This window comes from Anomaloglossus baeobatrachus, chromosome 9, assembly GCF_048569485.1.
Source record: "Anomaloglossus baeobatrachus isolate aAnoBae1 chromosome 9, aAnoBae1.hap1, whole genome shotgun sequence".
Lineage (NCBI taxonomy): Eukaryota > Metazoa > Chordata > Amphibia > Anura > Aromobatidae > Anomaloglossus > Anomaloglossus baeobatrachus.
Genome location: NC_134361.1, coordinates 68,613,121 through 68,901,478, shown reverse-complemented (window position 1 = coordinate 68,901,478; position 288,358 = coordinate 68,613,121). Strand labels below are relative to the sequence as shown.

The 288,358-nt window shown below is 43.7% G+C and overlaps 1 protein-coding gene and 1 long non-coding RNA gene across 4 annotated transcripts; one reads left to right on the top strand and one right to left on the bottom strand.

The window, feature by feature from the left end:
- Positions 1–60,630: 60,630 nt before the first annotated feature.
- LOC142250485 (uncharacterized) lies at positions 60,631–258,526 on the bottom strand. The gene is made up of 3 exons (XR_012725196.1): positions 258,293–258,526; positions 162,145–162,187; positions 60,631–60,701 (listed from the first exon to the last, which is right to left on the bottom strand). It is a non-coding gene; the product is annotated as an uncharacterized LOC142250485 (long non-coding RNA).
- Positions 258,527–259,312: 786 nt separating this feature from the next.
- On the top strand, positions 259,313–266,912 carry SLITRK4 (SLIT and NTRK like family member 4). Of its 3 annotated transcripts, XM_075323779.1 has the most exons (3): positions 259,347–259,429; positions 260,444–260,580; positions 263,371–266,912. In XM_075323779.1, the coding sequence occupies exon 3, from the start codon at positions 263,371–263,373 to the stop codon at positions 265,915–265,917; it is 2,547 nt and encodes an 848-aa protein (XP_075179894.1). In that variant the 5' UTR covers positions 259,347–259,429; positions 260,444–260,580; the 3' UTR covers positions 265,918–266,912. The 3 variants fall into 3 exon arrangements, with proteins under 3 accessions (XP_075179892.1, XP_075179894.1, XP_075179893.1); XM_075323777.1 differs by lacking the exon at positions 260,444–260,580 and having other exon boundaries at positions 259,313–259,429; XM_075323778.1 differs by lacking the exon at positions 259,347–259,429 and having other exon boundaries at positions 260,298–260,580.
- Positions 266,913–288,358: the final 21,446 nt, after the last annotated feature.

Here is a 288,358-nt window from a genome sequence, read left to right as displayed (position 1 = left end):
TTCGCCCGGGTTAATAACTGCTGTTAACAAAATAGAATGTACTAACAAAAATTTATTCTGCACACAAAAACCACAAAACATATGTTTCAACAATTTCAACACCACAGATATTCCACACAGATTTAACTAAATTGGCCAAGCAATGTGCCCCGTCTGTCTCTTTCCCCATCTGTCTCTTTCCCCGTCTGTCTCTTTCCCCGTCTGTCTCTTTCCAGGTTTGTCTCTTTCCAGGTCTGTCTGTCTCTTTCACCGTATGTCTCTGTCTGTCTCTCTCTCTGTCTCTCTCTATCAGTCTCCCCACCGACATCTTATTCCCTTACATATAAGTTTCTTATACTATGAATGTCTTTTGTTCTTATAGCAACCAATCACAGCTCCTACTAATAACCGTTAGTTCCAGGCTCCATTTACTTTAAAGGAGGCATGTTTTTTGGAGAGCAACTGTAAAACGTGGGGTTAAATTTTCCTGTCAAAACATAGTCTATGATGTTCCCTGGGTCATATGAGGTGTCGGTGCAAAATTTCGTGATTGTACATGCGACGGTGCGGATACACTTTTTGTTTCACTTTTTCCCCATTATGTAAATAGGGGCAAAATTGATTGGTAAATTGTAACGCGGTGGTGTCTGCTGCAGCTCCTGTCACCTTCATGCAGCAGCGCTGGAAGCAACGCTGGACCATACTGGATTACGCCGGACATGGAGGGCTTTTTGGAGCTTATTAAATTGGTAATGAGGGAATTTGTTAGTGTTTTTTATTTCTAATAAATGATTTTTTCAGGTGTGTGTGTGTTTATTTACTGTAACTTACAGATTAATCATGGAAGGTATCTCGTGGAGACGCCTGACATGATTAATCCAGGATTTAGTGGCAGCTATGGGCTGCCATTAACTCCTTATTACCCCGATTTGCCACCGCACCAGGGCAAATCGGGAAGAGCCGGGTACAGTCCCAGAACTGTCGCATCTAACGTATGCGGCAATTCTGGGTGGCTGCAGGCTGATATTGTTAGGCTGGGGGGCTCCCCATAATGTGGAGCTCCCCATCCTGAGAATACCAGCCTTCAGCCGTATGGCTTTATCTGGCTGGTTTTAAAATTGCAGGGACCGCATGCCGGTTTTTTTAATTATTTATTTCCCTGCACAGTATAGACCCGCCCACCGGCTGCTGTGATTGGGTGCAGTGAGACACCTGTCACTCAGCGTGGGGGCGTGTCTCACTGCAACCAATCATAGGCGCCTGTGGGCGGGGAAAGCAGGGAATACGAGATTGTTTAATGAGCGGCCGGCTTTTTCAAAATAGTAAAAGCCGCTGCAGCAGTGTGAACGCCGTGCCTCGCCACGCCGGGGATCGGGGAACAGTGAGTATGAGAGAGGAGGGGAAAATGACCAACAGACTGTGAGAGAGGGACAGAGATAGTGACGGACCGACAGAGAGAGAATAGAGACTGAGAGGGAGAGACCGACTGACAGAGAATAGTGATTGACAGACATTGGGAGACATCACTTGTTTCCAGTGTTTTAGGAAACATGCGAGAAATGTATTTAGAAAATTGGATGTCACTAGGATAGTGTGAGTGCCGTCCCGTGACATCCGATTATTTACACACTCCCATAGACTTGCATTGGAGAGACTCGCAGTAGAAACTCGCAAAAATGCAGCATGCTGCGATTTTTTTCTCAGTCCGATTTGGACTGAGAAAAAAAAAAAAATCGCAAATGCGAGCTGAATCATTCACTAACATATGTCCGATTCCAATGCGAGATTTTCTCGCATTGCTCTACTGTGAGAAACTCGCAAGTGAGAAGCAGCCCTAATAGTTGTTCTAGAGATGGGAAGGTGTGTCCAAACTTTTGGTCTGTACTGTGTATATATATATATATATATATATATATATATATATATATATATATATATATATATATATATATATACATACACACACACACACACACACACACACACACTTTTGCCATTTAGCTGGCAAATTGTTTTTGAAAAAACTGATTTTTGGGAAATCCCATTACAATGTATTTGCCAGTCTCTAATACAGAGTTTATTTTTCTTTTTACATCATATAAATATATTTGCAAGCATGTTTCTGGTGTAATAACTTGTGAAAATCCTGTTAATTTGTGAGTCCTTATATTACAGACAAAATACAATAAAATATTTTAATAGATAGTAAAAATCACTCAATGTAGTGGGATGAATTACAGACATAAAACGTTTAAAAGTGAGAATAGTTTTTCTATTTTCTATAACTATGTTTAGATGAAAAGTAGCAGAAATGTATCTTTTCTGCTCTTGGGAAAGACAACAACGTGGAAGCAAACCATGGAAAATGGTCCAATTGCTGAGCTAGATACAGTGTGGGCTTAATTAGGCAGAACAGGATTCTTTGGTGTTTTATATCAAATGGTTTGTGTCATCCAATTTCAAAAGAACTTTTATCTTGTTTTCTGAAAAAGAAACAACGACTATAAATATTTTAAACAGCTTATAATTAAAACTGCATGTGCTTGACATCAAAACAATCATGACAAAGAAAGCATTGTTCCCAGATTGGCTTTCCAGTTGACAGTCTTTCTAGTTAACATCTGGTCAATAAGCAATTGGTATGTAAAGTGTATTGTACCGTCAAAATATCCACAAGGTGTTAACATTTTATCATATTATCATAGCTATAGATATTAATATCAAAATTTATGAGCAATCTGTTATCATGATAATAAAATGAAATCAATAAAATAAAGATCCATATGGCTAACACCGCTGAATACATAATATACAAAATAACCACAAAGTGTGAAACTGTTTTTTATATTTTTCAACTTCCCTTCTTTTAAACCATGAGCTCTGTAGCAAATCTTAAAGAAGTCCTAGACTATGTGTGCACAGTGCGTTTTTCGCGTAATTTTTGAGCGCTTTTCGGGTGCATTTTTGTGCGTTTTTGGGCTCAAAACTGCATGACTTTGCTTCCCCAGTAAAGTCTATGAGTTTTCATTTTTGCTCTCCGCACACAACTTTTTTTTAAGTTGCGTTTTTTAGCTTAAAAAAAAAAAATGGACATGTCAATTCTTTCCTACGTTTTTCTGCGTTTTACCCCCATGCAATGCATTGGGAAAACGCAGAGATCAAAAATGCAGCAAAACGCAGCCAAAAATGCACCAAAACGCAGTAAAAATACATGTGTTTTTACGCGTTTTTGCCGCAGGTGCGTTTTTGTGCGTTTTTAGTGGCCAAAAACACACAAAAATGCAGCATCAAAAAAACACAGCATGCACACATAGCCCTAGAGGGAGGCAAGAGTGCACACAACAGGACAGTAACATTTAAAAAGAACACCACTTAGAGGGTGGTGGTGCTCACCTGCTTGTGTTTTGAGAAGGCAAAATTCTTGTTTCAAGGGAATCTGTCATCAGGTTTTTGCCACCTCTTCTTGGAGCAGCATAATGTAGGGGCAAAGATCCTGAATGCAGCGTTTTTTCACTTATTGGTCCACCTAGTTTAGTTTTGATCTACTGCTGATTAAACAGCAATTTTATCATTATAGGACTACTTGGCTTGCTGCCAGATAGTCCAGCATATTCATGATCTCTGTATAACTGCTAGATCTGCAGCAGAGAAAAGATCGATTTTATCAAAACAACAGCAAACAGCTCAGTGATGTCAAACTTCCACTAGGTGGTGCAGACACTCGGGAAGGAAAACCAACCTGAGTGTAATACTACAGTCGTCCACCAGAGGTTGCCATGGTCAGATACCAGGAAGCAAACTACACAGGAGGAACTCCGGGGACGACAGGAGACAGGGTAACTGAGGAAACACAGCGGTAAGACTGGGCAGTCTAATCTCACTGCAGAGTTATTGCAAGTTGCTCACACCAGACATAAGTGGGATTACTGACATTTTGAGCTCTTATTTCAAGACAAACAGTTTGGGGGAGGGGCAGTCCAGCAAAGCTGACAGAAGAGGAAGCGAGCTGATCAAAGGGTTTGTAATATGGCACAGCTTTCCTTAGCTGCAATTCCTCTTCTCCCACAGTGACTCATGCAGAATATTATACCAGAGATTACTCCTGTATATTTACAACTTATACACTGAAAAATGTGTGCGAAACGTTTGTAGCGTTTGTTTTACTTAATTTGAGTGTTACCATTTGATCATGATTTGTCAATGACAGACAGGGAGAAGTACCGTATTTTTCAGATTATAAGATACACTTTTTCTCCCAGAAATTTGGGAGGAAAAGGAGGGGTGCATCTTAAAATTTGAATGTAGCTTTCTGAGGGGCAGTGGATAGCGATCACAGGAGGCAGAGGCAATGCTGTGCGCTGTGCTGTAGGCACTGTTGTGGGCTTGGGCTGTGGGCACTGCTCTGTGCGGCTTTGTGCAGTGGTCAGTGAGGCTCTGTACGGCAGGCATTGAGGAGATGTGTGGCCGGCAGTGAGGCTCTGTGCAGCGGATAGTGAGGCTCTATGTGATTGGCGGGGATGCATGGGCCATTCTGATGATGACGGTGGTGAGGGCTTCAAATAATGGTGCCAGATGGCGCGTGCACAGATTGAGCTCTCAGCTCAAGCTCTCATCAGTGCATGCATGAACATTGGTCCATTGACATCCCAGCAGCGGACTTAAGAAAAACGGCACGCAGAGGTTGCGCGTGCGCAGATCAGATCTGGGCTTGTAACTGATAACTCAATCTGCACACGCGCCGAGTCCGGCCTCCATTTCTTTGAAGCCCACACCGTTAACATCTTCAGAATGGCCTGTGCCTCAGCATCCACAGCGAGCACCAGCACAAAGCAGCCCTCGCTGCCCCAGCACAGAGCAGCACCTGCTGCCTTAGCACAGAGCAGTCAAATAGGTACAAGGCACTCTCAAGGGTTAATTTTCATATAATTTATTCCAAAATAGTCTTAAACATGTGAAGTTTCAGCCACTAGGTGGCCTTCAACAGACAACTGGTATCATAAACTGGCCAAAATTGGAGTGTCAAGGCAACAGTGTCCACCGCTATGCTGCGTGCACTAAGTGTTACACTTAGTGAACGCAGCATAGCGGTGGACACCGTTGCCTTGACACTCCAATTTTGGCTAGTTTATGATACCAGTTGTCTGATGAAGGCCACCTAGTGGTTGAAACGTCAGATGTTTAAGACTATTTTGGAATAAATTATATGAAAATTAACCCTTGAGAGTGCCTTGTACCTATTTGATTGACTTACGGTTTGGAAACCAACAAGTGCACCTCGATATACCTCCACTATATTGGCTGTGCCTTATCCTTTTACAATTAGCACAGAGCAGGGGGCCCCCTGACCTAGCACAGAGCAGCATCTACTGTCCCAGCACAGAGCAGCGCCCGCTGTCCCAGCACAGAGCAGCGCCCGCTGTCCTAGCACAGAGCAGCGCCCGCTGTCCCAGCACAGAGCAGCGCCCGCTGTCCCAGCACAGAGCAGCGCCCGCTTCCCCAGCACAGAGCAGCGCCCGCTGTCCCAGCACAGAGCAGTGCCCGCTGTCCCAGCACAGAGCAGCGCCCCCTTCCCCAGCACAGAGCAGCGCCCGCTGTCCCAGCACAGAGCAGCGCCTGCTTCCCCAGCACAGAGCAGCGCCCGCTGTCCTAGCACAGAGCAGCGCCCGCTTCCCCAGCACAGAGCAGCGCCTGCTTTCCCAGCACATAGGAGCGCTCGCTGTCCCAGCACAGAGCAGCGCCCGCTTCCCCAGCACAGAGCAGCGCCCACTGTCTCAGCACAGAGCAGCGCCTGAAGCCCCAGCACAGTGCTGCAGCCCGCAGTGAGCATCTGGGCCCTATCTGCACTTCCCACAGCATCACCATTCTTCAGCAATGCCCCTGCCTCCTGTGTAAACCACTGCGCCCCCCCCCTTCCTCCGGTAAGACACCACCGGTTTATAAAACAGACCTCATATTTTTTTTTTTACCTTTTTTTCCTCAAATTTGGGGTGTGTCTTATAATCCGGTGCATATTATAAAACAAAAAATATGGTGTATGCCCCAAGGGAAAACTATGTAACACACACTTAGATTAAAAAAAAAGAACTCATTAGGTGTCATATACTTTGATTGCTAATATCTCTGCAATAGAGAGGCAAAATGAAAACAAAAAAAAAGTTTTATTCTGCTCTACAGTCACTATTACACACGTGTTCAGTGCAACATTAAAAAAAATGGTTGAAAGATCTTCTTTAACCTCTTTCTGACATTGGACGTATTGGTACATCCTATCTCTATCCCCAGAGATTCACAGCCAGAATCTGCCTCCAACAGCAGAGAATAAAAATGAGCTCCATCTGCTTCTATTAATGCATTAAATACTCCAGTGGATATCTGACAGTGGCATTTAAAGCATGTGATCTGACAATGCGATTACGGTGTGATAATATGCTGATATTGTAGCCGGGGGCTTGCTTAATTCTCTTGTTTTTGCCCTTATAGTGCTGCTATGAAAACTTGACTGTGACTGGGCTTTATGGAAGAATTTGAGTTTCACTATATATTACAGTAGAGATGTGCAAATCTTTTTAAATTAAAATTTGCCGACTTTGCCAAAAAAATTGAGTTGCAGTGAACAAATTCTTTCAAATGTCAATACAGTAAACTTGGTGTTTGCTCAGAAAATGAATATAGGGGAGAGGAGAGAGCCCAACTGACCATACTTTACAGAAGAGATTAAAAGAAAAGAACTTAGGCTATATGCGTACTAGAAAGTGCCTTTGTCTTAGGGCTCTGTCACACGCCCATGCCTCCGGTACATGTATGGGCAGTTTTTCACATACCGGAGACACGGGCACACGTTGACATATGTTTTCCTATAGTTTCGAACACACGTAAGTATTTTTGCACGGAACGTGTGTCCGTTCCGTACTTACGTGTGCCCGTGTGCTCCATACGCCGACATGTCCGTTTTTCTGCAGCATCATGGGTGTCACACGGAATGCAAACGTGTCATACGTAACACACACGGACCACACGGATGTGTTCCGTGTGACACGCAACGGAAAAAAGACATGTGTCTGTTAAAAAAAACCCAAAACCTTTACTCACCTTCTCCAGCCCTCCTGTCTCTGCCGCTGCTGTCACCTGCTGCCAACCGCCGCTCATTATGCTCATTTAATATTCACTTCACTGCGGCAGGAAGCAGTAGCAGTGGGGAGTCTGCAGGACCGGACACCGAAGTTCAGCACCACGGACAGCGACAGGTGAGTAGAAAGTTCCCGTTCTCCGTGTGTTATCACGTGTTTTCCTGTGGAAAAATCAGCAGCATGGGAATTATTCCTGCAGACTTCTCCGCAGGGTCCCATATACTTACCTGCCTTGATAGAAGTCAACGATGTCACTTTCTCCGTCTGATGCACAGGAGCGCGGTCAATCCAGGTACAGGAAGGAAGAGGTGGGCGGGGCCTGCACGAGCTCCGGTCATGTGACAGCCGGAGCTAGTGCAGGCCCGCCCACCTTCTCCAGCACAGTGCACTAGACATGACAGAGTGACCCGGCCGCTGGAAAGCGAAGTGCTGTGTGATGGAGGTAAGTAATATGAACGCCCCGATCACTGCAGCACTTGTTCTGCATTGAGGATGCAGTGCCAAAGCCATGGTATTGTATCCTAAATGCAGAATGCCCGCACCATATCCGCAGGACATTCTGCAATACATCCGCAGTATGGAAACAGACAGACGTTTTGCTGCAGTTTTCTGGGAGCACCTGCAGAATGTCCTGCGGATATAACCGCAGGACACTGTCCCCGTGGGCACATAGCCTTAGACACATTTTCTGCAGCAAATCCGCAGAAAAATCCGTGGAAAAGCCGCAGCATGCGCACAGGACCTACAATGAATATGAGAGCGAGAAAGAGGACCCCACTGATCACAACAGCTTACACTCTACCGGAAAGAGAGACATACCAAGTGTCTCTGGAGATAGATAATGACTCGATTTAACGAATTGTGATTCACTTGGACCCAGTTATATCAGTGCTAATCCACCTATACAAGGTATGATAATCCATAAAACATCATAGATGCAGAGCATCAACAAAACTTTTCCAAACCTTTAAATAAGAAGAAACTATTTTAATTTTGTAGCTAACACAAAATAATAACAATCATAAAATCAGTTTGTTGGAATACAAAATATAAGTCATCATGGGCTCCATTAACATAAAAGATAAAATTTTACGAGTTCCGATGAATGACCCCTGAACTATAAACTTTGGCATTCATACCAGACACATGGTGTCTAGGGCTTGAACTTGAACACAAACTGTCCATGAAAGTCTGTGTCCGAGATCAGAGTTTGGGTGATGTTCATATGTTAATAAAGTTTGTTGAAAGACTACAGTGCAGCCAATCAACAAGCTTTTCAGCATAGGGAAAATGTCTGTAAGCTGATGTGAACAATAAATAACAAAACAAAAAAATGTTGTGAAGTCTCCCTATTTTTGATAATCAGAGCAGGTAAAGCAAAAAGCTGGGGGCTGTTATTATTGGCCTGGAATGTCCCATGGTTTTCTGGCACTTCACAGCTGAAAAGTAGCAGCATGTACCTCCCTGAAGGGGCACATTCATTAGATGCACTTATTGTGGCTTTTTGCTTAGCTCATCCCGATTGCCCTGGTGCAGTAGAAATCAGGGTAATACTTTTGGGGTTGATTTCAGCTGTAAATTGGCAGCTGGCATCAAGTCCAGGGATTAGTAATGGGGAGGCATCTATTAGACACCCCCATTACTAGCTCAGTAAGTGTAGAGATAAAAAACACACAGGAAAAAAATAGTTTATTTAAGTAAATACTCTCCCACATACCCTTGTTCACCAATTTATTAATTTAAAAAAAAATCCTTGAAGGTCCTATATAATCCATTTGGGGAATAAAGACTCCCCCAATCCATCATTCCCAAATTTTAAAATTAAAAAATAATCCTCAAAATGCAAATGTAACCTAATGGTGTAATGTTGTACAACGCCCATCGAATACTATGGAGCTGTGTTCTGAGAACGAGGATCCATGGGTCACTCTTCTCGGTCAGTGGCAGACATGGAATTACTTACAAAAATTAGGTGCCTGCCACTGATCGGGAGTGACCTATGAAGCTTTGCTACAATAACGTTCTCAGGACAATGCTCCATAGGATTCTATGGGATTATGAGATATTACATTATTGGATTACATTGGAACTTTGAGGATTTATTTTTAATTAATAAACTGGTGAATGACGGAATCTGGGGGAGTCTTTTTTCCCCAAATGGATTACATGTAAACTTCAAGAATTATTTTTAAATTAATAATTTTGTGAACGATGAACTAAGTAGGAGTCTGTATTCAAACAAACTAGTTTTTGTCCCTGTGTGTATGTTTTTTTTTTACTGTATATTTACTGGGTTAGTAATTGGGTGTCTGAGAGAAACCTGTACATTACCAATCCCTGGGCTTGATGCCAAATGTTAATTCACAGCTTATATCAACCCCAAAAGTATTAGCCTGATCGCCATCACACCAGGGAAATCATAAAGATTCAGGCAAAGTGCTGACTGCTATTTTTATCCTGAGAAGGGTCAAATTACCATGGGTTGCCACAAACTGATAAAACAAGTCCCCACCTATCTGCTTTACATTTGTTGGCTATCAAAAATAGGGGGGACCTCACGCGGTTTTTAAATGATTTAAATAAATAATTTTCAAAAATGGCATGGGATCCGGTCTATTTTTGATAACCAGTCAAAATAAAGCAATTAGCTGAGTGCTGCAGCCTTCAGCTGTCTGCTTTAGCTGCGTTGGTTAACAAAAATAGGGGGGAAGGAATGAGATTTTTTTATTCCCTCTTTACATTTGTTGCAGGTCAATTGCCCCACTTTTACACCCATTTTGCCTCCTTTGCAGCCCCTTTACCCATACTAAGAAAATTTTACAGCATTTTACAACACCAAAGATCGGGTTTCCATCTACTTATATGGGGTTTGGAGTTGAGGGTCAGGTTCATGTAAAGTCCATTTCCCGAACCAAACTTTTAACTAATGTCCAGCTGATTCCGAACTTGCACGGGTCTGCTTATCTATAGTTATGAGCAGATTCGGACTGGCTACTGGAGAAACCGCCAGTAGTACCAGGCCTGGCTGCGGTTACCTGCATTGAACTCCGGAGCTTTCACCTGAGGTCCGGAGTGCAGCCTGGACTGAATTCAGGGTTTACAGAACTGAACCGCGAACACCGACTGATTCCCCGGTGATTACGGTTCAGTCCATTTCACAGCTGTGGACAGGCCGGGCTGACCTCTGGAGCTCAGGTGAGATCTCCGGAGTTCAATGCAGGTAACCGCAGTCAGGCCTGGTATTACTGGCGGTTTCTCCGGTAGCCAATCTGACATTGGTGTAGAGTCACGGAAAAGGCAGCAAATTTTATTTTAACAAATTTTTGAATTTCTTTTCACCGCTTAAATGGAAAAAACTATACTTTTTGAATTGACATACTTATACTGACATATAGAAACATATCGCTAGTTAATTTTTACTACACAATGAAATCCCAAAAACCAATTGAGGAATTTGATGTTTTTCTCATAGTCTCTTCACTTACAACTGTTTCACTATTTTCCAGTACATTGAATGGTAAAATGAACGGTCTCATTCACAACTACAGCTCATCCTCGAAAAAAAGAAACCCAAGCCACATACAACAATGCCAGCAGAAAAAATAAAAAAAAATTATGGTTCTCGAATAAATCATAAATTTGAAAATTGCTAGATTGGGAAGAGGTTAATTTATTTTGATTGGCTCATTTGGCCCCTTTCATTAAAAAAAAAAGAAAAGAAAAAAAAACCATAAAAATCATTGCGCGCACTCAAAAGTTCTGCAGAATTTTTTTTTATATGTGACACTTTTAACCAAATGGAGGAAAAACAAGACATGAGGCCAATTTACATGCTGCGACATCACCAGCGATGTCGCTAGCGATAGCACCTGCCCCCGTAGTTTGTGCATCACGGGCAAATCGCTGCCCGTGGCGAATGATATTGCCGGTTTGTGTTACACGCACTTACCTTCCTAACGATGTCGCTGTGGCCGGCGAACAACCTCTTTTTTTAAGGGGGGAGGTTCGTGCGGCGTCACAGCAACGTCACACAGTGTCCTACCAATAGAAGCGGAGGGGCAGAGAGCAGCCACATTAACGACACACCCACCTCATTGCCGGAGGACGCAGGAATGCTGTTGTTCGTCGTTCCCAGGGTGTCACACGTAGCGATGTGTGCTGCCTCAGGAACGATGAACAACCTGAGTCCTGCAACATCAATGATATTTGGAAAATGAACGACGTGTCAACAATCAACGATTTAGTGAGTATTTTTGATCGTTAGCGGACGCTCATAGGTGTCACACGCAACAAAGTCACTAACGAGGCCGGATGTACGTCATGAATTCCGTGACCCCAGTGATGTCTCATTAGCGATATCGTTGCATGTAAAGTGGCCTTAAAACACAGGAAGACTTTAATCTTTAAGTATAGAATGCTTTTTTTTTTGTCCAAGTTGGAGCCTAAAGGCTGCTTTACACCAGGCAATCTATCGTGCGATAGATCGTCGGGGTCACGGTTTTTGTGATGCACATCCGGCATCGCTGGCGATGCCGGCCTGTGTGACACCTCCTAGCGACGCAGTATCACTCACAAATCGTGAGTCGGGTACTGCTCATTAGGTTCCATAATATCGTTTACTTTAGTTGACCATCGTTTCCGTGGTAGCACACGTCGCTCCGTGTGACACCACGGGAACGATGAGCAGCTCACCTGCCTCCCGCGGCCGCCGCCGTCTCTATGTGGAAGGAAGGAGGTGGGCGGGATGTTTACGTCCCGCTCATCTCCGCCCCTCCGCTCTGATTGGCCGGCGGCCGTGTGACGTCGCTGTGACGCCGAACGTCCCTCCCACTCCAGGAAGTGGACGTTCGCCGCCCACAGCGAGGTCGCACGAGAGGTAAGTATGTGTGACAGGGGTTACTAACTTTGTGCGACACGGGCAGCGATTTGCCCGTGACGCAAAAAGGACGGGGGCGGGTACGATCGATTGTGAAATCGCACAATCGGTCGTACCGTGTAAAGCAGGCTTAAGACAGAGGTTTGCAGTCACATTAGCCTGCTAGCAATTTTATATCCTTGCATCAATAATCAACTATTATGTAACATAGGGAATCACGTAAAGGCAACAAATTACAATACATATATATTCAGAGCATATACAATGTATTCTCTATACTCTTTGCATCTCTTTATGTTATTAAGTACATTCCATTACTCTGACTTGCATATTCTTTTATGGTAGAAGGGCTCTAAATGTGTCCAAAATGAAGAATGTGTCTTTCGATATGGATTTTGTTTATTATTTTATTGTTCAGTGTTTTAGGAGGGTTTATAAAATATGTAGTACTCTATGAATATTTAACATTCTTACTAGTGTTGTATAAATAGTTTTGCAAATCCCTTTTACTATGGAGAAATCAATGTGAACTTCTTTACTGCTGTGAAAGATGGCTCTTCTTGCATTGCAAGTTCTTCTTCCGTTCCACTTCTACAAACAAATTGATTGTTTTTGTACAGGGAAACTTTTGATAAAAGGTTGTCTAACCCCTTGATGGTCAGCAATTATCTAAGGGCATCAAGCAGTGTATACAATCCTTGAATTATTTATTTATAATGATTATTGGTTATTATGATATAGCATGCTTTAATAAAAGTGCACATTGTTATTCTCAAAACAGTGCATTTCAATATGTATCTAAATATTTTAACCTAAGGGAAAAAACCTTTTTTGCTGCATGAGGCAAAATGTGAAGGGCATGAGCCCTATATAAACTAATTACATGGAAAGCATACAGATATACTTCATCAATAGGGCTGAGCGGATCCAAACTGTAAAGGTCCAGATCCACGCAGCTGCGGGCTGAGAATACTAGCCCCCAGCCGGATTTGTCTTGGCTGCGTACCAAAATTAGGGGGGAACGAACGTTGTTTTTTTTTAATTATTTTTTTAATAATAAAAAAAATGCCACATCACCAGCACAGCCACACACAGTTCTGATAGGAATGTGCATGTGTTTCTGAAACACATGCACGCTCACCATACTGACCCGCAGACACTTGCACTGCTTTTCCCGCCCATCGGCCGTCCTGCCACCTGTGATTGGTTGCAGTCAGCTGATACGCTGACACTCAGGGTGGGGGGCGCGTCTAACTGCATCCACTTAGACATGCCGGTGGGTGGGCAAAACAATCAATATTGAATTGTCAGCTCCGGAAGGGAAAAGCGTGACCTGGAAGGAGTTTGCTGCCATTACAGAGCCTCGGGTGAGTACACCGCACGCACTCCTACCGCCATATCCCCTCCACAAATGTTTTTAATCTCCGGATTCTGGTCCCCATAGACTTACATGGCTACCGGAATCTGGAGCGTATCCAGACTTTTTTTTCAATCCGGCAGTGATCCGCGGTCCGGATTTTGGCGAGTTTGATCAACTCTATTCATCTGTCAAAATTCTACCATCAATTGAAACAGAGGGATGCAACCAAGGGCAAAATGCTCCACTTAATCCATGGATGATACATGCTTATTACAACTAGCAGGTCAGCACAGATATCATACAGTATGAAGTATTATACAGTACACATCAGAATTAAGGTCAGTATAAAACTCTGCAAAACACTTCCCAATTTTGTATATTTACATGGTTTGACTGATAATGCCACATATCTGGAACTATCATACGGATGAGCGAACCCAAACTGTAAAAGTCAAGGTTCATACCAAACACAGGGTGTCTGGGTCTCCGACTTGAACACGGGCTTATAAAAAGTAGGTGTTCGAGTTAGGAGTTTTGCTAATGTGTGTATGTTGATATACTTATTTGAAAGGCTGCTGTGCAGCCAATCAACAATCAAAAAATTACTTGGGCTCCTTCCTATTTTTGATAACCAGTGAAGGTAAAGCAAACACCTGGGGGCTGCATCCCTTAGCTGTTAATTTTACCTTGACTATTTATCAAAAGTAGAAAGGATTTTAAGATTTTTTTTTTATTAATTAAATAACTAATGAAAAAAAAGTGTTGGGTCCCCGCTATTATTGATCAGCCAAGGTAAAGCAGAAATCTGGGGGCTGGTTTTATAAGAGTAGATAGGCCCATGGTTATTGGCACCTCCCAGCCTGAAAATAGCAGCCTGCAGCTGCCCCAGAAATGGCGCATCAATTAGTTGTGCCAATTCTGTCATTTTACCTGGCTCTTCTTGATTGCCTTGGTGCAGTGGCAATTGATGTAATACTCGAGTCGTGGGGTTGATAACAGCTGTGAATTGACAGCAAGTAAAGGAGAGGAGTAAATCACCTTGTCAAGATTGTAAGGTCCATGTTGGGGTCTTTGCCGCACAATGCCCAGCAAAAAATATGACAGTCCTTAAAACGCATAGCCGAATAAAGTTCCTTCATTGTACCACAGACTTATTTTCTCTTTTCTTTGAGACACCCAGACAAGATGGCATTTTTTCATAATTTCCTATACTCCAGCCCACAGCTTGCCTGCCACGGGTCTGCTGTAAGTGCAGCTATCAGAGACAGAGTTATCACAAGCTGACACCATTGTTGAGTCTGGTATGCAAAACCAAACAAGGTGAGGAACTCCACCTTGTATTTATTTTCTCCCTCTTGGCCTACTAATTCACACATGGAGTGCTTCTCTCATTTTATATTGGAAATTCAAGGATTACTTACCCTTCAGGTGCTTTCCATGAACTAAAGCAATGTGAAAGAAAAAAAATGAAAAAATTAACTTTTTCCCACAAAAATGATACTTTAGCCCCATATTTTTACATTTTCACAAGGGTAATAGAAGTTGCACCATAATACTTGTTGCGCGATACCTAACTTATGGTGGAAAAATACTGTTTGGGTGAACAGCAGGGCTCAGAAGGAAAGGAGCGCCATTTTATTTTTAGAACACAAATAGTCTGAAATTCATATTGGATGCCATGACGTGCAAAAAATATCTTGACAATGTGATTTTCTGGATTTGTTTTTTCATTTTAATTAAAAAACAAATACTACAGCGCTCCGCGGCACTTAGCAAGAGCACTTTTAAACACAGGTACAGCGAGCACAGGCACCTCTGGTGATGTTGAATTGAATAGCATGTTAGTACACCCCTGTGGGCGTACTAACATGCTAAGAGGGCAGCTAGTCAGGGGAAGTGACACCCTTGGGACTAGTCCCCACACTCATTAGCATAAGATAAAAGATTTTAGATATACTTTTTCTAAAGATCCCTTTCTCTATGCTAGTGTATACAAAAACGGTTAGACAGGGATTAGCAATATACACCAAGAACTGCTCGTGGTTCTGGGTGCATATTCTACATTACAAGTTCCCTTTAAGGACCCCTTCACACGTCCGTGAAAATACACGCACGTGTGTTACGGGTCGTTTTTCGGGTCCGTGTCCTGTTTTTGTTTCCGTTTTTAAGGTCCGTGTGGCATCTGTGTGAACTGCGTATGCTAGCCGTGTGTGCGTGTGTAATGTCCGTGTGTGCGTGTGAAACTTAACTGAAGTGTGTGTGTTGTCCGTGTGAAATGTCCATGTGTGATGTAACATGTCATTGATGCATACCCGCTGACAGCAGACAAAATCTCGCGCTGAGAATGAACTCGGGTGAACTTCACCCGACTTCATTGTCATCCTGCGGCTCTGTCTGTGTCATGTACTGATTAGCGGTCACCCGTGAAGCACTCACCGGGGACCGCTAATCCCCTCAGTGACTGTAGTGAGCAGCGCGATTAGCTCTGCCATCACTCAGGTTACCCGTGGCTAGCTGGATCCTCCACTCGTGACCGCAACTCACCTGTGACTTCATCGTTGTCACTCGGGCGACTTGCTGTCACAGTTGGAGGATCCAGCGGTGGCCGTGAATAACCTCAGTGACAGCTCAGCTGATCGTGATACTCACCTCAGTTGCTGCGTAGAGGTGACAGGAGCGGCGGTGTTCTTCTGCAGCTCCTGTCACCTTCATGTAGCAGAGCTGGAAGCGATGAGAGACCTCCATGGATTACGCCGGACCTGGAGGCGTTTTTGGGGCTTAATAAATTGGTGAACGTGGGTTTTTTGTAGTGTTTATTATTTCAAATAAAGGATTTTTTCACTGTGTGTGTTTATTTACTGTAACTTACAGATTTATCATTGGGGGTGTCTCATAGATGCCTGCAATGATTAATCTAGGACTTATTGGCAGCTATGGGCTGCCAATAACTCCTTATTACCCCGATTGCCAACACACCAGGGCAAATCGGGAAGAGCCGGGTAGAGTCCCAGAACTATCGCATCTAATGGATGCGGCAATTCTGGGTGGCTGCTGGCTGATATTGTTAGGCTGGGGGGCTCCCCATAATGTGGTGCTCCCCATCCTGAGAATACCAGCCTTCAGCCGTGTGGCTTTACCCTGGCTGTTATCAAAATGGGGGGGACTACACGTCGTTTTTTTTAATTATTTATTTATTTTTTTGTCTGCACAGTATATACCCGCCCACCAGCTGCTGTGATTGGCCGCATTGAGACAGCTGTCACTCAGTGTGGGGGCGTGTCTCACTGCAACCAATCATAGGCACCGGTGGGCAGGGAAACCAGAGAATACGTGATTGATTAATGAGCGTCCGGCTTTTTCAAAATAGTAAAAGATGCCGGAGTTTATTTTACAGCTGTGCAACGCCGCTCTGGTGATCGGGGATCGGTAAGTATGAGAGAGGGGGGATACTGACCGACAGACTATGAGAGATGGACAGACAAGACAGAGAGACAGACAGACAGACAGAGAGAGACCGACCGACATACACAGAAATAGAAAGAATGACCGACATCGTTAGAAAAAAACACCAAACGGACACGGACCATAGGGAGATGCATATGTGTTTACTAACGTGTGCGCACATACCCATAGACTTTCATTGGGTCCATGTGTGCGTGCTCCATGCAGAAAACGGACATACTTCCGTTCAACAAGGAAACACATACGGATCATGGACACGCACACACGGACATTATGAAATAACGCACGTGTGACCTCAAACATAGATTAACATTGGTGCATGTTTGTCCGTGTCTATACGGAAACGGAACAAACACGCATGTGTTTCACGGACGTGTGAAGGGGGCCTAAGAGAGTATAAGAAATGTAAAAACTTAACAAGGCAATTAGCATTTCTTTTGAACGTTACGGCATATTTGTACATTTCAATTTTCCTTGTAACAGTTAAGTCCACATCTCAACTTATGGTACAGTACGTTCAAAATTTGTATTGGAACCAAATATATATATAAAATACCTACATTTCAGTATGAACACAGTGTTTCCTTCTTTTTTATATTATTTTAGATTGTCACAAAGGTGCAGAGAAATACTTACATTTACTGTACTGTTCTTCAAGACCTCTTCTTGAGTACTTTTATTATATTCCACAGCAGAATGATTCGTTTGCAAGCTTTCTGCAAAGGTCAGAATTTTCTCATTTTCTTTATAAAACTGAATGATGTACATGTTCTAGTGTCTCTAGGGTTGTCTTAATGTTAAGACAAAAAAAATACACTGACTAACCTTAGTATGTCCTGTTTTCTATGTATCTATTGATATGCTTGGCATACCTTGAGACTCAAGGACACTTTTTTTCCCCAGCATGTGAATGCTTCACAATTGCTGATCACTTTGGCAGTTTTGTATTCCATTTTCTGACAGTGTCTCAATAATATTTTTATTCAAGGACATATTCCCTCATATAAAAGACTTTTAGGAAAGCTCAGTTTGCTTTGAAGTTGCAACTTGATAACTGTATTGGTAAATACAATCTATTCTGAACATTTCTTATCTCAATTATTTCAAGTCTAAATATTTGACTCGGGCGTAAACCACAAAACTCATACAATGTTATTTTTTAGATTTTTTTATTTTGTCGGTTACAATTGAAGTGTACCTAGGATAAAAATTACAGACCTCTCCATTCTTTCCACATGGAAAAATCTTCAAAATCGGCATGTACCAAATACTTATTTTCACCCCTGTATGCAGAGACACGCAATATAGAAGATGGAGAAATTAATCTCCTCCTCACCTGTGATCTGATTCTTGCATGAGAGAGAATTGTATCACAGGGAATGACACCCAACGAAAGCTTGGGGTAGAGTTTGAGCAGAGTGTCATTAGCATATTGTACCAAATTTTCTTGCATTGGATGTTATGTGCTGGTGTGACCCCATGTTACAGACATCATTTTATGAAGGTATTTAAAATTCAGGAGAAAATGGCGTTTGAACTGTGTACTGCACCCATATCTGCACTCAGACATTATAAGACTTATCTTAACACAATATGATACTTTCCTGTGTTTTAAAGATTATTCAGCTCATTAGAGAATGATGAAATATATACCGTATTTTTAAGCGTATTAGACGACTTTTTAACCTCTAGAAATCTCAAAAATTGGGGTTCATCTTTACAGCGGTGCACAGTGCCATCATGGCTTTACACACAATAAAAGATATTCTCACCTGTCCTACATTCCCGCTGTGTCTCCAGCTGTTTCTTGCAGTCTGCAGGCACAGACCCCTTCGTAATAGCGTCCAGTGTACGTAGCGGCCGCTGCAGGATGTCGTCATGGCTTTACTACACTTGAATGATTTTTGGCGCCACAAAGCATTCAACTGCAGTAAAGCGCTAACAGTAGCGGCAGCCTTGTGTATTGGATGCGCTTTACTGCAGTTGAATGCTTTGTGGCACCGTAAAGCATTCAACTGTAGTAAAGCCATGATGACATCCTGCAGCGGCTGCTCCATACACCGTATGCTATCACGGAGGGGTCTGTATGCCTGTGGACTGCAAGAAGCATCTGGAGGCATGGTGGGCAAGGAGGAGAGGTGAGAATATCTTTTATTGTGTGGAAACAACTGCATGATAGGGAACAGAAGGGAACAAGCAGAAGGACATTATTAAACAATGGGCTCATTACTGCATGGGACATTACAGCAGGGGACATTACTAAACAATGGAGCCATTACAGCAGGGGACATTATTAAACAATGGGCACATTACTGCAGGGGACAACACTAAAGAAAGGGGACATTACTTGGGTCAGCTTACACTTGAGTATATACGATATATCCCAAACTCTATATTTTAACTGGAAAGGTTGGAGGTCGTTTTATATGCCCAGTTGTCTTATATGCCAGAAAATATCATATATCAGTATTAGTTTCTTCACTGCAGTTTGACTAATAGTGAAAGAATAAGCAGCCTTGGATTTCATCCAAGAAACTCATTATAAGTATTTCAAGCTCCACAATAAACTCAGTCTATTTCCTTCTCTATGACAACTTGATCTGGCCTCTGCGGATATTGGTTGTATGTATACATATATCAGACTCATAATTTGAAATATGGCCAATTAGAATGGTGTGTGCAGGATTATTGTGGACGGCTAAATCATTTGGTGCCTTAACATGGGGCTAGGACAAGACGTCCAGATGACGGCAGCCATGAAATTGCCTCTGTTTCCCAAATTGACTACAGATGAGGGAGGAGATTGCCCAACTCAATCAAAAGAGGTAAGAAAATTATTTACAGTCATATGAAAACGTTTGGGCACCCTGATTAATGTTAACCTTTTTTCTTTATAACAAATTGGGTTTTTGCAACAGCTATTTCAGTTTAATATATCTAATAACTGATGGACTGAGTCATATTTCTGGATTGAAATGAGGTTTATTGTACTAACAGAAAATGTGCAATCCGCATTTACACAAAATTTGACCAGTGCAAAAGTATGGGCACCTCAACATAAAAGTGACATTAATATTTTGTAGATCCTCCTTTTGCAAAAATAACAGCCTCTAGTCGCTTCCTGTAGCTTTTAATGAGTTCCTGAATCCTGGATGAAGGTATATTTGACCATTCCTGTTTACAAAACAATTCAAGTTCAGTTAAGTTTGATGGTCGCCGAGCATGGACAGCATGCTTCAAATGATCGTACAGATTTTCAATGATATTCAGGTCTGGGGACTGGTATGGCCCATTCCAGAACATTGTAATTGTTCTTCTGCATGAATGCCTGAGTAGATTTGGAGCGGTGTTTTGGATCATTGTCTTGCTGAAATATCGATCCCCTGCGTAACTTCAACTTCGTTACTGATTCTTGCACATTATTGTCAAGAATCTGCTGATACTGAGTTCAATCCATGCGACCCTCAACTTTAACAACATTCCCAGTGTCGGCATTGGCCACACAGCCCCAAAGCATGATGGAACCTCCACCAAATTTTACTGTGGGTAGCAAATGCTTTTCTTGGAATGCTATGTTTTTTTGCCTCCATGCATAAAGCCTTTTTGTATGGCCAAACAACTCAATCTTTGTTTCATCAGTCCACAGGACCTTCTTCCAAAATGTAACTGGCGTGTCCAAATGAGTTTTTGCATACTTCAGGCGACTCTATTTGTGGCGTGCTTGCAGAAACAGCTTCTTTCGCATCACTCTCCCATACAGCTTCTCCTTGTGCAACGTGCGCTGTATTGTTGACCGAGGCACATTGACACCGTCTGCAGCAAGATGATGCTGCAAGTTTTTAGAGGTGGTCTGTGGATTGTCCTTGACTGTTCTCACCATTCTTCTCTGCCTTTCTGATATTTTTCTTGGTCTGCCACTTCTGGGCTTAACAAGAACTGTACCTGTGTTCTTCCATTTCCTTACTATGTTCCTCACAGTGGAAACTGACAGTTTAAATCTCTGAGACAATTTTTTGTATCCTTCCCCTGTATCTCACGTATCTCCACGCGTGCGCAACAGTGCCTAATGCATCTGTTGCTTTGATGTAATGGGACGCTTCTGTGAGGCCGGGGTTTCTATTGCGCATGCGCGATGAAATCCTCTCAAATGTTAGTGAATCCGGCGTTCTGGCGCGCGTGCGCGGTGACGTCAATCTGGATGGATATTCCGATTGGTTGGCGTCCTATTTGGTGACGTGTACGCGGCTGATTGGGCTAGATGTGGCGGCCTTTATGATTGGAGGCTTTCCTGAAATACAGCATCTGATTGGGTGATGCAAGTGGAGGCTTTTCACATGTGTTTTGCTGGAAGTTTAGTGTGCAGGCACGATTCTGTGTTTGCATCTAGGACTTAAGGTGTAATACAACATATCATAGTATACAGTATCTGGATTAAGCTGAGCATTTGTGATGAATAAATATCGCTCGATTTTTTTCACCTTTTTTATGGGAGAGCATGATTGTGATAATATGGGGGTGGATTACATCTGACGGCTTTAAGAAAATGGGCGGCATTTGTTTAGTTGCCGCACCTGTTTGAAATTGCATACAACTACACAGCGCCTGCGTGCATCAAGGTGGTATGTGAAGCAAAAATCAGCAGAAACAAATTAGCCAGTGATTTTGATTGGTCGGTCTTGTCCATGTGATCTTATGGCACCGGCTTTTAAACCCTGCATACTCTGTGATCAGGGCACACAGCCATGGATCACTACATCTGACAACTAGGATTTTTTGCCTCCTGATGATCCTTGAATTTAAAATGAAGGGGAAACGCGTCGAGGCGGTTTGAAAAGATTCATCTAAAAGGGAAGTAGTTGGAATTCAATAATTCCCCCTTGGAATTTCAGTTTTTTTGATTTGTTGTTGGCTTCATAATATGCAGGAACTTGCTTAAATATAAATGCACAATTGAGGAATCTGTTATCTAAGTGCTTTTTTGACATACCTGCATAGTTGGAAGTTTTGTGTGTTTCCATGTTTAATGGTTACAAGAACGTACGGATTTAAGTGATAGCAAATTGACTTTCAATTTTAAATTCTGGTGAGAAAGGATATTTATGCTATCAAAGCACAGGTTGTGGGTTCATTACTCTATCATCTTGAATCACGTACGAATGTTCTGCCATTTTTAGTATTATCCACTTGGAGTCAGGGCGCATTAAGGGTCAGCCGACGTGGAACGGGGGCGCCCAAAACAGTTACGGCAATCGCATTGATCAATGCGATTGCTAAATATCTCCTTTTTCCTAATATTCATAGCAGGTATGCAATTCATTATTCACATGTTCAAATTAGCAAGTAGCATTTTTCATTGTATATTCCAATATTTTTCCATATGCTTGAGGCATTATACCATTATCTAAGTTTGATGTGCAGCCTTATTCTTATATATAGTATGTATTTTTGGCTTGCACTCATATATATATATTAGTGCTCACTTCAGTTATCCTATTCAGTTATATGTAGTTTTTTTTCTGAATGTGAACACAGCTCCGCCCCTTTCGGCCATGTTTTTTCCATCTCCTATATAAGAAAGTCCTTAGTTACCCCTCTCCACCCATAGCAGTTTTTAATTGCAATGAGATGACACACAGTTAGGGTCACAGAGCTAGGGACCCCAATATAGAGATATACCTTGACGAGGTTTTGGGGCTCAGTTACATTGATCAATGCGATTGCTAAATATCTCCTTTTTCCTAATATTCATAGCAGGTATGCAATTCATTATTCACATGTTCAAATTAGCAAGTAGCATTTTTCATTGTATATTCCAATATTTTTCCATATGCTTGAGGCATTATACCATTATCTAAGTTTGATGTGCAGCCTTATTCTTATATACAAAACAGTTACGGCGTCACACCCTCCGTTGGTAGGTAGGAGTGAGGTTCATAGGGTGAGATAGGGACCCCATAGAGAATGTTTTCTCCCCCCTCCTCCATTTCACGGCCCTGCTAGTGGCAAATACTTTTTATTGAGGGTGCATTTAGGATTATTGAAACTGAACGGGGACGCCCAGAGAAAAGTGTGGCGCTTGTGTATACACCTTTGTGCATGTTACCCCGTAGGTTATATAGGAGCTGTACCTCTTAAAAGAGAATATAAGGATCAAATCCTAGGTTGCTCCCAAAATCCTCCTTTATGCCCCTGTGTGTGTCCACAATCACTGGGTGTGTTTTTCTAAATATTGATGAAATAATAAAGTTTAATAATTTTATTGATGAGTGAGGTCTTTCGGTTTTGGTTTCAAAACTCAACTCAAATTAATTGTTTTTGATAATATCCTTCCCCTGAACAACTATGTTGAATAATCTTTGTTTTCAGATCATTTGAGAGTTGTTTTGAGGAGCCCATGATGCCAGTCTTCATAGGAGATTCAAATAGGAGAACAACTTGCAAGTGGCCACCTTAAATACCTTTTCTCATGATTGGATACACCTGCCTATGAAGTTCAAAGCTCAATGAGGTTACAAAACCAATTTAGTGCTTTAGTAAGTCAGTAACAAGTAGTTAGGAGTAGAGATGAGCGGCTCGAGGTCGGTTCGCCGAACGGACGTCCCGTTCGAGTTCAGTTCATCGAACGTTCGACGAACCGAACTCGAACCAATAGGCTATAATGGGAGGCAATCACAAACACATAAAAATGCATGATAAATGTACACAAACAGTTAATAAACATTGCCATAACACTTACCGGTCCCCGCGATCCCTTCTGCACTCTGTCTCCTGCCGCTATTCCATCTGATGATCGCTGAATCCTCCCGGTGACCAGCACTGCAAGCAGTGATGCAGGACCTATCGTGACGTCAAAATAGCCATGTGACCAGTCACGTGGCTATTATCTCATTGGCTACAGACTGGTCACATGACTATGACGCGTCATGTAGGACCTGCGAGTGCATCTCTCCGGTACACGGTGCACATTTGTGTATCGCCATGTACCGGCGACATGCTCTAGCACACGGTCGACTCCCCGTTCCGTTAGGGACCGGCTGACACAGCCGGTCATTAACGGAGATCACCGTTGCCATAGCAACGCAGTTAGCAGTGACGTCACCGCTAACCGCGGCTCCGGGAGCACCGTTGCTATGGTAACGCGTCTGTCAGCGTGACCGCTGTTATCGCTAGCAGCACTGATGACTCACGGAGTGAAGGCTGCACGCTGCTTCTCGTGCAGCTTTCACGGAGTGAATGCTCCACGAGAAGCAGCGTCTTCCCCCATGCAGCAGTGATGTAGCAGAGCTGCATTTGTTGAACGAAAAAGACAGAAGAGCAGGATCGTGGAGGGCTGACAGGGGGTAATAAAGATGGAGTCTCTAATGTGTCTGTGTATTTATTTCTATTAAAGTATTTTTTCTCTGTGTGGTGTCTTTTTTTTAACCCTTTATTGGAGATTCTTAATGGCCGGGTCAAACGTGCCTGACATTAAGGATCTCTGGCTTAATACTGGCTAGTAAAACAAAGCCAGTATAACTCATGATTACCCAACAAGCCACCCGGCTCCAGGGCTGTTGGAAGAGTTGGATACAGCGCCAGATGATGGCGCTTCTATGAGAGCGCCATTTTCTGGCACGGCTGCGGACTGAAATTCGCAGCAGAGGCGCCCAGAAACCTCGGGCTAACCTGTGCTGCGGATTCCAATCCTAGTTGTACCTGGCTGGACACAAAAATGGGGCGAAGCCCACGTCATTTGTTTTTTAATTATTTCATGAAATAAGTGAAATAATTAAAAAAAACGGGCTTCCCTATATTTTTGGTTCCCAGCCGGGTACAAATAGGCAACTGGGGGTTGGAGGCAGCCCGTGGCTGCCTGCTGTACCTGGCTAGCATACAAAAATATGGCGAAGCCCACGTAATTTTTTTGGTGGGCAAAAAACTTCTGCATACAGTCCTGGATGGAGTATGCTGAGCCTTGTAGTTCTGCAGCTGCTGTCTGCTCTTCTCCATACAGACAGACATATTACAGACACAGTCCGTATTAAGAAAAAAAAAATTTTCATAAGCATATATGTTTTTGTCCAAAACAACTCGAACAATGTAGAGGTACAATTGGGATGCAGCAAAAAAATTGCAACACAGCAAGAAATGAAACACATGATACAAATGTCATAATACAGTACAAGGACAATATAGTAATGACAAATATGGGGTCAGAGTAGGCTTAGACAGCTCTGGTATGAAAGAGATGTCAATCATAAAGTAACATGTGCAGTAGGTGTAGAGCTACACTATGCATGGCAGAGCTAATGGGTAGACCGACCATAGAAAAAGAACGGAGAAAAAGTGGAGAAAAAGTGGAGAAAAAATGTAGAAAAAATGGAGAAAAAGTTGAGAAAAGGTGGAGAAAAAGTGGAGAAAAAGTGGAGAAAAAGTGGAGAAAAAATGTAGAAAAAGTGGAGAAAAAATGTAGAAAAAGTGGACAAAAAGTGGAGAAAAAGTGGAGAAAAAGTAGAGAAAAAGTGGAGAAAAAGTGGAGAAAAAGTGGAGAAAAAGTGGAGAAAAAATGGAGAAAAAGTGGAGAAAAAGTGGAGAAAAAGTGGAGAAAAAATGTAGAAAAAGTGGAGAAAAAGTGGAGAAAAAGTGGAGAAAAAATGGAGAAAAAGTTGAGAAAAGGTGGAGAAAAAGTGGAGAAAAAGTGGAGAAAAAATGTAGAAAAAGTGGAGAAAAAATGTAGAAAAAGTGGACAAAAAGTGGAGAAAAAGTGGAGAAAAAGTGGAGAAAAAGTAGAGAAAAAATGGAGAAAAAGTGGAGAAAAAGTGGAGAAAAAGTGGAGAAAAAATGGAGAAAAAGTGGAGAAAAAGTGGAGAAAAAGTGGAGAAAAAATGTAGAAAAAGTGGAGAAAAAGTGGAGAAAAAGTGGAGAAAAAATGTAGAAAAAGTAGAGAAAAAGTGGAGAAAAAATTTAGAAAAAGTGGAGAAAAAGTGGAGAAAAGGTGGAGAAGAAGTGGAGAAAAAGTGGAGAAAAGGTGGAGAAAAGGTGGAGAAAAAATGGAGAAAAAGTGGAGAAAAAATGGACTAAAAGTGGAGAAAAAGTGGAGAAAAAGTGGAGAAAAGGTGGAGAAAAAGTGGAGAAAAGGTGGAGAAAAAATGGAGAAAAAGTGGAGAAAAAATGGAGAAAAAGTGGAGAAAAAGTGGAGAAAATATGGAAAAGAAGTGCAGAAGTGGAGAAGAAGTGGAGAAGAAGTGTTTGTTCATGCCAGATGGGAGATAAATAATTTTTTACCGGCGCTGTCATTTACTGTAACGTGATCATCGGTGTACGGTGTATACCTGTGATTACGTGAGCGGGGACCGGAAATACCGTCCTGAATCATGATCTCCAGGGTCTCAGCTAGCCCTGAAACCCCGGAGATTTTCTGACGCCGGGGGGCATTATTCACTTATTTCTGCCTGCTGTTTATAAACGGCAGATCAGAATAAGGCTACATTAACACGACCAATCCATTTTTGCGGTCTGCAAAAAACAGTCCGTTTTTTTTCACGGGTGCATCCATGTGGCATCCGTTTCCGTTCCGTAGACGGTCCGTATGTCATCTGTTTGTCATCCGTGTGCCTTCTGTTTTTTTTGTGTACTGCAAAAAAACTGAAGGAGGGTAAATGCATAAATTTACCCAGGATCCATAGCTTCATCCTACATGAGGCGGTCACATGTTCACTCAAGTGCCATTTTCTACTGCTTTTCACAGCGTAGAGCGCTCTGGTGATTTTCCTGTGCTTGTGCACTTCATATCAGTCTTTTCTGTCATTATAATGGCAGAAAGACACATAATGTCCCACTCTCCTGCATTTTGTAATTTTGCACCCTTTGGTAGCTTTCATGTGGCACTAAGGGGTGCTTAGCTTTGTATTTAGCCAAAAAAATGAAAAAAAAAATGACGTAGGGTTTCCCCTAGTTTTGTAGCCAGCTAGGGTAAAGCAGACGGCTGCAGCCTGCAGACCACAGCTGGCAACCTCACCTTGGCTGGTAATCCAAAACTGAGAGCACCCCACGCTGTTATTTTAAATTAAAAAAAAAACACGTAGGGGTCCCCCCTAAAATTGAATCACCAGCCAAGGTAAAGCAGACAGCTGGGGTCTGATATTCTCAGACTAGGGAGGTCCATGGTTATTGGACTCTCCCCAGCCTAAAAATAGCAGGCCGCAGCCGCCCCAGAAGTGGCGCATCCATTAGATGCGCCAATCCTGGTGCTTTGCCCCAGCTCATCCCACGCCCTGGTGCGGTGGCAAACGGGGTAATATATGGGGTTAATACCAGATGTGTAATGTCACCTGGCATCAAGCCCTGGGGTTGGTGAGGTCAGGCATCTATCAGATACCCGACATCCCCAACCCAGTCAGTAATAAAAAAAAATAGACGACAAACACATTTTTATTTGAAAAAACACTCCCCAAAACATTCCCTCTTTAACCAATTTATTAGAAATAAAAACAAATCCAGGTCTGGTGTAATCCAAGGGGTTGCCAGGATGATCCACACTGTCCCAGTCAATGAAGAGCAGAATGTTCCCCATTGGCTGGGAGAACAATGCAGTGACCTGAGCTAACATCAATGGGTCAGCCCAAGTCACTGCAGGGGATGACAAGTGCTGCTGTCAGCGAGGTACATTACCTGCGCTGATCTCCTGCACACTGACAGCACCTGTCACTGAGTTCAATGACCGGCGCCTTCACAGCCAAGTATCGCGAGAGGCCCGTGACGTCACCGCTAGTCAGTCTCGGGTCAGAAGCGAGGAAAGGTGATGTGACAAGCGGCGGCCATGGAGGACAGTGACAGCGCTGAGGTCGGGATGGCGGGACTTCATCACCGCAGGTAAGCCGAGCGGGACCATGTGTGTGTGTGTACGTGTGTACATGCCGCGGGCAGGAGGTGGCAGAGCGAGCTGAGTGGGGAAGTGTCAGCTTCCTGCACGTAACTAGTATAAACATCGGGTTACTAACCAAAGCGCTTTGTTTGGATACCCGATGTTTATCTTGGTTACCAGCTTCTGGCAGGCTGCCAGCGATGGCTCCTGCACACTGTAGCTGTAAAAAGCCCTGCTTTTTGCTGCTAGAACCGTTCTCAAACGTATCTAGAGCTATCGAGCTTTAGCAAAAAGCTCGAGTTCTAGATCGATCTAGAACAGCCCCCAAAATTATTCGAGCCCCGAACTGGAGAACCTCGAACCGCGAACCGCGCTCAACTCTAGTTAGGAGTGTTCAAATCAAGAAATTGAAAAGGATGCCCAAACTTTTGCACCGGTCAAATTTTGTTTAAATGCGGATTGCACATTTTCTGTTAGTACAATAAACCTCATTTCAATCCAGAAATATTACTCAGTCCATCAGTGATTAGATATATGAAACTGAAATAGCTGTTGCAAAAACCCAAATTGTTATAAAGAAAAAAGGTTAACACTAATAGGGGTGCCCAAACTTTTTCATGTGACTGTATCTTGCCTTTTAAAACCCTCCTGCGTCTCCAAGTGGGGAAGGTCTTTCAATGAGCAAGCACAAAACTGTACCAAAATAACAGTAAAGGATTTCAACAACAATGACCCCATGAGGTTAGGTTCATATGGTTTGCAATATGATTGTTTAGCACATTAGTTTGTGAGACTACTGCACTAAAGTGACAAAAATGCAGCAAATACGTATTGTGTGCAGATATCCCAAGTGTTTGTAAGAGGCCATTATAGGACCAAAATGTCACATTTGTGTGGATTTCCAATATAAATGAAACCTTTATCATATGTGCACACATTTAGTTTTTCATTTATTTTTTTTTAACATGGTTTTGGTGAGGAATATACACAGTGTTTCATAGTACCCGCAAAGTGAATAAGATTTTTGGCGTCTCATGTACACATTGCTTTTTTTTTTCTTGAAGATTTGCAATAGATTTAATTCTGAACTATGTAAATTCTTGACACATTTTTGCAGCAGATTTCACATACACTAATAATTCAAGAAGATGCAAAAAATGCAACAGAAATACACAGATTTTACACAGCATTTCTCTTATCAACACATTAGGATTTATGGCAGAGATTTTTGCTGCAAAATCGTGAATATGTGCACATTGCCTTATACTTTAAAATATTTTTTTTCTGCTTGAAATTTTGTAGATGCTAATCTAAGAGACAATCAATGCATTTTTTAAGCTTCAGTTTACAAATACAGTCAGGGCCAGAAATATTTGGACAGTGACACAAGTTTTGTTATTTTAGCTGTTTACAAAAACATGTTCAGAAATACAATTATATATATAATATGGGCTGAAAGTGCACACTCCCAGCTGCAATATGAGAGTTTTCACATCCAAATCGGAGAAAGGGTTTAGGAATCATAGCTCTGTAATGCATAGCCTCCTCTTTTTCAAGGGACCAAAAGTAATTGGACAAGGGACTCTAAGGGGTGCAATTAACTCTGAAGGCGTCTCCCTCGTTAACCTGTAATCAATGAAGTAGTTAAAAGGTCTGGGGTTGATTACAGGTGTGTGGTTTTACATTTGGAAGCTGTTGCTGTGACCAGACAACATGCAGTCTAAGGAACTCTCAATTGAGGTGAAGCAGAACATCCTGAGGCTGAAAAAAAAGAAAAAATCCATCAGAGAGATAGCAGACATGCTTGGAGTAGCAAAATCAACAGTCGGGTACATTCTGAGATAAAAGGAATTGACTGGTGAGCTTGGGAACTCAAAAAGGCCTGGGCGTCCATGGATGACAACAGTGGTGGATGATCGCCGCATAGTTTTTTTGGTGAAGAAGAACCCGTTCAAAACATCAACTGAAGTCCAGAACACTCTCAGTGAAGTAGGTGTATCTGTCTGTAAGTCAACAGTAAAGAGAAGACTCCATGAAAGTAAATACAAAGGGTTCACATCTAGATGCAAACCATTCATGAATTCCAAAAATAGACAGGCCAGAGTTAAATTTGCTGAAAAACACCTCATGAAGCCAGCTCAGTTCTGGAAAAGTATTCTATGGACAGATGAGACAAAGATCAACCTGTACCAGAATGATGGGACGAAAAAAGTTTGGAGAAGAAAGGGAACGGCAGATGATCCAAGGCACACCACATCCTCTGTAAAACATGGTGGAGGCAACGTGATGGCATGGGCATGCATGGCTTTCAATGGCACTGGGTCACTTGTGTTTATTGATGACATAACAGCAGACAAGAGTAGCCAGATGGATTCTGAAGTGTACCGGGATATACTTTCAGCCCAGATTCAGCCAAATGCCACAAAGTTGATCAGACGGCGCTTCATAGTACAGATGGACAATAACCCCAAGCACACAGCCAAAGCTACCCAGGAGTTCATGAGTGCAAAAAAGTGGAACATTCTGCAATGGCCAAGTCAATCACCAGATCTTAACCCAATTGAGCATGCATTTCACTTGCTCAAATCCAGACTTAAGACGGAAAGACCCACAAACAAGCAAGACGTGAAGAGTGCAGCTGTAAAGGCCTGGCAAAGCATTAAGAAGGAGGAAACCCAGCGTTTGGTGATGTCCATGGGTTCCAGACTTAAGGCAGTGATTGCCTCCAAAGGATTCGCAACAAAATATTCAAAATAAAAATATTTTGTTTGGGTTTGGTTTATTTGTCCAATTACTTTTGACCTCCTAAAATGTGGAGTGTTTGTAAAGAAATGTGTACAATTCCTACAATTTCTATCAGATATTTTTGTTCAAACCTTCAAATTAAACGTTACAATCTGCACTTGAATTCTGTTGTAGAGGTTTCATTTCAAATCCAATGTGGTGGCATGCAGAGCCCAACTCGCGAAAATTGTGTCACTGTCCAAATATTTCTGGACCTAACTGTAAGTAACAGCTTTTTGTAAGACCTTTATTCACGTGTCCATGCAAACACTGACGTTTTTCTTGGCCGTGTTGAAGATGCATATGACCCATCCGTGTGCCATGATTTTGGCACACTAATGTTCACCATGTGCTATCCGTGATAGCACACGGAGAGCAGGAACTTTTTAGTCACCTGTCCCCGGCGCTGCTATCCACGGTGCTGATGTCTCTAGTGCTGCTGCTTCTGAATCCGCGGTGCAGTGAATATTCGTGAGCATTATGAGCGGGCCTGGAAGGAAGTGACAGCAGTGCTGAATACAACAGAGACAGGTGTGTATAGTTAATAATTTAACCCGTGTTTTCTCGGGTACGTGTGTAGCACCAGAGAGTCAGGGGGATGTCAGGCACGGAGGGTCTCATACCTGACTTACTCATCACCGGATTGGTGTGATCATCTGGGATGTCGCGGTGGCCTGCCCGGCTTTGTTCCCCGAGGTGTACACAATAAAGAGGGAAGACGATAGGGGTAGTAGGATAAATGTCGTGTCGCCACCTGTGGTATGCGACCAGGGATTATCTGCCGCTGCTGTCGCTGACCTTCGGGGCGGATGGTAGTAGCAGCCAGAGATTGTAGCACTCCCCACAGGTGGAGCGGGCCCCGGGGAGGATGATGAGGGGAGTAGTGATGGCGTTTGCCTTTGGCGCCGAGGTGCGGGGTGGTGGTGCCGGCAATAAGAGTCCGAGTCAGATGCTGCAGTTCCAGGTGTCTTTACTCACTCTTTGGGCTGCTTGCCCAGTTAGTACTGGTCACCCGCTGTGATGGGCCCTGTTGACCTTGGATAAGTTAGAAGCAGTCACCGGTGTATGAAACAAGAAAGTTTTTTTCAGAGTTGCCCTTCTAGCTATGAGGAACCTGGGCTTAGCGCTCCACTCCAAGCCCCAGTCCCCATGAAGAGAAGAGAGGTGATGGTGTTATGTCCCAGAACTGGTGTCCCAGGTAGATTGTCTAGTTATCGTGTGAGTTTGCTCCTATTTCTACCCCAAGTGGAACCCGCCCCCCAGGTGGTTGTCCTAGTTACCGGGACATTCATCCCGTGATGGCAAACCCCCTGCCTACCCTAGTCCAGCTCCCAAGTGAGAAGGCTCCTAAGCTTTATGTAAAGTGGGAATGTGGAACACCAGTGATTAACCCCCTCCTTACCCGAGGTGAATACCACACCTTAAATGAGGTACAGTACTCTGTGGCGACTGAAGCCTCAGGAGCGCCAAAGGTGTCACATGGATCACGTCAGTGTGTGGTCCGCGTGACATCAGTGCTGCCGGAGGAAAGCGGACTTGTCTCCGTGTGGAACACACGGACAAGCATGTGCACCTCCGGGACATGTGGTCCTTGTGAAAACGCTGATGGGTGCACAGACCCATTAATTTTAATGGGTCCGCGTATGTCCGTGTCTCTGGTACGTATGAAAATGGACGTTATACGTACCGGAATCATTGACGTGTCAAGGAAGACTAATACATATTTTTAATTCCAATATTAGAAAAACTATTTTGGTTTGTATATTTAACAAAGTGGATTGTTTATGAACACATCTAAGAGCTCTTGAATTAGTTTCCAACTTTTTTTATTTGAAACTGTTGATATATATTCTGGATTTTGGCAGATAATTATTTAATATTTTATTGCAGAACAAATTCTTCTGATCTTGAATTTTTGGCATAATAACAAGAATGTATTTGTCATTGATATAGCACATATTTTTGAAACATTATTTAGAAAAGTATCACATCCTGAGATTTGGCTGGGTAGCATAATTCAGTAAGATCCTCTTTGTTCTTTATCAATCTTATTTTTTTCTAGAAAATTTTATAAAAAAGGTTTTTATTTTGTGTAATGTGCAAGAAAGTCAGCTTAGCTTTAATAGCGTTGTCATTGCTGAAAGTGTCTATTTGCAAACCTGCATTTCATTTTTTTTCTTTGTATCTTTTTTTTTTTGCTTTTTCTACAAGGAATACACCAAAGGAACCAAATAGAAGATGCTCATTCAAGTATAAAGGTTGTTAGATATACTTCACTTGACTTTGCTTCATTTAGTTGCTATGTATTGAGGATACTGGGGATTAATGTATGTGTTTCAATGATATCTGTGCACTGTGCATGTGTAACTTCACCTTCAAACAGCAAATACACTGGTGTTATAATACCTTTGAGGCCATGGCTGGATTTTTGCTTTATGTTTGCTTTTTCATTCAAAATTTAGCTAAAAGAATAAATCAGGATATGGAAATAGTATCAAATAACAGAAAAACACACTGTATAGTTTGGAAAAAAACAAGTTTTGAGGATTAGACATTCAAACTTTAATATTAGCAATTAATCTTCTGATATTAGGGTCTACAATCCCAATGCTTAACAATACGCAAAGTTTTTTATTTATTTATTTAAAGGAATAAATCATGTATAACCCAATCATAATTTTTAATAGAAGGTAGTGACAATTTGTGACTAGTTAAATAAATAATTTAAAAAAATTATATAGTGCTCCGCAGTATTTTTGATTCTCAGAGCAGATAAAGCGGACAGCTACAGGCTGCCACCCCCATTTGCCTGGCATTCACACCAGACTGGTCACATGGCTATGACGTCATGCAAGGTCCTTTAGGCAGTGGTGCTAACCGAGCGGCACAGCAATGATCGGACGCGGAAGTAGTAGCGGCCGGGAGACAAAGTCTGCAGGACGCGAGGTGAGACCTGTATGTACTGTTATAGCCATAATGTTTTTTAATAATGTGCTTTCTTTTTACAGCCCCTAGACCCGAACTGGACCCGATCTGTAACACGAGCTACCCAGGAAAGCTTGTAATCAGGATCATGTACAAGATCACTATGTGATCGGTACGATCCCCGATCTTTAACGTTCGGGATCACCCATCACTATTTTTGACCTAATCTATCAAGTTATTTCCATAGCACGGATGATATGTAAAGTACTTCTTTGTATTAGTTGTGGCTTTGGTTTTCTTCATACCATGGATGAGACTTCCTCATATTTATTCATTCTCTGAATAAGTACATTGTCTAGGGCAAAAGTCCCCAATATGTCTGACCTTGAGAGCCTCAATCAGCTCAAAGAGAAGGTCACAAACTACATTCAGCTTTGAGAAAGGGTCGCTAGCCAAATCCAGCTCCTGCCCTCCTCACAGTAATGACACCTAAAGCCCCCATTATCGGTATTGCAGTGAAAGCTTTTCCACAGGAATCACACTGGGAAAGTATATTAAGATCCAGGGGTTCCTACCTTACACCCATTCACATCTGCTTTTCTGTATGGGCAATGTCACCATCTGGAGAAATGCTCTTCAGTGCTGTTTTCTAGACCTGGTACTAATGCACAAAGCTAAAAGACAGTCTTCAACCACACATCATGTGCCCACAAGACACATGTGGCCCCTAAACCACAGGATGGGGGACCTCTCATCTAGGGGTTTCCTTGTTGGTAAAATATGAGACAAGGAATCGCTGACTTACTCAATAAATTTGAATCACAAAGGTAGCGCTATCGGGCATTTTTAGTATATCCTTCAGAGCTGCCAAAACTGGTATGGCAAGAAAACACTTTTAAAGTTGTTGAATTAAGCAATTAATGACATATATTTGGAAAATAACTACAAAACATATACAGCTGCACACTAAAATGCTAACAATGAATAAGGGAACTCTGGTATTGCATTACTACTATAGGAATATTTGAAAAAAGAGATATTTAACTTATGTATTGGCCAATGCATGTAAGCTCACTAACCAATGGCAAGGTACATCTTTGTATACTGGGAACCTAACACAAATGCCTCTATCTGGGTTAAAACTTCCATGTCTGGGCGGCTAGGCTCAAGCTATAAAGGGGAATGTACACAGCCTGGTTACAGGGCAGAGTGTTCAATCAGAAGGAAATGCACTACAAATATAAAAGGCTGTGTTCATTCCCCTTTATAGCAAGAGACTTGCTGCCCAGACATGTAGGTTCTTCACTCAGATAGATGAATGTAAAGCCCGCTTTACACGCTTCAATATATCTCACAATCCGTCGTTGGGGTCAAGTTGTAAGTGACACACATCCGGCATTGTTCGTGACGTATTTGCGTGTGACACCTACGTGCGATCAAGATTGAACGCAAATACGGTGATCGCATACACGTCGTTTATTCCTCATACATTAGACGTTTTGTTGTATGAACCTAGTCAATTGAAACGTGTGACATCCCTCATACGATTTTGATGTCTGAGGCTATGTGCGCAGGTGTGCGCTCTGCACCGCAGCTTAAAAAAGGTCCGCTTCAGAGCACAGCTGAAAAGCTGCGTTCTGAAGCACCTCACAATGTCTGTCATTCACTAATCTCTGTCAGTCGGTCACTATCTCTGTCCCTCTCTCTCTGTCCATGTCAGTCTATCCCTCTTACCCCCTCTCTCATACTCACCGATCCCCGATCAACAGCGCAGCGCTGCACGGCATTCACACTGCTCCGGCGGCTTTTACTATTTTGAAAAAGCCGGCCGCTCATTAAACAATCTTGTATTCCCTGCTTTCCCCGCCCACCGGCGCCTATGATTGGTTGTAGTGAGACACGCCCCCGCGCTGAGTGACAGGTGTCTCACTGCAGCCAATCACAGCAGCTTTTGGGCGTGTCTATACTGTGCAGTAAAATAAATAATTAAATAATTAAAAAAATGGCGTGCGGTGCCCCCAATTTTAAAACCAGCCAGATAAAGCCATACGGCTGAAGGCTGGTATTCTCAGGATGGGGAGCTCCACGTTATGGGCAGTCCCCCAGCCTAACAATATCAGCTAGCACCCGCCCAAAATTGCCGCATACATTAGATGCGACAGTTCTGGGACTGTACCCGGCTCTTCCCGATTTGCCCTGGCGCATTGGCAATCGGGGTAATAAGGAGTTATTGGCAGCCCATATCTGCCAATAACTCCTAGATTAATCACGTCAGGCGTCTCCCCGAGATACCTTCCATAATTAATCTGTAAGTGACAGTAAATAAACACACACACCCGAAAAAATCCTTTATTAGAAATAAAAAACACAAACATATACCCTCATTCACCACTTTAATAAGCCCGAAAAAGCCCTCCATGTCCGTCGTAATCCAGGATGGTCCAGCGTCGCTTCCAGCTCTGCTGCATGAAGGTGATCGGAGCTGCAGAAAACACTGCCGCTCCTGTCAGCTCCATGCAGCTAATGAAGGGAATAGCGCGATCAGCTAAGCTTTCACTGAGGTAACCCGCTGTCACTGGATACAGCGGTGGCCGCGGGTAACCTCAGTGACAGCTCAGCTGATCGCGCGGCTGTCTTCAGTTGCTGCGTGGAGCTGACAGGAGCGGCGGTGTATTCTGCAGCTCCTGTCACCTTCATGCAGCAGAGCTGGAAGCGACGCTGGACCATCCTGGATTACGCCGGACATGGAGGGCTTTTTAGGGCTTATTAAAGTGGTGAACGAGGGTATATGTTTGTGTTTTTAATTTCTAATAAAGGATTTTTTCGTGTGTGTGTGTTTATTTACTGTCACTTACAGATTAATCATGGAAGGTATCTCGGGGAGATGCCTGACATGATTAATCTAGGAGTTATTGTCAGCTATGGGCTGCCAATAACTCCTTATTACCCCGATTGCCAAAACACCAGGGCAAATCGGGAAGAGCCGGGTACAGTCCCAGAACTGTCGCATCTAATGTATGCGGCAATTCTGGGCGGCTTCTGGCTGATATTGTTAGGCTGGGGGGCTCCCCATAACGTGGAGCTTCCCATCCTGAGAATACCAGCCTTCAGCCGTATGGCTTTATCTGGCTGGTTTTAAAATTGGGGGGACCGCACGCCGTTTTTTTAAATTATTTAATTATTTATTTCACTGCACAGTATAGACACGCCCACCGGCTGCTGTGATTGGGTGCAGTGAGACACCTGTCACTCAGCGTGGGGGCGTGTCTCACTGCAACCAATCATAGGCGCCGGTGGGCGGGGAAAGCAGGGAATACGTAATTGTTTAATGAGCGGCCGGCTTTTTCAAAATAATAAATGCCGCCGGAGCAGTGTGAATGCCGTGCAGCGCCGCGCCGGAGATCGGGATCGGTGAGTATATGAGAGAGGGCTGCTCAATTCAGTTACTCAGGAGTTTATCAGTCACCGGTGAGTCCTTCATGGGTGACCGCTAATCAGGACGCGACACAGACAGAGCCGCAGCATGACAATGAAGTCGGGTGAAGTTAACCCGAGTTCATTCTGACAGTGCGGCTCTGTCTGTGTCTGCTGTCATATGCCATTCAGCTCTGCTACATGGCTGTCTGTGTCTGCTGTTAGCGGCCATGTAGCAGAGCTGAATGGCAGATGACATAGTAAAAACGCATCCCCACACATTACACACGCTTGGCAAGTCAATAAATAAAAAAAAAAAGGGTGCCCAATGCATACGTCACAGAACACATGATCTAAAGGATCGCACACAAAATTGATCAATTTAACATAGACTACTAATGCTCGTGTGACAGCAAATGAAAGACCTACGTGCAATCTCATTAGATTACATATGCGATCTGGGCGTGTCACAACACAAACGTGATTGCACAACAAATTGCAATGTGTAAAGCAGGCTTAAGTCGGAAAAGAACAAACGGTCCGGTGGAGCGTTTGTTCTTTTTCGTTTTCCATTCATCTATTCCCCTTGGGGGATCAATGGCAGGGGCAGCCTGGGTTAAATCAACTACTTCACTGGCTGGTATTTGATACTATGTGAGCTGCTAGTGGTGGTGATGCGTTCCCGTGTGACCGGTCACATGACCTTCTGAAGGACACGCCCACAGAAACACAGAGGAATTGTCAGCGTCTAGCTGAATTATTATCCTACTTTTTTCACAATTCACCACTATTGTACAAGGGTGTGCAACCCCCCAGGTGAGCACCCTTGGCATTTTTGCTAGGGTCCAATTTACTAAGGTCTTTCACAGCGCTTCTTTTTTTCCTCTTTCTTAACCCAGTTAGAGGCATTTGAGTTAGGTTTCTGTTATAAAGAGATATACCTTGTTGCTGGTTACCAAGCTCACATGCATTGGCCAATACATAAACTATATACCCCTTTTTTCAAATATTCTTACAGCAGTAATAAAATACAAGAGTTCCCTTATTCATTTTTATGGAAGAGGAAAAAGAATAAGGGGAGCGCGATGAGAAGCACCCATGAAATGGTTAATGTAAAATGAAATAATACTTCTGCTCACCTAAAGGAGTTATGCGCCCCAGCACAACCCCAGTTAAAGCCAAACTTTTCAAGGGATATCACCTGAGGAAGACAACATACTGGTTGTCAAAATGCGTTGTGGCTATAAAGGAATCACTAATAAAAAGGTTTGAATTTTAGTTTGTTTGTTTTTGTTTTGTAGCTATAATGTATTTTTAGCTAGCACCTGTTTACACCTGTTGGATGTGTGGGTCAGTCGTTTTGATATATATTTAGAATATACTATCATTATGTGATTTGTGTAGCTCAGCTAGAATGCCTAAAAACAAATAACAGTTATCTGGTGTGTTGAACTTTTTGCAGCTCATTTGCAGCTCTGCCTATTTCTGGCTAAGTTGATGGGTTCCCTCTAATCACGCTTCATTACGCCTTCATTGTAACATTTTTTTGGGTTCCAGGTTATACTTTCCTAAAATTTATTAGTTTTGCTACATTATAAATGCACCTGATGTCTCTAATGGAACATGAAGTAATGGCATCTTATTTATTGAAAACCTGATTGATGGATCCAGTGATAGGCTGCAGTGGTCAGATGACTGGAATAGTACTTCATAAGGCTCCATAAGTACTCCATAAGTACCCTATAAGGCCCACTTCACACATCAGTGATTCTCTCACGTATGCTACTGTTTTTATACGTACTAGAATCACAGACATACACAGGCCCATTAAAATGATTGGGTCTTCTCACTCATCAGTGATTTCTCACTGACTGTGTTTTTGAACGGGGCACATGCATGTCTGTGTGTACCGCACGAAGACAAGTCTGTTTTTCTCTGTCATCACTGATGTCACACAGGCCACACAGTGGTGTGATCTGTGTGACACGTACCAGATAAAACACGTATCTTGGAAAAAATAATGATTTTTATACTCACCTGTCTCCAGAGATGCTGTCTCCGGCTGCTGCTTTCTCCTGCTAACAGGCTGGCTAATTATGCTCATGAATATTCACAGCAGAGGGGAGACAACAGCAGCCAGAAATAGCAGAGCTGGAGACATGAGCACCACGGAGACAGGTGAGTATAGGAGTGCCTGATCTCCGTGTGCTATCACAGATAACACACAGAGAACTTGTGTGCCAAAATCATGGCACACAGAGAGCCAAATGGATCTTTAACACGTCAGTGAAAAATATGTGTGTTTTTGACTGACCTGTGAAAGTGGCTTTAAAAGATATATCCAATGATACGCCCAACCCTGATAAAGGCCATCAGATTGACCTACACGGAAACTATAACTTTTGGGAGGTTGAGTACACATTATTTTACTATTTAAAACTATCCATTTCTTCTTTCTTTTTTTCTGAGCTATATAATCTCTTTATAATACAAATGTAATATTGCAAACATTGGATTTGAGTTAAAAAACAATTACTGTGTTAAACTTTAAAATTATTCTGCACCATTGCCTGTTTCCAAGGTCTCTGCTCTTCTTTTGCAGTGACATTACTTAGTTCCGCACATCTTTTCTATGGTTGGTGAATCTCATTGTCACTTGTTTACACAACAACCCATTCCTGAATCATTATAAACAACACTTAGGCCTGTGCCACACATCCGTGCTGCCGGCACGTGTTTGTCATTTTTTACACGTACCGGCGGCACGGAGACACTTTAACCAATGCTACCCTATGGTAGCAGGCACACACACGTAAAACCACACGGAACGTGTGTCCGTGTGCGTTTGTACGTGTGTGCGATTTTCAAAGCGCTGACATGTCAGTGTTTTCTCCGGCAGCACGGGTGTTACACGGCCCGCACCCGTACCACACGGGTGTAGTGTGGATGCGGTCCCGTGTGACACGCGCCGGAGAAAACACACATGTCAGTGAAAAAAAAAAAAAACATTAACTCACCTTCTCCAGCCCTCCTGTCTCTGCCGCTGCTGCCTCTTGCTGCCGACCGCCGCTCATTATTCTCATTGAATATTCACTTCACAGCCTGGCAGCAGCAGCAGCGGGGAGACGGGAGGGCTGGAGACCGAGGATCAGCACCACGGACAGCAGCGCGGACATCAGGAAGGACCAGGTGAGTATAATAATTACTGATTCTACGTGTGCTATCGCGGATAGCACACGTAGAACACACGTGTCACGCACGTACCAGAGACACGTACTTACCTGCACACAACACGCAGGGAAAATACGTGTCTCTCGGCACGTGCGTGAAATTCACGTGAGTGTGGCAGAGGCCTTAATAGGAGAAAGCACAAGCATTGGTAGGGAATAGCAAGGGAATTTAAAGATAAGTAAATCATACGATGTTTTATTAAATCACATATCTAGTTTATTTAATATAAGTTATGCAATTTTAATTTTTAACATGGTCCAAACTTGATTAACAATATATACATTTACTATATTCATATTATTTCATGATACAACTTTGTAAAGGTACAATATGTCATTAACAGTATATGTGGGTTGAACCTGTGGATCTTGCTACATAAATGGTATACATCAATCCCCAATCAGTCACTAACAAGCAAAATGAATAGGACTTATCTCTTTATCTCATTACAATTACAAGTGGTGCATTATTTTAGGCGCCATGTTACCAGTCATAGCTGACAGTAGGGGGAATTTATCAGATTTATCATATTAAGTGCACAAGAATTCTTGTAAAATTTGCAACAAAAATCTGTCTTTTAAGTCATTAGTATCTAGGTAATTCATCAATGCTTTTACACCATAATAATGACATAAAATATGTTAACAATATTGCGATTTTGGCTTCTGACCAGTGTGTTTGACTTCCCTGTCTGTAGTAGCTTCTAGGGAAACCTAGTGGCGTATCCTCACGTGCATCACTTAGTTTACTGGGTGCAGCGGTTCTGACACAATTTGATTTTAGAATTAGCATGTAGAATGCTCAGAAAGCTGTGCTTGCCCATGCAAGGCTCTCTGTGTACAATGTCTATAGACAGTGAGGTGCTAATCACACCAGGAGACTGACTCTAGCTGATCTAGCTTGACAATTATAATCTCCTGAAGCTAAAAAAAAAAATTGTAGGTAAAAAACTTTTCACAGTGTGAAAAGAGATTTGTGGCTGACATCTCTGTGTTAACTCCTGTCTTCAGATTACATAGAAAAACCTGCTGTCAGATACCCTTTAATCTTATATGGGCTTCATACTTCATCTAGCCCTTTATTATGCCTGGCAGGTGCACCACCAGTCTTTATGAATTAGCCTATGGGTATTTTTTTCATTTTCTATGCCTTGTCCTCTAAGAAGACATGCCTTTATTGAAAAGGGTATTATCTAGCAGAAAGCCTTGTGATTCAAACTCAACACCATACATCAAAAAATGTACCAAATTTCTGGCAAAAAATTCTAGAAATGTATGAAGCTAACTAAGAGTGTAATGGTAGGCAAGACAGTTTCGTCTAACTAGTGCCACACGTATAAAACGTCATGAACCACTTTGATAAATTTTGAGCATTTTGTGATTGTCTAGTCTAAAGGCCCCATCACACGCAACGACGTATCTAACGATATATCGCCTGGGTCACGGTTTCTATGTCGCACATCCGGCATCGTTAGTGACGTTGTTGCGTGTAACACCAACGAATGGCCGTTAACAATCAAAAATACTCAACTTATCGTTGATCGTTGACACGTCGTTCATTTTCAATAAATCGTTGATTGTTGCAGGATGGAGGTTGTTCATCGTTCCTGAGGCAGCACATATCGCTACGTGTGACACCTCGGCAACGATGAACTACAGCTTACCTGCGGCCGCCAGCAATGAGGAAGGAAGGAGGTGGGCGGGATGTTTCGGCTTAGTGATGCCGCATGAACCGCCTTCTTAGAAAGGAGGTGGTTCGCCAGCAACAGTGACGTTGCTAGGCAGGTAAGTCCGTGTGAAGGCTACTAACGATTTTGTGCGCCACAGGCAGCGATTTGCCCGTGATGCACAAACGCGATATCGCTAGCGATATCTCTGCGTGTAAAGCCCCCTTAAGTTTACAATGCCTAAAATATAGATTTCATTGATATTGTTGGAATAAAAAACATTGAAAGGCTTAAAGAGGATGTCCGCTACCCTTATTGGTTTTGCCATGAATACCTAAGAATATTGGCCCTAAAGAACCTTATTTTGATTCTGTCAATTTTCAAATTGTTTTATGTTTTTCTGCCTTACTTTCTGTCACTTGGCATCGGTTTTGCATTCATAGCTATCACTTCACTCTCAGGTCTGATTACATTTTCCACCATAACTTGTACTAGACTGTAAGCCAACTGTGAGCACAACTCCTGCAACAGGGCCCAAGCCCCTCCAGTCCATCACCAGCTTCACACACAACTGGAAGGGACCTTCCTGTCCAGGACACTGCAGAAGCCTTGTCACTGATACCGTGCATAAAAATAAACCAAACACCAGAACACTAGGCCGCGCAATAAAAATGATCTCTCACAGACCCTCATTAATTAATAATGTTGTAGTGAATAGTACCCAGGCTACCAACATAGCATAAAGGTCACATGACTGTGATGTCACATCGGATTTCAGAGCCAGTAAGTCAGGGACAGCAGGGAGATACTGATTGGATATCACAGGAAGTTATAGGATTCTTACCCAAAGATCATGTGACCAGGAGCACTGCGCAGATTACAAAATATTTTGAGAATGCAAGGTACTTCCAAAAGTGCTAGGAAAAAAGAAAAAACAGCTCACCTGAAAATATGCACATATCAAAACCCCACAAGATCCAAGAATAAGAGATGATCCAGCACTGAAGAAAACTCATTTAATTATACATTAAAGATAAAAGCTGCGTATATGGAAAAGACAAACATAAGCCAAATCTGTTTTTTTCTTTATCCTTACTTCCAAAAGAGCTTATGTATAACAGTTATTTCACATTAACAGAATTTATAAAGCTATATCCAATATTTTTTTCTTAACTCATGTTTTGTCTATCATCCTGACATTTCTGCTCTTGTTTCTTCCCTCCTGGTTCTAACCTCATGACCTGACCACCCCTGACAGCCCACTTCATGGCCAGCAGTTACTATGAGGGGGCCCCTGTGTAAGTCCACATTGCTGTGCAAAGGTTATTGGTGGAAGGTAGGGGGTCCACCGTAGAGGCAGAGCAATGACTGTCCATAGAAGCCCTATCTTCAGCTGCCCAAAAACCACAAAGGGAGCCTGTTAAATTGCATTTCTTGGTTACAAATGGGGCTGTGAATTCACAGAATGGCCATAAAGCATATGTTGAAACTACTCACCACAAAAGCAAATACAATGTATCAATGAGCATCTAGACCATTGAGCAATTCCACATATGGAGGATGGCCCTTGGGCTTATGAAAGAGATAGTAACAAGTAGTACTAAGGGAGAGATGCAAGATAGAAGAGGATTTGTGATGTTCTTGTTAATTTTCTGGTAGGACAACTTTTCTCCAGGCATTGATGTGGATGTTACTATGACTTGTTGACATGGCAGGGGCGAGAAGTTATACCGGCTGTATAGGAAAACACAAAAGGCAGAGGAAAGGAATGCCCTATTTCTAGGGAAATTGGTAAGTGGTGACTACAACCTGCAGTTCATCCTCCCTGCTCTTACAGACCCTATACAGGCTCCGCACCTGTTGTCGAGCTGGAGTACCTGGGGTCTTATTTTACCCTGGCAAATGGACCCTAATTAAGTTTGGAAGGTATGAGCTCTTTGTCAGCACTACTATACCTAATGGAAGGCATAAGGGAACAAAATAGGGGAAACACAACTGCAGTCACCTGAGCCCTAGTAGATAGCAAATACAATAATTATCTGAGCTGCAGCAACCACAGGAGTCTGGAGCAGGAGAAGATGACTTCTCCACAACTCAGTCAGGAAAAAACTATAAACCACACCCAAATACCCCCAGTGTGAGGTTTATAAAGGAAGTCAGAGGCTAGCAACTGAGAGACAAAAATGACAGTTTCCCAGGGTCCGCTGCTGCATAAATAAGGAACTGTCAGATAACAACACATGCTGCCAATCTTTGGGATCTTCTAAGACTCACTGCCACAGGATTGTCAGCTGGCTGTGATACATCCGTGACACTTGTACCCCCTACCTAAACGTTGAAGAAAAATTGTACTCCTCTATGGCTCTATGCCTCTATGGCTCTATGATTCTTAAAGCCGTAACTTTATTTATCAGGATAATATGACCTTCCATACTAAAATTTTCACGAATTGTTTGAGGAATATGAAAAACAATTCAAGTTATTAATTTGTCCTCCATATTTTCAACCTCTCAATCTGATTGAACATCTGTGGAATTTGCTTCAAAAACAAATCTGATTTATGCAGGTTCGATCTTGCAACTTACAAGACTCAAAGGACCTGTGTTTTATGCCTTGAAATATATATTACAAAACACTTTTTTATGCAGACCAGCACGCAACAAGTAATAATTCTCTTCTGCCAGAACAAGGTATCCCATACAACAATAGGCAGGTGATTTTATTGGTATGGTTAATTATTGTATATTTTTAATTTTTTACTGTTTTGTTTGTAAATATAAGACAATTTGCACAAAGTTTGCTTATTGTTTTAATTACATAAAAATTAAGTGATTGGAATTATTATGGGTCAAAATACATCAGGAAAAATAAAAATGTTGATGCAAACCTCAACTTGTATTTGTAGCATTTGTTCAGTGTAACGACTAATCTCCACATTTGGTTGCAAGACAAAGAAAAATAATTTAGATTTAGAAAATCTTTTATTATAGAGTTAGTTTCTGCCAGCATGAAACACTGAACTTTAATTACATTTTTGTGTTGTGATTTTGAAAACTGTTGAATTTTGACACTAGCGGCGTTTTACAGTTATTTAAATAATTTTCATCATGTGTTCAAGATACTTGTAACAATAGCACAGTATAAAAAAATCATTTAATCCTTGTGTTCTGACTTTTATAGAAGTTAAAAAAGGTACAGGACACATGATGGTAGTTCTTTGTTTCCATATAAGCCTGTTTATATAATGTTTTATAAAAGTAGCCCAAGAACAAGTATTTCCTAATTGTCTGATTATTTGAGTACTAATTATAAGTATTTTATAATGTATGAGCAATCAGTTTCCATCATTGGTCTTACCAGCACCCTTCAGTATCATTAGTCATCTTGCTTTTGAGGTTTTGGTGCTAAACCACTTAACCCCTAACATGGGTTTGGTGAAAAGTATAAAAAAAATAAGGAAACTTTTGGTACTCAACAAAAAATGCAATATCCTTCATCCCATAACACAACAGCTATACTATATAAAGCCTCTGTTACACGTCCGTGAGAATCACGCACGTGTTTCATGGACGTGTCAAAGGTGCTTATTGCCCTCAGTGGGCTGTGTGTATGGCCTACGTGTGTTCTCCGTGTGTTATCCATGATAACACACGGAGAACGGGAACTTTCTACTCACCTGTCCCTGGCGTCGCTGTCCGTGGTGCTAATCTTTGGTCTCCGGTCCTGCCGACTCCCCGCTGCTGCTGCTTTCAGCTGCAGTGAAGTGAATATTCAATTAGCATAATGAGCGGCGGTCGGCAGCAAGTGACAGCAACGGCAGAGACAGGAGGGCAGGAGAAGGTGAGTAATGTTTTTTTTTTTCTCGCAGGCACGTCTTTTCTCCGGTGCGTGTCACACGGAACACATCCGTGTGGTCCGTGTGTGTTACTTGTGACCCGATTGCATTCCATGTGACACCCGTGATGCCGGAGATAAAATGGACATGTCGGTGTGAGAAACACACGGACACAAGTACGGAACGGACACATGGTCCGTGCGAAAATACTTACGTGTGTCCAAAGCCAAAGTAATACATAGGTCTACGTGTATACGTGTCTCTGGTACGTGAGAAAACTGCCAAACACGTACCGAAGGCACGTACGTGTGAAAGAGGCCTAACTGGAATTTCCTCAACACTGTTTTGTATGACCAGAAAAGGCTATTGCAGTGTTATTGAAAAAATTACATTGAATTTATTGATGAGTTCCACAAGATTCCTTCTACTCCTTTAACAGTTGGTTTGCAATATTGTTGCTAATCTCTAGAGATGAACAGTTATAATAAAATTCTATTTTACCAAATCACACGGATTTTTACAGGAAATTTGATTTCGGCAAAGTTATTCTCCCCGAATTTGATGTTCCTTATTTTGCTTTCTCTGCACCGTAATGTTGCAACATTGGGACCTAACGTAAGTAACCTCAAAGACCCGGATATCCCCGGACGTCCCACTCTTGAGTTAAGACACCTGAGACGGGGTGTCTATGGTGGAAAGAGACCCTGAGGAGCAAACTGCAGATAGTGAGCAGCTGAACAGCCAGAGAGGTGAGCAATGAGGTGAGTTTTATTTTTGTACCTCTATTTGCTGGCTTTCTACAGTTCAGTATAATGGTTGAAACAACTTTATTTGGAATTTTTATGGAGCAAATCATAAAACATTTGTATTCTGTAGTATTTGTATTTGTTTAATAAAAAATACTTTAGGTTTTACATTGCAGGAGCAAGGACTGTGACTCTGTAATCCCTGCCTTAATCACTATAATACACTATCCCTACTACAGCAACTAGACCTACAATAAATTCAGCTAAGAGCAGTATTACTGGAGACTAGAATATTTTTTTTACATTGCAGCAGTAAGTACTGTAAGACAATAATCCTTACCTAGATGCCTCTATTACATTATCCCTTCTACAACAGCTCTCCCAGTCCCTATACTAAATGCAGTAAAGAGCAGTGTAAATAGATAATAGAATAGATTAGACTTAGCCCTGAAAAGGACTTTTGGATTTATGTTGCAGTAGCAAGAACTGTAAGGCTGTAATCCCTGCCTAAATACCTTTAATACAATATCCCTTCTCCAGCAGCTAGATCTTCACTACATGCAGCTAAAAGTGGTATTTTTAGAGAATAGAATAGATTATTTTTATGTTGTACCAGCAAGGACTGTAAGGCAATAATCCTTGCCTAGATGTCTCTAATACACCATCCCTTCTCCAGCAGCTTTACCTACACAAAATGCAACTAACAGTGTTATTATTAGAGAATATAATAGATGAGACTTAGCCCTCAAAGACTTTAATTATATTGCAGGAGCAAGGACTGTAAAGGCCCAGTCACACACAACGACTTACCAGCGATCCCGAAAACGATGCGACCAGATAGGGATCGCAGGTAAGTCGCTGGGAGGTCGCTGGTGAGATGTCACACAGTCAGATCTTACCAGCGATGCAAGAACAATACAGGTCGCAGTAGCGACCTGTATAACGATCTCTGACCCTGTCACACAGTGTCAAACACAGCGATGTGTCCTGGCCAGCAGGACATCGCCTTTGAAGAAAATGGCCTGGACCATTCTGCAACGACTAGAGATCTCACAGCAGGGGCCTGATCGCTGGTAGGTGTCACACATAACAAGATCGCTAACGGGATCGCTACTGCGATCTCGTTATGTGTGACGGTACCTTAACTCTGTTACTGTAATCCCTGCTTAAATCCCTATAATACATTATCTATATTACAACACCTAGACCTACAATAAATGCAGCTAAGAGCAATATTAGCAGCAGTAAGTACTGTAAGGCAATAATTCTTGCCTAGATGCCTCTATTACACTATCCCTTTTACAGCAGCTCTCCCTATACTAAATGCAACAAAGTGCAGTGTTAATACAGAATAGAATAGATTAAATTTAGCCCTGAAAAGGACTTTTGGTTTTATGTTACAGCAGCAAGGATTATAAGGTTTTAAACCCTGCCTAGATGCCTCTTACACATTATCCCTTCTCCAGCAACTAGCCCTACACTAATTGTAGCTAAGAGCGGTATTATTATTTAGATAACAGAATATATTTCTTACATTGCAGCAGCAAGGAATGTAAGGAAATAATCAAAATAATACACTATCCCTTCTCCAGCAGCCCTCCCTACACTGTTTCCGTGGTAGAGTGAGCAGAGTAGAGTATCACATGGTCTCATTTAGACCCGATGATGCAATGTGGCCAGTCAATTACAGTAATGTAAGTAGCCAACATGGCTACAGTATTACTGTGATTGGCAGGCAATCCCTTATGTTTAGTGGCTGAAAAACAGCTGCTAAATATGTAGGGTAGTGACTTCTTTATGGTGCTCAAGCAATCAAGTATTGATGGTGCCCAAGCACACCGATGCTCGATTGAGTATCAAGCAGTGGTGCCCATCAATATTAAAAATGCTTACAACAACTTTTAAATGAATTCCTCGGAGATTTATTTTTCCAAATGGGGTCACTTGTGGAGTTTTATAACTTTTTTGGATACCTTGGGGTATCTAAAAATGGTACTTGGCATCCAAACTTTTCAATCAAATACCTTATAGCACTCTTTACTTTCAGAGATTTGCAATTTTGCCAGAGCATACGTTTTTTGCAACGTATGGGGTATCACAACATTCAAAAGAAGTAGCATAACAGATTTTTTTGAACAATTTTTTTCTATTATGAAAATTAGAAATTTGGGGCTAAATCAACATTTTACTGGAAAAATACATGTTTTTTTTTCATATGGAAATGTTTTGTGTGGAGAACCTGTCAGATTAAATTGTTTAATACATAGTTAAATGTCTTAAATGGTATAGTTTCACAAACAAAATTATATGTTTCTTTTAGAACATCAAGAGCTTTGTAAATGTAACATAACATCAACAAACTAAACCAGAAAAATGTTCTCTCCAAAAACTAAATATCACTCTTTCCATTCCGAGTCCAGCCATGTGCCCAAACACTAATTTTTCATCATATTTTTGGTATAATCATGTTCAGGAAAAATTGCTTAATAAAGTATCCATTCCATTGTTTCTTGTAATAGTTCAAATTTTATGGATTAAAAATTTTACTGAAAGCAAACTTTATTTTTCATTTTCACATGCAAATTATGCAAAGTTCTCTAAAGCCACTGCGGATTCAAAATGCTCAATATACCACTAGGTGAAGTCTATGGAAGGTCTAGTTTTCAAATGGGTTCACGTGTTACGGGTTTCTGCTATTTGGCCTTTTATGATTTTTGCAAATGTGATATAGTATCAACAATCTCTCCCAGCCAAATTTGCACTGCAAAAGTGAAAATATGCTCTTTTCTTTCCAAGCCTTTCCATGTGTACAATCCTTAACTTTGACTTCACATGAGAAAACGCTACATTTGCGAGAAGTCACACAACAAATTATGAGGTCTATTTTTCCTTTTACCCCTTGTGAATGTTACAAATTTGGGGATAAAACAACATTTCATTGAAAAAATATAATTTTCGATTGTCAAGTCCAAATGTTGTAAAGGTCCATGAAGTATGAAGTTTGGGTACAAAATAATGAATACACACTCCCTTATATCTACTTTCCATAACTGTTCATCTGTGTTATTCTGATTTTTTGTTATTTCATGTTTCCTGCCAAATTTACTTCCAAAACTCAAATAATGTTTTTTTGCTTCCAAGCTCTGTTGAGTGCAGAAACAACATTTTTTTACCGCATTTGAGGTATTGCCAACTTTGGGAAAAATTACCCACTACATTTTGGAGTCCGTTTCTTTCCCATTACTCCTTGTAAAATGTACAATATGCAACTAAATCAATATGTTATTGGAAACATTTTTATTTTAATTTTTCCATTCCACTTTATTTTAATTCATGTCCAGTACCAGAAGATTTAACAAGCTGATATAATTTATGATGTACAATAAAAAATTATATTGTGGTACTGTGTTACCATGAGTACTGTTGCAAAGCTTACAAATATAATATTATTGGTTCGCCAATAAAGTTGTCACTCCTAGAATACTTTTGTCATTTTTGAGCATAAATACTTTTTTTATTATCTAGTAACTAAAAGTAAACTTTTCTCTTTCTGGACAAAAACAAATATGTTCTAAACAGAAAAATAGGGAAATATATACAGTACCATATTTTTAGTTTTATATGATGCACCAGATTATAAAACACACCCCAAATTTAAGGGAAAATAGGAAAAAAATATTTTTTGCTGTTAAAATGAGGTTCATCTTATAATCCTAGTGCCTCCTATATTAGCTCACCAGGGGGGAGCTGCAGTGGTGGAGGGGCTCAGAAAGGTCACAGGAGGCAGTGCAGGTGATGCTGCAGGCTCGGAAGATTGGCTGTTGTGGTTTAAGAGGGTCAGTGTGCAGAGAGTCAGTGATACTGCAGGCTCATGTTGTGTAGTGGTGGCGGGGGCCAATGATCTGCCAGCGAGCTTGAAGGTGGGGGTGTCATGGCTCAAGAGGGTCAGTGTGCTGCAGCCGAGAGTTGGTAATACTATGGGATTGTGAGGTGTTGCGGCAACGAGCACCATTGATCTGCCGGTGGATTGCAGGCTCCATTAAATTGCCAGCTGACTTCAGGAAAATGGCCACGGAGGCAACATGTGCGCAGATCGATGCTATGGACTTCAAGAAAATGGCCACGGAGTCCTATCTGCGCACACGCCAGCTCTGCAGCCATTTTCTTCAAGTCCATCTCATCAACTGTGGGCGATTTAAAGCAGCCTGCAGATCAATGGTGCCTGCCATCATGACACCCCACGAGCCTAAAGGATTGCCGACACTCCGCTGCTGCACACTGGCCCTCTTGACCCACGACACCCCCTCTTCCGAGCCTGCCAGCAGACAATGGCTCCTGCTGCTGTGACACCCCATGATCCCGCAGTATCGCCGACCCTTTACCACCATTGCCACCCCAGTAAGCCACATGTGGTTTGTAAGATGCACCGCCATTTTTCCCTCAGTTTTGGGGAAAAAAAAGTGCGTCTTACAAACCAGAAAATATGGTGGATTGAACAAGATGTTTAACAGACACATTATGCAAAATATTTTTTGCATGCATCCATATACTTTTTTAATTAAATATTAACCATATCTCAGTTTTTTACAATAGAAAGTTAAAACTGTATTTTGAAAAATGCTAACTTCTCCTTTTACATAAACATATTATACAAACCTTTTTGCACTGTGTATCAGTAGACAGGATACCATTTGTAAGTTGCCTTGCTAAATAAATTGCTATTATGCAGAAGATGTAGCTAGCCTTATCTCTTAATTTTACATTTCAATAAGAGATTTAGTAGAAAAATAATAGTGATTTCTTACATGTCTCCTGAATACCGTAACATATTTTTCTTAAGGAAAAAACAGCTTTTCTTTTGTATGATATCACATGTGAAACATCTGCTTGACAATTATCATATTCCACATTCATTATTATGAAAAAAATACTTTTTAGAAATCAATGTAATTCTTTCTTCGGTGGGTTTCTGCAGATTAGACATCTGCTAAGAAAATTCTATTATTCTTAACAATGTATTTAATGTCTTTTCTGCATTACATGTTATTGAAATAATATTAGTGCCTTTCTTGCAGTACAAGGTACGGTTAGTAATTTACATGAAATGCGTGAAGAACAAATAGTTACATTACGTTTTGCATTTATTTGTTCTATTTAACTGCATAATAAATTAAATAATCATAAAGGAAAGTTTCAGAGATAAAGTTATTCTCTGTATAAAAAAAATCATTTCACAAACTGAGCAATAATAATAAATTGCTTAAAGAGAACCTGTCAGCAGACTTTAATGTCATAAACTTTAGCCACCACCTTATTTGCAGATTAATCTACATTCCTACAACCCTTTTATATACCCAAAGTAAAATGGCAGACCTTTTGAAAAACGTTTTCTTAAGGGGCACGCATTGAGCTCACATTTATACCAACATACTTATTGGACTGCAGATATCAAATATTAGAAGTTATTTTTAAAGATGTCAAAAAGTTAAACTATTCTCCATTACTGTACCTGGTTGTAAAATTACTGATACTCCCTCATACCTATTAAAGTCCCCTCATAAACAAAAAATAAGGGGAAATCAATAACCATTTCAAAGAAAGTGAGGAAGAAAAGAAGACCAAAGGTGGTCTGTGGGCTACCGAGTGAGATACTATAGAGACACTATATATACAGCATGTATATATATATATATATATATATATATATATATACTAGCTGTAGTACCTGGGCGTTGTCCGGGATAATAACTGTCTCTCTGTCTCTCTCCCAGTCTATGTCTGTCTGTCTCTTTCCATGTCTGTCTGTTTGTCTCTTTCCCTGTCTATCTGTCTCTCTCTATGTCTGTCTGTTTCTCTCTATCTCTGTGTCTGTGTCTCTGTGTGTGTCTCTATGTCTGTGTATGTCTCTTTCCCCGTCTGTCTCTTTCCCCATCTGTCTCTTTCCCCATCTGTCTTTGTCTGTCTCTTTCCCCATCTGTTTTTTTTCAGGTCTGTTTCTTTCAGGCCTGTCTCTTTCCCCGTCTGTATCTTTCCCCGTATGTCTCTTTCCCTGTCTACTTGTCTCTGTCTATGTCTTTCTTTGTCTGTCTCCATATTTTTGTTTCTTTCCCCATCTGTCTTTTTCCAGGACTGTCTCTTTCCCCATCTCTTTTCCTGTCTCTTTCCTTGTCTGTCTTTGTCCATCTCTTTGTCTGTGTCTTTTTCTGTCTGTCTCTTTCCTTGTCTGTCTCTATTTCGCTGTCTCTTTCCCCATCTGTATCTATCAAGGTCTATCTCTTTCCCCATCTGTCTTTGTCTGTCTCCCCATCTGTCTCTTTGGGGTACTTTGCATGCTGCGACATCGCTACTGCGATATCGTCGTAGTCAAATCGAAAGTGATGCACATCCAGCACCGGTAACGACGTCACAGCGTGTAAAGCCTAGATGCGCCGATAAACGATCGCAAAAGCGTCAATAATCAGTGATCTGTGTAGCGTCAGTCATTTTCACAATGTCGCACCAAAAGGAGAGACAATGTTGTTCCTCGTTCCTGCGGCAGCATACATATATATATATATATATATATATATATATATATATATATACACACACACACACACATACACATTAAGAAGTTTTTATTAACAATGTTGTGAACGTTTGACTTTCAGGCTCCATATTTCGCCATCCACCACAGTTTTGAATGTGAAAATACCTTCACTTAATAGACAATCATCCTGACAATCTCGTATGTAAATTAGACTTGCAACTATTTAGCATATGATTCCTGGGGGTGGAAAAATCTTTTTCTTCCTGTATACCTCAAATCACAAGCTGTTCCCATATTCCTTAATAGATCAATGTTTATTAAGTTGATTCCCAAGTGAAAGTCAATGTAAGAGAAGGTAGAATCGTGGCACACTCTGTTATATAAAAGTCCTTGCTTTATTATAAATGCATAAAACGTGGATTCCCAGGACTCCTAGAGGCGCAGCAGCGCAAAATGGCCGTCGTCCTCCGGAGTGACAGTATCTATTGTTGGATCAACTCCCCTTTTATGCATTCATAATAAAGCAAGGACTTTTATATAACCGCGTGTGCCATGATTGTACCTTCTCTCACGTTGATTTTCACTTTGGAATCAACTTAATAGACACTGAGCTATTAAGAGATGTGGGAACAGGTTGTAATTTGAGGTATACAAGAAGAAAAAGATTTTTCCACCACCAGGAGTAAAACAGTAACAATGCAGTGACATGACAAAAACCTTCACTCATGCTGAGCTTTGCTGCCCTGGTTCCCTTCTGGTGTGCACCACTGCATAGCGACTTGGTGGATATTGTTGCTCCTGCTATCCCCCATAATATTTAATCAGGTGACCTGGTGGTGCGGTGTTACACCTTGTGGCTCCCCTGTTGCAAGGAATGATGTGGTCTCCCATTCCTTGCCTGCCACGAGCTCTCCTGCTCAACAGCGCCAAAGGTCTAGGAGACTACGTGGCTCCCCTGTTGCAAGGAATGATGTGGTCTCTCATTCCTTGCCTGCCACAAGCCCTCCTGCTCAGCAGCGCCGAAGGTCCAGGAGACTACACAGAGGATAGCTACTCAGGGAAGCAGCAAGAATCTCGTTATCCCTGCATCTTGTGAAGCCACATATACCGCCTCTATGTCTCAGAGGCAGGAGAATGAGCATCTGCACCACGTGGCAGGTTTTGATTCGCCCACTGACATCACACGGCTTGATGAGGAGGCTGGTGGTGTGGTGAATCCTGATTGGCCAGGCTGTGATGTCGTGGATCCCGATTGGGTCAAATCCGTCGTCTCCGCCTCGTGCCCGCCTTTGGGTGGAGCTGCGCCTCCTTAAAAGCCCCGCTTTCCAATATAGCGGCGCGCGACCGTCCTCTTTTGTTGGATGACTGGCAGCGTGCTGCTACGCCGCTGTACAGGCATTATTGTCTTCTTGTAGGCTTCCCCTTGCTGCTCTGGCAGCTCCTTGTTTTGCAGGTCGTGTCCCTGCCTTCGGTGAGCTCCTCAGGACCTCCTCGAACTCACCTTGTAATTGAAGCACACATGCGCGGGCACCGCTGTGCTACCCTCGTGCCACGTTTCCGTGACTTCCGTTTTGGCACACGTGCATGGTCGCCGCTTCTTTGTACAACAAGTGCACCGAGCTGTAAACCCCATCCCATACAACCCTCACGGGTTAGGGTGAGCCGGTGTACGCAGATCGTCTGTTACGTAACAGACGATCATCAGCAACAACCCGCTCACTCTCTTATGACCATAGCAGCGGTCCCATACACCACACAGTGGACCTTGACCAGCGGAAGCTGCCTCTTCACCATCTTGGCACGCTTCCCCGGGTCCCCCTCGTAACAGTGCGGTACCACATCTGTTTTTCTTGTTTCCCAAGTGAAAGGCCACTGGTTCTAATCATGGAGAAGCCATGAAGAAAAATTTCTAACAAAAGAAAAACCACATCATATGTTCATCATCATTGTTCATAATGGTATATCGGCCAAGAAAATTGCTAAACTGCATCATGTGTGTTCCATGACAGTTGGAAGAATACAAAATAAATTCAGTCAATCAGTTCTAAATCCAAAAGGTGGAAATCTAGGCAAAATATATTTGCTCTCCAGTGTATATATTTAGTAACCTATCCTGAGAAGTATCATAACTAAAATACAGCAGCTTTTCATCTACAATGAAAAGAGCTAAACTCTTCATCAAGATTAAACTAATGTAGTATAGGCTTTCTTAGATGAAAGAATGGCCATAACCAGCATGCTATTCTTGTTAGTAGAATTGAAAACAAGCACATAATAGACATTTATGCAGAAATGTGTGTCACTAGTGGCAAAATACATTGTTAGATATCATATATGTATTTATTTTACTTTTGTAAGACGCAAACCTCTGCGAATACTGTTCTATAGCTATGGAAAGAGAAAAATATGCTTACTAAATCATGCTTACACAGTACCAACCTAGCTGGGAAACACTTCAGAGACAGAGATAGATGTGATCTTTGTGCAGCCTGTGAAATATCGGAGATACAAGCTGTAGATGGACTCGTTTTTATATCTCAATGAATCTACCAATGGCTCTTGAATGATACTAAAATAAAAAATGGCTGAGACCTTTTAAAATGAGAGTAAAAAGTAAATTATTACAGAGGTATTAAAAAAAAGATCTACAGCTACAGATAATCGACCTCAGCCACTTCAACTACTGCTGAACTACATCTTCCAGTTAAAAAATGTTCACTGGCATCTTATTGAAAGGGCAACGCACACACCTGTTAATGTATTTTCAATCAATTTTCAATTTTTTATTTTTACATCTGAGATATTTCAAGAGCCTGAATGCATCCCTCCTAGAATGCAAAGTGAACATGTTAAAAAAAAAAATTGAAACTTATATATGCTATATATGCGGTTTTTGTGTTTTCGATGAACCACTATTAAAAAAGAATGTGATCATTTTAATGTTATCTATATTTTCATAAAGTAAAATTGAGTGTAATGTATGAAAAAATGTGTAAGTAATAAATCTTTTTATCTGCGTGTATTGTGTTTTTATGAAGCATCAATTACAGTGCATATCAGAAGTATAAACTTAAACAAATTGTAAAACCTACACTAACATCTATTGGGAATACTGTGGAGTAAAAAGCGCAATAGGGTCTTACCCGGTGGGGGGGTAGTGAGAATAATAGATCACTAGATTTGAGGTGATCTGACAAATATCAAATTTGCCGGTTCATACAGATTTTACCGAGAAATTTGAATGACAGAGAAGATATTCTCTGCAGATTTACTGTTTCTTTTGATGTTCTGATGTCTCTTCAGACCTGGAAGCATAAAAAATATAAGATGCTACATTATACTTATAGTCACCTCACTGCTCACCTCTCCATTTGCTACCTACCTGCTGTCTAGTAATCCATTGCATTGCATATCTAGCCCAGTGTCCACACTTATCCAGTGGCTTCCTAGTGCAATTAGTCCCCAGATTTAGCTACACCTGAGCAATGACCTCTGGGACTTGGGTGAAGAAATCACGGGCCAGTATTCATTCTAGGCCAAGATTTCTGGCCACAAATAGTCCCCAGAGCATGTGCAGTGAATTATGGGGCTTATTCATAACCAGAAACCCTGGCAGAAAGTTAACACTCGGCCAGAGATGCAATGCAATGTAGGTTCAGAGCACCATATGGCAGGCTGGGAGCAGCAGTGGTGGCCAGAAGGTTGGGCATTGAGGTTAGTATGTTTTTTTCCTTGTAATCTTTATTTCATTGCTGTCCTGTTCACAAAGACAGCAGTCACAGCTTGCCACCATTTTGTTAAGTTCTTGTGGAGCTGATTTAATAAAAAAATGTATTCTTCAGAATGTGGATTTTTTTTAAATTCAAGTAGAATTCAATTGCACTTGAATAAATTCTCCCATTTACACTCCACTGTACACATTTCCGATGCTGTTATTCAGAAGCAATGCTTTGAATCGATCCATCCAAAGCCTGACATTGTGCTTTGTGATGAAAGGTTTGCATTCAGCTGCTTAGTCATACTTAGTCATGCTTAGTAATACAAATCCACGTTATGAAAATACTGGCATACAGTTTTTGTGCTGATATTTATGCGAAATGAGGTTTGGAACTCTACAGTAGTTGAGTCAGGAGAACATTGGTGACTTTTATGGAGTATGAAACAGTAAACCTCAGCTGCCACCAGGTTAACTTAGGATTAATAACATTAAACACAACTTGTCAAAAAGCAACTAGAGGTACCTATGAGGACATCTTTCAGTCAAGAGATGGCAAAACTCCCAATCATGTGCATAGGAATTATACCACCTCCCCACAAAAAGTAGCAGTGTCTCATTCTCCAGACTGATGTAGGTCCCATCAGTGACATCCACATGTACTTTGCATTATGTAATATCCTGTGGATACGGCATACATGTACGAGAGCAGAATATCCCTTTAAGGGCAAATGCAGATGGCTGTACATTCTCTTATTCAAGAGAATTGGGCCGATTATGCATATCTCACTCTGATCAGATCAACCAATTTCCTGGTGACCGGCAGTAACCTATGGAGCCTCTTTCTGAGAATGTTCTCTGGCCAAGGCTGCATAGGGGTTACGGCCGGTCAATGGTAGGCACGGAATTTCTCACTGACCAACAGTGACCTATAGAGCTGTGTTCCGAGAAAGTTCTTAAAATGCAGCTCCACAGGAATCAATGGACATCATGGGACATTACTTTCGATCAAGGCAGAAATTCCAGGATTTATTTTTATTAATTAATTGATTAATGAGAGCATGTGTGGGTAGGATTATTCCCTAATTTGATTTTGTTGGAACTTCGAAGATTTTTTAACTAGTAAATTGGTGAACAAGTGCGTGTTAGGAGTGTTTATTCAAATAAACTTTTTTTCCTGTATGTGTTTATCTGGAAGAGCCAAGTAAAGCACCCGAATTGGCACATCTAATGGATGAGCCACTTCTAGGGTGGCTGCAGGCAAGTATTTTCAGGCTCAGTGGGGCCACATTACCATTGGCCTTCGCATGCTGATACCAGCTTTCAGCTGTTTGCTTAACCTTGGCGTGTTATCAAAAGTAGGGCAGAGCCCAGACTGTTATTTAATGTTTTGGAGTTTTTGTTTTTTTTTTAAATCATTGGAAAAAAAAAATATCCCCTCTATTTTTGATAACCAGCCAAGGTATTTTTATTATTATTATTTATTTATAGAGCACCATTAATTCCATGGTGCTGAACATGAAAAGGGGTTACATACAGAATACATATACAAGTTACAGTAGACAGATTAGTACAGAGGGAAGAGGGCCCAGCCCTTGCGGGCTTACATTTTATAGAATTTTGGGGAGGAGACAGTAGGTGGGGTGCAGCTCCGCACGGTGGTCAGGCGGCAGCTCCGCACGGTAAAGTTGACAAGTGAGTGTTGCAGGCCAGCAGCTGCTGCTGTACCAGCTTTGGTTATGAAAAATAGGTGGGACTGCATGTCTATTTTTTTATTATTTATTACCTATCTGCATTTGTTTGCAAGGCAATTGTCCCTATTTTGCTTCATTTTGCAAACCACTAGACCTTACTAGGACTATTTTGATGCCATTTTAAAGCACACAAGTTCAGGTGTAGATTGACTTATATTGGAGTTTGCTATCCTGAGTCAAGTTCAGGTCAAGGTCAGGTCCCCAACCAAACTTTAATTAAAGTCAAGCCTAACTCGAAGGATTGGAACTGCCACTGGTCTGCTCATCACAAGTCAATTTGCATAAAAAAGGCATATTTTAACATCGAGATAGATAGATAATTAATAAAATGTACTATTTCCTACAAAAGGACACTTTTTAGCAGTGTAAAAATATAATTATCTTAACTTAATAGCTGGAAACTACATGAGCAAAAACATTTGATATGTATATTTTTGGCTTTTGAGCTTTATTTCTTTTCTTATTGACAACTTGTTCTCTATTCTGTTTTCCTTCTTTGAACTGCCCACGAGGAAATCTAGATTGTCTATGATTCTATAATAGGGAACATCAGGACACATAATAAATCAAGTTGCATTTGAAAACATTCTACTTGAACCAGAGAGAAAGCTGTTTTCTTTCCACACAGTGAGCGCCAATTTGATAGACAATCCATTTGCTTCCTTACACATACAGCTAAGATAATAAAAATTAGAAAATAGAAAAGCAGCAGCTCAACTGCTGCCTCACAATCATTATTAGTGTTATTGTGTGTTTCTTTTTAAATCAAAATTGTGCACAATGTCTTTATATATATATATATATATATATATATATATATATCTATATATATATATATATATATATATATATATATAGATATATATATATATATATATATATATATATATATACAGTGGAGGAAATAATTAATTGATCCCTTGCTGATTTTCTAAGTTTGCCCACTGATAAAGACATGAGCAAACTATAATTTTCAAGGTAGGTTAATTTTAACAGTGAGAGACAGAATATCAAACATAAAATCCAGAAATATTTTATAACTTATATAAATGTATTTGCATTTTGCAGACGGAATTAAGTATTTGATCCCCTACCAACCATTAAGAGTTCAGGCTCCTACAGACACTTAGAAGCTTCTAATCAACTCCTTTCCTGCATTAATTACAGCTGTCTTAAAATTGTTACCTGTATAAAGCCTCCTGTCCACAGACTCAATCAGTCAGACTCTAACCTCTACAACATGGGCAAGACCCAAGAGCTTTGTAAGGATGTCAGGGACAAGATCATAGACATGCACAAGGCTGGAATGGGCTACAAAACCATAAGTAAGACGCTGGGTGAGAAGGAGACAATTGATGCAATAGTAAGAAAATGGAATAAATACAAAATGAGTGTCAATCCACATCACTCTGGGGGTCCATGCAAAATCTCACCTTGTGGGATATCCAGGATCATGAGGAAGGTGAGAAATCAGCCTAAAACTACACGGGGGAACTTGTTAATTATCTCAAGGCAGCTGGGACCACTGTCACCAAGAAAACCATTGGTGACACATTATGCCGTAATGGATTAAAATCCTGCAATGCCAGCAAAGTCCCACTGCACAAAAAGGCACATGTGCAGGCCCATCTGAAGTTTGCCAATGAACACCTGGATGAGTCTGAGAGTGATTGGGAGAAGGTGCTTGGAGATTAAGAGTGATTCCCTTAATCTCCAAGGTTTTTCAATATGAAAAGACAGTTCCCCAGAGTCACATTTAAAGCCTTCAATCATCCAACCTTTTATGCGTGTTTCAAATGTTTTTATTTTCACTTCTCTCACCTTTTCCGTTTGATAAAGCATCAATTGGAAATAATTGGAAATTATTTTTAATTTTTTCATTTTACATGATATGTATATACTGTTTATTTTATACATATCAATATATTTTTTAATTTCTGTGCAAAATATATCTCCTTTTTGAACACAACACATGGTTTCATGAAACTCCGGATACCTCACTTCACTGACAGTCCGTTCTTTTATAGAGCCGGGGTTTTAACCCGTAATTTCACATCCACTGTTTCACAGTGAAATTTAAGTTCGGGTCCTTTTTGTCTCAACAAAGTTCAAAATCTTTTTCTCTCTGTTTTTTTCTCTCGTTTTAATGTTTTTTTTTACACGCACCAATGATACACAAAATATCCATGTTTATTCTGGCAGTTTTTAATAACCCTTTATGTCAACTTCATTGTATTGTATTGTATGTAAAAACATATTTTTTCTTTATTACAACTAAAACACTTTTTTTGCGTTCTGACTGCTGAGTCATGGCTAGGAGTCACGGGTGCTCATACTTGGAAAATGCATACGTGGCAATGCGGACATTTATATATGACTTTTGTTTGGCAGCTACTGATGTATGATTCCTTTGGTCTCAATGAAGGAGATTGATATATCTCTGAAACGCGTTGACCTTTGAAAATAAAAAGGGATTTAATCAAATCTTCTGGATCTTGTGGTTATAGCGTGGCTTATATCCGTTTTCCTTTTCTCCATCTATTTCACAAATAGAAGATGGAGAAGTGCAAGGTCTTTAACATTCACCACCTTCGTGATGTCATGAAGGATGGAAGAGGATTTCAGTGGCTCCTGTGAAGCTCTAGTGAACTTCATGCCCGAGAGTTAAGGCAGTGCTTAAAAATAATGGTGGCCACACAAAATATTAATACTTTGGGCACAATTTGGCAATTTTTACTTAGAGTTGTACTCAGTTTTATTGCCAGTGATTTAGATATTAATGGCTGTGTGTTGAGTTATTTAGAGGGAACATCAAATTTACACTGTTATATAAACTGCACACTGACTATTCTACATTTTATCAAAGTGTCATATCTTTAGTGTTGTCTCATGATAACATATAATGAATAGTGATGAGCGAGTATGCTTGTTACTACTCGGTACTCGCACTGTACTCGGGCTACTCGGCGGGGACCGAGTAATCTCGTGATACTCGTGCTGTACTCGTGGTCTTCATCCCTGCATGTTGGTGCTCATTTGAGAGCCAGCCCTCATGCAGGGATTGGCTGGCAGACCACTGCAATGCCACAGCCCTGTTAGTTGTGGAATTGTAGTGATTGGCCGGCCCGCACAGCGTGACCGAGCCTTTATACCGGCGGGCGCGCTGTGCTCTGTACACAGCCATCTCATATTCCCTGCTTTCCACGCCCACAGGCGCCTATGATTGGTTGCAGTGAGACACGCCCCCACGCTGAGTGACAGGTGTCTCACTGCACCCAATCACAGCAGCTGGTGGGCGTGTCTATACTGTGCAATAAAATAAATAAATAAATAAAAAAAATGGCGTGCAGTCCCCCCAATTTTAATACCAGCCAGATAAAGCCATACGGCTGAAGGCTGGTATTCTCAGGATGGGGAGCTCCATGTTATGGGGAGCCCCCCAGCCTAACAATATCAGCCAACAGCCGCCCAGAATTGCCGCATACATTAGATGCGACAGTTCTGGGACTGTACCCGGCTCTTCCCGATTTACCCTAGTGCGTTGGCAAATCGGGGTAATAAGGAGTTATTGGCAGCCCATAGCTGCCACTAAATCCTAGATTAATCATGTCAGGCGTCTCCCCGAGATTCCTTCCATGATTAATCTGTAAATTAGAGTTAAAAAACACACACACCCGAAAAATCCTTTATTAGAAATAAAAAACACTAACAAAGTCCCTCATCACCAATTTATTAACCCCGACAAACCCTCCATGTCCGGCGTAATCCAGGATGGTCCAGCTCTGCTACATGCAGGTGATAGGAACTGCAGAATACACCGCCGCTCCGGTCAGCTTCACACAGCAACTGAGGTGAGTAGCGAGATCAGCTGCTGTCAGTCAGGTAACTCACGGCCACCGCTGGATCCAGCGGTGCCTCGATTAACCTCAGTGACAGCAGCTGATGATGGGTGCTGTAGTGTCGGGATGTGTGCAGGAATGATGAGGGCTGTAGTGTCAGGCTGTGTGCGGGGATGTGTGCGGGGGTGTCGGGCTGTGTGCGGGGATGTCGGGCTGTGTGCGATGTGTGCGGGGGTGTCAGGCTGTGTGCGGGGATGTCGGGCTGTGTGCGGGGATGTCGGGCTGTGTGCGGGGATGTCGGGCTGTGTGCGGGGATGTGTGCGGGGGTGTCGGGCTGTGTGTGGGGATGTCGGGCTGTGTGCGGGGATGTCGGGCTGTGTGCGGGGATGTGTGCGGGGGTGTCGGGCTGTGTGCGGGGATGTCGGGCTGTGTGCGGGGATGTCGGGCTGTGTGCGGGGATGTGTGCAGGGGTGTCGGGCTGTGTGCGGTGATGTCGGGCTGTGTGCGGGGATGTCGGGCTGTGTGCGGGGATGTGTGCGGGGATGTCGGCCTGTGTGCGGGGATGTCGGGCTGTGTGCGGGGATGTCGGGCTGTGTGCGGGGATGTCGGGCTGTGTGCGGGGATGTGTGCGGGGGTGTCGGGCTGTGTGCGGGGATGTGTGCGGGGGTGTCGGGCTGTGTGCGGGGATGTGTGCGGGGATGTGTGCGGGGATGTCGGGCTGTGTGCGGTGATGTCAGGCTGTGTGCGGGGATGTCGGGCTGTGTGCGGGGATGTGTGCGGGGATGTCGGGCTGTGTGCGGGGATGTGTGCGGGGATGTCGGGCTGTGTGCGGGGATGTGTGCGGGGGTGTCGGGCTGTGTGCGGGGATGTGTGCGGGGATGTCGGGCTGTGTGCGGTGATGTCGGGCTGTGTGCGGGGATGTCGGGCTGTGTGCGGGGATGTCGGGCTGTGTGCGGGGATGTCGGGCTGTGTGCGGGGATGTGTGCGGGGATGTGTGCGGGGATGTGTGCGGGGATGTCGGGCTGTGTGCGGGGATGTGTGTGGGGATGTGTGCGGTGATGTCGGGCTGTGTGCGGTGATGTCGGGCTGTGTGCGGGGATGTCGGGCTGTGTGCGGGGATGTGTGCGGGGGTGTCGGGCTGTGTGCGGGGATGTCGGGCTGTGTGCGGGGATGTCGGGCTGCGTGCGGGGATGTGTGCGGGGGTGTCGGGCTGTGTGCGGGGATGTCGGGCTGTGTGCGGGGATGTCGGGCTGTGTGCGGGGATGTGTGCGGGGGTGTCGGGCTGTGTGCGGGGATGTGTGCGGGGGTGTCGGGCTGTGTGCAGTGATGTCGGGCTGTGTGCGGGGATGTGTGCGGGGATGTCGGGCTGTGTGCAGGGGTGTCGGGCTGTGTGCGGGGATGTGTGCGGGGATGTGTGCGGGGGTGTCGGGCTGTGTGCGGGGATGTGTGCGGGGATGTGTGCGGGGGTGTTGGACTGTGTGCGGGGATGTCGGGCTGTGTGCGGGGATGTCGGGCTGTGTGCGGGGATGTCGGGCTGTGTGCGGGGATGTGTGCGGGGGTGTCGGGCTGTGTGCGGGGATGTGTGCGGGGGTGTCGGGCTGTGTGTGGGGATGTGTGCGGGGATGTGTGCGGGGATGTCGGGCTGTGTGCGGTCATGTCGGGCTGTGTGCGGGGATGTCGGGCTGTATGCGGGGATGTGTGCGGGGATGTCGGGCTGTGTGCGGGGATGTGTGCGGGGATGTGTGCAGGGGTGTCGGGCTGTGTGCGGGGGTGTCGGGCTGTGTGCGGGGATGTCGGGCTGTGTGCGGGCATGTCAGGCTGTGTGCGGTGATGTCGGGCTGTGTGCGGGGATGTGTGCGGGGATGTCGGGCTGTGTGCGGGGATGTGTGCGGGGGTGTCGGGCTGTGTGCGGGGATGTGTGCGGGGGTGTCGGGCTGTGTGCGGGGATGTGTGCGGGGATGTGTGCGGGGGTGTCGGGCTGTGTGCGGGGATGTCGGGCTGTGTGCGGGGATGTCGGGCTGTGTGCGGGGATGTCGGGCTGTGTGCGGGGATGTGTGCAGGGGTGTCGGGCTGTGTGCGGTGATGTCGGGCTGTGCGCGGGGATGATGGGTGCTCTCTCTCTCTCGGCCCAAAGAAAACTTAACACAATGCGTTATTTCACTGGAATCCGTGGCCTTTATTATCACACTTTTTGCAAGGCATCCGTCACATGCGTTACACAACGCAATGTGACGGATGCCGTTCAACACAAGTGTGAAACTAGCCTTACCCGTGGCCACCGCTGCATCCAGGTAACCTCAGTGACAGCTCAGCTGATCGCGATACTCACCTCAGTTGCTGTGTGGAGGTGACAGGAGCGGCGGTGTATTCTGCAGCTCCTGTCACCTGAATGTAGCAGAGCTGGACGCGACGCTGGAGGTCCGTGGATTACGCCGGACATGGAGGGTTTGTCGGGGTTAATAAATTGGTGATGAGGAACTTTGTTATTGTTTTTTATTTCTAATAAAGGATTTTTCAGTTGTGTGTTTTTTTACTGTCACTTACACATTAATCATGGAAGGAATCTCGGGGAGACGCCTGACATGATTAATCTAGGATTTAGTGGCAGCTATGGGCTGCCATTAACTCCTTATTATCCCGATTTGCCAACGCACCAGGGTAAATCGGGAAGAGCCGGGTACAGTCCCAGAACTGTCGCATCTAATGTATGCGGCAATTCTGGGCGGCTGCTGACTGATATTGTTAGGCTGGGGGGCTCCCCATAACGTGGAGCTCCCCATCCTGAGAATACCAGCCTTCAGCCGTATGGCTTTATCTGGCTGGTATTAAAATTGGGGGGGACCGCACGCCGTTTTTTTTAATTATTTATTTATTTCACTGCACAGTATACACACACCCAAGGGCTGCTGTGATTGGGTGCAGTGAGACACCTGTCACTCAGCGTGGGGGCGTATCTCACTGCAACCAATCATAGGCGCCGAAAAGCAGGAAAGCAGGGAATACGAGATTGTTTAATGAGCGGCCGGCTTTTTCAAAAGAGGAAAAGCCGCCGGAGTTTAGTGAACAGTCGTGCAGCGCCGCGGCAGTGATCGGGGAACGGTAAGTAAGAGAGAGGGGGGAGACTGACCGACAGACTGTGAGAGGGGGACAGACAAGACAGAGAGAGACAGACAGAGCGAGACCGACCGACGGGAGATAGAATGAAAAAAAAAATGACCGACATCGTTAGTAAAAAGCACAAAACGTGCGTTTTGGACATCGGAGTGCCACACAATGTTTTACGTAAAATCTGTCATGTATTAATCTCAAAAAGTAACATACACCAGCTCTATCTCACTATTGGGAATGTGCCGTTAACATTTCCGCCATGAAAATTCATTTTGGTGTCATTTTGGAAGGTTTTCTGGTGAGTCCGTAAAAATGGCGTAAAACGCGGACAAAATTGTTCACAGCTGTGACTTTTGAGTGATAAATGCTTCAAGGGGTCTTCCCGATGCTGTTGCCATGTTATTTGAGCACTCTTCTGAGACTTTTGTGACATTTTTAGGGTTTCTACATGCTGCCGGGGGTCATTTCATAAAAATACTCGGGTCTCCCATAGGTAACATTGGGCTCGGTGCTCGGGCCGAGTACGCGAGTATCTTGGGATGCTCGGCCCGAGCCTCGAGCACCCGAGCTTTTTAGTACTCGCTCATCACTAATAATGAAGGGTGTACTAATGTTTTGAAATACTGTATATACAGGGTTTTTTTAAAGTACTGTATATTGTAGTCAGAAACTAAATAAAACAAACACAATGCTAATTATAAATGCTGTGATGCAGTGAACTGAGCACAGAAATAAAGCAACAAATTAAGCTAATTCTATACTTTTGAAGTCCTATTAACCTAGTTTTCCAACAATAAAGCAGCAGTCATATTGAGAAATCATCTTTATACTATAAATCTTCAAAGGAAACAGTGAAAGCCAAATTAGCTCATTGAGACTTGCACAAAGTAAAGTAGTTTTGAGCTATATTTTGTTTACCTGAAGAATTTGAGTCTATCTGACATAATGTGCTGCATGATCTGAAGATTTATATTTTTCTTTTTTTTTTTGAGAAGTCAACATGGTAAATTTAAAATATGGAAATTAAAGTTTATTTGATTTATTTTTCCACAATTAATTTCCATTAAAATTTCAAAACAACATTTAATACTAATAATGTAAATGCAGTGGTTAGATACGTAGTCAATGCTCATTCTTAGTGACAAAAGGAAACATAAAATTATTTTACACATAAACATATTTGAAACATACAAAGAATGGGGAAGCATTCCACTTCCGCTTATGACTTCTATTTCTTGCATTAGAACCACAAAACATGGTAAATGGTAACTCTGCAGCCAATCACAATGGCGAAGAATTGCTATACCCAATTAATGGCTGCAGAGATCACGTGTCTCGGTGTCTGGGCATCATTGCTGTATCACGAAGTAGAGACCATTGGGAGACTGGGAAGTGTCATAAAAAGATTGGGGATGTGACTGCTTCTTTTACTTTTTTAACCTTTAATGATCATTTTGTAAAAAAAAATTACTTGTCAAACAACCGCTTGAAAATTAGGAAGACATTCAGGAAATTTTTTTGACTATGAAATATTATACTACAAAAACAATCCGGCACTCAAAATCGATGCAAAGGTAAATATTTTTAATAGTGGTCCAAGCAAATGGTGTACAATAAATGATGTTTCGGTTCAAAGACCATTTAAAACATACACTGTCAGGGTATATAAGCTCATTAGGACAGAAATAAGTGTGACCCCACCAAGGAAGCTCACACGAAACCCGTGCAGGGGTTACAGGAGTACCACTTACCAATAGTGTATAGCATGTGTGCCTTGATGCAATTGTGCACAATGGATGACCTATTTTAACTCTCTATTGCTGATTATATATGTGAAAGGCTAGCGCCACACATCCGTGCCTCCGGTACGTGTTTGTCATTTTTTACACGTACCGGCGGCACGGAGACACGTACAGCAATGCTACCCTATGGTAGCAGGCACACACACGTAAAACCACATGGAATGTGTGTCCGTGTGCGTTTGTACGTGTGTGCGTTTTTCAAAGCGCTGACATGTCCGTTTTTTCGCCGGCAGCACGGGTGTCACACGGCCCGCACCCGTACTACACGGGTGTAGTGTGGATGCGGTCCCGTGTGACACGCGCCGGAGAAAACACACGTGTCAGTGAAAAATAAAAAAAACATTAACTCACCTTCTCCTGCCCTCCTGTCTCCGCCGCTGCTGCCTCTTGCTGCCGACCGCCGCTCATTAATCTCATAGAATATTTACTTCACTGCCTGGCAGCAGCAGCAGCGGGGAGACGGGAGGGCTGGAGACCGAGGATCAGCACCACGGACAGCAGCGCGGACATCAGGAAGGACCAGGTGAGTATAATAATTACCGGTTCTACGTGTGCTATCGCGGATAGCAGACGTAGAACACACGTGTCCCGCACGTACCAGAGACACGTACTTACCTGCACGCAACACGCAGGGGAAATACGTGTCTCTCGGCACGTGCGTGATTTTCACGTGAGTGTGGCAGAAGCCTAATACTGGGTTCATGCACATCCCATTGGAGATATTTATTCTCCCCCTATGTATTTTTGACTGGTGGTATCTCTATTAGTTCGTGCTCCTGCACCATGCACTTTGATTTTTCATGTATTGTATATCCTTTCTGTATAAGTCTTCAATAAATTTTGATATTTTTTATCTTAGCTGGTGATTTCATGGCTCCATTTTTGTATAGGTTAAAAATCCGTAAGCTAGCCTTTCACAATTTACTTGATTTGAAATTATGCTCTAGTCCCTGGCCTACACTGGGAGGTGCTGGGGTAAACTGTGTGGGTTGTCAGATGTGTTTCCCATACACTGTCAGTAAACTGTGTGATACTTAACAGAATGTAAAACACAAACAATTTTGCTTAACAGAATGTAAGTATACTCAGAAATCCAGTTTACTGAAGGGTAAACAAAGCACAATGGTGAACCATGTCGGTGCATAAAGTGAAGGTAGACCGTATGTAATAGGCGATGAAAATCACTATGGGGAATTCTTTCTTGTCCTCCCCTTCTTTGCTTTTCCCATTCTTATGTCTTCTACCTCACTGTCCCTATATTTTCCTTCATTATATCAATTCTTGTTGTTATTTGCTTGCCAATGATCTCATCATATCTCTCTCTCCCCTTCTACCATGTATTTTTACATTGCATTCTTTCCAGGGTTGCACAGTCTCCCCACACACGCACCCCTTTCCCCTGCCAATCAACCACTTTTAACAGACAAGTGCCCAGAAAGGACCCTGTACTCCACATCTCTCTCTAATGTCTGTACGCTACGACCGTTCTCATGATGAAAGTGACTTATTGGGCTGTCTTTTTAAACCCCTCCATCGGCGGTGCACACCAGTGCCATTTTCCATAGTGATACTCAACGCCTACTACATGCGCTCTACCTCAACTCTATACACTGACGTGGCTCATCATTATGGTAAGTCCTGCACATTCCATTGTGCCCCTTCTTGTATTTATAATATACATGGTTACATTTTGCTTCCTTTTCTTTCAGCTTTGGGTAATCTCTAGTAATCTGTCTTTCTGGTGTATACTAACTTTCTGTTAAGTGTTACACAGTTTACCTGACAGGTACTTTACTCCTACTTCTTTATGTTATACAATGGACTTCTGTGTTTTCTCTGGGCTATATCGTGACTGCCTCCCCACATTTATTCTCTCTTCCTCACATAAATCATATCTACGTAATTATGAATCAACACATTCTTTCTGCCTTATGATCCCCTTATACCAGCCACTAGGGCTAATTTTGCTGCATGTAGGCCATATTGATTATTTATTTGACCCTATTTATGACACATGGTGTGTGTCAAGACTACATCTAATGCTATTCACACAGCAAAGTTAGACACTTTAAATGATGATGATTTGGACTTCCACAGACAGGCTATGGCATCGACCAGCTGGGATCATGTTAGTAATCAGACCTGCAGGAGTTAAGTTCTGCTAGCGTGTGGAATACTGCTTGAGTCACATGTTGCAGGAGATCTATTACAGTTGCCTCCTCCTGTTTTAAGATGGCGAAGTCTGGTCTACCATGCCAATGATAGATTTATGCGATCCCGGTCCTTGTGCTTTGATATTCTGTTGCTGGTAAACTTCTGTGTGCTGCTTGGTATGTGGTGGAAATACTCTTGTTGTCTGATTATTTCCTCCCTCCCTTTAGTTTTCTCTTGATTACATATTGTCTATACCTCTGTGAGTTCTGTAAGTTCGAGTTTTGGTTTTCCCCACATCTGTTTTTTTGTGTGATTAACCATTCTTATCTTGGCCCTATAGAGAGGCGAACCACTAGACCAGACTTGCTCAGGAGCTAGGGCAAGGAAGGCGGCACAAACATTGTCACCTTCAGATGTATCTTTGGGATCAGGGTAAGGTAAGGTTTTCCTAGCCTGATGAACAGTTTATACTCCCCTGTCCCTAGTGATCCCGTCACACCCTGTAACTTTTTGCTATGTTTTTTTATATGTTCAAACTAGCACCTATGACCATGGACATCATTATGTTGCGGACACTCTTTAGATGCCCTCCACTAGTCCTGTACCATAGTAATGCCACTATCTCTGCTTTTTGTATTTTATGTGTCATTCATTTTCACCTTTTTTTTATTGATAACCTTTATGTATATATTGTTCAATTATGATGTTCTCCCCTTCTTTTTTTACTATTACATTTTTTATATGTTTTAATTTCTGTTTATTTTTATTATCAGCACCATTGCCCATTGAGAGTCTCATTGGCTACTACATGTGCTCTGCTTCCACTCTATACACCGATGTGGTTCACCATCATGCTTTGCGTTACCTACAGTAATCTGCCTTTTTAAAATATGTGTAAATAATTATGCTTTACAGTATCTAACATTACTGTTAGCCGAGTGGAGGATTTAATTTATTAAATAGGAAGAGAACTTATAGGTTGTTTAGCAATATTATAATGCTTGACGTGCTGCCTCGTAGCAATTAAATAAGGTAGAAGACTAAATTTACTTACGTCTGATTACATGTGCATTTTTTGTTCTTTATCACATATAGTAGGTGAAATATATTCCTTGGTTTATTATTTATCTATATTTAAACACCAATCCTATGAGAAGTATCATTTGTCATTATCTACAGGTTAGCAATATATTACTATTATGTCATATTTCAGAAATGATATGTGATTTCTATTTTGATATACAAGGACCTTATTTCTTTTATCTCCCCGTTCATTACTGTCAGTAAGATCAAGCACTTTTGATCAAGCACTTTGACATCTTTGTTTCTATCTTGTTGTCCATTCTCTAAACCTCTCTTATAGTATGGATCAATATTATTCATTATGCATAATAGGTTACAGTCTTATTAGCATTTACTCCCTGTGGATTAACCCAACGATATCATCATTAGAATGTTTTCACTGCTTCAATACTTATGCCTTTGTGTCAGTTGCTATAAGTCCTGTGGAATTGCCACTAGAGTTGAGCGAGTACTAAACTATTCGTACTTGCTATACTCATAACGAGTACTGCCTAATACTTGCGTATTCATTCTGAATAGTATTTGCAATGCACGTCAATGGGGAATACTTACAATGTAACTAGCCTCCTGAATGCCGTACTTTTTTTGTGAGTAGCGAATAGTGCGGAATTCAGGTTACTCATTACTTTGCTAGCTTTTTCCCATTGACTTGAATTGCACATGCTATTAGACAGTACTCGTTATGAGTATAGCGACTACAAATAGTTTAGGTACTCACTCAACTCCAATTGCCAGTAATGAAGACCATTGACTAAAGCAATTGAGAACAGAACTATCCCCAATCTTGTAACATGGATTTCTCTTTGGATGGAAATTGGTCACTTAGATGATACTGGAAGAGAGGAGGAGGTATCCTCGTCTCTATATATAGAATTTTATTTGGCCCCTGCATGCGGTTATCAACCATGCCATTGCAATATTGCATCTAATAGTATATATTTGAATCAATAACTGCCAGTTCTGTATCACTCTAGGCAGTAATAATCTATAAGATGAAATGCATAGGGACGTTATTGACAAGGATCACTAAAGTTTACCTACACATTCTCATTAACCGATAAGAATGTTTCTGGTTCCATTTTAAAAAGCTTCAAAGTTCACAAAAAGACCATTAGGGATTAACCTAAACCATAATTCTCAGCATCATGGTGACTCAAGCAGTCTTCCGTAGATGTAGAAACTTGACACTCAAGATCAATGTGAATAGTGGTGTTTATTGTGAAGAAGCACAGACATTTTGGTCAAAATATCTTCATCAGTGTGCTTGCAGAGGGTCCTCAGAAAGTATAGTAGCGTAGCAAGTGGTGTAGCACTGCCACATAGACAGCGGTGGACACCACGTCATATCCAGCTACGCCGCTTGCCATGCTACTATACTTTCTGAGGACCATCTGCACTCAGACTGATGAAGGTCTTTTGACTGAAATATCTGTCCTTGTGCTGGTCCTACAAGTTTTTCACAATAAAAAACACTATTCACATTGATCTTGAGTGCCAAATTTCTACATCTACTTGAGACTTTTTTGGACCCTACTTGTGCACCACCCCAGAAGTGGCGTGTGTATTAACTCATTAAGCAGTCTTACATCAGCATCCCACTTCCCTCTAATTGTTGGGACACGCTCTTGCTTTTGTCCAATGGGCACTTTTTTAGGGATTAGATAGTTGGATTTCAAATTTAATATATACCACCATGAAAAAATATAATCTAAAAAGTATCACTGGATATGCTGTCAGACATGGAAGTTGTATTAGGTCCATTATAATGTGTCTCCTAAGTGTTTACTTGGGAGTTTTCTAAATAAAAGCAACAATTTTGAACCACAAAATGTCTGTCATTGGCAGTTGTCACCATTGCTTTTGAAGGTCAAGTAAGTCATTTATCACTTGACCTTGCCATCAATTTTTGAGATTATCCTCATTTTTAATGTATGTATTCTTGTCATCATTTCAGATTTTAGATTTTTTTTAAGCGCATTAAACTCACTCCAATTGGATTTTGTCAGTGAAATAACATATCTTAAATGTTCATTCCTTAATAAACACAGCATATTCTGCCCGTTAAAGGAGTTGAAAGAGGTTATCAGCTATTCACAGGTTAGGAGATAATTTATACATCAGTGGAGGTTAGAATGGTACACTTTTATCTCCATTAAAATGGAATAAACGTGCACACGCTTGACTGCAGCTCCATTCATTCTCTATGGGACTATTAAGCCTGCTTTACACGTTGCAATTTCGCATACGATTTCGTATGTGATTTGCAATGCCCCCATTGTATGTGCAGCACGTTCAATTTGTTGAATGTGCCGCACATACGAGTAACCCGCGTCACACGTACTTACCCGTCCATACGACCTCGATGTGGGCGGCGAACGTCCACTTCCTGGAGTGGGAGGGATGTTCGGCGTCACATCGACGTCACGCGGCAGCCGGCCAATAGAAGCGAAGGGGCGGAGCTGAGCAGGACGTAAACATCCCACCCACCTCCTTCCTTCCGCATTGTGGGCCGGGAGCCGCAGGACGCTGGTATGATCTGTTCATCATTCCCGGGGTTGCACACACTGCGATGTGTGCTACCCTGGGTACGATGAACAATCTGACGTGCAATTCTAGAGAAAGGTACGATGTGTATGCGATGAACGTTTTACCGTTCAATTGCAATCACACGTACCTGTTACACACTGCAATGTAACTTACAATGCCGGATGTGCGTCACTTACGACGTGACCCCGCCGACACATTGTAAGATACATTGCAATGTGTAAAGCGGGCTTTAGAGAAAGCTGAGTGCACTGCTGAATAGTCCATTCTATCGGGGGGTAATGTGACCTATTCTGGTGATCATTGTGGATTCTTTTAAGAGGAGATATATTTTAGTCTTGCCCTACAAATGTATGTGCATGTACAGTATTTTTGGATTATAAGACACACTTTTTCTCCAAAAATTTGGAAGGAAAATGAAGGGTGCATTTTATAATCCTAATGTAGCTTACTGGGAGGTGGTGAATGGGCGCTGGCTGTGAGGGCTGTGCTGCCTGTGGGGCTGTGCTGGCTGCAAGGGCTGTGCTGGCTTCAGGCACTGTGGTGGCTGCAGGGTCTGTGCTGGCTGCGGGCGCTGTGCGCGCTGTGCTAGCTGTAGGCACTGTAGGGGCTGTGCTGGATGCGAGGGTTGTGTTGGCTGTTGTCACGATCCCTGGGCCCCGACGCCGTTCCCCACTCACCGCTCCGGCCCCCGGGTCCCCTGCCTCCAGCCACAAGTCCTCCTCGGCACCCTCCAGGCTCCCGGGCTCCCGTTCCCGGCGCTCCTCTGCGACCCAGGACACCCTGTCTGTCTCCCCTGCATCCTCGGCACCGCTCCCTGCTCTGGCCTCCGGCACCCGGGCATCGCGCATGCGCATTAGGGTGCGCGCGCGGTCACTGACCTCCTCTTAAAGACCCAGCACTCCTAAACAGGATATTGCATCAGTCAGGGTCAGGTATTTTAGGAGCTTCCTGCCTCTAGGGCATCGCCTGTTCTACGAGTTCTGTAGCTAGGAGTTCAGGTCCCCTTTGCTGTGCCTCGTTCTCACTTTATGTCTTCCACAGAACCAGTTCTACCAAGCAAACCTGGTCCTGACCATAACCTGTCCGAGTGGTCCTACGGAGACTGTCAGCTGAGACGCCACCATCTTCTGCAGTCTGAATCTGCCTTCTACCCTCGGCTTCACCTGGTGACCTCAGCCTCCTCTACCGGTTGGACTCTGCTCACGACTGACGTCTCTACCTGCCACCGGTACCCGGGCACCGTCATCACACCTGGTACGAGGAACTCTTTGTCCCCAGGGACTTCCTCATTCCAGCTTCCGGAAAGGACTCTGACCTTTCCCGCTTAGTGCTCCGGCAACCGTGCACCTAGGCCCTCTGGTGGGGTGACCGGACAGTCCCTGTATAGGGGTTAGCTCTATGTTGCTTCACTGGGGGAGTCCGGTGCACGGCCCAGAGGATCCACCACCCGGGCGTAACAGCTGTGTGGAGTAGGGCAATGCTGCAGGTGGGGCAGCAGGTATCCCAGATGCTCTGTGGGTGGTGAAGGCTTCAAATAATGATGCCAGGTGTCAGCGTGTGTGCAAATAGGCTCAAGATCTCATCTGCGCATGCTCCACCTCTGGCCCATTGATCTCACTGCAGGGAACTTAGGGAAAATAGCGCCCAGAGGTGGTGCGTGCGCAGATGAGAACTCAGCTTGTCATTGAACCAATAGCTCAATCTGTGCACATGCCGACTCCGGGCACCATTTCTTTGAAGCCCACACTGCTGACAGAGCATCTTGGACACCCACTGCACCACCTGCAGCTTTGCCAAATTCCACCACTACCCCTGCCTCCTGTGACCCCGCTCCACCGCTGCTGTTGCCCCTTCCTCCCGTAAAACACCACCGGATTATAAGACAGACCCCATATTTTTCCTTTCACCTGTTTGTTCCCTAAATTTGGAGTGTGTCAAAAATACGGTAATTAAAAAAATAACAAAACAAAAACACAGCAGCCTTAGAACAATAGATGTGCAAAGCCTCCCTAGCAATGACCAAACCATCCAAATAAGAAAAACAACTGGCAACAGCACACAAAAAATTAGTTGAAAGATGTCTTTTTAATGGCACAATGTGCTACAATGGGCAACTAAAAAGCATTTTTTCCACTAATTTTTGGTGTACTGTCTGCAGTTTTTCTTATTATCTGTGCATAAAATTAGAAATGTGGGGCATTATAAGATTTTACACCTAAATATCACCCAATATGACTTAAAAAGTGTTCAAATAAGATAACTAAAAGTAACAATTTGCAGAATACAGAGAGGCAAAGACTAAGTAATTAATGCTGACTTTGACACCAAAAGTAGAGTTCTTAAAGGGTTAACTACATGGATTAAAGCAAGCAGCCATTTTTAGATGTCAAAACAATTTAAGCGTTTTCATGTAAAACATGACACTGTAATCAATGCATGTCTAAAGGTTATGTTTGAGACTGTCAACGCATTTGAGACGGTTTCCATTTGAGGATAAAATATTCCATTTAATCTTAAGAATGGAAGGAGTTCATTTTTCCCCTTCTATACTATATATGATCCATGTGAAACTTGATAGATTAGTTTTTAAAATATTTGTAAATAAATCATCTTTTGATTCCGACTTGTTACGAGTAAAATATATTTTTGCTATGGTAATTGTAGAAAAAGATATCTTAACGTATAAAAAATAAGTAAAGCTGTAGGAAAGTCAAAAAATGAAAAATCAACACATACGGTTTATTTTAATTTTAGCAACAGAGGAAAATTTCATTTGAAAGTTAATTTCTTGTCTTGATATATGTGCTTGTGTCAGTAAAGAGCTATGGGAAGGCTAAATAAACTGGATGGTTGGGTGGCTGATTTAGTGCTTTACCTCAACTCATTATTTTTCACTGAGAAAGAAACAAGTCGTATATGCATTAACAATTATCTGACAGAAGAATACATTTTTCATTTGATAAAAATGTTTCCGGAAAAAAGAGTGGTTATGTCATTCAACAAAGCAATGTTTCACGCTGGTCAATTTGGTTGGATGTATTGAAATGTAATTCATCAGCTTTTATATTTAGCAATTTAAAGTAAAATACAGAAGCTTGAGAAATAATACAAATTATTATTCAAATGCTGCCAATGAAATAAAACATAGTAAAGCAGATATCTGAAGGGCCACAGTCAAAGAGGAAACTTATGATCGATAAAGGTCTAGGTGCTGAAAATGCCGAAAAAGAACAGAAGACTAGGCATTAGTGAACTCAAACTGTAAAGTTTGAGGTCCGTACAGGCCACCTTGTGTCCGATGCTGATCCCCGAACACAGCCTTTTGTCACCCAAATAAAACTTGTTGAAAGGTTGCAGATCAGCCAATCAGAATGCTTTTAGGCTGTGGGCACTTCCGGAGCCATTGCAGTCATGTCAAGTATTGGCATGGCTTTGACTTGCCGCCACACCCTATGACTTTGCCTATATAAAGGCCAGATCACGGGCCGCACCCCCATTTTGCCTTGACTAGAATCGAAAGCGTACGCTGTTGGAGAGAGGGACAGTGATAGGTGCAGTTAGGAAAAAACAAATACATTGTATTGATAGTATGCTGTAGACGTGAAGGACAGTGATAGGTGCATGTATTTCTAAATGAAATACAGTGCTGCATCACACAGCTTTGCGTAGCCATCAAAAACAACAGTGTTTAGGCAAAGTAATCTATTAGCCCAATGTACCAAAAAACAGAGTGTTATCCAGCGTGCTTTGCTGTGTGAATATCTTGGGAACCTTATACTGCGTAGTGGTCAAAAACAGCAGCATACAGGCAGTGTAATCTATTAGCCCAATCTGCCAAAAAAATATTTTCCAGAATGCCTGGCTGTGTCAAAACCTTTGAAACCTTATACTATGTTGCATCATCAGCTTTGCCTAGTGGTTAAAAACAGCAGTGTACAGGTGGTGAAATATATTAGTCAAGTCTACAAAAAACAGTGTTTCCCAGTGTGTCTTGCTGTGTGATTATCTCTAAAACCTTCTACTGCGCTACACCACGCAGTTCTGCATAGCAGTCAAAAACATCAGCATACAGATGGTGTGAACTGTTAGCCCAGAGGTCCCCAACATTTCTTAGCATGAGAGACACATTCAGCTCTGAAAGAGGGTTGCGGGCAACATGCAGCTGCCTTAGAGTAGTGACAAGCAGAGACCCTATTACCAGTAGAATGACAGCCAAAGCTTTACCATAGAAATCACACAGAGGCAATATACCAAAATACAGGAGATATTTTAAGGCATTTTTATTACTTTCTTGCAAATCAAAAGTGCATACATTTCATTAGTATTTGGTTCCATTGTCCTTAAACTGTGTGACTTGGGTCAAATGTTTTTTCATATCCTTCCACAAGCTTCTCACAGTAATTGGTAGTAATTTGAGCCCATTCCTCTTGACAGAATTGGTGTAACTGAGCCATGTTTGTAAGTCGCAACCTGGCACCTACCTTCTCAGCTTTGCCCATAAACTTTGAGTAGGATTGAGGTCAGGGCTTTGTGATAGCCACTCCAAAACATTGACTTTGTAATCCTTAAGTAACTTTGTAAACACTTTGGCAGTAAGATTAGCCTCAGTGTAAATTTGGAAGACTCATTTCTGCCCAAGCTTGAAGTTACTGGTTGATGTCTTGAGATGTTGCCTCAGTATTACCACATAATCTCCTTTCCATATGATGTCATCTATTTTGTGAAGTGCATTAGTCCCTCCTGCAGCAAAGCAACCCCACAACCTGATGCTGCCACCCCCGTATTTTACAGTTGGGATGGTGTTTTTAGGCTTCAATGCTTCTCCCTTTTTCCTCCAAACAACGATGGTCATTATGGCCAAATAGTTCAATTTGAGCTTTGTCAGACCACAGGACAAGTCTCCAAAAAGTAAGGTCTTTGTTTCTGTGTGCATTTGCAATCATTGATCTGTCTTTTTTATGTTTCTTTTGGAAAAATAGCTTCTTCCTGGCAGAGTGGCATTTCAGCTCATGTTGATACAGCTTCACAAGGTCTTTTGCATCTGTTCTTGGGTTGATATGCACATATTTGACCAAAGCACATTGATCTTTAGTACACAGAACCTTTCTCCTTCATGAGTGGTATGATGCTTGGATATTCCCATCTTGTTTGTACTTTAATATAATTGTTTGTACAGATGAACAACTCACATTCAGGTATCTGGAAATTGCAGCCAAGATTGAACCAAACTTGTGCAAATCCACAATTCTCTTGCTGAGATCTTGGCGGATTTCTTTTGACTTTCCCATTATGCTACAAAAAGAATCAGTGTGTTTCAGAAGTGCAGTAAAAACATCCACAGGTGTGTCTCTAATTAACTCAGGTATTGCCAACAAACCTATCAGAATCTTCCAAAGGTATGACATCATTATATGGGCTGTCACATTATGTTTAAAGGCATAACACTCTTAAGGCTGCTTTACATGTGTCTATTTCTTGTGCAATTTTTGATTGCACCCGCCCCCATCGTTTGTGCGGCACGGGCATTTTCATGCCTGTGTCGCACAATGTTGTAACCCTCCGTCACACGTACTTACCTTCCAAACGACCTCGCTGTGGGTGGCGAACATCCACTTCCTGAAGGAGGAGGGACGTTCGGCGTCACAGCGACGTCACACAGCGGCCGGCCAATAGAAGCGGAGGGGTGGAGATGAGCGGGACGTAAACATCCCGCCCACCTCCTTCCTTCTGCATTGCCGGCGGCCGCAGGTAATCTGCAGTTCATCGTTCCCGGGGTGTCACATGGAGCGATGTGTGCTGCCTTGGGAACAATGAACAACAGGACGTTCGATTTTTAGAAAATGAGCGACGTGTCAACAATGAACGAGAAGGTGAGTATTTCTGTTCGTTCATAGCTGTCACACGCTACGATATCACTAACGATGCCGGATGTGAGTCACTTATGACGTGACCCCGCAGACATCTCGTTAGATATATCGTAGCGTGTAAAGCCCACTTTAGTCTATGTAAACTTTTGACTTGCAGAAAATAATAAAAATACCTTAAAAATTATCTCTCTCATTCTGGCATTTGGCTATAAAAAATAGTTTTGGTAATCCTAATTGATCCAAAATGGGAAATATGTATTCTGATTTCATGTGAAATAGTGAAAAAACATAGAGAAAACATGCATATGTGTCTTTTTAGATAGTGCCTGTAACGTCTGGTTTCAACTGTAGCTGCCTTCTTTGAGCAATACATTTTTAAAAATAAATGCTTTGAATTCCTGGGATAGGCACTGAGCAGCAATTGTGGGCTTCTTCAAGTCTAAATGGCTGTGACTGGCAATAGCAAGTCTAGCTGGCATGCCTCTGGCTTGATTCCAAATCCAACTATGAGCTTTTTTAAATGAAACAACTACACTGTCCACCAGTGGAGCAAAAAGTTGGTTCCTGTGTGGGAACTGTAAAAACAGGCAGACTAAGAATCTGTACTCTGCTGAAAGCACAGAGGTGGTACCAAAAGAGATTGGGTATCTTTTGTTAAAGTCACTCAATTGTAAATGAGCTAAGCCGTGGGAACCTCAACTAGTCAGGTACCTGACACTTATGGTTTTTGAGCACTTTGTTGGATGGTGTTCTGTGGCTCATCTTATTTAATTGGGTGCTGTGTGGTGTATCTTGGGCAAGGAGAGCTGTGAGGGTCAACAGGGTAAACAGGCTGTGATGGTGAAATGTGAAAACAGGGTTTGTAGGGTGTAATGTATTGTGGACTGCGCTTTAGAAGGAGACTGTTTAACACCGCCGAGGATTGGCGCACATTTCTCTGTCCGTGTTTCCTACTACTACTCCACTTTGTCCATCTCCTCCTCACCAGGTCAGCATAATACCTTCATAACCAACATCAGCTCAGCACAGCCAGGGTAAAACAAACAGCAGGCTGATCTGGGATTCATCTGTTTGGGGTGGAAATTCCCCATCGAGCTGAAGCTTCGAATGGATTCCACATGGGCCTTTTTAAAGTTGTTGCTCTGTGAGGTAATTTTGCCTATGTTGACTGTGTGGGTGAAACAGAATAAAGACTACATAGATGAAACTTGTTAAACTTGTTGCTCTATGGGGGAAGTCTGGCACTCTCGACTGTGCGAGGGAAATTGGAATACAAAACTGATCTTTGCCAATTTTTGAGAAAAGTGTTTGTGAATCTGATTCCAAGCTGAACAAGCCAAGGCTCTTATCGAATTTGAAATTGGTGAACATTTTTCAAACAAGTTTGCTCATCTCTAGTCCAGACAGGTTTATAGATTTTGCCCTCTGATTGTCATACATTTTATATTTAAGATCCCTTTAAGTTTGTAAAACTTTATTTTTGATTAGACAAGTTGCACTTTTTGAGTGACATTTTCGATACATATTATTATGTACATAATTAATGCACATTGATTATTTTAAATGTTGTTATAAATGTATTGTATGACACACTTATACGAATACCAAATGTGAGACATCCAGTATAGTTATATATTTTTTAATTACTATAAAATATGTGTTTGAATGCACATTACATTGGGAAAGAGAGAATAAGTTTCCCTCAGTCAACTTTGAAAGAAACATACTATTTTTGTTTTAACCATTATTTTAATCAGGTCAATCTAAGCCTATAGTACTGTTGATCTTTTTTGAAAGTCTTTTTACTGTTTGTGAGTCTGATGATTATGAATATATCTGTATTTTGCTGGTTTGTATAGCTAATATGTGGCTCCCCTGAGGCTTCAGTCGCCACAGAGTATTGCATTTGTTTTAAGCTGTAATTCTCTCCCGGGTGAGAAGAGGTTAATCACTGTTTTTTTTTCACTTACTCAAATCCTGAGCTCATAACTTACATAAACACCCAGATAGTGAGCCAGTCACCACACACAGGAAACCAGGCTGGGAAATCCCCCATCACTGCTGAGTCATTCCTGAGGTGGGGGCTGCTCTCAGTGAGTAGAAAGACAAACAGTTTAATTTCAGAGTCAGAACAGCCCAAGACTGAGAACAGAGCAGACAGCCTTGAGAGAGCAGCGTTTAACAGGCTGGCACTAGGACGGGAGATAGGTAGAGATGGTCCCAGGGCCAGGGACCACAACACCGCACTGATTCTGCAGGAATGAGACTGAAAGAGGGCGAGAGACAGAGGCAGCTGGTGTAGATGTTGGGACAAAAGGAGATGGTTGCTGAGGTCGAGCCTAACGCTTCACACAGTGCCAGCACTGTCGGGGTGTAGGACACTCGGTTGGGGACACCTTCACGGACTCCAACAAATCTGCAAGGGATGGGAATCTCATGTCCCATTGTCCACTACCCACTTTCCCGGAGCACAGTGACATATAGGATCTGGGGTCAGGACTATGGTCAGAACCCATGGCGAGGACTCACGTCACCTGCATACGGGATGGGAAACTTAACACCGACAGCGGGGTCCCCAAATTGTTTCAGGCTATGGAGAACCATGTGTCAGCTCAAGGAGAAAGGTCTCATATATTTCCCCAGACACCGGTGATTGCCTCTGATTCACCCGGGACTGGCTGGAGTCCATCCATAACAGCAGAGAGCAGCACCTCTGGGGCACCTTAAGAATTGTGAGTAAACGGAACTTTAAACCGCAGCCCCCTGCGTCGTCCGTGTCATTGTCACCCCACACTTCGGCGCCATCAGCATTGCCCATCATTCTCTCTGGGGCTTGCTCCACCTGTGGAGAGCTGTTGAACTATCTGAGCTGCGTTAACATCAGCCCCAGAGGAGAGCAACATCTCACAGCGGCGGCTAATCTCTGGTCACACATCACGAGTGGCGCTGCAAAGCATACCTCATTACCATCCAACACAGCCCCTGGAACAGGAAAAGTTGCAGGAAGGGTCAGCGACGGAGGAGGCAGAGACCCCAGTCACCACTGCAACTGAACACACGCTTCCCAGGGACCCTTCACCCTCCTTCCATCCCCCTCTACACCTTGCACCTGTTTTTGTCATTTACATGTAGCCGACGGGGCCACAGAGCCAAGTCAGGCCAGTCACAGCAACCCCACGAAACCACTAGACCGGTGACGAGTAACCCCATAGGTCCTGTGAGTCGCTACATTTACATACTATTGGAAGAAGTACCAGAACCAGAATTAAACCATGGTAGAAGAACTGCGCTGCTGCAGACAAATGTATATCCAATTCACAGAATAATGTGTGAGAGGTGGTTTATTTCTAAGCGTTTTGAAGTGAAACCCCACTTTTTCTTCAGGAAATCCACCAATTTGTAATAAGTTTAATTGTAATGCTATTTTCTACAGTGTATTAACTTCATATAACTAAATCTATCATAAACGAGACAAGCAACTTCCATCAAAACCAATAAATTAATTATAATTTGGACACAAGATGGCTCAATGAAAATGGAGGGAGACATAAATATGTCTAATATAAAATATATTACCATAGGAATTATAGAATAGCTTCAGTACTCGAGGCTGTGTTGAAGATATAAAAAGGGTTCCACAGAAAATTTCTTATAAATAAATGTATAATTTGAATTTTTTAAAAAATATCCAAAATCCGGCATTAAGGCCAGATGGGTGCATTGACAATTTAAGTATACCCCACTCCTATGTTCTCTAAAAGATTGAGACAGAGTTGATATTTAATACTTCACATTATAGATATCAGTTTGCCAGAACATAAATACAAAATATATGTGTTTACACTTGGATAATACAACTATTTTTATTGTTGTGTTCCTTTTTACTCAGCCGTTCCCTGTTACAGTACATTTTTTGTTTAACCTTGGACTATGTATTCATGAAAATTTGATTAGGTGTTCATGATACCCACCATGCTCATACCTCAGTTGTTCTTTAACGTCTATTAATTTTGACAACCTTTTCCATTTTCAAGAAAACAAATAGAAACACAGGTTTTCCAATATTTTCTTGCTAATAGATCTAAACTTTAAGTAAACTTTAAGTAAACATTATCATTAAATAATGACCTTCAGATAACTTGTACTAATTTAAGAGATAATTTGCTGAATAAGTAATTGTCACATCATTTTATTTAAAATTATATTGTCATACCCCCTAAAGTACTAGTAACTAGGTGTTTCTTTCTATCTAACATCTACTCACTGCCTATTGATAACTAAGGACCATTTCACACCTTCGGTATTTTGCCGGAAGCCAAATCCGGTACACATGCAGTACAGTTACTTTCATTTACAGTGGAAGCACGACACCATGTGGTTGTGTGCTTCATGCACAACCGCATTTGTCCACATGGTGTCGCGCTGCCACTGTAAATGAATGTAACTGTACTGCATGTGTGTCGGATCCGGCTTCCGGCAAAATACCGTATGTGTGAAACGGCCCTAATTTATCCTGAACAGCAGTGGCTCCACAAGTTAATGGAAATGGGTGCAGGAGTTTTTCTCTCTGTTTCACCTTTATTATCTGCCAAACTGCATAAATTCCCGACAGTGATGTAAACTTTCCTTTCAGGACAGGTATTCTGTTAGACAATGGCAGCCGAAATTCATGCTGGTAAGTGAAGGAAGGAAGATCTATTACCTATAGTGCTGGCAGAACACTTATGAGGAGGGACTATTTACTGAAAATGATAGGATGAAAAGTTACAGAGCATAATAATTATGACAATATATAAATAGCCTATACAAAAAATACTATAAGAAAAAAGGTGACAGCGTCCCACTGGGGGAAACTCATTCCATATTTATTCCATTGGATGGACAAACAGCAACGTTTTGACCTGTTTAGTCTTTTTCAAGCATTCAAGATTTTTGTGCTCGAAATGACCAAATAGGTTGAAACGTTGCTGTTTGTTCATCCAATGGAATACATATGGAATGAATTTCACCTGGTGGGATGCTGTCATCCTTTTTTCTTATGGTATGTTATATTAAGTAATCCCTTGATTTGGACGTGCGTCCCTATACCGCTGATTATGTGTTGATTACACAGGCGTTTAATGCATTTTTTGACCAGGGTGCTGTGGACTTTATTTTCTCTATACACAAAAAATATGGTCAAGAGTAGAGTTGAGCGCGGTTCGTGGTTCGTGGTTCTCCAGTTCGCGGCTCGAGTGATTTTTGGGCTGTTCGAGATCGAACTAGAACTCGAGCTTTTTGCTAAAAGCTCGATAGTTCTAGATACGTTCGAGAACGGTTCTAGCAGCAAAAAGCAGGGCTTTTTACAGCTACAGTGAGCAGGAGCCATCGCTGGCAGCCTGCCACAAGCTGGTAACCAAGATAAACATCGGGTATCCAAGCAAAGCGCTTTGGTTAGTAACCCGATGTTTATCTTAGTTACGTGCAGGAAGCCCACACTTTCCCGCTCAGCTCGCTCCACCCCCTCCTGCCCGCGGCATGTACACATACATACACATACACAAACACACACACACACACACACACATCCACCCCCCCCCCCCGCCCGCCCGCCCGCCCGCCCGCTCGCTCGCTCGCTCGCTCGCTCGGCTTACCTGCGGTGATGAAGTCCCGCCATCCCGACCTCAGCGCTGTCACTGTCCTCCATGGCCGCCGCTTGTCACATCACCTCTCGCTTCCGACCCGAGACTGACACTGGCGGTGACGTCACGGACCTCTCGCGATACTTGATGTGAAGGCGCCGGTCATTGACCTCAGTGACAGGGGCTGTCGGCAGTGCTGGAGATCAGCGCAGGTAATGTACCTCACTGACAGCAGCACTTGTCATGCCCTGCAGTGACCTGGGCTGACCCATTGATGTTAGCTCAGGTCACTGCACTGCTCTCCCAGCCAATGGGGAACATCCTGCTCTTCATTGACTGGGACAGTGTGGATCGTCATGGCAACCCCTTGGATTACACCAGACCTGGATTTGTTTTTCAATCTAATAAATTGGTTAAAGAGGGAATGTTTTGGGGAGTGTTTTTTCAAATAAAAATGTGTTTGTCGTGTATTTTTTTTTATTACTGACTGGGTTGGTGATGTCGGGTATCTGATAGACGCCTGACCTCACCAACCCCAGGGCTTGATGCCAGGTGACATTACACATCTGGTATTAACCCCAAATATTACCCCGTTTGCCACCGCACCAGGGCGCGGGATGAGCTGGGGCGAAGCACCAGGATTGGCGCATCTAATGGATGCGCCACTTCTGGGGCGGCTGCGGCCTGCTATTTTTAGGCTGGGGAGATTCCAATAACCATGGACCTCCCTAGTCTGAGAATATCAGGCCCCAGCTGTCTGCTTTACCTTGGCTGGTGATCCAATTTTGGGGGACCCCTACGTGGTTTTTTTTTTTAATTATTTATTTAATTTAAAATAACAGCGTGGGGTGCCCTCAGTTTTGGATTACCAGCCAAGGTGAGGTTGCCAGCTGTGGTCTGCAGGCTGCAGCCGTCTGCTTTACCCTAGCTGGCTACAAAACTAGGGGGAACCCTATGTCATTTTTTTTTCATTTTTTTGGCTAAATACAAAGCTAAGCACCCCTTAGTGCCACATGAAAGGTACCAAAGGGTGTTCCACTTTTTCTCCATTTTTTTCTCCACTTTCTCTCCACTTTTTCTCCACTTTTTCTCCATTTTTTTCTCCACTTATTCTCCACTTTTTCTCCTCTTATTCTCCACTTTTTCTCCACTTTTTCTCCACTTTTTCTCCTCTTATTCTCCACTTTTTCTCCACTTTTTCTCCACTTTTTCTCCATTTTTTTCTCCACTTTCTCCACTTTTTCTCCACTTTTTCTCCACGTTTTCTCCACGTTTTCTCCACTTTTTTCTCCACTTTTTCTCCTCTTATGCTCCACTTTTTCTCCACTTTTTCTCCACTTTTTCTCCTCTTAATCTCCACTTTTTCTCCACTTTTTCTCCATTTTTTCTCCACTTTTACTCCACTTTTTCTCCACTTTTTTCTCCACTTTTTCTCCACTTTTTCTCCTCTTATGCTCCACTTTTTCTCCACTTTTTCTCCACTTTTTCTCCACGTTTTCTCCACTTTTTTCTCCACTTTTTCTCCTCTTATGCTCCACTTTTTCTCCACTTTTTCTCCACTTTTTCTCCTCTTAATCTCCACTTTTTCTCCACTTTTTCTCCACTTTTTCTCCACTTTTTCTCCACTTTTTTCTCCACTTTTTCTCCACTTTTTCTCCTCTTATGCTCCACTTTTTCTCCACTTTTTCTCCACTTTTTCTCCACTTTTTCTCCTCTTATGCTCCACTTTTTCTCCACTTTTTCTCCACTTTTTCTCCTCTTATGCTCCACTTTTTCTCCACTTTTTCTCCACTTTTTTCTCCACTTTTTCTCCTCTTATGCTCCACTTTTTCTCCACTTTTTCTCCACTTTTTCTCCTCTTATGCTCCACTTTTTCTCCACTTTTTCTCCACTTTTTCTCCATTTTTTTCTCCACTTATTCTCCACTTTTTCTCCTCTTATTCTCCACTTTTTCTCCACTTTTTCTCCACTTTTTCTCCTCTTATTCTCCACTTTTTCTCCACTTTTTCTCCACTTTATCTCCATTTTTTTCTCCACTTTCTCCACTTTTTCTCCTCTTATGCTCCACTTTTTCTCCTCTTAATCTCCACTTTTTCTCCACTTTTTCTCCACTTTTTCTCCACTTTTTTCTCCACTTTTTCTCCTCTTATGCTCCACTTTTTCTCCACTTTTTCTCCACTTTTTCTCCACTTTTTCTCCTCTTAATCTCCACTTTTTCTCCTCTTATGCTCCACTTTTTCTCCACTTTTTCTCCACTTTTTCTCCTCTTATGCTCCACTTTTTCTCCACTTTTTCTCCTCTTAATCTCCACTTTTTCTCCTCTTATGCTCCACTTTTTCTCCACTTTTTCTCCACTTTTTCTCCTCTTATGCTCCACTTTTTCTCCACTTTTTCTCCACTTTTTCTCCTCTTATGCTCCACTTTTTCTCCACTTTTTCTCCACTTTTTTCTCCACTTTTTCTCCTCTTATGCTCCACTTTTTCTCCACTTTTTCTCCACTTATGCTCCACTTTTTCTCCACTTTTTCTCCACTTTTTTCTCCACTTTTTCTCCTCTTAATCTCCACTTTTTCTCCACTTTTTCTCCACTTTTTCTCCACTTTTTCTCCACTTTTTCTCCACTTTTTTCTCCACTTTTTCTCCACTTTTTCTCCTCTTAATCTCCACTTTTTCTCCACTTTTTCTCCACTTTTTCTCCACTTTTTCTCCACTTTTTCTCCACTTTTTTCTCCACTTTTTCTCCTCTTATGCTCCACTTTTTCTCCACTTTTTCTCCACTTTTTCTCCTCTTATGCTCCACTTTTTCTCCACTTTTTCTCCACTTTTTCTCCATTTTTTTCTCCACTTATTCTCCACTTTTTCTCCTCTTATTCTCCACTTTTTCTCCACTTTTTCTCCACTTTTTCTCCTCTTATTCTCCACTTTTTCTCCACTTTTTCTCCACTTTATCTCCATTTTTTTCTCCACTTTCTCCACTTTTTCTCCTCTTATGCTCCACTTTTTCTCCACTTTTACTCCACTTTTTCTCCACTTTTTTCTCCACTTTTTCTCCACTTTTTCTCCTCTTATGCTCCACTTTTTCTCCACTTTTTCTCCACTTTTTCTCCACTTTTTTCTCCACTTTTTCTCCTCTTATGATCCACTTTTTCTCCACTTTTTCTCCACTTTTTCTCCTCTTAATCTCCACTTTTTCTCCACTTTTTCTCCACTTTTTCTCCACTTTTTCTCCACTTTTTTCTCCACTTTTTCTCCACTTTTTCTCCTCTTATGCTCCACTTTTTCTCCACTTTTTCTCCACTTTTTCTCCACTTTTTCTCCTCTTATGCTCCACTTTTTCTCCACTTTTTCTCCACTTTTTCTCCTCTTATGCTCCACTTTTTCTCCACTTTTTTCTCCACTTTTTCTCCTCTTAATCTCCACTTTTTCTCCACTTTTTCTCCACTTTTTCTCCACTTTTTTCTCCACTTTTTCTCCACTTTTTCTCCTCTTAATCTCCACTTTTTCTCCACTTTTTCTCCACTTTTTCTCCACTTTTTCTCCACTTTTTCTCCACTTTTTTCTCCACTTTTTCTCCTCTTATGCTCCACTTTTTCTCCACTTTTTCTCCACTTTTTCTCCTCTTATGCTCCACTTTTTCTCCACTTTTTCTCCACTTTTTCTCCATTTTTTTCTCCACTTATTCTCCACTTTTTCTCCTCTTATTCTCCACTTTTTCTCCACTTTTTCTCCACTTTTTCTCCTCTTATTCTCCACTTTTTCTCCACTTTTTCTCCACTTTATCTCCATTTTTTTCTCCACTTTCTCCACTTTTTCTCCTCTTATGCTCCACTTTTTCTCCACTTTTACTCCACTTTTTCTCCACTTTTTTCTCCACTTTTTCTCCACTTTTTCTCCTCTTATGCTCCACTTTTTCTCCACTTTTTCTCCACTTTTTCTCCACTTTTTCTCCACTTTTTTCTCCACTTTTTCTCCTCTTATGCTCCACTTTTTCTCCACTTTTTCTCCACTTTTTCTCCTCTTAATCTCCACTTTTTCTCCACTTTTTCTCCACTTTTTCTCCACTTTTTCTCCACTTTTTTCTCCACTTTTTCTCCACTTTTTCTCCTCTTATGCTCCACTTTTTCTCCACTTTTTCTCCACTTTTTCTCCACTTTTTCTCCTCTTATGCTCCACTTTTTCTCCACTTTTTCTCCACTTTTTCTCCTCTTATGCTCCACTTTTTCTCCACTTTTTCTCCACTTTTTCTCCACTTTTTCTCCACTTTTTCTCCACTTTTTTCTCCACTTTTTCTCCACTTTTTCTCCTCTTATGTTCCACTTATTCTCCACTTTTTCTCCACTTTTTCTCTACTTTTTCTATGGTCGGTCTACCCATTAGCTCTGCCATGCATAGTGTAGCTCTACACCTACTGCACATGTTACTTTATGATTGACATCTCTTTCGTACCAGAGCTGTCTAAGTCTACTCTGACCCCATATTTGTCATTACTATATTGTCCTTGTACTGTATTATGACATTTGTATCATGTGTTTCATTTCTTGCTGTGTTGCAATTTTTTTGCTGCATCCCAATTGTACCTCTACATTGTTCGAGTTTATGTTATTGTTCTCTCACTCTTATGTGATACTGATTATTGTCATTTTTCATGATTACATGCAGATAAGTCCAATCTGACGAAGGCTCAGGCCGAAACGTCATTTGTAACTTGTTTTGGACAAAAACATATATGCTTATGAAAAAAAATTTTTCTTAATACGGACCAATAAAGAGTGATTTTGCATTACTATCCGTTGTGACTTACTGACTTAGTCTGGGAGATATAGAGTGCCGAGGTTACTCACTAATTTTATCTATTATTACCTCTGAGCACCTATATACCAGTGAGCAGAGCTTCCTCTACAGTAGTTCTCCTGATTAGGCATGCCCTTACCTCATGAGCAGGGCATTGCAGCTTTGGTAGCAACCATTACGACATGGACTCTGCTGCTGTGGACCCGGGGAGAGTGAGTGCAGATTCATTGCACCCACACTCCTCACATGAAGGGTCCGCACTCCTAGAAAATGGGGGATACGTTCCCTGAGTGTCTCCCCCCCCATATTCTAGACGGTCCAGAGTCGTCGTGGGACCCCTTTATTTTTTTTCTTACAATAAATTGGTGAAAGAGGAAATGTTTTGGGGACTGTTTTTTCAAATAAATTTCTTTTGTCGATTTTTTGTTTTTGTTAGTACTGACAGTTTATGATGTTGGGTATCTAATAGACGCCATGACATCACAAACTGCTGGGCTTGATCTCAGGTGACTTTACAGCTAGTATCAACCCGATTTATTACCCCGTTTGCCACTGCACCAGGGCACGGGATGAGCTGGGGTGAAGCGCCAGGATTGGCGCATCTAGTGGATGCGCCACGTCTGGGGTGCCTGCGGCCTGCTATTTTTAGGCTGTGAAGGCCCAATAACTATGGACCTTCCCACCCTGAGAATACCAGACCACAGCTGTCCGCTTTACCTTGGCTGGTGATCCAATTTGGGGGGTCCCCTACTTTTATTGTGTAATTATTAATATTTATAAAATAATTATAAAAAAGAGCCTGAGGGGACCTCCACATTGGATCCCCAACCACGGTAAAGCTGCCAGCTGTGGTTTTCAGGCTACAGCCGTCTGCTTTACCCTAGCTGGCTATCAAAAATGGGGGGACCCAACGTAATTTTTTTTTTTTAACTATTTTTTAAATAGAAAAAATTAATGGGCTTCCCTGTATTTTGATTGCCAACCAAGGTAACGGCAGGCAGATGGGGGTGGCAACCCATAGCTGTCTGCTTTATCTGCGCTGAGAATCAAAAATACCGCGGAGCGCTACGTCATTTTTTTAAAGATTTATTTTTACAGCACTGTGATGTCCAGCAATCAAAATACAGGGAAGCCCATTTTATTTTTAGTTATTTAAATAAATAATTAAAAAAAATATATGTTAGCTCCCACTGCATTTTTTGTATTGCTAGCTAAGGGTAATCCAAGCAGCTACTGGCTGCTAACCCCCACTGCTTGGTGTTACCTTCACTGGCAATGGAAAATCCAGGGAAGCATTTTTTTTTTTTTTTGCCAAAAAGCTACAAAAAAAGGACGTGAGCTTCGCCATATTTTTGTATGCTAGCCAGGTATAGCAGGCAGGTGCTGGAAGAGTTGGATACAGCGCCAGAAGATGGCGCTTCTATGAAAATGCCATTTTCTGAGGCGGCTGCAGACTGCAAATCGCAGCAGTGGGGCCCAGAAAGCTCAGGCCAACCTGTGCTGCGGATTCCAATCCCCAGCTGCCTAGTTGTACCTGGCTGGACACAAAAATGGGGCAAAGCCTACGTCATTTGTTTTCTAATTATTTCATGAAATTCATGAAATAATAAAAAAAGGGCTTCCCTTTATTTTTGGTTCCCAGCCGGGTACAAATAGGCAACTGGGGGTTGGGGGCAGCCGTACCTGCCTGCTGTACCTGGCTAGCATACAAAAATATGGCGAAGCCACATAATTTTTTCAGGGGGCAAAAAACTTCTGCATACAGTCCTGGATGGAGTATGCTGAGCCTTGTAGTTCTGCAGCTGCTGTCTGTCTGTATGGAGAAGAGCAGACAGCAGCTGCAGAACTACAAGGCTCAGCATACTCCATCCAGGACTGCATGCAGAAGTTTTTTGCCCACCAAAAAAATGACGTGGGCTTCGCCATATTTTTGTATGCTAGCCAGGTACAGCTGGCAGCCACGGGCTGCCTCCAACCCCCAGTTGCCTATTTGTACCCGGCTGGGAACCAAAAATATAGGGAAGCCCGTTTTTTTTAATTATTTCACTTATTTCATGAAATAATTAAAAAACAAATGACGTGGGCTTCGCCCTATTTTTGTGTCCAGCCGGGTACAACTAGGCAGCTGGGGATTGGAATCCGCAGCACAGGTTAGCCCGAGGTTTGTGGGCGCCTCTGCTGCGGATTTCAGTCCGCAGCCGTCCCAGAAAATGGCGCTCTCATAGAAGCGCCATCATCTGGCGCTGTATCCAACTCTTCCAACAGCCCTGGAGCCGGGTGGCTTGTTGGGTAATCATGAGTTAATACTGGCTTTGTTTTACCAGCCAGTATTAAGCCAGAGATTCTTAATGTCAGGCACGTTTGACCCGGCCATTAAGAATCTCCAATAAAGGGTTAAAAAAAGACACCACACAGAGAAAAAATACTTTAATAGAAATAAATACACAGACACATTAGAGACTCCATCTTTATTACCCCTGTCAGCCCTCCACGATCCTGCTCTTCTGTCTTCTTTCTTTCTAGTGTAGTAGTAGTGACGATTGTAGTGAGGGGCATCACTTGGGGCTGGGGAACCTCCATCCTCACTACAATGCTCACTACAATCGGGAAGCAGCGTGCAGCCTTCACTCCGTGAGTGATCACTGCTGGCTGCTAGCGGTAACAGCGGTAACGCTGACAGACGCGTTACCATAGCAACGGTGCTCCCGGAGCCGCGGTTAGCGGTGACGTCACCGCTAACTGTGTTGCTATGGCAACGGTGATCTCCGTTAATGACCGGCTGTGTCAGCCGGTCCCTAACGGAACGGGGAGTCGACCGTGTGCTAGAGCATGTCGCCGGTACACGGCGATACACATATGTGCACCGTGTACCGGAGAGATGCACTCGCAGGTCCTACATGACGTGTCATAGTCATGTGACCAGTCTGTAGCCAATGAGATAATAGCCACGTGACTGGTCACATGGCTATTTTGACGTCACGATAGGTCCTGCTTCTCTGCTGGCAGTGCAGGTCACCGGGAGGATTCAGCGATCATCGGATGGAATAGCGGCAGGAGACAGAGTGCAGAAGGGATCGCGAGGACCGGTAAGTGTTATGGCAATGTTTATTAACTGTTTGTGTACATTTATAATGCATTTTTATGTGTTTGTGATTGCCTCCCATTATAGCCTATTGGTTCTAGTTCGGTTCGTCGAACGTTCGACGAGCCGAACTCGAGCCAGACCCCCCGTTCGGCGAACCGCCTCGAGCCGAACCGGGACCGGTTCGCTCATCTCTAGTCAAGAGTTGTTTCATGTCAAATTCCTTGAAAGATAAGGGGGGCTCCCTCCATCTGGAAAAAGACAGGTTTTTACCTTTTTTGCCTCCCGTATTTCCTCATAGAGTATAAGTTTGGAAGCAGAACCCTCACTCCATTTGGTATCTGAATTTTGTTAAGGGGGCTTTACACGCAGTGAAATCGCTAGTAATATCGCTGGTGAAAGCACCCGCCTCCGTTGGTTGTTCGTCACGGGCAAATCGCTGCCCGTGGCGCACAATATCGTTAGGAGCCATCACATGGGACTTACCTGCCTAGCAACGTCTCTGTGTACGGCGAACCACCTCCTTTCTAAGGGGGTGGTTAGTTCGGCGTCACATCGGCATCACTAAGCGACCTCCCAATAGAAGCGGAGGGGCAGAGATGAGCGGAACGTAACATCCCGCCAACCTACTTCCTTCCGCATTGCCGGCGGCCGTAGGTAAGCTGTTGTTTGTCATTCCCGGGGTGTCACACATAGCGATGTATGCTGCCTCAGGAACGCCGAAAAACCTGAGACCTTCACAATCAACAATATTTTGAAAATTAACGACGTGTCAATGATGGACGATAAGGTGAGTATTTTCCATTGTTAACACTCGTTTGTTGCTGTCACACGCAACGATGTCACTAAGGATGCTGGATTTGCGTCACAGAATCCATGACCCCGGCGATATCTCGTTAGCGATGTCGTTGCGTGTAACGGGGCCTTAAGTCTGTAATATCTGATATTTTCTGTATATGTACCCTTGAAAGTGCTGTGGAATACGTTGGCGCTATACAAATATAAATTATTATTATTAGGTTGAATTCTCAGAGGATACAAGAGTTTTTTAATGAAAGACCTATTAAATATTTTGTCTGGGACTATTTTATTTGTTTTACTATTGGCTTAAGAACTAATAGACTGGTACCTTCCCCTTCAGCCCAGTATGTAATTGCCAATGTCATGTTTATTGAAAGCTAGCTCCCCACTGCCTAACTGCAGGGAGCCAGCTACCCACTGCCTAACTGAAGGGAGCCAGCTATCAATCAGTATTACATCACCAGTCATACCCATATATTTTGGTGCAGACTACATCAGATAATGCTTTTGTTACCCCCAGTGCAAGCCAAACACTGCAAGTGGCTCATCCTGGGTTGAGCACCGAGCGTACCCGAGCAGAGTCATGCTCATGTGAGTGGTTTGCATACATAAAGCATACATAAAGCGTGGTTCGGCTCGAGTTCGGTTCGTCGAACGGAAGTCCCGTTCGAGTTCGGTTCGTCGAACGTTCGACGAACCGACCTCGAACTGCATAGGAAACAATGGCAGGCATTCACAAACACATAAAAACACCTAGAAAGCACCCTCAAAGGTGTCCAAAAGGTGACAAACAACTCACAACACAATACAAACACATGGGAAAGTGACAAGGACATATATTCATGCGAAAACAAAAGAGCTGGACAAGGAAAAAGAGGAGGAGACACAGATATAGGCATGGCACACCCTTCTAAAATCATGTAAAACACCGCAAGGTGACTCCAAGCAGAGTCTCCCTTTTTTTCCAAAAATTGGGCCACACAGACACCCACCCCCTTCAGTGGCAGCACTTGTGCCCTAGTTGTACACTTCACAGGTACATTTGCATCAAGCACATTCAAAAATACGCCATCCTTAACCGTCCCCAGGATGACATCGGGGTAGGTAGCTAAGTCTTTCCTGATCCCAGCTCTGTTCATCTTGGCTCCTTTTTAAATACACTGTAAGCAAGGGTTACTCCAAGTGGAGTCTCCCTTTTTTCCAAAAATTGGGCCCCACACACACCTACCCCTTCAGTGGCAGCAGTTGTGCCCCAGTTGTACACTTCACAGCTAGATTTTCATCAAGCACATTCAAAAATACGCCATTCTTAACCGTCCCCAGGATGACACCGGGGTAGGTAGCAAAGTCTTTGCTGAACCATGACTTGTTCATCTTGGCTCTTTTATAAAAACACTGTAAGCAAGGGTTACTCCAAGCGGAGTCTCCCATTTTTCCAAAAATTGGGCCACACACACACCCACCCCTTCAGTGGCAGCAGTTGTGCCCCAGTTGTACACTTCACAGCTAGATTTGCATCAAGCACATTCAAAAATATGCCATTCTTAACCGTCCCCAGGATGACACCGGGGTAGGTAGCAAAGTCTTTCCTGATCCCAGCTCTGTTCATCTTGGCTCCTTTTTAAATACACTGTAAGCAAGGGTTACTCCAAGTGGAGTCTCCCTTTTTTCCAAAAATTGGGCCACACACACACCCACCCCTTCAGTGGCAGCAGTTGTGCCCCAGTTATACAATTCACAGCTAAATTTGCATCAAGCACATTCAAAAATACGCCATACTTAACCGTCCCCAGGATGACACCGGGGTAGGTAGCAAAGTCTTTGCTGAACCATGACTTGTTCATCTTGGCTCCTTTTTAAAAACACTGTAAGCAAGGGTTACTCCAAGCGGAGTCTCCCTTTTTTCCAAAAATTGGGCCACACAGACACCCTATCAGTGGCAGCACTTGTGCCCTAGTTGCAAACAGGATGTTTTGATTTGCATCAAGCACATTCCAAATCCACAAGCATTTACTCTCCCCAGGATGACACAGGGGTAGTAAATTCCTTGTGGATCCATGACTTGTTCATTTTGATGAACGTTAGTCTGTCCACATTGTCACAGGACAGACGCGTGCGCTTATCTGTCAGCACACACCCAGCAGCACTGAAGACACGTTCAGAGACAACGCTGGCAGCTGGACACGACAAAATCTCCAAGGCGTAAGTGGAGAGCTCTGGCCATTTTTCAAGATTTGAAGCCCAAAATGAGCAAGGCTCCATTTGCAAAGTCATGGCATCAATGTTCATTTGGAGATACTCCTGTATCATCCTCTCCAGCCGTTGACTATGTGTCAGACTTGTTGTCTCTGGTGGCCTTGCAAAGGATGGTTTAAAAAAATTATGAAAAGATTCCATAAAATTGCTGTTACCAGCACCAGATACGGTGCAACTGGTACGGGTAGACTGTTGAAGATGACGAGACCGTCCCATGTTTGTCAAGTTACAACTGGGAGATTCACTTCCTGCACCTGCACGGTTGTTTGGTGGAAAAGCCGAGCTAAGATCGAGTAACAGCTTCTGCTGATACTCCTGCATACGTGCGTCCCTTTCTATGGCTGGAATTATGTCACAAAATTTGGACTTGTACCGGGGATCTAATAGTGTGGCAACCCAGTAGTAATCATCACTTCTAATTTTGACAATACGAGGGTCATGTTGGAGGTAGTGCAGCAAGAAGGCGCTCATGTGTCTTGCGCAGCCATGCGGACCAAGTCCACGCTGTGTTTGTGGCATAGAGGTGCTAACCGTTCTTTCTTCCTCTGACATCTCCCCCCAACCTCTTTCAACTGAAATTTGACCAAGGACTCCCTCATCCGCTGAGTCTTCCATGTCCATGGACAGTTCGTCATCCATTTCTTCATGTTCTCCTGCACCTTCCTCAACATTTCGCCTGCTACTATGCGCCCTTGTTGATCCCTGTCCCCCATGGTCCCATGCCTGCCGCGTTGGTGAGGATGAACGTCTGGACCTTGGTGATGTTGTTGTCCCTTTCACATATGAATCCTCCTGTAGTTCCTCCCCTTCCTGTTGCTCCACCCCCTGCCTCCGAATAGTGTTTAGCGTGTGCTCCAGCATGTAAATGACTGGAATTGTCATGCTGATAATGGCATTGTCAGCGCTAAAGATATTCGTCGCCATGTCAAAACTGTGCAGAAGGGTGCATAGGTCCTTGATCTGAGATCACTCCATCAGGGTGATCTGCCCCACCTCTGCATCTCGTTGGCCTAGGCTATACGTCATGACGTATTGCACCAGGGCTCGGCGGTGCTGCCACAATCGCTGTAACATGTGGAGAGTCGAATTCCAGCGTGTCGCCACATCGCATTTCAGGCGATGAACCGGCAGCCCGAAAGACTTCTGGAGCGATGGAAGTCGCTCAGCTGCGGCGGTTGAACGGCGGAAGTGAGCAGACAGTTTTCGTGCCCTGGTCAGAAGGCCATCTAGGCCGGGATAGTGTGTTAAAAATTGCTGGACAACAAGGTTCAACACGTGAGCCATACAAGGCACGTGTGTCACCTTGCCCAGGTGAAGGGCCGCACCCAGGTTTGCAGCATTGTCGCACACGGCCTTACCAGGCTGCAGGTTGAGTGGAGACAACCATTTATTAAACTCGGACCGCAGAGCTGACCACAACTCCTCAGCTGTGTGACTCTTATGCCCAAGACATGTCAAGCTAAAGACCGCCTGATGCCGTTGCGCTCTGCTGCCAGCATAGTAATGAGGGGTGCGTGATTCCTTCTGCGCAGTGAGAACGCTGGTGGCCTGACCAGGCAGGCTTGGGGCGGAGGTGGAGGACCCAGATGAGGTGGAGGAGGCAGAAGCAGTGGCGGAACTTGGACAGACAGAGGATTGACACACAAGTCGTGGGGACGGCAAGACTTGTGCAGCAGACCCTTCACCATCTTTCACTATAGTTACCCAGTGCCCAGTCAGCGACATGTAACGTCCCTGTCCATGCTTACTGGTCCAAGTATCGGTGGTGAAATGCACCCGTTTACACACAGAGTTTCTCAAGGAAGCGGTGATGTTGTGTGCGACATGCTGGTGTAGCGCGGGCACACCTTTCTTAGAGAAGTAGTGGCGACTGGGCATCTGGTACTGGGGCACAGCGACAGACATAAGGTCTCTAAAATCCTGTGTGTTCACCAAGCGGAAAGGCAGCATTTCGGTAGCCAAGAGCTTACAGAGGGATAAAGTCAACCTCTTAGCTTTGTCATGGGTCGCAGGAAATGGCCTTTTATTTGTCCACATCTGAGGGACAGAGATCTGGCTGCTGTGTGTAGACGGTGTTGAGTAGGGTGTCCCTGGAAAAAAGCAGCTTTGTGAGGAAAGTGCAGGCGTAGACATGATGTTGCCTTCATCCAACGTTGGTGCTATCGATGTCTGAGAGAGCTGTACACACGCACTTGTTTCCCCTTCCAAACCAACTGACGACCTACCAAGCAAACTGCCTGTTGCGGTTACAGTGGTGGAAGTTGTGCGTGGAAAACCAGGTGTGACAGCTGTCCCCACAGTCCTAGAAGATGAAGAGCGCGTGGATGCACTAGAAGGGGTAGGCGGTGGATGGTTCGCTCCCCTAGGCCGCATTGCAGCACCGTGAGCTTCCCACCGGGACATATGATATTTATTCATGTGACGATTCATGGAAGAAAATGTCAAACTGCTGAGGTTTTGACCTCTACTAACAGAATCATGACAAATTTTACAGATCACATAATTTGGGCGATCTTTTGCTATGTCAAAAAAGGACCAGGCTAGGCAAGGCTTAGAGGGCATGCGACCTGTTGATCCACCCCGACTAGTGCTCAGAGGCAGAATGGTGGCTGAGGATGCAGTTGTAGACGTGCTACCAGTACTCCGACTCTGTCCAGGAAGGCGCAAGGTAACTTCGTCATCAGTTGCATCCTCCTCCACCACCTCTGTTGACCTCCTCGAGTGCCTGACTGTGGGTTGACAGTAGGTGGGATCTAGAACTTCCTCATCAATTGTTGTGTTTGCACTCCCCTCACCCTCAGACCGAGCCTCTTCTTGCCCTGACCGAATATTTAAGTTGTCATCCCTATCTGGTATCTGTGTCTCATCGTCATCAGTATGTTCCTCATTGTCTATAACAACAGGTGTTACAGTTGGTGAAAATTGGTCAACATTATGCTCAGAAACTTGGTCCTCATGGCCTGAATCAGAGTCACAAAGGTTCTGGGCATCACTGCAGACCATTTCCTGGTCTGTACTCACTGTAGCTTGGGAGCAGACCTCTGATTCCCAGGCTATAGTGTGACTGAACAGCTCTGCAGACTCAACCATCTCAGTTCCACCATACTGTGCAGGGCGGATGGAGACTTCAGAGCTGGGAGAAAGCAAGTTTGATTGGGATGACAACTCAGAGGACTGGTGTTTATTGGATGCGGTAGTTGAGGTGGCGGAGAGGGCACTTGTTGGACCATTTGAGATCCATTCAAGCATTTTCCTTTTTTGGCCATCATCTACCTTTGTTCCTGTTTTCCGTGTCCGTAAAAAAGGGAGCACATCGGATTGTCCACGGTAAGTAGTAGACATCTTACTTTTGCTGGAAGATGGTCTATCTTCAGCAGATGTTAATGGAGCTTTGCCACCTTCCCCATGGACAAACCCTTTTTTTCCTTTTCCAACACGCCTCTTACCCTTTCCACCAGCATCTGTCATTTTGCCACTCATTTTGATTGCGACAAGATTGTGCACTTAAAATGTGGTAGTAAAAATTGAGAGGTGGTGTAGATTCCAGTGGTGGTCTATCTTTATTAACAGCAGAATAAACAACAATAATTATCACTGACAATGCAACTACGGCCCTTAAACTGGCAGCATAGTTTGCTATTAGAATTGGCTTAGTAACAATGAGTTTGAGTGTGCAATGCAGACAGAGGTGCTGCAAATATCTTTGCACTTGTGGGACGATACAGAAGTCCAACAGCCACGTTTAGGATGCCACTATGTTCACTCAGTATTTGCTAGTATAATGGCTTAGTAACAATGAGTTTGAGTGTGCAATGCAGGCAGAGGTGCTGCAAATATCTTTGCACTTGTGGGACGATACAGAAGTCCAACAGCCACATTTTGGATGCCACTATGTTCACTCAGTGTTTGCTAGTATAATGGCTTTTTGCACTTGTGGGACAATACAGAAGTCCAACAGCCACGTATAGGATGCCACTAAGTTCACTCAGTGTTTGCTAGTATAATGGCTTAGTAACAATGAGTTTGAGTGTGCAATGCAGGCAGAGGTGCTGCAAATATCTTTGCACTTGTGGGACGATACAGAAGTCCAACAGCCACGTTTAGGATGCCACTATGTTCACTCAGTGTTTGCCAGTATAATGGCTTAGTAGCAATGAGTTTGGGTGTGCAATGCAGGCAGAGGTGCTGCAAATATCTTTGCACTTGTGGGACGATACAGAAGTCCAACAGCCACGTTTATGATGCCACTATGTTCACTCAGTGTTTGCTAGTATAATGGCTTAGTAACAATGAGTTTGAGTGTGCAATGCAGGAAGGTGCTGCAAATATCTTTGCACTTGTGGGACGATACAGAAGTCCAACAGCCACATTTTGGATGCCACTATGTTCACTCAGTGTTTGCTAGTATAATGGCTTTTTGCACTTGTGGGACAATACAGAAGTCCAACAGCCACATATAGGATGCCACTAAGTTCACTCAGTGTTTGCTAGTATAATGGCTTAGTAACAATGAGTTTGAGTGTGCAATGCAGGCAGAGGTGCTGCAAATATCTTTGCACTTGTGGGACGATACAGAAGTCCAACAGCCACGTTTAGGATGCCACTATGTTCACTCAGTGTTTGCCAGTATAATGGCTTAGTAGCAATGAATTTGGGTGTGCAATGCAGGCAGAGGTGCTGCAAATATCTTTGCACTAGTGGGACGATACAGAAGTCCAACAGCCACGTTTAGGATGCCACTATGTTCACTCGGTGTTTGCTAGTATAATGGCTTAGTAACAATGAGTTTGAGTGTGCAATGCAGGCAGAGGTGCTGCAAATATCTTTGCACTTGTGGGACGATACAGAAGTCCAACAGCCACGTTTAGGATGCCACTATGTTCACTCAGTGTTTGCTAGTATAATGGCTTAGTAACAATGAGTTTGAGTGTGCAATGCAGGCAGAGGTGCTGCAAATATCTTTGCACTTGTGGGACGATACAGAAGTCCAACAGCCACGTTTAGGATGCCACTAAGTTCACTCAGTGTTTGCTAGTATAATGGCTTAGTAACAAAGACTTTGAGTGTGCAATGCAGGCAGAGGTTCTGCAAATATCTTTGCACTTGTGGGACGATACAGAAGTCCAACAGCCACGTTTAGGATGCTACTATGTTCACTTAGTGTTTGCTAGTATAATGGCTTAGTAACAATGAGTTTGAGTGTGCAATGCATGCAGAGGTGCTGCAAATATCTTTGCACTTGTGGTACGATACAGAAGTCCAACAGCCACGTTTAGGATGCCACTATGTTCACTCAGTGTTTGCTAGTATAATGGCTTAGTAACAATGAGTTTGAGTGTGCAAAGGGCAGGAGGGTACAGTGGCAAGGTTGTGGGTCTCTGGGTAGAGGAAAGGAAGCCTGCCTTTCTATCCCTCCTAATGGGGAAATGCAGCGAGGAAATCCCTGACCTTAGCTACACAGACGCTGTCATCTTGTGTAGCTGTTAAACTCTGTTTTCACGGACCTGTCACCTATGGCTCTGACCCTGCCGGTATGAGCCCTTAAAAGGACTGATAGAAAGCGATATCCCTATGCAGTACAGCGCTGTGTATGGAGCGTACACAGCAGTATTGGCGATAGGACGCAGAAGGCAGATAATAGCGTGCTGGAGGAAAATGTCCGGTTTTATAATGCAGGGACATGTGACATGGACATCCTATCACACATGCCGTTGCTTCTCTGGCTAAAAGTCCACTTAGCTGTGTGTGTGTCTGGGATTGGCTGACATGCTGGCCCGCCCCACTACACGCGCACGCTTAGGGAAGGAAGACAAGAAAAAAAAAAAATGGCGATCGGCATTATCCATACAGCAGTGATCTGAATGCGCTGTTCCTGCACACTATACACTGAAATTTCATAATAGTGTGAGTCACAGAGTGACTTACACTATTACAGCGGAAAGCTAGCTAGTAATTAGCTGGTCTTTTTGCTGCTAGAACCGTTCTCGAATGTATCTAGAACTATCGAGCTTTAGCAAAAAGCTCGAGTTCTAGTTCTATCTAGAACAGCCCCCAAAATCACTCGAGCCGCGAACTGGAGAACCTTGAACCACGAACCGCGCTCAACTCTACTCTCAAATCAAAATCTGCTTCTTTTTCGTTAAGTCTGTGTTTGATACAGACACTGAACAATGAATCTCAGGTTTGCGCTTCTCTATTATACAGCACTCAGACAAGCAAAGCACCATAGCTCCTTGATTGTAGTAGGTGTAGATAGTTAAAAGGAATCTGTCAGCAGGTTTTTGCTACTTCTTGTAAAACTAGCATGATGTAGGGGGAGATTCCTTGATTCAAGCAATGTATCACTTAGTTTCCAGTTCAAAGCAGTTGTGATAAAATCAAAGATTTTAGATGTAAAATGTAACAGCGGTCAGAAAATTAACCACGCCCAAACCACAGCTTTCTATGTACATTGTGTATTGACAGTAAGCTTGGGGCATAAGTGCTTGTGGCATAACAGGACCAGGTGGCATGTGGGAGATAGTCAGAAAAAAAAATAATGTTGCATTGTACTGAGGGAGCACTGAAGCTAGCTGAGAGTGCAGCTTTAGTGTGCTGTAAGCAAACAAACCCACTAGAGGATGATAAAATAGTCAAGAAGCCAGGTTTGTGACGGATGTCTCGTCAATAGCAAAGGAGAAAGCAAATCACGGTCAGATGGAAGCCAATGGGTCAGAAACCAGGAAGTAACGTAAACTACAGGAGGGAGAGATGGAGCCGAGGTCTAAAGCAAGAAACAGGTTAGAGCCGGAAAGACAGAGTAACATACAGGGGCGGAGGAGTCGCAAGTTGGGACCGGGGTCAAACAGACCGGACTTGGTAAACTACAGACAGAACCGGGGAGTCAGAGAAAAGGGACAGATGTTGTAAATGTCATCCGATTGGGTGCAGGTGTGGAGCTTCCTCTGGTGGCCAGGAATGGTAATGAAGCCGAGTCTGAATCTGGGACTCAAACAGGTGATGGAATTAATTATTAATCCAGGAAATCCTATTGCAGAGCAGCCTAGTGTATTTATGAGAGCACTTTCTGCCTGGCAGCTGTCGGTGATAAATGTTCATATTTGGATTATTTGCACTTTCGAATATTGTTTGTTCTGTGATTTTGTTTCCTACCATTATATCTGCAGTTCTCTTTAAAGTGTCTGGCACAAGAGTACCTGATGTAGCGGGGAATAGACCGTGGGGTCTTAGTATTTTTTTTCCTATCAGGTGTTTTGTATTTTTTGCAGGGTTTTTTTGCTGGCCGCAATCAGTTATCTGTTCTGTCCTGTTCTATTTAGTAAGTCAGGCCTCACCTTTGCTAATCTATATTTTTTATTTGTGTATTGTGTTTTCTTACATCACCATTGTTGCATATTGGGGGCTTGCTATTCCTTTGGAGACTGCTCTGAGGCAAGTTAGTATTCCTCATTTCTATCTTTGAGGTGTAGCAGGTTTTTCCGGCAGTGACGAGGTGTCTAGGTGTGTTTATGAACATCCCACTGCTACTTGTAGTGTTGTCCGATAGATAGGGGATTTCGGTCAGCTTAGTTTCCAACTTCTCTTGTGGTTTTGTTTTTACCTGATTAATGGGAATTTTTGTGCTCAATCAGTTACCAGTCCATAACAGTCGGACGAATGATACAAGGGGGACTCAAGAAAGGACAAAGATAGCAGGGAGGCAGGACGGATAACATACGCTCATGAGAGCCAGACACACAACCTGCAGAGCAGGAACTATTACTGGGAGCATTCCGGAGGTAGCAGCACCAGGATTTAGCGACACAACCTCCGGAACAAAGCAGGATAAAAGAGACCTCCTATTACCTGTAACCCAGGATATAGGAACCTGCAATGGCTCAGCAGTGACTGAGCCAAGCACATATCATGACAGATAATCTCTTGCTGATAAAACACTCATTGTATTGAAGCAACACCACACATTTAAATAAGTGAGTTAAGTGGGCGTCACACGGGACTATTTATCGTGCGAGCGCATAAGCGATCGCACCCGCCCCCGTCGTTTGTGCGTCATGGGCAATTAGTTGCCCGTGGTGCACAAAGTCATTTAACCGCTGTCACACGTACTTACCTGCCGGACAACCTTGCTGTGGGCGGCGAACATCCACTTCCTGAAGTGGGAGGGACGTTCGGCGTCACAGCGACGTCACACGTCAGCTGGCCAATAGAAGCGGGGGGCGGAGATGAGCGGGACGTAACATCCCGCCTACCTCCTTCCTTCCGCATTGATGGCGGGACGCAGGTAAGCTGTGTTCATCGTTCCCGGGGTGTCACACGGAGCGACGTGTGCTGCCACGGGAACGATAAACAACCTGCGCAAATAAGGTTAAACGATTTTTTAAAAATGAATGACATGTAAATGATCCACGATTTGTAACCAATTTGCAATCGTTTGCAGTCACACATAGGTGTCACACGAGACGACGTCGTGAACGATGCCGGATGTGCGTCATGAAAACTGTGACCCCAACGACATATCGCACGATAGATCGTCTCGTGTGATGCCCGCATAAGTCTGTACCTCATTCTTCCTTTAGATAACATAGCCAAAACATGCTGACAAATTCCCTTTATAATTCTATATTGATAGTCTATCCTAAGGGTTGGCTTTAATATTAATATTTAATAATAACCATAACATTATAGTGCTGTAAAATACCTCTAATAAATTTGCATTTTTTTTTTTTTACTTATATCTATTGAATAGTGTATTACTTTTGTAGTAAATTCTATTTACTGTATATATTAAAACAGAGAATTAGAATATTTTTCATCTACTATTGAAATATTCCTTTCACTGCTTTTATATTTATTTCCTTTATTACTCATGCATAGTTGCTGGTGACAATTATGAAAATCAAAATGTATTTCTTCTTTCAAATCTGTCATCTAAAGAATTGTTCCCATCGAAAGTCTTGTTTATTTAAAAATGGACATTGTAACATGACATGCTGAGTAGATGAGAGATTGCTCTCTAACAAGAAAGAGGCAGAAAAAAATGTATATTGTAACAGGGGCCTTGAAATTCAATTTGCCTTCTGTGCATCTAAAGATTCAATCCAGAGCTCAAAGACTTTTCCAAGTACATAGTTTTCTTGAGAAAAATAATGAATTAATTGCCATGATGATAATGAATGGAATCCTTCTTAAGAACAATGCAGTGACTCAATGTGAATATGTTTTAAAGCATTAGATCTATATGAAATTATCTATTTGTGATAGTAGATTCCTTACCTTATTTATAGATTACAATATTTTAAAGGGGTTTGTCCCTTCTAAGAAATATAGAATGGCTGTAAATGTCCAAATGATTAAAAATTTGAGACGTGTGAACCGTGGAGGTTTGGGCTCTGTGGGTCCAGCTCAATTTTATATAAAGTTCTGTTCTGGACCCGGACTTGACCTGAACTTCATTGGAAGTTATTGATTGGCAGGTTGACTCTCTGCCCACATGCAGCCAACCATAAATAGAACACGTCTGTCACATCTCCACTAAATTGTACTTGTGAAATGTCTGCTCCGGTCACCAGGTGCTGCTGTATTCCCACTGTAGGTGGTGCTGGTGATAGGGGAGTAGTCAGTACCAGTAGCTCTGGTGTGCAGAGTTGCCGCCCATCCACCAAGCTTGTTCTGGCTGGGACTTGCAGTACAACTGGCTAACTGTCATGGTGTGTGCTTTTCAACTTCCGCTCCAGCCAATTGGAAGGCACCACACCCTTTTTATTCCTTCAGTGGTCTGCTGTTTTTGCCCATTATAGCATTGATTTTTGCTTGAGCTACACACTTGCCTGATTCTGTGCACACCTTGCTGTTTTGTCCCCTGTTTGATCACGGCCTGTTTTCCTGACGTTCCTCCTGCCTTCCAATTTGTACCTTGCAGACATCCTGGTTTTGACCTCAGACTGTTTTCTGGACATTCCTGCCTTATGATTTTGTTGGTGCTGATATCCTGCTTTTTACCCTGCCTTTTGACTATCCCTGTCTCTGGACTGCAGCCTTTCCATAGGCAGCAATCTCCTTAACCTTGCTGTAAATCCGAATCCCAGTATAGAGGTTAATGGGTTTTAGGGTATCCTGGGATCCTGCTTAGTGGGTGGCTTCCCCTAGTTGGTTCAGGTTAACCATTTTGTGTTAGTAGTCACGATCTGCTTTTACAACTTCCGGGAGAGGGTTGCAGGGGTCTTTTGAATTTTTTGTTTGCTTGTGCACACTACATCCACTAATCCTGATTTTACCTCCAGGGCGAACCATTCAAAAACTGCAAGTGGCTTGCATTGGGCAGAGCTCTGAGAGTTGTTAAGCACAGCAATGCTTGCTTGAGTAGTATTCATACATAAAGCACCTGAACTCCAAACTTGAGACTGATTTTCTAGTAAAGTCTGTGTTCGGTATGAACACCGAACTGAAAAGTTCAGGTCCTCTCATCTCTATTAACAATTAAAGCTTAAAAACATAGGGTAAAATACTTTATATAAAAAAACAGCTTTATGAAGGATGCCAACATGGAATAAAAACATCAAGTACATTCAAAATGAGTCTACACGCAGGAAGAAAAGGTATGGAAAAAGAAAAATTCAGAAAATTATACTGCATAGATGGTTTATACACAAAAAGGCTAGCTATATCAAAATCACCTCCTGTCTTGATATGAGTTCCACTATATTGCTTCATCTGGGGATATAGATTTTGCATCAAGGCCCAGATATTTTATTTCACTGTGAGTTTAGCAAATTTCCACAGTTAGGCTTTGTGATTACTGTTTTGTTTAGAAAAATAGTCATGAAACAATAATTAGAACAGTAATATAATAGTAATTAGTCACCCAGTGTTGTCTATATACGTAGACAACAGTTGGCACTGTAGAAAAAAACAGGGAAGGGAAATAAGTTCCTGGAGACATTGGTTGCCTCCTGAACATGCCTTGCTATTTCTGTCGGCCATCACTCCTGATTGGATGACTAGACAATCGCTGCACTTGGCCAGAAACACTGATTGGTTTCCATGCACATTTTGCAAGTACAAATCTCTGGCGGTACTACCATTGACACCAAAAACCTAACGGAAAAGTTTGATAGATTCCATATATCAAACAACAATCTTTTCCATTGGTGATGTAGTTGATTTTCCTTGAATCAGGCATGTAAATTAACTTTAAACTTATAAATGGCTTGGGCTACAGTAACATTGATAGTACAATTAGTTAAACCATGCAGTAGGAAACTAACAGATTAACATCTTAGGCCCCTTCACATGTCAGTGATTCTAGTACGTATGTTGCAGTTTTTATACGTATCGGAATCACGGACATACGCAGATCCATTAAAATCAATGGGTCTGCACACACATCAGTGATTTCTCACTGACGTGTTTCTGTGTGGCATACACACACATGTCCATGTGTTCCACACGGAGACAAGTCCATTTTTTTCTGGCACTGCTAATGTCCCACGGGCCACACAGTGGTGTGATCCATGAAACACGTACTAGAAAAATCCTGTACATTTAAAATAAAAAGCTTTTTAAACTCACCCATCTCCAGCGACGCTGTCTTCAGCCGCAGCTCTCTGCTGCTTCCAGGCCAGCTAATTATGCTCATGAATATTCACTGCACAGCCAACTCGGAAATAACAACAGCAGTGAGATCGCAGCGACCGGGATAGCATCGTGGGAGACTTCAGCACCATGGACAGTAGCAATATAGACAGGTGAGTATAAGTGCCTGAGCTCCGTGTATTATCACGGATAGCACATGGAGATCACACATGGGCCAAAATCATGGCAGACCGAGGAACATACGCACCTTTATCACGTCAGTGAAAAACGTGTATGTTTTTCACTGACGTGAAAAAGGTCTTAGATGGTTAATTTTCTTTAATGTTTGATTTAGATGACGAGGTGTTATAGATATTACAACATCCATCACAATGCAAATTTGCTTATATACAGTTGTTAAATGTCTATTTCAGTTAGTTTAAAATGCAAGGGATAACATCAAAAGTAGCACATTTTTCAACAGTTTTTATTCTAGAAGCATACAGTAGTTTCTGACTATGCATATATACATAGTAATAATATTCAACTTCAGCAGAAAACATCCACTGGCAACTGGTATAGAACAGAACTCAGAGTAAAAAACACTGCAGCAATGTAAAAAAAAGCTCAATTTTGACACACCGGGCTCATTAAGCTAAACAATTTAGAACTTGCGAAAAAAGAACAGCTGGCAAAGGGATGTTTTTACTCTTTCTTGAAATTTATCTTAATATATGCTAGGATACAGTCACTTTACAGACAAGAGATTTTGTGGTTTCTTGAAAATGTTTTGTTTGCAACCTGCCTACGCTATCAGCAATCTAAATTTGATTTTTCTTTTCTAAAATGAAAAAAACAAATACATCTGAACATTCTAACTTAATATTTTTCATTAAATAACCCCAAACAAAATGACATGTTAAAGCTTATATTTGTAATGAAGGTGAGGATGAAATGTAAGGATTAGCATAGGTTGCCTTCATCAGGTAACATGGAGGCAAAAATGTGATTTATAGATCTTAAAAAAAATTATTTAAATTTCTTTTCCTTTTTCATATAACCCTGTGTAAGTGGTTAATAACTGTGTTTCTCCGAAAATAGGACAGAGTCTTATATTATTTTTTGCTCCAAAAGATTAGCTAGAGCTTATTTTCAGGGGATGTTTTATTTTTTTTTTACATCAACAGTAATTCACATTTATTGTTGAACAAAAAAAAAAATCAACAATTATTCAAATTTAGTCAAATTGCACTCTGGAATATCAACATAACTGTCCAAACTTTGTGTGTAACTCGTATCTATCTATCTATCTATCTATATATCTATCTATCTACAGTATCTATCTATCTATCTATCTATCGATCTATCTCTTTATCAACCGTATTTTTCGGACTATAAGAGAAACCGGACCATAAGACGTACCCTGGTTTTAGAGGAGTAAAATAGGAAAATAAAATTTTAAGCAAAAAATGTGGTCATGACACACTTTTGGGGGCAAGGATCTGCTGCTGACACTGTTATGGGGGTAATGTACCTAAATTCTCTACTAAGGTAACCCATCCTGATAATGATCCTCCTGCATTGTATATGATCCCCATCCTTGTATATATGTCCCTCATCCTGGTATATATTACCATCCTGCTATATACCGCCATCACGGTATAGCCCTCATGCTTCTACATAGCGCCATTCTGGTATATGCCCTTATCCTGCTATATGCTGCCATCCTGCTATATACCACCATCCTGCTATAGACCACCATCTTGCTATATACCGCCATCCTGGTATATGCCCTCATCATGCTATACAGTGCCTACAAGTAGTATTCAACCCCCTGCAGATTTAGCAGGTTTGATAAGATGCAAATAAGTTAGAGCCTGCAAACTTCAAACAAGAGCAGGATTTATTAACGGATGCATAAATCTTACAAACCAACAAGTTATGTTGCTCAGTTAAATTTTAATAATTTTTCAACATAAAAGTGTGGATCAATTATTATTCAACCCCTAGGTTTAATATTTTGTGGAATAACCCTTGTTTGCAATTACAGCTAATAATCGTCTTTTATAAGACCTGATCAGGCCGGCACAGGTCTCTGAAGTTATCTTGGCCCACTCCTCCATGCAGATCTTCTCCAAGTTATCTAGGTTCTTTGGGTGTCTCATGTGGACTTTAATCTTGAGCTCCTTCCACAAGTTTTCTTTTTTTTAAATCAGATCTTTTTTTATTAAATCATTAGGGATCAATACAGAGAGTATTTCACTTTTCATATAACTGATAACAATAAACAGATAAACACATATGATTTATAAATCAGGTTCTTTCTCTGCATATATGTAAATATAATAATAGAGTTCTCAAATCATAATTATATTATATAACTTGAGCCTACAAACCTCGTGGCTCTACAAATAAAACAAAACTTAAATTATGCAATAATGCCTCAGACTAACAGGAACACCTCCTCCATCAGCCGTGTCGCTCCACATCATATTGCTATACTCTCCTGCTCCTCCCTCTCCGCGCAGTCATCCATGAAACCATTCCAGTCCTCTCTCACCTCTTCATTCAAAGTCCATTTCGCCACAGAAAAAACTAGTTTTAATTCCCTTCCTCACACATGCCATCACTGCAGGCACAACAGTAACCGGTCCAGCATTGCATCCCGAACCAGTGCACTAGAGGGTAGGCCCGGCAACTCCATCCATGGCCGCCAAATGTTGTAAAACTTTTTCAATGTTTTTCTTTTTAAATAAACTCCCCTTTCCAATCTTATGACGTTATTTAATTTGTTTTTGAGCTCTGGTAATGTTGGTGGTAGAGGGTCTAACCAGTGATATGCAAGTAGCTTTCTTGCTTGGTACAAGATACGTGCTATTCCCAGGGCTGTTGGAGAATCCGGATCCACTTCTCCTTCCCATAGGCTCAACAGGCACAGGCGGGGCGACGGTTGTATTGTGATATGATATATTTGACCTATAAGTCCCAGGGTTTGGTTCCAGAAATCACCAATGTGTCCACACTCCCACATAACATGCATCAAATGGGCATCATCCTGTCCACACCTAACACACTGTGTGTTTGGTCTGAGTCCCATCTTAAATAGTAGACTGGGAGTTTTATATACCCTGTGGATGAGATATATTTGAGACAGCTTTTGGCACTCCGATACCGCCAGTTTAGGAACTTGTTCCAATATATCAGACCACTGGCCTTCCGTCAGGGGACCGATGTCTCGTTCCCATTTGCTTTTAACAAGCAATGGATGTGTTTCCAGATGGGCAGGTAGTAATTTTTTATATAGTTCCGAAATAAGACCCTTAGAGGACTCAGATGTAAGCAGCCTATGTAATGTTTGATTATGTGTCACTGTGACCGGGTTTGTCCTCCCCTGTCTTTCCAGTGCGTGTCTCAGCTGCAAATACTGATAAAAGAAGACATGCGGAAGGTGAAACTCCGTTCTCAATTGTTCAAAGCTTTTAAGAGTATTATTTTGTAGTACTTGTGACACTAAATGGATCCCTTTATCCTCCCATCCTCTGAACCCTACTAATTTTTTAATTTCTGGCAAGTCGGGGTTCTGCCACAGTGGCCAGAGCTCTGTAGGTCCGCTTATCCCCAAAAGAGACTTACCCCTGTCCCACACCCGGAATATCATAGCCAGTGTGGGATATCGTGCCCCATTTATCTGTCTTTGTCCCACATCCAACCGGCAACCTGGGTACTTCCATACTGATCCCTCTCTCACTATATCACCACTGGTATCATACCCTCCTTCTTTGCCCCAATCCCTAAGATGTTGCATCTGGGAGGCTATATAGTATATATATGGGTTTGGTACCGCCAGTCCTCCCTCCTCCTTTCCCCGCTGTAGCACTTCCAGTCGAATCCTAGCTTGCTTTTTCTTCCAAATAAGTTCCCGGAATATTGTATTAATTTTTACAAAAAATTCCCTACATATCCACACTGGAGAATTATGTATAAGGTATAGTAATTGTGGCATCATTACCATTTTAATTAAATTGGATCTGCCGACATTTGATAGCGGCAAACGGCACCAGGTATGCACTTTTGCTCTGAATTGCTGTAACAGGGGTTCCAGATTTAGGGCCTGGAAATCCTTCGGGATTGGGCTGACAATTACTCCCAGATATTTAAACTCCCGGACCACAGGAACTGGAATCTGTAAGTCCGAAAAGTCCCCCGGAAGGGGGTCCAACGGCATTAAAGCCGACTTGGACCAGTTGATTAGTAGACCAGACCTCTGTCCAAATTCCCGAATGATATTCATTGCCGGCAAAATCGAGGAACGTACCCTGTCTAAATATAAGAGTAGATCGTCTGCGTATAATGATATCTTTTGTTCCACGGCTCCACACCGAAATCCCTCTACCTCCCTGGATTTCCGTATTGCCACTGCCAACGGCTCCACTGCAGTTGCGAATAGCAAGGGTGAAAGCGGGCACCCCTGTCTAGTACCTCTTCCAAGAGGAAAAGACTCGGAGACCCTGCCATTAACCCTAACCTTTGCCACCGGTGAGTCATATAGCAGTTTTACCCAATTTATGAATCTATGTCCAAAGCCCATTTTCCGAAGTACAGCCCACATATATTCCCATTCAAGGCTATCGAACGCCTTAGCGGCGTCTAATGACAAAATTGCCCTTTCCCCCGGTACCTCAGAACTATGTTGAATTCCCAAATATAATTTCCTGAGATTCATAGATGTGGCTCTGCATGGAATGAAGCCCGTCTGATCACTCTGCACTATAGATGAGATGACTCGGGACATCTTATTGGCGAGCACCTTGGCCAGCAATTTAATGTCTGTTTGTAGGAGAGAGATTGGGCGATACGAATCCGGGATCTCTGGATCTTTTCCAGGTTTTAATATTAAGACTATTAAGGCTTCCCTCATAGAGGGCGGGAGGACCCTCTGCCTTTCAGCCTCTTCAAATACCTTAAGTAGTTTGGGTAGCAGTAAGGGTGCATATGCTTTATAAAACTCTCCAGGCAGGCCATCCGTTCCCGGAGCTTTTTCATTTTGTGTCTGGCCAAGCGCTTCCTCCAGTTCTTCCAATGAGATGTCCCGGTCCAGCAATTCCCTGTTTACATCACTCAGTGAAGGAAGAGAGAGAGCATCCAAATACTGCTCAATCTCAGTCTCCGTGAGGTCACAGTCTGATGTGTATAGCCGCATATAATAGCTCTTTATTTCTCTTATTATATCCTCGCTTTCTGTTACAAAGTCACCTGATCCTTCCACAAGTTTTCAATTGGGTTAAGGTCAGGAGACTGACTAGGCCACTGCAACACCTTGATTTTTTCCCTCTTGAACCAGGCCTTGGTTTTCTTGGCTGTGTGCTTTGGGTCATTGTCTTGTTGGAAGATGAAATGACGACCCATCTTAAGATCCTTGATGGAGGAGCGCAGGTTCTTGGCCAAAATCTCCAGGTAGGCCGTGCTATCCATCTTCCCATGGATGCGGCCCAGATGGCCAGGCCCCTTGGCTGAGAAACAGCCACACAGCATGATGCTGCCACCACTATGCTTGACTGTAGGGATGGTATTCTTGGGGTCGTATGCAGTGCCATCCAGTCTCCAAATGTCACGTGTGTGGTTGGCACCAAAGATCTCGATCTTGGTCTCATCAGACCAGAGAACCTTGAACCAGTCTGTCTCAGAGTCCTCCAAGTGACAGACTGGTTCAAGGTCTCATGAGCAAACTGTAGACGGGCCTTGACATGACGCTTTGAAAGTAAAGGTACCTTACGGGCTCGTCTGGAACGGAGACCATTGTGTTGGAGTACGTTACTTATGGTATTGACTGAAACCAATGTCCCCACTGCCATGAGATCTTCCCGGAGCTCCTTCCTTGTTGTCCTTGGGTTAGCCTTGACTCTTCGGACAAGCCTGGCCTCGGCATGGGTGGAAACTTTCAAAGGCTGTCCAGGCCGTGGAAGGCTAATAGTAGTTCCATAAGCCTTCCACTTCCGGATGATGCTCCCAACAGTGGAGACAGGTAGGCCCAACTCCTTGGAAAGGGTTTTGTACCCCTTGCCAGCCTTGTGACCCTCCACGATCTTGTCTCTGATGGCCTTGGAATGCTCCTTTGTCTTTCCCATGTTGACCAAGTATGAGTGCTGTTCACAAGTTTGGGGAGGGTCTTAATTAGTCAGAAAAGGCTGGAAAAAGAGATAATTAATCCAAACATGTGAAGCTCATTGTTCTTGTGCCTGAAATACTTCTTAATACTTTAGGGGAACCAAACAGAATTCTTGTGGTTTGAGGGGTTGAATAATAAATGACCCTCTGAATAAACTTTTCACAATTTAAAAAAAAAATAAAAAAAGAAATAACATTCTTTTTTGCTGCAGTGCATTTCACACTTCCAGGCTGATCTACAGTCCAAATGTCACAATGCCAAGTTAATTCCGAATGTGTAAACCAGCTAAATCTGCAGGGGGTTGAATACTACTTGTAGGCACTGTATACCCCCATCCTGCTATATACTTCCATCCTGGAATATGCCCCCATCCTGCTATATACCCCCATCCTGCTATATACCCCCATCAATCCTGCAATATACTCCCATCCAACCTGCTATATACCCCCATCCTGGAATATGCCCTTATCATGCTATATACCCCCATCCTTTTATATACTTCCATCCTGGAATATGCCCCCATCCTGCTATATTCTCCCATCCTGCTATATACCCCATCCATCCTGCTATATACTCCCATCCATACTGCTATATACCCCATCCAGCTATATACCCTCATCCATCCTGCTATATAACCCATCCATCCTGCTGTATACCCCTATCCATCCTGCTATATACCCCCATGACGCTATATACCCCCATCCTGCTGTATACTCTTATCCTGCTATATGACCCGCTACATGTGGCACACAAAAAAAATAAAGATTTATACTCACCTTTCCTCGCTCCATGCAGCATCGCTCCTCGTCCTGTCAGTGCCGGCAGCAGCGCCGCTGGAGTGTGGAGCCATCACCGTTCCCCTGCAGCATTGTGATCACCTCCTGTCTGCCTGTCAGCTGACCTGTGTGGAGACTAGCGGTGCGCACAGGGATGACGTCATCACTGTGCTCACCGCTTCTACACAGATCAGCTGGCCGGCAGATAGGAGGAGATCGCGATGCTGCAGGAGAACGGTGACGGGTGAGTATACTGAATCACTGCCCCCCGCACTGATGATGATGCGCGGGGGGCAGTTAATACAGCCACACATGATCACTCCAGGCTGTAGTTGCCAGGGGAGATCACGCGGGCCGGCTCTTTACTGTGCACGAACTCCCCACCCATCATCGCGCCCACCTGTCAGCGCCGACTTCAGTGCTGAGGGATGATGGGCGGGGGGATGGGCGTGCATATTAAATGACCATGCCCATGTGGTCACGGCAGGCTTCTATAGCCTGCTCATGCCACAGATGACCCTCTCCACCTCAGCACCTTCATTCCCCGCAGCCATATTCAGACTATAAGATGCAGCTACCACTTTCCCCCAATATTTGGGGAAAAAAGTGCGTCTTATAGTCCGAAAAATACGGTATCTATCTATCTATCTATCTATCTATCTCTTTATCTATCTCTTTATCTATCCGTCTATCCATCTATCCATCTATCCCTCTATCTATCTATCTATTATTTATCTATCTATCTATATTATCCATCATCTAATCTAGCTATCATATATCTATCTATTATCTATCTATATTATCCATCATCTAATCTAGCTATCATCTATCTATTATGTATGTGTATCTATCTATCTATCTAAATATCTATCCTCTATCTACAATCTATCTATATATTTGTTATCAATATATTATCAAACTAATTATCACTCTATCTATTATCTATCTATCCACCTATTAGAGGATAGCTATATAATAGGTAGATACACACAGACACATTTCACATACATACCAGCCTATCACCTCTTCAACTTTAGACTTCTGCAACTAATAGACCTTTGGTCACATGACATGATGTCACAAAGGTCCTTAAGCAGTCTTTTCAACAGGATAAACATGATGGGGCCCTTAGAAGAGTGGGGGTCCTAAGAAATTGCCCAGTTTGCTCTCTCTTCTCTCTAATGTTAGTTCTGCATACCAGACTGTCTCCTATTAAGTTATTTTAGACTCATGCAATTGTGAAGTCATCAAAGGTCTTAAAACAATCTTAATCTCGGAATACAAATATTTGGGTCCCTAATAAAGTGGAGGCCCTGAGAAATTGCACAGTTTGACTCCCCCTAATGTTGGCCCTGACTGTAACTATGACTTACTTTTGGAGTAGGTCTTATATTTCAAGCATACTCCAAAAATCATGTAAACTCATGCTGGGCTTATTTTTGGGGTAGGTCTGAAAGAGAGTGCTTACTGGTGTGTACTACTCAGGTATAGACTTTTATTTTGTGACAGAAGACCACTGTAAATAGTTAATGTTTTATTGTCAAGGAAATGGGCTGACTAAAAGGGCTTACCCACCTGGGACATTTATGGAATATTGAAATTACATGGCTTAAGTAGGATTGGCATCTATTTTTTCAACAGGAGAAGAAAAAGCACTGTCAAGAATATGGAAGGAGACTATACGTATTTAACAGATGTCAGGATGTTCATAGAAATAAATGGAATTAAGTTTTCATGCATTTCCATTTAACCCTTTCACCCCAGCCTGTTTTCACCTTCCTGACCTGAAATTTTGCAATTCTGATCAGTGTCACTATATGTGATAATGACTCTGAAATGCTTTAACATATCCCAGTGACTATGAGATATTTTTTGTAACACATGGTATTTCATCTTGGTGGTAAATTTTGGTCAATATGATTTTGTGGTTATTTATAAAAATATTGAAAATTTGAGAAAAAAAAGTGAACATTTTGCAATTTTCAAAATTTGAATTTTGTGCCCTTATACCAGATAGTTATATTACACAAAATCATTAACAAAATTTACCACATGTCTACTTCACATCACCATCATTTTTTAAGGATTTTTTTTTTTTAGGAAGTTAAAAGTGCTAAATATTTATTAGAAAATTCTAATTTTTCCAACAATATTTACAAAACCAATTTTTTTAGAGACCACATCACATTTAAGTGACTTTGAGGGACCTGTGTGACAGAATAGATCCAAATATGACACTATTTTAAAAATAAATTATAATTACCACACACTCAGAAGTATTTTACAAAAAGTATTCAAAGTTGATTAACAAATGTGGTACAGGGCGGTAGGAGGTGTCGGGAAATTGCTTATTTGCAACTTTAATTCTGCAACATTCACTGTGTTTTACCCCATAAGTGTTTTCCAGAGGTTAAATAATCACTACATCCATAGATGAATTCCCAGAGGGGTATAAATTCCAAAATTTGGTCACTTGAGGGAGATTTCTTCTGTTCTGGCACTTAGGGGCTCTGCAAATGAAGTCTGCAAACTATTCTAGGAAAATCTGTGCTACAAATATCAAATGGTGCTCCTTCCTTCCCGAGCTCTGTGGTGTGGCGAAACAGTACTGTACAGTCACATGTGTGGTGTTGCCATGTTCAGGAGAAATGGTGTATTAAATTATGTGGTCTTTTTTAGCTATTCCAACTGTGAAAATTGGAAATATGGGGTTAAAAAAACATTTTAGTGGTAAAAATGTAATTATTTTGTGTTCACCGCCTATAATAGTATAAAATTTTGTGACACACCTGTAGTGTCAATATGCTCACTGGATCCTGGATGAATTTATTGACGGATGCATTTAGTAAAATGGGGTCACTTAGGGGTTTCTGCTGTTCTGGCACCTCACCTCATGGGCTCTGCCAATGTGACATAGCACCTGCAAACCATTCCAACTAAATCTGCACTCCAATATGGCGCTCCTTCCCGTCTTCACTTTTTACTGTGCCTCAAAAGAAGTTTTCAACCAAATATGGAGTATTGGCGTACTTAGAAGAAATTGCACAACAAATAGTATGGAATATTATCTTCTGTTACCCTAGTGAATTTTAAAAATGTGGCTAAAAATATATTCTTTCGTTTTTACAGCTAAGCGCTATAAAATTCTGTGAAGCCCCCGGGAGTTCCAGGTGCTCACCAACCATCTAGATAAATCCCTTGAGGAGCCTAGTTTCCAAAATGAGGTCACTTGTGTGTGAGCTCTACTGTTTAGGCACTTCAGGGGTCTGCTAATGATTTCAGGCAATTTTTTAGCCAAATTGCACTCCTTCAAATCTGAGCCCTACTGTGCACCCAAACAGTTGATTTCCACCACCTATAAGGTATCAACATACTTAGGAGAAATTGTTAGTGATGAGCGAGTACTAAAAAGCTCGGGTGCTCGAAGCTCGGGCCGAGCCTCCCAAGATACTCGTGTTCTCGGCCCGAGCAACGAGCCCAATGTTATCCTATGGGAGACCCGAGTATTTTTGTGAAATGACCCCCCGGCAGCATGGAGAAACCCTAAAAATGTCACAAAAGTCTCAGAAGAGTGCTCAAATGACATGGCATGAGCATGGGGAAGACCCCTTGAAGCATTTATCACTCAAAAGTCACAGCTGTGAACAATTTTGTCCGCGTTTTACGCCATTTTTACGGACTCACCAGAAAACCTTCCAAAATGACCCCAAAATGATTTTTCATGGCGGAAATGTTAAGGGCACATACCCAATAGTGAGATAGAGCTGGTGTATGTTACTTTTTGAGATTAATACATGAAAGATTTTACGTGAAAACCTTGTGTGGCACTCCGATGTCCAAAACGCACGTTTTGTGCTTTTTACTAACGATGTCGGTCATTTTTTTTTTCATTCTATCTCCCGTCGGTCTGTCTCTCTCTGTCTTGTCAGTCCCCCTCTCACAGTCTGTCGGTCAGTTCCCCCCCCCTCTCTCTTACTTACCGTTCCCCGATCACTGCCGCGGCGCTGCACAGCTGTTCAAACTCCGGTGGCTTTTCCTCTTTTGAAAAAGCCGGCCGCTCATTAATCAATCTCGTATTCTCTGCTTTCCTGCTTTTCGGCGCCTATGATTGGTTGCAGTGAGACACGCTCCCACACTGAGTGACAGCTGTCTCACTGCACCCAATCACAGAAGCCGGTGTGTGTATACTGTGCAGTGAAATAAATAATTCAATAATTAAAAAAAACGGCGTGCGGTCCCCCCAATTTTAATACCAGCCAGATAAAGCCATACGGCTGAAGGCTGGTATTCTCAGGATGGGGAGCTCCACGTTATGGGGAGCCCCCCACCCTAACAATATCAGTCAGCAGCCGCCCAGAATTGCCGCATACATTAGATGCGACAGTTCTGGGACTGTACCCGGCTCTTCCCGATTTACCCTAGTGCGTTGGCAAATCGGGGTAATAAGGAGTTAATGGCAGCCCATAGCTGCCACTAAATCCTAGATTAATCATGTCAGGTGTCTCCCCGAGATTCCTTCCATGATTAATCTGTAAATTACAGTTAAAAAACACACACACCCGAAAAATCCTTTATTAGAAATAAAAAACACTAACAAAGTCCCTCATTACCAATTTATTAACCCCGACAAACCCTCCATGTCCGGCGTACTCCACAGTCCTCCAGCGTCGCGTCCAGCTCTGCTGCATGGAAGTGACAGGAGCTGCAGAATACACCGCCGCTCCGGTCACCTCCACGCAGCTAATGAGATGAGTATAGCGATCAGCTGAGCTGTCACTGAGGTTACCTGGATCCAGCGGTGGATGCAGCGGTGGCCGCGGGTAACCTCAGTGACAGCTCAGCTGATCGCGCTACTCACCGCCGCTTCAGTCAGCTCCATGCACCAACTGAGGTGAGTATAGCGATCAGCTGCTGTCACTGAGGTTAATCGCGGCCACCGCTGGATCCAGCGGTGGCCGGGAGTTACCTGACTGACAGCAGCTGATCGCGCTATTCCCTTCATTAGCTGCGTGGAGGTGACCGGAGCGGCGGTGTCTTCTGCAGCTCCTGTCACTTCCATGCAGCAGAGCTGGACGCGACGCCGGAGTCCGTGGAGTACGCCGGACATGGAGGGTTTGTCGGGGTTAATAAATTGGTAATGAGGGACTTTGTTAGTGTTTTTTATTTCTAATAAAGGATTTTTCGGGTGTGTGTGTTTTTTAACTGTAATTTACAGATTAATCATGGAAGGAATCTCGGGGAGACGCCTGACATGATTAATCTAGGATTTAGTGGCAGCTATGGGCTGCCATTAACTCCTTATTACCCCGATTTGCCAACGCACTAGGGTAAATCGGGAAGAGCCGGGTACAGCCCCAGGACTGTCGCATATAATGTATGCGGCAATTCTGGGCAGCTGCTGACTGATATTGTTAGGGTGGGGGGCTCCCCATAACGTGGAGCTCCCCATCCTGAGAATACCAGTCTTCAGCTGTATGGCTTTATCTGGCTGGTATTAAAATTGGGGGGACCGCACGCCGTTTTTTTTTAATTATTTATTTATTTATTTTACTGCACAGTATAGACCCGCCCACCGGCTGCTGTGATTGGGTGCAGTGTGACACCTGTCACTCAGCGTGGTGGCGTGTCTCACTGCAACCAATCATAGGCGCCTGTGGGCGTGGAAAGCAGGGAATATGAGATGGCTGTGTACAGAGCACAGCGCGCCCGCCGGTATAAAGGCTCGGTCACGCTGTGCGGGCCGGCCAATCACTGCAATTCCACAACTAACAGGGCTGTGGCATTGCAATGGTCTGCCAGCCAATCCCTGCATGAGGGCTGGCTCTCAAAAGAGCGCCAACATGCAGGGATGAAGACCACGAGTAAAGCACGAGTATTGCAAAATTACTCGGTACCCGCCGAGTAGCCCGAGTACAGTGATACTCGTGCGAGTACCGAGTAGTAACAAGCATACTCGCTCATCACTAGAAATTGTACAATACATGTTATAGTACTTTTTTCCTGATACGCTTATGAAAAAAGGCTACCTGGTTGAAGCAACAATTTTGTGGTAATATTTTTTTTTATTTTCACGGCTCAATGTTACAAACTTTTGTGAAGCCCCTGGGGGCTCAAGGGGTTCATCACACATTTGATTAAATTCCTTGAGGGATCTAGTTTCCAATATGGGGTCACTTGTGGGGGAATTTTACTGTTTAGACACCTCAGGGGGCGCTCCAAATGCAACATGGCATCCGTTAATAATTGCAGCTGATTTTGCTTTCAAAAATTCAAATGGTGCTCCTGCTCTGCAGTGCACCAAAACAATTGTTTTTTGCCACATATAAGGTATTAGTGTACTCAGGACAAATTACACAATAAATTTTATGGTGCATTTTTTCATGATACCCTTGTGAAAATGCAAAATGTTATGACTAAAGTAACATTTTTGTGTAAAAAGTAAAATTTTCATTTTTTCCTTCCCCATTGCTTTGGTTCTTGTGATGAAGCTAGAAGGTTAATAAACATCTTGGATGTGGTTTTGAGCAGTGTGAGGTGTGTAGTTTTAAGAATGGTGTCACTTTTGAGTATTTTCTGTCACCTAGGCCTCTCAAACTCACTTCAAATGTGATAGAGTCCCTAAAAAATGGTTTTGTAAATTTTGTTCGAAAAATGAGAAATTGCTTCTACACTTTGAACACTTCTAACAAAAAAATTGTTTCAATAGTTGCGCTGGTGTAAAGTAAATATGGGGGAAATGTTATTTAGTAACTATTTTGTGTGACATAACTCTCGGATTTATGAGCTTAAATTTTCTAAATTTGAAGATTGCAAAATTTAAAAAGTTTTTGACACATTTCCAAAATTTTCAGAAATAAAAATATTGGCCTAAATTTACAACTCTTGTGGACAAGAATATGTCACGAAAAATCAATCTTAGAATCACCGGGATCTGTTGAAGTGTTCCAGCGCTATAGTCTGTCATAGTGACACTGGTCAAAATCATAAAAAATGGTCCGGTCAGAAGGGTGTTTTAGTGGCTGGGGTGAAGAAGTTAAAAACTGATTGTGAAGGTTAGGCCTAAGACACACGGCATGAAAATTGAAACAAGTGGAATGCGATAAAACATCGCATTCCACTCGGACCAATATTAACCTATGTGCCAGCACCCATGAGCGATTATTTTCGCAGCCTTAATCGGACCGAGAAAATAGTCGCAGTCGGCTGTGGATGTAATGCGATCCTTGTTTCTCTCGCACCAATTCAAATCTATGGAGCGAGAGAAAAATTGCACTGCACCCACAGTACACCGGTGGCAATAGCCGGCAACGGAGGAGAGAGGGAGATAAATCCCTCCCTTTCCTCCACAGCGCCAGCCTTCCAATGCTCAAAGCCGGCCCGCCCCCCGCAGCTGTTGTCCGATTGCAAGATCGGACCTCAGTAGCAGTGACACTCGAATGACACTTGGCTCCCGCTCTGCTGCCAGCGTGAGCTGAGTGTCATGCAAGGATCGCAGTAGTCCCCCATGTGGCCCCGGCCTCACAACAACACTGACGATATGCTGACCATGGAACATCCAGCACAATAGTTATTGCAAGAAAAATTTAGGTGTAAGATATCACAATATTTTGAACTAATGTTTATATATATATATGGAACACTGAGAATATCATTAGAAGACAACTAGAGATAAAGGATTTAAATTGATTTTTAACTTTTTCTGTATATTTTCATATCTGATAAGATCTGTATGATGTTCAGATAAAAGTACAATAAAATGTAACATCTAGTCCAAGTTGCCAACTGTTTTTTCTTCAGTCTCTTATTTTTTTTTTGTTCTAGAATAACATGTAATGTAATGGTCTAAAACTTGATAGATATGTTTGGTCAAAAACTCACACCGCTCATCATCTGTGAATCACAATATCGACTATCAAGCACAGCAGTGGTAGCATATTTCTATTAGTTGCCAGAAACTTTGATCAAGATAAAAAAAAACATCTTCAAACGTCCACATGTTTTGTTCTTACCAGTCAGTGCAAGAAATAAGAAGAAAAATAAAAATAAGCACACTGGGGAGTAAATGTTTAAAGCTTTAGGCCAGATTTCTGGAGAGAGAGTTGCAAATTCTGGAGCATGTCACAGTTGCACTAACATGTGTTGTACTTCCTTAATTTACACATTAAATGGTCACATGATTGAGATGTGATTGCTTCTGTGACGTCCAGCCTGAGCCCAAAAAATATTGTAGAAAAGCATTTTTTTTTGCAATTTCACTTTCTTTGCAATCTTTTTTACCCATTTTCCAGTAAACTGTATGATCAAATGGATGAAGTACAGCTAGGTCCATAAAAAACAAGCTCTGACATGAATTTGTCAGCAGGAACACTAAAGGCCACTTTACATGCAACAACATCGCTAACGAGATGTCGTTAGGGTCAAGTAATTCGTGACGCACATCCAGCCTTGTTAGTGATATCATTGCGTGTGAAACGCACGAACGACCGTTAACGATCAAAATTACTTACCTTATCGTTGATCGTTGACATGTTGTTCCATTCCCGATTATTGTTGCTGTTGCAGGACGCAGGTTGTTCGTCTTTCCTGAGGCAGCACACATCGCTACGTGTGACACCGCAGGAATGATGAACAACCTCGTACTTGTGGCCGCCCTCAATGAGGAAGGAAGGAGGTGGGCGGGATGTTCGGTCCGCTCATCTCCACCCCACCGCTTCTATTGGGCGGCCGCTTAGTGACGTCGCTGTGACACTGAATGAATTGCCCCCTTAGAAAGGAGGCGGTTCGCCGGCCACAGCGACGTCGCAAGGCAGGTAAGTATAGTGTGACGGGTAGAAGTGAGCGATTTTCGAGGTTCGCCAATTTCAAGTTCGAGTGACTTTGGGGGGTGCTCGAGATTGAACTCGAACTCGAGCTTTTTGTTAAAAGCTCGACAGTTCGAGTAACGTTCGAGAGCGGTTCGATCACCAAAAGCGTGGCTTTTTACAGCTATGTGTGCAGGGAGCCATCGCTGGCAGCCTGCGGTAAGCTGGTAACTAAGGTAAATATCGGGTATCCCAGCAAAGCGCTTTGGTTAGTAACCCGATGTTTACCCTGGCTACTTGTGCAGGGAGCTGACATTTCCCCGCTCGGCTCCGCCCCCTCCTGCACTCGGCATGTACACACACTCACACTCACCTGTCCCTGACCATGCAGTCCCCGACACTGACGTCCTCAGTGCCACATGGCCCCGCTCAGCTCCACCCACCTTGCACTCCACTGCCCGCACACATGGCCCCACTAGGCTCAACCCACCTTGCACTCCACTGCTCAAACACAATACCCCACTCGGCTCCACCCACCTCACACTCCGCTGCCCGCACACATGGCCCCACTTGGCTCCACCCATCTCACAGTCTGCTGCCCGTACACAATACCCCACTCGGCTACACCCACCTCACACTCCGCTGCCCACACACATGGTCCAACGCAGCTCCACCAGCCTTGCACTCTGCTGCCCGCACACATGGCCCTGATCGGCTGGCTCCACCCACCTTGCACTCCGCACACTTGGCCCCACTCGGCTCCACCCACCTCGCACTCTGCTGCCCGCACACAATACCCCACTCGGCTTCACCCAACTTGCACTCCGCTGCCCGCATACAATACCCCGCTCGGCTCTACCCACCTAGCACTCCACTGCCCGCACACATTCTCAGCGGCCGGCTATTTAAATGATCAGCTGATCGCTCACATTAGCCGGCCACCAGGAGATCATCTGTTCGTTCTTACCTGCGGTGATGAAGTCCTGCCCACCCAACGTCAGCGCTGTCACTGTCCTCCATGGCCGCCGCTTGTCACATCTCCTCTTGCTGCCAACCCAAGATAGCTGCTCCATGGCCGCTGCTTGTCACATCTCCTCTCGCTGCCGACCTGAGATTGTCACTAGTGGTGATGTCACAGGCTCCCGCGATACTTGGTTGTGAAGGCGGCGGTCATTGAACTCAGTGACAGCTCTGCTATCAGGAGTGCAGCGATCACCACAGGTAATGTACCTCACTAAGCTCCTGACAGCAGCACTTGTCATGCCCTGCAGTGACCTAAACTGACCTATTGATGTTAGCTCAGGTCACTGCATTGCTCTCCCAACCAATATGGAACATTCTGTTCTTCATTGACTGGGACATTGACTATGGTATGGATCGTCCTGGGAACCCCTTGGATTACACTAGACCTGGATTTGTTTTTCTTTCTAATAAATTGGTGAAAGAGGGAAAGTTTTGGGGAGTGTTTTTTCAAATAAAAATGTGTTTGTCGTCTATTTTTTTTTGATTACTGATTGGGTTGTTGATGTCAGGTATCTCATAGACGTGTGACATCACTAACCCAGGGCTTGATGCCAGGTGACATTACACATCTAGTATTAACCCTATATATTACCCCGTTTGCCACCGCACCAGGACAACGGGATGAGCTAGAGCAAAGCACCAGGATTGGCGCATCTAATGGATGCGCCACTTCTGGGGCGGCAGCAACCTGCTATTTTTAGGCTGGGGAAGAGTCCAATAATGATGGACCGCCCTAGTCTGAGAATATCAGACCCCAGCTGTCTGCTTTACCTTGGCTGGCGATCCAATTTTGGGGGCACCCCATGTGTGTTTTCTATTTTTAATTATTTATTTAATTTAAAATAACAGCATGGGGTGCCCTCTGTTTTGGATTACCAGCCAAGGTGAAGCTGCCAGCTGTTGTGTCCAGGCTGCAGCCGTCTGCTTTACCCTTGCTGGCTATCAAAAATAGGGGGAACCCCACGTCATTTTTTTCTTAAATTTATTTATTTTTTTGGCTAAATACAAGGCTAAGCAAAAATGTGTTTGTCGTTTATTTTTTTTTTGATTACTGACTGGGTTTGGGATGTCGGATATCTGATAGACGCCTGACATCACGAACCCCAGGGCTTGATGCCAAGTGACGTTACACATCTGGTATTAACCCCATATATTACCCCGTTTGCCACCGCACCAGGGCAACAAGATAAGCTGGGGTGAAGCACCAGGATTGGCGCATCTAATGGATGCGCCCCTTCTGGGGCAGCTGCACACTGCTAATTTTAGGCTGGGGAGAGTCCAATAACCATGGATCTCCCTAGTCTGAGAATATCAGACCCCAGCTGTCCGCTTTACCTTGGCTGGTGATCCAATTTTGTTTTTTTTTTAAATTATTTAATTTAAAATAACAGCATCAGGTGCCCTCTGTTTCGTATTACCAGCCAAGGTAAATCTGCCAGCTGTGGTCTGCAGGCTGCAGCCGTCTGCTTTACCCTAGCTGGCTTACAAAAATAGAGGGAACCCCAAGTCATTTTTATTTAAAATGTATTTATTTTTTTGGCTAAATACAAGGCTAAGCACCCCTTAGTGCCACATGAAAGGCACCAAAGGGTGCAAAATTCCAAAATGCAGGAGATTGGGACATTATGTGTCTTTCTGCCATTATAATGACAGAAAAGACTTATATGAAGTGTACAAGCACAGGAAAATCACCAGAGCGAGCTACGCTGTGAAAAGCAGTAGAAAATGGCACTGGAGTGAACATGTGACCGCCTCATGTAGGTTGAAGCTATAGATCCTGGGTAAATTTATGTATTTTCCCTCCTTCATATTTTTTGCACTACGCAAAAAAAACTGAAGGCAAACGGATGACAAACGGATGACTTACGAACCGTATACGGAATGGAAACAAATGCCACACTGATGCACCCAGGAAAAAAAAGACTGTTTTTTGCGGATCGCAAAAACGGATTGGTCATGTGAATGTAGCCTTATTCTGATCTGCCGTTTATAAACAGCAGGCAGAAATAAGTGAACAGCGCCCCCCAGCGTCAGAAAATCTCCGGGATTTCAGGGGGTAGCTGAGACCCTGGAGATTATGATTCAGGCCGTTTTTTCCGGTCCCCGCTCACGTGATCACCGGTATACACGCATACCGATGATCACGTTACAGTAAATGACAGTGCCGGTAAAAAATTATTTATCTCCAATATGGCATGAACAAATATGTCAGATGGGAGATAAATCTCCTCCCCGGTCCCCTCCGGTCCTCCAGTATCGCCAAAGTGCCCCCCCCGACCCTCTCCCAGAAATCCAAGATGGCCAAGCGCACAGCAGTGCGCCAGCCGCATTCATCCTACTCTTCTGATTTCTGTCGCATGTGCCATGACACATGCGACAGAAATCCCCTCCCCAGGCCCTGCCAGGTGACCCCCTATAACCCCACCAGTGTTCCCCGGTGTCCCACGGTACCTGTGCAGCGTTGATCCCCAGGGCCCCTCCTTCACAGTAGACGCTGCCGCATGCACAGAGCGGCTGTCAGCTCAGCTTCCTGTGTTCAGACACAGTGAGTGGCGGTAACCATGCATCTGTAAGCTACTGCAATGCCCTGCTCATGAGGCAAGGAACATAGTTGATCAGGAGAGCTATACTACATTTCCAAATTGAGGTATGTGCTATTTCTGTTGCCCTGCTGAATGACTACCAAACATGAGAGTCCATTATACGCTACAAGAAAACATGTCTAAATAGCGAGCTCTGTTGTTTAGTATTCATTCAGCTGGATAACTGGACTTAAAGGGGTATTTCATCTCCAAAATCCTATCCCCAAAATATAGTAGGTGGAATAGCAATAATATCAGCAAATACCAATATTTGGAAATGTAGCATAGTTCTCCTGATTAGGCATGCCCTTACCTCATGAGCAGGGCATTGCAGCTTTGGTAGCAACAGTTACGACATGGACTCTGCTGCTGTGGACCCGGGGAGAGTGCGTGCAGATTCATTGCACCCACACTCCTCATATGGAGGGTCTGCACTCCTAGAAAATGGGGGATACATTCCTTGAGCTTGACCCCCCATATTCTAGATGGTCCAGAGTCATCGTGGGACCCACTTATTTTTTTTTCCTTACAATAAATTGGTGAAAGAGGGAATGTTTTGGGGAGTGTTTTTTCAAACACATTTTTTTTTGTCGATTTTTTTGTTAGTACTGACAGTTTGTGATGTCGGGTATCTGATAGACGCCATGACATCACAAACTGCTGGGCTTGATGTCAGGTAATCTTACAGATAGTATCAACCCCATTTATTACCCTGTTTGCCACTGCACCAGGGCATGGGATGAGCTGGGGTGAAGCGCCAAGATTGGCTCATCTAGTGGATGCGCCACTTCTGGGGCGCCTGCGGCCTGCTATTTTTAGGCTGTGAAGGGCCAATAACTATGGACCTTCCCACCCTGAGAATACCAGACCACAGCTGTCCGCTTTACCTTGGCTGGTGATCCAATTTGGAGGGACCCTACTTTTTTTTGTAATTATTATTATTTATAAAATAATTATAAAAAAAGAGCCTGGGGGGACCTCCACATTGGATCCCCAACCACGGTAAAGCTGCCAGCTGTGGTGTTCGGGCTACAGCCGTCTGCTTTAGCCTGCTGGCTATCAAAAATGGGGGGACCCCACGTCATTTTTTTTTTTAAACTATTTATTTAAATAAAAAAAAATAATGGGCTTCCCTGTATTTTGATTGCCAGCCAAGGTAACGCCAGGCAGATGGGGGTGGCAAACCGTAGCTGTCTGCTTTATCTGCGCTGAGAATAAAAAATACTGCGGAGCGTTACGTCATTTTTTTTAATGATTTATTTTTACAGCACTGTGATGTCAGGCAATCAAAATACAGGGAAACCCATTTTTTTTTAGTTATTTAAAGAAATAATTAAAAAACAAAAAAATGTGGGCTCCCGCTGCATTTTTTGTATGACTAGCTAAGGGTGATCCAAGCAGCTACTGGCTCCTAACCTCCACTGCTTGGTGTTTCCTTCACTGGCAATGGAAAATCCAGGGAAGCATTTTTTTGCCAAAAAACTAAAAAAAAAAAAATGACGTGAGCTTCGCCATATTTTTGTATGCTAGCCAGGTACAGCAGGCAGGTACGGCTGCCCCCAACCCCAGCTGCCTATTTGTATCCAGAATCTGGATGAGAAAAAAGCTGACCGTCTGCTCTCAATCATTAAATAAAACTGATCCAAGTGCATTGCGAGAAAATCCAAGTCATACGCTCATGTGAGTGTACCCTTAATGTAATGATTTTCCTAAGATAAAATGGACTCTACTTTTTAAAAAAGTGCAAAAATGTGCAATTTTTTTTCAGTGTGTGCTAACAAAGATAGGTTCCATTACTGTTTTTGTGCAGAATAGGGTATTTTTTTTTTTTTTAAGGGACAAAAATGGTTACATTTAAGCCTGCTTTACACATTACGATCGTAACCGCCCCCATCGTATGTGTGGCACGTTCAATTTGTTGAAAGTGTTGCACAAACGAATATTTGCTGTCACACGTACTTACTCTCCATACGACCTCGATGTGGGCGGCGATCGTCCACTTCCTGGAGTGGGAGGGACGTTCGGCGTCACATCGACGTCACGCAGCAGCCGGCCAATAGAAGCGGAGGGGTGGAGATGAGCAGGACGTAAACATCCCGCCCACCTCCTTCCTTCCGTATTGCCAGCGGGAGCCGCGGGACGCAGGTAAGCTGCTGTTCATCGTTCCCGGGGTGTCACACACTGCGATGTGTGCTGCCTCGGGAACATTGAACAACCTCACATTCAATATTTAGCAAATGAACGACGTGCATGCGATGAACGTTTTAACGTTCAATCGCAATCGAACGTACCTGTCACACGCTACAATATAACTTACGATGCCGGATGTGCGTCACTTACGACGTGACCCAGCCGACACATCGTAAGATAGATTGTAGCGTGTAAAGCCCGCTTTTGATTTTAGTTGCTCAAAGAAGGGAATTTTGTTTACTTACCGTAAATTCCTTTTCTCCTAGCTCCAATTGGGAGACCCAGACAAATGGGTGTATAGGCTATGCCTCCGGAGGCCGCACAAAGTATTACACTAAAAGTGTAAAGCCCCTCACCTTCTGCCTATACACCCCCCGTGCTCCCACGGGCTCCTCAGTTTTGGTGCAAAAGCAAGAAGGAGGAAAAAATTATAAACTGGTTTAAAGTAAATTCAATCCGAAGGAATATCGGAGAACTGAAACCATTCAACATGAACAACATGTGTACACAAAAAAACAGGGGCGGGTGCTGGGTCTCCCAATTGGAGCTAGAAGAAAAGGAATTTACGGTAAGTAAACAAAATTCCCTTCTTCTTTGTCGCTCCATTGGGAGACCCAGACAAATGGGACGTCCAAAAGCAGTCCCTGGGTGGGTAAAATAATACCTCGAAATAGAGCCGTAAAACGGCCCCTTCCTACAGGTGGGCAACCGCCGCCTGAAGGACTCGTCTACCTAGGCTGGCATCCGCCGAAGCATAGGTATGCACCTGATAGTGTTTCGTGAAAGTGTGCAGGCTCGACCAGGTAGCCGCCTGACACACCTGCTGAGCCGTAGCCTGGTGCCTCAAAGCCCAGGACGCACCCACGGCTCTGGTAGAATGGGCCTTCAGCCCTGAGGGAACCGGAAGCCCAGCAGAACGGTAAGCTTCGAGAATTGGTTCCTTGATCCACCGAGCCAGGGTTGATTTGGAAGCCTGTGACCCTTTACGCTGGCCAGCGACAAGGACAAAGAGTGCATCCGAGCGGCGCAGGGGCGCCGTACGAGAAATGTAGAGTCTGAGTGCTCTCACCAGATCTAACAAGTGCAAATCCTTTTCACATTGGTGAACTGGATGAGGACAAAAAGAGGGTAAGGAGATATCCTGATTGAGATGAAAGGGGGATACCACGTTAGGGAGAAATTCCGGAACCGGACGCAGAACCACCTTGTCCTGGTGAAACACCAGGAAAGGGGCTTTGCACGACAACGCTGCTAGCTCAGACACTCTCCGAAGTGAAGTGACTGCTACTAGGAAAACCACTTTCTGCGAAAGGCGTGAGAGAGAAATATCTCTCATTGGCTTGAATGGTGGTTTCTGAAGAACCATCAGCACCCTGTTCAGATCCCAGGGTTCTAACGGACGCTTGTAAGGAGGGACGATGTGACAAACCCCCTGCAGGAACGTGCGTACCTGTGGAAGTCTGGCTAGGCGCTTCTGGAAAAACACAGAGAGTGCTGAGACTTGTCCCTTAAGGGAGCCGAGCGACAAACCCTTTTCCAGTCCAGATTGAAGGAAGGACAGAAAAGTGGGCAAGGCAAATGGCCAGGGAGAAAACCCCTGAGCAGAGCACCACGACAGGAAAATTTTCCACGTCCTGTGGTAGATCTTGGCGGACGTTGGTTTCCTAGCCTGTCTCATAGTGGTAATGACCTCTTGAGATAATCCTGAAGACGCTAGGATCCAGGACTCAATGGCCACACAGTCAGGTTGAGGGCCGCAGAATTCAGATGGAAAAACGGCCCTTGAGACAGCAAGTCTGGTCGGTCTGGTAGTGCCCATGGTTGGCCGACCGTGAGATGCCACAGATCCGGGTACCACGACCTCCTCGGCCAGTCTGGAGCGACGAGGATGACGCGGCGGCAGTCGGCCCTGATCTTGCGTAACACTCTGGGCAACAGTGCCAGAGGAGGAAACACATAAGGGAGCTGAAACTGCGACCAATCCTGAACTAAGGCGTCTGCCGCCATAGCTCTGGGATCTTGAGACCGTGCCATGAACGTCGGTACCTTGTTGTTGTGCCGGGACGCCATTAGGTCGACGTCCGGCATGCCCCAACGGCAACATATCTCCTGAAACACGTCCGGGTGAAGGGACCATTCCCCTGCGTCCATGCCCTGGCGACTGAGAAATTCTGCTTCCCAGTTTTCCACGCCCGGGATGTGAACTGCGGATATGGTGGAGGCTGTGGCTTCCACCCACAGTAGAATCCGCCGGACTCCCTGGAAGGCTTGGCGACTGCGTGTCCCGCCTTGGTGGTTGATGTATGCCACCGCTGTGGAGTTGTCCGACTGAATTCGGATCTGCTTGCCTTCCAGCCACTGCTGGAACACTTTTAGGGCCAGATACACTGCCCTGATCTCCAGAACATTGATCTGAAGCGAGGACTCTTGCTGAGTCCACGTACCCTAAGCCCTGTGGTGGAGAAAAACTGCTCCCCACCCTGACAGACTCGCGTCCGTCGTGACCACCGCCCAGGATGGGGGTAGGAAGGATTTCCCCTTCGATAAAGAAGTGGGAAGAAGCCACCACCGAAGGGAAGCTTTGGTTGCCTGAGAGAGGGAGACGTTCCTGTCGAGGGACGTCGGTTTCCTGTCCCATTTGCGTAGGATGTCCCATTGAAGAGGATGCAGGTGAAACTGCGTGAAAGGGACTGCCTCCATTGCTGCCACCATCTTCCCCAGGAAGTGCATGAGGCGCCTCAAGGGGTGTGACTGACCTTGAAGGAGAGATTGCACCCCCGTCTGTAGTGAACGCTGCTTGTTCAGCGGAAGCTTCACTATCGCTGAGAGGGTATGAAACTCCATGCCAAGATAGGTCAGCGATTGGGCCGGTGTCAGATTTGACTTTGGAAAATTGATGATCCACCCGAAACTCTGGAGAGTCTCCAGAGTAGCGTCGAGGCCGTGCTGGCATGCCTCTTGGGAGGGAGCCTTGACCAGCAGATCGTCTAAGTAAGGGATCACCGAGTGACCCTGGCAGTGGAGGACCGCGACTACTGTAGCCATGACCTTGGTGAAAACCCGGGGGGCTGTCGCTAGGCCGAACGGCAGTGCCACGAACTGGAGATGTTCGTCTCCTATGGCGAAGCGCAGGAAGCGCTGATGCTCTGGAGCAATCGGAACGTGAAGATAAGCATCTTTGATATCGATCGATGCAAGGAAATCTCCTTGGGACATTGAGGCGATGACGGAGCGGAGGGATTCCATCCGGAACCGCCTGGTCTTTACGTGTTTGTTGAGCAGTTTTAGGTCCAGGACAGGACGGAAAGACCCGTCCTTCTTTGGAACCACAAACAGGTTGGAGTAAAAACCGTGACCCTGTTGCTGAAGAGGGACAGGGATCACCACTCCTTCTACCTTCAGAGTGTCCAACGCCTGCAGAAGAGCATCGGCTCGCTCGGGAGGCGGAGATGTTCTGAAGAATCGAGTCGGAGGACGAGAGCTGAACTCTATCCTGTAACCGTGAGACAGAATGTCTCTCACCCATCGGTCTTTTACCTGTGGCAGCCAGGTGTCGCAAAAGCGGGAGAGCCTGCCACCGACCGAGGATGCGGTGTGAGGAGGCCGAAAGTCATGAGGAAGCCACCTTGGTAGCGGCACCTCCGGCGGTCTTTTTAGGGCGTGACTTAGACCGCCATGAATCGGAGTTCCTCTGATCCTTCTGAGGCCTTTTGGACGAGGAGAATTGGGCTCTGCCCGTACCCCGAAAGGACCGAAACCTCGACTGTCCCCTCCTCTGTTGGGGTAATTTTGGTTTGGCCTGGGGTAAGGAAGTTTCCTTTCCCTTGGATTGTTTTATGATTTCATCCAATCTCTCACCAAACAAACGGTCGCCAGAAAATGGCAAACCGATTAAGCACTTTTTGGCAATCGAATCTGCCTTCCATTCCCGTAGCCACAAGGCCCTGCGTAATGCCACCGAATTGTCGGCTGCAACCGCCGTACGGCTCGCAGAGTCCAGGATAGCATTAATAGCGTAGGACGCAAATGCCGACGTTTGAGAGGTTATGGAAGCCACTTGCGGCGCAGACGTACGTGTGAGTGCGTCAATTTGGGCTTGACCCGCTGAGATAGCTTGGAGTGCCCATACTGCTGCGAATGCTGGAGCGAAAGACGCGCCGATAGCCTCATAGATGGATTTCAACCAGAGCTCCATCTGTCTGTCAGTGGCATCCTTGAGTGAAGCCCCATCTTCAACTGCAACTATGGATCTAGCCGCCAGTCTGGAGATTGGAGGATCCACCTTGCGACACTGAGTCCAGCCCTTGACCACGTCAGGGGGGAAGGGATAACGTGTATCCTTAAGGCGCTTGGAAAAACGCTTATCTGGACAAACTCGGTGTTTCTGGACTGCGTCTCTGAAGTCGGAGTGATCCAGAAACATACTCGCTGTACGCTTGGGGAACCTGAAACGGAACTTCTCCTGCTGAGAAGCTGACTCCTCTGCTGGAGGAGCTGAGGGAGAAATATCCAACATCTTATTTATGGACGCAATAAGATCATTCACTATTGCGTCCCCATCAGGAGTATCAAGGTTGAGAGCGGCCTCAGGATCAGAATCCTGATAAGCTACCTCCGCTTCATCATACAGAGAGTCATCTCTCTGAGACCCTGAACAATGTGATGAGGTCGAGGGGATTTCCAAGCGAGCTCGCTTAGGCGGTCTGGGACTGCGGTCCGTGTCAGAGACTTCACCCTGGGATCTATGAAACACCCCGGGGAGACATTGTTGTTCCAACTGAGGCGGACTAGGGGGCAGTGATTCCACAGTGCCCATGGTCTGAGATACCGGTCTGGACTGCAAAGCTTCTAGTATTTTAGCCATAGTCTCAGAAAGTCTGTCAGTAAAAACTGCAAACTCCGTCCCTGTCACCTGGACAGTGTTAGCTGGTTGTTCCCCCTGGGCCCCCCTTAGCAGAGGCTCCGGCTGAGTAAGTGCCACAGGGGCTGAACAGTGCATACAATGAGGGTCAGTGGAACCTGCCGGTAGCGAGGTTTTACATGCGGCGCAGGCAGCATAGTAAGCCTGTGTTTTGGCACCCCTGCTTCTTGTGGGCGCCATATTGTTGTCTCCTTTGAGCAACACAACAGGGTATATAGCCAGAAATCAACTGTGCACCATACAGTGTAAAGTATAGCCTGTAAACATATAAACTATAATCACACTTCTGCACAAGTGGGGCCAGCACCTCAGGTGCTGCTTACCGCCCGCTTAAAGCGGTTGTGTGGTTACCAGAATCACTGCCTGGGTCCCCCAGAGTTTGTCTCCCCTCTGCAGCGTCCTAGGAGCTGACAGGAATGGCTGCCGGCGTCCTGAGGAGAGGAGGGAGCCGTGGGCGTGACCCAGAAAGTGCGGGAGCTGGTGCCTCACTGTGCACAGTGAGGGGGGTGGAGTATGCAAAGCATGCTCCAGCCCTCAGTGCTGTCGTGCTGTACAGCGTCCCGCCCTTCCCCTGACTGGCAGGGCTGGGGGCGGGAAGAGAGAGAGACTAGGCCCAAAAGCCGGGGACTCGAGTTATAAGCGCGGCCGCCGTATAAGCGCGGCCGGCGCAGAGTCCCCAGCGCACTAACAGTCCCAGCTGCGCCTCAGTAAAAACAATGGCAGCGGCGGTCAGCGCGGTAGTCCCCATACACACATACACTCAGCGACGCTGCAGTGTATAATGGCACAAACGCGGTCAGCGCCGCGGTCCCCGGTGCACTAGCACACCCAGCAATGCTGGAGTGTTGCTGTGCGCGGTCCCCACGGGGACACAGAGTACCTTAAAGTAGCAGGGCCATGTCCCTGAACGATACTCGGCTCCTATCCAGCAGGCTCCTCAGGAGTTGTGGATGAAGCACGGTCTCAGTGCCTGGAGACCGATAGGATCCCACTTCACCCAGAGCCCTAAGGGGGATGGGGAAGGAAAACAGCATGTGGGCTCCAGCCTCCGTACCCGCAATGGATACCTCAACCTTAACAACACCGCCGACAAGAGTGGGGTGAGAAGGGAGCATGCTGGGGGCCCTATATGGGCCCACTTTTCTTCCATCCGACATAGTCAGCAGCTGCTGCTGACCAATCTGTGGAGCTGTGCGTGCATGTCTGCCTCCTTCGCACAAAGCATAAAAACTGAGGAGCCCGTGGGAGCACGGGGGGTGTATAGGCAGAAGGTGAGGGGCTTTACACTTTTAGTGTAATACTTTGTGCGGCCTCCGGAGGCATAGCCTATACACCCATTTGTCTGGGTCTCCCAATGGAGCGACAAAGAAAGGTGCATTTTTTTAACTGGAGGGAAAAATAAGTACCGATGTGGACAGAAATCATGAATGTTGTTATGATTAATATTTTATAGCTTGCTTTGATTATCATTTAAACAATTTATATCTAAATGTCTAGTTTTAATATGTCTGTTTTGGATGCTCAAATTTACTGTAACTCAAAAGCTTTCTTTATATCTTTCTTGATAAGCTTTCTTGACAGTGGAAGTAAGGTTTGAGCCAAAAAGTCAGTTAACTCTTTTTGCAGCATACATTTCCCATTTATGGTAATTTTACTGTAACTTTCTCTTTTCTATCGGCATTAAAGACCCAGTAAATGTAAGCTTTGCTTTGTCACACAGTCACGAGTATTTTTCTTGTGTCTGAGGGATCAAACCTGAACCAATTTGACACACCTGGCAATATGTGACACCTCTTTCTATTTCCCCTAGAAAGGTCTCCTTAAAGAGGGGTTTCCACAACAATGTTAAAGGGAATAAGTCAGCAGGTTTTTGCTATCTCATCTAAGAGTAGCATGATGTAGGCAAAGAGATCCTGAATCCAATGATGTATGACTTACTTCAGTAGGTACAGCTGTTCTGACACAATCAGAATGTTTAGATTTCACCATGTAGCAGAGCTGAGTGAGCTGTCCCCGCCCTATCAGGCTCTGTATAGAGATTGTACGTTGACAGTGAGGTGTTAATCAGAGAAGAGGGTGTACCAAATTGCCCTGCACCTGACATTGTAGTCCAAACCATGAAAAGTCTGCTGGTTATATAAACATAAGCACATAATAAACAGATCAGACCTTGACAAGACAGGCATCCCTGACTTCTGTTTTAACCCTCGCAGCATGCTATGGTCAGAAAAACCTGGTGACAGATTCCCTTTTAGGGCAACTTCACTTTCTTGGGGCAAGAAGGGTGAATGTTCACTTTTTAAAGGATACAATAGAGGGCATTATTACTTATGCACCAAAGGGGTATATTAATATTTTGATATGGATAATAAGGAAGAAATATTTTTGTGTGCGGCAGTAACAAGAGCTCTAGCACTGTGTAATTTGAGGCTTAAAATGGACACAATTTTTGTTTGTCAGTTTTCCTATGTAGGAGTATTGTTATGTTGTGGGATAAAAAAGTTGACGCTATTACTTTATGTGGGACACTTACTACTGTTTGGGGTACAATATTATGTGTAATCTTTTTGCCACTATAATGGGGGGGGGGAATTTTTGCGGGGTAATATGGTTTTCACTATCTATATGACAGTAATTTTGAGGGTCCATGACACCTTTATTTCAGAAATGCAGTATTTCTGTGTATTATGTAACGCATAAAGGGCAGAAATAAGGGTAAATGAGGCAGCAAGCACAAAACTGTGGGAATTGAGACAAACAGGACAGGAAAAAGGTAGAGCACGTGCTAAAATGAAGAGGAGCCAAACACATCTGAGCAGCAAAATCTGTAGACCTGCCATGCCAGGAAGAAGTTTTATTATTGTCCAGACCAGACATCAATGTTTTATATACCATATTTTTCGATTTATAAGACGCCTCAAATTATAAGACGCACCCCAAAGTTAGAGGAGGAAAATAAGAAAAATTAATTTTTAATGTTAAAATGAGGGTCCGTCTTATAATCCTAGTGTGTCTTAATCCTAATGCTCACCAGCGAGGAGCGGCGGTGGTGGAGCTTCTCAGGAAAGTCACAGGAGGCAGGGTCTGCGATGCTGTGGGCTCGGAGGAGGGGGTGTTGCATCTCAGGAGGGACAGTGGATGGAGGGTAAGCGATACTGTGGCCTAGGGAGTGTTGCGACAGTGAGCACCATTAATCTGCCGGCGTGCTACAGGGTGTCACTGCAGTGAAGGACTAGGAGGGTCAAAGGATCAGGTGTCATGATGGGCACCTGATCTGACTGCGGACTACATTGAATCGCCCGCTGTGGATGTGGTGGACTTCAAGGAAATGGCTTTGGAGGCAGCACATGTGCATAATGGTCTCCATGGCCATTTTCTTGAATTCCATCTTATCATCCGTGGGCGATTCAATAGAGCCCACAGTCAGCTCAATGCACCCGCTGCTGCCGTGACACTGCACTGACACTCTCATGCTGTACAAAGGGCTGGTAAGACATAGTACAGCGTATTGCTCACTAAGGGGCAGCCGAGTAGTGAAGGAGCGTCAAAGTAACATTGTAACAGAAAGGGGGCTGAAGTACAGCAGAGTAACCTCAGCAAGCAGTTCAAATGTGAACCATCAGGGGGCAATAGAGTAGTCAAGCAGTAAGGGTCAAGCCGGGAAGTCACTGCCAAGGAAAGATCAAAATCAAGTCAGAAAACAAAACCTAGGTCGGATGCCGATAGATCAGGTATACAGAGGGAAACACACAGGGCACAGGAAACAGAAGACAAGACCAGAGGGTGAGGAGAGACAAAAATGGGAAGGAGGATGAACCAGGATGGGTAAACAACTGACAGGAGCAGGAAGTCAGGGATTGGGACAGACGGACGAACGGAGGAGGGTACAGGTCAGGGCATGGTAACTAGGAGTCTGATCAAACAGGAAATCTCACCAGAGCCAGTCAACGGCTGCAGGGCAGAACTATAACTAGCACTGAAATGCTGGTGCAGCAACCAGATATAATGTTCCCTGAAACCGGAATGAGGCTGATAGGTGTTAACTCCTAACATGATGAGGCCGGGCCTGGGAAACTCTGGAGCGGGGAATACTGGTCCTGGATCATCACAGTCACTCTCAGTATTACCGACCCTGCCTCTTATGACCCCGCTCTACCACCACCGCCCCGATAAGCCATATCCACATTGTAAGATACACCCCCATTTTTAGGGAAAAAAGTGCATCTTACAATCCAGAAAATACTGTATATATTTTACTTAGATTACAAATTTAGCTCTGCTAACTTTATAGTTTCTATGGTTACCACTTTTACCTTTTTCGTTACATGATATTGCCAGTGTCTGGTGCTGATATACCTGTTCCTTACCTTATATAACTATTGGTTCCTACCTCCGAGCAAACATTAGTATGACAAAAAAAAATTGCTATAATCCATAAAGTATAAGAGAAATGTCAAATTTTGTTTTCACAGAAAAAATAAGGGCTTTCTTTCTTTCTGATCTATTTTAACCAACAGGATGATTCAACCATTTAGTCTTTATATCTTGTTTCAGAAAAGAATGGCTACATCCAATGGTATAATGCTGCACTTGATCTTTATTTAACATCAGTTTCTAGGTAATACATAGACAAGCAGCAAAAGACATAATAAAAAAGAATTGTCACACTTTCCTAACCTGAAATAGAGATAGGAAATAAAAAGGATGTTTGTTAAAGATTTATTATAACTTCTACCAGAAGGAATATGCCAGCAAAATAAATGTATTGCTATTTAGTCATAACCATGCAAATCACTACGTCCAATAACTCAGCTTGAGCAGCTGCCGCAGAATACAATATATTCCGGGGCAGTTTTTAATTATGATATTTCAGAAATGAATGATGGTAGGTTATGTAGTTATCAATGACCAATATAGATGATTAAAAATGGCAATTTTGCCTTTGAAAACTATCTTAAGCTCATGTAATCTGAAAAAAACAAGTCAATCAAAATATAAAATATTAGCCTTAAAGGGAACCCGTCATGTGCAATATGCACTCAGTACCACGAGCAGTTCTGGGTGCACACTGCTAATCCCTACCTAACATTCACAGCATCTAGTAGCATAGATAAAGAGATCTTTAGAAAAAGTATTTCTAAAGATATTTTATTATATGCTAATGAGGCCAGGGACTAATTGCAAGGGTGTTACTTCCCCTGGCTAGTCGGCCCCCTTAGCATTTTAGCACACCCACAGGGGCATACTATCATGCTGATGAATGTGCAGCATCAGAGACATGGTCGTGCTCCCCTCTATGCTGCCATTTGGTTTTCAGCTCAGTGATCAGAAGTCCCGGACTTCCAGTCAAACGTACTACGAAGTCAGGTGTACACGTCCCGGCTTCAAACCGGTGTAGTGCGCATGACCGGAAGTTCAGAGACGTTCTGATTTTGTGCACTGAGCCAAAACCAGCAGTGGCAGCAGAGGTGAGAGCAACCATGCCTCTGACACTGGGCATTCATTAGCATGTTAGCATGCCAACAGGGGCGTGCTAACATGCTAAAGGAGCCGACTAGCCAGGGGCAGTAATGCCCAGGGGACTAGTCTCTATCTCATTAGCATCTCATAAAGGATCTTTAGAAATACTTTTTGTAAAGATCTCTTTACCTATACTATTGTATACAGGGATTAGCAGTATGCACCCAGAACTGCTTGTGGTACTGGGTGCATACTGCACCTGACAAGTTCACTTTAATGGCTATTGTTTGAAAGGTAATAAAAAAGATTATATTTACTAAAATGTTACTTTTACAATAATTCCATGGAAAATCGTGCTTCGGAAGGCATGTTTAGGAATACTAATCAACATTTGTTAATAATAACATTGATGATTAGAAGATGAAATGTTAATTGGGCAGTTTGATTTAATTTGGCTAGGGATTTGGATTTGCATCAAATTTATTCAAAATGAATCGAATGTATCTTTTTATGCTCAGGGGTATCCCCAGGCATTAAGTGATGTCATAACATGCATTGACTTGCATCGATATGACCTAGTGAGCGCTTACGCACCAAGGACCTGACGAAATCCTTGGGGTGAAGGAGATTAGTAGCTTAGATAGGAACAAATACATTTGAAACTGTGATGACAAGGTAAGAGTCTGGGAAACCTGAGCAATAGTTATTTTTATTTTTTTAACCCCATCCCCAAAATTTGAATGCAGCAAAATGAGAGTCAACTGTGTGACAGCATGATGGATTTGTGCTGATTAAATTGCAAAAAAATAAAATTGGATTATGGCAAATCAGAATATTTCTACTGTATTCCTGGTGAAATCAATTTACCTAAAAGCAATTTGCTCATTTCTAAATCATATGCACAATAGAGAAGTTGTTGAGATTTGGGCTAAATTTATTAAACACAGTACAGGAAAGATTTCTATCCTTCACTTCCATGGCGCTGACAGCAAAGTTGTGACGTTGTTGCCAGCATCTCTGAGCTGGCCCCCTTTGTTCTCCCAACAGGGATGGTGGCAAACGTAACCCCCTCGGCTGCTCAGCGGTGGAATCATCTTCCATCCTCTCTGCCTCTTCCTGAAGCCCATGAACACTGTGTTTCCTGATCTTAAAGGGCCAGCTCACACAAACCCGGAAGTGCCTCTATGCCGATGACTGAGAGACACTCAGTGCTTAAGTCATCCTCCCTCTATGGGAGGTACCAGAGTAATGTGGCCTTTCTGCTATAGTCACAGAGAATCACTGCACACTCAAAATAGAATGCAATATTTATTTGTGATTTTTCAAAAAAAATTGTGAACAAAAACAACCGTCTCTGACGTTTCGCCCCTAGGGGCCTAGATCTCAAGGTCGCTGTCACAAGTAGTCCTGGGATAAGGATATCTAGTATGAAGTGTAAGGAATGCTGACATTGCTATGATAGGAATTCTGTCAGGGGAGTATACATATGAAGAGTATATCCTGTATGGTGCTGATAAGAGTGATTGTCTGTGACTTGGCTTTGGATTTTTAGACCCATTCACTGGCACCTCATTTTCCCCACTTGTGTGAATGCCATTTACAGACTTTATATGCTGTCTTTTTGTTATATACATGATGCAAGTTATCAAGTCCCATTCTCTGTATCGTTAGTCTGTTACCTGTACCTGCCTACCTGTACCTGAGTTCTAGTACATATCTATCGTAGCTGCCGTACCTGCTGTACCTACTGTATGTGTCATACTAGCCGTACCTGCTGTACCTACTGTACCTGCCATACCCCTTGTACCTGCTGTACCTGCTACACCTGTCATATCTGCCACATCCTTTGCACCAGTCTGCGCCGTCCTGTCTGCACCTAATCTTGTCCCTGTATCCTCAACTACTGGGGTCAGCTTCCACAGTGCCATGATTTCCCTGAAGTAGCACCTGGTGGTTACCTTTCAGCACAAGCTTATCCTCACCATCACAGGCTAAAGTGGTGTTGAGATAGGCGCTTAGTTAACTCTCCAGGTTTAGGCGGTGTTGTAGCTCCGGGGGTCCACGCCCACCTGGGTAACAAAGGTAGGTTTAAAGCACTGCATGGAGTTCTTCTCCATTTACTAAGAAGATCATTTGACATGGAGTGTTATTAAGAGTAGAGATGAGCGAACCGGTCCCGGTTCGGCTCGAGGTCGGTTCGCCGAACGGAGGTCCCGTTCGAGTTCGGCTCGTCGAACGTTCGACGAACCGAACTCGAACTGCATAGGAAACAATGGCAGGCAATCACAAACACAGAAAAACACCTAGAAAACACCCTCAAAGGTGTCCAAAAGGTGACAAGCAACTCACAACACATGGGAAAGTGACAAGGACATATACTCATGCGAAAACAAAAGAGCTGGACAAGGAAAAAGAGGAGGACACACAGATATATGAGTATATGCAAGGAAACATCGATTCCATTATTGGGCAACGTGAGCCCTGCTCATTTTAGGCTTCCAATCTGGATAAATTGCCTGAGCTCGCCACGTACGCCTTGGGAATCTTGTCGTGTCCTGCAGCCAGCGTTCTCTCGGAACCTGTCTTCAGTGCTGCTGGGGGTCTGCTGGCAGATAAGCACACGCGTCTGTCCACTGACAATGTGGACATGGCTCTCAGAGGACTTTTCTTCCCCTGGGTCAGCCAGGGGAGGCGAAAGGCACGCGTATTTTTGAGAGTGCTTCATGCAAAGCATCTTTTTCATTTTGAAAAGGGGCATCAACTGATGTCAGTCAAGAGGGGTGTGTGTGTGGCCCAATTAGTGGCAACGAGGGAGACTGTGGTTGGAGTCCCCTCGCTGTGTTTCTAAAAGAACCAAGATGAACAAGTCATGGCTCTCAGAGGACTTTTCTTCCCCTGGGTCAGCCAGGGGACGGGAAAGGCACGCGTATTTTTGAGAGTGCTTCATGCAAAGCATCTTTTTCATTTTCAAAAGGGGCATCAACTGATGTCAGTCAAGTGGGGTGTGTGTGGCCCAATTAGTGGCAACGAGGGAGACTGTGGTTGGAGTCCCCTCGCTGTGTTTCTAAAAGAACCAAGATGAACAAGTCATGGCTCTCAGAGGACTTTTCTTCCCCTGGGTCAGCCAGGGGACGGGAAAGGCACGCGTATTTTTGAGAGTGCTTCATGCAAAGCATCTTTTTCTTTTTCAAAAGGGGGCTCAACCGATCCCAGGCAAGTGGGGTGTGTGTGGCCCAGTTAGTGGAAACGAGGGAGACTGTGGTTGGAGTCCCCTCGCTGTGTTTCTAAAAGAACCAAGATGAACAAGTCATGGCTCTCAGAGGACTTTTCTTCTCCTGGGTCAGCCAGGGGACGGGAAAGGCACGCGTATTTTTGAGAGTGCTTCATGCAAAGCATCTTTTTCATTTTCAAAAGGGGCATCAACTGATGTCAGTCAAGTGGGGTGTGTGTGGCCCAATTAGTGGCAACGAGGGAGACTGTGGTTGAAGTCCCCTCGCTGTGTTTCTAAAAGAACCAAGATGAACAAGTCATGGCTCTCAGAGGACTTTTCTTCCCCTGGGTCAGCCAGGGGACGGGAAAGGCACGCGTATTTTTGAGAGTGCTTCATGCAAAGCATCTTTTTCATTTTGAAAAGGGGCATCAACTGATGTCAGTCAAGAGGGGTGTGTGTGGCCCAATTAGTGGCAACGAGGGAGACTGTGGTTGGAGTCCCCTCGCTGTGTTTCTAAAAGAACCAAGATGAACAAGACATGGCTCTCAGAGGACTTTTCTTCCCCTGGGTCAGCCAGGGGATGGGAAAGGCACGCGTATTTTTGAGAGTGCTTCATGCAAAGCATCTTTTTCATTTTCAAAAGGGGCATCAACTGATGTCAGTCAAGTGGGGTGTGTGTGGCCCAATTAGTGGCAACGAGGTAGACTGTGGTTGGAGTCCCCTCGCTGTGTTTCTAAAAGAACCAAGATGAACAAGTCATGGCTCTCAGAGGACTTTTCTTCCCCTGGGTCAGCCAGGGGACGGGAAAGGCACGCGTATTTTTGAGAGTGCTTCATGCAAAGCATCTTTTTCATTTTCAAAAGGGGCATCAACTGATGGGGTGTGTGTGGCCCAATTAGTGGCAACGAGGGAGACTGTGGTTGGAGTCTCCTCGCTGTGTTTTACATGCTTTTAGAAGGGCATGACATGGCTTGGAGGTTGACTTTCAGCATCTGCAAACTGTTGGCTACCAAAATGCTGCCTTTCCAACACCTGTGGTTATAGACAATGAGGAACATACTGATGAAGATGAGACGCAGATACCCGATTGGGATGACAACTTATATATTCGGTCAGGGCAAGAAGAGGCTCGGTCTGAGGGGGAGGGGAGTGCAAACACAACAATTGATGATGAAGTTCTAGATCCCATCTACTGTAAACCCACAGTCAGACACTCGAGGAGGTCAACAGTGGCGGTGGAGGAGGATGCAACCGACGACGAAGTTACCTTGCGCCTTCCTGGACAGAGTCGGAGCACTGGTAGCACGTCTACAACTGCATCCTCAGCCACCACTCTGCCTATGAGCATTATTCGGGGTGGATCAACAGGTCGCATGGCCTCTAAGCCTTGCCTAGCCTGGTCCTTTTTTGACATAGAAAAAGATCGCCCAAATTATGTGATCTGTAAAATTTGTCATGGTTCTCTTAGTAGAGGTCAAAACCTCAGCAGTTTGACAACTTCTTCCATGAATCGTCACATGAATAAATATCATATGACCCGGTGGGAAGCTCACCGTGCTGCAATGCGGCCTAGTGGAGCGAACCATCCACCGCCTGCCCCTTCCAGTGCATCCGCGCGCTCGTCATCTTCTAGGACTGTGGGGACAGCTGTCACACCTGTTTTTCCACCCACAACTTCCACCACTGTAACCGCAACAGGCAGTTTGCTTGGTAGGTCGTCAGTTGGTTTGGAAGGGGAAACAAGTGAGTGTGTACAGCTCTCTCAAACATCGATAGCACCAACGTTGGATGAAGGCAACATCATGTCTCCGCCTGCACTTTCCTCACAAACCTGCATTTTTCCAGGGACACCCTACTCAACACCGTCTACACACAGCAGCCAGATCTCTGTCCATCAGATGTGGTCAAATAAAAGGCCACTTCCTGCGACCCATGACAAAGCTAAGAGGTTGACTCTATCCCTCTGTAAGCTGTTGGCTACCGAAATGCTGCCTTTCCGCCTAGTGGACACACAGGATTTTATAGACCTTATGTCTGTCGCTGTGCCCCAGTACCAGATGCCCAATCACCACTGCTTCTCCAAGAAAAGCATGCCCGCGCTACACCAGCATGTCGCACACAACATCACCACTTCCTTGAGAAACTCTGTGTGCGACAGGGTGCATTTCAACACAGATACTTGGACCAGTAAGCATAGACAGGGTCATTACATGTCACTGACTGGGCACTGGCAAACTATGGTGAGAGATGGAGAAGGGTCTGCTGTACAAGTCTTGCCGTCCCCACGAGTTGTTTCAATCCTTCTTCTGTATGTACAAGTTAATACACTGCTTCTGCCTCTTCAACCTCGTGTGGGTCCTCCACCTTGGCACAAACCCTGTGTGGTCAGGCCACCCTTCCTTGCAACTGCGCACAAGGACTACCACACACCTCCTTACTATGCTGGCAGCAGAGCTCAATGCCATCAGGCGGTCAAAGTTTTACTTTGAAATGTATGGGAAATGTGAGTCACACCGCTGAGAAGTTGTGGACGGTTAGCTCTGGATACAGAGTTTCATCAATGGTTGTCTCCACTCAACCAGCAGCCAGGGAAGGCCGGGTGCGACAATGATGCAAACATGGGTGCGGCCCTTCGCTGTGACAATGTGACACACATGCCTTGTGTGGTTCACGTGTTGAACCTGGTTGTCCAGCAATTTTTAAAGCACTATCCTTGCCCACATGGCCTTCTGCAGAGAGCACGGTGTAACGCCTTCCTTGATCCACACACTCAGATGGGCTGTTAATGATAGGCTAGAGGGAAGCCACTCAACAAGCAGGACCCCTAGAACCCTGAAACCCTTTAACCCCTATACAGGGATTAGGAATTGCACAGGGCCCAAGGTGATTAATACCTGTGGAAGGCTGCAGTTCCAGCGAATAGTAGTCAGGCAGGGTCAAACATTAATTGAGGAACAGGAACAGAATGGGACGGCCAGGACTTAATCAGAAAACAAGCAGAGGTGAAATGCGGATCGGTCAACAAGGTACATAAACTGCAAGCAGGAAAAGTAGTCAGGTAACAAGCACACAAAATCATAAAACTGAACTGGGGGTAAAATTAACCAGAGGTTCATAGCTATGTCTGGCAGTGGTCTGCAGACAGGATGGGCATAAAAAAGGGTGTGGTGTCTTCCCATTGGTTGTAGCTGAATGATGGTACTTCATCTGTGAGATACCCACCAGCTACATTCAGCCAGAGATTCTGCATCTGTCAAGGTAATGCAGCCCAGTGGGTGAGCATAACCTGCGTCCACCTGCGCCGCTGGCATCGACTCCTCTCCCATCATCAGCACTATTCATGAAAGGAACACGTTGTCACCTGGCGACCGGAGTACAAATTGACGGAGCGGACTCCGTTGGTGACTTAACAGCCGTGTGCGGCAATGATGCAAACCTGGCTGCGGGCCATCGTCAGGGCAATGTGACACACGTGCCTTGTATGGCTCACGTGTTGAACCAAATTCTCCAGCAATTTTTAAAACACCATCACGGCCTACATGGCCTTGTGCAGCGTGCACGCTCGCTATGTGCTCACTTCCATCGTGCGCACACAGCAGCTCAACAACTTTCGTCGCTACAGAAGTCTTTAGGTCTGGTGGTTAAACGCCTGAAATGCGATGTGCCCACACGCAGGAATTTGAATCTGCACATGTTGCAGCGTTTGTGGCAGCACCGCCGAACCCTGCTGCAATACGTTATGACATATAGCCTGGGATAACTTGATCCAGAGGTGGTGCAGATCACGCTGCTGGAGTGGTGTCAGATCAAGGACCTATGCACCCTGCTACACAGTTTACAAATGTCGACGAAGATGTTTAGCACTGGCAATGTCATTCTCAGCGTGACAATTCTGGTCATCTATATGATGGAGCACACTGTAATTATTATTCGGAGTCAGGTGTTGGGACAAGAGGAAGGGGAGGAAGTACAGGAGGAGTCATATGCGGAAGGGATAACAAGATCTACGAGGTCCAGATGGTCAGCGGCACCTATGCGGCAGTCATGGTGAGGGAGAGTGATTAACAAGGGCGCATAGTATCAGCAAAAAGTGTTGAGGAAGGTGCAGGAGCCCATGAAGAAATGGAGGACGAACTGGCGATGGGCATGGAAGACTCAGCAGATGAGTGAGAGCTTGCTCACATTTCGGTTGTGCGAGGTTGTGGGGAGAGGGCAGAGGAAGGATGCACGATTCTCACCTCTCTGCCACCAACACACCAAGGACTTGGTCCTCCTGGATGCACAAGACACATGAGCGTCTTCTTGCTTCACTACCTACAACATGACCCTCGGTTTGTAGGAATTCGAAGTAATGCTAACTACTGGGTTGCCACACTGTTAGATCCCCGGTACAAGACAAAATTTGGCGAAATAATTCCTGCCATATAAAGGGACGCACGTGTACAGGAGTATCTTCAGAAGGTGTTACGCAATCTTCGATCTGCTTTTCCACTAAACACCAGTGCTGCACAGAGTGAATCTCAACGCTTTGTCATGGATAAGAGGAAATGGTCTTTTACTTGTCCACATCTGAGGGACCGAGGGCTGGCTGCTGTGCTGAGATGGCGTTGAGTACGGTGTCCCTGCACAGTTGCACTTTTGGTCATATACCAAAATGAGTTGAAAAAGGACAGATGCTGGTGGAAAGGGGAACAGGTGTGTTGGAAAGGGGAAAAAAGTTTTGGTCCGTGGATTTGGTGGTTAAGCAACAGTAACATTTGCTGAAGAAACACCATCTGTTACAGTGGGACTGGCAGATTTGGCTAAAGTGGTATATACTATGTTACCGCTATATAACGAAAATTAATAAGAAAAGAAAGAGAAAGGTATATATCCCCATCAGCAGTCAGTGTCCACCGTGCTCCCAGTTGGAAAAGGAGAGGTTAGCAACTGGAAGGTTTGGTGGAGGATACAGAGCTGTGTGGCTATGAAACTAATAGTAGCCTGAACCGAGTTAGACGCCATTCGGATCTGGAGACTGGGAGCCCTGTTAGCGTCACAGGGTCCACATGCCCACCCAGCCCAGGAACTCCCTGTTAACAACACAGGGGCCATTGAGTACGCTGACCGTGTGCGTAGGGGCACACCTGTGGACAGCAGGCGCATCAGCAGCAGCAGGCCTGTTAATGCCACTGGGCTGCACAAGCAGGACTGGTAGGACAGGAGCTGGTCTTAACCGTTCTGCGTTACCAACTGTGGTGGTGGCCTGCATCGACACCCTATCCTTGCCTACCTCTGGCCTAAAGCCGCAATGGGTTCAACACATGAAGGTGTGCTCTTTCGGAGCATAATAGAAGACTGCGCACCTCCTTGTTGGCTCCAGCACCTTTTATAACCTGGGTCCGCCCCAAACCAGGGTGAACCACAATGCACCTCCTGGAGACAAAAGTAGAGTGACACGTCATGAGTGGCATAACTAGCGTCCTATTTGGAACCGCAACTTCAATGATGACCTCATGGCTGCCATGACCCAAACACCTCACCAGTCATCGTCTGACCATCAATAATGCGGTGACAAGTCATAGGGGTGGCCCTCTGCAAGCCATTTGGGAGGACACCTGATGCCCTGTGGTCTATATGTGCCCCCCCACATCAGGGGCAGGGCCAAAGAGTTCATTACCGGACCTAGTCTCTGATGCAGTAAGTGCCTGAGCATTCTCAGTAGCATGAAATACAGTATCTGAAAAAAGAATATCAGCTTTAGCATGGTGTCTAGGCACAAAACATGACTTAGACCCGGCACGTAATGCAAGCACCTGTGCAAAGAGGGTTTTCACACTTAGTGTGGGAGCATGCGCTGTATCCCGAAATGAAGACTTAGCGTCAGGAATAGCACAGTCAGGCTGAGTATACTCACAAGGCGAAACAGTGTAATTAGGCTGCAGCTGGGGTAAATCGGCACACGCATGCGCACTAGCTGCCTCTCCACACTTAGACGTGGAGGGGAAATTGCTCTTGGAGATGCTGTCTATGAACAGAAGGAAAAGCTAAAGGAAGCCTCACTTTCTATCCCTCCGAATTATCAAATGCAGCAATGAATTCCATGAGTTTGATATAACATTAGCGTAGCAAAATGTGCATGAGGGTGTCATGCAGAGGTGCTAGAAATAGCTTGGCACCAGTGGGGCACTAATGGAATACAACAGCCAGTTCTATGATGCCATTAAATGGCAGTATTTTTTGCTATCATTATAGCTTATTAAAAACAGAGCAGGAGGGTGTCATGCAGAGGTGCTAGAAATAGCTTGGCACCAGTGGGGCACTAATGGAATACAACAGCCAGTTCTATGATGCCACTAAATGGCAGTATTTTGTGCTATCATTATAGCTTATTAAAAACAGAGCAGGAGGGTGTCATGCAGAGGTGCTGCACATAGATTTGCACTAGTGTGACTAGACAAAAGTCCAATAGCCACGTTTAGGATGCCACTAGGTACACTGAGTGTTTGCTAGTATAATGGCTTAGTTATAATGAGTTGGAGTGTGCAATGCAGGCAGACGTGCTGCAAATATCTTTGCAATAGTGTGACTAGACAAAAGTACAATAGCCACCTTTAGGATGCCACTAGGTACACTGACTGTTTGCTAGTATAATGGCTTAGTTAAAAAAAGTTGGAGTGTGCAATGCAGGCAGACGTGCTGCAAATATCTTTACAATAGTGTGAATAGACAAAAGTACAATAGCCACGTTTAGGATGCCACTAGGTACACTGACTGTTTGCTAGTATAATGGCTTAGTTAAAAAAAGTTGGAGTGTGCAATGCAGGCAGACGTGCTGCAAATATCTTTACAATAGTGTGAATAGACAAAAGTACAATAGCCACGTTTAGGATGCCACTAGGTACACTGACTGTTTGCTAGTATAATGGCTTAGTTAAAAAGAGTTGGAGTGTGCAATGCAGGCAGACGTGCTGCAAATATCTTTACAATAGTGTGAATAGACAAAAGTACAATAGCCACGTTTAGGATGCCACTAGGTACACTGACTATTTTCTAGTATAATGGCTTAGTTAAAAAAAGTTGGAGTGTGCAATGCAGGCAGACGTGCTGCAAATATCTTTACAATAGTGTGAATAGACAAAAGTACAATAGCCACGTTTAGGATGCCACTAGGTACACTGACTGTTTGCTAGTATAATGGCTTAGTTAAAAAGAGTTGGAGTGTGCAATGCAGGCAGACGTGCTGCAAATATCTTTACAATAGCGTGAATAGACAAAAGTACAATAGCCACGTTTAGGATGCCACTAGGTACACTGACTGTTTGCTAGTATAATGGCTTAGTTAAAAAAAGTTGGAGTGTGCAATGCAGGCAGACGTGCTGCAAATATCTTTACAATAGTGTGACTACACAAAAGTACAATAGCCACGTTTAGGATGCCACTAGGTACACTGAGTGTTTGCTAGTATAATGGCTTAGTTAAAAAAAGTTGGAGTGTGCAATGCAGGCAGACGTGCTGCAAATATCTTTACAATAGTGTGAATAGACAAAAGTACAATAGCCACGTTTAGGATGCCACTAGGTACACTGACTGTTTGCTAGTATAATGGCTTAGTTAAAAAAAGTTGGAGTGTGCAATGCAGGCAGACGTGCTGCAAATATCTTTACAATAGTGTGAATAGACAAAAGTACAATAGCCACGTTTAGGACACTAGGTACACTGACTGTTTGCTAGTATAATGGCTTAGTTAAAAAAAAGTTGGAGTGTGCAATGCAGGCAGACATGCTGCAAATATCTTTACAATAGTGTGACTACACAAAAGTACAATAGCCACGTTTAGGATGCCACTAGGTACACTGACTGTTTGCTAGCATAATGGCTTAGTTAAAAAGAGTTGGAGTGTGCAGAGGACAGGAGGGTACAGTGCCAGGATTGTGGGGCTCTGGGTAGAGGAATGGAAGCCTGCCTTTCTATTCCCTCCTAATGGGGAAATGCAGCGACGAAATCCCTGACCTTGGCTACACAGACGCTGTCGCTGTTTTCAGGACCTGTCACCTATGGCTCTGACCCTACCGGTTTCAGCCCTTAAAAGGACTGATAGAAAGTGCTATCCCTATGCTGTCTAACGCTGTGTATGGAGCGCATACAGCTGTATCGGCGATAGGACTCAGGAGGACGGAGCTGCGACAGTGATGTCTGACACCAAAGATGCAGAAGAGATAATGGCGTCCTGGAGGAAAATGTCCGGTTTTATAATGCAGGGACATGTGACATGGACATCCTATCACACATGCCGTTGCTTCTCTGGCTAAAAGTCCACTTAGCTGTGTGTGTGTCTGGGATTGGCTGACATGCTGGCCCGCCCCACTACACGCGCGCGCTTAGGGAAGGAGGACAAGGAAAAAAAAAAAAATGGCGATCGCCATTATACAAACAGCAGTGATCTGAAGGCGCTGTTCCCGCACACTATACACTGAAATGTCATAATAGTGTGATTCACAGAGTGACTTACACTATTACAGCAGAAAGCCAGCTAGGAATTAGCTGTTTTTTTGCTGCTAGAACCGTTCTCGAACGTTTCTAGAACTATCGAGCTTTTGCAAAAAGCTCGAGTTCTAGTTCGATCTAGAACAGGCCCCAAAATCACTCGAGCCTAGAACTGGAGAACCTCGAACCACGAACCGCGCTCAACTCTAGTTAAGAGGTGGATACTTTTTTAGGGTAACTGCACTTCTATCTGCTTGGAGGATTGGACCAAGTTTAGAGAGCAAATTCATAGCTTCTTTTCTGCCACTCTAATCTTGTGCATTCTGCCCCTGAGATGCTCAACTCACCTCATGGCAGTTGCAGACTTGGTATGCAGGTAGTTGTGTTCAGGCAGCACTCTAGAAACCAACTTATTTCCAGGGTGATGCTAAAAGACATTTACTGAGAAGGTCCATTAAGTGTAACTATATATATATATATATATATATATATATATATATATATATATAAATGTATATATATATATATATATATATATGTATGTATGTGTTTCATATATCTAGTGCAGGTGTATATATGAGTGTCAAATGTCCAGTGTAGGTGTATATATGTATTTATGCCTTATGCCTAGTATAAGTCTATATATGTATGTCATATGCCTAATGCAGGTGTATATATTGTGTGTCATATGTTTAGTGTAGGTGTATATATGTATGTGTGTCATATGCTTAGAATAAGTGTATATATGTATGTGTCCTATGTCCAATGCAGGTGTATATAGGTGTATATATGTGTGTCATATGTTTAGTGTAGGTGTATATATGTATAAAGGGGGCTTTACACGCAGCGATATCACTAGCGAGCGTACCTGCACCCATCATTTGTGCGTCACGGGCAAATCACTGCCCGTGGTGAACAGTATCATTAGGAGCCGTCACACGGACTTACCTGCCTAGCGACCTCGCTGCGGCTGGCGAACTGCCTCCTTTCTAAGGGGGCGGTTCGTGCGGCGTCACAGCGGCGTCACTAAGCAGCTGCCCAATAGAAGCGAACGGCCATAACATCCCGCCCATCTCCTTCCTTCCTCATTGCCAGAGGCCGCAGGTAAGCTGTAGTTCGTCATTCACGAGGTGTCACACATAGCGATGAACTACTTGTGTCCTCAACAATCAACGATTTTTTGAAAATGAATGACGTGTCAACGATGGACGATTTGGTGAATATTTTCCATCGTTAACAGTCTCTCGTACGTATAACACGCAACGAAGTCGCTAACGATGCCGGATGTGCGTCACGGAATCCGTGACCCCGGCGATATATCGTTAGATACGTCATTGCGTGTAACGGGGCCTTTAGTGTCATATGTCTAGAATAAGTGAATATATGTATGTGTGTCATATGCGCAAACATGTGAATGTTTTTTAAAAGGTTAGCAACAAATAATAAGAGAAAACATAGATTCAGAATTTGCAGATCTTTTTGGCAGTAAACATAATACTTGCTTTTCCAGCAGCACATAAATTCCCACAGAAGAAACACTTTTCTTCAGCAGAAGCAAACAATACAAGACCTTTTGTTAAGCATAGATCATATAATCCACTTTTCAGAAACAGAGAGGATAACATGGGGAAGTTCACTCTTTTAGGGGTCACAATAAGCCAATATCAAGTCTTGTTTTGGCAGTGATTTATTCTTTCCATCTTATTTAGACACAGCTTTTCCTCTCTCCTCTCACACAGAAAACGTCTAGTTTTTCATTCATTTCTAGCCCCACCACCAACAGCCTTGGCTCAGCAGATCTAAATCCCAGACTTTAATATGAGTATTACGATCCCCTTTAGGCTTTACAGTCACTTCTAAATTCCAGACCCTAGAATACAATTAAATAACAGAATTCAGTGTATAAATTCTTCCTCGATTTAAGGCACTGAGATATCAACTAACTTACATCCAGCAATCTGACAAATGCTTACAATATGTATATACTGTATCTTTGTCATATGTGCAGTGTAAATGTGTCAAGAGTGGGAGAAGATAATCGCGTTGACAATTCAAAACAATGGGCAGCACTTTGCGCACATCCTTTAATGGGTTAATGTCGTTGCTCCATGACACAAATGTGCCAATAACTTGATAATGAATAAAGCTACATTAAAAATTAGCACACCATTGTTTTTCTTGTGCAGTTCTCTATGTGTTTGATGTGTCACATGACCCCCTTCCCATTGAAAAAAGTAAAGTTGAATTCAAAATGGTGACTTTGCAGATGGCCACCATGGGCTTCACCCGGCCTCAAATGTTTTGCCCCTCCCTGTACTAATATGCCACAAACAGTAAGGTGATATCAGCAACCACTTCCATTTTATCAGGGTGTATACATACTTATGGCCCACCCTGTATATATGTATTTCTGTAGTATCTACAGTATAGGAGTAAAATTACTTTAAACCCTTAATGACTAATGATTAGAGATGAGCGAACCGGTCGCGGTTCGGCTCGAGGGCGGTCCGCCGAACGGAGCTCCCGTTCGAGTTCGGTTCGTCGAACGTTCGACGAACCGAACTCGAACCAATAGGCTATAATGGGAGGCAATCACAAACACATAAAAATGCATTATAAATGTACACATTAGATCAAGCCAAACAACATAGGTTGGATAACCATTGCATCAATTTAAAGCCAACGAAACAAATGGTATAACTCCAATGTAATAAAATATTAATTTTTATTGAAAAAAATTTAAAATCAAGACATAAATAGACAAACAACTTTCTCAGCAGTAAATCCTCAATTGAAGGTAGTCCGGTATCGTATATAATTGGTGTAATACATAAGACAATTACATTATATGTTTAACATGCAAACAGCATTAATGTAACAGCACTGTTCCTGGGAGAAAGGATATACCAGTCACTCTCGGGGTTTCAACAATCCATCACCCTCGGAAGTGGTACCAACCCATGGAACACTCATATCCTGTGACTAAACATACAATGTTTTCATTCTAATATCGGCCGCTAGTTGGTGATGATATTCAATCCCTGCTCATAAGTGAGCTAGGGTACACTCACACATTTGCTGGGGTTTAACCATATATCACCCTCACGGATAAAGTGATCCTAGTGAGTGGGGAAACCAACAGTATACTGACCAGTAAAAATGAATACCGCGACACCTGCCTGTCCCAACGCGCGTTTCCACCCTTCTTCTTCAGGGGACGTATGCTGGGTGAATGTGAATCAGGGGTATAAATGCCCCGGGCAATCAAACCGTAATTAAGAAAGTATGTGCAAACCTCCTTACTTGAATTATGTGTTCAAAACCACGTGGCCGTCTCTAGCACGTCACTTCCCCCCATTATGTTGTCGGCTATCATAGCCAATCATTGTATTTTACGTCAGTAAAACGGGTGCATGGTAGTTATACTTCCCCTCCGGGTGGCCGGACCTATCCTCACCTACCATATTCTAAGGACATCAAAAATTCAGCCCGGTGTAATATAGGGGGATATATCGGCACCTCCAGCCGCATTGGCAACCTTAAAAGTCCAGTTATAATTATAATAAATATGCGTTTGGAAACATACTTCCGAGTGGAAGGCATCCCTTGGTTGTGACGCAACCCTCCATGTTCCAATCGGGTATCGCCACGTCCTTCGTGGCGATACCCGATTGGAACATGGAGGGTTGCGTCACAACCAAGGGATGCCTTCCACTCGGAAGTATGTTTCCAAACGCATATTTATTATAATTATAACTGGACTTTTAAGGTTGCCAATGCGGCTGGAGGTGCCGATATATCCCCCTATATTACACCGGGCTGAATTTTTGATGTCCTTAGAATATGGTAGGTGAGGATAGGTCCGGCCACCCGGAGGGGAAGTATAACTACCATGCACCCGTTTTACTGACGTAAAATACAATGATTGGCTATGATAGCCGACAACATAATGGGGGGAAGTGACGTGCTAGAGACGGCCACGTGGTTTTGAACACATAATTCAAGTAAGGAGGTTTGCACATACTTTCTTAATTACGGTTTGATTGCCCGGGGCATTTATACCCCTGATTCACATTCACCCAGCATACGTCCCCTGAAGAAGAAGGGTGGAAACGCGCGTTGGGACAGGCAGGTGTCGCGGTATTCATTTTTACTGGTCAGTATACTGTTGGTTTCCCCACTCACTAGGATCACTTTATCCGTGAGGGTGATATATGGTTAAACCCCAGCAAATGTGTGAGTGTACCCTAGCTCACTTATGAGCAGGGATTGAATATCATCACCAACTAGCGGCCGATATTAGAATGAAAACATTGTATGTTTAGTCACAGGATATGAGTGTTCCATGGGTTGGTACCACTTCCGAGGGTGATGGATTGTTGAAACCCCGAGAGTGACTGGTATATCCTTTCTCCCAGGAACAGTGCTGTTACATTAATGCTGTTTGCATGTTAAACATATAATGTAATTGTCTTATGTATTACACCAATTATATACGATACCGGACTACCTTCAATTGAGGATTTACTGCTGAGAAAGTTGTTTGTCTATTTATGTCTTGATTTTAAATTTTTTTCAATAAAAATTAATATTTTATTACATTGGAGTTATACCATTTGTTTCGTTGGCTTTAAATAAATGTACACATACAGTAAATAAACATTGCCATAACACTTACCGGTCCCCGCGATCCCTCCTGCACTCTGTCTCCTGCCGCTATTCCATCCGATGATCGCTGAATCCTCCCGGTGACCGGCACTGCCAGCAGAGAAGCAGGACCTATCGTGACGTCAAAATAGCCATGTGACCAGTCACGTGGCTATTATCTCATTGGCTACAGACTGGTCACATGACTATGACGCGTCATGTAGGACCTGCGAGTGCGTCTCTCCGGTACATGGTGCACACTTGTGTATCGCCGTGTACCGGCGATATGCTCTAGCACACGGTCGACTCTCCGTTCCGTTAGGAACCGGCTGACACAGCCGGTCATTAAAGGAGATCACCGTTGCCATAGCAACGTAGTTAGCGGTGACGTCACCGCTAACCGCGGCTCCGGGAGCACCGTTGCTATGGTAACGCATCTGTCAGCGTTACCGCTGTTACCGCTAGCAGCACTGATCACTCACGGAGTGAAGGCTGCACGCTGCTCCCCGATTGTAGTGAGGATTGTAGTGAGGATGAGGTTCCCCAGCTCATCAAGTGAAGGGCTGGGGCACCTCATCCTCACTACAATCGTCACTACTACTAAACTAGTGAGGATTGTAGTGAGGATGAGGTGCCCCAGCTCATCAAGTGATGAGCTGGGGCACCTCATCCTCACTACAATCCTCACTACAATCCTGAAGTGCAGTTTCTTGAAATTCATTTAAAGGCACTTGGAACGCTGAAATTGCTGCTTATAATTTAAGCCTCAATTAAAAACCTCTTATCAGCACTGGTTTATTGGGGATTTATTGGGCTGACAGGGGGTAATAAAGATGGAGTCTCCAATGTGTATGTGTATTTATTTCTATTAAAGTATTTTTTCTCTGTGTGGTGTCTTTTTTTTAACCCTTTATTGGAGATTCTTAATGGCCGGGTCAAACGTGCCTGACATTAAGAATCTCTGGCTTAATACTGGCTAGTAAAACAAAGCCAGTATTAACTCATGATTACCCAACAAGCCACCCGGCTCCAGGGCTGTTGGAAGAGTTGGATACAGCGCCAGATGATGGCGCTTCTATGAGAGCGCCATTTTCTGGGACGGCTGCAGACTGAAATTCGCAGCAGAGGCGCCCAGAAACCTCGGGCTAACCTGTGCTGCGGATTCCAATCCCCAGCTGCCTAGTTGTACCTGGCTGGACACAAAAATGGGGCGAAGCCCACGTCATTTGTTTTTTTATTATTTCATGAAATAAGTGAAATAATTAAAAAAAACGGGCTTCCCTATATTTTTGGTTCCCAGCCGGGTACAAATAGGTAACTGGGGGTTGGAGGCAGCCCGTGGCTGCCTGCTGTACCTGGCTAGCATACAAAACTATGGCGAAGCCCACGTCATTTTTTTGGTGGGCAAAAAACTTCTGCATACAGTCCTGGATGGAGTATGCTGAGCCTTGTAGTTCTGCAGCTGCTGTCTGCTCTTCTCCATACAGACAGACAGCAGCTGCAGAACTACAAGGCTCAGCATACTCCATCCAGGACTGTATGCAGAAGTTTTTTGTCCCCCTGAAAAAATTATGTGGGCTTCGCCATATTTTTGTATGCTGGCCAGGTACAGCAGGCAGGTACGGCTGCCCCCAACCCCCAGTTGCCTATTTGTACCCGGCTGGGAACCAAAAATAAAGGGAAGCCCTTTTTTTATTATTTCATGAATTTCATGAAATAATTAGAAAACAAATGACGTAGGCTTCGCCCCATTTTTGTGTCCAGCCAGGTACAACTAGGCAGCTGAGGATTGGAATCCGCAGCACAGGTTGGCCTGAGCTTTCTGGGCCCCACTGCTGCGAATTGCAGTCTGCAGCCGCCTCAGAAAATGGCACTTTTCATAGAAGCGCCATCTTCTGGCGCTGTATCCAACTCTTCCAGCACCTGCCTGCTATACCTGGCTAGCATACAAAAATATGGCGAAGCTCACGTCCTTTTTTTGTAGTTTTTTGGCAAAAAAAAATAAAAAATGCTTCCCTGGATTTTCCATTGCCAGTGAAGGTAACACCAAGCAGTGGGGGTTAGCAGCCAGTAGCTGCTTGGATTAGCCTTAGCTAGCAATACAAAAAATGCAGCGGGAGCCCATATATATTTTTTTTAATTATTTGTTTAAATTACTAAAAACAAAATGGGCTTCCCTGTATTTTGATTGCTGGACATCACAGTGCTGTAAAAATAAATCTTTAAAAAAAATGACGTAGCGCTCCGCGGTATTTTTGATTCTCAGCGCAGATAAAGCAGACAGCTATGGGTTGCCACCCCCATCTGCCTGCCGTTACCTTGGTTGGCAATCAAAATACAGGAAAGCCCATTAAATTTTTCTATTTAAAAAATAGTTAAAAAAAAAAATGACGTTGGGTCCCCCCATTTTTGATAGCCAGCTAGGGTAAAGCAGACGGCTGTAGCCTGAAAACCACAGCTGGCAGCTTAACCGTGGTTGGGGATCCAATGTGGAGGTCCCCCCAGGCTCTTATTTTATAATTATTTTATAAATATTAATAATTACACAAAAAAAAGTAGGGTCCCCCCCCAAATTGGATCACCAGCCAAGGTAAAGCGGACAGCTGTGGTCTGGTATTCTCAGGGTGGGAAGGTCCATAGTTATTGGGCCTTCACAGCCTAAAAATAGCAGGCCGCAGGCACCCCAGACGTGGCGCATCCACTAGATGCGCCAATCCTGGCGCTTCACCCCAGCTCATCCCGTGCCCTGGTGCAGTGGCAAACGGGTAATAAATCGGGTTGATACTAGCTGTAAAGTCACCTGAGATCAAGCCCAGCAGTTTGTGATGTCATGGCATCTATTAGATACCCAACATCATAAACTGTCAGTACTAACAAAAAAAAAAAAATCGACAAAAGAAATTTATTTGAAAAAACAGTCCCCAAAACATTTCCTCTTTCACCAATTTATTGTAAGAAAAAAAATAAAGGGGTCCCACGACGACTCTGGACCGTCTAGAATATGGGGGGGAGACACTCAGGGAACGTATCCCCCATTTTCTAGGAGTGCGGACCCTTCATGTGAAGAGTGTGGGTGCAATGAATCTGCACTCAATCTCCCTGGGTCCACAGCAGCAGAGTCCATGTCGTAATGGTTGCTACCAAAGCTGCAATGCCCTGCTCATGAGGTAAGGGCATGCCTAATCAGGAGAACTACTGTAGAGGAAGCTCTGCTCACTGGTATATAGGTGCTCAGAGGTAATAATAGATAAAATTAGTGAGTAACCTCGGCACTCTAAATCTCCCAGACTAAGTCAATAAGTCACAACGGATAGTAATGCAAAATCACTCTTTATTGGTCCGTATTAAGAAAAAAAAAATTTTCATAAGCATATATGTTTTTGTCCAAAACAAGTTACAAATGACGTTTCGGCCTGAGCATTCGTCAGATTGGACTTATCTGCATGTAATCCTGAAAAATGACAATAATCAGTATCACATAAGAGTGAGAGAACAATAACATAAACTCGAACACTGTAGAGGTACAATTGGGATGCAGCAAAAGAATTGCAACACAGCAAGAAATGAAACACATGATACAAATGTCATAATACAGTACAAGGACAATATAGTAATGACAAATATGGGGTCAGAGTAGGCTTAGACAGCTCTGGTACGAAAGAGATGTCAATCATAAAGTAACATGTGCAGTAGGTGTAGAGCTACACTATGCATGGCAGAGCTAATGGGTAGACCGACCATAGAAAAAGAACGGAGAAAAAGTGGAGAAAAAGTGGAGAATAAATGGAGAAAAAGTGGAGAAAAAGTGGAGAAAAAGTGGAGAAAAAGTGGAGAACAAGTGGAGAACAAGTGGAGAACAAGTGGAGAAAAAGTGGAGAAGAAGTTGAGAAAAAGTGGAGAAAAAGTGGAGAAAAAGTGGAGAAAAAGTGGAGAAAAAGTGGAGAAAAAGTGGAGAAAAAGTGGAGAAAAGTGGAGAAAAAATGGAGAAAAAGTGGAGAAAGAGTGGAGAAAAAATGTAGAAAAAGTGGAGAAAAAATGGAGAAAAAGTGGAGAAGAAGTGGAGAAGAAGTGGAGAAAAAGTGGAGAAAAAGTGAAGAAAAGGTGGAGAAGAAGTGGAGAAGTGGAGAAAAAGTGGAGAAAAAGTGGAGAAAAAGTGGAGAAGAAGTGGAGAAAAAATGGAGAAAAAATGGAGAAAAGGTGGAGAAGAAGTGGAGAAGAAGTGGAGAAGAAGTGGAGAAGAAGTGTTTGTTCATGCCAGATGGGAGATAAACAATTTTTACCGGCGCTGTCATTTACTGTAACGTGATCATCGGTCTATGGTGTATACCTGTGATCACGTGAGCGGGAACCGGAAAAACCGTCCTGAATCATGATCTCCAGGGTCTCAGCTAGCCCTGAAACCCCGGAGATTTTGTGACGCCGGGGGGCGTTATTCACTTATTTCTGCCTGCTGTTTATAAACGGCAGATCAGAATAAGGCTACATTAACACGACCGATCCATTTTTGCGGTCTGCAAAAAACAGTCCGTTTTTTTCACGGGTGCATCCATGTGGCATCCGTTTCCGTTCCGTAGACGGTCCGTATGTCATCTGTTTGTCATCCGTGTGCCTTCCGTTTTTTTGTGTACTGCAAAAAAACTGAATGAGGGTAAATGCATAAATTTACCCAGGATCCATAGCTTCATCCTACATGAGGCGGTCACATGTTCACTCCAGTGCCATTTTCTACTGCTTTTCACAGCGTAGAGCGCTCTGGTGATTTTCTTGTGCTTGTGCACTTCATATCAGTCTTTTCTGTCATTATAATGGCAGAAAGACACATAATGTCCCACTCTCCTGCATTTTGTAATTTTGCACCCTTTGGTACCTTTCATGTGGCACTAAGGGGTGCTTAGCTTTGTATTTAGCAAAAAAAATGGAAAAAAAAATGACGTAGGGTTCCCCCTAGTTTTGTAACCAGCTAGGGTAAAGCAGATGGCTGCAGCCTGCAGACCACATCTGGCAACCTCACCTTGGCTGGTAATCCAAAACCGAGGGCACCCCATGCTGTTATTTTAAATTAAATAAATAATTTAAAAAAAAAACACGTAGGGGTCCCCCCAAAATTGGATCACCTGCCAAGGTAAAGCAGACAGCTGGGGTCTTATATTCTCAGACTAGGGAGGTCCATGGTTATTGGACTCTCCCCAGCCTAAAAATAGCAGGCCGCAGCCGCCCCAGAAGTGGCGCATCCATTAGATGTGCCAATCCTGGTGCTTCGCCCCAGCTCATCCTGCGCCCTGGTGCGGTGGCAAACGGGGTAATATATGGGGTTAATACCAGATGTGTAATGTCACCTGGCATCAAGCCCTGGGGTTGGTGAGGTCAGGCGTCTATCAGAAACCCGACATCACCAACCCAGTCAGTAATAAAAAAAAATAGACGACAAACACATTTTTATTTGAAAAAACACTCCCCAATACATTCCCTCTTTAACCAATTTATTAGAAAAAAAAACAAATCCAGGTCTGGTGTAATCCAAGGGGTTGCCATGAGGATCCACACTGTCCCAGTCAATGAAGAGCAGAATGTTCCCCATTGGCTGGGAGAGCAATGCAGTGACCTGAGCTAACATCAATGGGTCAGCCCAGGTCACTGCAGGGGATGACAAGTGCTGCTGTCAGCAAGGTATATTACCTGCGCTGATCTCCAGCACACTGACAGCACCTGTCACTGAGTTCAATGACCTTCACAGCCAAGTATCGCGAGAGGCCCGTGACGTCACCGCTAGTCAGTCTCGGGTCGGAAGCGAGAGGTGATGTGACAAGCGGCGGCCATGGAGGACAGTGACAGCGCTGAGGTCGGGATGGCGGGACTTCATCACCGCAGGTAAGCCGAGCGGGACCATGTGTGCAGAGTGTGTGTGTGTGTGTGTATGTATGTATACATGCCGCGGGCAGGATGGGGCGGAGCGAGCTGAGCGGGGAAGTGTGGGCTTCCTGCACGTAACTAGGATAAACATCGGGTTACTAACCAAAGCGCTTTGCTTGGATACCTGATGTTTATCTTGGTTACCAGCTTGTGGCAGGCTGCCAGCGATGGCTCCTGCACACTGTAGCTGTAAAAAGCCCTGCTTTTTGCTGCTAGAACCGTTCTCGAACGTATCTAGAACTATCGAGCTTTTGCAAAAAGCTCAAGTTCTAGTTCGATCTAGAACAGCCCCCAAAATCACTCGAGCCTCGAACTGGAGAACCGCGAACCACGCTCAACTCTACTATTGATGTACATGGTATGTCATGAGCAAGTGTCACTTCCTGCATCATGATATAAAAGGTACGTCATGGCTTTAAACCATCACTGTGTGCAAACATACAGTGACAGCTCTGTGCTGACAGAGGTCACTGATAGCTTACCGGCATGGCCAGAGATGTGGGGATCCATTTCAGCTTTCCTCACTCTCAGATCTCTGTAATTGATCAATCAATCTGACTGAGTGATAAGAGCATGATCATGTGGAAGGTGCTGAAGTTTTAGCACTTCCCGCATGATCTTCTCAGGAGCTCAGCTAAGCTAACATCTAAGCTCCTGCAATAAAAGCCAGGGCATGTTTACTGCAATGCATGAGACCAGTATTCATACTAATAAAAGTTAAAGTCCCAATAGATGGACTCAGGTCAAAAGTAAAAATGTCAAAAAAATATAAAAAATATAAAAAAGACACAAAAGAAAGAACAAAAATTATTAGACTAATAAATACAAATATGTATGTAAAAACAAAAATAAACTTATAAAGTACACATATCAGTGTCATTCAGGGCATGGCAATACCAATCTATAAAACTGTTACAACATTTAACCCCTACAGTGAACATCCTTAATTAAAAAAAAAAAAAAAGTTGAAAAAAAACTATGCATTTATTTCACATTTCCAAAATAAAAGTGGAGTAAAACTCGATCAAAAAAAAAAAATATAAATGAAAATGGTATCACTGAAAACTTCATCTTGTCCAAAAAAAAAAGCACCACACAGTTCCATGAGTGGAAAAATATAAAACAATGATGCAAAAACAATACTTTTTCTATAAAATAGTTTTTATTGTGTAAAAGTGAAAAAACATAAAAAAGTATATATCATATCGCTGTAATCATACTGACCTGCAGAATAAAGCAGTCATCACTTTTACGACACGGTGAAGAGCTTAAAAGAAAAAGCAAAAAGAAAACAATTTCTCAGTTACTGATTTTTTATCATTCTGCCTCCCAAGAATCTGAAAAGAAAGTGCTAAAAAATATTGAGTGACAGAAAATGATACCAATAAAAACATCAACTTATATCGCAAAAAGAAGCCCTCACTTGACTCTGCTGGCAGAAATGTAGAAAAATGTAAGCTTTTAAAATTGGGTAATGCAACTGTAAAAAGAAAAGAGTCATTTTTTAGTGTGTGATAGTTGCTAGACATAAGAAAACAATATAAATCTGGTATAGTTAAAATTGCACTGATCGGAAAAATAAAGTGATCGAATCACTTATACCGCACGGTGAACAGCATAAAAAATAAATAAATTAAATTTTTGACCTGCTGTTGATTTGTTCATTCTGCATCCAAAAGATCGCAGTAGGCTCATATTTATCCTGCTCTCTAAGCTGAGCGCTTACACCAGTATTTCTATGAAAATCTATGAGCTGCATTATTTAGACAGAACTCCATGCATAAGATCCCCTATAGTAAGACAGAGAGAGGCACTTTGGTCTCTCTGTGGCCTTTGGTCCGGCAGAGACATCTTTTAGGTGTATGTAAAAGTGTAATCAACCACCATTTTTTTCTACACATCCTAAAAGCCAGACATCGCCTAACAAAAGGCACAAAGTGTCCACAGCATCTGTACTGCCTCATTAGTGAATGGATCCATTGAGGGTTTCATCTGAATCATGTACTTTGCAGATATAGATGGAATCCCAGATGTAAGTGCTCAGTGGAGATCACAGGATAAATGAGAACTGATCCAAAATGTTCTGTACCTCAGAATGCCAACAATAAAACCTTCCAATCAACCCAAAAAAATAAGTCAACATTCAGGTTCATCATTTGTTAACAGAATGATAGGGAGTTTCCATGTTACTGATAGCATAAAGGCCTTGGAAGTGGTCTATTGATCTTCCTAAATAAATCCAGCAAAATCTGTTTTCTCAAATCCAAACCCTCTCTTTTGAGCCCTACAGTGTGCCTAAACAACAATCAGAATCTGGCAGCTGACAGCATGCAAGTCACAGGCAGCGTATTATAGGAAGGAACGTCATGCACTGCCTATCACTTGCACGCTGAAGTTATTTGCTGGCTTTTGCATCGGCTATAGATGAGGCCATCGTATATAGTGAGAGCAGAGGAAGGTAAAAAATAATCTTTTTTTTCACTTTTGTTGGAGAAGAGCCTCAGAGCAGGGACATTTTTACAACAAGGGGCTAGGATGGAAGACATTAAACCAGGTTTGTGGACATACCAAGAAAGAAATACATTAAATCAAGAAGGGGTCCTGGATGTTGGACATTATACTAGGAAATGTATTAGGCAATGGAGCTACTCTACAGGCAATAACAATTTTTGTATTTTTTTTCTTCAGATTTTATTTACTCTATGAAAGGGGGTGATATGATTTTTACAAAATATGTTTTATTTTTTAATTTCTTTTACTTTTGTCTTTTTTTATTGGTCTCCCTAAAGCAGATCTAAACCTGTGATCACTTGTGCAAGACACTGCAATACTGTAATTTTATGGTGTATTGTCAATCTTTTTTGCTACCAAGCCATAGGCTGGACTTCATAGAGATATGATTATAGGACATACAAGGACCTTCAGTAGGCCCCCTACTGGCCTTGACAGTACACCCTAAGTGATATTATAACCAAATATTTGCCAAAACAAAGACGGTGTAGGCAATAAATACCAGTTATCAATAATATGCAACTACAACCACCCTAAATACATGACAGGCTACTACAAATTGAATATACAACCAATAAAGAAAAATAGCCGATAAAAATTAATATCAAATATATTTTATTAAATAATAAAATTAAAAATATACGAGTGACAAAATAACCAAAAGGAGCAGCACGGTAGAAGAATGTATACATTTGGCAGCAAAAATTCTACAAAAGTGTAAAGGGTGCTTTACACGCTGCGACATCGCTAGCGATTGCTAGCGATGTCGCGCAAGATAGCACCCGCCCCCATCATACGAGCGATATGTGGTGATCGCTGCCATAGCGAACATTATCGCTACAGCAGCATCACACGCACATACCTGTGCAGCGACGCCGCTGTGACAGCCTAATAATCCCTCCTTCAAGGGGGAGGTGCGTTCGGCGTCACAGCGATGTCACCGCGACGTCACTAAGCGTCCGGCCAATAGAAGCGGAGGGGCGGAGATGAGTGGGACGTAACATCCCGCCCACCTCCTTTCTTCCGCATTGCCGGTGGAGGCAGGTAAGGAGATGTTCGCCACTCCTGCGATATCATACATAGCAATGTGTGGTGTCGCAGGAACGACGAACAACATCGCTACGTACGAGACAACAATTTTTGGTGTTTGAACGACCTCTCCAAAACCAACGATTTTTGACTCTTTTGCGATCGTTTAAGGTCGCTCATACGTGTTACATGCTGCAATGTCTCTAACGACGCCGGATGTGCGTCACAAACACCGTGACCCCGACAATAAATCGTTAGCGATATCGCAGTGTGTAAAGCACCCTTAAGAGCAACCTAAGGAAATCTATAAGATTCTTGCCATAACAAAAAAAGTTCCATAAGAGAGAGAATAATCATACCAAGTAATGAAGTCAGGAAAAAGTGAAAGTGCATGTAGCAGTAGCAGTAAGATCTGCTGACAAAGGGCAGGCAGTGAGTATAATATACCATATAAATATATTTAATTCATGTGAATGTAGGTGTCAAGTGATATCACCTGTAGTAATGGCTTCCCTCTGCTGTGTCGACACTAGATCCCGACGCCCGTTTCAGCATATTGCCTTCATCAGGTACCCCTAAAAGATATTGCTGGGGATGAGGGTGACAGACTGATACAGATCAGAATTGAGACCCACCCCATTTCCAATGTTTTGTATTCAGTTGTCGAGATTGACAGTGGGATTTAAGAGGCTAGACTGCTGAGTTTGATCCTAGCTGGTGAGACGAGCTCAATAAGTGAGCCAGCATCAGACATGCAGTGTGCGCATCCTGCTTTCATGAAAGGATTATAAACAAAGAGGACAAGAAGAAAAAATAGCACAATAGTTGAATGCAAAAAAGTTGAATTTTATTAACACCAATATTAAAAATATATAAATCTCAAGATAGTCACAAAATTTGCATACTCAAGTAAGGCAAAGAGGATGGAGTCACAAGGTCGCGGATGGATGAAAATTGTTAATGTAGAACACAATTGAAAATAAAGCAATCCAGACCGCCACTGGGGGGGGCAGTAAAATATTAAAAGATAGTAATAAAGCTAGTATATATCAAATATTGGCCCAAAGACAACCCCCAGCAGGTAAATACCAGCATAAAGTCCCTCCGCAACTGAATACAGAGTAGACAGGGCTCAGTTCGCTAATCAGTGATATAAAAGATGTACCCAGATACTAAATACCTAGGAGAGGGAAGGAAAGGTGTTATGTCAGGTTCACCAATGGCAGTCCATAAAAGAAAAAAAAAAAAAAGGTAAGGGTTAAATACGGTCCAGATACATAAACCTGTATAAAACAGGTAATGCCAAAAGAAAAATAGTGAACAGAAATTAATAATTCTGGATAATGAGGACTGCCACTGGTGCACCCGTGCACCAGGAGGGGGGGAGGGGGAAGGGAGAGAAAGATGGAGGGTGAAACAATAGTCATGAACAGAGAGGTGCAAGTAGTATAGAAAATTGCAGAAACTAGTCGTAGAGCCGAGAAGAAAGACGCCACTGGCTAGTAATGAGTTAAAAGATAGTCATGGAGCCGAGAGATGCTATGATCAATATTTATAGTTTGGCTACAACTAGACTAGTCATGGAACAAATGTTGCAGCGGATGAGCGGTCCCAATGTCCGTTTCGCCTGAGCGCTTTTTCGAGGGAGATGGTGCATGCGCAGTTCCGGGCACCATTATGTTATGATTATGATTAGAAACATCTGTGCTGACCCTTCATATAGCTGCCAGCACCACTAGACACCTTATCTCCCTTGAAAAACATAAGCGATCAGGCGAAACTGACGTTGGGACCGCTCATCCGCCACCACGTTCCATCACCCCACCAGGTATACCTTGATTTACTTTCTAGCTGTGCCAGCGACGCACTATTTTAGTGCTGTACCTTCCTCTCGCTGGCACATCTAGTACCCCTCCTCTCTTTTTTCACTACTGCTCAGCTCAGATCCTTTAATGCTGACCAGGAGCTGCGCACAGATTTGTTATCACTGCCTTACCTCCTTGCTTAATGACTATTGTCACTCTGGACGTATTTTTACTTTTTGATTTTTCTTTTATAACTGCACCTCTCTGTTCCATGACTAGTCTAGTTGTAGCCAAACTATAAATATTGATCATAGCATCTCTCGGCTCCATGACTATCTTTTAACTCATTACTAGCCAGTGGCGTCTTTCTTCTCGGCTTCACGACTAGTTTCTGCAATTTTCTATACTACTTGTACCTCTCTGTTCACGACTATTGTTTCACCCTCCATCTTTCTCTCCCTTCCCCCTCCCCCCTCCTGGTGCACGGGTGCACCAGTGGCAGTCCTCATTATCCAGAATTATCAATTTCTGTTCACTATTTTTCCTTTGGCATTACCTGTTTTATACAGGTTTATGTATCTGGACCGTATTTAACCCTTACCCTTGTTTTTTTTTTCTTTTATGGACTGCCATTGGTGCACCTGACATAACACCTTTCCTTCCCTTTCCTAGGTATTTAGTATCTGGGTACATCTTTTCCATCACTGATTAGTAGAGATGAGCGAACCGGTCCCGGTTCGGCTCGAGGCGGTTCGCCGAACGGGGGGTCTGGCTCGAGTTCGGCTCGTCGAACGTTCGACGAACCGAACTCGAGCCCATAGGAAACAATGGCAGGCAATCACAAACACAGTAAAACACCTAGAAAACACCCTGAAAGGTGTCCAAAAGGTGACAAACAACTCACAACATAACACAAACACATGGGAAAGTGACAAGGACATATACTCATGTGAAAACAAAACAGCTGGACAAGGAAAAAGAGGGAGACACACAGATATATGAGTATATGCAAAGAAACATCGATTCCATTATTGTGCAACTTGAGCCCTGCTCATTTTAGGCTTCCAATCTGGATAAATTGCCTGAGCTCGCCACGTACGCCTTGAGGATCTTGTCGTGTCCTGCAGCCAGCGTTCTCTCGGAACCTGTCTTCAGTGCTGCTGGGGGTCTGCTGGCAGATAAGCACACGTGTCTGTCCACTGACAATGTGGACCTGGCTCTCAGAGGACTTTTCTTCCCCTGGGTCAGCCAGGGGAGGCGAAAGGCACGCGTATTTTTGAGAGTGCTTCATGCAAAGCATCTTTTTCTTTGTCAAAAGGGGGGCTCAACCGATGCCAGTCAAGTGGGGTGTGTGTGGCCCAGTTAGTGGCAACGAGGGAGACTGTGGTTGGAGTCCCCTCGCTGTGTCTCTAAAAGAACCAAGATGAACAAGTCATGGCTCTCAGAGGACTTTTCTTCCCCTGGGTCAGCCAGGGGACGGGAAAGGCACGCGTATTTTTGAGAGTGCTTCATGCAAAGCATCTTTTTCTTTTTCAAAAGGGGGCTCAACCGATGCCAGTCAAGTGGGGTGTGTGTGGCCCAGTTAGTGGCAACGAGGGAGACTGTGGTTGGAGTCCCCTCGCTGTGTCTCTAAAAGAACCAAGATGAACAAGTCATGGCTCTCAGAGGACTTTTCTTCCCCTGGGTCAGCCAGGGGACGGGAAAGGCACGCGTATTTTTGAGAGTGCTTCATGCAAAGCATCTTTTTCTTTGTCAAAAGGGGGGGGCAACCGATGCCAGTCAAGTGGGGTGTGTGTGGCCCAGTTAGTGGCAACGAGGGAGACTGTGGTTGGAGTCCCCTCGCTGTGTCTCTAAAAGAACCAAGATGAACAAGTCATGGCTCTCAGAGGACTTTTCTTCCCCTGGGTCAGCCAGGGGACGGGAAAGGCACGCGTATTTTTGAGAGTGCTTCATGCAAAGCATCTTTTTCTTTGTCAAAAGGGGGGGTCAACCGATGCCAGTCAAGTGGGGTGTGTGTGGCCCAGTTAGTGGCAACGAGGGAGACTGTGGTTGGAGTCCCCTCGCTGTGTCTCTAAAAGAACCAAGATGAACAAGTCATGGCTCTCAGAGGACTTTTCTTCCCCTGGGTCAGCCAGGGGACGGGAAAGGCACGCGTATTTTTGAGAGTGCTTCATGCAAAGCATCTTTTTCTTTTTCAAAAGGGGGCTCAACTGATGCCAGTCAAGTGGGGTGTGTGTGGCCCAGTTAGTGGCAACGAGGGAGACTGTGGTTGGAGTCCCCTCGCTGTGTCTCTAAAAGAACCAAGATGAACAAGTCATGGCTCTCAGAGGACTTTTCTTCCCCTGGGTCAGCCAGGGGACGGGAAAGGCACGCGTATTTTTGAGAGTGCTTCATGAAAAGCATCTTTTTCTTTGTCAAAAGGGGGGGTCAACCGATGCCAGTCAAGTGGGGTGTGTGTGGCCCAGTTAGTGGCAACGAGGGAGACTGTGGTTGGAGTCCCCTCGCTGTGTCTCTAAAAGAACCAAGATGAACAAGTCATGGCTCTCAGAGGACTTTTCTTCCCCTGGGTCAGCCAGGGGACGGGAAAGGCACGCGTATTTTTGAGAGTGCTTCATGCAAAGCATCTTTTTCTTTGTCAAAAGGGGGGCTCAACCGATGCCAGTCAAGTGGGGTGTGTGTGGCCCAGTTAGTGGCAACGAGGGAGACTGTGGTTGGAGTCCCCTCGCTGTGTCTCTAAAAGAACCAAGATGAACAAGTCATGGCTCTCAGAGGACTTTTCTTCCCCTGGGTCAGCCAGGGGACGGGAAAGGCACGCGTATTTTTGAGAGTGCTTCATGCAAAGCATCTTTTTCTTTTTCAAAAGGGGGCTCAACCGATGCCAGTCAAGTGGGGTGTGTGTGGCCCAGTTAGTGGCAACGAGGGAGACTGTGGTTGGAGTCCCCTCGCTGTGTCTCTAAAAGAACCAAGATGAACAAGTCATGGCTCTCAGAGGACTTTTCTTCCCCTGGGTCAGCCAGGGGACGGGAAAGGCACGCGTATTTTTGAGAGTGCTTCATGCAAAGCATCTTTTTCTTTGTCAAAAGGGGGGGTCAACCGATGCCAGTCAAGTGGGGTGTGTGTGGCCCAGTTAGTGGCAACGAGGGAGACTGTGGTTGGAGTCCCCTCGCTGTGTCTCTAAAAGAACCAAGATGAACAAGTCATGGCTCTCAGAGGACTTTTCTTCCCCTGGGTCAGCCAGGGGACGGGAAAGGCACGCGTATTTTTGAGAGTGCTTCATGCAAAGCATCTTTTTCTTTGTCAAAAGGGGGGGTCAACCGATGCCAGTCAAGTGGGGTGTGTGTGGCCCAGTTAGTGGCAACGAGGGAGACTGTGGTTGGAGTCCCCTCGCTGTGTCTCTAAAAGAACCAAGATGAACAAGTCATGGCTCTCAGAGGACTTTTCTTCCCCTGGGTCAGCCAGGGGACGGGAAAGGCACGCGTATTTTTGAGAGTGCTTCATGCAAAGCATCTTTTTCTTTTTCAAAAGGGGGCTCAACCGATGCCAGTCAAGTGGGGTGTGTGTGGCCCAGTTAGTGGCAACGAGGGAGACTGTGGTTGGAGTCCCCTCGCTGTGTTTTACATGCTTTTAGAAGGGCATGAAATGGCTTGGAGGTTGACTTTCATCATATGCAAACTGTTGGCTACCAAAATGCTGCCTTTCCAACAACTGTGGTTATAGGCAATGAGGAACATACTGATGAAGATGAGACGCAGATACCCGATTGGGATGACAACTTAAATATTCGGTCAGGGCAAGAAGAAACTCGGTCTGAGGGGTAGGGGAGTGCAAACACAACAATTGATGATTAAGTTCTAGATCACACCTACTGTCAACCCACAGTCAGACACTCGAGGAGGTCAACAGAGGCGGTGGAGGAGGATGCAACCGACGTCGAAGTAACCTGGCGCCTTCCTGGACACAGTCGGAGCACTGGTAGCACGTCTACAACTGCATCCTCAGCCACCACTCTGCCTCTGAGCATTATTCGGGGTGGATCAACAGGTCGCATGGCCTCTAAGCCTTGCCTAGCCAGGTCCTTTTTTGACATAGAAAAAGATCGCCCAAATTATGTGATCTGTAAAATTTGTCATGGTTCTCTTAGTAGAGGTCAAAACCTCAGCAGTTTGACAACTTCTTCCATGAATCGTCACATGAATAAATATCATATGGCCCGATGGGAAGCTCACCGTGCTGCAATGCGGCCTAGCGGAGCGAACCATCCACCGCCTGCCCCTTCCAGTGCATCCGCGCGCTCGTCATCTTCTAGGACTGTGGGGACAGCTGTCACACCTGTTTTTCCACCCACAACTTCCACCACTGTAACCGCAACAGGCAGTTTGCTTGGTAGGTCGTCAGTTGGTTTGGAAGGGGAAACAAGTGAGTGTGTACAGCTCTCTCAGACATCGATAGCACCAACTTTGGATGAAGGCAACATCATGTCTCCGCCTGCACTTTCCTCACAAAGCTGCATTTTTCCAGGGACACCCGACTCAACACCGTCTACACACAGCAGCCAGATCTCTGTCCCTCAGATGTGGTCAAATAAAAGGCCACTTCCTGCGACCCATGACAAAGCGAAGAGGTTGACTCTATCCCTCTGTAAGCTGTTGACTACAGAAATGCTGCCTTTCCGCCTAGTGGACACACAGGATTTTAGAGACCTTATGTCTGTCGCTGTGCCCCAGTACCAGATGCCTAGTCGCCACTACTTCTCTAAGAAACGTGTGCCCGCGCTACACCAGCATGTCGCACACAACATCACCGCTTCCTTGAGAAACTCTGTGTGTGAACGGGTGCATTTCACCACCGATACTTGGACCAGTAAGCATGGACAGGGACGTTACATGTCGCTGACTGGCCACTGGGTAACTATGGTGATAGATGGTGAAGGGTCTGCTGCACAAGTCTTGCCGTCCCCACGACTTGTGTGTCAATCCTCTGTCTGTCCAAGTTCCGCCACAGCTTCTGCATCCTCCACCTCATCTGGGTCCTCCACCTCCGCCCCAAGCCTGCCTGGTCAGGCCACCAGCGTTCTCACTGCGCAGAAGGAATCACGCACCCCTCATTACTATGCTGGTAGCAGAGCGCAACGGCATCAGGCGGTCTTTAGCTTGACATGTCTTTGAAATAGGAGTCACACAGCGACTGAGTTGTGGGCAGCTCTGGAGACTGATTTTGATAAATGGTTGTCTCCACTCAACCTGCAGCCTGGTAAGGCCGTGTGCGACAATGCTGCAAACCTGGGTGCGGCCCTTCGCCTGGGCAAGGTGACACACGTGCCTTGTATGGCTCACGTGTTTAACCTTGTTGTCCAGCAATTTTTAACACACTATCCCGGCCTAGATGGCCTTCTGACCAGGGCACGGAAACTGTCTGCAGTGCTCACTTCCGCCGTTCAACCGCCGCACCTGAGCGACTTGCATCGCTCCAGAAGTCTTTCGGCCTGCCGGTTCATCGCCTGAAATGCGATGTGGCGACACGCTGGAATTCAACTCTCCACATGTTACAGCGACTGTGGCAGCACCGGCGAGCCCTGGTGCAATACGTCATGATGTATAGCCTGGGCCAACGAGATGCAGAAGTGGGGCAGATCACCCTGATGGAGTGATCTCAGATCAAGGACCTATGCACCCTTCTGCACAGTTTCGACATGGCGACGAATATGTTTAGCGCTGACAATGCCATTATCAGCATGACGATTACAGTCATTTACATGCTGGAGCACACGCTAAACACTATTCGTAGTCAGGGGGTGGGACAACAGGAAGGGGAGGAACTACAGGAGGATTCATATGCGCAAGACACAACAACATCACCAAGGTCCAGACGTTCATCATCACCAACGCGGCAGGCATGGGACCATGGGGGACAGGGATCAACAAGGGCGCATGGTAGCAGGTGAGATGTTGAGGAAGGTGCAGGAGGACATGAAGATATGGAGGACGAACTGTCCATGGACATGGAAGACTCAGCAGATGAGGGGGACCTTGGTCAAATTTCAGTTGAAAGAGGTTGGGGGGAGATGACAGAGGAAGAAAGAACGGTTAGCACCTCTATGCCACAAACACAGCGTGGACTTGGTGCGCATGGCTGCGCAAGACACATGAGTGCCTTCTTGTTGCACTACCTCCAACATGACCCTCGTATTGTCAAAATTAGAAGTGATGATGACTACTGGCTTGCCACACTATTAGATCCCCGGGACAAGTCCAAATTTTGTGACATAATTCCACCCATAGAAAGGGACGCACGTATGCAGGAGTATCAGCAGAAGCTGTTACTCGATCTTAGCTCGGCTTTTCCACCAAACAACCGTGCAGGTGAAGGGAGTGATTCTCCCAGTTGTAACTTGACAAACATGGGACGGCCTCGTCATCTTCAACAGTCTACCCGTACCAGTAGGACCGTATCTGGTGCTGGTAACAGCAATTTTATGGAATCTTTTCATAATTTTTTTAGACCCTCCTTTGCAAGGCCACCAGAGACAACAAGTCTGACACATAGTCAACGGATGGAGAGGATGATACAGGAGTATCTCCAAATGAACATCGATGCAATGACTTTGCAAATGGAGCCTTGCTCCTTTTGTGCTTCAAATCTAGAAAAATGTCAAGAGCTCTCCAGTTACGCCTCGAAGATTTTGTCGTGTCCAGCTGCCAGCGTTGTCTCTGAACGTGTCTTCAGTGCTGCTGGGTGTGTGCTGACAGATAAGCGCACGCGTCTGTCCAGTGACAATGTGGACAGACTGACGTTCATCAAAATGAACAAGTCATGGATCCAGAAGGAATTTACTACCCCTGTGTCATCCTGGGGAGAGTAAATGCTTGTGGATTTGGAATGTGCTTGATGCAAATCAAAACATCCTGTTTGCAACTAGGGCACAAGTGCTGCCACTGATAAGGTGTCTGTGTGGGGCCCAATTTTTGGAAAAAAAGGGAGACTCCGCTTGGAGTAACCCTTGCTTGCTGTGTTTTTTAAAAATGATACAAGATGAACAGATCTGAAGGCAAGATGAAGCCAACATCATGTCTCCGCCTGCACTTTTCTCACAAACCTGCATTTTTCCAGGGACACCCTACTCAACACCGTCTACAGACAGCAGCCAGATCTCTGTCCCTCAGATGTGGTCAAATAAAAGGCCACTTACTGCGACCCATGACAAAGCTAAGTGGTTGACTCTATCCCTCTGTAAGCTGTTGGCTACCGAAATGCTGCCTTTACGCGTAGTGGACACACAGGATTTTACAGACCTTATGTCTGTCGCTGTGCCCCAGTACCAGATGCCCAATCACCACTGCTTCTCCAAGAAAAGCATGCCCGCGCTACACCGGCATGTCGCACACAACATCACCACTTCCTTGAGAAAATCTGTGTGCGACAGGGTGCATTTCAACACAGATACTTGGACCAGTAAGCATAGACAGGGTCATTACATGTCACTGACTGGGCACTGGCAAACTATGGTGAGAGATGGAGAAGGGTCTGCTGTACAAGTCTTGCCGTCCCCACGAGTTGTTTCAATCCTTGTTCTGTATGTAGAAGTTAATACACTGCTTCTGCCTCTTCAACCTCGTGTGGGTCCTCTACCTTTGCGCAAACCCTGTGTGGTCAGGCCACCCTTCCTTGCAACTGCGCACAAGGACTACCACACACCTCCTTACTATGCTGGCAGCAGAGCTCAATGCCATCAGGCGGTCAAAGTTTTACTTTGAAATGTATGGGAAATGTGAGTCACACCGCTATTACAGAGAATAGTAGTCAGGCAGGGTCAAAACATTAATTGAGGAACAGGAACAGAATGGGACGGCCAGGACTTAATCAGAAAACAAGCAGAGGTGAAATGCGTATCGGCCAACAAGGTACATAAACAGCAAGCAGGAAAAGTAGTCAGGTAACAAGCACACAAAATCATAAAACTGAACTGGGGGTAAAATTAACCAGAGGTTCATAGCTATGTCTGGCAGTGGTCTGCAGACAGGATGGGCATAAAAAAGGGTGTGGTGTCTTCCCATTGGTTGTAGCTGAATGATGGTATTTCATCTGTGAGATACCCACCAGCTACATTCAGCCAGAGATTCTGCATCTGTCAAGGTAATGCAGCCCAGTGGGTGAGCATAACCTGCGTCCACCTGCGCCGCTGGCATCGACTACTCTCCCATCATCAGCACTATTCATGAAAGGAACACGTTGTCACCTGGCGACCGGAGTACAAATTGACGGAGCGGACTCCGTTGGTGACTTAACAGCCGTGTGCGGCAATGATGCAAACCTGGCTGCGGGCCATCCTCAGGGCAATGTGACACACGTGCCTTTTATGGCTCACGTGTTGATCCGAATTCTCCAGCAATTTTTAAAACACCATCACGGCCTACATGGCCTTGTGCAGCGGGCACGCTCGCTATGTGCTCACTTCCATCGTGCGCACACAGCAGCTCAACAACTTTCATCACTCCGGAAGTCTTAGGGTCTGGCAGTTAAACGCCGGAAATGCGATGTTCCGACACGCAGGAATTGGAATCTGCACATGTTGCAGCGTGTGTGGCAGCACCGCAGAGCCCTGCTGAAATACGGTAAGACATATAGCCTGGGATAAGTTGATCCAGAGGTGGTGCAGATCACGCTGCTGGAGTGGTGTCAGATCAAGGACCTATGCACCCTGCTACACAGTTTTGAAATGTCGACGAAGATGTTTAGCACTGGCAATGTCATTCTCAGCGTGACAATTCTGGTCATCTACATGATGGAGCACACTGTAATTATTATTCGGAGTCAGGTGTTGGGACAAGAGGAAGGGGAGGAAGTACAGGAGGAGTCATATGCGGAAGGGATAACAAGATCTACGAGGTCCAGATGGTCAGCGGCACCTATGCGGCAGTCATGGTGAGGGAGAGGGATTAACAAGGGCGCATAGTATCAGCAAAAAGTGTTGATGAAAGTGCAGGAGCCCATGAAGAAATGGAGGACGAACTGGCGATGGGCATGGAAGACTCAGCAGATGAGTGAGAGCTTGCTCACATTTCAGTTGTGCGAGGTTGTGGGTAGAGGGCAGAGGAAGGATGCACGATTCTCACCTCTCTGCCACCAACACACCAAGGACTTGGTCCTCCTGGATGCACAAGACACATGAGCGCCTTCTTGCTGCACTACCTACATGACCCTCGGATTGTATGAATTTGAAGTAATCCTGAATACTGGGTTGCCACACTGTTAGATCCCCGGTACAAGACAAAATTTGGCGAACTAATTCCTGCCATAGAAATAGACGCACGTATACAGGAGTATCTGCAGAATGTGGTACGCAATCTTAGATCTACTTTTCCACTAAACACCAGTGCTGCACAGAGTGAATCTCAACACTTTGTCATGGATAGGAGGAAATGGTCTTTTACTTGTCCACATCGGAGGGACCGAGGGATGGCTGCTGTGCTGAGATGGCGTTGAGTACGGTGTCCCTGCACAGTTGCACTTTTGGTCATATCCCAAAATGAGTTGAAAAAGGACAGATGCTGTTGGAAAGGGGAACAGGTGTGTTGGAAAGGGGAAAAAAATTTTGGTCCGTGGATTTGGTGGTTAAACAACTGTAACATTTGCTGAAGAAACAACATCTGTTACAGTGGGACTGGCAGATTTGGATAAAGTGGTATATAATCTGTGACCGCTATATAACAAAAATTAATAAGAAAAGAAAGAGAAAGGTATATATCACCTTCAGCAGTCAGTGTCCACCGTGCTCCCAGTTGGAAAAGGAGAGGTTGGCAACTTGAAGGTTTGGTGGAGGATACAGAGCTGTGTGGCTATGAAACTAATAGTAGCCTGAACCGAGTTAGACGCCATTCGGATCTGGAGACTGTGAGCCCTGTTAGCGTCACAGGGTCCACATGCCCACCCAGCCCAGGAACTCCCTGTTAACAACACAGGGGCCATTGAGTACGCTGACCGTGTGCGTAGGGGCCACACCTGTGGACAGCAGGCGCATCAGCAGCAGCAGGCCTGTTAATGCCACTGGGCTGCACAAGCAGGACTGTTAGGACAGGAGCTGGTCTTAACCGTTCTGCGTTACCAACTGTGGTGGTGGCCTGCATCCACCACCCTATCCCTGCCTACCTCTGGCCTAAAGCCGCAATGGGTTCAACACATGGAGGTGTGCTCTTTCGGAGCATAATAGAAGACTGCGCACCTCCTTGTTGGCTCCAGCCCCTTTTATAACCTGGGTCCGCCCCAAACCAGGGTGAACCACAATGCACCTCCTGGAGACAAAAGCAGAGTGACACGTCATGAGTGGCATAACTAGCGTCCTATTTGGAAACGCAACTTCAATGATGACCTCATGGCTGCCATGACCCAAACACCTCACCAGTCATCGTCTGACCATCAATAATGCGGTGACAAGTCATAGGTGTGGGCCTCTGCAAGCCATTTGGGAGGACACCTGATGCCCTGTGGTCTATATGGGACCCCCACATCAGGGCCAGGGCCAAAGAGTTCATTACCGGACCTAGTCTCTGATGCAGGAAGTGCCTGAGCATGCTCAGTAGCATGAAATACAGTCTCTGAAAAAAGACTATCAGCTTTAGCATGGTGTCTAGGCACAAAACAGGACTTAGACCCGGCACAGAATGCAAGCACCTGTGCAAAGAGGCTTTTCACACTTAGTGTGGGAGCATGCGCTGTATCCCGAAATGAAGACTTAGCGTCAGGAATGGCACAGTCAGGCTGAGCATACTCACTAGGCGAAACACTGTAATTATGCTGCAGCTGGGGTACATCGGCACACGCATGCGCACTAGCTGCCTCTCCACACTTAGACGTGGAGGGGAAATTTGTCTTGGAGATGCTGTCTATGAACAGAAGGAAAAGCTAAAGGAAGCCTTACTTTCTATCCCTCCGAATTATGAAATGCAGCAATGAATTCCATGAGTTTGCTATAACATTAGCGTAGCTAAATGTGCATGAGGGTGTGATGTAGAGGTGCTAGAAATAGCTTGTCACCAGTGGGGCACTAATGGAATACAACAGCCAGTTCTATGATGCCACAAAATGGCAGTATTTTGTGCTATCATTATAGCTTATTAAAAACAGAGCACGAGGTTGTCATGCAGAGGTGCTGCACATAGATTTGCAGTAGTGTGAATAGACAAAAGTACAATAGCCACGTTTAGGATACAACTAGGTACAGTGAGTGTTTGCTAGTATAATGGCTGAGTTTAAAAAAGTTTGAGTGTGCAATGCAGGCAGATGTCCTGCAAATATCGTTCCAATACTGTGAATTGACAAAAGTACAATAGCCACGTTTAGGATACAACTAGGTACAGTGAGTGTTTGCTAGTATAATGGCTGAGTTTAAAAAAGTTTGAGTGTGCAATGCAGGCAGACGTGCTGCAAATAACGTTCCAATACTGTGAATAGACAAAAGTACAATAGCCACGTTTAGGATACAACTAGGTACACTGAGTGTTTGCTACTATAAATGGCTGAGTTTAAAAAAGTTTGAGTGTGCAATGCAGGCAGACGTGCTGCAAATAACGTTCCAATACTGTGAATTGACAAAAGTACAATAGCCACGTTTAGGATACAACTAGGTACAGTGAGTGTTTGCTAGTATAATGGCTGAGTTTAAAAAAGTTTGAGTGTGCAATGCAGGCAGACGTGCTGCAAATAACGTTCCAATACTGTGAATTGACAAAAGTACAATAGCCACGTTTAGGATACAACTAGGTACAGTGAGTGTTTGCTAGTATAATGGCTGAGTTTAAAAAAGTTTGAGTGTGCAATGCAGGCAGACGTGCTGCAAATAACGTTCCAATACTGTGAATTGACAAAAGTACAATAGCCACGTTTAGGATACAACTAGGTACAGTGAGTGTTTGCTAGTATAATGGCTGAGTTTAAAAAAGTTAGAGTGTGCAATGCAGGCAGACGTGCTGCAAATAACGTTCCAATACTGTGAATAGACAAAAGTACAATAGCCACGTTTAGGATACAACTAGGTACACTGAGTGTTTGCTACTATAAATGGCTGAGTTTAAAAAAGTTTGAGTGTGCAATGCAGGCAGACGTGCTGCAAATAACGTTCCAATACTGTGAATTGACAAAAGTACAATAGCCACGTTTAGGATACAACTAGGTACACTGAGTGTTTGCTACTATAAATGGCTGAGTTTAAAAAAGTTTGAGTGTGCAATGCAGGCAGACGTGCTGCAAATAACGTTCCAATACTGTGAATTGACAAAAGTACAATAGCCACGTTTAGGATACAACTAGGTACACTGAGTGTTTGCTAGTATAATGGCTTAGTAACAATGAGTTGTAGTGTGCAATGCAGGCAGACGTGCTCTGCAAATGTCTTTGCACTAGTGGGACTATAGCAAAGTCCAATAGCCACGTTTAGGATGCCACTAGGTACACTGAGTGTTTGCTAGTAAAATTGCTTAGTTTAAAAAAGTTGGAGTGTGCAATGCAGGCAGATGTGCTCTGCTAATATCTTTGCACTAGTGGGACTATAGCAAAGTCCAATAGCCACGTATAGGATGCCACTAGGTACACTGAGTGTTTGCTAGTATAATGGCTTAGTTAAAATGAGTTTGAGTGTGCAATGCAGGCAGACGCGCTATGCAAATGTCTTTGCACTAGTGGGACTATAGCAAAGTCCAATAGCCACGTATAGGATGCCACTAGGTACACTGAGTGTTTGCTAGTATAATGGCTTGGTTTTAATGAGTTGGAGTGTGCAATGCAGGCAGACGCGCTCTGCAAATGTCTTTGCACTAGTGGGACTATAGCAAAGTCCAATAGCCACGTATAGGATGCCACTAGGTACACTGAGTGTTTGCTAGTATAATGGCTTGGTTAGAATGAGTTGTAGTGTGCAATGCAGGCAGATGTGCTCTGCTAATGTCTTTGCACTAGTGGGACTATAGCAAAGTCCAATAGCCACGTATAGGATGCCACTAGGTACACTGAGTGTTTGCTAGTATAATGGCTGAGTTTAAAAAAGTTAGAGTGTGCAATGCAGGCAGACGTGCTGCAAATATCGTTCCAATACTGTGAATAGACAAAAGTACAATAGCCACGTTTAGGATACAACTAGGTACACTGAGTGTTTGCTACTATAAATGGCTGAGTTTAAAAAAGTTTGAGTGTGCAATGCAGGCAGACGTGCTGCAAATAACGTTCCAATACTGTGAATTGACAAAAGTACAATAGCCACGTTTAGGATACAACTAGGTACACTGAGTGTTTGCTACTATAAATGGCTGAGTTTAAAAAAGTTAGAGTGTGCAATGCAGGCAGACGTGCTGCAAATATCGTTCCAATACTGTGAATAGACAAAAGTACAATAGCCACGTTTAGGATACAACTAGGTACACTGAGTGTTTGCTAGTATAATGGCTTAGTAACAATGAGTTGTAGTGTGCAATGCAGGCAGACGTGCTCTGCAAATGTCTTTGCACTAGTGGGACTATAGCAAAGTCCAATAGCCACGTTTAGGATGCCACTAGGTACACTGAGTGTTTGCTAGTAAAATTGCTTAGTTTAAAAAAGTTGGAGTGTGCAATGCAGGCAGATGTGCTCTGCTAATATCTTTGCACTAGTGGGACTATAGCAAAGTCCAATAGCCACGTATAGGATGCCACTAGGTACACTGAGTGTTTGCTAGTATAATGGCTTAGTTAAAATGAGTTTGAGTGTGCAATGCAGGCAGACGCGCTATGCAAATGTCTTTGCACTAGTGGGACTATAGCAAAGTCCAATAGCCACGTATAGGATGCCACTAGGTACACTGAGTGTTTGCTAGTATAATGGCTTGGTTTTAATGAGTTGGAGTGTGCAATGCAGGCAGACGCGCTCTGCAAATGTCTTTGCACTAGTGGGACTATAGCAAAGTCCAATAGCCACGTATAGGATGCCACTAGGTACACTGAGTGTTTGCTAGTATAATGGCTTGGTTAGAATGAGTTGTAGTGTGCAATGCAGGCAGATGTGCTCTGCTAATGTCTTTGCACTAGTGGGACTATAGCAAAGTCCAATAGCCACGTATAGGATGCCACTAGGTACACTGAGTGTTTGCTAGTATAATGGCTTAGTTAAAATGAGTTTGAGTGTGCAATGCAGGCAGACGCGCTATGCAAATGTCTTTGCACTAGTGGGACTATAGCAAAGTCCAATAGCCACGTATAGGATGCCACTAGGTACACTGAGTGTTTGCTAGTATAATGGCTTGGTTAGAATGAGTTGTAGTGTGCAATGCAGGCAGATGTGCTCTGCTAATGTCTTTGCACTAGTGGGACTATAGCAAAGTCCAATAGCCACGTATAGGATGCCACTAGGTACACTGAGTGTTTGCTAGTATAATGGCTTAGTTAAAATGAGTTTGAGTGTGCAATGCCGGCAGACGCGCTATGCAAATGTCTTTGCACTAGTGGGACTATAGCAAAGTCCAATAGCCACGTATAGGATGCCACTAGGTACACTGAGTGTTTGCTAGTATAATGGCTTGGTTTTAATGAGTTGGAGTGTGCAATGCAGGCAGACGCGCTCTGCAAATGTCTTTGCACTAGTGGGACTATAGCAAAGTCCAATAGCCACGTATAGGATGCCACTAGGTACACTGAGTGTTTGCTAGTATAATGGCTTGGTTAGAATGAGTTGTAGTGTGCAATGCAGGCAGACGCGCTCTGCAAATGTCTTTGCACTAGTGGGACTATAGCAAAGTCCAATAGCCACGTATAGGATGCCACTAGGTACACTGAGTGTTTGCTAGTATAATGGCTTGGTTAGAATGAGTTGTAGTGTGCAATGCAGGCAGACGCGCTCTGCAAATGTCTTTGCACTAGTGGGACTATAGCAAAGTCCAATAGCCACGTATAGGATGCCACTAGGTACACTGAGTGTTTGCTAGTATAATGGCTTAGTTATCAGTTGGAGTGTGCAGAGGACAAGAGGGTACAGTGGCAGGATTGTGGTGCTCTGGGTAGAGGAATGGAAGCCTGCCTTTCTATTCCCTCCTAATGGTGAAATGCAGGTAGGAAATCCCTGACCTGGGCTACACAGACGCTGTTGCTGTTTGCAGGACCTGTCACCTATGGCTCTCTGACCCTGCCGGTTGGAGCCCTTAAAAGGACTGCTATAAAGTGCTCTCCCTAAGCTGTCTAACGCTGTGTATGCAGCGCATACAGCTGTATCGGCTATAGGACTCAGGAAGACGGAGCTGCGACAGTGATGTCTGACACCAAAGACGCAGAAGGCAGATAATGGCGTCCGTGAAGAAAATGTCCGGTTTTATAATGCAGGGACATGTGACATGCAGATCCTATCACACATGCCGTTGCTTCTCTGGCTCAAAGTCCACTTAGCTGTGTGTGTGTCTGGGATTGGCTGACATGCTGGCCCGCCCCACAAGACGCGCGCGCTTAGGGAAGGAAGACAAGAAAAAAAAAAAAAAAAAATGGCGATCGCCATTATAGAAACAGCAGTGATCTGAAGGCGCTGTTCACGCACACTATACACTGAAATGTGATAATAGTTTGATTCACAGAGTGACTTACACTATTACAGCAGAAACCAAGCTATGATTTAGCTGTTTTTTGGCTGCTAGAACCGTTCTCGAACGTTTCTAGAACTACCGAGCTTTTGCAAAAAGCTCGAGTTCTAGTTCGATCTAGAACATGCCCCAAAATCACTCGAGCCGCGAACTGGAGAACCACGAACCACGAACCGCGCTCAACTCTACTGATTAGCGAACTGAGCCCTGTCTACTCTGTATTCAGTTGCGGAGGGACTTTACGCTGGTATTTACCTGCTGGGGGTTGTCTTTGGGCCAATATTTGATATATACTAGCTTTATTACTATCTTTTAATATTTCTCTCCCCCCCCCAGTGGCGGTCTGGATTGCTTTATTTTCAATTCTGTTCTACATTAACAATTTTCATCCATCCACGACCTTGTGACTCCATCCTCTTTGCCTTACTTGAGTATGCAAATTTTGTGACTATCTTGAGATTTATATATTTTAATATTGGTGTTAATAAAATTCAACTTTTTTGCATTCAACTATTGTGCCATTTTTTCTTCTTGTCCTCTTTGTTTACAATGTTTTCTGAAGTGGGCACCCCTCCTGTGGGAACCTTTGAGTTGTTTCCCTTAGTGTATGCATAAACTAGCCATGCATTTTTTGTTTACAATTTCATGAAAGGATGTCACATTTTAGAGAGTTAAGGCCGCTTTACATGCTGCAACATCGCTAGTGATGCCGCTAGCGATCGCACCCGCCCCGTGTGTGCGTCTTGGGCAAATCGCTGCCCGTGGCGAACAATATTGCTAGTACGCGTCACACGCACATACCTTCCTAACAATAGCACTGTGGCCGGCGAACAAACTCTTTTTTAAGGGGGAGGTTCATGCTGCGTCTCAGCGGTGTTACACAGCAGGCCACCAATAGAAGCAGAGGGGCGGAGAGCAGCCGCATTAACGTCACTCCCACCTCGTTGCCGAAGGACGCAGGAGCGCTGTTGTTCATCATTTCTGGGGTGTCACATGTAGCGATGTGTGCTGCCTCAGTAACGACGAACAACCTGCGTCCAAAATGAGCAACGATATTTAGGAAAGGAACAACGTGTCAACAATTCATGATTTTTGCCGTTTTTAGGATCATTAGCGGTTGCTCATAGATGTCACACGCAACGACGTCGCTAACAACGCCGGATGTGCATCACGAATTCCGTAATCCCAGTGATATCTCTTTAGCGATGTCGTTGCGTGTAACGGGGCCTTTAGTCCTCCAGGAATCCATGGGCCTTGGCACATGACTGGGTTCACCATGTACTGCCACCATGACCAATTTATTTATTGTAAAACCGTTGATCTGATCCTAAGATGTGTCCAACAAAAACTTACAGAAATTTAATCCAATACTCTTTCCTTTTTTTATTTCCTTCCTCTAAACATAGGTGAGAGTATTTTTATTAAAGTGCTGAATTATGCATATTAATATGAATATTTTATGTATACTTTCTAATGAACACTGAAGATTAGGTTTTGTAAATATACAAATCCATCAGTACAGCGGCCACGCATGGCTCGCTCTAAATTAATCTATTTATAGAGTAATAAATTCTTGTACATAGATTTAATATGAAATGTTGCTTGTTAATTTTAATATATTTGCTTCTGGGTATTAAATAACTATTCAGTTGAGAGGGTAGTAATCGTCTTGTAAAAATCACCATTTGTTGTAACACAGTGGAGCACAGACACATATAACGCACAGCAATAAAACAGATTAGATTCAACGCATTGTTTGATTTGGTGACCTGCTAAGAATGCATACCTGACTATGATAATTGCAACTGTTACTTGGTTCTGGACTAAGGCGTAGGGCTTTTGTCACACGCACAATAGCAGCTATATAAAGCAAGTTGAATATCACAACAGCGTGTTGAAGATTAAATAAGGTTCGTTATAACCCGTAGTGAGAAAAAGGAAAATGCGTGTATCAAATGAGGCAGACACGGCTCACAGCAAAACCTTGACTGACACAATGTTTCCCAGATTTACTGTGATTTTCTGTCTGGCACAAAATGCTCTTCAGACTCCAGCACTGTTTTTAAGAACGTGGCTATAGAAAGCTTTGAAGTTACAGTTAATGTATTATTAACAGGAGATATGAAGTACTGGATCTATTTTCTCGGTATATACATTAAAAGCAAATTAATCATCCCGTGTCAGCTGAGAACATTAATAAGCTGCTGTTGACGCAGCTCCGGTTAGAATTCATTATGTTTTATTATTTTTCTAGTTAGTAATATATTTCCTTGACTACTTAAGGTTCCAGTTAGAACATGTGGACGTCATAAAAAGATGAGGAGGGGGCTACCACCAAAGTGAAGAGGCAGAACCCACTGGATTTGAATAGGAAGCATGTAATACTGATATATCTACTATAACTGCTGAACAATTGGAGATATGAAACATGAACCCTCTTAAAACCCCCTTTTTTGTGTGTTTCATGTAGGTATAGCAGTTAGCACCTATTCACACATGCTTTATTTGGGTATGCAATTTATTGGTTTCTGCAGTATATAATGGAGGCATACATAGCCGCACATTTCAACTGTGCTCTATGCACAACAGCCACAGAGTGGTTTTTATTGCTCTCCGTCAGGTCACCTTTCACCCCTCACTAGCCATGAGGGGTGGGGTGTCGCCTTTGGAGGGAAGAGCTAGTGCAGTTGCTCGCTCTGGCCATGATTTGCTCTCTATGAGACTCACTTCAGATTGTGATATTGCTAGGAGCCAAGGCGCCAACGCTCCCAGAGATTATACGGTGCATGGGTCCTGGGACACTGGTTCCTCCAGCGTCAGCTGTTGAGAGGATATATGGGATGCCATTTCTTTGGTTTCAGCTAGGTGGTGAGAGGTTCCTTTAACTCAATCTTCCTCAGCCCCTCCTTTGTCACTCTGGATTGAGAGTGGAGACTGGTCGTTACCTCAACAGTATCAGCAGATCTATGCGATGTGATGACCTAACACTAGGTGTCACAAGACACACTAATGAAGGAGTAGTGAGCTGCTCTAACACTAGGTGTTGCTAGAAACACTAGTGGAGGAGTAGTCGAAGAAGCCAAAAGGTCAAGAGCCAGGAAGTCATGTCAGGTACATGGAGAGATAGCGGGGCTGAGGTCTGGGTATGAGATGGAGGTCTGGAAGACAGGAGATCATGTCAGGTACATGAGGAGAGAGTGAGGCCAAGGTTAGGATATGAGCAGGAGGTCTAGAAGCCAAGAGGTCACGTCAGGTACATGGGCAGAGAGTGGAGCTGAGGTCAGGGTATGAGCCGGAGATCAGGGAAGCCTTGGAGTTTAATCAGAGACAGGGGAATGGGCGGAGAAGGGTATTTAGGTTAGGGGTAGCAGAGACAAGATCAGGACAGTCACTTACGGGAACTGTAGATGCAACTGCAATACCAGAACTATCACTAGTGGCATTGCCGGTGGTGTTGCTCCTAAATAAAGCATAGAAGTCACCCAGAATGAGGCTCCAGTGAACAGGCCCCTGCCAAAACCAACACAGGGCCTGAGGCTGGGAACAGCCCATCCACAGGAGCATAACACAAAAACAGGGCATCGGCTCTGCAGGAGAGCAGATCACCGCCAATCAGGATCATGACATGAAAGGGATATTTAAACCCGCCATCTCCTCTGGGTCAGTGCAGATTATTTCCAGTTATGGACAGCAGAGATGGATTTGATGGGTGCAGTGGAACTGAAAATGAATCCACAACCTTAGAATAGTTAAGTAATGTAAATTGTTAGAAAACTAAATGCAGCAGAGCTGTGTCTGGGAATGGTACCTTGAAATAGCAGAATTGTGTAGATAAACAAGTAACCTGTTCCAGACCTGAGTGTATGTGGACAGTATCCAGGAACAGCAAAACTGAGCTGACAGACCAGGACCTTGCAGTAGTAGAGCCAAGTGTGCAGACAACCCACAGGAATAGAAGAGCTTAGTTGATAGTCAGGCATCTTGGAGTAGCAGAGCCAGGTATGAGGACAGAATGCAAGAACAACAGAACTGACTCAGCAATCAGGCACCATGAGGTATCAAAGTCGAGTGTGCAGACGGTACACTGAAACAGTAGAGCTGAATTGATAGAATCATCATGAAGTAGAAGACCCATGTATGCAAACAGCACTCAGGAGGAGCAAAGATAGGTCGTCAGAGGAGTGTAACTCAGGAGGCACAATATGTTGCAAAGCACAACAATACCAGAGTTCCGGTAATCTTTGGAATAAATAGAGTTCTAGCAGAGTGCAAACTAGCATGGATGCAGTATTAACTGAAAATCAGCATGCAGCCAAGGCATGCCAGGATACCATCGGAGATATATGCCAAAGCACAGCACTAGAGCTGTGCATAGGTGAGTATCAACTTATTCCTAGTCCTTTGACAATTTACAAATTGTCTTCAATATATTTAGATTATTTACTCTCTTTGGGAGGATTAGGGGGCTTAGCATTTTTGCTCTACTTTTTTCTTTAAACAAAAAAATAAAATATTAGACAATATTTTTTATAAAATAAATACATTTTTAAAATTACAGCGTAGTGTAAAATTCAGTAAATTGATAGTTCGCAACAGTATTCATGGTTCACACATTTTTGACAATTACTAAAAATGGGAAAATTAGCTGTCAAAGTCGGCAAAGTGACTTTTCCATCTGGAAATAGAAAAAGATTTTAAAATTGATTCATGAACCGTGAATAACAAACTTTCTCAATCCATTTCAATGTCTAAAAGAGTGCAAAAAACGAATTGTACAATATCTACAAATGTTCTTGTAATAGGCAGGATTCAGGGTTTATTGACTGGCCACTACAGTATGTACACATCATATAAATAGTAGTTAAGAGAGAAGATTCATCATGATGTCCTTGTGAAACCATCTGGTGTAGAGCATGTGTACATAGAGTAGAAAGGAATCGTTACATAGATTTTCCCAGATCTAGATTCATGTACATGAATACAAATGTTCTCTGCTAAAAACACAAAGTATTAGTGCCCAAAATACTGTCAACAATGATGTCCTTCTTCACAAACACCAAAGTATTGAACAATTGTATTGAACCTCCATGGTTTTGACAACAAAGATGCCTTGTCTTTGTTACCATCATTATTATGCTTTTGCATCTATGGCACCTTCATGTTTCACAGCGATTTACTGACATTGGTATCACGGTCACCACTGGGGTTCATAATCTAAATTTCCTATCAGTATGTCTTTGGAGTATGGGAGGAAAACAACGCAAAGACAAGGAGAGAATACAAACTCTTGGCAAATGTTGTCCTTGGTGGGATTTGAACCAAGGACTAGAAATGAGAGAACCCAAACAGTAAGGTTCGTACTCAACATGGACTTTCACAAAAGAAACAGTGTTTGAGTGTTTTACGTATGCTAACTACTGAATTGAGCCTTAACATGCTTGGGTATGCTCGGTGCGTGGCCTAGTGCAAGCCACTTGCAGCCTCTGAATGGTTTTCACTGGGGTAAAACCAATCAGATGTATTGTGTCCCCCCCAAAAAAATTCCACTCTTCCTACCCAAGAAATGCACTGTTATGGCTTGCTGTATGTGGACGGAGAGCTAAATTGCCCAAGCATTGACTTCCTTTGGGATTCATGTTATGTCCGGGTCCCGACCAGAACTTTATCTAAAATCCAGCTGAACCAAGCAAACCCGAACATCCACAGGTCCTCTCATCTCTACCCAGGATCTCAGAGCTGGAAAGCAATAATGCTAACTACTGAGCCACTGTGCTGCTGATTAGAGATGAGCGATGTTCGAGGTTCGAGGTTCACCAATTTCATGTTCGAGTGATTTTGGGGGCTGTTCAAGTCGTTCGACGAACTCGAACGATTTGCTAAAAGTTTGGCAGTTCGAGTTACGTTCGAGAACGGTTCGATCACCAAAAGCATGGCTTTTCACAGCTACGTGTGCAGGGAGCCATCGCTGGCAGCCTGCGGTAAGCTGGTAACCAGGGTAAATATCAGGTATCCAAGCAAAGCGCTTTGCTTAGTAACCCAATGTGTACCCTGGTTACGTTTTCAAAAATCCCCGAAAGCCACACAGAATCACTTCTGTGTGACTTCCATTGGATGCCGCTGCAGTCTGTGTCCCACTCCAGCTCCAGCCCCACGGCTGCCCGCTCAGCAGTGTCCGCAGCTGCCCGCTCAGCAGTGTCCGCAGCTGCCCGCACTGTACTGTGTCCACAGCTGCCCACACTGCAATGTTAGCATATGCCCGCACTGTAGTTTGTCCGCAGCTGCCCGCTCAGCAGTGTCCGCAGCTGCCCACACTGTACAGTGTCCGCAGCTGCCCACACTGCAGTGTCAGCAAATGCCCGCACTGTAGTGTGTCCGCAGCTACCCACACTGTATGGCGTTCGAAGCTGCCCACACTGCAGAGACAGCAGCCGCGGGGAAGACAAGCGCTGCCGTCAGGAGATTAGTAAAGTTCTCTATCTGCGTTAATGAAGTCCTGCCCTCCTGATGTCAGTGCTGTCACTGTCCTCCATGGCCGCCGCTTGTCACATTTCCTCTCTCTGCCGACCCGAGACTGTCACTAGCGCTGATGTCACAGGCTCTCGTGATGCTTGGTTTGTGAAGGCATCGATCATTGCACTCAGTGACAGCTGTGCTGTCAGGAGTGCAGAGATCACTTCAGGTAATGTACCTCGCTAACCTCCTGACAGCAGCACTTGTCATGCCCTGCAGTGACCTGGGCTGACCTATTCATGTTAGCTCAAGTCACTGCACTGCTCTCTCAGCCAATATGGAACATTCAGTTCTTCATTGACTGGGACATTGACTATGGTATGGATTGTCGTGTGACCCCCTTGGATTACACCAGACCTGGACTTGTCTTTCTTTCTAATAAATTGGTGAAAGAGGGAATGTTTTGGGGAGTGTTTTTTCAAATAAAAATGTGTTTGTCGTCTATTTTTTTTTGATTACTGACTGGGTTTGGGATGTCGGGTATCTGATAGACACCTGACATCACGAACCCCAGGGCTTGATGCCAGGTGACATTACACATCTGGTATTAACCTCATATATTACCCCGTTTGCCACCGCACCAGGGCAACAAGATGAGCTGGGGTGAAGCACCAGGATTGGCGCATCTAATGGATGCGCCCCTTCTGGGGCGGCTGCACACTGCTAATTTTAGGCTGGGGAGAGTCCAATAACCATGGATCTCCCTAGTCTGAGAATATCAGACCCCAGCTGTCCGCTTTACCTTGGCTGGTGATCCAATTTTGATTTTTTTTTAAATTATTTATTTAATTTAAAATAACAGCATCAGGTGCCCTCTGTTTGGGATTACCAGCCAAGGTAAATCTGCCAGCTGTGGTCTGCAGGCTGCAGCTGTCTGCTTTACCCTAGCTGGCTTACAAAAATAGAGGGAACCCCAAGTCATTTTTATTTAAAATGTATTTATTTTTTTGGCTAAATACAAGGCTAAGCACCCCTTAGTGCCACATGAAAGGCACCAAAGGGTGCAAAATTACAAAATGCAGGAGAGTGGGACATTATGTGTCTTTCTGCCTTTATAATGACAGAAAAGACTGAAATGAAGTGTACAAGCACAAAAAAATCACCAGAGCGCTCTACGCTGTGAAAAGAAGTAGAAAATGGCACGGGAGTGAACATGTGACCGCCTCATGTAGGTGGAAACAATGGATCTTGGGTAAATTAATGTATTTTCTCTCCTTCAGTTTTTTTGCAGTACGCAAAAAAACGGAAGGCATACGGATGACAAACGGATGACATACGGACCGTATACGGAACGGAAACGGACGCCACATGGATGCATCCGTGAAAAAAAAACGGACTTTTTTTGCGAACCGCAAAAACGGATCAATCGTTTGAATGTAGCCTTATTCTGATCTGCCGTTTATAAACAGCAGGCAGAAATAAGTGACTAGCGCCCCCCAGTGTCAGAAAATCTCCGGAGTTTCAGGGGGTAGCTAAGACCCTGGAGATCATGATTCAGGACGTTTTTTCCGGTCACCGCTCACGTGATCACCGGTATACACCATATACCGATGATCATGTTACAGTGTATATCGCCGGTAAAAAATTATTTATCTCCCATCTGGCATGAAGAAACATGTCAGATGGGAGATAAATCTCCTCCCCGGTCCTCTCCGGTCCCACGGTGTCGCCAAAGTTCCCCCCCAACCCCCTCTCGGAAATCCAAGATGACTGCGCGCACAGCAGCGCACCAGTCGCATTCACCCTACTCCTCTGATTTCTATCGCAAGTGCCATGACACATGCGGCAGAAAATGTCTTCCCAGGCCCTGCCAGGTCACCACCTATAACACAGAAGAGGAAGCTCTGCTACACTGGTGTATAGGTGCTCAGAGGTAAAAATTAGTACAATTAGAGGATAACCCCGGCACACTAAATCTCCCAATAAGAGTAAAAAGTCACACTGGATAGTAGTGCAAAATGATTCTTTATTAGTCCTTTTTTTTTTAAAAAGTTGCATATATGGTTTGTGTCCAATTCAAATACAATTGACGTTTCGTCCTAAGCCTTCGTCAGATTGGACTTATCAGATACGTATAGTAGCAAGAAATGCGTCAATCAAAAGAGCTGAGTAGTGCAAAACAGCTTATTCTGTAGGATACATTGCTGTTATAGGATGGCCCACTAAGATAATTTAGTACTGTTGGTTACTGGTTTATTGGTTAGGTGCTAAAAATGTCACAGCCTAGGGGTACTGGAAGAGAGCGTCAATAATGAATCACGCTGAGTCGTGTCCTTGCTGGGTATAGCACTGTCACACGTGCTGTATAAGAGTTACTAGGACGTTCTCTACAGTACGCACCTATGGGTAGTGTGCTGCTGCTAGAATTCTGCAGAGATAATATCACAATGGCAACACTGACCAGGTGCAATTAGATCACAGCCAAGGAGTACTGAGGAGAATGTATAGGAAGCGTCTGTGAAGCCGCCTTGCAGTATGACACTGTCACTTGTACTATGACGTAATCCTAAGAAAGCCCCCTAAGTAATGCGCTTGTGAAATGCGGATAGTCACATAGACCGTGTAGATTAGGAACAGGTTAGAAGCAACATTACCTATGTAGATGGCCCGGGTGTATACAGCCGGTAGCACCGGAGGGGTTAACAGGCCAGGGTCCTCGCTGCTGTGGACGTGCGTTCAGTGCTCGCGTGCTCCTGTGCAGTGCTATGGTGCAGACTTTTTACTCTTATTGGGAGATTTAGTGTGCCGGGATTATCCTCTAATTATAACCACCTATAACCCCACCGCTGTTCCCCGGTGTCCCACGGTACCTGTGCAGCTCCTGCGGCCCCCTCCTTCACAATAGACTCTGCTGCATGCACAGAGCGGCTTTCAGCTCAGCTTCCTGTGTTCAGACACAGTGAGTGGCGGTAACCATGCATCTGTAAGCTACTGCGATGCTCTGCTCATGAGGTAAGGAACATAGTTGATCAGGAGAGTTATTCTACATTTCCAAATGGAGGTATTTGATTTTATAGTTGCCCTGCTGAACGACTACCAAACATGAGAGTCCGTTATACGCCACAAGAAAACATGTCTCAATAGTGAGCTCTATTGTTTAGTATTAATTCAGCTGGAAAACTGGACTTAAAGGGGTATTCCATCTCCAAGATCCTATCCCCAATATATAGTAGGTGGAATAGTAATAATATTAGAACATACCTTTATTAGCAAATTTAGTATAGTTTTCCTGATTAGGCATGCCCTTACCTCATGAGCAGGGCATTGCAGCTTTGGTAGCAACAGTTACGACCAAGAACAACTCACTGTCTCTATGAATGGTGGTAACCATGCATCTGTAAGCAACTAAATTGCCCTGCTCATGAGGTAATAAGGAGTTAATACTAGCTTTGTTTTACTAGCTAGTATTAAGCCAGAGATTCTTAATGTCAGGCAAGTTTGACCCGGCCATTAAGAATCTCCAATAAAGGGTTAAAAAAAAGACACCACACAGAGAAAAAATACTTTAATAGAAATAAATACACAGACACACTAAGACACTCCATGTTTATTACTCCCTCTCAGCCCTCCACGATCCTGGTCTTCTGTCTTCTTTCTCCTTCAACCCATTCAGCTCTGCTACATCAGACAGAACTGCATGGGAGGAAGATCGCTTCTGTTCCATGCAGTCTAATCACTCAGTGAGTGAGCAGAGGCTGCGGTCTGTAAGCGGTGACGTCACTGCTGACAGGCGGGTTACCATAGCAACGGTGCTCCGATCACGTGATTCCCGATGCCGCAATTCACCAGCTGTGGCAGCCAGTCCTTGCTTGTGGGCTGACTCTGTATGTCCCTGAGGCAGTGGGTGCCTTATATGACTACGGGCTCCTTTAAATCACCCACAGTTGATGCAATGGACTTCAAGAAAACGTCCATGGAGGCAGCGCGTTTGCAGAAAAGCCTCCGCGATCATTTTCTTGATGTCAATTGTGGCAATCTTCATACGCGCCACCTCCACAGCCATTTTCTTGCAGTTCTTTTGGTCAACCGTAAGCGATCCAATAGATCCGTCAGTCAAGCCAGAGGCCCGCTGCTGCCGGGACACTGCAGTGACACCCTCAGTATCACAGACTCTGCCCCCTATGAATCCATTTCGCCATCACCACTGCTGACCCAGTAAGCAATATCCGCATTGGAAGATGTACTCCCATTTTACCCCCAAGCTTGGGGGGAAAAAAGTGCGGTTTACATTCTGAAAAATACAGTACATCTTAATCCCTTTGCGAACTATATATATATATATATATATATATATATATATATATATATATATATATATATTATTTTTATTGTACTTTTCCCAAATCTACGACACCTTAAATAATGAAAATCAAAAGAACTCCTGAAGAGATATCCACATTATAGTTTTCATATTACTAAATTTGTCATAGTCAATATATTTACCTGTATGTACTGCTCATTATCCTGACCATCGGTGGACAAAAACCTGAGTGCAAGGAGCCAGTGAGAAATTCTTCCTTTATTACTTTATTATTTAATACAAAAAAAATACAAAATGCATTTTTTATACTTTGCTGTATGCCGTGTGTGCCTAAATTGTGAGAATAATATATGACACCGAAGAGAGATACATAAAAAGTATATAAATTATATATAGGTATAAAGAGATCAGGAATATTACTATTCAATATGCAGTATAGTGCAACATTTCTCTTTAATTGAGTCTTGTTTTTAAATCATATATGTAAAATATAAAAATTTACAGACCTTTGCGCCTTGATGTAAGTCCATCTTCCTGACAGGTTCACTTCAGTACATCAAATGACTTAAGACCATCAGATTCCCAGCGCTGATAGAAATGCCTAGCCGGGTGTTGAACTTCTATGAACTATTCATATGCCCTAGTTGCACATTCCTATCACAAAACCATAGCCATCAACATCAGAATGACAGCATGAACTTAAAAGATAAGTAGGTGACTATATAAAGCATTGATTCCATATTTTTAATCCCTGTTGATTTCTCTTAAGTGTACAAGGTTAATCAGGCTTTTATTATAAAAAATAAAAAAAAAAGTTTGTTTCAAATACAAAATTAATTTTAACGTCCCAGGACTGTTCCCCAAAATGTTGTGCAATTTTGTCAGACCAGATGATTTAAATCAGCTGTGACAGAAAAAGTGCCCCCTAAAGCACAATTTTTGTATCTTGAATTAAGGAAGACAAAGTTTGTAGGCTACTTGTTGTAATGCTCATTCTATTGCTCCTGTACTACTATTATTATTATTATTATTATTATTATTATTAATAATATATATTTATAGAGCACCATTGATTCCATGGTGCTGTAAATGAGAAGGGGGTTACATACAGAATACATGGTCAAGATACAATAGACAGACTGGTACAGAGGGCCTTACATTCTATAGGATTTTGGGGAGGAGACAGTAGGTGGGGTGTAGGTCGGGCGCCAGCTCCGCATGGTGGTGAGGCAGCGGCGCCGCCTCGGTGGTCCCTTTAGATGAGTCCTGATATTTAAAACCTTTTCCTAAATTTATTATTTTAGTAAATTATCAAAGGAGTAAGGTAGAATAAATAAATGGTTAATCAAATAACTTTACCAAAAATACAGCCATTAGTATGACCACCAAAAGCTAAAATATGGGCCCCGAATTTTGCCCACCTTGTTCCCATAATAATTTAATAACAGTAAATGAAAAAAGAAGCCATATTCTTTTTGAGACACAATAGATAAGATATTTTTGTGATCATTAAGCCCGCTTTACACGCTTCAATATATCTCACAATCCGTCGATGGGGTCAAGTTGTAAGTGACGCACATCCGGCATCGTTTGTGAGGTATCTGCGTGTGACAGCTACTTGCGATCAGGATTGAACGCAAAACCATTGATCGCAAACACATCGTATCTTTGTCTAGAATTGAACGTTTTGTTGCACGAACCTAGTCAATTGAAACGTGTGACATCCCTCATACGATTTTGATGTCTGAGGCTATGTGCGCAGGTGTGCGCTCTGCACCGCAGCTTAAAAAAGGTCCGCTTCAGAGCGCAGCTGAAAAGCTGCATTCTGAAGTGCCTCACAATGTCTGTCATTCACTAATCTCTGTCAGTCGGTCACTATCTCTGTCCCTCTCTCTCTGTCCATGTCAGTCTATCCCTCTTACCCCCTCTCTCATACTCACCGATCCCCGATCACCGGCGCGGCGCTGCACAGCATTCACACTGCTCCGGCGGCTTTTACTATTTTGAAAAAGCCGGCTGCTCATTAAACAATCTCGTATTCCCTGCTTTCCACGCCCACCGGCACCTATGATTGGTTGCAGTGAGACACGCCCCCACGCTGAGTGACAGGTGTCTCACTGCACCCAATCACAGCAGCCGGTGGGCGTGTCTATACTGTGCAGTGAAATAAATAATTAAATAATTAAAAAAAACGGCGTGTGTTCCCCCCAATTTTAAAACCAGCCAAATTAAGCCATACAGCTGAAGGCTGATATTCTCAGGATGGGGAACTACACGTTATGGGGAGCCCGCTAGCCTAACAATATCATCCAGCAGCCGCCCAGAATTGCTGCATACATTAGATGCGACAGTTCTGGGACTGTACCCGGCTCTTCCCGATTTGCCCTGGTGCGTTGGCAATCGGGGTAATAAGGAGTTATTGGCAGCCCACACCTGCTAATAACTCCTAGATTAATCATGTCAGGCGTCTCCCCGAGATACCTTCCATGATTAATCTGTAAGTGACAGTAAATAAACACACACACCCGAAAAAATCCTTTATTAAAAATAAAAAACACAAACATATACCCTCGTTCACCACTTTAATAAGCCCGAAAAAGCTCTTCATGTCCGGCGTAATCCAGGATGGTCCAGCTTTGCTTCCAGCTCTGCTGCATGGAGGTGACCGGAGCTGCAGAATACACCGCCGCTCCTGTCAGCTCAACGCAGCTAATGAAGGGAATAGCGCGATCAACTGAGCTGTCACTGAGGTTACCCGCTGTCACTGGATACAGCGGAGGCCACGGGTAACCTCAGTGATAGCTCAGCTGATCGCGCAGCTGTCTTCAGTTGCTGCATGGAGCTGACAGGAGCGGCTGTGTCTTCTGCAGCTCCGGTCACCTCCATGCAGCAGAGCTGGAAGCGACGCTGGACCATCCTGGATTACGCCGGACATGGAGGGCTTTTTCAAGCTTATTAAACTGGTGAACGAGGGTATATGTTTGTGTTTTTTATTTCTAATAAAGGATTTTTTCGTGTGTGTGTGTTTATTTACTGTCACTTAGAGATTAATCATGGAAGGTATCTCGGGGAGATGCCTGACATGATTAATCTAGGAGTTATTGGCAGCTATGGGCTGCCAACCAATAACTCCTTATTACCCTGATTGCCAATGCACCAGGGCAAATCGGGAAGAGCCGGGTACAGTTCCAGAACTGTCGCATCTAATATATGCAGCAATTCTGGGCGGCTGCTGGCTGATATTGTTAGGCTGGGGGGCTCCCCATAACGTGGAGCTCCCCATCCTGAGAATACCAGCCTTCAGCCGTATGGCTTTATCTGGCTGGTTTTAAAATTGGGGGGACCGCGCAACGTTTTTTTTAATTATTTAATTATTTATTTCACTGCACAGTATAGACACGCCCACCGGCTGCTGTAATTGGGTGCAGTGAGACACCTGTCACTCAGCGTGCGGGCGTGTCTCACTGCAACCAATCATAGGTGCCGGTGGGCGGGTAAATCAGGGAATACGAGATTGTTTAATGAGCGGCCGGCTTTTTCAAAATAGTAAAAGCCGCCGGAGCAGTGTGAATGCCGTGCAGCGCCGCGCCGGAGATCGGGGATTGGTGAGTATATGAGAGAGGGCTGCTCAATTCAGTTACTCAGGAGTTTAGCGGCACCGGTGAGTCCTTCACTGGTGACCGCTAATCAGGATGCGACACAGACAGTGCCGCAGCCTGACAATGAAGTCAGGTGAAGTTAACCCGAGTTCATTCTGATCGTGCGGCTCTTTCTGTATCTGCTGTCATCTGCCATTCAGCTCTGCTACATGGTTGTCTGTGTCTGCTGTTAGCGGCCATGTTGCAGAGCTGAATGGCAGATGACATAGTAAAAATGCATCCCTACACATTACACACGCTTGGCAAGTCAATAAATAAAAAAAAAAAAAAGGATGCCCAATGCATACGTCACAGAACACATGCACAGCTGCACAGCTGTCACAAATCTCCGGTGGCTTTTCAGCTTTTGAAAATGCCGGCCGCTTCATTATTCAATCAGGTATTCCGTGCCTTCCCCACCCACCGGCGCCCATGATTGGTTGCAGTCAGACACGCCCCGACGATGAGTGACAGCTGTCTCACTGCAACCAATCACAGTCGCTGGCGGGCGAGTCTATATCGTGCAGTAAAATAAATAAATAAACAATTAAAAAAAAGAATGCGGTTCCCCCAATTTTGATACCAGCCAGGATAAAGCCACACGGCTGGAGGCTGGTGTTGTAAGGATGGGGAGCGCCACGTTATGGGGAGCTCACCACCCTAACAATATCACCCAACAGCCACCCGGAATTGCCGCATCCATTAGATGCGGCAGTGCCGGGACTCTACCCAGCTCATCCCGAATTGCCCTGGTGTGGTGGCAATCAGGGTAATAAGGAGTTAATCCTGACAAGCGTCTCCCCGAGGCACCTTCCATGATTAACCTGTAAGTGAAAATAAAGAAACACACACAGCGAAAAATCCTTTATTTGGAATAAAAGACAAAAAATCACCTCATTTACCTCTTTATTAATCCCCAAACAACAATCTAGGTCCGAAGTAATCCACACAACACTGTCAGCTATGCTACATGAAGATGCAGGGAGCACCGTAGAACATGAGTGCTTTGTGTCCTCTCCTCATAGCACCTGAAGTGAGCCGCGTTGTCACCAGAGACTTCAGTCTGCAATGCAGACGTCAAGATTACTAAATCTGCCTATGTTTGTCATTAGAGCCAGTGGCTCAATGGTTAGAGTACTTGCCTAAGAAGCATTACTTCACGAGTTCAAGTCCTGACTGCCCCGGTAAAGTGTTTAAATTATAATTATTTTTTTTTTTTAATTATAATTTAATATAATTATGCACTGAGGGCAGGATGATGAGGGTTATAGTGCCTGCGTGTTTGCGGTGATGATGGGGGTTGTAGTGCCTGAGTGTGTGTGGTGATGAGTGCGGTACTGCCGGTGTTTGCCCACCCGTCCATCCGTCCATCCTTGCAGCTGAACAATCTGCATCTAGATTCTCTACTGCAGAATAGAGGTAAACATCACCAAATCTTCCCATGCTTTTCATGAGAAGCAGTGGCTCAATAATTAGAGCTCCTGCCTAAGGAAAGTTAGTTCATGAGTTCGAGTCCTGGCTGTCCAAAGAATTAAAATTATAATTATTATTTATTTATAATTATAATTTAATTTAATTATGCACTGAGGGGAGGAGCCGGACATCAGCTGTGAACCGCGGGGCACACCTCTAAAATCGAAGCAGTTCAAAGAATGAGGCTGCATTGCTCTCTCCTCTCTTCTCTCTCTCTCTCTCTTTTTCTTAATCTCTCTTTCTCTCTCTTTCTCTCTCTCTTTTTCTCAATCTCTCTTTCTCTCTCTTTTTCTCTCTTTTTCTCTCTCTCTCTCTCTCATCTCTCTCTTTTTCTCTCTCTCTCTCTCTTTTTCTCTCTTTCTCTCTCTTTTTCTCAGTCTCTCTTTTTCTCTTTTTCCCTCTCTCCTCTCTCTCTAATCTCTCTCTTCTCTCTCTCTCTCTCTCTCTCCTTTTTCTCTTCTTTCTCTCTTCTCTCTCTCTCCTCTCTCTCTTCTCTCTCTCTCTTCTCTATCTTCTCTCCTCTTCTCTCTCTCTTCTCTCTCTCTCTCTTCTCTTTTCTCTCTCTCTCTTTTCTCTCTCTTCTCTTTTCTCTCTTTTCTCTCTCTCTTTTCTCTCTCTCTCTCTTTTCTCTATCTTCTCTCTCTCTTCTTTCTCTCTCTCTCTCTCGCTCAGACCTGGCGATGATCAGCTGATGTGGTCACCTGACGGCATCAGCTGACACTATAAGTCGAGCAGTGAGGCCGGCTTTATACCGCCCGGCCAGCTAAACTATCAGCTGCTACTGTCAGACAGGAGTCTGCACAGAAGTGTGTAGTTTGGTTTTTTGGGGATTTTTCGCACTAATGCATCAGCTGATACAGCAGATGATGAGCAGCTACAGAACTACAAGGCTCAACATACTCCATCCAGGTCTGTATGCAGGAGTTTTTTGCCCCCCAAAAAAATGACATGGGCTTCACCATATTTTTGTATGCTAGCCAGGTACAGCAGGCAGGTACGGCTGCCCCCAAGCCCCAGCTGCCTATTTGTTCCTGGCTGGGAACTAAAAAAATAGGGAAGCCCTTTTTTAATTGTATCATGAATTTCATGAAATAATTAAAAAAAAAAAATCGACATGGCCTTCGCCCCATTTTTGTGTCAAGCCAGGTACAACTAGGCAGCTGGCAATTGCAGTCCGCAGAACATGTTGGCCTGAGCTTTCTGGGCCCCTCTGCTACAAATTGCGGTCCGCAGCCCCAGAAAATGTCACTTTCATAGAATCGCCATCATCTGGCGCTGTATCCAACTCTTCCAGCAGCCCTGAAGCCAGGTGGCTTGCTGGGTAATAATGAGTTAATACTAGCTTTGTTTTACTAGCTAGTATTAAGCCAGAAATTCTTAATGTCAGGCAAGTTTGTCCCGGCCATTAAGAATCTCCAATAAAGGATTAAAAAAAATACACGAGAAAGAGAAAGAATACTCTAATAGAAATAAATACACAGACACATTAGAGACACCATGTTTATTACTCACTGTGAGCCCTCCATGATCCTGGTCTTCTGTCTTCTTTCTTCTTCAACCCATGCAGCTCTGCTACATCAGACAGCACTGCATAGGAGGAAGATGCTGCTGCTCCCCATGTAGTCTAATCAGTCAGTGATTGAGCAGAGGCTGCGGGTTGTAAGCGGGGACGTCACCGCTGCCACCATAGCAATAGCAACCCGACAGGCAATTACTATAGCAACGGTGCTCCAATCACGTGATTTCCGGCGCCGCAATTCACCGCCTGTGGCAGCCAGTCCTTGCATGTGGGCGGACTCTGTAAAGAGCGCCCACATGCAGGAACGGGGAAGCCGACCATGTGCCATAGCATCTCGCCGGTACACAGAGATGCACAAAGGAGCACCACGTACCGGAGAGATGCACTGACAGGATCTAGCATGCCGTCTAACCATGTTACCAGTCTGTAACCAATGAGATAATAGACATGTGATTGGTCACATGCTTTTTTTGACATCACGTAAGGTCCTATCATCAGTGCTGGTTACCGGGAGGACGCAGCAATTATCAGAAGGAAAAGCAGCGGGAGACAGAGTGCAGGATGCGTCGCGGGGACCTGTAAGTGTAATGGCAATGTTTATTAACTGTATGTGTACTTGTATAATGTGTTTTTATGTGTTTGTGTATGCTTGCCATTGTTTTTAATGGAGTTTGAGTTGGTTCGTCGAACGTTTGTCGAACTTGTCCTCCGTTCGACGAACCAAACTTGAACTCTAGGGGGGTGGCTCATCTCTACCTGTCAGGTGGAATATGCACCCAGATCCACAAGTAGTTCTGGATGCATATTGCTAATCCCTGTATCTAGTAGCATATATTAAGAGATTTTTAGAAAAAGTATTTCTAAGGATCCTCTATGATATGCTAATGAGCAAAGGGACTTAGCAAGGGCGTTACTTCCTCCGCTCATTTTGCCCTCTTAGCCCCTGTGGGTGTGCTAACATGCTAAGAGGGCAAAATGAGCGCAGGAATTAATGCCCTTGTGACTAATCCCTGCGCTCATTATCATATCATAAAGGATCTTTAGAAATACCTTTTCTAAAGATCTCTTTATCTATGCTACTATAGCCTGGGACAGTTAGGCAGGGATCAGAACTATGCACCCAGAACTGCTCATAGTTCTGGGTGCAAATTTTCCCTAATTCCTGTCTGAGGATGCTTCATTTGAGAATCCCACGTGATGCTGGTATAATCAAACAAGGTGTAATCAGAGCAGTGTGACAGCAGCCTCTGCCTCTTCCCTGAAAGGAAGCATCATCAGTGATAGTCGTTTCAGTGGCTTCTGTGGTCCCACCTTTGCACTGAAAGTGATCGCTCTGCTTCCAGCTCAGATCAGTAGAGCTGGCAACAAAGAGCAGCGTTCATTATTAGGGATGAGCTAACTCAAACGGTAAAGTTTGGAGTTCATACCAGACATGGGGTATGTGGGTCTGGGACTTGAACGTTGTCTTTTAAGAATGTCTGTGTGCAAATTTGGAGTTTAGGTAATATTCGTATGAGCATCCTATCAATAAGCTTTATTCCTTGCGGAAGTTACTAATATACATGCTGCTGTGAACGATAAAGAAAAACAAATTGAGGTATGGATGCATCACATCTGAGGTGGCTACGGTCTGCAATTTTTAGGCTAGGAAGGGCCAAACAACTCTGGGCCCTCCCAACCTGATAATGTCAACCCCCTGGTGTCTGCTTTACCTTTGCTGGTTATCAAAAATAGGGAGTTGGATGCCCTCTTTTGATAACCAGGCAATGTAAACCAGACAGCTGAGGGATGCAGCCTGCAGTTATCTGCTTTACTTCTTCTTATTATCAATAATAGGTGTAACTTCAAGACATTTTTTTTATTCCCTATCCAAAATTGTTTGCAGGGCAATTGCCCCTTTTTTGCATCCTTTTGCTGCCCCACAGCCCTTACTAAAACTATTTTTCTGCCATTTTACAGGACAGAAGTTAGGGTCTCCATTATATCGGGATCCAGGGTCAAGTTTTGACTGAGTCTGCATCCCAAATCGAACTTTTAACTAAAGTCCTGTCAAACCTGGAGAATTCGAATTTCCATGGGTTTGTTCATCCCTACTCACAATCAGTTCCCTTAGTGTACTCAGTATTGTTCAGAGACCAGTGCTGCAGGTGTGGTACTAGTCTCTGCATACTGCTGGGTACTCTGAGCACACTGATAGTGCGCACTGTTCTGTGTTGTTGGATTGACTGATCTGAGCCAAATCGCACATTGCACAGTAAGCAGGCATGGACACAGCAGGTACAGAGCAGCCCCTGAAACGAGCATCACTAATGATGCTTCATTTCAGGAATGAGGAAGAGGCTGTTAAGTGACCGAAACCTCTGCCCCTTACTCTGATTGCTTTATTTCAGGGAGGGGGCATGGGCTGTATTATATTCAGGGAAAGGTAGATATTTTTTCCTTAAGCTATGGTAGAAATTAGTTTAGATTGGGCAATAAAAACATAGGGATTTAGAATGAAATTTCTTAAGTCATTGTACCACCCCTTTAAAATTCAAAAAGTGTAATTTTATTGGAATCGTAATCCAGGAAATAATGTGACATTTCAGGAAAAAGTAGACCTTCTTCAAAAAGATTGCATATCAGACAACAGCTAATGAAGAAATAATGCTATGCAAAAATGGATGTAATGGCCTGGTCTTTATTATATATCAATCATTATGTTTGACTTACAGATTTGTCAAGGACTAAATAAGCAGCATTATAAGGATGGATATTAAGCAGCTCAACATACAATTTATATATTTTTTGAAAATTAAATGTCTTTTAAATGTGATGAATACTGTATCATTAGCATGCTAAATAGTCAACTGATCAAATTCAAAAATTTCTTAAGCAGCTATTCATATTTTTCATATCAATATTTTTTTTAGGAGGATTTCCCTGACTTAAAATAAGCAGTGCTGAAATAGCACTATTGCGATGCCACCCTTTGTGGTTTTTCTAATGGAACATAATAAAGAGTGTGCTAGAAAATCAGATTTTTCTTTTGTGCCTGTATTGTTCTCTTGAGAAAGAGAGCTAACGAAAGCCTGTCTGCTTTAAAGATATACACTTCTGAAAAAGCACAGTAAAATGTTAAGGATTTCAAAGACACACGTTCATCTAGTTCAACCTATTTTCTTCCAGCGTTGAAAGAGGATAGCAAAAATACCTTCAGCATTTCTTGTCTTTCTTTCTTGTCCTCGGAGAGTCATCAACAGACTGAAGAAAGAATTCAACCACTCTATGGCTAACTTCATCTGTTCAAGGATAATTGGAAATTCTCTACAGGTGCTGAAGGGTTACTGAGCCTGTTTTTTTGTCTTCTATCTTTGGGATCCAAATCAGGAGCAGACACACCATCCTTGTGTAGCAACCAGCCCCAGTCCCAGAGCAGTATGCCTGCACGCCCCTGCTCCCAAGACTCGGCAGGGGCACCCTTCCTCTCACCTGCCCAGTCCCTGCATGGTATTTCCGCATGCTTCTGCTCCCAGTCACTGGCAGGGCGTTCTTCCTCTCACTTGCTCAGTGGCTCCATTCACATCTGTCCTGCCCTGGAGTCTGCCACGGCCTTCTCCCGCTTCCAGGCCACGCACAGCCCTTCTGTGAGCACCCATACAGTATGCACATGGTCACGACCCATCTCAAAGGGCCGGTGTCTCATTACCCGGAAGTTATCCCGAGGTCACCTGTTACCTTAGAGGTATTTAAGACTGCCGCCCCTTACAAGAGGTGCCTGAGCAACATTACCTATTAGCACACTGCTAGTTCTCTGGTCTCTGTGTGCTACTGTGTCTAGTTTTGCTATTGTGTCCTAGCACCACTCTCATGTTTCTAATATGTTTCATCCTAGAGCCTGCTCTCTACCACCACCTCCGTGCTGCCATGCCTGAGCCACCACCTCTGTGCTGCCACATCTAAGTCACCACCTTCGTGCTGTCACATTTGAGCCACTACCTCCATGCTGTCACGTCTGAGCAACCACCTCCGTGCTGCCAAGTCCAAGTTACCATCTCCGTGCTGCCACATTTGAGCACACCAGCACCAGACATTAACCCCTTCACGACCGTCCAATTTTGCGCTTTCTTGGGGTTTTTTTTCGCCATCCTTCTTCCGAGAGCTGTAATATTTTTATTTTTCCATCAATATAGACATTCGAGGGCTCTTTTTTTACAGAATGAGTTGTACTTTTAAATTAAACCATGAGTTTTACCATATAGTGTGCTGGAAAATAGCAAAAAAATTTCAAATGCAGAAAAATAACAAAAAAAGTGCGATTGCAAAACTATTTTGAGAAATTTTATTCACTGTGTTTACTATATGGTAAAACTGATGTGTCGCTGTGATTCTTCAGGTTGGTGCGAGTTTCTAGACATTAAACATGAGTAGGTTTTCTTTTATCTAAAAGGCTAAAAAAAAAGTCAGACGTTTGTCCAAAAGACATGGCGTACATTTTGCACCATTTTCCGCTACTCGTAGCATTCTCATTTTCCGGGAACTATGACTCAGTGATAGCTTATTTTTGCATCTCAAGCTTACGTTTTTAACGGTACCCTTTTTGCGCAGATGCTACATTTTGATGGCCTGTTATTGCATTTTGCACAAAATTTGTGATGATCAAAAAACATTATTTTGGTGTTTGGAATTTTTTTGCCACTATGCCGTTTACCGATCAGATTACTTGATTTTATATTTTGATAGATTGGGCATTTCTGAACACGGGGATACCAAAGGTGTGTACATTTTTTAACCCTTTAATTTTCAATGGGGCGAAAGAGGTGGGATTTGAAATTTTTAGGTTTTTTATTTTTTTTAATTTTTCAAAACTTTTTTTTTTACTTTTATTTTATTAGTCCGCCTAGGGGACTATAAGAATCAGCAATCTGATTGCTCTTCCATATCTGCTGATCATAGCTACACAGCTGTGAACACCAGATATGCTCATCTCCATTCTCACACAGTTCTTGGACGTGTGAGACAGAAAGTGAGTCATGTGAGCTACAGGAGGATATGGCCCTATATGACCCTTTGCTACTATGACAACCATCGGATCCATGTGATCACATTATGTGACTTCCGGTGTCCAGCAGTGAATAAACGGAACACTGCGACCGCTATTATTATGCTTCTGTGACAGTTTCACAGCAGCATTTAAGGGGTAACAGGTACGGGCGGATCGCAGACCTGCACGTACCTGGTAGGCACACATGTCAGCTGTATAAATCAGCTGACATGTGCGCGGATTCCCCCTCGACTGCCCACAGCAGCCAGGGGGGGATTAACACTATGACTGCTAGGAGGTAATTTTATGGCTCGCGGTAATTAGGGGGTTAAGAGACTATACCAGTCTGTAAGAGCTGATCACCACTGGTTTCTTTCAGCCGTGCATTTAAGCCCCCGGTTGCTGCGCCAGACTGCCCATGTATAGAGGTTCGCTACTGGTTGCTCTTTCAGAGCAGTCCAGTGTATGGCCCAGTGAGTCCACTCCTGGACACTTGTCACCCCTCAGCAACCATAACACCATTCCACCTGATGCCCAAGAAGTAAGGGAACCAAATTTCAGTTCTAAAGCAAGTGGAATTGTGCAATATGATATTTTTTTTGCACTAAAAATAGCCCATTAGCTGTTCTTGCACAAGTTCTCTCTTCTGCCTGTGTCTGACTTAGATCAAAATGATAGTAGAAGTCTATTTAAATGATAAAAAGGTTTTGAAAAAAGTGTTCATAATATATTTAATAAGAGGTGTTCTCTTTGTAAACTGCATTTGTTGTACCTCTAAGCCCTCTCAAGCTGGAGATCACTGCCTCAGTGAATAGCTGTCTACAGCCGATTAATATTACTTACATGCTACTCCACTAACATTTCCACTTTGTATACCAACTATAAATTATTGTATTTATTAGAGTAGAATTGAATTTTTGATGTGTGGTACTCCACACATCCTAGTTGCCTAGTTGGAAGTCATGTCTATTCTCCCCAGTACCTTAACTCCAAGATGGGTCTTAAGCATTGACTAGATCACTGGGGTCTCTATGCACTGTGACATTGTTGTGATGTAATGACACGCACAACTCAGGTGATGGCATGGTACACAGTAAGGCCCAGTAAACCCAGAAGACCCATACTAGAGTTAAAATACTGGAGAGAGAACTTATGACTGTTGATTGGAAAAACAAGAGGCATGTAGTACTGGACAGTGGGATAAAATAGCAAAAGCACAAGGTTAGTGGAGAGACAAGAGGTTTTTTTTAAGTCCTGAGTTTAATATGTCCTGGGGTCCAGAGAGACCCTAGACTGCTATAAAGAACATTCAACTCGCTAAAAATAACTTGATTGCAAACCGATTTTCTCTTTAATTCTGCTCAATTTGACCAGCTCAAGTTTTGTAAAAATCTCTAATCTCTAATTCCAACCTTTTATAGAGTATAGTATCAAATACTGATCTGATCAGGCATTTTTCTTTACTTGGTCCACAGAAATAATAAGTGCTGTATTACAGCATAGCCTTTTTCTATTATAAAAATGCGGAATACATATTGAATAATGCTTAGCCATATGCCAAACGACTGTACAGTACTTTATACTATGGCACAAAGCTATCATATTATCGAAGAGTGGCGAAAAGTAAACTTTTTGACTTGTATTGTATGTTTTGTTTACAATTTATATATTTGCATTTTTAATTGATCTCAATTAAAGAGTTTGTCCATCAGATATACATTATTTTTAAAAAAGAGTTCACACTTATTAAGGCCCCAATAACACATGCGCACATGAAAACACACGAGTGGCATATTTGTTTTGACCCTCTGTGTGCCATCCATGTTATATCTGTCTGATATGTACAGGCAAAAATATTTGACAATGACATGGATGATAATATGATAATACTTAATTACCATACTTTTTGTTTTATAAGATGCACCAGATTATAAGACGCATCCCAAATTTAGAGAAAAAAAGGGAGAAAGAAGTATGAGGTCCTTCTTAAAATCCGGTGGTGTCTTACCGGAGGAGGGGCGGCAGTAGTGGTGGAGCGGGGTCAAAGGAGGCACGGGCAGTGTTGGAGTAGGGTGATTCTGTGGGCAGTCTATGGGTTGTTTGCTGCGGGCACTGTGAGGCAGGAGGAGCATCCAGAAAGTGTCAGCGGTGCTGGCTTCAAAGAAATGGTGCTTGGGTTTGTCGCGTGTGCAGATTGAGCTCTGGGCTCAATAACAAGCTGAGATCTCATCTGCGCACATGTCCCCTCTGGGCGCCATTTTTCTTAAATCAGCTGCAGGGAGATGAATGGGCCGGAGGTGGCACGTACACAGATAAGATCTTGAACTGAAAGCTCCATCTGTGTATGCACCGAATCCGGGTGCCATTATTTGAAGCCCGATTTGCCGACAATTTTAGAATGATGCCTCCTACCTCCCAGCCTGCAGCACAGCGCACAATCTGCACAGCATACCACCCACAGTCAGAACGCAACACAGTGACTGCAGCTCGCAGCATTTCCTTTGACCCCTCTCTACCTCTCCCGGTAATCTACATTTAAATTATAAGACGCACCCCTCATTTTCCTCCCAAAATTTTTGGGAGAAAAAGTGTGTCTTATAATTCGAAAAATATGGTAAATGAAAAAGATAAATTGGGGTACCCACATTTTTGATAACCAGAAAAAGTAAAGCAGTCAGCTTTCTCTATCTATCTATCTATCTATCTATCTATCTATCTATCTATCTATCTATCTATCTATATATCTATCTATCTATCTGTCTATCTATCTATCTATCTATCTATCTATCTGTCTATCTGTTTGTCTGTCTGTCTGTCTATTTATCTATCATTGCAGATCTTTAACAGATAAAATTCATTAATTTATTGAATACATTTATTTCTGGTACGTGTCACATGGGCGGCACACGAATGTCACTCATGTGCTGTATCTGTTTTTCACGGACCTACTAACTTGTATATGTACATGTGATCCATGCTGCCTGGAAAACACGTGCAGATCACATGGACATACATGTGATTAACACCGAGCCATGGTACGTGTGAAACATGGAGGTGTGAAGATCAACATAGCTTTCAATAGGTGTGCATTTCTACGTGTTTCGGGTATGTGTGAAAACGGATACAACTTGCACCAGAGAACCTGTATGTATGAAGGGGGTTATAAAACTGTAAAAACAAACAATACTCACCCGTACTAATGGACTGCAGATCTCATTCTTTTCATCCTTTTTTCGACAAACTGAAAATAGCTGAAAATTCCCACTTACCAACAACTGGCTGAGGCTTGCAATTGCTTCACTTAGTGATTCCCTGAGCAGATATTCCCAGCTATTTCTGTTGTGTAGAGACTGGAAGTAGAGACCAGCTGGGACCAGATAAGCTTTAAAAACAAGAGTTGCGCGGTATGGATGAATATAAATAACTTCTCTTTTATTTTAAATTAGCTTGAGGCATTTGAAAAATATTTTTTTATGGGTTGAAATTGGCTCATAGAGTGCAAATGACTGTAATAACTGATATTTTCATGTGGACATAATATACTCCTCAACACTAAAATGCAACACCATGAAGGAAAAGTAGCGGAATTATGGAAATCATTGGACTGGTAGACAAGTTAGTGTTGGCATGCTGTTGAGGTTATTCATGGTTGTTTGTGGAATTTTCTGCCATCATGAGTTCATTTAATCACACAAATCATCAAGATCCTTTGTTTGCATCTCCCTTTGCAGGTGCCAACCAAGAATATTCCAGATGTGTTCGATGGTCAATGGTGGACAATCTAGAGATGCTGTTGTTGCATATTTAGTCACGCAGATTGCTCACAGTAACATTAGTAACATGCTGCTTGGCATTGTCACTTTGGAAAATGGCCCTGTAAACACTTGGAGAAATGGCCATACTGCTGGTATTACATTTGTAAATAATGGCATAAACATCTGCATATCGTAAGAATTATATATAGCAATACATATGTATATACATATACATCATATACAGCGCAGAAAAGAACTTTAATATATGAACCAAATCGCTAACAAGAGACAAACCAAACACAAGAGAGAGGCGATCATCGGTTCAACTTTTTTTTATTGATATTCATATTATAATTTAGAACATGCGGAAAGGTGATGGGAAGGAGAGAACGGTATACATCACCACAAACAGTGCAAAAATTGGTAGCAATGTACCAGTTATATACAAGGATAGTATAAGGTCATGTCCAAGCAGGGCAATAGTAACCCACAAATTTAAGAGAAGACAAACTCACAGAGATGGTACACCAAGGCAAATCTTAATATAAGATATAATATACAAATAAACTAGAAACCTAGTATATATGAGAGAAGCCAGGATTGGTAGTATCTAACTTCTCAATGTGGAAAAAATTATATCATACAAACTGCACCATATAAATATATATATCTGTGTTTGTGGTAGAAATCAACTCCGCAGCAAAAAGACACAAAGACCACACCATACAATTATAGTGAGAGTAAATAAGATAGTTCAATGAATGTATATATATATATATATATATATATATATATATATATATATACTCTCACATTGGGGTTAATGTGTATTTCATGCAACAGCGGTAGAAGAATAAAACACCATACAAGTATATATCCGTGTTGGTGGTGAGAATCAGTACAGCAGCAAAAAGACACAAGGACCGCAATATACAATGTAGTGAGAGTAAATAAAATAATCCAATGTATTTATATATATATGTATATATACTCTCACACTGCGGTCAATGTGTATTTCACGCAGCAGTGGTGAAAAACACCATATAAGCATGTGTCCGTGCTGGTGGTGGGAATCAACACCGCAGTAAAAAAGGGGCACACAGACCACAGCATACAAATAGAGCGAGAGTGAATGAAATAATTCAATACATACACATAAATACTCTCACACTGGGGTCAATGTGTGTTATTATAACAGCGGTGAGAGCTGCAGCACCAACACACCACACAATACTATTGGTTGGCAACCATCACAATGTCCACACAGTATAATTACAGCATACGCCCCCTGACGAAGGTACACTCCGAAATGCGCATCGGGCGCATTCCCTCCGCAATCTGTATATCCTGGGTAATGTAATGTTGTATAATTGTTCTGGTCTAACCAGTGCTTAGTGGCCCATATTGTGGCTACATGCCCTTTTCACCGTATGCTGTAATTATACTGTGTGGACATTGTGATGGTTGCCAAACAATAGTATTGTGTGGTGTGTTGGTGCTGCAGCTCTCACCGATGTTATAATAACACACATTGACCCCAGTGTGAGAGTATTTATGTATATGTATTGAATTATTTCATTCACTCTCACTCTATTTGTATGCTGTGGTCTGTGTGCCCCTTTTTTACTGCAGTGTTGATTCCCACCACCAGCACGGTTACATGCTTATATGGTGTTTTTCACCACTGCTGCGTGAAATACACATTGATCGCAGTATGAGAGTATATATATATATATATATATATATATACATTGGATTATTTTATTTACTCTCACTACATTGTATATTGCGGTCCTTGTGTCTTTTTGCTGCTGTACTGATTCTCACCACCAAAATGGATATATACTTGTATGGTGTTTTTTTCTTCTACCGCTGTTGCATAAAATACACATTGACCCCAATGTGAGAGTAAATATATATACATTCATTGAACTATCTTATTTACTCTCACTATAATTGTATGGTGTGGTCTTTGTGTCTTTTTGCTGCGGAGTTGATTTCTACCACAAACACAGATATATATTTATATGGTGCAGTTTATATGATATAATTTTTTCCACATTGAGAAGTTAGATACTACCAATCCTGGCTTCTCTCATATATACTAGGTTTCTAGTTTATTTGTATATTATATCTTATATTAAGAGGTGCCTTGGTGTACCATCTCTGTGAGTTTGTCTTCTCTTAAATTTGTGGGTTACTATTGCCCTGCTTGGACATGACCTTATACTATCCTTGTATATAACTGGTACATTGCTACCAATTTTTGCACTGTTTGCGGTGATGTATACCGTTCTCTTCTTCCCATCACCTTTCCGCATGTTCTAAATCATAATATGAATATCAATAAAAAAAGTTGAACCAATGGCCGCCTCTCTCTTGTGTTTGGTATTACAGTGCCTACAAGTAGTATTCAACCCCCTGCAGATTTAGCAGGTTTACACATTCGGAATTAACTTGGCATTGTGACATTTGGACTGTAGATCAGCCTGGAAGTGTGAAATGCACTGCAGCAAAAAAGAATGTTATTTCTTTTTTTATTTGTTTTCTTAAATTGTGAAACGTTTATTCAGAGGGTCATTTATTATTCAACCCCTCAATCCACCAAAATTCTGTTTGGTTCCCCTAAAATATTAAGTATTTCAGGCACAAAGAACAATGAACTTCACATGTTTGGATTAATTATCTCTTTTGCCAGCCTTTTTTGACTAATTAAGACCCTCCCCAAACTTGTGAACAGCACTCATACTTGGTCAACATGGGAAAGACAAAGTAGCATTCCAAGGCCATCAGAGACAAGATCGTGGAGGGTCACAAGGCTGGCAGGGGGTACAAAACCCTTTCCAAGGAGTTGGGCCTACCTGTCTCCACTGTTGAGAGCATCATCCGGAAGTGGAAGGCTTATGGAACTACTGTTAGCCTTCCACGGCCTGGACAGCCTTTGAAAGTTTCCACCCGTGCCGAGGCCAGGCTTGTCCGAAGAGTCAAGGCTAACCCAAGGACAACAAGGAAGGAGCTCCGGGAAGATCTCATGGCAGTGGGGACATTGGTTTCAGTCAATACCATAAGTAACGTACTCCACCGCAATGGTCTCCGTTCCAGACGAGCCCGTAAGGTACCTTTACTTTCAAAGCGTCATGTCAAGGCTCGTCTACAGTTTGCTCATGATCACTTGGAGGACTCTGAGACAGACTGGTTCAAGGTTCTCTAGTCTGATGAGTAGAGTTGAGCGCGGTTCGCGGTTCGTGGTTCTCCAGTTCTAGGCTCGAGTGATTTTGGGGCTGTTCTAGATCGAACTAGAACTCGAGCTTTTTTGCAAAAGCTCGATAGTTCTAGAAATGTTCGAGAACGGTTCTAGCAGCAAAAAGCAGGGCTTTTTACAGCTACAGTGTGCAGGAGCCATCGCTGGCAGCCTGCCAGAAGCTGGTAACCAAGATAAACATCGGGTATCCAAGCAAAGCGCTTTGGTTAGTAACCCGATGTTTATCCTAGTTACGTGCAGGAAGCCCACACTTCCCCGCTCAGCTCACTCCGCCCCCTCCTGCCCGAGGCATGTACACATACATACACACACACACACACACACACACACACACACACCCCGCTCGGCTTACCTGCGGTAATGAAGTCCCGCCATCCCGACCTCAGCGCTGTCACTGTCCTCCATGGCCGCCGCTTGTCACATCACCTTCTCTCGCTTCCGACCCGAGACTGACTAGCAGTGACGTCACGGGCCTCTCGCGATACTTGGTGTGAAGGCGCCGGTCATTGAACTCAGTGACAGGGGCTGTCAGTGTGCTGGAGATCAGCGCAGATAATGTACCTCGCTGACAGCAGCACTTGTCATGCCCTGCAGTGACCTGGGCTGACCCATTGATGTTAGCTCAGGTCACTGCATTGCTCTCCCAGCCAATGGGGAACATCCTGCTCTTCATTGACTGGGACAGTGTGGATCGTCATGGCAACCCCTTGGATTACACCAGACCTGGATTTGTTTTTCATTCTAATAAATTGGTTAAAGAGGGAATGTTTTGGGGAGTGTTTTTTCAAATAAAAATGTGTTTGTCGTCTATTTTTTTTATTACTGACTGGGTTGGTGATGTCGGGTATCTGATAGATGCCTGACCTCACCAACCCCAGGGCTTGATGCCAGGTGACATTACACATCTGGTATTAACCCCATATTACCCCGTTTGCCACCGCACCAGGGCGCGGGATGAGCTGGGGCGAAGCACCAGGATTGGCGCATCTAATGGATGCGCCACTTCTGGGACGGCTGCGGCCTGCTATTTTTAGGCTGGGGAGAGTCCAATAACCATGGACCTCCCTAGTCTGAGAATATCAGGCCCCAGCTGTCTGCTTTACCTTGGCTGGTGATCCAATTTTGGGGGACCCCTACGTGTTTTTTTTTTTTAATTATTTATTTAATTTAAAATAACAGCGTGGGGTGCCCTCAGTTTTGGATTACCAGCCAAGGTGAGGTTGCCAGCTGTGGTCTGCAGGCTGCAACCGTCTGCTTTACCCTAGCTGGCTACAAAACTAGGGGGAACCCTACGTCATTTTTTTTTTCATTTTTTTGGCTAAATACAAAGCTAAGCACCCCTTAGTGCCACATGAAAGGCACCAAAGGGTGATCCACTTTTTCTCCACTTTTTCTCCACTTTTTCTTCACTTTTTCTCCACTTTTTATCCATTTTTTCTCCACTTTTTCTCCACTTTTTGTCCACTTTTTCTCCATTTTTTCTCCACTTTTTCTCCACTTTTTCTCCACTTTTTCTCCATTTTTTTCTCTACTTTTTCTCCACTTTTTCTCCACTTTTTCTCCACTTTTTCTCCACTTTTTCTCCACTTTTTCTCCACTTTTCCTCCATTTTTTCTCCACTTTTTCTCCACTTTTTCTCCACTTTTTCTCCATTTTTTTCTCCACTTTTTCTCCACTTTTTCTCCACTTTTTCTCCATTTTTTCTCCACTTTTTCTCCACTTTTTCTCCACTTTTTCTCCATTTTTTTCTCTACTTTTTCTCCACTTTTTCTCCACTTTTTCTCCACTTTTTCTCCACTTTTTCTCCACTTTTCCTCCATTTTTCTCCACTTTTTCTCCACTTTTTCTCCACTTTTTCTCCATTTTTTTCTCCACTTTTTCTCCACTTTTTCTCCACTTTTTCTACATTTTTTTCTCCACTTTTTCTCCACTTTTTCTACATTTTTTTCTCCACTTTTTCTCCACTTTTTCTCCACTTTTTCTACATTTTTTTCTACATTTTTTCTCCACTTTTTCTTCACTTTTTCTTCACTTTTTCTCCACTTTTTCTCCATTTTTTCTCCACTTTTTCTCCACTTTTTCTCCACTTTTTCTCCACTTTTTTCTCCACTTTTTTCTCCACTTTTTCTCCACTTTTTCTACACTTTTTCTCCACTTTTTCTCCATTTTTTTCTCCACTTTTTATCCACTTTTTCTCCGTTCTTTTTCTATGGTCAGTCTACCCATTAGTTCTGACATGCATACTGTAGCTCTACACCTACTGCACATGTTACTTTATGATTGACATCTCTTTCGTACCAGAGCTGTCTAAGCCTACTCTGACCCCATATTTGTCATTACTATATTGTCCTTGTACTGTATTATGACATTTGTATAATGTGTTTCATTTCTTGCTGTGTTGCAATTTTTTTGCTGCATCCCAATTGTACCTCTACATTGTTCGAGTTTATGTTATTGTTCTCTCACTCTTATGTGATACTGATTATTGTCATTTTTCATGATTACAAGCAGATAAGTCCAATCTGACGAAGGCTCAGGCCGAAACGTCATTTGTAACTTGTTTTGGACAAAAACATATATGCTTATGAAAATTTTTTTTTCTTAATACGGACCAATAAAGAGTGATTTTGCATTACTATCCGTTGTGACTTACTGACTTAGTCTGGGAGATTTAGAGTGCCGAGGTTACTAACTAATTTTATCTATTATTACCTCTGAGCACCTATATACCAGTGAGCAGAGCTTCCTCTACAGTAGTTCTCCTGATTAGGCATGCCCTTACCTCATGAGCAGGGCATTGCAGCTTTGGTAGCAACCATTACGACATGGACTCTGCTGCTGTGGACCCGGGGAGAGTGAGTGCAGATTCATTGCACCCACACTCCTCACATGAAGGGTCCGCACTCCTAGAAAATGGGGGATACGTTCCCTGAGTGTCTCCCCCCCGATATTCTAGACGGTCCAGAGTCGTCGTGGGACCCCTTTATTTTTTTTCCTACAATAAATTGGTGAAAGAGGAAATGTTTTGGGGACTGTTTTTTCAAATAAATTTCTTTTGTCGATTTTTTTTTTTTTGTTAGTACTGACAGTTTATGATGTTGGGTATCTAATAGACGCCATGACATCACAAACTGCTGGGCTTGATCTCAGGTGACTTTACAGCTAGTATCAACCCGATTTATTACCCCGTTTGCCACTGCACCAGGGCACGGGATGAGCTGGGGTGAAGCGCCAGGATTGGCGCATCTAGTGGATGCGCCACGTCTGGGGTGCCTGCGGCCTGCTATTTTTAGGCTGTGAAGGCCCAATAACTATGGACCTTCCCACCCTGAGAATACCAGACCACAGCTGTCCGCTTTACCTTGGCTGGTGATCCAATTTGGGGGGGACCCTACTTTTATTGTGTAATTATAAATATTTATAAAATAATTATAAAAAAGAGCCTGAGGGGACCTCCACATTGGATCCCCAACCACGGTAAAGCTGCCAGCTGTGGTTTTCAGGCTACAGCCATCTGCTTTACCCTAGCTGGCTATCAAAAATGGGGGGACCCAACGTCATTTTTTTTTTTTAACTATTTTTTAAATAGAAAAAATAATGGGCTTCCCTGTATTTAAATTGCCAACCAAGGTAACGACAGGCAGATGGGGGTGGCAACCCATAGCTGTCTGCTTTATCTGCTGAGAATCAAAAATACCGCGGAGCGCTACGTCATTTTTTTAAAGATTTATTTTTACAGCACTGTGATGTCCAGCAATCAAAATACAGGGAAGCCCATTTTATTTTTAGTTATTTAAATAAATAATTAAAAAAATATATATGGGCTCCCGCTGCATTTTTTGTATTGCTAGCTAAGGGTAATCCAAGCAGCTACTGGCTGCTAACCCCCACTGCTTGGTGTTACCTTCACTGGCAATGGAAAATCCAGGGAAGCATTTTTTATTTTTTTTTGCCAAAAAACTACAAAAAAAGGACGTGAGCTTCGCCATATTTTTGTATGCTAGCCAGGTACAGCAGGCAGGTGCTGGAAGAGTTGGATACAGCGCCAGAAGATGGCGCTTCTATGAAAGTGCCATTTTCTGAGGCGGCTGCAGACTGCAATTCGCAGCAGTGGGGCCCAGAAAGCTCAGGCCAACCTGTGCTGCGGATTCCAATCCCCAGCTGCCTAGTTGTACCTGGCTGGACACAAAAATGGGGCGAAGCCTACGTCATTTGTTTTCTAATTATTTCATGAAATTCATGAAATAATAAAAAAAGGGCTTCCCTTTATTTTTGGTTCCCAGCCGGGTACAAATAGGCAACTGGGGGTTGGGGGCAGCCGTACCTGCCTGCTGTACCTGGCTAGCATACAAAAATATGGCGAAGCCCACATAATTTTTTCAGGGGGAAAAAACTTCTGCATACAGTCCTGGATGGAGTATGCTGAGCCTTGTAGTTCTGCAGCTGCTGTCTGTCTGTATGGAGAAGAGCAGACAGCAGCTGCAGAACTACAAGGCTCAGCATACTCCATCCAGGACTGTATGCAGAAGTTTTTTGCCCACCAAAAAAATGACGTGGGCTTCGCCATATTTTTGTATGCTAGCCAGGTACAGCAGGCAGCCACGGGCTGCCTCCAACCCCCAGTTGCCTATTTGTACCCGGCTGGGAACCAAAAATATAGGGAAGCCCATTTTTTTTAATTATTTCACTTATTTCATGAAATAATTAAAAAACAAATGACGTGGGCTTCGCCCCATTTTTGTGTCCAGCCGGGTACAACTAGGCAGCTGGGGATTGGAATCCGCAGCACAGGTTAGCCCGAGGTTTCTGGGCGCCTCTGCTGCGGATTTCAGTCCGCAGCCGTCCCAGAAAATGGCGCTCTCATAGAAGCGCCATCATCTGGCGCTGTATCCAACTCTTCCAACAGCCCTGGAGCCGGGTGGCTTGTTGGGTAATCATGAGTTAATACTGGCTTTGTTTTACTAGCCAGTATTAAGCCAGAGATTCTTAATGTCAGGCACGTTTGACCCGGCCATTAAGAATCTCCAATAAAGGGTTAAAAAAAAGACACCACACAGAGAAAAAATACTTTAATAGAAATAAATACACAGACACATTAGAGACTCCATCTTTATTACCCCCTGTCAGCCCTCCACGATCCTGCTCTTCTGTCTTCTTTCTTTCTAGTGTAGTAGTAGTGACGATTGTAGTGAGGATGAGGTTCACCAGCCCATCACTTGGGGCTGGGGAACCTCATCCTCAGTACAATCCTCACTAGTGTAGTAGTAGTGACGATTGTAGTGAGGATGAGGTTCACCAGCTCATCACTTGGGGCTGGGGAACCTCATCCTCAGTACAATCCTCACTACAATCGGGAAGCAGCGTGCAGCCTTCATTCCGTGAGTGATCAGTGCTGGCTGTCAGCGGTAACAGCGGTAACGCTGACAGACGCGTTACCATAGCAACGGTGCTCTCGGAGCTGCGGTTAGCGGTGACGTCACCGCTAACTGCGTTGCTATGGCAACGGTGATCTCCGTTAATGACCGGCTGTGTCAGCCGGTCCCTAACGGAACAGGGAGTCGACCGTGTGCTAGAGCATGTCGCCGGTACACGGCGATACACATATGTGCACCGTGTACCGGAGAGATGCACTCGCAGGTCCTACATGACGCATCATAGTCATGTGACCAGTCTGTAGCCAATGAGATAATAGCCACGTGACTGGTCACATGGCTATTCTGACGTCACGACAGGTCCTGCATCTCTGCTGGCAGTGCCGGTCACGGGAGGATTCAGCGATCATCGGATGGAATAGCGGCAGGAGACAGAGTGCAGAAGGGATCACGAGGACCGGTAAGTGTTATGGCAATCTTTATTAACTGTTTGTGTACATTTATCATGCATTTTTATGTGTTTGTGATTGCCTCCCATTATAGCCTATTGGCTCGAGTTCGGTTCGTCGAACGGTCGACGAACCGAACTCGAACGGGACCCCCGTTCGGCGAGCCGACCTCGAGCCAAACCGCGACCGGTTCGCTCATCTCTACTGATGAGACCAAGATCGAGATCTTTGGTGCCAACCACACACGTGACGTTTGGAGACTGGATGGCACTGCATACGACCCCAAGAATACCATCCCTACAGTCAAGCATGGTGGTGGCAGCATCATGCTGTGGGGCTGTTTCTCAGCCAAGGGGTCTGGCCATCTGGTCCGCATCCATGGGAAGATGGATAGCATGGCCTACCTGGAGATTTTGGCCAAGAACCTCCGCTCCTCCATCAAGGATCTTAAGATGGGTCGTCATTTCATCTTCCAACAAGACAACGACCCAAAGCACACAGCCAAGAAAACCAAGGCCTGGTTCAAGAGGGAAAAAATCAAGGTGTTGCAGTGGCCTAGTCAGTCTCCTGACCTTAACCCAATTGAAAACTTGTGGAAGAAGCTCAAGATTAAAGTCCACATGAGACACCCAAAGAACCTAGATAACTTGGAGAAGATCTGCATGGAGGAGTGGGCCAAGATAACTCCAGAGACCTGTGCCGGCCTGATCAGGTCTTATAAAAGACGATTATTAGCTGTAATTGTAAACAAGGGTTATTTCACAAAATATTAAACCTAGGGGTTGAATAATAATTGACCCACACTTTTTTATGTTGAAAATTTATTAAAATTTAACTGAGCAACATAACTTGTTGGTTTGTAAGATTTATGCATCTGTTAATAAATCCTGCTCTTGTTTGAAGTTTGCAGGTGTGACGACATGGACTCTCATGGGTTAAAGTTTCTTAACATTCAGCCAGACTATTGTTCTTATGTGTGCTAAGTCATGTTTGCTTAGCTATTGTATCTCCAGTCTCTTCAAGTAATCATTGTATTGTAGTTGTGTATTGATAATGTAATTACCTTAGTAGCCATTGTCTAGTCGGTGACTTGCCGACTCTATGTAGATATACTGAGTCTTTCTATGCACATCATTTAAATGAACATTATCCATGCAGCTTGAAATTCATCCAATGGGAGAAGCAATCTTGTCCAACCAATCGATGAGGACGCAGTGTATCCTAAGGGAAGGTTATGGCTATAAAAGGGACTTCTTTAAGCCACCAGGGTGGATGAAGGTTGATGGATGCTCAGGAGCTGACTAGAGGATCAGGATATCTTATGGCTTCAATCTAGGGGCTCCGGTTCCAGTTGGAGACCATACCCACAGCCTAGGGATTTCGACTCCGGCTGCCAGGATTTTAACATCAAACCAGGACTACCTAAGGAGGACACTCAGGTTGGGACAGTTCAGTCACCTGTTACAGACTTTGCAGACCTCAGACAGCTTGGAACCTGTGAGGCATGGACATTCTAAATCCCTGGTGAGCCAGCGGAAGGGTGAGACTCTGTTGCCTGTTACATTTGTGTGTTTTGCTGGTTATGTGTTATGTGCCGTTAATTGTTTGGGGATTCAATAAAGTCTAATTATTGTGGTTCCCTCACCCTGTGTTGTCTGAGTAGTGTTACGCCCACGGTTAAGGAGGCCGGCGTTCAGTTGGGATGAGCCCTGAGCCACACTGTCTTTCTAAAGGCGGCGGGTTTTAGTGGACGAGAGCACCCACTGAGCCCCGTGTCTCCACAATTGGTGGCAGCAGTGGGATACTACTCAGCCTGGTTTACCCAGGGGAGCTGCAGTGGACTGGTGTTTTCGGACACCGTCCAGGGCTCAACAACCAGGGAGGCACATAAGCATACCCAGCAGGCCATAGGGGAGGCATTCAGGTTTCGGAATGTCCAACTCCACCAGCTCAGCCATGGGACAAGGACAAGAGAGGAGTTACGACCGCTGCAGTAAATGGATGCTACAGGATCTGTGCCAGAGGCGAAAGATTATCTACTGGAACGCTGAGACTCGGTCAGCCTTGATCCAGAAATTAGTCCGTTGGGATGCCCAGAATGATGCAGAGGACGATGAGGATCCCGCCGATATTGACCCAGAGGATTTAAACTATGTGCCACATCATGGATCTAGTGACAATTGGGAATCAACTTTGTCCAAAATGGCCCAAGCCACAGCTTTGTTGGATGCATTGGGGCCTCGATCCTCAAGAGAAGAGAGGGCTTATGTTATGGAATATGTTTATGGGATTCCAGCTGCAGTACTGCTAACACCAGCCGGTCGAGAAGGATGGTCCCGCTACCCAGCAGAAGCTGCGCCAAAACAAAGGACTACAAACAGGGCCTGTGACTTGCCCAATCTATGGTGCTGTTATACATGTGGGCGCAATGGACATATAGATAAAGATTGTCTCCAAAACCGAGGCCGCATGCTTGGAGCCCGTCTGCCACTCCAACCAGTCAACATGCCGAGATGAACCAACGAGACCTGAGGAATGCTGCTCCCAAGAAACACCAATAGCTGAGGAAGTGGTTTATCCAGTCCACACCCTACGGCAGGCCGGACACCGTACACCAGCCAACCTCCATCCCCAGATCCAAACGGTCAAGGTCGGTGATATACAGGCTCAGGGACTTCGAGACATTGGATCTTCCATCACTCTGGTAAGCCCAGTTATTGTTTCTCCAGAAGACCCTGTACCAGATTCCCAATTATCCATCTCCCTGGCTGAGGGCCAGCGCTCAGACGTCCCTCTGGCATGTGTGCAGTTGGACCTAAAAACCGACCAGGAAGAGGTCGAGGTGGAGCTTGTGGATAGCCTCCCCACACCTGGTATTTTGGGGACCATCCAGGAAGTGATCGATGTGGGGATTGTGAACAGCCTCCCCATACCTGACATTGTGGAGACTGACCAGAGCAAGGCTGATGTAGAGCTTATGGACACTGTCCCCACACCAGTTATTTCGGGAAAGGACCAGGGAGAGGTTGATGTGAGACTTGTGAACAGCCTCCCCACACCTGTCATTGTGGAGACTAATCAGAGCAAGGCTGATGTGGAGCTTATGGACATCGTCCCCACACCAGTTACTTTGGGGTCTGACCAGGAAGAGGTCCATATGGAGTTTATGGACAGCCTCCCCACACCTGTTGTTTCGGGGACTAGCCAGGAGGAAGTTGAAGTGGGGTTCATAGATGGCCCCACCAAGCCTGTTGTTTCGGATACCACTCAAAGGGAAGTGAAAGTGGGGCTTGTGAATTACCTGCTCACACCAGTCATTTTGGAGAATGACCTAGGACAAGGACTATCCAGTCAGTTTGAAGAAGCCATCACCCACCTCCAAGCCAAGCAGGACCCTGATGTGGATCTTTCTAACATCTTTTCCAGGGATGGTTTGTATTCCCGGTCTCCATCATCCACTTCTGAGCCAAGAAGCGTGAGTAAGCCTAACCACACTGTGGCTATTGACTGGGGCAGGATTGATAGTGGGAGATTTGTGCAGGCCCAACTCATGAACCCCACCTTAGTGCTTGTCCACAATATGGCTGCTCAACTTGGGGGAGGTAATCAGGGGGAGGTGTATAGATGCAAGCCTCTGTTGCTGACCTCACCTTTAAAAAGGACAATGCCGTCAAGAGGAGAAGGATGATCAGAAGTCTATCATGTCTGGCTAATATTAAGAAGGGGGAGGAATGTGACGACATGGACTCTCATGGGTTAAAGTTTCTTAACATTCAGCCAGACTATTGTTCTTATGTGTGCTAAGTCATGTTTGCTTAGCTATTGTATCTCCAGTCTCTTCAAGTAATCATTGTATTGTAGTTGTGTATTGATAATGTAATTACCTTAGTAGCCATTGTCTAGTCGGTGACTTGCCGACTCCATGTAGATATACTGAGTCTTTCTATGCACATCATTTAAATGAACATTATCCATGCAGCTTGAAATTCATCCAATGGGAGAAGCAATCTTGTCCAACCAATCGATGAGGATGCAGTGTATCCTAAGGGAAGGTTATGGCTATAAAAGGGACTTCTTTAAGCCACCAGGGTGGATGAAGGTTGATGGAAGCTGATGGATCCAGTCTAAGCTCTCAGGAGCTGACTAGAGGATCAGGATATCTTATGGATTCAATCTAGGGGCTCCGGTTCCAGTTGGAGACCATATCCACAGCCTAGGGATTTCGACTCCGGCTGCCAGGATTTTAACATCAAACCAGGACTACCTAAGGAGGACTCTCAGGTTGGGACAGTTCAGTCACCTGTTACAGACTTTGCAGACCTCAGACAGCTTGGAACCTGTGAGGCATGGACATTCTAAATCCCTGGTGAGCCAGCGGAAGGGTGAGACTCTGTTGCCTGTTACATTTGTGTGTTTTGTTGGTTATGTGTTATGTGCCGTTAATTGTTTGGGGATCCAATAAAGTCTAATTATTGTGGTTCCCTCACCCTGTGTTGTCTGAGTAGTGTTAGGCCCACGGTTAAGGAGGCCGGCGTTCAGTTGGGATGAGCCCTGAGCCACGGTCTTTCTAAAGGCAGCGGGTTTTAGTGGACGAGAGCACCCACTGAGCCCCGTGTCTCTACAGCAGGCTCTAACTTATTTGCATCTTATCAAACCTGCTAAATCTGCAGGGGGTTGAATACTACTTGTAGGCACTGTACATTTGATCTATTCTGTACTGCAAGTGTGATTAGACGTCACATACCAAACCTAAGGCTACACAATCTAGAGTGTCTACACAAAACATCAGAAGGTATTTTTCTACATTGGGCTATAAGGAAGACATCCATCTACAGGTGTTCCATTAACTTTACCACAGTATCATCAAAAGCTATCATTGTCTAGAGCAAGATGGCAATTGAGTCTGTAATAGAGGTTTATATTTTTCATTGGTGAATTATACTTTTGTCTTGGATGCAATAATTGGAGATTGACCTGGATACTCCAAGACTATGATGGACTTAGACACCAATCCTATTCTTTTGATTATAGCAGCCAGGCCTTCAAGTCTTCATTTCAAGTACATTAACAGCTTGGATTTACTTTGTTTAAGTTATGGAACCAGTGGTATAGACTTTTCTCCAAAGTGTCCCAAGAGCCATTCTTCAACAAGACAATGCCAAGCCACATATTCCTTGTGCTACTGTTAGTTGGGTTTCATGTCTCCGCACTTATCTTCCATTGCACACTACTGGGAAGTAATTGGTCTGCAATTGTACACTGAGCTACCAGCAGTGGATCTTCATGATTCACATGCCCAACTGCATTGAGCCTGGCAGAACATAAGAGATAAGTGGTTCTGATAAAACATAAATTCCCCTTTTTGTGTAGATTGTATTAGCCAATTTGATTGCTTTGGGGTCACAAAAGACCTGAGAGCATAAGAAATGTAACATGTACAAATAAATAATAAAAAAACTTTCATGTCACTCTCACTCCTCCCTGCCTGCTGTGCAATTTTCTGTTCCTATATTGCTTTACATCTCTGGCTTGTTGTTCAATCTAGGCTGGGAGCAGGACCCACAGATAACTACCCATGCACGGGGCCTGCATCCATAAGTCATGTTCTGGTGTGCACTCTAGGCTGAACTTCCTGCTGTCAGTAGGCCCCAGGGCATGCACAGTGAACTACAGAGACTCGCCAAGAGACCAGCCTAGAGTGAACACTGGGTTGGAGATGCAGTGAAACGAAGGCTCAGGGGACTGAACAGCGGGTGAGGTTGAAGGAGGAAGGGGGGGTGCTGGAGAGCTAAAAAGCTGGCAAAAGTTTAAAAAATCAAAATACTAACTTCACCTTTTCAGCCTTCCCTGTGGCTGGAAAGGTGATGGCTATCTAATCTCTAATGTCCAATCCTCTGTTCTTCCTTTGTGTCACATCTCCAGCCAACTTTTTAGTCTAGAGTGGGGTTTCCAGCCATAAGTAGGCCCTGAAGCATAGGCATAACTAGACCAGTTTCAATGTGTGTGGCGAAATAAGATGTGTCTTATTCATTGAGAGGCACATTATGCTTCATGAAGTAGGCACATTTTATCACTGGCATGCATCTCATACTGTTCGTACCACTCTCCTCTCCTGTTCCTTTCCTCCAAAACATCGCCAGTCCAGTTCTTGCCAAGTCTTCTTACCACAGCCATGAGCAATGAAATTTCTGGGCCGTTCATGCTAAGCCAGGATATCTGGCTCTGAGAAGACCAGTGACGGTCCATGCGTATGTGCGCAAAGTCATGGCAGCCTTCTGGGTCTCCTTAGTAACAATAGTCTTTCCCTAGCTGGAGGAGGTCCATAGATTCGACAATTGTGCTGTTGATAAGAAGATGAAGCGAGGCCTGGATTGGTGATGGTAAGAAGAGGTAAGGGGTAAGGTGAGTATAAGTATTTATTTTATTTTGTACATTATAAGTTTATTATGATTGGAGAAGACACCCCTACAGCATAAAAAGGGTATTAAGTTCAAGAAGAATAACTTCTCCGTGAATCAAATTTTCTTTGGGAAATCCACAAGAATAGGTAAATTAAATTCTGACTTATTTGTTGCTCTCTAGTAGACCATTATTAAATACTCCATAGAACATACTGCATAGTCTTTATACCCTAAATCTAATAGTATAAAGCTGAGTGTACATGTATTTGTATGTATGTTCGTTAAAGGAATCCGCACCGTTGCATTTACAATCATAAAGTTTTGCACAGCCACCTCATTTGACTCAGGGAACATCATAGACTATGTTTTGAGGGGAAAATTTAACCCCGCGCTTTACAGTTATATGCAAAAGACCTGCTTACATTAAAGTCAAAGGAGTTGGGCACTACAGGTCATTAATAGGAGCTCAGATTGGTTTCCATAGGAAACCAAGACTGCTTATGTGTGCAGTCTTAAGAGACAAAGACAGAGAGAGACAGACAAGCAGAGACAGACAGACAGAGACCAACAGAGACAGACAATGAGAGACTGAAAAAGACAGTCAGATAAAGAGACAGACAGACAGAGAAAGACAGAAAGAGACAAACAGTGACAGACAGGGAGAGACAAACAGAGACAGACAGAGACAGACAGTGAGACACAGAGACAGATAGACAGACAGAGAGGGAGAGTGGGAAAGAGACACTGTTACTATACCAGACAACGCGGGGTACTACAGCTAGTATATATATATATATATATATATATATATATATATATATATATGTATATATAAAATGATCAGTGAGATATTCTAGGAAAAGTTATTAAATTAAAGCCAATCATGTCAGATTTGCAGCAAAAATTGATCCTTTATGATTTTAGTGGCCACACAAACATCTCTTTTTCGTTTTTTACTAGTCCATTCAGAAATGTACCCATGAGAATGTGTTTTTTTTTGCTTGTTTATTTTTTTTAAATAGTAAACCTAAGTATAGATGTAAAAGAGTTGTCAACAATAATTATGCAAACCACTTTTGGTTGTGGGTTTAGTACATAGAGAACACTATACAGATGAGAAATTGTTAAAGATGAAAAACTGTTCATTTTATTTGTAATCCAAACAGCAACAGAATCTCTGAACAGCCAGAGCACAACACAACATTAGTGCACTCCGACCTTAGCTTTACATATACACAGTCACTAGAGATTGGCAAAAGGATTTGCAGGTTTCTGGTCCAGCAGCCGCATTACTAATCTATGGTCCTGTGAACCTCCTCATACTTGCCAGCACAAAATATGATTAACAACCAATATAGAAATGGTATATAGCCACAAATAATAATTATTAAACATTATTAACTGTATTAGTATTTTATGTAAAATATAATAAAGGGTTAAAAACAAATAAGAAACAGAAGGTAGAGCGACAGACACAGCAGGAGGAGACCAGATGGATTGCACACATGGGCTGATCAAGTCACTGGACATAAATGTTTAAAAGATACAATGGTATTTAGTATAGATCTGGAGTGAGTCACGTAATCTGCGCCTGGTGTAGAGAAAAATGCTGCGCAGGATGAAGCCAGATGACAGGATCCAACACACTCCTGTATTTTGGGGTAGATAGGTAGGCCCCCTTCACACATCAGTTTTTTGCCATCAGTCACAATCCGTTGAATTTTGAAAAAACGGATCCAGCGACTGATGCCACTGGATCCATTTTTTTATCATTGACTTGTATCAGCAACGGATTGCGAAGGATAGCCTCATGTTTCATCCGTCGTTTGACGGATCCGTCGAAAAATGTTTGTCCGTTGGATGGAGACGACGTTCACAGTAACGTTTTTTGTGTACGTCGTAAAAACAGACAGCGATCCGTTGCCGTCTGTAGTTTGGTAAAATGGAAGCCTATGGGTGCAGGATCAATTGTCATCCATCAAATGACAGCATCCGGAGACGGATTCCTTTTTTTTAACTCAGCATGCTCCAATTATTATTTAGCCCCCAGCTAGTTGGAGCCGTCGAAAAACATATCCGTCGCATCCGTTTAGCCACAATCTGAGATGGATCCATCGAGAAAACGGATTGTGACTGATGGCTAAAAACTGATGTGTAAAGGGAGCCTAAGGTACAACTAAAGCAACTAAAGGGGGAGCTGAAATAAACGAACTTGTACACAGTGGTATCCCATACAATAAGGAATGTATTTTCCAGATTATAAGACGCTCTTTTTTCCCCCAAAACTGGGAGTAAAATTCGGGTGCGTCTTACAACCCAGATATGGCTTACCGGGGCATCAGTGGTAAAATGGGGTCATAGGAGGCAGGGTGGAGAAGTGGAGCGGCTCATGTGGGTAATAAGATGCGGTGTCTCTGCAGCAAGTGAATTGATCTGACTTTGGGCTCCATAGAATTGTCCACGGTTGACACGATGGACTTCAAGAAAATGGCTGCAGAGTCCTATCTGCACATGCACTGCGTAGCGGCCTTTTCCTTGAAGTTTATCTCGTCAACCGCGGAGGATTCAATGGAGCCCACAGTCAAATCAATGGCACCCGCAGCCAAGACTACCCGTCCTGTGACCCTTCTAAGTCGTTCCACTGCAGTGGCAGTGACACCCCCAAAGCCTGCCAGTAGATCAATGCCGCCACCACCGCCACGACACCCCCGAGTCTGCAGTATCGCCAACCCTCCTTTACCGCAGCACCTCCTCCTGTGAGCCCACAACATCACTGACCCTTCCTCCTGTTTAGAGTTGAGCGCGGTTCGCGGTTCGAGGTTCTCCAGTTCGCAGCTCGAGTGATTTTGGGGGCTGTTCTAGATAGAACTAGAACTCGAGCTTTTTGCTAAAGCTCGATAGTTCTAGATACGTTCGAGAATGGTTCTGGCAGCAAAAAGACCAGCTAATTACTAGCTGGCTTTCCGCTGTAATAGTGTAAGTCACTCTGTGACTCACATTATTATGAAATTTCAGTGTATAGTGTGCGGGAACAGCGCATTCAGATCACTGCTGTATGGATAATGGCGATCGCCATTTTTTTTTTTTTCCTTGTCTTCCTTCCCTAAGCGCGCGCGTGTAGTGGGGCGGGCCAGCATGTCAGCCAATCCCAGACACACACACAGCTAAGTGTACTTTTAGCCAGAGAAGCAACGGCATGTCTGATAGGATGTCCATGTCACACGCCCCTGCATTATAAAAATGAGTATCTGCCCGTCCGGACGCCATTATCTCTTCTGCGTCCTTGGTGTCAGTCACCGCTGGCACAGCTCCTATCTCCCATACTGCTGTGTACGCTCTATACACAGCGCTGTACAGAATAGGGATAGCACTTTCTATCAGTCCTTTTAAGGGCTAATACCGGCAGGGTCAGAGCCATAGGTGACAGGTCCGTGAAAAGAGAGTTTAACAGCTACACAAGATGACAGCGTCTGTGTAGCTAAGGTCAGGGATTTCCTCGCTGTATTTCTCCATTAGGAGGGATAGAAAGGCAGGCTTCCTTTCCTCTACCCAGAGACCCACAACCCTGCCACTGTACCCTCCTGCCCTTTGCACACTCAAACTCATTGTTACTAAGCCATTATACTAGCAAACACTGAGTGAACTTAGTGGCATCCTAAACGTGGCTGTTGGACTTCTGTATTGTCCCACTAGTGCAAAGTTATTTGCAGCACGTCTGCCTGCATTGCACACTCAAACTCATTGTTACTAAGCCATTATACTAGCAAACACTGAGTGAACTTAGTGGCATCATAAAAGTGGCTGTTGGACTTCTGTATTGTCCCACTGGTGCAATGATATTTGCAGCACGTCTGCCTGCATTGCACACTCAAACTCATTGTTACTAAGCCATTATACTAGCAAACACTGAGTGAACTTAGTGGCATCCTAAAAGTGGCTGTTGGACTTCTGTATTGTCCCACTAGTGCAAAGATATTTGCAGCACGTCTGCCTGCATTGCACACTCAAACTCATTGTTACTAAGCCATTATACTAGGAAACACTGAGTGAACTTAGTGGCATCCTAAACGTGGCTGTTGAACTTCTGTATTGTCCCACTAGTGCAAAGATATTTGCAGCACGTCTGCCTGCATTGCACACTCAAACTCATTGTTACTAAGCCCTTATACTAGCAAACACTGAGTGAACTTAGTGGCATCCTAAACGTGGCTGTTGGACTTCTGTATTGTCCCACTAGTGCAAAGATATTTGCAGCATGTCTGCCTGCATTGGACACTCAAACTCATTGTTACTAAGCCATTGTACTAGCAAACACTGAGTGAACTTAGTGGCATCCTAAACGTGGCTGTTGGACTTCTGTATTGTCCCACTAGTGCAAAGATATTTGCAGCACGTCTGCCTGCATTGCACACTCAAACTCATTGTTACTAAGCCATTATACTAGCAAACACTGCTGCCAGTTTAAGGGCCGTAGTTGCATTGTCAGGGATATTTATTCTTTATTATTCTGCTGTTAATAAAGCTAGACCACCGCTGAAATCTACACCACCTCTCAATTTTTACTACCACATTTTAAGTGCACAATCTTGTCGCAATCAAAATGAGTGGCAAAATGACAGATGCTGGTGGAAAAGGGAAGAGGCGTGTTGGAAAAGGAAAGAAAGGGTTTGTCTGTGGGGAAGGTGGCAAAGCTAAATTAACATCTGCTGAAGATAGACCATCTTCCAGCAAAAGTAAGATGTCTACTACTTACCGTGGACAATCCGATGTGCTCCCTTTTTTACGGACACGAACAACTGGAACAAAGGTAGATGATGGCCAAAAAAGGAAAATGCTTGAATGGATCTCAAGTGGTCCAACAAGTGCCCTCTCCGCCACCTTAACTACCGCATCCAAAAAACACCAGTCCTCTGAGTTGTCATCCCAATCAAACTTGCTTTCTCCCAGCTCTGAAGTCTCCATCCGCCCTGCACAGTATAGTGGAACTGAGATGGCTGAGTCTGCAGAGCTGTTCAGTCATACTATAGCCTGGGAATCAGAGGTCTGCTCCCAAGCTACAGTGAGTACAGACCAGGAAATGGTCTGCAGTGATGCCCAGAACCTTTGTGACTCAGATTCAGGCTGTGATGACCAAGTTTCTGAGCATAATGTTGACCCTTATTCACAAACTGAAACACCTGTTGTAATAGACAATGAGGAACATACTGATGACGATGAGATGCAGATACCAGATTGGGATGACAACTTAAATATTCGGTCAGGGCAAGAAGAGGCTCTGTCTGAGGGTGAGGGGAGTGCAAACACAACATATGATGAGGAAGTTCTAGATCCCACCTACTGTCAACCCACAGTCAGGCACTCGAGGAGGTCAACAGAGACGGTGGAGGAGGATGAAACTGACGAATTTACCTTGCGCCTTCCTGGACAGAGTAGGAGTACTGGTAGCACGTCTACAACTGCATCCTCAGCCACCACTGTGCGTCTGAGCACTAGTCGGGGTGGATCAGCAGGTCGCATGCCCTCTAAGCCTTGCCTAGCCTGGTCCTTTTTTGACAGCAAAAGATCGCCCAAATTATGTGATCTGTAAAATTTGTCATGATTCTGTTAGTAGAGGGCAAAACCTCAGCAGTTTGACAACTTCTTCCAAAAATTGTCACATGAATAAATATCATATGTCCCGGTGGGAAGCTCACCGTGCTGCAATGCGGCCTAGTGGAGCGAACCATCCAACGCCTGCCCCTTCTAGTGCATCCGCGCGCTCTTCATCTTCTAGGACTGTGGGGACAGCTGTCACACCTGGTTTTCCACGCACAACTTCCACCACTGTAACCGCAACAGGCAGTTTGCTTGGTAGGTCGTCAGTTGGTTTGGAAGGGGAAACAAGTACATATGTACAGCTCTCTCAGACATCGATAGCACCAACGTTGGATGAAGGCGACATCATGTCTACGCCTGCACTTTCCTCACAAAGCTGCATTTTTTCGGGGACTCCCTACTCAACACCGTCTACACACAGCAGCCATATCTCTGTCCCTCAGATGTGGACAAATAAAAGGCCATTTCCTGCGACCCATGACAAAGCTAAGAGGTTGACTTTATCCCTCTGTAAGCTCTTGGCTACCGAAATGCTGCCTTTCCGCCTGGTGGACATACAGGATTTTAGAGACCTTATGTCTGTCGCTGTGCCCTAGTACCAGATGCCCAGTCGCCACTACTTGTCTAAGAAAGGTGTGCCCGCGCTACACCAGCATGTCGCACACAACATCACCGCTTCCTTGAGAAACTCTGTGTGTCAACGGGTGCATTTCACCACCGATACTTGGACCAGTAAGCATGGACAGGGACGTTACATGTCGCTGACTGGGCACTGGGAAACTATGGTGATAGATGGTGAAGGGTCTGCTGCACAAGTCTTGCCGTCCCCACGACTTGTGTGTCAATCCTCTGTCTGTCCAAGTTCCGCCACTGCTTCTGCCTCCTCCACCTCATCTGGGTCCTCCACCTCCGCCCCAAGCCTGCCTGGTCAGGCCACTAGCGTTCTCACTGCGCAGGAGTCACGCACCCCTCATTACTATGCTGGCAGCAGAGCGCAACGGCATCAGGCGGTCTTTAGCTTGACATGTCTTGGAAATAGGAGTCACACAGCGGAAGAGCTGTGGTCAGCTCTGGAGACTGAGATTAATAAATGGTTGTCTCCACTCAACCTGCAGCCTGGTAAGGCCGTGTGCCACAATGCTGCAAACCTGGGTGCGGCCCTTCGACTGGGCAAGGTGACACACGTGCCTTGTATGGCTCACGTGTTGAACCTTGTTGTCCAGCAATTTTTAACACACTATCCCGGCCTAGATGGCCTTCTGACCAGGGCACGAAAACTGTCTGCTCACTTCCGCTGTTCAACCGCCGCAGCTGAGCGACTTGCATCGCTCCAGAAGTCTTTCGGCCTGCCGGTTCATCGCCTGAAATGCGATGTGGCGACACGCTGGAATTCGACTCTCCACCTGTTACAGCGACAGTGGCAGCACCGCCGAGCCCTGGTGCAATACGTCATGACGTATAGCCTGGGCCAACAAGATGCAGGGGTGGGGCAGATCACCCTGATGGAGTGGTCTCCGATCAAGGACCTATGCACCCTTCTGCACAGTTTCGACATGGCGACGAATATGTTTAGCGCTGACAATGCCATTATCAGCATGACAATTCCAGTCATTTACATGCTGGAGCACATGCTAAACACTATTCGGAGTCAGGGGGTGAGACAACAGGAAGGGGAGGAACTACAGGAGGATTCATATGCGCAAGAGACAACAACATCACCAAGGTCCAGACGTTCATCATCACCAACGCGGCAGGCATGGGACCATGGGGGACAGGGATCAACAAGGGTGCATGGTAGCAGGCGAAATGTTGAGGAAGGTGCAGGAGAACATGAAGAAATGGAGGACGAACTGTCCATGGACATGGAAGACTCAGCGGATGAGGGAGACCTTGGTCAAATTTCTGTTGAAAGAGGTTGGGGGGAGATGTCAGAGGAAGAAAGAACGGTTAGCACCTCTATGCCACAAACACAGCGTGGACTTGGTCCGCATGGCTGCACAAGGCACATGAGCGCCTTCTTGCTACACTACCTCCAGCATGACCCTCGTATTGTCAAAATTAGAAGTGATGATGACTACTGGCTTGCCACACTATTAGATCCCCGGTACAAGTCCAAATTTTGTGACATAATTCCAGCCATAGAAAGGGACGCACGTATGCAGGAGTATCAGCAGAAGCTGTTACTCGATCTTAGCTCGGCTTTTCCACCAAACAACCGTGCAGGTGCAGGGAGTGAATCTCCCAGTTGTAACTTGACAAACATGGGATGGTCTCGTCATCTTCAACAGTCTACCCGTACCAGTAGCACCGTATCTGGTGCTGGTAACAGCAATTTTATGGAATCTTTTCATAATTTTTTTAGACCGTCCTTTGCAAGGCCACCAGAGACAACAAGTCTGACACATAGTCAACGGCTGGAGAGGATGATACAGGAGTATCTCCAAATAAACATTGATGCCATGACTTTGCAAATGGAGCCTTGCTCATTTTGGGCTTCAAATCTTGAAAAATGGCCAGAGCTCTCAACTTACGCCTTGGAGATTTTGTCGTGTCCAGCTGCCAGCGTTGTCTCTGAACGTGTCTTCAGTGCTGCTGGGTGTGTGCTGACAGATAAGCGCACGCGTCTGTCCAGTGACAATGTGGACAGACTAACGTTCATCAAAATGAACAAGTCATGGATCCACAAGGAATGTACTACCCCTGTGTCATCCTGGGGAGAGTAAATGCTTGTGGATTTGGAATGTGCTTGATGCAAATCAAAATATCCTGTTTGCAACTAGGGCACAAGTGCTGCCACTGATGGGGTGTCTGTGGGGCCCAATTTTTGGAAAAAAGGGAGAATCCGCTTGGAGTAACCCTTGCTTGCCGTGTTTTTTAAAAGGAGCCAAGATGAACAGAGCTGGGATCAGGAAAGACTTTGCTACCTACCCCGGTGTCATTCTAGGGATGGTTAAGAATGGCGTATTTTTGAATGTGCTTGATGCAAATCTAGCTGTGAAGTGTACAACTGGGGCACAACTGCTGCCACTGAAGGGGTTAGTGTCTGTGGGGCCCAATTTTTGGAAAAAAGGGAGACTCCGCTTGGAGTAACCCTTGCTTACAGTGTTTTTAAAAAGGAGCCAAGATGAAAAAGTCATGGTTCAGCAAAGACTTTGCTACCTACCCCAGTGTCATCCTGGGGACGGTTAAGAATGGCGTATTTTTGAATGTGCTTGATGCAAATCTAGCTGTGAAGTGTACAACTGGGGCACAACTGCTGCCACTGAAGGGGTGGGTGTGTGTGTGGCCCAATTTTTGGAAAAAAGGGAGACTCCGCTTGGAGTAACCCTTGCTTGCTGTTTTTTTTAAAAGGAGCCAAGATGAACAAGTCATGGTTCAGCAAAGACTTTGCTAGCTACCCCGGTGTCATCCTGGGGACGGTTAAGAATGGCGTATTTTTGAATGTGCTTGATGCAAATCTAGCTGTAAAGTGTACAACTGGGGCACAACTGCTGCCACTGAAGGGGTGGGTGTGTGTGGGGCCCAATTTTTGGAAAAAAGGGAGACTCCACTTGGAGTAACCCTTGCTTACATTGTTTCTAAAAAGGAGCCAAGATGAACAGAGCTGGGATCAGGAAAGACTTTGCTACCTACCCCGGTGTCATCCTGGGGACGGTTAAGAATGGCGTATTTTTGAATGTGCTTGATGCAAATCTAGCTGTGAAGTGTACAACTGGGGCACAACTGCTGCCACTGAAGGGGTGGGTGTGTGTGGGGCCCAATTTTTGGAAAAAAGGGAGACTCCGCTTGGAGTAACCCTTGCTTACAGTGTTTTTAAAAAGGAGCCAAGATGAACAAGTCATGGTTCAGCAAAGACTTTGCTACATACCCCGGTGTCATCCTGGGGACGGTTAAGAATGGCGTATTTTTGAATGTGCTTGATGCAAATCTAGCTGTGAAGTGTACAACTGGGGCACAACTGCTGACACTGAAGGGGTGGGTGTGTGTGTGGCCCAATTTTTGGAAAAAAGGGAGACTCCGCTTGGAGTAACCCTTGCTTGCCTTGTTTTTTAAAAGGAGCCAAGATGAACAAGTCATGGTTCAGCAAAGACTTTGCTACCTACCCTGGTGTCATCCTGGGGACAGTTAAGAATGGCGTATTTTTGAATGTGCTTGATGCAAATCTAGCTGTGAAATGTACAACTGGGGCACAACTGCTGCCACTGAAGGGGTTAGTGTCTGTGGGGCCCAATTTTTGGAAAAAAGGGAGACACCGCTTGGAGTAACCCTTGCTTACAGTGTTTTTAAAAAGGAGCCAAGATGAACAAGTCATGGTTCAGCAAAGACTTTGCTACCTACCCCGGTGTCATCCTGGGGACGGTTAAGAATGGCGTATTTTTGAATGTGCTTGATGCAAATCTAGCTGTGAAGTGTACAACTGGGACACAACTGCTGTCACTGAAGGGGTGGGTGTGTGTGTGTGGCCCAATTTTTGGAAAAAAGGGAGACTCCGCTTGGAGTCACCTTGCTGTGTTTTACATGATTTTAGAAGGGCGTGCCATGCCTATATCTGTGTCTCCTCCTCTTTTTCCTTGTCTAGCTCTTTTGTTTTCGCATGAGTGTATGTCCTTGTCACTTTCCCTTGTGTTTGTGTTGTGTTGTGAGTTGTTTGTCACCTTTTGGACACCTTTGAGGGTGTTTTCTAGGTTTTTTTATGTGTTTGTGATTGCCTCCCATTGTTTCCTATGCGGTTCGAGTTCGGTTCGTCGAACTTTCGACGAATTGAACTCGAACGAGACCTCCGTTCAACAAACGAAACTCGAGCTGAACCATGACCGGTTCGCTCATCTCTACTCCTGTTACCTGAGTAGCTCCACCACCGCCGCTCCCCCTTGGTGAGTATTAGAATTAAAACGCATTAGTATTGAAAGACAGACCCTCATTTTAACATTAAAATTTTTTTTTCCTATTTTCCTAAATTTGTGATGTGTCTTTTAATCCGGTGTGTCTTATAAAACGATATTTTACGGTATATTGGTTAGAAGGCAATAAATATTGGCCCAATTATTAGAAAATTAAAGAAACACAAGATGATTGTCAATCTTACTCGGTACAAGATATCACTTTTTGGGGTAAGAATGATTCTGATAAACATCAGGAATCAGACTAGAATTACATTGGAGGACAATAGTCTCAAAGATTACTGTTAGTAGCACACTTTGCCAACACAGTTTAAAATCCTTCACAGCACGCAAGATCCCCCTGCTCATGTCAGCACATGTTCAAGCTCGTTTGAAGTTCGCCAATGACCATCTGGATGATCCAGAGGAGGCATGTAGATAATCATGTGGTCAGATGCGACCAAAATATAAATTTTCGGTATCAAAAAATCACTTGCCTTGTTTATAGAAAGAAGAAGTATGAGTACAACCCCAAGAACAACATCCCAACTATGAAGCACGGAGGTGGAGACATCCTACTTTGGAGGTGCTTTTTTGCAAAGGGGACAATATGAGTACATTGTATTGAAAGGAGGCTGGATGGAATCATGGATCACAAGATTTTGGCAAAAACCTCCTTCCCTCCGTAAGAGCATTGAAGATCGGTCGTGACTGGGTCTTCCAATATGACAATGACCCAAAAAACACAGCCAAGGCAACTAAGAAGCAATTCAGGGTCCGACAGTGGCCTAGCCAGTCTCCAGACCTGACCCAAATAGAAAATCTTTGGAGGGAGCTGAAACTCAATGTTACCCAGCGACAGCTCCGAAACCTGAAAGATGTGGAGAAGATCTGTATGGAGAAGTGGGACAAAAAACCTGATGCATGTGTGCAAACGTGGTCAAGAACTATAGGAAACATATGACCTCTGTAATTAGAAACAAAGTTTTCTGTACCAAATATTAAATTCTGTTTTTTCTCTAGCATCAAATACTAATTTCATTCAGTAAAACACAAATTAAGTATTTAAAAATCATAGAACATGATTTTCTGTGTTTTATTTTTGTTTAGCACAGTTGAAGTGTACCTGCGATAAAAATTACAGACCTCTCAATTCTTTGTGCGTGGGAAAACTTGCAAAATCGCAGTGTATCAAATATTTATTTTCCTCACTGTAAATAAAAAAGTATTTAAAAAATAACATATATATATATATATATATATATATATATATATATATATATATATATAAATAAAATTTTAGTGATATGGGAGGGTGAAATAATAAGGAAAACTATTATGTGATGTATCATGGATATAATTTGTGAAGATTGAAGAGTGTATATTCTAGATGTTACACAAACAATGATCTTAGTGACACAATATATGACATGGGTAGAAGTTATTCCTACACATTAATCCTCAGTCCATTTCGCAATGCTTATTGACATGTTTGATACACTGACTCAGTGATCTCCTGTTTCTTGCGTGCTCATGTGGTGCTGCTATTTACTGCATGTTTGATTTGTCCATGCTAAATACTATTGTAGCTTTTATATATTTATATGCTTACTGACACTTACCTTGGTCAGCACATACTTGTATGCAATCCATCTTGTCTCCTCCTGCTGTGTCTGTTTCCCTCCTTTATGTGTGTTATTTACTTTTAGCCATTTATTATATGTGATACAAAATACTAATTAAGTTATTTTTTTAAAGTATTATTTGTGGCTATATTCCTTATCTGTATAGCATATATAGTATATATGAATTTGGCGCCATAATAGAAATGTTGCTAAATATGTATATATATATATATATATATATATATATATATATATATATATATATATATATATACATATATATACTGTATATATAGCAACATTTCATTTAATACTATATATACGCACACAGTATAAATATTATATATATATATATATATATATATATCAAATGTGCTAAACTGCAATTCTGTTAACCAATTCTTATTAGTAGACATGCATGTCATGGCACATTGATGATATCACACTGGATCTACAAATCAAAATTGGATCCAGGTTGTAATGCTCGTGGTTTCGAGTGAAGAGTGGACCTCAGAAAAACTGAGGGGCGTGACTATGGCTCACACTAGGTTTTTACTAGAGCTCTGATGTTGAGGGTGGATTTGCCTGCAAATAGAAACAAGGTGCCAGACATGGAGACTCGGTTCTGCAACAGCTGACATCAGGGGTATGGAAACAGACAGTCTCTGATGAGTCAGGTGTAGCCAGAGTGGCTGATGCGGTAGACTAGGCCACTATGGCATGATGCAGCAGGAGCGGCTGTTACAGCAGGTTTGGCCAATATGGTAAGATGCAGCAAGGGTGGCCAGGATAGCAGGTTTGGACTATATGAAATGATACAGCAGCAGCAGCCAGGACTATGAAAAAAACAGCTGTAAGTAACACAGCAGTAGCATATAGGTAAGGGACATGAAAAACTCGCAAGGCATCTCTCAGATTAGACCATGTTAGCCAGGCAACTCCCATAAAGGAAGGATTTCTTAAACACCTGGTGCCTCTCAGCCATGGGTTCAGATACACTAGTGGGTTATGGCGCTTTGGCCCTTTAACAAAAGGTGTGCACACCGTAAGTGTATTCCCAGGAGGCCTGTGCGGCATTTGCAGGCCCCCGGAGCTGGTGGCAGGAACCAAGGACAGAGCAACCACTGCTTGGTGGCCGGGAGGCTAAGTGTGCCGGCGTCCCCACTAGGGAAAGGGGCAGGACAGTGCGGGGACAAGGGTAAAGGTATTACAGTACCCTCCTGTACATGCCCCCTTTTACAGGAATCTAAGGAGAAGAGGGGCAGTAATATTCACCTTGGACTCCCATGACCTCTCCTCAGGACCAAACTCCTTTCAGTCCAATTAGAAGAGGGTTTTCCTCAAACCCTTTTTACACCAAGGATGGATTTTACCTCAAAGATGTCTTCATCACCAACCAGGGGAGACAAAGTACTTGGATACCTGAAGTAGCAGCTCAGGATGAAAGGTTCAGGAGTGGTACAAGGAATGAGTTGCAAATACGCAAGGAGGATTCAAGCTTTAGCTTGCAAAAACCTATCATTGATCCGCTGGAGCACCTCGAAGGGACAAATAAAACTGAGACCCTACTTGTAGGATGGCAACTTGAGGTGGATGTATCTGGAAGAGAGCCAGATCCCAGGCCAGAACAAGAAGGGTCTAAGCTTCTCTTATCTGCATGCTTCTTCATTTGGATGGAGGACTGCTGCAGGGAGGGCTTGGCTCTGCCCAGATTTTGGAGAAACATTGGATGAGAGCATCGGCTACTGGGTTGCCAGAGATAATTGCCATAGGGAGCAGGTTTTGAGCTGATGTCCATACAGTCCATACAGTATGTGGAATGAGAGTTAGCAGAGGACTTACATGGTTATTGTGAGTGAACTCTGCCCAAGGAAGAAACTTGACCCAATCACTGTGGTGTTTTTTTGATGAAAAGCAGCAGGAAATTTGTCAGGATTTGATTAACTCGCTAAATTTGGACATTGGACTGCGGATGGTAGGCCAATGAGAAGTCCAAGCAGACATCCAACAGCTTACAGGTAGCTCTCCAAAACTGAGATGTGAACTAGATGCTTCTGTTGGACATAATGTGTAGATCATGCAGGTGGAAGATGTGCTAGCTCAGAAGGCAAATGAGTCAGTAGAGTGAAATGGGCCATCTTGGAAAACTTGTAAACTACTACACTAATGATGGTAAAACCAGGGGACATTGTCAGGTTGGTGATGACATCCATCAAAATGTGCTGCCAAGGAGTGGATGGCACCAGTAATGGCCAGCTTAGAGGAATGACCCCATTGCAACACACGTCTCCTATATGCCTTAGGAACAAACTTCTTTGGAACCTGAGACATGCTTACCAGAGATATCGAGAGCATCTTAGAGGGCTCAATTACATATTGAGGTTCTTCCTCGGGATCGGCCAACAGAAAGGACCTGGAAAATGCACTGCCTTGACGTTCTTTTCGGCCAGACGGAAATGTAGGACAAAGTCAAAGCGGGTGAAGAACGGTGACGAGCGTGCTTGGAGCAAATTCAGCCTTTGGGGGTGAGGGAAGGGTGCCGTAGGCTGAGAGGTACTACCGGATAAAGGCCCTTTATGAAAAGGTGCACACGTGTGCACGCGTGCCCTAACAGTTCTCCCAGGAGATCTTTGCGTCATGTAGAGGCCCTGGGAGTTGGCAGCAAGTCCGGGGATGGAGAAGGGACTGCTGAGCAGCTGGAAGGATGAGTATGCCAGTGTCCCCGCCATGGAAGAGGGGCAGGAGAGTGTGGGGACGGCGATAAGGATGTTGCTGGGAGTACAAGCAGATAGGAGTAGTTTCACGGGGTTTTGTTCTGGTGTCCACAAATTATATGCACGGGTACATTACTAAAGTCCTTTGAATTTCTCTGTACAACTCTAAGGTTGTATGCCCTCAGTGTATTTTTTTTGTGTTTCATATTTTAGTGCAGGTTTGTCATCAAACTGCTAGAAAACCCATATGTTGTATACCGATTCCAATATTAAAGTAGATATTACGTTCAACCAAAATTTTTTTCTACTTTTTTATAAAAATGTGCTTTATTATTATCAAATGAACATACATACATAAATTTCATAAAATCAGGGCGGAAAAAAGAGGGATAATTAACCCTATGCTTTTTCCTACCTCCACTACGGGGGAAGGCGTCCTACATATACAGACGCCCCCGTTCCACGACTGACCCTGGGTTGCCCTCCCTACTGCATAATGAGTGCATCCCTCTAAAGAATGAATCAACCCCAACAATAGTAACACCACAGTGAGGAAGAGGTGCTCAGTCAATAATGGCTAATTTGTCTGTATCACCAGTTTGACCTATGGGGATTTGGGGCCTTGGGGTCAGAGACTGTCATTAGGTCTGTGTGCTCAGTAGCAGATATAGATAGATAGATATATGTGATAATTTGCTATTCAGAAAATGCCCGATTAGTTTTTCAAAGACTGCCCGACGCGTTTCGCCCTTTTAATAAATTGAGGGCTCATCAGGGGCTTTGCAACTGTATCTTGAAAGATATTCTGTTTGGTAATTCCATGCTGGTAAATTCCTTTTTGCCACTTTGATGAAGAGGTATTGCTTCACAGCTAGTGTGTCCTGAGACGTATCAGGATGAGGACATTGCCTCCCCAAGTGATAGTTCTCTTATCCGTATTCTGTCACCGGTGTGTCCAGAGGATAGCTGGACCTTGGTCTCAGGCTCCAGATTAGTCTGATTACTGAGCACCAGACCTGGGACTCTCCACACGGACCTCAAAAGGTAGGACCCCTTATGCCATGTGGGAACATGGATTTAAACATTGAAACAGACCTACATACTTTTGTATCTTAGATACCTGCTGCTGGGGATCACCGTTACCCCATTGTGGGATGGTAACCAGGTATGTGGGTCTGTTGGTCCCTGCCTATTAATGCAGGAGACAGTATTGATCCAACATAGTGTTACCACATGGTGATCGTCTGCCTGGAAGTATCCACTTCCCCAAATCTAAGCAAGGTTGCTTTTGTGGTGATTATATTGGCCACACTTGACAGTCAAAGGTGTTGTTAACTTATAGACTATTCATAGAAAAACATACAGAAAAATATATACAAGAAAATCAGACTAATCTGGAGCCTGAGACCAAGGTCCAGCTATCCTCTGGACACACCGGTGACAGACTACGGATAAGAGAACTATCACTTGGGGAGGCAATGTCCTCATCCTGATACGTCTCAGGACACACTAGCTGTGAAGCAATACCTCTTCATCAAAGTGGCAAAAAGGAATTTACCAGCATGGAATTACCAAACAGAATATCTTTCAAGATACAGTTGCAAAGCCCCTGATGAGCCCTCAATTTATTAAAAGGGCGAAACGCATCAAGCAGTCTTTGAAAAACTAATCGGGCATTTTCTGAATAGCAAATTATCACATCTATCTATCTATCTATATCTGCTACTGAGCACACAGACCTAATGACAGTCTCTGACCCCAAGGCCCCAAATCCCCATAGGTCAAACTGGTGATACAGACAAATTAGCCATTATTGACTGAGCACCTCTTCCTCACTGTGGTGTTACTATTGTTGGGGTTGATTCATTCTTTAGAGGGATGCACTCATTATTCAGTAGGGAGGGCAACCCAGGGTCAGTCGTCGTGGAACGGGGGCATCTGTATATGTAGGACGCCCACCCCCGTAGTGGAGGTAGGAAAAAGGATAGGGTTAATTATCCCTCTTTTTTCCACCCTGATTTTATGAAATTTATGTATGTATGTTCATTTGATATTAATAAAGCACATTTTTATAAAAAAGTAGAAAAAAATTTTGGTTGAATAGAAAACCCATATGCCAGCAAAGCAAATGAGAAAAATGAAATGCAGTGCACATGATGAGGATATTTTTCCTGCAGATTTGGTGCAGAAAATAATCTGCAGCATGTCAATATTTTTAGCATTTTTGCCTGGATTTTTCACCAATGAAAAATGAGAAACACATGCAAAAATGCACACAAAAACACATTACAATATAACAAAAACATGCGTTTTTATGCAGCAAACCTGGTTGCTGATCCATGCAGCCCAAACCACAGGCAACATGTGCTGTTCAATTGCAACCAGATGTTTTTTTTGTCTCTAAACTATTTTGGTAGTTCATAGAAAATACACTATGGGAGAGACTAGTCAAACACCTTCAGCAATGCTGGGAACAGCTCCTCAGGGGCAGCGCTGGACTAGTCTGGTCTCTGACTATGGTTCTTGGCTTGATCTTTAAAATACATATTCTCTGAAACGTTCCAAATATTGTGTTGTTCCAAAAATAAGACACTGTCTTATACTCTTTTTTGCCCCCAAAAAAGCTCTAGGACTTATGTTAAGGCAGTTCTTATTCTTGGGGAAACACGCTTGGAGGTAAGTTTACCCCCCCCCCCCCCAAAAAAAAAGCGGATCCCCCTTCCCAGATGTATCATACAAACCCCAGACATCTGCTTGGCTTCCGGGCCCTTGTGCAATCTTTGGCGGGCGCTCCCAGCAAGTATGCTCTTTGCGGTTCTCCCCTGCTTCTGGCCGACACACTCGCAAAACATCAGATTGCATACACACTCATACTCATACACACAGGGACACCCTCATTAGATATTTATGTTTTGCCCTGAAACTTAGCTTCGTTGGAAAGTGAATTAAAGGAAATCTTACAGAAGGTATTTGCTACCTCATCTGAGAGCAGCATGCCATAGACAAAGAGACCCTGACTTTAATGATGTATCACTTAGATTACTGGGACCAGCAGTTCTAGGTTTATAACTATAGCAATGCAGCAGAGTTGAGAGAGCTTCCTCAACCACACCAGGCACTCTATGTACAATGTATGTACCATATGTATAGAAAGTGAGCTTCTAATCACAACAGGACTATGCAGCATTAGGCAAGGTAGTCCCAGCAATGATAATATCCTGGTGTTAAAACAGACATTGCAGGCAAACAACAGCACAGAGCTTTACAATAGAGGCATTAAGACCTGTGTTCAGAATTCCTTTAACTGTACCTCAATACTAGGGTCAACAAAGGTAGAGGAGGCTCAAAGTCTAAGTTACCTATACATTATATAGTCCGAATCTTTCTACTGTGGCAGCAGCTGGAGCTGAGCTCTGATCACTGCTGTTAACCATCAAAATACCACTATGCTATCAATGGAGTGTTTGCCAGTGCTTCCTTAGCATGGATGCTGATGAAAGCTGCTGGCCACTGCGGGCTCATATAGAGAAGGATGCCATGTGGTGGAGTACAGTATATACCAGGTGGGGGACAGTATATATCAGGAAAGCAAAATATATAGCAGGAGGGGGACAGTATATACCAGAAAGGGGACAGTATATTCCAGGAGGGGCCCAGAAAAGGAACATATCTATCAGAAGACAGACAGTATATACAAGGAGGGGCCCAGGAGGGGGACAGTATATACCAGTAGGGGGACAGTATAAAACATGATGGGGACATATATACCAGGATGGGGGATATATTTACTAGGATTGGGACATACCAGGATGGGAAGCATATATACCAGAATGAGGGACATATATACCAGGATGGAGGAATATATATATATATATATATATATATATATATATATATATATATATAAATCAGGATGGGGGACATATTTATCAGGAAGGAGCCCAGGATGTTGGACATTACTACATAATGGGTTTTTTTTCACTTTTTGTGTGACTTTGTCTTTTGATTTTAACAAAATATACTCGTGTGTCTTGTTGTTAAAGAATAAGGGGGGGGAAACTCATATGTATTTATAGGATTTCAAACACTAAGGGGGGCTTTACACATTGCGACATCGCTACCAATATATCGTCGGGGTCATGTCGTTAGTGACGCACATCCGGCGCCGGTAGCGACAATCTTATGTGCGATGATGAACGAGCGCAAAAGCGTTAAAAATCGCTGATCTGTGTAACATCGTTCATTTCCATAATGTCGCTACATCAGGAGATACGATGTTGTTTGTCGCTCCTGCGGTGTCACACATCGCTGTGTGTGAAGCCGCAGGAACGACAAACATCTCCTTACCTGCGTCCAACGGCAATGCGGACAGGAGAAGGTGGGCGGGATGTTTTGTCACGCTCATCTCCGCCCCTCCGCTTCTATTGGCTGGCCGATTAGTGACGACGCGGTGACGTCGCTGTGACTCCGAACGCATCTCCCCCTTGAAGGAGGGATTGTTCGGTGGTCACAGAGACGTCGCCGACAAGGTTTGTGTTTGTGAAGCTGCCAAAGCGATAATGTTCACTACAGCAGCAATCACCACATATCGCATGTACGACGGGAGCTATCGCGCTGGACATCACTAGCAAATGCTAGCGATGTCGCAACGTGTAAAGCCCGCCTAAATCCATACATACATATTCATGCATCTGACTAATGTGCGGAGATGGGTGGGAGCAGGTCCAAATATGCACCTGGGCCTATCAAACTCTAGTTACGCCACTAACATTTTTTCATGTTAATAGAAAAAAACACAGTAGGTTCACAGAAAATCATGGATACAGAACAACATAACATAAGCAAATTACTGAATGTTATTGGTGTGTCTGAAAATCATTTGATGTAATTGAAAAAGCAAATATTTAGTGATTCTTGCTCTTATATAATGGTGTTTCTTCTCTGCAGATTCATCCTCTGCACTCCAGCTTTGATCATATCCCAAGTCTGCAGCTAATGGAGAGTAACTGATGTAAAATATTTAGTACCAAATTGAGCTACAGTGAATATTACTGGTAATTATTCACAGTTAAAATCTCTGTACTAATACCTTTGTGGAAAAGATTTTGCTGACAGTCCATAGTTTATGGAGCCCATTAAATCAGAAACAAGTGAGGGTGATTGAGAGGATCAATACAGGCACAGTGTCAGTCCTGCAATAAACAATGCTGATTGTTTCAGTTCATACATGAAATCTTAATATACGGCACAAGCTTTAACGGGGACTAATGTATGGCATTGAGGGGAAATGCCTGCTATTCAATCTCTACGTCACCCATGTTCAGGACTGTAAAGAGATACACTGTGTTCTCAGCTACAGAGAAGCCAATGACACATACATAAAAAAGAGAGTGGGGGTGGGCACACGTAACGAGCAAATTGCCTATATGGTGAAGCATTTGATATGGGGAAATGTAGAAAATCTACTCGAATCTTAAGGAAGCAGATAACTTGACATTACTGACATTTTCTCTTTTTCTAACACATCATTAGCACTATTTTTTGTTTTTAAAAAAAGAATATAGTTAAATAATGATATATAATATTAAAAATTGTGCGCGTCATTGTCTTTTCGCTGTTGTAGAGTTTTGTGACAGGTTCTGGGTCAGAGTCTCCCTTTATCTTGCGAGACTCTGCTGATTAAATGGATTCCCTTTCCTTTGGGGAGGAGAGGTTTAATGTCAGTTTAGCTTCCAGCAGCTTCTGGTCAGGTGTTTCCGGTTGGGACCAAGCCCAGGCCCTATATTTACCCTCTACTTCCACAAGAGGGTGCTGGTTATTTTCATCATTTGGTAGCTTGGCCAGGAGCTGGAGAAACCCTCTCTCTGAGACTTACATTGTGGGCTGCAGCATTGTTACAGGCTGCATCAGTTCTAGGTGTCCTCGTTGTACGGTATGGATGTTAACTAGTAATCAGCTGTTCTTCCCCCCTTTTTTGTTGTTTCCCCTTGTGCACTTTTTGTGGCTCCTTTGTGTGTGGTTGCCATGTGTTTGAGTTGTAGTCGTTGTTACCTCTGTTTTGTACATATTTGTCAGTGGGTTGTTTACTTCTGTTCTTGCCCCTTACCCCGGATGGTGGGTTGTGGAGGTGGGCGTTTTACCATCATGGACAGGAAAAGGAGATAGGGCATACTTTGGAGCCCCGGACCTCCCTACCTTTAAGGGTACCTCCTGGTGTGAGGGTGAGTGCAGGGGCCCAGCCTTAAGGCCAGTATAGGTTTCCCTGTGTTCCACTGGTCCCTTCGTGACAGTGCTGGACTTTAAATATTATATAGAATATTGTGTTTAGACTTTTTATAGATTTTTCAAACCAGAGATAATTTTACAGTGTCAAGATTAGAGATGAGCAAACCTGAGGTTTGATGTTCGGTGTTCTTACCAAACACAGACTTTAAGGAAAAAACATAGTTTTAGTTTGGAGTTTGGGTACTACATATGCTGGCCACCCAAGTGAGCATCGCTGTGGTCTGATATGCTAGGTGCTCAGCTCCGTGTAAGCCGCTTGCAATGTTTGAACAGCTTGGACTGGGGGTGACAACTAGAGATGAGCCACCCCCCTGGAGTTTGAGTTCGGTTCGGTTCATCGATCGGTGCCCCGTTCGACGAGCCGTTCAACGAGCCATTCGACAAACCTCTCGAACCCCATTGAAAACAATGTGAGGCAATCACAAACACATAAAAACACATTATAAATGTACACATACAGTTAATAAACATTGCCATAACACTTACCGGTCCCCGCGATCCGTCCTGCACTCTGTCTCATGTCGCTATTCCTTCCGATGATCGCTGCATCCTCCCGGTAACCAGCACTGACAGGACCTTCCGTGATGTCAAAATAGCCATGTTACCAGTCACGTGTCTGTTCTCTCATTGGCTACAGACTGGTCACATGACTATGACGCGTCATGTAGGACCTGTCAGTGCATCTCTCCAGTACACGGTGCTTGTTTGTGCATCCCGGTGTACCGGCGATATGCTCTGGCACACGGTCGGGTTCCCGGTCTGCTTCCCCATTCCGTTATAAACTGGCTGCCACAGCCGGTCAATAACGGAGATCACCGTTGCTATAGCAATGCGCCTGTCAGTGGTGACATCACCGCTTACAGGCAGCAGCTCCTTCTCACTCACGGAGTGAAAACACTGCACAGAGAACAGCGTCTTCCCCCATGCAGCGCTGCTGATGTAGCAGAGATGCATGTGTTGAAGGAGAAAGAAGACAGAAGAGCGCCGGATCGTGGAGGGATAAGAGGGAGTAATAAACATGGAGTCTCTAATGTGTCTGTGTATTTATTTCTATTAAAGTATTTTTTCTCTGTGTGGTGTCTTTTTTTAACCCTTTATTGGAGATTCTTAATGGCCGGGTCAAACTTGCCTGACATTAAGAATCTCTGGCTTAATACTAGCTAGTAAAACAAAGCCAGTATTAACCCATTATTACCCAGCAAGCCACCGTTACCAGGACTATTGGAAGAGTTAAATACAGCGCCAGATGATGGCGCTTCTATGAAAGCGCCATTTTCTAGGGCAGCTGCGGATTGCAATTCGCAGCAGAGGTGCCCAGAAACCTCGGGCTAACCTGTGCTGCGGATTCCAATCCCCAGCTGCCTAGTTGTACCTGGCTTGACACAAATATATGGCGAAGCCCACGTCATTTGCTTCTTAATTATTTCATGAAATAAGTGAAATAATTAATAAAAACGGGCTTCCCTATATTTTTAGTTCCCAGCTGGGTACAAATAGGCAGGTGGGGGTTGGGGGCAGCCATACCTGCCTGCTGTACCTGGCTAGCATACAAAAACATGGCAAAGCCCATGTCATTTTTTTGGTGGGCAAAAAACGCCTTCATACAGTCCTGGATGGAGTATGCTGAGCCTTGTAGTTATGCAGCTGCTGTCTGCTCTCCTGCATACACTAGTGAATGGAGCATGCTGAGCCTTGCCATTCTGCAGCTGCTGTCTGCTCTCCTCCATATAGACAGACAGCAGCTGCAGAACTACAAGGCTCAGCATACTCCATCCAGGACTGTATGCAGGACTTTTTGCCCCCCCAAAAAATTATTTGGGCTTTGCCATATTTTTGTATGCTAGCCAGGTACAGCAGGCACCTACGGGCTGCCCCCAACCCCCAGCTGCCTAATAGTACCCGGCTGGGAACCAAAAATATAGGGAAGCCCTTTTTTTATTATTTCATGAAGTTCATGAAATAATTAAAAAACAAATGACGTGGACTTCGCCATATTTTTGTGTCCAGCCAGATACAACTATGCAGCTGTGGATTGGAATCCACAGCACAGGTTGGCCTGAGCTTTCTGAGCCCCTCTGCTGCGAATTGCAGTCCGCAGCTGCCCCAGAAAATGGCGCTTTCATAGAAGGGCCATCATCTGGCGCTGTATCCAACTCTCTTCCAACAGCCCTGGTGATGGTGGCTTGCTGGGTAATAATGGGGTTAGGGCTAGCTGTATATTATCAACTGGCCCTAAACCCGAAATTCATGGTGGCACACCAATATTAGACATGGCCACCATGAAGTTCTAGTACCGATAAAAAGAACCACAACACACAGAAAAATATTTATATTATAAATAAAACACCATACAATTAGTGACTCCATCTTTATTGAAATAAAGAACCCCCCTCCGCAGTAATCCTGGGTCTAGGGTCCCGCGCTGTCCAATCCAGATCCTATATCATCTGATCGGTTTGCTGGAAGGCAAAGCGATCAGATGATGTGTCAGGTTCAAGGGCCTGAATCACATGACACAGCAGCTGATTGTATAAACGCCTTTTATACAATCAGCTGATGCATCAGTGCAAAAAAAACAAAACAAAACTACACATTTCAATGCAGACTCCTGTCCGACAGCATCAGCTGATAGTTTAGCCGGCCGGGAGGTAAAAAGCCGGCCTCACCGCTCGACTTATAGTGACAGCTGATTCCGTCAGGTGACCGCATCAGCTGATCATCGCCAGGTTTGAGAAAGAGAGAGAGAGAAAGAAGAGAGAGAGAGAGAAAGAGAGAAAGAAGAGAGAGAGAGAGAAAGAGAGAAAGAAGAGAGCGAGAAAGAGAGAAAGAAGAGAGAGAGAAAGAGAGAAAGAAGAGAGAGAAAGAAAGAGAAAGAGAAAGAAGAGAGAGAAAGAAGTAAAAGAGGAGAAAGAAGAGAAAGAGAGAAGGAAGAGAGAGAGAAAGAGAGAAAGAGAGAAAGAAGAGAGAGAAGAGAATGAGGAGAAGAGAGAGAAAGAAGAGAATGTAGAGAAAAAAGAGAAAGAAAGGAGAGAGAGAAAGGAGAGAAAGAAAGGATAGAGAGAAAGAGAGCGAGAAAGGAGAATGAGAAAGGAGAGAAAGAAAGGAGAGAGATAGGAGAGAGAGAAAGGAGAGAGAGAGAAAGGAAAGAGAAAGAAGAGAGAGAGAAAGAGAAAGACGAGAGAAAGAAGTGAAAGAGGAGAAAGAAGAGAAAGAGAGAGAGAGAAAGAGAGAAAGAAGAGAAAGAAGATAAAGAGGAGAAAGAAGAGAAAATAGAGAAAGTAGAGAAAGAAGAGAAAGAAAGGAGAGAAAGAAAGGAGAGAAAAAGGAGAGAAAGAAAAGAGAGAGAAAGAGAGGGAGAGAAAGGAGAGAGAAAGGAGAGAGAGAGAAAGGAGAGAGAAAAAAATAAAGGAGAGAGAGAAAGGAGAGAGAGAAAGAGAGAAGGAAGAGAGAGAAAAAGAGAAAGAAGAGAGAGAAGAGAAAGAGGAGAAAGAAGGGAAAGAAGAGAAAGAGGAGAAAGTAGAGAAAGAAGAGAAAGAAAGGAGATAAAGAAAGGAGAGAGATAGGAGAGAGAGAGAATGAGAAAGAAAGGGGAGAGAGAAAGGAGAGAGAAAGGAAAGATAGAAAGAAAGGAGAGAGAGAAAGGAGAGAGAGAGAGAAAGAAGAGAGAGAGAAAGAGAGAAAGAAGAGAGAGAAGAGAAAGAGGAGAAAGAAGAGAAAGAAAGGAGAGAAAGAAAGGAGAGAGAGAAAGGAGAGAGAGAAAGGAGAGAGAGAAAGGAGAGAAAGAGAGGAGAGAGAGAGAGAAAGGAAAGAGAGAGAGAAAGGAAAGAGAGAGAGAGAAAGGAAAGAAAGAAAGGAAAGAGAGAGAGAAAGGAGAGAAAGAAAGGAGAGAGAGAAAGGAGAGAGAGAGAGAAAGGAGAGAAAGAAAGGAGAGAAAGGAGAGAGAGAAAGGAGAGATATAGAGAGAGAGCCCACAGCTGATGTCCGGCTCCTCCCCTCAGTGCATACAGTTAGGTCCAGAAATATTTGGACAGTGACACAAGTTTTGTTATTTTAGCTGTTTACAAAAACATGTTCAGAAATACAATTATATATATATATATATATAATATGGGCTGAAAGTGCACACTCCCAGCTGCAATATGAGAGTTTTCACATCCAAATCGGAGAAAGGGTTTAGGAATCATAGCTCTGTAATGCATAGCCTCCTCTTTTTCAAGGGACCAAAAGTAATTGGACAAGGGACTCTAAGGGCTGCAATTAACTCTGAAGGCGTCTCCCTCGTTAACCTGTAATCAATGAAGTAGTTAAAAGGTCTGGGGTTGATTACAGGTGTGTGGTTTTGCATTTGGAAGCTGTTGCTGTGACCAGACAACATGCGGTCTAAGGAACTCTCAATTGAGGTGAAGCAGAACATCCTGAGCCTGAAAAAAAAGAAAAAATCCATCAGAGAGATAGCAGACATGCTTGGAGTAGCAAAATCAACAGTCGGGTACATTCTGAGAAAAAAGGAATTGACTGGTGAGCTTGGGAACTCAAAAAGGCCTGGGCGTCCACGGATGACAACAGTGGTGGATGATCGCCGCATACTTTCTTTGGTGAAGAAGAACCCGTTCACAACATCAACTGAAGTCCAGAACACTCTCAGTGAAGTAGGTGTATCTGTCTCTAAGTCAACAGTAAAGAGAAGACTCCATGAAAGTAAATACAAAGGGTTCACATCTAGATGCAAACCATTCATCAATTCCAAAAATAGACAGGCCAGAGTTAAATTTGCTGAAAAACACCTCATGAAGCCAGCTCAGTTCTGGAAAAGTATTCTATGCACAGATGAGATAAAGATCAACCTGTACCAGAATGATGGGAAGAAAAAAGTTTGGAGAAGAAAGGGAACAGCACATGATCCAAGGCACACCACATCCTCTGTAAAACATGGTGGAGGCAACGTGATGGCATGGGCATGCATGGCTTTCAATGGCACTGGGTCACTTGTGTTTATTGATGACATAACAGCAGACAAGAGTAGCCGGATGAATTCTGAAGTGTACCAGGATATACTTTCAGCCCAGATTCAGCCAAATGCCGCAAAGTTGATCGGACAGCGCTTCATAGTAAAGATGGACAATGACCCCAAGCATACAGCCAAAGCTACCCAGGAGTTCATGAGTGCAAAAAAGTGGAACATTCTGCAATGGCCAAGTCAATCACCAGATCTTAACCCAATTGAGCATGCATTTCACTTGCTCAAATCCAGACTTAAGACGGAAAGACCCACAAACAAGCAAGACCTGAAGGCTGCGGCTGTAAAGGCCTGGCAAAGCATTAAGAAGGAGGACATCCAGCGTTTAGTGATGTCCATGGGTTCCAGACTTAAGGCAGTGATTGCCTCCAAAGGATTCGCAACAAAATATTGAAAATAAAAATATTTTGTTTGGGTTTGGTTTATTTGTCCAATTACTTTTGACCTCCTAAAATGTGGAGTGTTTGTAAAGAAATGTGTACAATTCCTACAATTTCTATCAGATATTTTTGTTCAAACCTTCAAATGAAACGTTACAATCTGCACTTGAATTCTGTTGTAGAGGTTTCATTTCAAATCCAATCTGGTGGCATGCAGAGCCCAACTCGCGAAAATTGTGTCACTGTCCAAATATTTCTGGACCTAACTGTAATTAAATTATATTTATAAATATATTATAAATATAATTTAAAATGAAAAATAAAAAAAAACAAAAAAATTTTTTTTACCGGGTCTAGAACTCATGAACTTATGCTCCCTAGGTGAGCACTCTATCCACTCCGCTATTGCCTCTAATGTGAATGATAGGCAGATTTGCTAATCTTGAAGTCTGGATTGCTGAAGTCTCAGCTGACCACGTGATTCACTTCATTGCTATGTGAAGCTCATGCAGAGCACTCGTGTTCTGTAGCAGAGATGACAGTGTCTTGTGGATTACGTCGGACCTGGAGGAGTATTGGAGGATTTTAATAGAAAGGTGAAACTGTGTTTTTTTGTCTTTTATTCCAAATAAAGGATTTTTCGCGGTGTGTGTTTATTTACTTTCACTTTATAAATAGATAATAATTATAATTTAAAATTATAAATAATTAAACTCTTTGCTGGGACTAGAACTCCCAACATTATGCTTCTTAGGCGGGCGCTTTATCCACTAGTCTAGTGCCTCTTACAATATTGATTGGCAGATTTTGTCATCTTGAAGCCTGCTGTGCTGATTGAAGTCTCTGCTAACCGCGTGAGTCACTTCAGTGCCACTGCATCATGCATACTTTTTGGCAAACCGCAGTCTTGCTTTTTTATGTCTCTGTGTCAGCAGTATGGTCCTCCTTGGTCTCCTGCCAGAGTGTTTAATTTTACTCAAATGTAGATGGATAGTTAACACTGATGCAGTGCCCCATGGGGCAGGTGGTTAACCTAATCGTTGCCGTGCCGTTGCGGGTCAGGTCAGGTGGTGTCATGGGTGGTCTTGCCCGGTTCCATTGCACTGAAGCATCCAGTAAATGAAAAGGAAGCAGGCTGATGGGGAAAGTTTGTTGTGATGCCACCTGTTGTATGCGGCCAATGATTAGCCGCCTCTGCAGAATTCCTCACCGGGGCAAGTGTTATGGCAGCTGGGATGGTGTCGCTCCCCACAGGCGGAGCACGCCCCGGGTGGATGATAAAGGGATTGGCAGTCCCCTGGGAGCGCCGGAGCACTAATCTGAGTCTTAGTCGGCAACTGTGGTTCCAGGTTCTTTTACTCACTGATTTAAAGCTGCACCCAGGTGCTAGTCTCTGCCGTCATGGGCTCCGGTCAATCCCAAGCAAGTAAGGGGCCACCACCGGTGTTTGAACAAAGAGTGATAGAGAATGTCCTTTTCCTATGATGTGCCCCTGAAGAGTTAGGGACCCGGGCTGAGCTCCCGCTCCAAGCCCCGGGCCTAGTAAAGTCCAAGAGTTTAAGAAGTGTCTTGTCAGAACTATGGTCTCGCCTCTTCTGTCTGATGTGAGTGTGTTGCGCCTACTTCTACCCTGATTGGAACCCGCCCCCCAGGTGGCTGGCTTCAGTGATCGGGGAAATCCTATGCATCGTGATGGCCCCCTCCTATCTACCTTGAGCTAATCCCCCTGTGAGAAGGCTCCTAAGCTGTATGAAGAGTGTGAATGTGGAACACAGGGGATTAACCCCCCTTTACCTGAGATGGATACTGCGCCTTAACTGAGGTGCAGTACCCTGTGGTGACCAGAGCCTCAGGGGCACCACACTGACACTGTTGCCCCCTGAGCTGGCAAGACAGCTTGAATTTTTCGGAACTTGATTGGGGCTGCTTAGCTACCATCTGGACTATCCTGTATTGCAACTTTTTATCAATTTTTCTCTGCCGTCTATGTCCAGGAAGATTAACTAGTTTCATGAGTTGTAAACTTCTTGATTATGTTGCGTAACATGTAGACAAGGGAACATCAAGATCTCTGGAGACAGACTTGTAACTTTGAGATAGCTGATATTGTGCAAAAATGTTGGTTCTGAAGTCCTCAGACACTTCTGTTGTCCTATTTTTGTTCTCCATGCTTAGTGTAGCACACATAGGCACACAATGCAATGATTGTACAAACATCTCACATTTTTGTCTGGTTTGAGGTGTGATTTTAATATTCCCCACTCCAATCACTTGCCACATGTGAGTTTGAATGAGCATCACATGCTTGAAACAATGTTGTTTACAAAACAATATTGGAAAGATGCCATCAATTTTGTCTGCACCATTTTTGGGCTTTTGTGTGAAATTATGTCCAGTTGGCCTTTTTCGTTTTTTTGGGGGGTTTTTTGTTTTTTTTTTCTGTGATGTTTCAATACTACAATGGAAATAAACTTGTATAGCAAAACATGTGAATGCAATCATTTTCTGGGAGAAATACTTCATTTCCTGGAACAATTTTAAGGGTGCCAAGACTTTTGCACATGACTGTAAAGGGGTAACATATTTTGCAGCCCTGTTCCTATTTTGAACATTATACACAGCTGTCATTTTTCCTAATAAAGCTTATAATCTAATTTCCTTTTCTCAGCACACACCAGAAAAACTGGAAAGGAAAAACATGGCGACTCGATTGTTATCACCTCTGTTTTTTGTAACTGTATTACAATTACCCACACTTTAAAAATATATGGATAGATTACTTTACTCAATATCTGAAATGGGCAAAGATTGTAAGCCCAACATGGTATATAGTCCAATATTTTTGTGCACTCAGTATTTTGTTAGACTATATGTAGGGCTTTGTGTAGCTGCGTGTCTCTCCCCCTAATGCTCTGCAGCTATGACATGTATATATAAGCTATTATACCTTGTACATTGGTGGTCGTTACCTGGCTATCAACAATCAACAGTTCTCAGTGATGCACAGGTTCAACGGTAGAGTCGTTTTCTATTTTCATAGTCAATGAGTAAAGGCTGCTTTACACCAGACAATCTATCGTGCGATAGATCGTCGGGGTCACGGTTTTTGTGACGCACATCCGGCATCGCTGGCGATGCCGGCCTGTGTGACACCTCCTAGCGACGCAGTATCGCTCACAAATCGTGAGTCGTGTACTGCTCGTTAGGTTCCATAATATCGTTTAATTTAGTTGTTCATTGTTTCCGGGGAAGCACACGCCGCTCCGTGTGACACCTCGGGAACGATGAACAGCAGCTCACCTGCGTCATGCGGCCGCCACCGGCTATGTGAAAGAAGGAGGTGGGCGGGATGTTTACATTCCGCTCATCTCCGCCCCTCCGCTTCCATTGGCCGGCAGCCGTGTGACGTCGCTGTGACGCCGAACGTCCCTCCCACTCCAGGAAGTGGACGTTCGCCGCCCACAGCGAGGTCGCATGAGAGGTAAGTACGTGTGACGGGGGTTACTGACTTTGCGCGACACGGGCAGCGATTTGCCCGTGACGCAAAAAGGACGGGGGCGGGTACGATCGATTGTGAAATTGCACAATCGGTCGTACCGTGTAAAGCAGCCTTTAGTCTCTCTCTTCTGTAGAATGTAAGATCTTATTGTCAGCAAGGTCATCTCTCTATCTCTTTTCCATCACGCATATTTTCTATGTAACTGCAACCTTTCCAGCATTTAGATTTGTACAAATTTATACAATGCGAATCAAGTTTTCTGGGAAATTTAGGAGAACACAGCAAATTCAAATTTGAAAAAGTATTCATACCCTGTGAACGTTTCCATTTTTTTTTTATTTTACATCCACAAACTTAAATGTATTTTATTGGGATTTTATGTGCTATACCATCACAAAGTAGAAAGTATTTGTGAAGGAAATAACTAGGGATGATCGACTACCTCAAATATTCGGCTACGCCCATAATTGACGCATAGGTCGCCGCCATTCAACTATTTGTGAATATTCGATGCGCAATGTAAGTCTATGGGAAACCCGAATAGTTGCTGACTAACAACTAATCAGGGCTTCCCATAGAATTACATTGCGCATTGAACATTCGCATAGTAGCGACCTATTCATCAAATATTCACAAAGCTGAATATTTGTGATATTCGATCATCCCTAGAAATAACACATGGTTTTCTAAATATTTTAAAAATCTAAATGTGAAATTTTTAACAATAACATAGCAATTGCATTCAGCCCCCTGTAATCTGATACCCCTAAATAAAATCTTGAGTGACCAATTGGCTTCAGAAATCACCAAATTAATAAATTAAGTAACACTGGGTGTAGTTTATTCTCAGTATAACCACAGTTGTTCTGTGAAGGCCTCAGAGGTTTGTTGGAAAACATTAGGGATCAAACACCATCAGGAAAACCAAGGAACACACCAGACATGTCAGGAGAAAAGTAACACAGAATTAGGTGATAAAAAAATCCAAACTCTGAACATCTTATGAAGCACTGTTTAATTCATCAACCAAAGCTGCAAGTAATATGTCACAACTGCAAACCCATGTAAACATGGCGGTTCACCTAAACTGACATGCCAAGCAAGTAGAGCACTAATTAGAGAAGCAGCCAAAAGGCTCATGGTGACTCTTGAGGAGCTGCAAAGATCCACAGCTCACATGAGAGAATCTATCCACAGAACAACTATTAGTCATATACTACTCAAATCTGGCCTTTAAGGATGAGGGGAAAGAAGAAACATTTTTGAAAGCAAGCCATAACAAGTCTCATTTGCAGTTTTCAAAAAGCCATGTCGGTAACACAATTAGCATGTAAAAAAAGGTGCTCTGATCAGAAGAAACCAAAGTAGGTCTATTTGTGCTAATTGCAAAATGCTACATGTGGTAGAAAATTAACATTGCAGATTAGTGTGAAAACACCATCCCCACAATCAAAAAAGGTGGTGGAAGCAACATGTGGGAACAATTTACTTCAGCAGAGACAGTGAAGCTGGTCTGATGTGACGATGAATGGAGCTAAATATATGGCAATGCTGGAGAAAAACCTGTTAAAGGCTGCAAAAGACTTGAGATTGGGATGTAGGTTAAACTTCCAGCAGGATAACTACACCAAGCATACTGCCGGGAGCTACAATGGATTGGATAAGACCAAAGCATATTCATGTGTTTGAATGTGTCAGGTAATGCCGAGATCTAAATTCTATTAAGAATCTGTGGCAAGAACTGTAAATTGCTGTCTGCAGATGCTCTCCATCCAATCTCACGGTACAGATATTTTAGTAGGAAGAATGTGCAAAGCTGGTAGAGACATATCCCAATAATAATGACTCGGGGGGGGCTGAAAACAAATGCAAGTCACAATTTTCAGATTTAAATTTTTAAAATATTTAGAAACCCATGTTTATTTGCACAGATTGCAGCAAGAGATGTCCGCCCCTTTTTGTAGGTATTCAGTAATGGCCTCTATGCTGCCTATAGCTCCACTCTTAGGCTAGGGCAAAAGACTGTATAAAAAAGGTACAATTTTCATCCAGAAAAGTGGGACAATTTCTTTCTCACTTGTCGTCCATGTGCTGTTCGTTTTTTTTACAGTAGCAGCTATTAATCATTTGTAGGATCTTTTACTTTTCTATATTACAGATTTGAAATGTATCCATTAAAATTGGATGTCATACTGTACTATTTGATTTTTTCATACACATAGAGTTGAATGGGTGAGTCATGTATGCAGTGGCGTAACTAGAGTTTGATGGGCCCCAATGCAAAATTTGGACTTGTGTCCTCCCCACCCACCATATGTTGGTCAAATGTATGTATATGTATGGATACATTTACTATTCTAAATCTTATAAAGACATATGAGTTATTCCCCTCATTACGTATTAATTATGTAGTAAGGTCCCATATCCTGTTCTAATGTGCCCCATCCTGGGCTTCTTAATGGTTTATATGTGGCCTTTCCTGGAAAATCCTGGGCAACTTCCTGCTTAATATGTCCACCATCCTGGTAAATATGTCCCCTATCCTAGTATATATGTTCCCGTCCTGGTAAGCATGTCCCTCGTCCTGATAAATATGTCTCCCATCCTGGTAAATATGTCCCCTGTCCTTGGCCCAATCCTGGTATATATGTCCCATTTTAGACCCCATCCAGGTATATATATCCCCATCCTGGTAAGTCTGCCATCCTGGTAAAAATTTCCCCCATCCTGGTATATATGTTTCCATCCTTGTATATATGACCCCATCCTAGGCTCCATCTTGGTATATATGTCCCCATTCTAGGCCCCATCCTGCTATATATGTATATATCCTAGCCCACATCCTAGTATATGTGCCCCTATCCTGGTAAAAAATTCCCCCATCCTGGTATATATGTTACTTTCCTGGTATATATGTCCCCATCTTGCTAAATGTCCTCCATCATGGTATATTTGTCCCTATCCTGGTATATATCCCTTTTCCTTGGCCCCTCCTGGTATCTGTCCCCATCCTGGTCCCCTTCTGGTATTTGTACTCCTTTCTGGCCCCTGCTGGTAAATATGTCCCAATCCTGGTATATATATGTCCCCATCCTTGGCCCCTCCTTGTATATTTGTCCTCCTGGTATATATGTACCCCTCCTGGTCCTCTTCTGGTATATCTGTTCCTGTCCTGGGACCCTCCTGGTTTATATGTCCCCTTCCTGGTAAATATGTCCCCCTATTTTGCCCGTCCTAGCATGTATGTTCCGCTGCTTGTATATTTAGCCCCCCTTAAGCCCTTCCTGGTATGTATGTCCCCCTTCCTGGCATTTATGTCCCCCCTGATAAATATGTCTTCATTTTTATCTCTCCCCCCAAAAAATCCATTTTACTCACTCTACTCGGCTCCCATTTTGGCATCCTTCTCTGTAGTCAGTTTGCAGTTTTTGGTAGGCAGCTGACATTGTTGTGTGCATTATGGCAATGCATGACGTGACAGCCAAGTACCTCCCTAAGTCACGGGGACGCCAATGTCAGCTGCCTACTGGCCACTGTTTGGTCGGCAGCATGTATCACTGTGCAGGGACCTGACGAGACTTTGTGCTGTTATGCATTTCAGCTGGAAGTGCATAGTTGGATGCACATACAACTGAAGCTGGGTCTGGCGGACCCCTGCACCAATGGGTCCAGTCGCGGTCGCGATCCCTGCAACTGCAATTTTTCCACCCCTGCTTGTCTGATCTTTGAGTCAAAACGTATCATTCTGCAATTTACTCCGCATACAGATTAGAGGTGAGAAAAATATTCTGCATTGCCTCATTGAATAACATTCATTTGGGTTCAATACTTTTTAATTGGTTTGCACTTGTCCGATTTATACAGTGGTGTCAGTGAGCCCTTATTTTGAAGAATGAGGCACAGAAATAAAAACCAATTACACTTTGACATTTAGTATTCTGTTTATTTTTTGTTAGACAGACAACCCCTTAAGGAGAGCAGCAGAAATAATGAAAAATTCATATATTTTAGATATATTCATTTCCGTACATCAATAAAAGATAGTGACCAGGCCATACTTACAAAAGGGTGCCTCCTACACAGTAATAAAGCAGATGATTATTTTAACACTGCTGTCTGCAGGGGGCGCTAGCACAATGCACTGTCTAATAGAGGGTATGAAGAAGAGTGATGAGTACAAGGAATTAGTTTGATGTAAGCCTGATTCCATGTCCCTTATGTATAGTACAATATTCTAAGAAAGAGCTGCACTGGAATCTTACCTGGGGCTTAGCAGTCAGATGTTATCAGAGTGTTTAGTAGAAATCCAGCAGTCATCGTGCCTTGCTTATAAAGCTACTGTCATACATGGATATATTCATGCCTTGCTGATTGTGCTCAGTATTTAACATTGCAATGGCTGTGAGATCCAATCAAGTTAACCCTTCCTCGGTCTCAGAGAACGTGTGACGCAGGAAGGACGACCAACAACTGCATATGTCATTGATTTAAATCCTTTTTTTTTATTTCATTATCCCTGTTTCATTTACGTTCCTATCTGCCTTAACCCTTTCACCTCCGTCAGCCACTTAAACCGTCACTTTCCTAAACCAATTTTAAACTTAAGGCTTCGCCTCTAGAGGTTAAATCTTTTTTTCTTTCTCGCCAATAACCTTTAAGTATTTAACCTTTATATTTCTTTTTCTCTGCATACATTCCAGTGCCAACACATTGCTTTAGCTTCCTATAATACCAACTTCCCAATAATTCACCTTCTCCGGCTCTTAACCCCTCCAACGTCAGCCCTTACCACATTTCTTCAGAAGGAGTATTCATTGCTTCACCTGCCATCCCACAGCTTACAGGATTCTCTTAGGCTCGACTGTAAAATCTCTAGTGGGGAGTGAACATATTTACATTAAAATTTTCTATTAGCATTAGAGATGTTTACTGGCTAGAATAATCCTTAATGGAGCTTATTATTGTGTTATTGATAGCAGTGAGAAATGTGTAACATTATTTACTAATAGAACACAAGACAAAAACACATCAAACATTCAAACACATAATATTCTCGCAACATTCCGCTATTCTCTCCATCCTTATCCTGCTGTATTGATTGATCTATAGGCATTTTCCCCTATAGTATTGCCTGTATTCTAATACAATTGGCACCATGTTAGTATTCAGGCTTGTTGCAGGGCTGGCAGGCTCCACTATTTAAATATTGCATCAATTCCTTTGCATTTACAGCAATGTGAGGAGGATGAGTGCTAAGGTGCCATGTTTTGGCAAGATTTGCAGGCTCACATTACAGATATGAGTAAAAAGCTTGTGTTCTGTAGAGAGCGGCACAAAGCATTATAGATATTGAAGAGTAAAAAAAAAAACCTAAAATACCTTTACCCATCATGACTCCAATGTGATCCCTGAACACCTGCCTGACCAAGCACAGCAGGGGGAGTCCCAGGCCAGCTCTGCTTCTGATCCCAATAAACTCAACAGCAAAATGGCATCAATAATGAATGCTCTGAACACTCAATCTTGATCCAGTGGATCCATAAAGGTGTTTTTTTTTCTTTTCTACCCAGCAGGGGCTGCAGCTCTGCGTTTTATGCATTATGCATTTGCAATTCTGCTCTAGGAGACTCACTCACCCTCCAAAAAAAAATCACCTGCAGTGGCTCAATGTGGGCTTGTATTTATTTATTGAAAGGGATCGATTGATATGTTGTTGAGATTGTGGTCCTGTGTGAGTGCGTATACTGTGTGTGACAGAAAAGAAAAAAAGAGAGGGGGAGAAAGGGAGAAGGAGAGGAGGGGGGATAGAGAGGCAGCGAGAGAGGGAGAGGGAGAGCTCGAGGAGCAGGGAGAAGTCCACATCTCTTGGAGACAATCACAAAATGCAGAACATTTTCATTTCCTTACATGGATCCGGATTTTAAAGGTAAGAAACCAGAACTGGATGAGGATATGTCCTCTGCTTTGGCTTCCTAGAATGATTGAACATAGGCATAGAAAGACTTGATAGGTTTTACTTAGACTACAGCATCATTAAATAAGGTGATGTTCTTCTTTTCCAGCCAGGCAGCTCCTGCGTTTCCATCAAGTGGATTCTTCATCAAATATGTGTGCTAATTAATACTTGCATTATCTTCTATTGCCGGATCAATGCAGATTAGGCAATTAAAATATCTTAAAAGAAAATCGAATCATGCTTTGAAAAAGGAAAAAAAAAACCCTGATAGCCATGCAAAGACTTTCTAGATCCTCCTGCAAAGGATTTTTAGCATGCATCCTTCCCATGTAGCTCAGTGTAGTGTATTTTCCTGTGATGTGCCTATTATTTCTAGGTTCGTGGCTCCCTCCTAAAGGCATTTCTTGTCTGGATCTAGAAGCTGAAGGGTTACTTCATGGATTTTCTTTGTGACTGATCGTTGGAAAAAGGGATCTGTCCTCCATAGGCAGCAAATGATCTCCCACTCCCTCCCCCTCTTCTTTTAACCACCAGACACATCCAGCAGCTATCTGACTTGAGAGACCCTTTCTATAAGCCTGACATTCGCCACCAGCAAATATTATCCCATGGAAACCCATCCGACTAGGAAGTAAGAGCTTTTTATTTTTTTTTTCCTAGTGGGAGTCTCTTTGATGCAGATCTTATGACCCTCTCTTGCAATCCCATGCCCTCTGATCACACTGTGGACTCCCCTTTGCAGCCCAGACACAGGAGAGACACAGCAAGTTGGACCTGCCCCAGACCCTGGCATCCTCCAGCATCCACTCACATCATGGGTACCACTTAATTTATTCAAGGCTACCTGTTCCTGATTAGGAGGCTGCAGAGACTAGAGAAGGATAGATTGCCTGCTATTGTCTCATATAACACTGGCAGAAAAGGGATCTCTTCAGGAGCATTTATTACCTGCATGATCTTCTCATGGGTATCCCTCTCCCACAGCCCTGGCACATCTTCTGGAGGAGATATCTGATTGAGGACAAGAGCACCCAGCAGGAGCAGAGACCATGCTGCGGCAAAGCATTGCAGTACTAATCAGTACTATCACAAACATCAGCCATTTGCCACTGATATCATAGGTACTGCTGTCTAACACTGACCTATCCTTCTGCATGTGTTCTCCTTCTCTCTGTGCATTCTCCTTCTCTTTCTGTCTTATCTGAACTAAAATGTGAAGCCAGCGTGTGCTATCTGCCAGAAAACTGCTTTTGTGCTGGGAGTTAGAACTATTTAGCATTGCTGTGGTGTAAATGGTGGATAGCTGATGTAATAAGATGCATGTATGAGCTGGCTGTGTGATAGCTGAGGTCATGCATGCAGAATAGAGAGGATATGAGATATACTGGAGGATAAGTAATATACAATATATACCATAGCTGGGCTGTGTGTGTGTGCATATGAAGAATATAAGGATAGCAGAGACTCAAGAATATGAAACATACTGGAAGAGGAGTATTGGTAGAGCAACTTACTGTCTGCAAGTACAGGTGCATATATATATATATATATATATATATATATATATATATATATACATATACATACATACCATAGCTGGGCTGTGTGTGTTCATATGAAGAATATAGGGACAGTGGATACTCAAGAATGTGAAATATACTGGACGATGAGTAATGATAGAGCAATGTAATGTCTGTAAGTACAGGTACATGTATAAGTATAAATATATATATATATATATATATATATATACCATAGCTGGGCTGTGTGTGCATATGAAGAATATAGGGATCTGGAGGCTCAATAGTGTGAAATATACTGGAGGATGAGTAATGGTAGAGCACCTGAATGTTTAAAGTACAAGTACATATATATATATACATACCATAGCTGGGGTCTATGTGTACACATGAAGACTATATGGATCTGGAGACTCCGGAATGTGAAACATACTGATAGATGAGGTACCTTAATCCCTTTATCTGAGAGTACAGGTGCATACATGTATACCATAGCTGGGATCCATGTGTGCATATGAGGAACATAGGGGGATTGTAGAGACTCATGAATGTGAAATATACTGATACATGAGTAATGGTGGAGCGATCTGAGAGTACAGGTGTAATATATGTATATATATATATACATATATATATATATATATATATATATATATATATATATATATATATATATATATATATATACCACAGCTGTGATCTATGTGTGCTTATGAAGAGTAGAGGGATAGATTAGATGCAGAGTATTTATGAAGCTCAGTGGATTTTGGATGCATGCTTTTAAAAAAAAATGATAGTAAGGATATATGTATATTTGGGTGCAGGTATATAACAAAATAGTGAAAGCTAAGATATATACATTGTCATAATTGAACTCCATATAAAGTATAGTGATAGCTGGGGTTCATGTATTTAGTGATTATTGGGGACGTGTGTTCTATTGTAAGCAGTAGATGTTGGATGGAGATTTAGTGATGATTGGATACATGTATATGGAATCAGTATAAATCAGAATGAGTGGTAGAATATTGTTTGCAGTGGATAGTATTATCTGAGAATGAGAAGAGATACATGTATGTAGACTACATTAATTTCTGCAATGCTTGTACGTAGATGATAGCCCGGATGCATGTAGAATAATTGCCATCACTCATGTACATACAGTGCTGATGCGAGGTATGTAGAGTGTATATAAGCTCAGATGCACTTATTTAAAATGTATCAATGGTTGATATCATGTATGTGAAATATAGCAATAGGTGAGTTGTGTGAGCAATAGATTCAATGTAGTGATGGCAAGAAACATGTATTCTTCAATGTGGCTATTGCCAATATGGATATGTAGACTGTAGGGAATTCCACTTGAGAGTTTATCAAGCTTACAGACATATATGTATCCGGTATGATACAATCTACCACTATATGACAGACTTAAGAAATAGCTAATATCGTTTTCTGGAAACATTGGCTCTGTGTGTATGGAAATAGTTAATGTCTATTCTGTATTGCTATGGAAATGTTTGGTAATGTGTTACAATGCATGATTTGCACACATATGCACATAATTATACATCATAGGGCTAGATGCCCTCGTAATAAATTAATTGGTTCCCAGCATGTCAGTGCCATGTATGTAGAGTACTGAGTGCACATGTCACCATACTGTGATATGGGGGATAAGAGAGAATACGTCCATTTTTCCATTTGGCATAAAACGTATGTTTACCGTATGTGTAATGCAGTTTAGTATTTTCTATGGATGTGCACACAGATATATATATCTGCACACAGTCACATGTCTTTTATGTTCCTACACTCATATACACTCATGCATGTGCACATGGCTGTATATACCTGCACACAGTCACACATCTGTTATGTTTATACACACATATACACTAATGCATGTGCACACAGATGTATATATCTGCACACAGTCCAACATCTTTTATATTTGTACACTCATATACACTCATGCATGTACACATGGATGTATATACTTGCACACAGTCACACATATTTTATATTTATACACTTATGCATGTACACACGGTGGTATATACCTGCACACAGTCACACGTCATTTATGTTTATACACTCATGCATGTACACACGGATGTATATACCTGCACACAGTCACACTTCATTTATGTTTATACACTCATGCATGTACACACGGATGTATATACCTGCACACAGTCACACTTCATTTATGTTTATACACTCATGCATGTACACACGGATGTATATACCTGCACACAGTCACACTTCATTTATGTTTATACACTCATGCATGTACACACGGATGTATATACCTGCACACAGTCACGTATCTGTTTAATTTCTCTTTCTAGACTGGTTATATTAAGACAGTGTCTTTCTGTTTATCAGATGATTTACCCCAGCAGTGTGAGATCCTATTGTCACTGCCTGAAGATGTTTCTGTGGCTTTTCCTGTTCCTCTCCACCCCAATCTCCTCCACCAACCCGGACTCAGAACTCACCCAGGAGATCTGCAATGTCTGCTCTTGTCTATCGGTAGAAAATGTACTATATGTCAACTGTGAAAAAGTGGCAGTGTACAGACCCAACCAGCTGAAGCCCCCGCAGTCCAATTTCTATCACTTGAACTTTCAGAATAATCTTTTGATCATTCTGTACCCAAACACGTTCCTTAATTTTACTCATGCTGTATCACTGCAACTGGGCAATAACAAACTGCAGAATATTGAGGGAGGAGCGTTCATGGGTCTTAGTGCATTAAAACAGTTGCACTTGAATAACAATGAATTAAAGATCCTGAGGGCTGACACTTTCCTAGGCATTGAGAACTTGGAGTATCTCCAGGCTGACTACAATTTAATCAAGTATATTGAGCGGGGAGCCTTCAATAAACTACACAAGCTGAAAGTCCTCATTTTAAATGACAATCTAATTTCTGCCCTCCCTGACAATATATTTAGGTTTGCCTCCTTAACTCATTTGGACATTAGAGGAAATAGAATCCAGAAGATGCCCTACATAGGTGTCCTGGAGCACATTGGGAGGGTTGTGGAGCTGCAACTGGAAGATAACCCTTGGAATTGTACTTGTGATTTGCTGCCTCTAAAAGCGTGGCTGGAAAACATGCCATACAATATCTACATCGGAGAGGCAATTTGCGAGACGCCTAGTGATCTTTATGGAAGATTATTAAAAGAGACCAATAAACAAGAGTTATGTTCTATGGGCACTGGTAGTGACTTTGATGTAAGGATATTGCCTCCATCCATGGAGACAACGTTCACCACTCCTGGAGGTCATACTGTACAAACATCGCAAAATCGTCTGGTCACCAAACCTCCAAAAACAACCAACCCATCCAAAAACTCTGGCATCGTATCTGGCAAATCCGTATCCAACCACAGCCTCAGCCAGATTGTATCATTTCAGACCAGGGTGCCCCCCTCGTCACCTTGTCCATCTCCATGTGTTTGTAAAACCCATCCTTCTGATCTGGGATTAAGTGTGAACTGTCAGGAAAGGAATGTATATTCATTAGCCGAGCTGGTACCTAAACCCATAAATGCAAAGAAACTTCACGTCAATGGGAATTACATCAAACAAGTAGAACAAACAGACTTTGCAGAATTTGAAGGTCTGGATCTCCTTCATTTAGGAAGCAATCAATTAACAACTATTCAAGGAAATGTCTTCTGTAATCTTACTAACCTAAGGAGGCTTTATCTGAATGGAAACCAAATTGAACGCCTCAGCCCTGAGATTTTTACTGGTTTGCACAATCTGCAGTATCTTTACCTGGAATACAATGTAATAAGAGAAATTTTGGGGGGGACCTTTGAATCCATGCCAAATCTTCAGCTGCTGTATTTAAATAACAACCTTCTGAGAAGTCTGCCGGCTTATATTTTTTCTGGAGTACCCCTGGCAAGGCTTAACATAAGAAACAATCATTTCATGTACTTGCCTGTAAGTGGCGTCCTTGACCAGCTCAAATCTCTCACTCAGATTGATCTGGAAGGAAACCCGTGGGACTGCACTTGTGATTTAGTTGCTTTGAAACTATGGCTGGAGAAACTCACCGAAGGTATTGTCATGAAAGAGGTCAAATGTGAGACACCGGTGCAGTTTGCAAATATTGAGCTGAGATCACTGAAAAATGAAATTTTGTGCCCCAAACTGATTAACAAGCCCCCCACGCAGTACACCAGCCCTGTCCCCGCAATCACTTTCACAACTCCGTTGGGTCCTATGAAAAGCCCCCCAGGTGGACCCGTCCCTTTATCCATTTTAATACTCAGTATTTTAGTAGTGCTTATATTAACTGTATTTGTTGCATTTTGCCTCCTTGTTTTTGTCTTGAGACGTAATAAAAAGCCCACAGTTAAGCATGAAGGCATTGGGAATCAGGAGTGCAGTTCTATGCAGCTCCAGCTAAGGAAGCATGACCAGAAAGCCCTTAAGATGGATGGTATATCTGCAGAAACCTTTTTTCCACAGACCATTGAACAGATGAGTAAGAGTCACACTTGTGGCATGAGGGATGCTGAAATGGGATTTCCATTTTCGGATCACCAAGGGCAAAAAGGGGTCCTGAGGATCATGACTGACAAAGACAAAGATGGGGATTCTAAAAAAAGACTTAGCACAATCGACGAACTGGATGAATTCTTCCCGGGAAGAGACTCCAATTTATTTATCCAGAATTTTTTAGAAAGTAAAAAAGAATATAATAGCATAGGAGTCAGTGGCTTTGAAATACATTATCCTGAAAAGGTACAAGATAAAAAATGCAAGAAATCGTTAATAGGTGGAAACCACAGTAAGATTGTAGTAGAGCAGAGAAAGAGTGAATATTTTGAACTCAAAGCCAAACTTCAAGGCACACCTGATTACTTACAAGTGCTTGAAGAACAAACTGCATTGAGCAAAATGTAGGTCAGAGTAATCCTTAATAGAGACAATAATTCAATGATGAAAAGTGCCTTTGTAGACTTAAACTTCCAAATATATAGGCATAGATGCAGGTGATTTCAGGAGTGTCCAGTTGCTTATGGTTGCATATGTTGAAGAAATTTCTTTGTAGGTTCTAATTTTTCAGAACATCTTCTTTCTGGATCTCTAGGATTGCACCAGACACTATTGCCAAAGGGATACTTTGTTCTTATTACGACATAATTATCCTCAACCCGAGAGGCATCTCCTGTATATTTTGTAACCCAAATGCGAAACAACTTCTATTCCCCCGTGATTGGTTATTGCAACAAAAAAAGAACTGTTTCCAGTGAAGGTATCTCTACTTTTACGTCTACTTTCTAAATGGATAAGGCTTGGTGGAAATGTTTGGGTTAATGTCTAAAATTTAAACAGAAATCTCAGACAAGTCAAAGCATGCAAAGGAACGCCAGTGTCTTTAAGAAAATAGTCAAATTTTCCGATAATCTTAAACTAGGTAATGAGGTAAAAGTCATGTGCATACACCATACTACGAAAAGAAATTCATACTTGTCTACACCTTAAAAAAAAGAATATATTTCACAATTATTTAACAATATTTTTTTTTCTTCTGCAAAATGTGAATTGAGTGAAAGCTTCTATATAAGAAAACAGAATTATGATTATTTGCAATCGGGTTGGTTGCATTGATTTTCTGGATATGCTTGCTATGTGAGCGGGGTATAAAAAATATTTTTTTAAATAGAAAAACAAATTCATATACATGAAATACTTTGTATACTAAATAGAAAATCTATGTACTCCTTAATATGTATTTAAATGCCTGACTTGTTTCTGTGATCACAATGCATTAATCTTTAAAAGTTAAACATTGAGATATACCAAACCGATACAGGAAATGATTGATGTGTAAACATGACTTGATATAATGTGATCAGGTACAAAATAAAGGTCGTCCACCGACATTCTTGTGATTCTTTTGACTGGTCATAGCGTTGGTGTTTAGTGTCACAATCAGTTTACCATTGGTTTTATATGGCGGTCAATTTATTACCAACAGTGTAGAAATTGAATACAGTTCTGATTTGGTTCTGTTATATGAAAAATGGAGCAAAAGTAAACATATCAGTGATCCATTATCACTTTTACAAAAACTGTTTGCTGTTAAGTGGTTGTATGTGGTTATATCTGGTAATATGGGGGTGTGCACTTTATTTTTCTCTATATTTATTGTTAAAATACTCATGGGATCTTGTGTACAATTTTGGAAAATTGCTTTTTGGAAGGCAAATAAGTAAATTGTCACACTTCAGTAATTGTCATTCTCTGCTTTACAGTCTTTGCTGAGCTATCTCTGTTGTGAGTTTCAGCTGGTTGGTTAAGATGATGGGAATTTTGATTGTTCGGGCTGTGTCTATTTTTTATGCAGATTGCTTAAAGAGGATCAACCATCAGGATTTTCCTATATCAACTAAAGCCAGTGCTATATTGGTGCTATCATGCTGATGCTATACAAACCTATATGTTACGGTTGCTGTGGCACTGGAGACTATGTTCGGATTTCTTGCTACTGCACATGTGCGAGCACTGGTGACTATGTTCGGATTTCTTGCTACTGCACATGTGCAAGCACTGGAGACTAAGTCCTATCTTGGAACCATTGCACATGTGCGGGTGACATCATCGCTGACACGAGGTCACATGTCTCTGACACCTTCTAAGCTGATTGGTCGCTGGTCATGTGCTTGTGACACATGGTCACATGTCTCTGAGACCTTCTATGCCGATTGGTCGCTGGTCATGTGCTTGCGATGCTTTGCTCGGTGATAGGCCAGCGTGACATCATTGCTGTCATTGTGGCAGTGGATTGGCTCTGGTGTCCTCCATCTTGGATGAGGCACAGAGTCTATATAAGACCCTGACGCACGCCGCCCAGCGCTCAGTCCTCTTGGTTCATGCATGAGAGTAGACGCTCTGTGCACGCCCCTCTAGGAATCTCTCTGTCTAAGCTAGGTGAGCGCTACCGGCAGGATAGCGTTCTTATATCTTACAGCTTCGGCTGCGGTCCGTATCCTTACATCTTAGTGGAGCGGACATAGGCAGGTGCCTGAGGCACATGGTCCGGCTGGGCCTTGTGATTCTACTCGTAGGTGGACGTTGCCGCTAGGGTAATGTTCCTTATACTGTGTTTGGCAGTTGTTTGTATCCTCGCACACTAGGGGAGCGAACATAGGTAAGAGCTTTGTGCGGCTTAAGCTGCTGTCCGTCTCTTTTGCACCACTAGTGGAGCGGACCTAGGCAGGTGCCATATCTAGTGGTTTGTGTCCTCGCACACTAGTGGAGCGAACGCAGGTAGGAGCTTTGTGCGGCTTACGCTGCTGTCCGTCTCCTGGCACCGCTGGAGGAACGGACCTAGGTAGGTGCCATTTCACACTCATTGCTTTTGTCTCTGTGACCATTAACAGAGACCATACCACACACCCTCCAAGTAAGGGAGAAACTGCTTTATTTTTTAATTATATTCCTCTGTGAGTTTAACAGAGGTATTGCATTCTGCACTTGTGCTATTACTATTTACAGTGGCACACTTATATACCCCTTATCCTCTGCCATAGTCTGCAGCAGAGTCTTTGCACGGTGGACCCTGACTGTCTGATATTCCTTTGGGTTTTATTATCAGACAGCCCCCCGTATCACTATAGTTGTGAGATAGGATGTATACTTTCTGAAATACTGGTGTTATGGACATGATTATGGACTGTTATGAGTATTAAGAACAGGACTCAAAATGGCGTTTGAACTTTACTCAGATACTGGACTTTCTGGTCATAAGTGGTTCATGCTGACTTAAGGGGGCTTTACACTCTGCGATATCGGTACCGATATCGCTAGCGAGCGTATCCGCCCCCGTCAGTTGTGCGTCACGAACAAATCGCTGCCCGTGGCGCACAACATCGCTAACACCCGTCACACGGACTTACCTGCCCTGCGATGTCACTCTGGCCGGCGTCCGCCTCCTTTCTAAGGGGGCGGGTCATGCAGCGTCACAGCGATGTCACACGGCAGCCGGTCAATAGAAGCGGAGGAGTGGAGATGAGCAGGACGTAACATCCCGCCCACCTCCTTCCTTCCGCATTGCCAGTGGAGACAGGTAAGGAGATGTTAGTCGCTCCTGCGGTGTCACACATAGCGATGTTTGATGCCACAGGAACGAGGAACAACATCGCTATGTACGAGACAACGATTTTTGGTGTTTGGATGACCTCTCCAAAATCAATGATTTTTCTCTTGTTTGCGATCATTTAAGGTCGCTCATACGTGTTACATGTTGCGATGTCTCCAAGGACGCCGGATGTGCGTCACAAACACCGTGACCCCGACGATAAATCATTAGCGATATCGCAGCGTGTAAAGTACCCTTTAGCTTAATATAAAATGATGAAACACATATACATATATATCTCAGAATAACCTCTTTTTGCCATTTACCCAATAGGAGAAGTGTTACGTATTCTTGGCTCCTAGCCAACTGATTTCTTTAAATGTATCTGAACTTCTGTAATTAAAGGCAGTCATCTTTCTACTTAGATCCATGTACATCTCGTATATCACTGCTCTGTGTGGAGCAAAAGCATGCATGCACCTGACAAATGACTCATGATTTGGAATGCAGACGGGTTTAAGAAGGGGATGCATTACTTGGATTGCATCACCCTAAATAATGACCCCCTTATCACAGGCAAGAAAAATGCCCTATACCCTATTTTTTTGATGAGAGGTGCAACAGAATATCTAATAGATGGGCCTGGTTTTATAAGTTATTCTCACCCCTATAAAAACCAAAGAACAAAAGAGTAAAAAATCCAAAATATGTAAAAAACATAGTAATCTTTATTAGAACAACCAAATGTAGACACATAAAAGAAAAAAATAAACCCAACCAAGAAAATGGAAGTAATGGGAAAAGAAAAAAGTTAGAATAAAAGGGAGAAAGGGAAACTCCACTGTCAAGTAGGTACATAAATGTAAATATCCTCAAAAGAGCTGAGAAAGTATGCCAAAATGCCTATACCGTTAACATGAAAAATATTGGTTTTGACAACAATACAGATACAATCACCAACATAAGTCTGAAAGCAAGCTAATTCACAAGATTTACTTCAAGAAATTCTTTATTAACAATAAATGTTTATACATAAAAAACAATCGAATGGGACCACCCAAGTGACGGATGGAATAAATTCACATGGGGGAGATGGCACCTATGGTGAAATTGTCACACCACCATATACCAAGGAAACAAATTAATCAGCATTACTAAATGTATGGCTGACAATACAATCCATGGTCTATATACCTGTCATACCTGTCAGGCATACAATTGTTATATATAAAGACAGCTGTCTTTATATATAACAATTGTATGCCTGACAGGTATGATATACATATATAATAGTATATAGACCATGGATTGTATTGTCAGCCATACATTTAGTAATGCTAATTAATTTGTTTCCTTGGTATATGGTGGTGTGACAATTTCACCATAGGTGCCGTCTCCCCCATGTGAATTTATTCCATCCGTCACTTGGGTGGTGCCATTCGATTGTTTTTTATGTATAAACATTTATTGTTAATAAAGAATATTTTGAAGTAAATCTTGTGAATTAGCTTGCTTTTAGTCTTATGTTGGTGGTTATATTTAATGTAGCAGGTTTTTCAGAATTATTGTGGCATTGGTGTTATAAACAATACAGATGCAGCCACAAGTAGGGTCTACCAATATATGAAATAGCCTATCAAACAACATTAAAGGGTGCTTTACTTGAGACGAGCTATCGTGCGATGCATCGTCGGGGTCACGGTTTTCGTGACGCACATCCGGCATCGTTCACGACGTCGTCTCGTGTGACACCTCCGAGCGACGTAGTATCGCTCACAAATCGTGAGTCGTGTACTCATCGCTCAGTTTTAAAAAATTGTTTAATTAAAATGGCGTCTCCGGTTGTTCATCGTACCCGGGGTAGCACACATTGCTCCGTGTGACACCCCGGGAACAATGAACACAGCTTACCTGCATCCCGCGGCTCCGGGCGGCTATGCGGAAAGAAGGATGTGGGCGGGATGTTTATATCCCGCTCATCATTGACCCTCCGCTTCTATTGGCTGACAGCTGTTTGACGTCACTGTGATGCCGAACGTCCCTCCCCCTTCAGGAAGAGGATGTTCGCTGCCCACAGCGAGGTCACTCAGCAGGTAAGTGCGTGTGACGGTGGTTTCATGACTTTGTGCGACACTGGCAGTGATTTGTCCGTGATGCACAAACGACGGGGGCGGGTACGATCGATCGTGAAATCGCACAATCGGTGATCTTGTGTAAAGCAGGCATAGCAGGCAGCGATCATGACACTTACAATATCACATGTAAACCGCCAAAAAAATAACCCCCAAATGAGTCATTAATGTATTAAAGTGCATAGTGCATATGGAACATAATAAATACTTAGACACGTGGGGATTAGTTGGGCAGTATCACAATAACAGTTGCAGCATATCAAGGTCAATGAAAGACTAAATCACAGACTGAAGTGTAACAAGGTAGATAGAGTATGATGGAACTTACAGTTGGTGGTGGTAGTTCATGCATGGAGAAGACAGAGAGGATATCCCAACATATGTTTCGCAGGCGAGTCTTATGGCTTCATCATGGGGAGAAGGGGAGGAAAAGGGTCATGTATTTTCTTAGAGCAAAGACCTTTAATAGTCACAAGGGGGGTCATGTGATCGGAGTTAAGATCACGCGACCATCATCAGTGACGCATGGGCACATGAGCTCCATGCTTACAACAGTGTCTCGGTCCCCAGTGGTCAATGCACCAGGCGAATGCGTGAGATTGAATGGTATCCTTGATTCCCACACGTGCGCAAATAAACACACTAAAGACACCGGGGATGGCAAATACAAAGCTGTGGAGACATGGCGCATGCATTTAACCATGCATTTCTGCATTTACGGGATTTTGTATGCTTATTTCCTTCCCTATCTGCCTTTCTGTCCTCCCTCCCTTGTTCTCAATCTCTTCTTCCTCCCCCTGTCATAACAGAGATAGGGGAGGAAGGACAGGGAGGCAGGCAGAAAGAGGTGGGAATAAGCAGCAAAACCTGACTTACCTATTAGATATTCTGTAGCTGTTATCAATCAAATAACAGTGCATTTCACAAACTTTACTTGCCTGTACTTCAGAAACTATACATCCGATCTCACAACTTAAGGTATGTATAGAATCAGTATGATAGCACCAATATAGAACTGGCTTTAGTTTATATATGAAAATCCTAGTGATTGGTCCTCTTTAATAAAGAATAGGATATCAGCATATTCAATACATACACATTGGGTCTCATCAGACATGATGTACCTGTGCTAGCATGCCTTTCCATGTGATAAGACTACAGTGTTTGGTATATGAGGAGTTGAATTTTAACGCTTAAAAGGCAAGCTCGAATTTCTAGTCCTTTTATAGCCTTGAAACCATTGTGTTAATATAAAGTTCATATTAAATATCACTTTTTTGAAGCAAACATGACAGGATTGAAAAGGAATTTTTAACAGCAAGTCTTTAAGAACATATTGAAAGTCAAAAATCCATAAACGGAAGAAAAGAATGCGGGTGGCACTCACTGACAGTAAAATGCTATTTGATGTCTTCATTATTAAATCACGGCCTAGGTGTTCAGGAGCATGAGGGCAGCATCTGGATGATGGCCGTTTTGTGCTTAAGTGGGCTTCTAAAGGCCCTGACTACTCGTGAGAGAATCTTTTAGAAGTTTGGTTTTCTGGCAGCCAAACCTCTACATGACCGATGTTTGTCCGAGGAGGTTCAGAAACAATGATTGGCAGCTTGAGTTTCTGCCCACATACAGCCAGCCATAAGCAGATCACTTTCAGGGAAGGCGGACATTTTCAAATTTTTGGTTTGGTGCACACTACATCTGATCACGCTGTTGTTACCCCCAGTGTGCGCCGTTCAAACACTGCAAGCGACTCAAAAGGGGCAGAGCTCTAAGCGTACCCAAGAACAGTGTTGCGCATGCGAGTTAAGTTCACATGTAAAGCATATGAACTCCGAATCCAAGCTCTCTTTTTTAAGTTGGTGTACGGTTCGAATACCAATCCTCAGGTTCGCTCAACTCTAGTCCAGACCCATGATTTTAATGTGCTGAAGAAAAAAAGAACATTTTACCTTCAATGAGTACCACCTCATTCTTTTCTTCTATTTATGGATTATCAACTGTACTATGTAGGGACTTAAGCACCGATGCTTACCGAGGTTTGAATTCCCCACCACCAAAAAGACAAAGTTGGAATATTAATAGCTGTTTTTACATCTTTGGTTTGGATCTATTCTACTTTTTTGGTATTTTGAAAGTTAAACTTAATGTAAGGTCAATCCCTAAGTTACTGAAAAGGATATCAAATTCAAAATACATACCACTTCCTGGTCACAATACTAATGCAGGTACAAAGTATTGATAAAACAACTACACACACTTACCCATCATAGAGGGGGTGACTGCCTACTAGTATAAATGTAAGCAGATAAGGCTTGTTTGGGCACCAGTACACTGATACGTGTAGTGCACCATGCGTGCATACAGCCTATTGTTGACACTTTTAAAGAGGTGGGTAGCCTATTATCTGTAAGGACAACCCACAGGCACAGACACCTAATTGCTTCAACCAACACTGCAGCAGGGCTTGGCTGCACCATGTGATGAAATATATATATTTATACACACATATACTGTACTGATTCTCACCTCTCACAAATGGTCATGTGTGTTTATCAGAATTTTGCACTCAGTTACACTGATGTTTAGTACACCATGCCAGCTTACAGCCTATTGTTCACATGCTTACTTTTCGATGAGGTGGGCAGTTCACCATCTGTAAATTCACCCCACAGGCACAAGCACCTAATTCTTCCTACTGCTTCTCACCTCTAACAAATGGTTGTTGTTGAGTATTTTATTAGTATTTTGCACCTAGTTGCCTCCCCACCTTATCATGTGGGATTTCTGCAATGTGTAGTGCATCTGTATTGTGATCAGGACTTTTCAAGTAACCTAAATGTCCACTATCAAAAATGATTTTATTAACGGTAAAGGATTTGTTTCCACATAATATCCCTCAATCTGTCTTTTTCTCAGCTGGTGGAAGTAATGCAAAACAAGAATGCCACGGAGACACCATCACATATTTCTCAATGCTGCCAGGAAACTAGCCAGGTCTTTCACCGGGAAGGAACAACCACGGGAAGGGCAGTCTCCAGTCAAGGAAACCTTCTATACCAAAACATGGTATTCATCCACAGATAGCTGTTTCAGGGTATTTGCCCCTCATCAGTGTGGAGTAGGAAACTGGCTAGTGGGAGCAATGGCTAGTAGAAGACTACATAGGTAAGGATGGTTGACCTCGGCGAGATAAACATCCAACACCGTGGAGACACCATCACGTGTTTCTCAACGCAGTGACACCAGAACAAGGCCCCCTGGGAAAATATGCAAAACAAGAATGCCGCGGAGACACCTTCACATGTTTCTGAATGCTGACATGATGAGGGGCAAATACCCCTCAGCTGTCTGTTGATGGATCCATGTTTTGGTATAGGCGGTTTCCTTGACTGGAGACTGCCCTTCCTGTGGTTGTTCCTTCTCGGTGAAAGACCTGGCTAGGTTCCTGCCAGCGTTGAGAAACATGTGATGCTGTCTCTGCGGCATTCTTGTTTTGCATATTTTCCAGGGGCCCTTGTTCTAGTGTCACTGCGTTGAGAAACACGTGATGGTGTCTCTGCGGTGTCGGATGTTCATCTCCCCGAGGTCAACGATTCTTACCTATAAAAACAACAAAAAAACAAAAAAAAACAAAAACACAACAAAAAAACAAAAAAGTGAGCCGGAGTATGAGATGGTATACATGGAGCTTGTGAGCTCATGTTCACACTGGCCATTAGACAAAGAGAAACCAAGGGAAAAATTGTGAAAACATACCCTGCTGTAACTAAATAAAAGCATAGTGCATATAAACATAGGGTACTTAGTAAACACTGTTTTTGATAAAAAAAAGCATAAAGCTATCCCACCAACGCCAAGGTGTACCCAGTTGGGATAGTACCTACACTCTCTAATATTAAAACCTTACCATGGGTCTAAAATAGGCCTCAATGTGGCTAAGGGCTGAGAGCGACCGGGTCCCAACAGGACACACACAGTCAGGGGGATTCACAGAATGAAATGTCCAGCTCACCAAGAGGGAGGGCCACACCCCATTTGTACTGAATACAAAAAAACTACATAAAAACAAAAAAGTGAGCCGGAGTATGGGATGGTATACATGGAGCTTGTGAGCTCATGTTCACACTGGCCATTAGACAAAGAGAAACCAAGGGAAAAATTGTGAAAACATACCCTGCTATAACTAAATAAAAGCATAGTGCATATAAACATAGGGTACTTAGTAAACACTGTTTTTGATCAAAAAAAGCATAAAGCTATCCCACCAACGCCAACCTATGTAGTCTTCTACTAGGCATTGCTCCCACTACCAGTTTCCTACTCCACACTAATGAGGAGCAAATACCCCGAAACAGCTATCTGTGGATGGATACCATGTTTTGGTATAGGCGGTTGCCTTGACTGGAGACTGCCCTTCCCGTGGTTGTTCCTTCCTGGTGAAAGTACTGGCTAGTTTCCTGCAAGTGTTGAGAAACATGTGATGGTGTGTCCGTGGCATTCTTGTTTTGCATATTTTCCCAGGGGGCCTTGTTCTAGTGTCACTGCGTTGAGAAACACGTGATGATGTCTCCGCGGTGTTGAATGTTGATCTCCCCAAGGTCAACCATCCTTACCTATACAGATGGTGGAAGTAAGACAGCAGAGGGAAGCTAATGCAAGAACGGATCATGCATATAGCTCTGGAATTGTTCTCATTCATCAGGTGCGTCAGTTGATGCACCAAACCTTTCAAGGATCAGGATCAAGAATGCTAAATGCTGCATTTTTCAATAACGCTTAGGCCCCTTTCACATTGCGGTTTTACTTACGTTCAGTGGTCCCGTCGGGGCATCTGTCCAAACCTCCCCCCTTCCCCCGCAAAACGTGTTTCGGATGCAGGCGCCGACGGGGCCATTGACTACACTGGAGCAGACTCCGTTAGCCTGTGCTCTGTCTTGCACCATTTTCGGGCATATACGTTTTCTGCAGGTGGACACCCGAACATAGTAGACTGCGTTTTAGTGTCCGCCTGCAGAAAAAGTATATGCCCGAAAATGGTGCATGACAAAGCACATGCTGACTCCGTCTGCTCCATTATAGTCAATGGTCCCATTGGTGCATGCGTCCAAAACACGTTTTGAGGGGGGGAGGGGAGGTTCGAATGGATGCCCCGACGGGACCACTGAACGTAGGGAAAAACGCAATGTGAAAGTAGCCTTACTGGTTTTGCTTTAGAACTTGTGAAAACGCCAGATGACAACTGATGCCATTTTGACATCAGTTGTCAAAAGTGGAGGCCCAAGAAATTGATACTGATGGGCCAGATAAATGGAAGCTCATCCTTAATTACAGTAAATAAGTCTTGAATTTTGAGTCAAATAGTTTTTTCAGTAAATATATATAGTGACTGGAGCTCTCTTTTCTAATAGGAAAAAACACCTACCCCTCTTTTTAACACCTCCCTCACCACTGATTGGCAGCTTTCTCTGTATGCTGTGCATAGTCAGGAAGCTGCTAATCAGAATCAGTAGTGGGGCGGGGTTATACAAAGCTCATTAGTAAGGAGGTCTACATGGAAGGAGTCCTCCAGTGTTAATCTCCTGTTGCTAAAATAGTGATTTTATTAAAAATACAGCAAGCAGCCCAGTAAGGCTAGGTTCGCACACTGCGTCTTTTTGACGCTGCGTTTTTGTGCGTTTTTGGCTGCTAAAAACGCACAAAAACGCACCTGCGTCGAAAAAACGCATCAAAAAACGCATGCGTTTTTGCCGCGATTTGGTGCATTTTTGGCTGCGTTTTGCTGCGTTTTTGATCTCTGCGTTTTTCTGCGTTTTTCAAATGCATTGCATGGGCGGAAAACGCAGAAAAGCGCAGGAAAGAACTGACATGTCCATTTTTTTTTTTTAACTTTTTTACGCAGGTAAAAAAAACAGATGTGTGCAGACAGCAAAAATGAAAACTCATAGACTTTGCTGGGGAAGCAAAGTCCTGCAGTTTTGAGGCCAAAAACGCACCCGAAAAACGCGCAAAAACGCCGCGAAAAATGCACTGTGCGCACCTAGCCTAAAGGAGTATTTCCACTGCAAGATAATGATGAATAAGCAATGTTAACAATGTTTTTTTCCTGATTATCTTGCCGTGTAAACAGTTTTGGTCACACAATGAAAGAGCAAAATGTTTGATCATCAGGTGAACTGATCTTTTGTGCAGCATAAAAGATCATTGTTCTTGGTGGTGCATCATCCTGTGTAAACAGGACTCACAATTCCGAGAACAATGGCAGCCTCTGTGCACTGAACTAGTATAGACTGCTCAGTGCACATCGCTTGCTTTGGTCTCTCTTTGTAAATAGGCAGTCAATAGACGGATTCTGTCACTGGACCCTAAGTGACACATTGCTGGAATTAGAATCTCTGTCTCTATAATATGTTGTTCTCAGATTCAATGGTTAAAACTTAGTGACATTTTCTCTTTAACCTGAATCCTAAAAAGTGATTTTAGAGGCCTCTCTGATTGTAACTGGATCAGTATGTTTTACATTGAAGTCTATGAAAAACGGATCCATTAAATTGCCATTCATTTTCCTTTCATTTGAAATGGATCAGTTTTTTGCTTCCTGGATCAGGTTCGCATTGATACCATATTTTTTGTTTTATAAGATGCACCGGATTATAATACGCACCCCAAATTTAAAGAAAGAAAAATGGTAAAAAAAAAGTTTGGGTGAAAATGAGGTCCATCTTATAATCTGGTTGTATCTTACTGGGGAATGGCAGCGGTGATAGAGCGTTGTCACAGGAAGGCAGGGGCGGTGGTTGTTTCGGCTATGCTGCAGGCGCTGTGAGGCAGGAGCCATCCTCAGTGATTGTAGGTATCAAATTGTCAGCAGTGTGGGCTTCAAAGAAATGGTGCCCGGAGTCGATGCATGAACATATTGAGCTCTCGGTTTAACCCCTTAATGACCTCGGGCAGTAAAATTACATCCTAGCGGTCATAACGTTACTGCCCGCGGTCTGCCGGCGGCAGCATGCCGCGATCGGCGCACATCTCAGCTGATTTACACAGCTGAGATGTGTGCCTGCTAGGCACGAGCAGAATCGTTATCTGCTTGTGCCATTTAACCACTGTAATGGTGCTGTCAATATGTGACAGCGCCATTATAAACGCGATCACGGTAAACTTTTACTTACCGCCCGATACCGGAAGTCACGTGACGTGATCACGTGACTTTTGGTGGTTGTCATGGTAGCACAGGGTCATGTAATGACTCCTGTGCCAGACATGACGTACTTTCAGTTTCATTTGGCCAGGGCCGAATGAATCAGGAAGTGATCATATCTGCGGTTTACAGCTGTATAGCTGTAATCAGCAAATAGGGCAGAGCAATCGGATTGCTGATCGCTATAGCCTCCTACGGGGACTAGTAAAATAAAAAAAAAAAAGTTAAAAAAAAAAGTTTTAAAAAATTAAAAAAAAACAAAAAAACTAAAAGTTCAAATCACCCCTCCTTTCGCCCCATTGAAAATTAAAGGGTTAAAAAAATAAAAAAAATACGGTACACACATTTGGTATTGTCGCGTTCAGAAACGCCCGATCTATCAAAATATAAAATCAATTAATCTGATCAGTAAACGGCGTAAAATAATTCCAAACGCCAAAATGACGTTTTTTTGTTGCCACAACTTTTGCGCACAATGCAATAACTGGTGATCAAAACGTAGCATATGCGCAAAAATGATACCGTTAAAAACGTCAGCTCGAGATGCAAAAAATAAGCCATCAGTGAGCAATAGATCCCGTAAAATGAGAACGCTATGGGTCACGGAATATGGCATAAAACGTGCGCCACTTTTTTCAGACAAACTTCCGATTTTTTTTAACCCCTTATATAAAAGTAAACCTATACATGTTTGGTGTGTACAAACTCGTACTGACCTGAGGCATCACACTCATGCATCAGTTTTACCATATAGTGAACACAGTGAATAAAATATCTCAAAAACAATAGTGCTATCACACTTTTTTTTGCAATTTTTCTGCATTTGGAATTTTTTTGCTGTTTTCCAGTACACTATATCGTAAAAGTTATGGTTTCATTTAAAAGTAAAGCTCATTCCACAAAAAAAGCCCTCACATGACCATATTGACTGAAAAATAAAAAAAGTTACGTCTCTCAGAAGAAGAATGGCGAAAAAAAAAAAACGGATAGCAAAAAATCGTCCGGTCGTGAAGAGGTTAATGAAGAGCCGAGATCTCATCTGAGCACGCACCACCTCCGGGTGCCATTTTTCTTAAGTCCATTGCTGGTAGAACAATGGGTCAGAGACGGCGCATGCAAAAATGAGCTCTGGGCTCATCACTGAGCCGAGAGTTCAATCTACGCGCGCACCTGCTCCAGGCGACATTTCTTTGAAGCCCACACTGCCAACATATTATTTAATCACTGTGGATGGCTTCTGCATTGCCAGGACACCCGCAGCATAGCTCTACATCTGCCACCACCATCTGACCCTGCTCCACCGAACTCCCCGACCTCCCAGTAAGCTACAACCGGATTATAAGACTCACCCACCATTTTCCTCACAATCTTTGGGGAGGAAAGTGCGTCTTATAATCCAAAAAATATGGCAATTACTTTACAGTTCACATGTCCAGTAGTCATCTGTGTGAAACACAAAAAATGGATCCATTTCAAATGGAGGGAAAACTGATTATTATTCAACAGATCCAGTTTCCTTAGACTTCAATGTTAAAAAAAAAAACAGATCCAGCAATGTTTTTTTTTTTGCTGGAAAAAAAGTTGTATCTGCAATGTTAAAAAAATGGATCCCGCTAAAATTATTTTTTTAAGACGGGCAAATAGTTGTGTTTCAACAGATTTTTAGCCAACAGATTGCTGCTGGATCTGTTCTAACTGACCATGTCAACACAGTGATGTTGGTCTCCAGTAGGAGGTTGGTCTCCTAAACACATATCTCTTATCATGTGCCAACACAGGAGGCTTTCTCCTCTGTGAAATCCATACCAGAAGGGGACTAAAGCCAACATCACACACAGCGACGACGACAACGACGTCGCTGCTACGTCACCATTTTCTGGGACGTTGCAGCGACGTCCCGTCGCTGTCGCTGTGTGTGACATCCAGCAACGAGCTGGCCCCTGCTGTGAGGTCGTTGCTCGTTGCTGAATGTCCTGCTTCATTTTTTCGTCGTCGCTCTCCCACTGTGAAGCACACATCGCTGTATGTGACAGCGAGAGAGCGTCGAAATGAAGCAAGCAGGGAGCAGGAGCCGGCGTCTGGCAGCTGCGGAAAGCTGTAACCACTGTAAACATTGGGTAACCAAGGGAAGACCTTTCCCTGGTTACCCGATATTTACCTTCGTTACCAGCCTCCGCCGCTCTTGCTGCTAGTGCCGGCTCCTGCTCTGTGCACATGTAGCTGCAGTACACATCGGGTTAATTAACCCGATGTGTACTGTAGGTAGGAGAGCAAGGAGCCAGCGCTAAGCAGTGTGCGCGGCTCCTGCTCTCTGCACTGTGACATGTAGCTGCAGTAAACATCGGGTTAATTAACCCGATGTGTACTGTAGCTAGGAGAGCAGGGAGCCAGCGCTAAGCAGTGTGCGCGGCTCTCTGCTCTCTGCACATGTAGCGACGTTATGATCGCTGCTGCGTCGCTGTGTTTGACAGCTAAGCAGCGATCATAACAGCGACTTACAAGGTTGCTGTTACGTCACAGAAAATGGTGACGTAACAGCGACGTCGTTATCGCTGTCGCTATGTGTGACACCAGCTTTACTGAGTTGGTAGACTGGGGCAGACAGCGGGACATCAGTAAAACTTTAATAATGAAAGTACAATAATCACTTGTACAGACTTTTATGTATTTTTTTTTAACTGGATAACCCCTTTAATAAAGTTAAAAAGAGCAAATTACTGGACCTAAAAGCAATATGCTATTAAAAGTAAAACTTACACAGCAAAGCATATGCATGTGACTGAATATAGTTTTAAGATTTATATGAATTAGTTATACCTTCTAAAAGATAACTGTCTATTAGTAATGAGTGAGCACTACCATGCTTGGGTTCTCGGTATTCGTAACTAGTGATGAGTGAGCACTACCATGCTTGGGTTCTCGGTATTCGTAACTAGTGATGAGTGAGCACTACCATCCTTTGGTGCTTGGTATTCGTAATTATTGATGAGCAGGCACTACCATGCTTGGGTGCTCGGTATTTGTAACTAGTGATGAGCAAGCACTACCATGCTCGGGTGCTCAGTATTCGTAATTAGTGATGAGCAGCCACTACTATGCTCGGGTGCTCGGTATTAGTAACTAGTGATAAGTGGGCACTACCATGCTTGGGTGCACGTACTTGTAACTAGTGATGACCAAACACCACCATGCTTGGGTACTCGTTACTCATAACTAGTGATGAGCGAGCACTACCATGCTTGGGTGCTCAGTATTTGTAACTAATGATGAGCGAGCACTACCATGCTTGGGTGCTCGATACTCATAACTAGTGATGAGCAAGCACTACCATGCTCGGGTGCTGAGTACTTGTAACTAATGATAAGCGAGCACTACCATGCTCTGGTGCTCAGTCCTCGTAACAAGTGATGAGCGAGCACTACCCTGCCTGGGTGCTCTGTACTCATAAATAATGATGAGCAAGCACTTCCATGTTTCGGTGCTCGGTTCTCTTAACTAGTGATGAGAGAGCTCTACCATGCTTGGGTGCTCGGTACTTGTAACTAGTGATGAGTGAGCACTACCATGCTCAGGTGCTCAGTACTCATAACTAGTGATGAGTGAGCACTACCATGCTCAGGTGCTCAGTACTCGTAACTAGTGATGAGTGAGCACTACCATGCCCTAATGCTCGGTACTCATAAGTAATGATGAGCGAGTTATACCATGTTTGGGTGCTCGGTACGCGTAACTAATGATAAACGAGCACTACTATGCTTGAGTGCTCTGTACTCGTAGCGAGCATTTTGTTGTTCGGATGGGCTCAACTTGTTTAATAAGTATAATAAAGGTCAATGGAGAACTTGAGCATTTTTCCAGAAAATCTTCAGGAAAAATACTCGATTTACCCATTGACTTCCATTATACTTGGTAAACAAGTCATGCCCATCTGAGCATCCAAATGCTTGATACGAGTGTCGAGTACCTGAGCATGCTAGTGCTTGTTTATCACTACTTGTACGAAAAATTGTATACAGCCCAAATTACTAGTCAGAGTTAAATTCCCAAACCTTTAGGCCTTGGAGCTGAAATCTCCCCATGTTTCTTACTAGCCTTATTAATAGGTAGTAATAATAATAAGGCACATTATCTTTATGAAAAATACGTATTTTAATTTTATGACAAAATAACTAACTGCCTTAAGGCCGCTTTACACGCAATGATATCGCTAACGAAATATCACTGGGGTCATGGAATTCGAGACGCACATCCGGCCTGGTTAGCGATGTTGTTGCATGTGACACCTACGAGCGTCCGAAAACGATCAGAAATACTCACCAAATCGTTGATCGTTGACACGTCGTTAATTTTCCAAATATCGTTGCACGTTCAGGACACAGGTTGTTCGTCGTTCCTGAGGCAGCACACATCGCTATTTGTGACACCCCAGTAACGACGAACAACAGCATTCCTGCGTACTCCGGCAACGAGGTGGGCATGTCGTTAATGCGGCTGCTCTCTGCCCCTCCGCTTCTATTTGTGGGCCACTGTGTGACGTCGCTGTGACGCAGCATGACCCTCCCCCTTAAAAAAGAGGTTGTTTGCTGGCCACAGCGACGTTGTTTGGAAGGTATGTGCGTGTGACTCGTACCAGCGATATTGTCTGCCATGGGCATCGATTTGCCTGTGACGCACAAATGACGGTGGCGGGTGCAATTGCTAACGACATCTCTAGCGATGTCGCAGTGTGTATAGCGGCCTTTATTGTTATGGTTTGTTTGATATAAGCTTGTCAAGAGTTTATGACTTTAACCAGCAGACGTATAAATTCAGCTACAGCTACAACATAGACTATAATCCATAGTTCGATATATATAAATAGTTTACTTTTTAGACCTGATTCATCATTGCCTTTGTGTCTGCTTTTTGTCTACCTTTGTGTTTTTTGAGCCTTCTTTTATTCTACCCCATTCATTATTCTGTTGGCACCTTTTTGAGATCTGTTCTGTATGTGCTTGTATTTTTCCTGGTTTGTGGGCAGAGTTTAGTTATTCCATATGCATTCGGCTAATTCATTAATTGCGACTTTTTAAAAATTTGACGCTGTTCTTCACCAGTTTAAAAAAAAAGTTACTTTAGTGTCATTTTGAAAATTTTTACAACATGCGCAAAAAGTCTCAAATTGTTAATGACAGGAAAAATTTTTTACAACATGCATAAAAAGTCTCAAATTGTTAATGACAGGAATAAAAAATCAAATTTTTTTAGGTTTGCATAAAATTCATAAACCATGTAGACCATTTTGATGAATTTGGCCTAATAAACGTCATCAAATTCACAAAACAAAAAAAGAAAAGTAAAGGGGGCTTTACATGCTACGACATCGCTAACGCGAATTCTTTGGGGTCACGGAATTGGTGACGCACATCCGGCCGCATTAGCGATGCCGTTGCGTGTGACACCTATGAGCGATTTTGCATCGTTGCAAAAACGTGCAAAATCGCTCGTCGGTGACATGGGGGTCCATTCTCAAAAATCGTTACTGCAGCAGTAACAAGGTTGTTCCTCATTCCTGCGGCAGCACACATCACTCCGTGTGACACCACAGGAACGAGGAAGCTCTCTTTACCTGCCTCCCGGCCGCTATGCGGAAGGAATCAGGTGGGCGGGATGTTACGTCCCGCTCATCTTCGCCCCTCCGTTTCTATTGGGCGGCGGTTCAGTGACGCAGCTGTGACATCGCTGTGACACTGAACGAGCCGCCCCCTTAGAAAGGAGGCGGTTTGCCGGTCACAGCAACGTTGCCGGGCAGGTAAGTAGTGTGACGGGTCTGGGCGATGTTGTGCGGCACGGTCAGCAATTTGCCCGTGTCGTACAACAGATGGGGGCGGGTACCCACGCTAGCGATATCGGTACCGATATCGCAGCGTGTAAAGCGGCCTTAACTTAAAAAACTGCAATTGATAAATTTTGGCCTTTGTGTATTTTACATCATACTCATTTTAACTGTGAAATGATGATTAAAAGAAGCCATAGAATTTAACATATGCCCAATATCCTGTAATTACTCTTTCAGAAGTTAAGAAAATGAAGGATTAGGGAGATTATTGAGGAGGTCCTTCCAGTCTGAAGGCCGCTTTACACACTGCGATATCGGTACCGATATTGCCAGCGTGCGTACCCGCCTCCATCGGTTGTGCGACACAGGCAAATCTCTGCCCGTGTCGCACAACATTGCCCGGACCCGTCACACTATTTACCTTCCCTACAACGTCGCTGTGACCGGCGAACCGCCTCCTTTTTAAGGGGGGCGGTTCGCTCAGCGTCACAGCGACGTCACAGCAGCCTCACTGAACCGCCGCCCAATAGAAGCAGAGGGACGGAGATGAGCGGGACGTAACATCCCACCCACCATCTTCCTTCTGCATTGTGGCCGGGAGGCAGGTAAGGAGAGCTTCCTCATTCCTGCGGTGTGACACGGAGCGATGTGTGCTGCCGCAGGAACGAGGAACAACTTCGTTACTGCTGCAGTAACGATATTTGAGAATGGACCCCCATGTCACCGATGAGCGATTTTGCACGTTTTTGCGACGATGCAAAATTGCTCATAAATGTCACACGCAACGGCATCGCTACAGCGGCCGGATGTGCGTCACAAAATCCGTGACCCCAACGAGATCGCTGTAGCGATCTCATAGCGTGTAAAGCCCGCTTTAGTTGAGATTTTTCTTAAAGAGGTTGTCCACTACTTTAACATTGGTGGCCTATACTTATGCGGGCATCACATGAGACGATCTATCGTGCGATCGCATGAGCGATCGCACCCGCCCCCGTCGTTTGTGCGTCACGGGCAAATAGTTGCCCATGGCGCACAAAGTCGTTAAATCCCCGTCACACGCACTTACCTGCTGAACGACGTCGCTGTGGGTGGCGAACATCCACTTCCTGATGGGGAAGGGACGTTCGGCGTCACAGTGACGTCACACAGCGGCAGAAGTAGAGGGGCGGAGATTAGTGGGACATAAACATCCCGCCCACCTCCTTCCTTCCGCATAGCCAGCGGGACACAGGTAAGCTGTGTTCATTGTTCCCGGGGTGTCACACGGAGCGATGTGTGCTACCCCGGGTATGATGAACAGCCGGCACAGAGAAGAAGAAACAATTTTTTGAAAATGAGCGACGTGTCAACGAGCAACGGTAAGGTGAGTATTTTTGCTTGATCACCGTCGCTCGTAGCTGTCACACGCTACGATATAGCAAACAATGCCGGATGTGCGTCACTTACGACGTGACCCCGCCAACATATCGCACGATATATCGTCTCGTGTGACGCCCGCATTAGGATAGGTCATTATTGTATTATCGGCCAGGGTCTGATTCCCAAAACTCCCATCGATCAAGCAGTTGGAGATGCTCAGTTCCAGAGCAGCCAAGTACTGTATATCTACCTTCTATTGATTTGAATTGGAAATGGATGCACAGTAACCAGCTGGGGCAGCTATCAGAAGATGGGGTAGTTCTAAAACTACAGCCACCGCCATTGAGAGCGGCTGATCATCAGAGTGCCGGGTGTTGGAACCTGGCCTATCAAACATTGATGACCTCTCTAAAAGATAGGCCATCAATGTTAAAGTAGGGGACAACCTCTTAAAGCTTGCACTGGTTAAAATTACCAAACTCGCTTACTCACCTTCCCTTGTGCCAGCGATTCCTCTCTGCAACAGCTCTTTTCTCTGTTGACATGTTGCAGTGGTGACATCTCAACAGCAGTACATGTGATTGCTGAAGACAATCACTGGGCTCACGGATGCCAGTCTGAATGAGACAAATCACTGAGCCTAGTGATAGACTGCAGCTGTTAAGTGTGTAGCAGTTGTCACATCCCCACTGCAGTATGTCAAAAAATGACAAATTAAAGGGATTGCCTGCTCAGACAACTTCTTAGTCACTTTGTTTCCACCAAGCAAAATAATGACAGCTATGTTGATACTGGCTTTCCTGGGCCTTGCAATACATAATATAATGGCATCGGCACCATATACCTGCATACTTGTTATTGTTTTACTTGAGGTAAACCTAGTGATTGAGAAGAAAGAAGCCTTCAGTCTCAAGGAAGCTGGAATCAGTGCATAGGAGGTCTCATCAGCACAGAGGGACAAACAGAGGCAATCATCAGAAGGCAAACCAAGGTCTGTACAGAGAGAGGAGAAGTCAGGACAAAAGGGAAGAGCAAAAACAATGTCAGAAGGCAGACTGAGATCGGTACACAGGAAGATCAAGACAGTAAGTAGCAGAGAGAGTCAGAACACCGGGACAGACTGCGCGGAAACTGGGCTGAGACGGAGTGGTGACATGGAGGGGTCAGGGTAGATGGACACAGGTGGTAGTAGGACAAGATCAGAGAGACAAGAAAAAAAGCCAGGGACGAGTACATGACGAGTATGCGGAAATATCACTGGCAGTGCTAAAGCAGGATCAGCTCCATAATAAAGTTGAGGGGGAGTCGGAATCGAGACCTAGAGGAACCCCTCCCCCAGGGTCAAGGAGAGACCGAAAACCTGGGGAGGATCAAGAGAGTAAACCAGCTCTGCAGTAAGCCGGGCCTACAGAGCAAAACCATGAAACCGGCTCTGCAGGATGACGGGCCTGCAGAGAATGATCATGAAATATGGGTTGAGCTGAATTTCTTTTGTTTCAAAAGTGATTGAAAAGGAGTTGTCCAAGTAGTGCTCATCCCCATTCAGTTAAGGGCTTAGTTAGTTTTTATTTAGCGTAAAGGCCACTTTACACGCTGTGACATTGCTAGCGATGGTGCTAGCGATCGCACCAGCCCCTGTCATTTGTGCATCACGGGCAAATTGCTGCGGCCCACCAATAGAAGCAGAGGGGTAGAGAGCAGCTGCATTAACGACACACTCACCTTGTTGCCGGAGGACACGGGAACGCTGTTGTTTGTCATTCCTAGCGTATCACACGTAGAGATGTGTGCTGCCTCAGGAACAACAAACAACCTGCATCCAGAACGAGCAACGATATTTGGGAAATGAACGACGTGTCAACGATCAGCGATTTTGGGCACTTTTCGGATCGTTAGCGGTCGCTGGTAAATGTCACATGCAACGACGTTGCTACCGAGGCCGGATGTGCGTCACGAATTCCGTGACCCCAGCGATATCTCATTAGCGATGTCGCTGCGTGTAAAGCGACCTTAAGCCTATGCACATAAAAAAAAGAATTCTGGAAAATGCCTTATACTCGAATTGCAGTGACGGTATCTGTGTAGAAAGTAGAGGTAGTAATTTTATTTGCATAATGGGAAAGAATATTCACTATATTCAAGTTGGTGCCGAAAAACAATCTGTTTTGCCTGAAATGTTCAGTTCATTTTTTGTATGAAATGGGCACTGCAAGGTTATTTTATTTATATTTTGATGCATCCCAGAAAGAGAATATTAAGAAACAAGGCTGCATTTATAATTCACATGCTTAGCAATAAAAAATAGAAAAGAAAGGACATTATTTTTACGCTGCTTTAACTGCATCACATTGTCTGGCGTGCACTATATGCCTGGTGGAAGATTGTGTGGCTCTGTAATTACTTTTCTCTTAAATGATGCAAGTGGACTGGGAGCTGTTACTAAGATACTGCCTGGATATAAACCAATGTGAATTTAAGATGACTTATACTGAAATGTACAGTTATATGAGATGGATTAATTGTGTTGCTACCATGTCACAATGGGCTGCAAGCTTCACTGCTTCAATTCTAGTAAACACTTTCCTTGGATCCTCTATTGGGCGCCATCATTTAAAATGCATTATCATTAAATCTCCTGTCTCTCCGCTTGTTCTTTAACCTTGTTCTTTTGACCTACATCTTCTCTTTTTTTGCTTCTTTTACAACGTCTACACAAATCTGAGTATATAAATGGTTCTACACATTGATGATTA

What these genes read in the sequence shown, in the direction of transcription:
- SLITRK4 (XM_075323777.1), top strand. Translation starts at nt 263,371, where the DNA reads ATGATTTACCCCAGCAGTGTGAGATCCTATTGTCACTGCCTGAAGATG.